This window comes from Globicephala melas, chromosome 10 (genome assembly GCF_963455315.2).
Source record: "Globicephala melas chromosome 10, mGloMel1.2, whole genome shotgun sequence".
NCBI lineage: Eukaryota > Metazoa > Chordata > Mammalia > Artiodactyla > Delphinidae > Globicephala > Globicephala melas.
The window spans coordinates 5,433,352-5,677,371 of NC_083323.1; the positions used below are offsets into that span (position 1 = coordinate 5,433,352).

At 46.2% G+C, this 244,020-nt stretch overlaps 2 protein-coding genes across 2 annotated transcripts; both read left to right on the forward strand.

The window, feature by feature from the left end:
- The first annotated feature begins 976 nt into the window (after nt 1-976).
- LOC115852690 (EF-hand calcium-binding domain-containing protein 6-like) lies at nt 977-90,096 on the forward strand. Its single transcript, XM_070046462.1, is given in 10 exon segments — nt 977-1,112; nt 2,218-2,425; nt 29,253-29,398; nt 35,312-35,523; nt 45,094-45,182; nt 54,062-54,128; nt 74,084-74,220; nt 78,153-78,265; nt 83,849-83,973; nt 89,944-90,096. Coding segments are annotated over 5 exon segments (579 nt in total). The 5' UTR covers nt 977-1,112; nt 2,218-2,425; nt 29,253-29,398; nt 35,312-35,523; nt 45,094-45,182; nt 54,062-54,077.
- A 12,715-nt stretch (nt 90,097-102,811) lies between these two features.
- LOC115852689 (EF-hand calcium-binding domain-containing protein 6) lies at nt 102,812-229,365 on the forward strand. The gene is made up of 15 exons (XM_070046470.1): nt 102,812-102,859; nt 102,950-103,110; nt 111,167-111,335; nt 147,472-147,704; nt 158,675-158,771; nt 164,171-164,289; nt 173,030-173,218; nt 186,430-186,625; nt 189,756-189,947; nt 210,103-210,330; nt 219,080-219,310; nt 220,610-220,763; nt 222,835-223,019; nt 225,720-225,869; nt 228,473-229,365. The coding sequence occupies exons 2-15, from the start codon at nt 103,004-103,006 to the stop codon at nt 228,593-228,595; spliced, it is 2,373 nt and encodes a 790-aa protein (XP_069902571.1). The 5' UTR covers nt 102,812-102,859; nt 102,950-103,003; the 3' UTR covers nt 228,596-229,365.
- Nucleotides 229,366-244,020: the final 14,655 nt, after the last annotated feature.

The following is a 244,020-nucleotide window of genomic DNA, read 5'->3' on the forward strand; positions in this document are numbered from 1 at the left end:
CTGACAGAAACGAGTGGTGGGGATTCCTCGGCAAGGCTGAGCCTCTGGGCCACTGCTTCTCTCCCACCGTGAGTGGTATGACGGTGATGAAGAGCAGGACGTGGGACCTAGCCTGCCTGGGTTCTAATCCTGGTCTGCCGTTGACTAGCTGTGTCCTTGGACCCTCTCTGTGCCTCGGTTTCCTATCTGTAAAACGGGAATAACTATAGTACCTACTTCATAGGGCTGTTACGAAGATAAAAGATTAAATGACATGTAAAGTACTTAGCTGGGTGCCTGATAAGGGACGTGCTCCCGAAGGGCCAGTGACAACTACTGTCATTGCCACTATTATTATCGAAATGACTTACTGAGCTTCCACTCAGCCTGCGAGTGTGGGTAAGAATTGGCTTACCTGATGACTATCTACTTAACTATCTACGTGTGGCCCCGAGCAGGCTGCGGATGCAGGGGTTGGCAGAGCAACCTTGTTCTGCCTTCACCAGGTCTCCTGAAGGAGGCCAGCAGGACACAATCAGACACACCAATTAATGCAACGATCACAATCGCCCTAAGTGCTAACATGTAGAAAGGGCGTAGCACGCGGTTGCGGCTTTAGATACATTCCTCCCTTCATCCTGATACCAGGTCCTGAGTGGGTAAGCTCGGTTTTTACAAGTGAGGAGTCTGCTTCGCAGCAAGGGACTGGCTCCTGTGTGGCCACGCGGCTCGAATTGGTTCTGTGAGACCCGTCCGACAGCTCGCGCGAAGGCCACGTTAACAGAAACACGCTTCTACAACGCGGGCCACCAGAACTCCGACCGAGTTCCCGCGCCCGGGGGAAAGGATTTCCGGCGGAAGTTTCTTCTGAGGGGGCGGAGCCACCGGCAGGCTTGGGCTCACCCCTCCGCCCCCCCAATTCCGTAGTCGACTTGGCCAATAGGAGCTCCGCTTCTTGCCAGGTGCGGAAACTTGTTCTCCAATCAGCGAGCGCCATCGTCGCTCGGGCAACAGCGTCCTAGAGACGCCGAGTGGGCTGGGCTTCTGCGGCCTCGGGCCCTGGGGTCCGCGCTTAGAAGTGCGTCGGCGCTCCGAAGGGGCCCAGCGAGGCGGAGGGTTGAGAAGGGGCTGGGGTAAGACGGCGCGGCGGCGAGTGCGTGCGAGCCCGGGGGGCTGAGGAGGGCCCGGGCGGGCAGCTCAGGCAGTCCCACAGCCCCGGGACGCGGAGCGTCCGCTCCCCGTCCGTGGCATAGGGCTGGTGACCCGTTTACTAGTTCCACACGTGTGTGGCGCGCCTGCCTGTGGCAGGAGCCGTTGTCGGCCCTGGGGCTACTGCAGTGAATAGTACCGTATTATTTGTGTGGGGGAAACCGACTATAAGCAACGAGGAAGATGGCGAATCTGCCTCCTTGCATCTCTGAGGGTTACATCGCTCCAATTTACAAAATGCTTCATGTCCCTTATTTCATCTGTCCCCACAGCAGTCTTTCGAATATTTTAAACTCTGCCTTATAGATGAGGGCTTGAATTCCACGGGGTGAAGGGGGTTGTCCCCAAATCACACAACCGGAAGTTGCAGAGCCAGAATTCAAACTCAGCACTTATGTCGCATGTCAGGATCTCTGGTCTTTCTGGAACATTCTTCTTCCTCAGGCCGCACGAGTTATCCCTGCCTCTCTCAGAAATGTTGTTTGGAAGCACTCTGAAATTTCAGAGGTTCTTTAAGACTGTAGGTTAAATCACCCCATACTTCGTTTTCCTTCTCTCCTGAAAATCTTTGCCTTTCAGGATGCCTTGCCCCTGTTAAGAGGACTCCTACTTCACTTTCGAGAGGAGTAATTTAATAATGTTTCTTAAGCTCTATGTGCCCCTAAATGAGTAGACTTACAGAAATGCTGTAAAGACTTTTTTTTGACTTTTCACATACTGCTGTTCCTTCATCTCTTTCTTTTATCCGTTGTCTTCAATTCAACATTTACTTGGCTAAGTTCTGGGGAATCGAAAGTGAATCAGGCAAGAATTTTGATTTTCCGTGAACATATTTGTCTCCCACTCAGCCTTACTGGAAGCTTTAGGAGGGCAAGGATTTGTTTCAGCTGTCTGTGCTCTCCCTTTCCTTATACCATCAGTTTAGTTGTTGGCTCATGGCAGGTGCTTGTAGATATTTGTCAAGAAATGCTTACATGAGACTTTAAATTTGCTGTCCATTTTGTCTTCCGTTTCCCTGACCTTTTCCAGCTGTCCACCTCTTCCTGTGCAGAGATCTCTACAGCGCCCATGCTGTGACCCCTGCAGCTGAGTGGCACATGGAGACAGAACCAGCTCCAGGAGGGTGCTCAGGAGTCTGGCGCCCGCCCAGAGCAGGAATCCAGCGGGACGCCGTTGGCTGTTAACCAGACAGTCGCTTTAATAAAGCGTCTTTACAGGTATCGAGTGAATGTTTAAGGTTAGTAGGTCATGATGGTCACTGAAGTTTTTCTTGGATGACTCTTTCCCTTGCCAGGATTGACAAACAAGCTGTACAGTACAGATGAGAAGGTGTGAGTGAGGCAAGAAGCTAACAGTTGCTTCCTTCCTTTAAATACCACTAGTGAGCTGACCTTTTTTGTACAGCATACTTATCTAAGAATACCCCAGGTCTAGGCTGTGCAACTGTGTAGGTTGAATACTTGTACAAGTTAAATATTAATTCACCTTCAACGCACTGCTATCTAGGATATCCACGCCATTTAGGAGAGGAGATGCAAAGGGAGGGAGCATTTGAGAAAACTCTGTGAATGAATAACATATGAACATGAAGCACTTCGAGCACGAAGGAGCCTCGTTTTCCACTTTTTTCTCCGGTTGCAATCTTGTACTGCTATTTTGTTTAATTTGTTTCAGGCGCCATTGTTATCTTTTCATCTGTTTTTCTGCAGTTTTACTGTCTCTACTACTACTGCTCCGCCTGGCTAATACTTATTGAGCACTTACCGTGTTCCAGGCACAGTTTGGGACCTCACATTACCTTTTTAATTTAGTGCTCACTTCCTGCATATGAAAAATACAGTTATTATTTCCATTTCATAGATGAGACAGCAGGGATGCAGAGAAGCTAAGGGACAACAAAGCTGATAGATGGTGACGTGTGGCTTCTGCGTCAGGACTGCCTGGTGACAGAGGCTGTGTTCTTATTTTTGTTTTTTGGGCCCTCCGTGCGGCCTGCAGGATCTTAGTTCCCTGACCAGGGATTGAACCCGAGCCCTCGGCAGTGAAAGTGCAGAGTCCTAACCACCAACCTCCAGGGAATTCCCAGAGCCTGTGTTCTTGACCAGTGCTCTTACACTCTCAGATATGTGTGTACTCCAGAAGTCCCACTGGGCTTCGAGGTGACTTCTAAAAATATATACAATATGGTAAAATAGGAAAGTAACTTCAGGAGGAAAGAGAGTAGTCAGATCATCTGTAATGGTTAATATAGTTGGGCTGCAAATTTAGCTGTGAGCTTCTTTTGTTTTTCATTGAATGAAAGATTCTTTAAATTCTGTAGTGCTTTATAGTTTTCAAAAGTTTCACACACATGAGTTCATATAATCCCATAATAACCCCTTTTTTCCCCTCGGCTCTATATTGCCCCTCCCCCCTTCCCTCTCCCCACTGGTAACCGCTAGTTTGTTCTCTATATTTGTGAGTCTGCTTCATTTTTGTTTTATTAGCTGTGAGCTTCTTGAACCCAGGAGAAGAAAATTAAAAAGAAAAAAAAAAGAAAGCAATTGAATTCATTTTGTCCAGGCAAATAAGGCATTTTAGTTCCTTTGGAAAAAAAAGAAAGCATTTCTAACGCCTCCATCTAAAGGACATTTCTCCTGGGGTTCATAACCAAGCCCTGGGTGGCCGGGTTTACTACAGGGTGACCAGGCTGTAGGCTCAGTGTGTCCTCACTGTTAAGGGAGAGAATGTGGATGATTGTATTTGCGTAGGAGTTTGGAAATGAAAATTTTTTGAATAGTAGTAGTTTTCAGGAACACCTTCTGAATTGTGTTTTTTCTCCTGGAAATTTGTAAATGGTCTTATCCTGGACCCTGGGTTGGTCCCAGTCATTTGTTTACTTAACGGTTACTTATGGAGCACTTGCTGTATGCCAGGCCCTGTCTAGGCATTGAGGACACTGCGGTGATGGTCAGGTCACTGTCCTGATGTGCCCGGTGCCTCCACCCTGTTGTTTTCTCCCGCTGGAGTGTTTCTGGACAGACTTTGGTTTGCCTTTCTTCCTCGTCCTATGAAACCCGGAGACGACCCTCAACGCCTTATACCGTAATGGTCTCCCTGCCTTTGACCCTGGGCTCTGGCTGATTCGTGTTTCTGTGCCTTCCCAGGACCTAAAGTTAAGGACAGCTGTCCGGGAGTGAGCACAGCCTGCTGTGTGTCAGGCTCTTTAGATGCATCATCTGAGTCCTGGCACAGCCTTCGGAGTGTGGCGCTGAACCGTCGTGGGTCACTCGCCCCTTGAGAACCTGGTGGAAGCCATGTATCCTCTCTCGAGAAGAATGACCTCACACACACTTTGGCATTTAACCTCTGAGAGTTTGAAGATCTAAAAATGCACACATGTGTACCTTGTCCTTAGATTCCAGGTTATGAATAACGTGCTTTAAAGAGAGATATTATCTCCATTTTGCAGTTGAGGAAACTGGGTCAGGAGGAGGTTAATTAACTCGCAGGTTTGCCTGGTAGATAGTGGGACCAGTTTGACTCCGTGTCTTCTTGACTCCAAGCCCTTTATTTTTTCCACTGTCCAAAAGTAGAGATGCTCAGTAAATGAGGGAGTGAGTGTACGAAGGTCTAAAAAGGGAGCTTTAAAGTGTATGTGCCCCAGAATCTGCCAAACATCCATTTGATATCAGAATAGACAAGGAGAAGATTTTTCTCAAGGATTTGGATGTAGCTGCCAACATTTTTTGTGTTGCTTGCAACTTTTTCCAGTTTTGTCAAGTGATAATTTTCCCCCCATGATACCAGTTCCAACAGTTTTTGCTTCTGATGCCATTTCTGTTTGGCTGTGCACATTTCTTACTGTCATGTTGAATTATGTTTTCTCTGGATGCCAAGGCAGATGGATGGCACTTTTGTTATGATTCTGATATAAATAGCATCTGTTAGAAACTGGACATCAATACTTATCTGGCAAGTAAAACAAATATATCAGTGGAATAGCCTTCTAATCATGTTTTTGCCTGTGGTTAGTAAGTGCCTCTGATGGTCTATGACTCGGTGCTTGTTTGGGGGCATTGGTTTTATTATCCTTGCTATTTTCTACCTTACCATACAAGTTTTGATATAATCGTATTTATTAATTCTCTTTATATAGAAAACCTAAACTGAAGATGGTGCAAAGCCAGGGGTGACCTAAAGGGCTCATCACAGTGCCTCGCTCATACTCAGAACATTGCTTGGCTTTCGAGATCAAGGGTAAAATGAACCCACGCTCCTTACCCTTGCACTGTTAGGTGTTGATAACTGGGGTCCATTGAGAACAAAGATTAATAGAGTGCTTCCTGCGTGCCAGGCCCCATGGTAGGTGCTGAGTACAGGAAGATGAGTGCAGCTGATTCTCTCCACTGGAAGAGCTCACTGACTAACTAGCAGGGCGCACAGATAAACAGCCGAGAGAAAGGTCTGGAAGCAGAGAATCAAAGTGAAGCTAGATGTGGGACTAGAGGGATGGACTGGGAGGTATTAATACTTTATTCTTGACGTGCCCCGGCCCCTAGCAAGGTCATGGAAATATGGGTGCCTTTGACCTTTTTGTCCTTCTCTTTTTAAAAAAAAAAAAAATTATTTATTTATTTGGCTGTGCTGGGTCTTAGTTGCGGCATGCAGGATCTTTAGTTGCAGCATGCGGGCTCCTTTAGTTGCGGCATGCGGAATCCAGTTCCCTGATCAGGGATCAAACCTGGCCCCCCTGCATTGGGAGCGCGGAGTCTCAACCACTGGACCACCAGGGAAGTCCCTGTCCTTTTCTTTATTAAATAAAACAATTGGCAAAGCAAAACTATAAGACCAAGTTGTCTGTAAAGGTATGATTAGTTTTTTTAAATTTTTATTTATTTAATTTTAATTTTTTTTTTTTTTTTGCGGTATGTGGGCCTCTCACTGCTGCGGCCTCTCCTGTCGCGGAGCACAGGCTCCGGACGCGCGGGCCCAGCGGCCATGGCCCACGGGCCAGCCACTCCGCAGCACGTGGGATCCTCCCGGACCGGGGCACGAACCCGCGTCCCCTGCATCGGCAGGCGGACCCTCAACCACTGTGCCACCAGGGAAGCCCTAATTTTAATTTTATTATTTTTAATTGAAGTGTAGTTGATTAACAATGTTGTGTTAGTTTCAGGTATACAGCAAAGTGATTCAATTACACATATATATGTATATTCTTTTTCAGATTCTTTTTTTAAAAATAAATTTATTTATTTATTTATTTTTGGCTGTGTTGGGTCTTTGTTGCTGCGTGCGGGCTTTCTCTAGTTGCGGCGAGCGGGGCCTACTCTTTGTTGCAGTGCGCAGACTTCTCATTGCGGTGGCTTCTCTTGTTGCGGAGCACGGGCTCTAGGTGCGCAGACTTCGGTAGTTGTGGCACGCGGGCTCAGTAGTTGTGGCACACAGGCTTAGTTGCTCCTCAGCATGTGGGATCTTCCCGGACCAGGGCTCGAGCCCACGTCTCCTGTGTTGGCAGGTGGATTCTGCTGTGGCCTCTCCCGTTGCGGAGCACAGGCTCTGGACGCACAGGCTCAGCGGCCATGGCTCACGGGTCCAGACGCTCCGTGGCATGTGGGATCCTCCCGGACCAGGGCACAAACCCGTGTCCCCTGAATCAGCAGGCGGACTCTCAACCACTGCACCATCAGGGAAGCCCCGGCAGGTGGATTCTTAACCACTGTGCCACCAGGGAAGTCCCCAGATTCTTTTCTGTTACAGGTTATTACAAGATATTGAATATAGTTCCCTGTGCTATACAGTAGGAACTTGTTGTTTATTTCATATATAGTAGTTTGTATTTGCTAATCCCAAACTCCTAATTTATCCCTCCCCCATTTCCCCTTTGGTAACCATAAGTTTGTTTTTTATGTCTGTTTTGAGTCTATTTCTGTTTTGTAAATAAGTTTATTTGTGTCATTTTTTAAAGATTCCACATAAAAGTGATATCATATGCTATTTGTCTTCCTCTGTCTGACTTACTTCACTTAGTATGATAATCTCTAGATCCATCCATGTTGCTGCAAATGGCATAATTTCATTCTTTTTTATGGCTGAGTAGTATGCCACTGTATAAATATATGTACCACATCTTCTTTATCAATTCATCTGTCGATGGGCATTTAGGTTGTTTCCATGTCTTGGCTGTTGTAAATAGTGCAGCAGTAAACATTGGGGTGCATGTATCTCTTTGAATTAGAGCTTTCGCCTTTTCCAGATATAAGGCATGATTAGTTTTAAGGAGGATAGGAAGGCCTCATGAAGGAGGGGCTCTACCCTTAGTCTTGAAAGATGAATTGGAGTGTGGTGGCAGAGGAGGAAAAAGCATGAACCCGTACTCAGAGGGGAGGGACTACATGGTATATTCATTCAGATTCTGTGTAAAAATGCAGCAGGCACGGAGCTGTGTGTCTGGAAGAGCCTCCTGGGGCCAGGTTAGTAATGATGTGAATGATCTTACATCCCACAGTTAGAAGCTTGATTTCAGTCTGTACACCCTGGAGAAGTAGTGCAAGTACATGTTTTTGGTTGGCTTTTTTTTTTTAAATTAAAAGCAATGTAGATTCACAAAAAAGTTGCAGAATCAGTACAGGGAGTTCCCGTGTGCCCCCAGCTTCCCCCAGTGGTAGCATCTTACGGAATAACCGTAGCACACTTAGCAAACCAGGACGCTGTCTTTGCTACAGTGCTAGTAACAAATAGAGACTTTATTAAGATTTCACCGGTTTTGACAGGCACTCATTTCATTTCTTGGTGCACAGTCCTGTGAAATTTTAACACGTGTGTAGTTTTGCCTTGCACGTTTTTTAAGCCAGGGAGTAATGTAACTGTATCTGTGCTTTAGAAAGATAAATCCTGGCAACAGAGGAGGATGGAGCAGAAAGGAGTTGGAGACCTGGGTGCATCTAAGGGGCTCTTTCTGGAATCCAGATGGGTGAGGACGAGCGTGGGCAGTGGCCTGAGGGATGGAGAGGGCAGGGGGTCGCGGTAAGACGTGTTGTGCAAGTAACATTGACAGCGCTTGCTGACTGCTTAGAAGGCGCGCCGGCGGCCAGAGTCGTGGAGAAAGAAGCAGGCCTGTGACACGGTTAAAGACTCTGGTCCTAGTTTTCTAAGGGCAATAGGAAGCAATTGGAGTTTTTAAAGCAAGGAAGTAACGCGAGGAGATCAGTATTTTAAAATGATTGTTCTGGCTGATGTGAGGAAAATGGAGGGAACCACAGTGGTGTGTGTGTGAGATTGTGGTGTGGTGTGTGTGTGTGATGTGTGTGTGTATGTATGTATGTATGTGTGTATGCATGTGTTTGTGGTGTGTGTGGTATGTGTGTGTGTGCGGAGTGTGTGCGGTGTGTGGTGTGTGTGGTGTGTGTGTGGTGTGTGTGTGTGGTGTGTGTGGTGTGTGTGTGTGTGGTGTGTGTGGTGTGTGTGTGTATGGTGTGTGGTGTGTGTGTGTGGTGTGTGTGTGCGGGGTGTGTGTGTGTGGTATGTGTGTGGTTTGTGTGTGTGGTGTGTGTGTGCGGTGTGTGTGTGTGGTGTGTGTGTGTGTGGTGTGTGTGTGGTTTGTGTGTGTGCGGTGTGTGGTGTGTGTGCGGTGTGTGTGTGGTGTCTGTGTGTGGTGTGTGTGTGCAGTGTGTGTGTGCAGTGTGTGTGTGTGTGTGTGTGTGTGTGTGGTGTGTGTGTGTGTTTGAGTTATGGGAAGAGAAGTGGTGCTCATTGTGTTGACATAAAATACTTCTACCTGAGAAACCTAAGATTTGGTGTGAAATTCACATGAAGGACCCGCCCAAGGTTTTGGACACAATTTTCCAGTAACTCGCAAGATCGGATTATTTTGCAGACCCGAGGGCTCTGTTCCTATGGCTTGATAAGCTGAATAAGAAAATCCATCTAACCCCACTGCTCTCTTACTTTTCAGAATTCACAAATTCAGAAATAGTTTATCTTGAAGGCAGTGAAACAAAACAGCTCCAAAACAGATAGTGCCACCGCCGCCAGCACCACGTGGAGCAGAGCCAAGGCCAGGCAAGCGCTCCTCTCTCCCCAGCGCCTGTGTCAGCAGCCGGGTCAGAGGAACCTGGCGAGTTCACTGTGTGGTGCTGGGCTCAGGCTTCGAGACAAAGGTGCTCAGAAAGTGGTGGTGATACCACGATCACTTCCATCCCGTTTGTTTCAGTTGTTCACGCAGCAGGCGTGTGCTCAGTGCTGATTCTTGTGCCACAGTTGTCCTCTAGGAACTTACATATCGTATCAACAAACATCGGCTTATAAATTTTAAAGTCGAATGGCCTTCGTTTGGTGCTGCACGTGACCACAGGTGTTAGCTGGCCACGGTGAACTCGGAAGATGCTTCCGCCAGGCCCGCAGGGCTCTCTGGACAGTGCAGGTCCACGTGTCTGGCTGTAGGTGGCGGCAGCCCCACGACTTTCCGTTACGGAACTCGAGCTGGGAAACCGTCTCATCTTCCCTTTGCCAGCATCCAAGGACTTGCTGGGGCCCGGCTGCACTATAAATAGGACACATTCGACACTCCTGGTCTGCTCACAGGAGCCGGGAGGATGCGGTCGTTTCCGTGGATTACATTTTAAAAGGCTGCCGGTGAAACCATGTCTGAGCTGGGAACAGCTGCTTGACAGCTGACGTGTGGTCAGTTTCTCTGACGCAGCTTGTTTTTCTGTTGCCTGTTGCTGTATCTGTCATCACATTAGGTGTGGTGGTGAGTCTGAAAATATTCATTAGGCAGGAGTGAATTTCTGAGGCAGTTTCTGAAACTAGACTTCTGTGTCCATGATAGAGAAGGCGTGTTACAGGCAAAACAGGATAAGCCTTTTCTTCAGGATCTGTGTTCCGGAGCATCAAGGAGTTCATGCTGATAATAAACGATCCCCAAACCACAACACTCAATTCAGTTAAACGCAGTAAGCATTATTTTTTGGGCCACCATCATCAGATGTGCTCCTTGCTCTCGCGCCACTGATGGTCTAACAGGGAACACAGACATCAAACAATCATGAGGGTCATGGGTGTTAATTAAGAAAACCTTTGACCCTGGTCACTAGTTCTTGGCACAGGGTATGAGAGTGAGAAATCACAGATGATGCCGAGGCTTCTACCTTGGATGGTGGGAAAGAGCGTGACGATCCTAAACAAGACCAAGGAGTGGCAGGGTGTGTGTGTGTGTGCGCGCGCACGTTTTTGGAGGAGAGTGCTGTTTGAAAGACGGGGCTGTGATTAATTTGATAAATGCTTTTGGAGCTCCAGTGATACTGGGTGCTCTGGGGCAGGGGGTACAGTAGTGCAAAAACACTTTTATTTCATGGAGCCTATAATCTAGTGTATAGTTTCCCAAATGAAAGTATAATTACTCATTGAGGTGAGTGCAGTGCAGGGGAAGGACAGGCTGTGATGAGAGACTCTACCAGGAGGATGTAGGCAAGGCAAGCAGGGCGCTGTCTCTAAGGAGGCCATGGCCACATGTGGATCAGGCGGTGAGAGGAGTCAGCTGGGGGAGGAGTTGGGGGAGGAGAGGATCTGGGCAGAGGGGCCCATGGGGCCGTGGGAAGCAGGTGGGGAGCGTGGCGAAGGCAGGAGCCGGGTCACATGCTGCCGGGTAGGCCCCGGCAGGCATGTTATATCTAACGTGCTGTGATACGTTTATTAGAGAACATTTAAAGTAAAGCTCAGTGTCCGCAGCAGCCCAGCATAGCTGTTTTTGTCTGCAAGATGAGGCCCTGTAGACCCTGGCCTCCTGTGGAAATACGTTTTTATATCATGTTTATAGCGTATACCTCACTGTACCTTTTCTCTTAACATTGTGCTAAACATGTCTTTCTGTTTTGACGTATTCTATATCGTTATTTATAATAGTGATAAATAGTCAGCAGGTCAGACTTCGAGAGGCTTGTTTTATTTGGAGTTTGATTTCTGAGCTGGTGTGGGTGGGCCTTGTAGTGCCTGTGGCTGGACTTGAAATTTATGCTGCAAGAGAAGGTATTTGGGAAAACGCGGTTCGGGAGGAAGGTGGGAGCCTGCCTGGGGGTTTGAGGAGACCCTGACGGCGGGGAGACCCTGGGTGCAGGAAGGCCGGGGCTCAGGTGCCAGGGGCCACCGGCTGGGGAAAAGGTTGGTTTATAACCAGGGATCTTTCCGCTAAATTGAATTCAGATGACTGGCTAAATTGTTTTCTATGATACCCTATCATTTGGAATATAGTTGTAAATCAACTTGCATTCTTATAATTCCGATGTTTAGGTCAGTAAATGAGGGGTTGCCAGCCCATTCTAAGATCTTAAGGGAGTGTGAGACCGAGACGGGGGAGGCGGACTGGGCTTCACATGCTGGTGTCAGGAGCCCCGGAATCCTAATATTTGATTACATATGTATGTAGATGACTCGCTTTTAATTTTCTACATGTTATTTTGAGTAGGTTGCAGAATTGTTAGACTGTTCTGCAAGTGCGAGGCATCCATTCTTGAGAATTGACAGGTTTTCTTACGACTCTATTAATGTGTGCAGATTTCATTGTTCTTATCCATGTGTCGATGTGAGCATGCACACAGACCCCTCACGTGTACCTGGGTGAGTGCAGACCCCTAGCACAGTTGGGCAAAAAGCCTAGGATTAAATTCAGGCGACTTTGGGTCTTGGCCTCATGAGTAAATTTGGCTTTTCCCTGTGGTGTTTCATTTCTCCACCTCTAAACATGTGGATAATGGTGTCTAACTCACAAGGTTGATGATGAACCAGTGGCCAGCAAAATGGGTTATTGCGAGGTGACGCTACTAGAATCACCTAAATGCCACGTGTGCTGGTCTTTTAGCTTCATTTTGATATCAAGCCGGGAACTTTACACATGAGCCTCCTTAAAAACTGTAGACTTGTACTTAGAAATCAACTTCAGCTTCTTCTAAAGCAGTGGTCCCAGCTTGTTAAAACACAGATGGCTGGGCCACCACCCCAGAGTTTCAGGTTGGTTGGTCTGGGTTGGAGCCTGAGAATTTGCATTTCTAGAAAGGTCCCAGGTGATGTTGATATTGCTGGTTCAGGGACCACATTTTAAGAACCACTGTTTCAAAGCTGCATGTCTGCTTCAATAGCCTTTTAAAAAATTTTTTTAATTATTTATTTTTTGGCTTTGTTTGATCTTCATTGCTGTGTGCGGGCTTTCTCTAGTTGCGGAGAGCGGGGGCTACTCTTTGTTGCGGTGCACGGGCTTCTCATTGCGGTGGCTTCTCTTGTTGCAGAGCATGGGCTCTAGGCACATGGGCTTCAGTAGTTGTGGCAGTCGGGCTCAGTAGTTGTGGCTCATGGGCTCTAGAGCACAGGCTCAGTAGTTGTGGTGCACGGGCTTAGTTGCTCCGCGGCATGTGGGATCTTCCCAGACCAGGGCTCGAACCCGTGTCCCTTGCATTGGCAGGTGGATTCTTAACCACTGTGCCACCAGGGAAGTTCCCAAAACTAATTCTTTTAAATAGAAAATAAATGCATGTAGAAAATAATGGTTTTCGTAACAATAGAAAACCATGTTATGTCTGCTTGAGGAATCTAAAAATGGAATAATAGCTCCTGTCCTCTTGAGATGAACTGATGAGGACATCTCTTGGGCAAAGTCTTTAGCGTAACCCCTGCGATGGGGTGATGCACTTCAACTCTCATCAACTCTAGGAAGACAGGTGTCACTGAGTTTCTGTAAGCTACGTCAGGGTAGTTAGATGTCCTGTGGGGATACCTTGTTCCTGTTCTTTTAAAACGTGCCATTTTCTTTACATCCCAAGTTAGGTCTTGAACTCCTGGGGGCTGGGTGGGCCATACTTCTCTTTCTGTTCCTCTACTCTCGCCAGTGTGTGGCCTGCAGCATTCGCTGAAGAGTGAGTGGTTGAGAGCAGAGTTGGTTGGAAAATGCTTACACCAAGAACGTTTAGGTATAACATCCACATAGGCTCCGTTTTCAGAGTGATCCAGATTTGGCTTTTCCGAGTATTTGTATTGTAATTGAAGTCTCACTAGCTTTTATGACCCTGCAGTTGGTAGAAATTAGAACTGGAGAAGACCCAACGGGTCATCCAGACCGTTCTCCCACTGGAAGAGGCTTATTCCCTGCAGTGTACTCAGTAGCATTAGGAGGCATTACTTTTCATATGATTACTATTTTTTTGTGTGTGTGCTGTCTTCAACTAAGTGTTTCTTGAATTGAATCTCTTTGTATTCAAGTAATAAAATGCACAACAGGCAGTACATTTCTGGGTGATTATCTCACTCCTCAGGTGGTGCAATAAGGCATGAGGCCAAAGCCCTGGCATGCCTTATTGTTATTAGGAAGGGAATTTATGGATAAAATAAAGTGGTTAACTGCATCAGCAATAACCACAACGAGGAACGCAGTTACAGAGGATCCCCCCGCCCCCGTGCTTGGAGAGCAGGTCAGGCAGGAGACCAGAACCTTAGCCGTGCAGGCAGCAATGGGGGTGCCAGAGACTCGCCACTGCCTTCAAGGAACTTGTGAATTTTGCAAAAAGCAGCAGGAAAGCCTTGGCTGTTGACAGCCATGCAAACTTGATACCTGGGAAGAGCCTGACTCTGGACCCAGCTCGGGGTTTAGCACTGTGCTCCTGGGCAAATTGCTTGCCTGCTCTGAGCACCCGTTTCCTCAGCTATGAAACGGGAAGAGCAGTAAGTGATTGGGCCTGGGAAGGGTTAAATGAGTTTTTCATCAATCTTAAGCACATTTCCTGGTTCAAAGTAAGTCCCTCTTAAATGCTAATTGGATTTGAATCATTTTTTTCCCTTCTTAAAATTCTTCCTAAGCTGAGTCCCTTGTCTCTTCTTCAGTCTGGTCCAGTTACCTCACGTACACGATCATCCTCGCCATCCTTGGTGCTCCTTCTGAGCCCTCTGTGCCATGTCATCGCGTCCCTTGCACATGCCCTCACCTTGCCGTATCACATGTGCTCTTCAAAACTCTGACCCCAGGTAAACCCAGCTCAGTGGCCTTGCCGTGCAGCTGAATGTGGCTGGAGAAACGCGGCACCGCCACGAGTACTGGCCCGTGAGTTCCTGTCCACGGGCCTCGGGGGGCTCAGCACTCCCGGCACTGCTGCTGCTTCTCCTGCTTGCCTTCCCTTCCAGACGACGGTTTCATTCCGTGTCCTTTCCCCGTCCTCACTTGCTGCTGATGACCCAGCTTTCACAGAGAAAAGAGACACCAGCAGAAGGGAACTGCCACACGCCCTCCTCTACACATCCGTTCACACGCTCTCTCTTCTCCTTGTCATGAGGCGTGAACGGTCCACGCGCCTAGAGGAGGCTTGGCCACGAGAGGAGACCCTGTCTCCGCAGGCAAACCTATGGGAACCAGCCATTCTCTCCCTTCTCTCCCGCTTCATCCCTCTTGGCCCTGAGGCTGGGTCGCGATCGCGAGTATCCAGACGTGCTACTGATTCTCCTGTGTTAAGGACGGTTTTCTCCTGACCCCATCCCTCCTCCAGTTCCCACCCTTCTGCTTTACAGCAGAGTTCCTTGAAACAGGCATCTCTATCTGCTGTCACTGACTCCTCTCTGAGTTTATCTGAACTCACTTAGACAGGCTTCCTCCTAACCACCCAGTTCCACCAGTATGGCTACTATTAGGGTCATGGGTGGTTCCCAGCTGGCTTAATCCAAAGGGCAGTTCTTGGTCCTCATCTTACGTGATTACCCCTGTCACCTTTGACACACAACATCACCCCCTCCTCCTTGACACACTTTCTTCACTTGGTTTCCTGGACACTCGAGTCCCCTGGTTTTTCTCCTCTCTCACTGGTCACTCTCCCTCAGTCGCCTGTGCCAGTTCTTCCTCATCTCCCTGAGCTCTGAATGTCGGCATACCCCAAGGCTCGGCCCTGACAGCTCTTCTCTTTTTACACCTACTTTTCTGGTGGGCTGATCTGATATCATGCCTTTATATACATTGTTTGCTGACAATCCCCAAACTTCTGTCTTCGTCCCTCATACATCCAACTGCCTATTCAGTAGGGCTATTGGGCTATTGAATAAGCATCTCAACTGTAATATGTCCAGAAGGAATTCTTGATCTTCTCCTCCACACCTGACCTACCTACGGTCTCTCCCATCTCAGTTAATAGCCGTTCAATCCCGCCTTTTTCTTGCCTGCCAGGTCACGTCTGTAAGGAAATACATTGGCTGTTCCTTCAGAATGTGTCTGGAATCTGATCATTTTTCAACACTTTCTCCAAAAGCACCCTGGTCCAAGCCACAGCTTCTCTTGCGTGGATGATTGCAGTAGACTTGTAACTGGACTTCCTGCTTCCTCTCTTGCCTCTGTAGATCTTTGTATTTTAACATCTTTATTGGAGTATAATTGCTTTACAATTGTGTGTTAGTTTCTGCTTTATAGCAAAGTGAATCAGCTATACATATACATATATCCCCATATCTCTTCCCTCTTGCATCTCCCTCCCTCCCCAAATGTAGATCTATTCTTGACATACAGCCAGAGGGCTCCTTTAAATGCAAAGTCCAGGTCATAACCCTTTGTGTAACCCTCTTCTCTGTACAAAACCCTCCAGCGGCTTCACACATCACTCACAGCCTAAGGCTCACGGGGACCCATGTGGTTTTCCTCCACCTAGCCTCCTGCTGCCTCTTTGTCCTCCTCGCGGCATTGTTCCCCTTCTGGTTCCCTTCAGATCTCTGCTCAATGTCACCTGTTTTCCTCCTCCGCCCCATTTACCTCCATAGCCCTTACGCATGTGTATAATTTACTTAATTTACTGTATGTCTTCTATTACTAGAATATAAGGTCCATGAGGTCCATGATTGTGCCAGTTTTGTTCATTGACCCCCAAGCTTCTAGAAGGAGATTAATAAACACTTTTTGACTGTATGAACATGTACCAAGCCACGTTCTTCTGGAAATTTACCTATGTTGTGATTCTAGGTTTCAGTTCAGTTAAATGTACCTAGTTGAAGAAGGATGTATCTGGCACTCTGGATGATGTTCTCAGCCTCACATGGCATCAGCCCACAGGGACCTGCCAACGGATGGTGGCAGATAAGACAGGTCCAGACTGATACCGTGCCAGGTAGTCAGGGCTGCCCGAAGAGAGGGAAGCAGAGCACTGGCCAATGTGGATTTCCTATACATGAAAAAATTCGGATTCATTTCTTCAACCCTGTAAACTTGAGATTCTTCAGATCAAGTGCTTTAGAGGTGTTGCCTAGCCTGATTTCCTATACTCGTATAGTGCCATGCACATCCAACTGTTTTCGAATATTATTCATTACACACTTGCGTTTAAATGTGAAGCCCAGTAGGGATTTTTTTTTTTTTTTTTTTTTTGCTGGGAAGGATAGCCAAGTTAGGAGCCTCAGACAATTGATGGCTGTAAAACTTCCCTGTAGAGCTGGAACTTAGGCTTCCTGATTCACTTGAGGCAAGGGAGAGTTTTGTTTCTTGCTCTGATGCTGAGAGCGGCCAGAAAGGAATGAGCAGAAAATCTGCCCTGATTTTTGAAATGCCAATAAGCCACAGACCGGCAGAATCCATGAGTCATAAATTCATAATTGCATGTAATAACGTGGTGACCACTGAGCGCCAGGGCCTTCTGCTGGCAGGCATGGGAGCACGGCCAGCTTCGCTCTAACAGTGGGGGCGTGAGCCTGGGTGAGACCCACAGCGCCCAAGATAAACAAGGACATCCCCCGGGACTGTCTCTGGGAGGCATCTGGTTTTGTGTCCGGCTTTGGCCTTGCTTCCTCTAAGGTCTTTTAATCGCATTCTCAATAACCATCAAGTAAACATATTACCTTAAAAATTATTGAGAAGGCACCCCCCATGCCAGAGGCGTCCATGGGAGCAGCTTCTCTCTGCCCACCAAGCGCTGCTCCCTCTTCCCCTCCTCCTCCTTTTTCTTTCTAATTCTGATGTAATTCACATACCATAAAATGAATCCTTTTAAAGTATACAATTTCCTGGCTTTTAGTATATTCACAAAGTTGTGTGACCATCACCACTACCTGACTTTTGTCACCCCCAAAGAAACCGCATACCCGTTAGCAGTCCCATTTCCCCCTTCCTTTAGCCCCTGGTAACCACTAACCTACTTTCCGTTTCTATAGATTTACTTATTCTGCATGTTTTATATCAATTGAATCATATAGTATATGGTCTTTTGGGTCTGCCTTAGCCTAATATTTTCAAGATTCACTTTTATTGTAGCACGAATCAGTGTTTCATTCCTTTTTATGGCTGAATTACATATAGTCCATGAATGAATAGACTGACCCATTTACCAGTTGATGGACCTTTGGGTTGTCTCCACTTTTTGGCTGTTGTGGGTACGCTGCTATGAACATTTATGTACAAGTTTTTGTGCGGACATAGATTTTCAGTTCCCTTGACTATATACCTGGGAGTAAAATTGCTGGGTCATATGCTAACTCTATGTTTAACTTTTTGAGATACTGACAACCTATTTCCAAAGCAGCTGAACCATTTTACATTCCTACCAGCAATGTATGAGGGTTCCAGTAGCATTACATCCTCGCCAATACTTGTTATTGTTTGTTACTTTGATTATAGCCATCGTAGTGGCTGCAAAATGGTAGCTTATTGTGTTCTGATTTATATTTTCCTAATGACTTATGATGCTGAGTGTTTTTTCATACACTTGCTGGCCATTTGTATATCTTCTTGGGAGGAGTGTCTGTTCAGATCCTTTGCCCATTGTTAAATTGGGTTATTTGCCTTTTTATTATTGAGTTGAAAGGGTTCTTGATATGTTCTACATATTAGATTCTTATCAGATATATGATTGACAAATAATTGATTCCATTCTGTGGATTGTCTTTTCACTTTCTTGATAGTGTCCTTTGAAGCACAAAAATTTTAATTTTGATGAAGTCCAATTAACATTCCTTCTTTGGTTGCTTGTATTTGTGATGTCATATCTAAGATACTATCACATAATCTCAAATCACAAAGATTTACACCTCTGTTTTCTCCTAAGAATTTTATAGTTTCAGTTCTTTTTTTAATTTTATTTTATTAATTTTTTTATACAGCAGGTTCTTTTTTTGTTTTTTTTTTAAGAAAAGAAGTAGATTGATTTATTTATGTCTTCCTTGTGGTGTACGGGCTTCTCTTGTTGCGGAACATGGGCTCTAGGTGCGTGAGCTTCAGTAGTTGTGGCTCGTGGGCTCTATAGCGCAGGCTCAGTAGTTGTGGAACATGGAATTAGTTGCTCCACGGCATGTGGGATCTTCCTGGACCAGGGCTCGAACCCACATCCCCTGCATTGGCAGGTGGATTCTTAACCATTGTGCAACCAGGGAAGCCCTATACAGAAGGTTCTTTTTTTTTTAATTTTTAATTTTTTTTATACAGCAGGTTCTTATTAGTCATCCATTTTATACACATCAGTGTATACATGTCAATCCCAATCTCCCAGTTTATCACACCACCCCCACCCCCCCGGCCACTTTTCCCCCTTGGTGTCCATACGTCTGTTCTCTACATCTGTGTCTCTATTTCTGCCCTGCAAACCGGTTCATGTGTACCATTTTTCTAGGCTCCACATATATGCGTTAATATACGATATTTGTTTTTCTCTTTCTGACTTACTACACTCCGTATGACAGTCTCTAGATCCATCCACGTCTCTACAAATGACCCAGTTTCGTTCCTTTTTATGGCTGATATTCCATTGTATATATGTACCACATCTTCTTTATCCATTTGTCTGTCGATGGGCATTTAGGTTGCTTCCATGACCTGGCTATTGTAAATAGTGCTGCAGTGAATATTGGGGCGTCTTTTTGAATTATGGTTTTCTCTGGGTATATACCCAGTAGTGGGATTGATGGGTCATATGGTAATTCTATTTTTAGTTTTTTGTTTGTTTGTTTTGTTTTGTTTTGCGGTACGCGGGCCCTCCACCGTTGTGGCCTCTCCCGCTGCGGAGCACAGGCTCTGGACGCGCAGGCTCAGCGGCCATGGCTCACGGGCCTAGCCGCTCCGCGGCATGTGGGATCTTCCCGGACCAGGGCACGAACCCGTGTCCCCTGCATCGGCAGGCGGACTCTCAACCACTGCGCCACCAGGGAAGCCCCTATTTTTAGTTTTTTAAGGAACCTCTATACTGTTCTCCATAGTGGCTGTGTCAATATACATTCCCACCAACAGTGCAAGAGCGTTCCCTATTCTCCACACCCTCTCCAGCATTTGTTGTTTGTAGATTTTCTGATGATGCCCATTCTAACTGGTGTGAGGTGATACCTCATTGTAGTTTTGATTTGCATTTCTCTAATAATTAGTGATGTTGAGCAGCTTTTCATGTGCTTCTTGGCCATCTGTATGTCTTCTTTGGAGAAATGTCTATTTAGGTCTTCTGCCCATTTTTGGATTTGGTTGTTTGTTTTTATATTTTGGAGATTAATCCTTTGTCTGTTGATTTGTTTGCAAATATTTTCTCCCACTCTGAGGGTTGTCTTTTCATCTTGTTTGTAGTTTCCTTTGCGGTGCAAAAACTTTTAAGTTCCATTAGGTCCCATTTGTTTATTTTTGGTTTTATTTCCATTACTCTAGGAGGTGGATCAAAAAAGATCTTGCTGTGATTTATGTCATAGAGCGTTCTGCCTATGTTTTCCTCTAAGAGTTTGATAGTGTCTGGCCTTACATTTAGGTCTTTAATCCATTTTGAGTTTATTTTTGTGTATGGTGTTAGGGAGTGTTCTAATTTCATTCTTTTACATATAGCTGTCCAGTTTTCCCAGCACCACTTATTGAAGAGACTGTCTTTTCTCCATTGTATATCCTTGACTGCTTTGTCATAGATTAGTTGACCATGGTTGCATGGGTTTATCTCTGGGCTTTCTATCCCATTCCATTGATCTATGTTTCTGTTTTTGTGCCAGTACCATATTGTCTTGATTACTGTAGCTTTGTAGTATAGTCTGAAGTCAGGGAGTCTGATTCCTCCAGCTCCATTTTTTTCCCTCAAGACCGCTTTGGCTGTTCGGGGTCTTTTGTGTCTCCATACAAATTTTAAGATTTTTTGTTCTAGTTCTGTAAAAGATGCCATTGGTAATTTGATAGGGATTGCATTGAATCTGTAGATTGCTTTCGGTAGTATAATCACAGTATATTCACAGTATTGATTCTTCCAATCCAAGAACATGGTATATATCTCTCCATCTGTTTGTATCATCTTTAATTTCTTTCATCAGTGTCTTATAGTTTTCTGCATACAGGTCTTTTGTCTCCCTAGTTAGGTTTATTCCTAGGTATTTTATTCTCTTTGTTGCAGTGGTAAGTGGGAGTGTTTCCTTAATTTCTCTTTCAGATTTTTCATCATTAGTGTATAGGAATGCAAGAGATTTCTGTGCATTGATTTTGGATCCTGCAACTTTACCAAATTCATTGATTAGCTTTACTGGTTTTCTGGTGGCATCTTTAGGATTCTCTATGTATAATATCATGTCATCTGCGAACAGTGACAGTTTTACTTCTTCTTTTCCAATTTGTATTCCTTTTATTTCTTTTTCTTCTCTGATAGCTATGGCTAGGACTTCCAAACCTATGTTGAATAAAAGTGGTGAGAGTGGACAACCTTGTCTTGTTCCTGATCTTAGAGGAAATACTTTCAGTTTTTCACCATTGAGAATGATGTTTGCTCTGGGTTTGTCATATATGGCCTTTATTATGTTGAGGTAGGCTCCCTCTATGCCCACTTTCTGGAGAGTTTTTATCACAAGTGGGTGTTGAATTTTGTCAAAAGCTTTTCCTGCATCTATTGAGGTGATCATATGGTTTTTCTTCTTCAATTTGTGAATATGGTGTATCACATTGATTGATTTGCGTATATTGAAGAATCCTTGCATCCTTGGGATAAATCCCACTTAATCATGGTGTATGACCCTTTTAATGTGTTGTTGGATTCTGTTTGCAAGTATTTTATTGAGGATTTTTTCGTCTATATTCATGAGTGATATTGGTCTGTAATTTTCTTTTTTTGTAGTATCTTTGGTTTTGGTATCAGGGTGATGGTGGCCTCATAGAATGAGTTTGGGAGTGTTCCTTTCTCTGCAGTTTTTTGGAAGAGTTTGAGAAGGATGGGTGTTAGCTCTTCTCTAAATGGTTGATAGAATTCACCTGTGAAGCCATCTGGTCCTGGACTTTTGTTTGTTAGAAGATTTTTAATCACAGTTTCAATTTCATTACTTGTGGTTGGTCTGTTCATATTTTCTCTTTCTTCCTGGTTCAGTCTTGGAAGGTTATACCTTCCATTTCATCCATTTCTTCCAGGTTGTCCATTTCATTGGCATAGAGTTGCTTGTAATAGTCTCTTAGGATGCTTTGTATTTCTGCGGTGTCATAACTTCTCCTTTTACATTTCTAATTTTATTGATTTGAGTCCTCTCCTTGTTTTTCTTGATGAGTCTGGCTAATGGTTTATCAATTTTGTTTACCTTCTCAAAGAACCAGCTTTTAGTTTTATTGATCTTTGCTATTGTTTTGTTTCTATTTCATTTATTTCTGCTTTGATCTTTATGATTTCTTTCCTTCTGCTAACTTTGGGTTTTGTTTGTTTTTCTTTCTCTAGTTCTTTTAGGTGTAAGTTTAGATTGTTTATTTGAGATTTTTCTTGTTTCTTGAGGTAGGCTTGTGTAGCTATAAACTTCCCTCTTAGAACTGCTTTTGCTGCATCCCATAGATTTTGGATCATTGTGTTTTCGTTTTCATTTGTCTCTAGCTATTTTTTGATTTCCTCTTTGATGTTTTCAGTGATCTCTTGGTTATTTAGTAACGTATTGTTTAGTCTGCATGTGTTTGTGTTTTTTACGTTTTTTTCCCTGTAATTGATTTCTAATCTCATAGTGTTGTGGTCAGAAAAGTTGCTTGATATGATTTCAGTTTTCCTAAATTTACTGAGGCTTGATTTGTGACCCAAGATGTGATCTATCCTGGAGAATGTTCCATGCGCACTTGAGAAGAAAGTGTAATCTGCTGTTTTTGGATGGAATGTCCTATAAATGTCAATTAAATCTGTCTGGTCTATTGTGTCATTTAAAGCTTGTGTTTCCTTATTAATTTTCTGTTTGGATGCTCTGTCCATTGGTGTAAGTGAGGTGTTAAAGTCCCCCACTATTATTGTGTTACTGTCGATTTCCTCTTTTATAGCCTTTAGCAGTTGCCTTATGCATTGAGGTGCTCCTATGTTGGGTGCATATATAATTGTTACATCTTCTTCTTGGATTGATCCCTTGATCATTATGTAGTATCCTTCCTTGTCTCTTGTAACAGTCTTTATTTTAAAGTCTATTTTATCTGAGTATTGCTACTCCAGCTTTCTTTTGATTTCCATTTGCATGGAATATCTTTTTCCATCCCCTCACTTTCAGTCTGTATGTGTCTCTAGGTCTGAAGTGGGTCTCTTGTAGACAGCATATATATGGGTCTTGTTTTTGTATCCATTCAGTGAGCCTATGTCTTTTGGTTGGAGCATTTAATCTATTCATCTTTAGGGTACTTCTTGATATATATGTTCCTATTACCATTTTCTTAATTGTTATGGGTTTGTTTTTGTAGGTCCTTTTCTTCTCTTGTGTTTCCCACTTAGAGAAGTTCCTTTAGCATTTGTTGTAGAGCTGCTTTCGTGGTGCTGAATTCTCTTAGCTTTTCTGTAAAGCTTTTGATTTCTCTGTCGAATCTGAATGAGATCCTTGCCGGGTAGAGTAATCTTGGTTGTAGGTTCTTCCCTTTCATCACTTTAAATATATCATGCCACTCCCTTCTGGCTTGTAGAGTTTCTACTGAGAAATCAGCTGTTAACCTTATGGGATTTGCCTTGTATGTTGTTGTCCTTGTATGTCATTTTTCCCTTGCTGCTTTCAATAATTTTTCTTTGTCTTTAATTTTTGTCAATTTGATTACTATGTGTCTCGGTGCGTTTCTCCTTGGGTTTATCCTGCCTGGGACTCTCTGTGCTTCCTGGACTTGGGTGGCTGTTTCCTTTCCCATGTTAGGGAAGTTTTTGACTATAATCTCTTCAAATATTTTCTCGGGTCCTTTCTCTCTCTCTTCTCCTTCTGGGACCCCTATAATGCAAATGTTGTTGTTGCGTTTAATGTTGTCCCAGAGGTCTCTTAGGCTGTCTTCATTTCTTTTCATTCTTTTTTCTTTATTCTGTTCCATGGCAGTGAGTTCCACCATTCTGTCTTCCAGGTCACTTATCCATTCTTCTGCCTCAGTTATTCTGCTATTGATTCCTTCTAGTGTATTTTTCATTTCAGTTATTGTATTCTTCGTCTCTGTTTGTTTGTTCTTTAATTCTTCTAGGTCTTTGTTAAACATTTCTTGCATCTTCTCGATCTTTGCCTCCATTCTTTTTCCAAGGTCCTGGATCACCTTCACTATCATTATTTTGAATTCTTTTTCTGGAAGGTTGCCTATCTTCACCTCATTTAATTGTTTTTCTGGGGTTTAATCTTGTTCCTTCATCTGGTACATAGCCCTTTTCATCTTGTCTGTCATTCTGTGAATGTGGTTTCTGTTCCACAGGCTGCAGGATTGTAGTTCTTCTTGCTTCTGCTGTCTGCCCTCTGGTGGATGAGGCTATCGAAGAGGCTTGTGCAAGCTTCCTGATGGGAGGGACTGGTGGTGGGTAGAGCTGGGTGTTGCTCTCCTGGGCAGAGCTCGATAAAACTTTAATCTGCTTGTCTGCTGATGAGTGGGGCTGGGTTCCCTCCCTGCTGGTTGTTTGGCCTGAGGCGACCCAACACTGGAGCCTACTTGGGCTCTTTGATGGGGCTAATGGCAGACTCTGGGAGGGCTCACGCCAAGGAGTACTTCCCAGAGCTTCTGCTGCCAGTGTCCTTGTCCTCATGGTGAGCCACAGCCACCCCCTGCCTCTGCAGGAGACTCTCCAACACGAGCAGGTAGGTCTGATTCAGTCTCCTCTGGGGTCACTGCTCCTTCCCTGGGTCCCGGTGTGCACAGTACTTTGTGTGTGCCCTCCAAGAGTGGAGTCTCTGTTTCCCCCAGTCCTGTCAAAGTCCTGCAATCAAATCCCACTAGCCTTCAAAGTCTGATTCTCTAGGAATTCCTCCTCCCATTGCCAGACCCCCAGGTTGGGAAGCCTGATGTGGGGCTCAGAACCTTCACTCCAGTGGGTGGACTTCTGTGGTATAAGTGTTCTCCAGTTTGTGAGTCACCCACCCAGCAGTTACAGGATTTGATTTTATTGTGATTGCACCCCTCCTACCATCTCATTGTGGCTTCTCCTCTGTCTTTGGATGTGGGGGTATCTTTTTTGGTGAGTTCCAGTGTCTTCCTGTCAATGACTGTTCAGCAGTTAGTTGTGATTCTGGTGCTCTCGCAAGAGGGAGTAAGCGCACGTCCTTCTACTCTGCCATCTTGAACCAATCTCTCTAGCTTCAGTTCTTAAATTTAGGTCTTTGGTTGATTTTGAGTTAATTTTTTTATATGGTATGAAGTGGGGGTCCAGTTTCATTCTTTTGCATGTGGATATCCACATTTGTTGAAAAGACTATTCTTTCTGCATTGAATGATCTTGCAGCCCTTGTCAAAAATCAGTTAATGCTACATTTAAGGGTTTGTTTCCAGATTCTCCATTCTATCCCATTGATCTGCATGTCTCTCCTTATGCCAGCACCACACTGTCTTGACTACTGTTGCTTTGTAGTAAATTTTGAAATCAGGAAGTGTAAGTCCTGTAACTTTGTTTTTATTTTTTAAAGATTATTTTGGCTATACTGAATCTCTTAAATTTCTATATGAATTTTAGGCTAAACTTGTCAATTTCAGCAAAAAAGGCAGCTGAGATTTTGATGAGCATTAAATTGAATCTGTCGATCAATTTGAGGAGTATTATAATCTTATTCGTAAACATGGGATGTCTTTCCGTTTATTCAGATCTTCTTTAATTTCTTTTCAGTGATACTTTGTAGTTTCAGTGTATGAATTGTGTACTTTTTGTTAAGTTTATTCTTAAGTATTTTATTCTTTTTGATACTATTGTACATGGAATTGTTTTCTTAATTTTCTTTTCAGTGTGTTCATTGCAGTTGTGTAGAACTACAATTGATTTTTGTATATATATATTTTTAAGTTTTAAATGATTTTTGTATATTGATCTTGTATCCTACACCTTACTGAACTTGTTTATTATTTCTAATAGTTGTGTGTGTTTGTGTGTTTTTGTGTGTGTTTATGTGTGTGTTCCCAAGGATTTTATACGTACAAAGTCATATTATCAGCATATAGAGATAGTTTTACTTATTAGTCTCCAATCTGGATACCTTTTATTTATTTTCTTGCCTAGTTGCCCTGGCTAGAACCTTCAGTACAATGTTGAATAGACATCCTTGTTCCTGATCTTAGCGGAAAACTTTTATCCTTTATTCTTTTATCATTATGTATGGTGTTAGCTATTGGTTTTCACTGATGCCCTTTGTCAGGTCAAGGAAGTTCCCTTCTATTTCTAGTTTGTTGAGTGTTTTTATCGTGAAAGGGTGTAGGATTTTGTGAAATGCTTTTTCTGCATCAGTTGAGTTGATCATGCGTTTTTTCTTGATTCTATTAATGTGGTGTATATTACATTCATTTTTTTTAGGGGCATATATTTTAATTTAATTTTTTACTTTTTTTAACATCTTTATTGGAGTATAATTGCTTTACAATGTTGTGTTAGTTTCTGCTGTATAACAAAGTGAATCAGCTATATGTACACATATATCCCCATATCCCCTCCCTCTTGCATCTCCCTCCCACCCTCCCTATCCCACCCCTCTAGGTGGTCACAAAGCACAAGCTGATCTCCCTGTGCTATGCAGCTGCTTCCCACTAGTTATCTAATTTACATTTGGTAGACTAGATAGCTAGTGGGAAGCAGCTGCATAGCACAGGGAGATCAGCTCCGGTGCCTTGTGACCACCTATGTTCGGCCATTCTTGCATTCCTGGGATAAATCTCACTTGGTCATTATGTCTGATTCTTTTTAGTGTTGCTGGATTCAGTATGTTTGTGCTCTGTTGAGGATATTTCCTGTATCCATAAGGAACATTAGCCTTTAGCTCTCTCTCTTTTGGTGTCTTTGCCTGGTTTTGGTATTGATGTCATACTGGCCTCATAGAATGTGTTGGGAAGTGTTCTCTCCTTTTCTGTTTTTTGGAAGAGTTTTTGAAGAATTGGTTTTAATTATTCTTCTGTAAATACTCGGTAGAATTCACCAGCGAACCCATCTGGTCCTGGGTTTTTTTGCAAGAAGTTTTTTGACTGTTAATTCAGTCTTTTGTTTTAGGTCTATTCAGATTTTCTGTTTCCTTTTTAGTCAGGTTCAGTAGCTTGCATTTTTTAAAGAATTTTCCATTTCATGTAGGTTATCTAATTTGTTGGCATACAATTAATTCTTCATAGTATTCCCTTAGAATCCTTTTTTTGGTGAGGTCAATAGTAATGTCTTCTCTTTCATTCTTGATTTTAGTAATTTGAGTGTTTCTCACTTTTTCCTGGTCAGTCTAGCTAAAAATTTGGCAGTTTGCAGATCTTTTAAAGAGCTTTTAATTTTGTTGGCTTTCTCTATTGTTTTTCTAAATTTGATTTTATTTATTTCTGCTCTAATCTTTATTATTTCCTTCATTCTCCTCACTTTGGGATTAGTTTACTCTTATTTTTCTAGTTTCTTGAGGAAGAAGGTTAAATTATTAATTTGAAATTTTCCTTTTTAATATAGACATTTACGGCTATAATTTTTACTCTAAGCACTGCTTTAGCTGCATCCCATAAGTTCTGGTATGTTGTGCCTTCATTTTCATTCATCTAAAAGTATTTGCTAATTTCTCATTGGTTATTTAAGAGTGTGTTGTTTAACTTCCACATATGTGTGAATTATCTCATTTTTTTGATACTTATTTCTGATTTCATTCCCGTGTGGTTGGAGAACATCCTTTGATGTTTTCAGTCCTTTTAAATTTATTGAGACTTGTGTTATGGCCTAACAAATGGTCTATCCTGGAGAATGTTCCACGTCCACTTGAGAAGAAGGTGTATTCTACCGTTGTTGGGTGGAGTGTTCTATAGATGTCTGTTAGGTCTAATTGGTTTAAAGCGTTGTTCAAGTGTTCTGTTTCCTTGTTAATCTTCTGGCTAATTGTTGTGTCCGTACTGAAAGTGAGCACTGAAATCTCCAGCTATTATTGTTGAAGTGTCTGTTTCTCCTTTCAGTTCACCAGTTTTTACTTCATGTATATTGGGGCTCTGTTATTAGGTGCATATACGTTTATTTTGCCTTCATTTATTCTTTCTCTAATGCTCTTTCTTTCTTTATGTAGGTCTGAGTTTCTGACCCATATGATTTTTTCTTCTCTCTGAAGAAGTTGTTTTAGTACTTCTTACAAGCAGGTCTGCTTACAAGCAGGTCTGCTGGTGACATTTCCTGGATTTTTGTTTGTATGATCAAGTCTTTATTTGTCTTTAACTCTGAAGGCTGTTTGCTGGATACAGAATTCTAGGTTGGTGGGTTTTTTCCCTTTGACAGGTTAAACGTTTCATCCCACTCTTTCCTTGCTTGTATGGTTTCTGAAGATACGTATGTGTAGGCGTACTTTTTTTTTGTTGCACGTCTCATAAAATTTTTGTTGAAAACTAGACATTTTAAGAATGTGGCAGTTCTCAAAATCATGTTCTCCCTCCTTTCCATGTTTTGTTTGTTTAGTGACTTTTCTAAGTTAACTTGGTACGGTCTGTATTGTTTGTCACGTGTGGCCACTGAAGTCCCTGACCGGTTAGCTTATTGGTCAGTGTGTGATGGGACAGAGCTTTCCTTAAACGCCTGGACGCAGCAGTTTTCCAGTCTTTGCCGAGGGGCTCTTGGTGTGTGTTGGAGCATTCTGTCAACCCTCAGCCAGGCAGTTTACAGCCTCAGCCTCCACCTCCTGCTTGCGCAGAGCCTCAAGGTCAGCCAGAGCTGGGAGCTTAGGGCCTTCTCAGGTCTTTCCTAGGCATGCTCACAGCCTTCTAGATTCCCAGGAATATGTGGGAGCTTCTCAAAGCCGCTACGGACGTCTCATTCCCCAGCTTTTCGGTTTAAGCTTTTTGGTTAGGCTATTATTTGCTCTGTCTGTTATCCACCCGTTCAGGCAGCTAAAATTTTAAACAATTGCCCCTGAATTTTTTTCAACAAATGCCTTTTGACAATAGCTTGTTCTCACTGGGCAAGCTCTGAGTCAGTTCTAATAAAGACAGCCTTGTGAGAGGGGTCTTTCAGGGAGCCATCAGGTAAGTCATACGATGAAAATTTTCTGATAATGGGGCTTGGAAGGAGCTTCAACCCCGTTCCTTCCCTTCCAGTGACCGGCAGGCTGCTGGGTTTTCACTGTGATTGTAGGATGTTGGTTTCAAGGCTGTTGCAGATTTGGGGGTGAGGGGAGATGGGAATAGGAGAAGTTAAAATGCCATACAACTTGGTGTTCATTCTGAGATTCTGGCATCTCTCATGAGTAAGCACCCCCCAGATTGCTGCAAACCTTTGGTTAATTTCCAGAGTTGTGAAACAGCTTATTCGGACAGTTTTCGCCAGTGTTCTCCTTACTTTTTTGGAGATGATTTTCAGAGGTCCTTCCTCCACCATTTTTGGTGCTCTTTTCCCCAGCTGTGCCTCTGACTGTGTGTTGGATGTACAGTGAGGCACTTCAGGAGAGCTCAGAGTACCCACACTTTCCACCCCTGCTGCCCACCCCCCCAGGAAATGAGTCACTGGTAGTTGAGGTGCAGGTGGATTTTCCTATCCAAATGCCTCTTTGTTGTCCCATTTTTGAAGATTATTGGATCTGCTGTAAAAGTGAGTCTAAAATCACAATTCTGTGTTCCCTCTAAGAATAGTCTTTGAAATATTGGCATGAAGGTCATGACTAGCGGCATTTCTACAGTCTCCAGCTGCCCTCTCAGAAGAGGAATAGATAGGAGGTTGGCCACATTTGTAGGATGTGCTTGAAGATAATGTAACCTATTTTTTTTTTTAATATCACAGGGTTTTAACGTGCAAAATGGCAGTTGTACCAGATTGGCATACTTGGTATCCTCACACACAAAAATTCATGCGTTTCAGACCCCACTCTTCACCATGTAGAGTGTATTCAAGGAATGGTTTCCAAAGTGTGTTCAGACCTTCTTCATGTGAGTATTCCTGAGCAAATGATGCTAACAGTAGATATCGTTACGTATGTTTAGTATGTACTAGACTCTGTACAAAGGCCTCACGTGACATTTAATCCTCACAGTAAAGCTGTGAAATAAATTCCGTTATTGTCCCAGTTTTCTTTATGGGGAATCTGAGATACAGGTTTACCAAGCTACTTGCCCAAAAGTTGTATAGCTTTTAGGTAGCAGGGTTGAGATTTGTACCCAGACAGTGTGATTCCGGGATCCGTGGAATTAACTACTATGTTATCTAGTATACTGCCTCACTCCTCAGTTTTTTCTTAATTAATAGGCTATATTTTTCGAGTAGGTTTTTTTTTTTGTTTTTTTTTGCCGTACTGTGTGGCTTGTGGGATCTTAGTTCCTTGACCAGGGATAGAACCTGGGCCATGGCAGTGAGAGTGCCAAGTTCTAACCACTGTACTGCCAGGGAACTCCCTGAGTAGTTTTAGGGTTACAGAAAAACTGAGCTAAAGTGCAGAGAATTCCCATACACCTCTTCACTCCCCATCCCCAGTTTCCCTTATTAGCAGCATTGGCATTAGTGTGGTACATTCATTAGAATTGATGAGCCATTATTGACACATTATTAGAGTTCACACTCTTTGTGTTGTACGTTCTTTGGGTTTTGATAAACGTATAATGACATGTGTCTACCGTTACTGCTTCATACACAGTAGTTTCACTGCCCTAAGAATCCTCTGTGCTCTGCCTATTCATCCCTCCCCGCCGCAATCCAGGCAACCATTGGTCTTCTTACTGTCTCCGTAGTTTTGCCTTTTTCAGAATGTCATTTAGTTGGAATCATTCAGTCCATAGCATTTTCACATTGGCTTCTTTCACTTAGCAATATGCACTAAAGGCTCCTTCATGTCTGTTCATGATGTGATAGTTCATTTCTTTTTTTCTCTGAATAATATTCTCTTGTATGGGGCTTCCCTGGTGGTGCAGTGGTTGGGAGTCCGCCTGCCGATGCAGGGACACATACTGTGTATGTGGAGCGGCTGGGCCCGTGAGCCATGGCCGCTGAGTGTGCATGTCCGGAACCTGTGCTCCGCAATGGGAGAGGCCGCAACAGTGAGAGGCCTGCGTACCGCCAAAAAAAAAGTCACTTGTATGGATGTACAACAGTTTATTCACTACTGAAGGACATCTTGGTTGCTCTCATGCCTTGGCAATTATGAATAAAGCTGCTATAGACATTTGCATGCAGATTTTTGTGTGGACGTAAAATTTTAACTTATTTGGATCATTCAGTTTTTTTTTTTTTTTTTTTTTGATCATTCAGTTTTAAAGCAACAAAATTTGACATTATAATTTCCCAAAAATGTGTCTTTTCATTTGTCCATTCCTCCCTCCCTCCCTTCCTTCACAAACATTTTCTGAGCCCTAATATGTGACAAGAACTATCACAGGGACGGAGGATAAAGAGACGGGTCCGGTAGAGGGTCTGCCCTGAAGGATCCCACAGTCTTGAGAGGGAGAGGAGGAATTCCAGCAGAACAATACCAGTGCCGGTCCAGAAGCACGTACAAAGCGCTATGAGTGCACAGCCTGAGGGGAACGGGAAGGACTCAGTGGGATGTAGTGAAAGGATGGACCGGAAGAAAGGCATTCTAGTCAGAAGTCACGCTCGCCACCTGTGCTCACCTGCATCAGTGAGAGGCCACAGGCATCTACCAGAGAGACTATTTCAAGTGGGCCATGTGTCTGTCCAAATCTCAGGAAAGAAGGGAGAATGGATGTTGAGGGATAACTGGCAATTTCCAACACAAACATTTATCATCCATAATAAATGTCTTCCAGCCCAATAGCTCCACGCCTAGAGTATACTTCGGATGTATCTCAGTTTAACTAGCTTTCTGACAGTACCAAGAAGAATGGAGTGAAGTGGGATTACTGGAGTAAAGGGCATCCACACCCTTAAGGCTCGTGAGCGCCACCAAATTGCCTTTTGGAAGCTTGTACTGCACATCCCCACAAGTGATATTTACAAGTACTTGTTTCTGAATATCCTAACACAGAATATTATCTCTTACATTTTGTCCATTTGATATGCATAAACAATATTCTGTTGTGATTTTTTTCTTTGTTTTTTTTGCGGTACGCGGGCCTCTCACTATTGTGGCCTCTCCCGTTGCGGAGCACAGGCTCCGGACGCGCAGGCTCAGCGGCCATGGCTCACGGGCCCAGCCGCTCCACAGCATGTGGGACCTTCCCGGACTGGGGCACGAACCCGTGTCCCCTGCATCGGCAGGCGGAATCTCAACCACTGCGCCACCAGGGAAGCCCTTCTGTTGTGATTTTAATCTGCATTTCTCTAATGGTGAGGTTAACTTTGATTGTCAAGTTCATCATGTTTATGTCTTTCTTTTGTCAGCTACCTGTTCATGTCCTTTGCCCATTTACCCACTGTGGGTTGGTCTTTTTAGTTATTTGTATGAGCTCTCTGTATTAAAAATATTAATCCTTTATCTGCCTTATGTGCCATCAGTATCTTTTTTCATTTGTCATTTGCCTTTTATTTATGTTTTTTATGTACTGAATTATTTTTTTCTTTTCTAAATAAAAATTATATATATAGAAACAAATATATTTAAATAAAAATTATATACATACATATATAATGTCTCCTAGCACCCCTTTTCTCTCCAGAGTTGGTCACCATTAAGTGTTTGGCTGGCCTGTCTCTCATGCACGTCATGCATGCACACACACGTGTAGATATGTACTTATATGACTCATATTAAAGAAAGCACAATTCATGGGTGAATCTGTAAGCTACAGATATTAGACACCCTGTTTCCTTTTAAGATGTGTTTTGCTTTATGTTTATGTTTCAATTTGAATAATTTCGGTTGACCTGACTTTCTATTCACTAGTCCTTTCTTCTACTGTGTACAGTTCTGCTGTTAAACAAATTAAATGAGCTCTTCGCTTTGATATTGTATTTTTAATTTCTAGCTTTTTCATGTGCTTTAAAAAAATAGTTTCCACTTCTCTGCTGAAATTCCCTTCGTGTTCAGCATTTTGTCAGTTTTCCCTTAATCTCTTTAACATATTTGTCATTCTTGGATTAAATACCTGATCGTTTCTACATCTGTTCTCTCTGTGGGTCTTCCATGATTCTTTTTTGCTCTTGATCAGGTCACCTTTTCTTTGTTTACTTGTCTTGCAATTTTAAAAGGATTTAACACCAGACATTTGTGTAAAACAGAGCAGAGACAGAAGTAAATCATATTTACCACCAGAAAAAGGTGGTAAAGCCCTCTGCTCAGGCTGCTGGTGAGGTGGGCTGGCTCAGTTTAATTTCTCAGTTGAGCTCTGTCTGGATCTGGTTGCAGTTTTGGTTAGATTCACGTGACCCCTTGTTTCAAATGCTTCCCTTCAACAGGCCTTGCGAGCTGAGCACTGCTGAGACTCCAGCCATCTCTGCTTCAGAGTCCAGCTGCCAGCTTGGCATCCTGTGGCGGGCTCTCTGCTTTCCAGCCCTCCTGCCACTTTTGGAGGGTTTCTGGGGAGCTCTGTTTGTCCTCCAGCTCAGCTGCTAGCTTCGTGCACCTTAGGAGGTCGCCCTCCGCCCTGCCGCCCTGCCTGCAATTGCAGTGGGCTGCTGAGGTGCACTCGGTGAGGGCCCCGTACGCTTCAGAGGGGTTTGCCGCTGGTCTGTACTCAGGCACGGTGAGCAGCTGCCTGACACTTCGGGAAGACCCTGCATCCCTCGGGGCATATCACACAGCTCTCCTGCCTCACTCCCAGCTTTGGGGTGCTTCCTGTGCAACGTGTGAAGGCCCACGAGGACGGGTGCAGACTCGCTCTGTGACTGAGGCTCTTGGGATGCAAATCCATGGGATCGGTCCACGTGGCTACTAAGCAATCGCTTGTTTTCTCCATACCCCTGTGTAGAATGAATCTGCTTCTCTGCCCAAGACTCTTCAAGGGTGAAAGGAGTCATGGGTGTTTTCTCTCTGAGGAGTGGCTGGTCCTTTCTGGAGTTTAGTTTATTTGTACCCTCAGTTCTTTGGTGGGTTTCAAACCCCTCTCTTTTTTTAGCTTATCCTACTTGTTCTCATTGCAGGGTCAGAATGACAATCTGCTGTGACTTTCTGTATCCTAAACGGATGTAGAAAATTTTGTCACATTCCCCCCCAGAAAGATCATATCGGTTAGTACTCTCCCACCAGCAGATTGTGCAAGTTTGGCTACCGCTTTCATTTTAAATTCCAGAAGTTGCATTAGGCTTGCGAAATAAAAAGTCTGCCCTCAAGTAAACTCAAATAGTTTCAAAGCAATATTTCTGATACTTCAAAATTAGATTTTTTTTTTTTTTTTTTTTTGCGGTATGCGGGCCTCTCACTGTTGGGGTCTCTCCCCGTTGCGGAGCACAGGCTCCGGACACGCAGGCCCAGCGCCCATGGCTCACGGGCCCAGCCGCTCCGCGGCACACGGGATTCTCCCGGACCGGGGCACGAACCCGTGTCCCCTGCATCGGCAGGCGGACTCTCAACCACTGCGCCACCAGGGAAGCCCCAAAATTAGAATTATTGATTGCCAAGATGGGGCTGCTTGGAAAGCACCTGAAAATGCGCATGAAAATTCTGAAAAAAAAGATTTCAAGATGGAGACATAAAGACATAAAGGGGTCCCTCTGTGACGCTGGGTTCAGGAGGAGGAATTCCAGGCTGGGCGGGCAGAGGGAGAAATACTCTTCACCAGCTGATGTGGAGCCCTGCAGCTCCGCCACGTGAATCAGCTGCTTCTGAGGTTTGAAGCGACAGTCAGAAAGGCAGAGGGATGCAGGCAGCCACTCCTGCACATTGAGCATCCTTGGAGTTCTCGTGGGAGATTTAAGACCCTTCTCCCCCAGGCTCTGTGCCCAGCCCTCTTCTGCCTGTCTGTCTTCTCCTAGGTGAACATCTGGTTCCACATCCCGAAACACCACCCGTAACAAACAGCAGCTCCGTTGTGACCCCCATCCTAAGCTCCCCGGCTGCCCCCCACCTCGTTGGTTTGTCCTGCTGCCTTTGCGGCACTTGGCACTATCTACCGTTACCTCATCATTCATTTGTCTGTTTCTTGTTTTGCTTCCCCCTCCAGAGTCTAAGCTTTCCAAGAGCAGAGCATCCTAAATGAATGATGGTCACCAAGCCTTTGCAATCTCATTAATAGATATAAGAGATTTACCAAGCTACCATGGTTCTTAGCCTCCTCTTTACCTACTAGGTTATAAAATATCGAAAGGGACTAATCACATCTTCATGTTTATGATACTGATTGGCACCATGAGTTAATTTGTAGTTACTGTGTTTGTAGGGTGTCAGCTGCCCTTTGGTGACACGGGGACTCTGGGACCTAAACCCTTAGAGCTGGGACCCCTTTCCTCACCAGGAAGTGCAGGCGCCCTGCAAGCTCATTCGGGAACTAAACATTCTTCATTATCCTTTAGTATCCAGTGACACTCACCTCTTCCTTGTCTTTGAAAGGAAAAGGTTGTAGATTTAAGAATTACATGTTTTCCCCTCAAAAATTGGCAAGGGGATGAAAAGTGAATATCATATTTTGAAGATTTATTTGAGATAAAATTGATTCTTAACTAAGTTTTATTTCAATATCCATGTTCTTCACTTGTGACATAGGTCCTTTATAGGGAAGATTATCTCCGCTCTTTTTTTCTAATGTTAACTACTATTACTTTATATTGATTGAAATGTAAATTTCAGAGGTGCCACAAATGACTGCAGATTTGCAATTGTGGGTCATCTACTTGTAAACCTAGATGTAGTGGAAGAAATACTGTTTAGAAGTTTGTTGGATTCTAGTACACAGTGAAATGCTGTTTATTGTCTTAGCTTTAAGAGCGTTTAATAAATAGCTGTCTCTCTTTTATAGCCACAGCTGTTGCACATCCAATACTGTCGTCCTTAGATGTAAAACGGATTTTATTTCAAAAAATTACTGATAAAGGAGATGAGTTGAAGAAAGCCTTTCACCTGCTCGACATCAGTAACAACATGACAGTGACAAAGAATGAACTGTGAAGAGTCATCACAACCTTCCTGCTGCCTCTCACGAGAGAACAGTTTCAAGATGTGCTGGCTCAGGTACAGTGCGGAAAAGACTCAGAATCACCCAGTATGGAGGGGGGGATGCAGTATATTACAGGAGCATGTAACCTCGTCTGGCTTTCCCCCACTGTCCCAAATAGAGTTTTGTTTGTCACAATTCAATTAAATTCTGGCAGGTTTGGGACAGTTATCATGTGCTTGGGTCATATTTTGTGTGTAGCACTATTATAGTCATATTAGTTTATTTTTTAAGGCTTCCATATAAAGAGTATTTGGTCAACATGTACTTTGAAACTTAGTATTTGCGTTTGTTCTTACCTGAAGTGGTTATTGAGCATCTACTGTATGCTCAACCCAATGCAGAGCAATCAGACAGTTTTCAGCTATTATTTCTTCAAATATTTTTTTCTACCTCTTCCTCTGCTCTCTCGGACATTTTGGTATTGTCTTCCAGACCCCTGAGGCTCTGTTCATTTTATAAAATATTTTTCCTGTCTGTCTTTTGGATTGCATAATTTTCATTGATGTGTCTTCAAATTTACTGACTCTTTCTTAGCATCTCCATTCTGCTATGAAGTCCATTCAGTGAATTTTTAATTTTAGACATTGTATTTTTCAGTTTTAGAGTTTTCATTTGGTTCTTTTTTAATAATTTCTGTTTATCTGCTTAGATTTCTTGGTTTTCCTTTCAATTATGAGCATATTTCTTTGACTACATTGAGCGTAGTTAAAATAGCTGCTTAAAAGTCCTTATCTGGTAATTCTAACATCTGGATCATCTCAGGGTTGGCCTGCTTTGATTTTTTTCCTTTGAGAAGGGTCACATTTCTCTGGTTCTTCATTTTTGAGCATATTTGGATAATATCCCAGACTAGTGCTATTCAATAGAAATATAAAGTGAGTCACATAAATAATTTTAAATTTTCCAGTAGCTACATTACAAAAATAAAAAGAAATAGGTGAAATTAACTTTAATAATATTTTTATTTGACCAAATAAATGTATCTAAAATATTATCTCATTTCAACATGTAATCACTATTTAAAATTGGTAATAAGATATTTTACATTCTTTTCTGTGTACTAAGTCTACAGAGCCTGGTATGTACTTTACACTTACAGAAGACCTCAATGCTGACACCAAATTTCCATTGGAAATACTTTATCTGTATTTAGATTTCATAAAAGTTGCTGTTGAAATATTAGATTCATATACTCGGTCATTCCAAACTTAAAAGTTTTCCCAAAGTGAAGTTAATTTTAGAATTTAAATCAATTAACATGAAACTTAACAAACGGTTCAGCTCATCAGTTGCCCTAGCCACATTTCCAGTGCTTGGGAGTCACATACGGCTCTGGCTGTTCATTAAACAGTGCAGCGCTAAACGTCACGAATGCTGTGCTGTGGAGACTCTGGATTCTGTTATATTCCTCTGAGACTTTTGATACTTTTGCTTTGACAGGCAGTTAACTTGCAAATTCTCCCTCACCTGCAGTGGGCAGTCATTCATATCTTGATTCAGCTTTCTGGTCTTTTGCCGGGACTCTTGAGTCTGACCTGCACGCACATGGTTCAAGCGCCAGCTGGAAGTGTGGACAGAGTGCGTACACAGAAAGTGTTGCTCCTCCTCTTTCAGGTTCCTCTCACATTGGTTTTTGTTTTGTTTTTTTGTTTTGTTTTTGCGGTACATGGGCCTCTCACTGTTGTGGCCTCTCCCGTTGCAGAGCACAGGCTCCGGACGTGCAGGCTCAGCAGCCATGGCTCACGGGCCCAGCCGCTCCGCGGCATGTGGGATCTTCCCGGACCAGAGCACGAACCCGCGTCCCCTGCATCGACAGGTGGACTCTCAACCACTGCGCCACCAGGGAAGCCCTGCTTTATTGTTTTTAAAAAAGCAATCACAAAGTCACAGACAAGTTGGAAGTATAGTGCAAAGAACAATTTTCTCTTTCGTAAGCCATTTGAGGGTAAGCTGCTCCATTACCTCAAATATTTCAGTGTATGTTTCCTTAAAACCAGAGCCCTGTTCTGTACACCTACAGTCCAGCCGTCATGGTAAGGATAGTAATGTCAACTCATGTCAGCCGTCTCAGCCCCAGGCCCCAGGTCACAATCATGCAGTGCATTTGGCAAGTCTCCTATAGTCTAGAACACTTCTTCAGTCTTTCCTTAGTCTTGAGGACCATAACACTTTGAAGATTGCAGACCTGTTATTTTGTAGAGTGTCCCTGACTTGAGTTATCGGATGTTTCCTGATGACTAGATTCAGGCTTGCGTCTTTGGCAGGAATGTCACAGAAATGACGCTGTGCTCTTCTCAATGCTTTTCTTAGCTTACAGGTGATTTCCGTCTGTCCCATTACCGCTGATGTTCACTGCGGTCACTTGATTAAGGTGGAATCTATCAGACCCATCTGTCTTTTTCCTGGTGGAGTGCTCTTTATCTACTTTGTAATTAATAAGCATTTTGTGGGAGAAAATTTGAAACTATGTAGATATGCCATTCCTCACCAAACTTTCATGTATTCATTTATTGTTTATATGTTTGCAGGGACTCAAGATTTCCTGTTTTATTAAGTGGCTTATGATCCATTATTTTCATTATTTATTTTGATGTTTCAATTGTCCCTAATATAGCCAGTAGGAGCCCCTTCATGCTGGTTTCTGTGTCCTTTTGACATGTCCCCATCATTCTTTGAGCACTTCCTTACTTTCTGATACAAGATATTATAAACTCACTTGTACTTTCCTTGCCTCGGTCCCAGAATCGTCCATTTCTCCAAAGAGCTCTGGTTCCTTTTAATGGAACAAAAGTAACCAGAATCTGGGATCTGAGTATACCAGAGCTTCTCCTTGCTCCAGGCCCTCTAAGTGGGCAGAGCCCTAGGGGATATAGTCCATATATAAACATGTATGCACAGTTACCTACCCTTACATCTACGTGTATTTCTATATCAATCTATATATTGAAAACCGTGAGTTCACACCAATACCGCCAATTCTAACCCAGTACCTCAGGGTTCATTGTAATTTTCTCACTTTCTATGTTTGTAACTACCGTTTTAGACAATGAGCCACTTGGCTTCTGTGTTCTGAGTATATTCACTTATTTGATCAGCCTCCCTGGCATGTGACTCATCTCCCATGTCCAGCACCTCCACCCCCGGGTGGATGCCCTCTTCCTCCAACCCTGCTCTGGAGCACGGTTCCCCCATGTTGCAGACGCCACTTTTGTCTGCCCCATCTAATGACTGTAGGACTGAATTGTGAGGGAACAGACAGGGAAGGAGGGAAGGGGAGGAATGATGAAGAGCTTTTCTCTTCTTCTTTTAAAAAATGTATCCCCTTTATTCACTTCCAGAATTTCACAAATAGTATATATTGATTCTTTTACATGTCACCTTTTATTGTATCTGCATTTTAAATAAAAGCTTTATAAAGATATAATTTACATATCATAAAATTCACCATTCAAAAATGGACAAGTTCCTGGTTTTTCATATATTCACAGAGTTGTGCAACCATCACCACCATCTAATTCCAGGACATTTTATCACCCCCAAAGGAAACTTTGTACTCATAAGCAGTCACTCCCCACTCCCCTTCCCCTAATCCCTGACATCCATTAATCTATTGATACCTTAAGTCACAACAGATTGCCACTTCTGGAGAGTTCATAAAATGGAATAATGTAATATATGATCTTTTGTAACTGGCTTCTTTCACTAAGCATAATGTTTAGTTATGCTAAGCATCCACGTTATAGCATGAATCAGTATTTCATCCCTCATTATGGCTGAATAATATTCCACTGCATGGATACACTGCACTTTATCATCAGCTGATGGCTCTTTGGGTTATTTACACTTTTTGGCTTTTGTGAACAATGCTGCTGTGAAATTTCATGTACAAATTTTTATGTGGACGTATGTTTTCACTTCTCTTGGGTACATACCTAGGAGTGGAATTGCTGTGTCATATGGTAATGTTCTCTTGCTTTTAAAGAACCTTTGTCCTCACAAATATCGCATGTTTCCTCATAACCTGGATTTAACTGTTCCTTTCTTTATACCAAATGGAAAGTTAAAATATTATTTCCTGCTGATATCTCCCTATATTCATGATCTAATCTTAATTTAAAATTTTGACAGCCTTCCCAAGCTAATCAACTATGCAGGAAGAGGAAAAGTACAGAAGATGTGAAATGTGCATCCGTTTTTTAAAAGCTACATCTGTTTTTAAAAGAAGTCACTGAGAACTGTAGAACTTAAGAGACTTTAAAAAACAGGTTCTGATAGTCTATCTTATAATCAGGACGTTTTTCTAGAACCTGGAGCTCCTGTGACCCCCTCCTGTATAAACCAAGGAGACTGCAGTGTGGTGCCTTTTCAGGAGGCCAGGTTCATTGGGAATGAAGAGGAGGGGTTCTCATCCTAATCCCTGGAGTTCACAGTTTGTGTCCCTTTTCTAGATCTTTTCATGACTAATCCAGGTGGTGATACAGACTTTCTTTTTCAATAGTTAATATAAGCTTAACTGGAAATACATAAAACAGGTAAAATATTTCATGGGAATCTCACCCTTAAAATTAGAAAAGAATTTTTCCAGTTATAGTGAATTTACTTTACCTTTAATTTTATTTCAAGAACCATGTCAAGAATGTTTGAACGTCAGGGTGTTTTGATGATTGATCAGGGCAAGAGTGATGAGGAGGCATTGCTTGTAACCTGCCTTATACCTTAGTTTCATTAATAGTAAAATGAATTTTTAAAAAATGTGGCTTCAGTCTCTGAATATTAATGTAAACATTTTAAAAGAGGTTGAATTGGTAAATAGATTCCAGAGAAACTGAAAGCATTTCCACTAAGATCAGGAACAAGACAAGGTTGTCCACTCTCACCACTCTTATTCAACATAGTTTTGGAAGTTTTAGCCATAGCTATCAGAGAAGAAAAAGAAATAAAAGGAATCCAAATAGGAGAAGAAGAAGTAAAGCTGTCACTGTTTGCAGATGACATGATACTATATGTAGAGAATCCTAAAGATGCTACCAGAAAACTACTAGAGCTAATCAATGAATTTGGTAAAGTAGCAGGATACAAAATTAATGCACAGAAATCTCTGGCATTCTTATACACTAATGATGAAAAATCTGAAAGTGAAATTAAGAAAACACTCCCATTTACCATTGCAACAAAAAGAATAAAACATCTAGCAATAAACCTACCTAAGGAGACAAAAGACATGTATGCAGAAAATTATAAGATACTGATGAAAGAAATTAAAGATGATACAAATAGATGGAGAGATATACCATGTTCTTGGATTGGAAGAATCAACATTGTGAAAATGACTCTACTACCCAAAGCAATCTACAGATTCAATGCAATCCCTATCAAACTACCACTGGCATTTTTCACAGAACTAGAACAAAAAATTTCACAATTTGTATGGAAATACAAAAGACCTCGAATAACCAAAGCAATCTTGAGAATGAAAAATGGAGCTGGAGGAATCAGGCTCCCTGACTTCAGACTATACTACAAAGCTACAGTAATCAAGACAGTATGGTACTGGCACAAAAACAGAAATATAGATCAGTGGAGCAGGATAGAAAACCAGAGATAAACCAACACACGTATGGTCACCTTATCTTGATAAAGGGGGCAAGAATATACAGTGGAGAAAAGACAGCCTCTTCAATAAGTGGTGCTTGGAAAACTGGACAGCTACATGTTAAAGTATGAAATTAGAACACTCCCTAACACTGTACACAAAAATAAACTCAAAATGGATTAAAGACCTAAATGTAAGGCCAGACACTATCAAACTCTTAGAGGAAAACATAGGCAGAACGCTCTATGACATAAATCACAGCAAGATCCTTTTTGACCCACCTCCTAGAGAAATGGAAATAAAAACAAAAATAAACAAATGGGACCTAATGAAACTTAAAAGTTTTTGCACAGCAAAGGAAACCATAAACAAGACCAAAAGACAACCCTCAGAATGGGAGAAAATATTTGCAAATGAAGCAACTGACAAAGGATTAATCTCCAAAATTTACAAGCAGCTCATGCAGCTCAATAACAGAAAAACAAACAACCCAATCCAAAAATGGGCAGAAGACCTAAATAGACATTTCTCCAAAGAAGATATACAGATTTCCAACAAACACATGAAAGAATGCTCAACATCACTAATCATTAGAGAAATGCAAATCAAAACTACAATGAGGGGCTTCCCTGGTGGCGCAGTGGTTGAGAGTCTGCCTGCCGATGCAGGGGAAACAGGTTCGTGCCCCGGTCCGGGAAGATCCCACATGCCGCGGAGTGGCTAGGCCCGTGAGCCATGGCCGCTGAGCCTGCGCGTCCGGAGCCTGTGCTCCGCAACGGGAGAGGCCAAAACAGTGAGAGACCCGTGTACCGCAAAAAAAAAAAAAAAAAAAAAAACTACAAATAGAACCACCATACGACCCAGCAATCCCACTACTGGGCATATACCCTGAGAAAACCATAATTCAAAAGGAGTCATGTACCACAATGTTCATTGCAGCTCTATTTACAATAGCCAGGACATGGAAGCAACCTTAGTGTCCATCGACAGATGAATGGATAAAGAAGATGTGGTATATATATATACAATGGAATATTACTCAGCCATAAAAAGAAACGAAATTGAGTTATTTGTAGTGAGGTGGATGGACCTAGAGTCTGTCATACAGAGTGAAGTAAGTCAGAAAGAGAAAAACAAATACCGTATGCTAACACATATATATGGAATCTAAGAAAAAAAAAAAAGGTCATGAAGTACCTAGGGGTAAGACGGGAATAAAGGCACAGACCTACTAGAGCATGGACTTGAGCATATGGGGAGGGGGAAGGGTGAGCTGGGACAAAGTGAGAGAGTGGCATGGACATATATACACTACCAAACGTAAGGTAGATAGCTAGTGGGAAGCAGCCGCATAGCACAGGGAGATCAGCTAGGTGGTTTGTGACCATCTAGAGGGGTGGGATAGGGAGGGTGGGAGGGAGGGAGACGCAAGAGGGAAGAGATGTGGGAACATATGTATATGTATCACTGATTCACTTTGTTATAGAGCAGAAACTAACACAGCATTGTAAAGCAATTATACTCCAATAAAGATGTTAAAAAAATTTTTAAACAGTACAATAAAAAAAATGTGGCTTCAGTCTCTGAATATTAATATAAACATTTTAAAAGAAGTTGAATTGGTAAATGGATTCCAGAGAAGGAAAACTAAGTTCCGTTCTGGTCCTGGTGGTTGTGCTGGGTTGGGGAAAGAGAAGTCTTGGAAGGTACTTATCAACATACTGGATGTGGATTTACAAACTACGCTCCCCCAGCCCCAGTCTAAGAATTGCTTTCAGTGATTCATCAGTGGACGGTTTTGATTCTCCAACATTTTTGCCAGAATAGCAAATACTGGAGAGGTGACTTGGGTTGTCTAAGCGCTTAGTTTTGTAGACCAGTCATTGCAAATGTGTATCTGCCACATTAGAATTTGCATTAGACCATAAGTAGCAATATGAAATGTGACAAAAGCGTCAATAGATTTTTAAAAATATTTATTTATTATTTATTTTTGGCTGCGTTGGGTCTTAGTTGCTGCGCACAGGCTTTCTCTAGTTGCGGCGAGCAGGGGCCACTCTTCATTGCGGTGTGCGGGCTTCTCATTGCGGTGGCTTCTCATTGCGGAGCACGGGCTCTAGATGCACGGGCTTCAGTAGTTGCAGCACGCGCGCTCAGTACTTGTGGCTCGCAGGCTCTAGAGCTCAGGCTCAGTAGTTGTGGTGCACAGGCTTAGTTGCTCCACGGCATGTGGGATCTTCCTGGACCAGGGATCGAACCCGTGTCTCCTGCATTGGGAGGTGGATTCTTAACCACTGTGCTACCAGGGAAGTCCCAGCTTCAAAAGATTGATGTATTTTAAGGCAGGGTGGTTAGTGTAGTGAGATGAACTTGGGCTCTGGAGTCACAGATTTCTGTGACTAAATGACTTAATGGCAGTGCCATGCAGGGAGGTCACACCTCTGCTCTGTGAAATGTGGAAAATTTCAACCTCCTCAGAAGGTAGTTTGGGGCTAAATGAGTTAAAACCAAGAGCAGTGCCTGTACCCGTTTATAAAGTATGAGCTCTCCAGATGTAAGTTTCTTCCCCTCCATGTTAACTCTTATCACTACCAAGACCAGGAGGGCATCCAGTCTGGGAAACTGCACGTTTAATCTGTTCTTGACCTTCTTCTGTAAAACTAGGGAACCTTTGAAGCGTCTACCCAAATTATATCTACTAAAAAATGCCCCGTCAGAAATCCAAGTCCTAGGTGTCCTTTCCAGGAAAAGGCTTCACAAAGGCCTGCCCTGTGAGCCACTCTCCCTCTGGGCCCATTTCCTAGTTATACATGTTTTTAACAGCAAGGAGAAATTTAACAGCAAGTCTTCCTTTGGGGAAGACTGAGATAACCGTGCTAGGCTTTGAGACTGGAATTTTAAGGGTTAAGTAAATACCAAACTTGGTTATATAGGCTTGGGAGCCATTCAGCTGTATGGGAAATTGTACTTTGTGTATTTGTATGAAGCTTAATAAAATATATTTATATTGATTATATATTTATTTTAATTTTAATTTCATAATGCTTTTTTGGGGGAAATAATTATTTTCACTTTTAAAAAAATTTGACATTTTATTTAAAAATAATTTCAAAGCTCCAGAAAATTTGTAAGGATAAGAGTGGTACAAACAGTAGCCATATACCCTTTACCCAGATTTGACAGTTGTGAACATTTAGCCTCGTTTGCTTCTCCCGTGATCTTTCGTTCATACATATCTGCAAATAATATATGCGAAATACACAGTGTGTACATAATTTTTTTCTGAACTATTCAAGAGGATGTTGCTTATATTAATGGTTCTTTAATTCTAAATACTTCAGTGTGTATTTCCTTAAGAATAAGAACTATTCTCTTACATAATCACAGTACAGTTAACAACTTCAGTAAACTAAACATTGAGATAATAATACTTTAATTTAACCTATAGTCCATATTAACCCACTTGACCCAATGATGTCCTTTATAGAATTTTAGATTTGAAAATGATTTTTTTCTACCTTGAAATTATATGAATGTACAGTAAGTACACATGACACTCAGAGGGTTAATTATGCCTCAGACTTTTGGGAAATACATATATATATATATATATATATAGTTATACATATACACATATATAAAAATACATATACACATATATATAAATACATATACATATATAACATATATATTAGAATATATTTCTATTAATTGTACTTATCTTTTAGATAGACCTAGATTTTAGAGAATTTTGTAGACAACTTGTTGGCTTTTAACTGAGCACAGACTGGCATTCTGGCGTTCATGCTGCTTCTGCTTAGTCTGCTGAGGGTGCATGTCAACTCAGACACCTGGATTGAGTAGCTGTGACTGTTACTGGAATGCCCATCCCACTAAGAATGTCCTGCCTTACATCATGAAACCTGCCGTGCTGTCCACTGCTTGGATCTGAATTCTCTAACGGGCGGTTATTCTTCTTGTTTGGGCGTAGATCCCCCTCACCAGCTCTGGTGCCCTTCCGTACCTTGTATTCCTGTCCAGATTTGGTGGAATTGACCTGAATATAAATGTTATACAGAGGTAAGTTTATTTTTCCTCATATGCAAATGTGAAACTTGAAATGATAAGAAATAGGACACAAGGTCATTAGAGATAAATCATGTCAACAGATACAATCCTCAGTCAAAAATTTTATTCAGAGAAGAGTCTAACGTCTAAATGAGATATATTTCAGAATAAGAGAAATAATACTGTATTAAAATTGGAAGCATAGCAGATTAAAACCAGACTAACATATTTCATATGCAATGCATTTCATATTTGGAAATAAGGAATTTAATTTTTTTTTTTGGCCGCGCCATGTGGCTTGCGGGATCTTAGTTCCCCAACCAAGTATTGAACCCAGGCCCCGGCAGTGAAAGCACTGAGTCCTAACCACTGGACCGCCAGGGAATTCCCTGGAAATAAGGAATTTAAACTTCGAAGTAGACGTATTAAGATGCCAAATTTTAAATTTGTTTGTTTTTATACATTTTAATGTCTTTCATTGGATAGTGATCATATTTTGGTAGCTAGAAATGAAGTATTTTTAAAAAGATCTTTGTATGAGCTCCTCTGTATTTCATAATTGTAGCATGAGCATGAAGCTCATTTGCTTTATGTGCAAAATGAGAGAGTTAAAGTCTGAACTTTAATGTCTCTATCAGCTGTAAAGGTCTTTGATTCTAGTGTATGATGTAGGAAATATTATTTTAGTAAAAAAATTATTTACTCAGATTATCTGACTCTAAATGGGTAAGCTTCATTTTCTCAGGAATTGTGTAAACAATTAAATTTGGTTCTGAAATACTAGCAAATTTTGGTATTACAGCTTTCGTGATTGCACCCATCCTGGATGCAGCTGACATGTAAGACTTAGTGCAGCAGTGTGGAGCGGGGAGGGGGAGTTGATGTTCACTGGGTGTAGAGTTTCAGTTTTGTAAGGTGAGCAAGTCCCAGAGATCTGTTGCACAACAGTGTGAATATATTAACATTACTGAGCTGTATATTAAAAATGGTTAAGATGGTAACTTATGTGGTTTTTTTGTTACCACAATTAAAAAAATAAAAGAATTAGTGCAGCAGCTCCAACAAGAATGACAAGGTATTATCCGCTCCACGATGTGGGACTTCTTTGTGCTCTGATCAGTTGATGTTCCATAAGTGGTGAACTAGGATAACTTCCAGGCTCATTCAGAAGGACCACTGGTCATTTTATAGGCTCTATATTCATGTTCTTGACTTAAAACCATCCACACTTGTGGAATAAGTAATCTAGGTTGAATATTCTTTGCTGAAAAACTCAACAGTTGGAAATGCTACAACTCAACAGTTGGAAAAGCTAATAATTTGAGATGAAAAGTATCATAAGTTACTTCCTTAAACATAAAAGACTAAATATTTAAACTAACTTTGGAAGATTTCTGACTTACACATGAAGCTAAATTCTCTTTATTGTTGAAGACCACGAATTACGGTGAATAGAAACTTCTCTTTCTAGTACTATGGTAGGCTACCTCCATGAAAAACACTGCCACTGAAAACTACTAAAATGATGGATAAAAGGTAAAATATTTTAATACATTACTGAGCTGTCAAGAAGGTAATTCTCAGAGGCTAAGCATGCAGTAAAAATTGGAATCCAGAGAAGGGAGCTTTCTATAAAGCCAGTTTTTACCCTGAAGGTATTGGCCAAATCTTGGTGAATTTGTGTTTCAGTTTTGTTGGCTGTTTGGAGTGAAGGGGACAAGAGTCAAAACCTGCAGGGTCTGCCCAAGGTGGAGAAACCTAAGGGAAGACCCTATACGCTCTTGTAAGGATAATCTACAAAATATAAACCTGCATGGCAGAAGGGCACAAGGAAACCTACCGGTTTCAACACTGGCATTGGGTGAATAGGGGAAAAATTGTAATCACAAGTCAATTCATGAAAATCTGTGTCTAAAATAATGTTACCTGTGTGGTCTGAAAAGTCTCAGGCTAGGAATTTACTTAAAATTTACTGGTCCTGGACTGGGTGTGCCCTTCTGTGGAGGAATACATCTACAACATAGCCCTTAAAGAAAACCACAGATAAAGTGTCACACAAAAAAACCTTGAAAACATATGAAGAGACAAAGAATGAGGACCGCAAACAAATGGAAATCATATCCAGTGGAATCAGATCTCCAAACACTTGGGATATTGGAACTATCAGATACAGAATCTAAAAGTAGTGTTTTAATATCTTTAAAGAAATGAAAGAATGGATTCAATATATGAGTGCAAAACAAGAGGCAATTGAAGAAGTACAAAATGGAACTCTTGGTATTGAAAGATACAATCATTATAGAATAAAATTCAGCAGATGGGTGAAAACAGTGGCTTCAACACAGCTGAAAAGGGCATTAGTGGAGTGGAAAATAGATCTGAAGATATTATCCAGAATGCAGCACAGAAAGAGAGAGAGATATCAAGCTTGGAGAACAGATATAAGAGACATGGGAGGAGGGAAGAGAAGGCCCAACAATACTTCTTACTGGATTTCCAGATATGTAAGAGAAAGAGTAGGACAGAGATTATATTTGAAAAGGTAATGGGTTAGACTCTCAAGCCAGATAAATAAAAAGGAATGCCTGTCTAGACATATCATGGTAGAACCGCAGAACATCAGCATCAAAGAGAAAATATTAAAGGCAGTGAGAAGAAAAAGGGAATTGACTTCACAGGAGTGACAGTTAGACTGACACTGATGTCTCAACAGTGACAATGAAAGGTATGAGATTGTGGGAAAACGTCTTCAATGCACTGAAGCTAAAATATTTGCCATCCTAGAATTTTATACTATGTTTGTAAGAATAAGGAAGAGAACTTTTTCTGTGGGAACCCCTGAGAGCCTCTCCTTTTCTTGCCATGGTATCTGCTCATCCACTGGTATCAGAGTGTTTGGAAAAGGAAGACACATCTGGCACCTTTGCCTATGGTGTTCAAGGTTACTTTTCACCTAGCTCTTGTATACTCTCTTCACACTGACTTGTATGAAAATGAGGCAGCCTGTGCATTGAATTATCTGGTCATTAGACTTGGGCTAAATCTCAGGACATTGACAGATTTGCAGCTCAAATTCCCTGAATTGGTGGTGGGGGGACTTATTATTGTGGTCACAGCATTTCCCTTGGTTCAAGAGGTCATATTTTGTATCAGCCAAAGCTTGATGCCCTTGACAACGTAGAGTGAACACAACACAGAAGAGGTATGCCGTCTGTTCTGTCCTGGCCATCTCAGCCTCACCAGAACTGTCTAATATGAGGAAGTTACTGAATGTGCTACAGTGGTTGATTAAGTTGGGAGCAACATGAAGATTAAAGAGGATATTTTGCATCAGAAGACATTTAGGACCTGGAATGCTATCAAGAAGTCTGTGCCTCTGAGTGTACGAGAGCTGGTAAGGACAAAATGTGGAACTGCTCTTGCATCTGCCATGGATGACCTCACATCATCTGTAATAATGGTAGTATCATCAATAACCCTTCAGAAACATCCAAGGAATTATTCTATTTAAAATGAGTAAACTGAACCTTTGAGATTTGCTTCTGATGGACGTGTCGAACATTTCTGCTTATGGACCAAAAGTGTTTCCCACTTCGATAATCCATGTGGCACTCAGCGCAATGCTACCTCCCTGAAGAATAACTACAGCCCTCCACGTACAAAGCAATCGAAACAGATCTTAGCAGAAGTTTTTGAAAGCTTTCTGAGCACCATCCAGAAAGATTCACGACAGAGTTCTGAAGAACTTACTGAGGAGCCTGAGAATTACGTTGAAACAAAATTCATTCACACATATGTGCAGGGTGTCAGTGCATTGTGTATAGGGCAAAGCAACAAGAATCAAAGAATTTTTCCCTGTACTTACATCCAGTTTCTTTAATTCAGCATCAATATTTCCTTCATTCAAATATCAACCTTTAGCCATATGTGGCATATATTACAACTAGGTGTCACCTGTGAAAACTTATCGTTCACTATGGCTTAGATGTGAGGTAGAACACAACCGACCTTCCTGTGTAATGTCACATTTCACACATCAACATGTAGGGCCAACTGAACTATGGAAGAGTGTGTAAAAGAAGAAAGAAACTGCATGGATCTGATTCTAAGAAGTTAAAAAAACAATACACATAAAAAGGAGACTGTGGACTGTGTCAGATACAGACTGATGCCCTATTTCCCTCCTCTCCCTTATTAGCCATTTTGTGACCATGTACTTTGCCCTCAAGTCTCAAATCTGATAAGTGAGTTTTTGCTCTCTTTTTCTATTCTAAAATCTTCCCTTGGTTACCTGATGACCGTAACCAGCTTTATTTGTCCAAGTTTCCGGGGCTTCAGAATCCTCCCTCCCTCCTCCCACGAAGTTTCTAAGTAGATCTGTTATTGCTCCGACAACGCTGAAAAAAACATTCATTCACAAGACCATGTATCGCAACATTCCTAGGCCAGGCCAGGTACCACAAATTCAAGTGGATAAAGCAAACAACAGCGGTAGAACGTCCGTCAACAGAGCAGATGTGAAGTTGACTCTAGGCAGGTAGCCTGGGTAGGTTGAGAAAAAAGGAGGAAAGAAGGCTTTTGGCCAAGAGAAGCAGGATTTGGAGGGAGAAAATTGTTTGCTACAAAGAAACAAGCAGCTAAAGGGACTCCAGTAAAGGAACCAATTCAAACAAAAGAAAAGAAGCCTTCTGCATCACATCTTGAATTTCTATGCCTCTGAAGGTCATTTCAGTGTGGACGGCGTCTTTGAATTTCTGAAGATTAAAGACATGATAGAAGTCACTGAGGAACATTTAAAAAAATAAAGACGGAGGGTGAAATACAGACATTTTAGACAAAAACTGAGACAGTTTACCTCCTACAGATCTTGACTAAAGGAAATCATAAAAGGTATGCTAAACGGCAGAAGGCAAGTGACCCTACGGTACCTGGTACACACAAGGCCCTCTGTGCCCTGGCTGGCCTCCCTGACAGGCGCTCTCTGCTCTCCTCTTTCTTCACTGTGTCCTTTTCTTGTTGCTCCCGTCTTAGGGCTTTTGACTGGTGGTTCCCCAGTGTCCGCAGCGCTTCTCCCCCAAATAAAGCTGTAGGTCACTCGGCTCACACCCATGAGGTCAACACACAAATGTGATTTTCTCATTCTAGAACGTGAGCCCCACGAGGGCAGGCAGCTTTATCAGTTTTATTTATGGATGTATCCCAAGCCCCTAGGACCATGTTTGGCACATAGTGGGTGCCTAATATATATTTGTTGAATAAGTGGATGGAAAACCAGCAATGACAACCAACGAACGACACGTACAGTCAGCAACCTGAACGACTCTCGCAGACATAATATCTAGTGAAGGAGGAAGAAACATACGAATGCTTCTGTTCATATGTGAAGTTCAAAACCAGACGAACTGAACTGTATTGTTTAGGGATACATACCTAGGTGGTAAAATTATAACAAAATAAAAGTAAATGATATCTTAAGTGCTAGGAGGAGAGGGAATATTATGATTGGAGAAGGGCAAGTGGGAGCCTCTTTTGTTTGGCTTTAATTCTTGATTTGAGTAATTGTTAAACAGGTGTTTGCCCTAATTGTAAGTAAACTGTGCATATGTACTGTATGTACTTTTCTGCGTAAAGGTTATATCTCACAATAGCAATTTAAAACTCAATGAATTTAATAAACGTATTAGACACAGCTAAAGAAATAAGTGAACTGGAAGATGGGTCAGAAAACATTAGCCAGAATGTAGCAGAGACATAAACGATGTAATTGGAGCTCTGTAAAGAGAGCAGTGAGAGATGGGACAGGTAATAGCCAAAGAAACAATGGCTGAGGATTTTCCAGAACTGATGAAAAGTGCTGTCCTGCAGATCCAAGAAGGCAAATCTCAAAGAGGATTTAAAACGGGTGGGGGCAGAACCCCAAAGACCAAGAGATCTTAAAGGCAGCCAAAGGGCAACATGTACACAAAAGTGACTTCTGAGTTGTAACAATGGGAGCCAGGTGAAGAGTGGATTAAAAACTGCGATGTGGGCTTCCCTGGTGGCGCAGTGGTTGAGAGTCCGCCTGCCGATGCAGGGGACACGGGTTCGTGCCCCGGTCTGGGAGGATCCCACATGCCGCGGAGCGGCTGGGCCCGTGAGCCATGGCCGCTGAGCCTGCGCGTCCAGAGCCTGTGCTCCGCAACGGGAGAGGCCACAACAGTGAGAGGCCCGCATACAGCAAAAAAAAATAAAAAATAAAAAAAAATAAAAACTGCGATGTGTTGGAAGAAAATCACTGCCATCCTAGAACTGTGTATCTAAAGAAAATATCTTTCACTATTTTAAATATTGAAGTAAAGACATTCTCAAACAAAAATGGATTTGGCCCCCAGCAGGTCCAGAAGAAGAAACTCTAAGGGTATACCTTAGGTAGAAGGAAAGTGATCCCAGGTGGAAGGTCTGAGATGATGCAAGAAGGGATGCTGAGGGAAGATGGCTGAACACCTGGCAAGTACAGGACACACTCATGACTGTAGGGAATACTGATGGCTTCTGGAATTTAAAAATAGGTTAGAATTAGAACACATGATAGTAGTAATATATAAATTGAGAGGAGGGACTGGAGTTAAATGTTCTGGAGTTGGTACATTGTCCAGTCGGAAGATGAAAGTTCTGATTAACTTGAGTCTTTGAAAATTATGCTGGTTGTAATTTCCAGAGCAATTACTACAAGTCTAAAAGTGGAGTGTATAATTCCCAAACTTATAGAGGCACAGAAATGGAATGATAAAAATGGTATCAACCCAAAAGAAGGCAAGAAGCAGCAGAATAGGCAGGAAAAATAGAAATCCTGAATATATCAGTAATTATAATAAATATACCATTTGAAAGACAAAGATAACAGATAGTAAAATCCACTAAGAGAAAAACCTAAACATAGTTTTATAGAAAGGTTAAAAGTGAAAGGATTTAAAAAGACATACTATTCAAATAAATACTAATCTAAAGAAAGCAGGCATCACTAAGTTAATGTCAGACAGTAGACGGGGCTCCCCTGAGGCAGATACTGAGATGGAGTTTGGGGTACACACTTCCCTGAAAAAGGAAGAGGACTGGAGCCAGACTGTGCAGAGGAGCTGCCACTGGGGCTGAGGAAGCCTTGACCAAATGCAGAGGAGGGAGGGAGGGGCTGAGGTTGGGAGGGGCGGGGCCTCCTGTGCCCCTGGGGCAGTGGCACTTCTCCATTTCTTCAGCTGATGGTGGGCACACAGCTGTACAAAGTCAGGTATGTATGATTTTTATTCCTTAAATCTTAAACATATGTTACAAATAGTGTTTTGTATCTCTTCAATACATAATTAAAACCATATTTAAAAAAAAAAGGGCTTCCCTGGTGGCGCAGTGGTTGAGAGCCCGCCTGCCGATGCAGGGGACACGGGTTCATGCCCCGGTCCGGGAAGATCCCACATGCCGCGGAGCGGCTGGGCCCGTGAGCCATGGCCGCTGAGCCTGCGCGTCCGGAGCCTGTGCTCCGCAACGGGAGAGGCCACAGCAGTGAGAGGCCCGCATACCGCAAAAAAACCCACAAACCCCCCCCCCCAAAAATCATATTAAATATATTACATTTAACACAGAATCATAAGGCTGGGTTCCTGGTTTCCTCTCTAACTTGGGCTCGGCACTTAACCCCTCTGAGCCTGTTTCCTCGTGTGTAAAATGAAGTTAATTTCTGTTTAAAGCGCTCCAGTGGCTTCCCCTTCCCCAGTGTGAAGTCCAGTCTCCTCATCACGGCCCCCGCACCATGGCGCTGGTGTCAGCCTCCATCTCTGGACTTACCCCATGTTCCTTGGCCCTGCTTGGTGGGCTCTGGCCTCTGCAGTAGCAGCCCTGGGACGTGCCAGGCTCCTGCGACCTCTGGGCTTCAAGCTGTGGCATGTTCCCTTTGCTTTGCCTGGAGAGCTTTTCCTTCGAGATGGTGGCTCCTGGCTTATTAGCTTGTGGGTCTCTATTCAAATGCCCCGTCGTCCACCCCATGCAGGAGAGTCGGCCCATCTTACCCCAGTGTCCAGCCTATCCCCACCTATCTTTACTGGCTTCAGAGCGCTTGTTATTACTTCAGCTTACATTACTTATTTCCAGTCTGTCACTGTCACTAGCATTAAGCTTCTTCAAGCCTGGGAACGGTGTCCTGCTCGACTCCACGCCCAGGCCTGAGTGTAGGAGGCACTGCGTAAATACTCTGAAGTGGCCTCTGTTGTTCTTTATCCTCACGCTAGCCCTATGGTTAGTTCCAAAGAGAGGCTGTGAAGCGGTTTATAGATACACAGGTAATGCAAAATCAAAAATAGTTAATAAAAGCGGCTGGAGGCGGGGCTGGTATAGACGCACATCCATCCTAAGCCCTTTGCAGAGGGGCTCGGTGCGCACCGCGGGGCGAGCGGGAGCCTGCAGGGGTCAGAGCACAGTGCTGCAGCCGAGTGTTAGGCGTGGCCCGTGAAGCCCGGCCACCTGGGTCTGAAGCCGGTGCCGTGGCTTCCCCACGGTGACCTCGGCTCCCCCAGCCTTCTCTGGAAAGCGGGATGGTGGTGGCCGCTAACCCATGGAGTGAGGGTCATGTGAGACGGGGCCTGGCCTTCGTGAGGGCTCTCTGCATGAAGGCCGTAATCGCTCCATTCCCACCCCACCCCAGGAGGAGTCGATGTCGTGTGTCATTTTACATATGAGGGACCCGAGACACGGAGAAGCTAAGTAACTGGCCCAAGTTCACGCTTCTGGCGGATGGCGTAAGAAAGACCTTGCATTTAAAAATACATAATTTAGAAATTCCTATAATTTTGATCTCTGTGTGTCCTATGTAAGCATTAACGTAGTTAAAACATTTTAACAAAAGATTTTTAATTGTTATCTTTAAGGGGAGGTGAGAGTGAAATGAATTGCTGTCGGACATTAAAAGAACTCGAAGTCCAAGTAGGAGAAAAGGTAATAGAGAGCTTTCAGAGTTCTTCCCCCGATCCCCACCCTTCGTCAAAAGTAATTGCTATTTTTCTGGAAAAGGCAAAACTATGGAAAATTTAAAAGTATAGTAGTTGCTAGAGGTTGAAGGGCAGAGGGTGGAGAGAGAAGATGATTTAGGTGGAAAGCAGAAGATCTTTAAGGAAGTGAAAATACTCTGTTTCATACCATAATGATGGCTACGTGTCATTATACATTTGACAAAACTCATAGAACGTACACCGAGAGTGAGCCTTAATGTAAACTAGGGACTATGGGAGATTACGCTGCATCAGTGAAGGTCCCTCAGTTGAACCAAATGTCCCAGTCTGGTTGGGGATACTGATAATGGGGGACACCATGCATGTGTGGGGACAGGAGCTATACGGGAAATTGCTGTACATTTCCCCCAATCTTGATGTGAACCTTATACTGCTCTTAAAAATAAATTCTTAATTAAAAAACCCAAAATGCCAAAAAAAAAAAAAGAAAAGTAATTGCTAGCAGAGGGAGCTGATGCAGAATGAGCTGTGTCTTGTCGTCCGCGTTCTCGTGCCTCACCCAGTAGAACTCACATGAAAGCCTGTATTCACATGACTTCGCCTGCCCAGATGGCACCCTTTTTGATGAATGACACCAGCAGAAGTCCTGGAATATTAATTACTTTTGTATTAACTTTAGATCATTATTAGTAGGGCTGCGCTTTTGGTTTTTGTCTACGACTGAGGCAGGGTTTTCTTTAGAAAGAGAAAACTACTGCTTTTCGGCAGTAAATGCCAATCAAGAGCGGCGTGGTAAAAAAAACTGGTGAAGCTCAGAGCGACACATATTTAAGAATTGAGTAATTTAGCCACGAAAGCTACTACGCGCGTTTAAAAAGGAGCATATAGCTCTGTTCCTGTTTGCCGGTCGTGGGTAGCTATCAGGGCGCACAACTAGGGAGGGAGGAGATGCTCACGGCCTTCGGGGGCTGGAATCGGACCCCTTTTTAAAATGCATTTGGGCCTGTCAGTTACACGAGCAGTTTGAGAATCATAGTTTAATTTACTTGATTCAATATGTTGGTTTGAAATGTGACAAATTTTCTTTCCTTTTTGAACTCTTCTGAGATTGTCAAACATTTCAAAATCAAAAATAGCTAGAAACCCACAAAATGTTTGTCTAAATTTCCCTGGCTTATGCCATTAACACCAGAAAATTCTTCCTAGTGTGATAATTTTTTAGCATTTTGTGCTCCTAAAAATCTACTTTCACTATAGTTTATATTAGTAGGAACCCTGGTGTCATGATTTGCTGCTTCTGTTGTGGTTCATTTGTTATTCTGTAAGAAATATGCAATATTTGTAATTGATATGTAATAGATATTATTTATGGTATATGTCTTTAATTTGTCTCTTCACAAACTTGGTTAATCATGAAGTTACCCTAGGAAAGTCAGCTGTTTATGACGATCATGCTTTCAACATAGGTGGGTCAGTAATGCAACGTTACAGTTAGGGGAGGGGAGGGACATAGGCCTAGCTTGTAAGTTACTGAAAGTGAGGCTTCGAAGAGGAAAGCTGAAGGGGAACTCCACCACTGGGCGCCCTTTCATCTCAGTCCTTTTTCATCCTGGCCTCCTTCCCATAGAAGCCCCCTCACTAAGAGTGAGTTTAAAGCAGCGCGGTTTAAACAGAAAGGTGACGGCGAGAGGCTGAGGAACGGGTGATAGAGGTAACACCTGACCACAGGGCAGCTCCGAGGCTTTCTCTGCCGTGCAGTCTGGCCAGCACAAGCTGCAGCCCCAGCTCTGCCTGCCACCCTGGCGCTGGGCAGGCAGGTGGCGTGGACGGGCTCTGCCATTTACCAGCCGGGTGGCCTTGGGCAAAGTCCTTGTCATTGGGCTTCTTCATCTGTCAGTGGGGATAAGAACACCCACCTCACAGTGCTGTTGCGTGGCTTAAAGGTATCCAGCATAAAGCACCTGGAACACTTAGGTGATGCCAGCTATCATTATTATGGTTATTACTACAGCTTCCTTTGAGGTATAGGTAGGACCTTAAATGAATGTCGTCCCTTCCCACCGACCCCAAAGTAAACAGAACAAACCAAATCCACTCCTCAGCTGCTGGCTGTGTGCAGTAGCGTGTTTCCAGCTACAACTCTGGTCCTGCAAATGGGCCACACTCAAACATTGGAGACAGAGAGGAACACCTAGCGATCAGTAAAAGAAGGCTGTCTTCAGACATACATTGTCATTGCTGGGCGATCTTCACAGTTTGGGAATGAAAGGTGCTAATTCTTTTGTTTTAAATATAAGTCCACATGGCTTATTGGAGCCAAGAATGCATGCAAATGGCTCTCTGAATTTTGGGAGCCAGACTTTGCTGAATGTGTGTGTGGTCTAGCCTTCCTAAACCAACAAGTAGTTAGCAGTTGGCACCCCAAACTGCCCGAACCCCGGGGCTTGGGTTTCCTAATTGTTTGCTTCTGCAGTGAGCTTGGTCTGGTGGCTGGCTCCTCAGCCTCGCCCTAATTCATGTGCACTTAGACCTTCCAGCACGTGTTCACATTCACGCTCCTTGTTCAGTCGAAACCGTGGGCTTCCTGAGTCTCGTTTTCTCCGTCAGTCGAGGGGAAGGCAGACTGGGTGGTCTCCGGGGCCCATCTCTCCGTCCTTTGGTGACTGTGACCTGTGGCCTCACGTGAAGAGCCTGCTGTCTGCGGCCGTGGGGCCCCAGGTGGTCCTCAGGGTGTCGTCTCAGGCTCCCGCTGGTCCTGGTTCCTGCTTTAACCTGCACTCGGATTCCACCCAGTGGGTGCTCTGAGTCTGGTGCGCAGCTCCCTTGCCCTCATCCTCTCGGCCCCGGCTTTTCCTTGTTCACAAAGAGGACTGTGCTTCCCTCTGGCTCCTCTTCTGTGCCTTCTACGGGGCGTCTCCTTGGCTGCCCTTGCGTTCTCTGGTCTTCAGGTTCCTTGCTCTCTTAATCTCCCGGGAGGCAGAGGGAGTTAGTGGGAAGGAGGCGCACCTGGCCTGAAGTCTCACCTCTGCAGCGGCCCACGGGCCATGGGCAGGTCTCCCACTGCTTTGACTTTCCTCGTCTCTGGAGGCAAGACAACAGCACTTACCCATCAGAGTGATCACAAGAATGAATGAGAATAATGTAAGTGATGCCCTTGCATACAGCAGATGCTCAGTAAATACTCGTCCCTTCCTCTACCCATCAGCGAGGGTGGTCCTCCCTGTCAGGCGCTCCTGAAACCCTTCCTGTGGTAGCTTTACCCGCCACCAGGTGGTGCCCCGTCAGCCACCGAGGTGTCTGGTCGTCCTACCCTGTGACAAGCAGAGGCCCCCAACTGAGCTAATAAGGAACGTCTCATCTCGTCTGAGAAGTCCGGAGGGAGGGCAGGTCAGGGTCTGCTCACTCGCATCTCCTCCGGTCACCGGGAGGTGGCCAGCATTCCAGGCTCGACACGCAGATGCCGGGATGTCGGATTTTTTCCAGCATGCTGTTTCTTCCGCTATGACTCTATATAAACACGGGGAAACTTCTTCCTGTGACTCACAGGCCAGGATTTTGTCCCCACCCAAACCAGTCACTGGCGGTGACATTGGCCGCTGCAAGCAGCCTGGACCAACCTTGGTCACTCCTTGGTGTGGTGGCTAGGCCCCCTCCCCTTAGGCACGGGGCCACCCAGGGGGTGGCTATCTGAACCAAATGGAAAGTGGAGGGTTTCGTTAGAAAGAGAAGGGGTTAGAGGTCAGTGGATTTGGAGAAAGCGACCGACAGTGTCTGCTTCAGCCTCGCAGCGAAAGAACCCCCGCCGGCTGGGCCTCATCCTTCGGACGCTGGTGTGATTGTTTGGATTTTGCCGTCTCTGATGACAACGAGAGCTAGCATGGAGTGAGCACTCACTAGGAGCTGCTCTCAGTGCTTTACTGTGTGTATGTCTTCAGTTGAGGCAGGTGCCCTTGTTATCCCACCTTGATATGGAGGGAAACTAGAACAGGGGCTGAGCAGTTGGGCCAAGTGTGCACAGCTGGGGGGCAGAGGAGCTGCAGTCCCCGCCTCGGCTGCTGGCTCCAGGGTCCTGGCTCTTAGCCTCAGGCCACCCTGCCTCTGGGAGGACCCCTTAGGAAAGGCGGCTGCCTGCAGCAAATGTGACTGTTTGTTGTGCCTGGAGGTGGACCCAGTGCATCGCAGAGAAGCATCTCTGCTCACGGAAGCCATATGAATGAGTGGAGGTTGTCTTCTAGCCACAGGGTCATCTCTTTGTCCGTGTAGCATCTACTTAAGATTTGGGAATTCTCTTTCCTTTTCCATCTCTGGCATCTTGCCCTCCCATGCTTCTTCCCAACTCCTCAGACGCTTATACTTCTGCCTGTCCCACAGGGCCCCAGCCCCGTCCTGGAGCCACAGCACCTTCCAAGGCCCAAGACTTAGGTTCTCCACATGCTTCAGGTGAGGAGTCTGCCAGGAAAAAAGGACCTAAAGCAAAGCTTCCATGTGTTTCCAGGTTAACAAAGTTTGGGTGTTTTTACTCTGTTTTATCTTTGTCAACTCCCCACATGAGGGTGAGGTGGAAGTAAAAGAAGAGGCTAACAAAGGAAGAGGATCTCATCCTGCCTCTGGAGGTGAGGGGATGCTCATTGTAAGCCATGTCCGGAGAATTGCCGAGACACAGGAAGCTATTCTGACATATCAGAACACTGTGTGTTTAGAAGTGTCATGACTAGTCTTCTCCCCCAACATGCAAAAAAAAAAAAAACGTTTTAAATTGAAGACTAGAATTCAAGAATGTGCCGTTCAGTTAAAGACATTAAAAAAAGGAAAATAAACAAACCCACCCAAAGCCCCAGGCTGCTTGCTCTCGTACCACACATCACTGCCCCAATCAGGGCTGTTCTTTTTAGCCTGGGAGCTGTGCTGTCAGAATACCTGGTCTGCCCAGTCAGCCGTGACTAGTGTGTCTGTTGGACGCCAAGTGACACAAGTCGTTATGGGATTACCCTGGTGCCTTGGAGTTGTGTAGATGCAGCCTTGGTCATTTCAGAAGCAATTAGTAAATAATCAGAGGTACTAAGCTGCTTGCCTGGTCGGTCATAGCTTCACAAAAGTGAAGACACAAGTGATGGGTGTATCCATTTTCTTAAATAGGTGAATTTTCTTAAAAATAAATTAAAAAAATTATTGCTTGAGGGATAAGAAACAGTTGTTAGGATCACAGCCATTTCATAAACATACCTTAACATTGGAACACCACATTAGCACAAACGAATGTATCAGAATACAGTCTGTTTGCCTAATAAAAAGACCGTGTCAAACTCAAAACGAGGCCATTTACTAAAACATACAAGCTTTTGGTTAATTCGTAATATTCTCCTAATCCCACTTTTATCATCTCTCCTCTGATGCACTTGGTATTAATTACCTATTATAGCAGGTATTTGAACACAACTTCTCTTTCGTCTGCAGAAAATATTAGCATATCGCAGAGCTGTTGGGACAGATTGTATCTGAGGCGCTTCTTCCTCTGCAGAAAAGACTATCAATCATAGCTGAGTATAGTGATTAATAATGTCACAGCTCTTATTCCTGTGTCTGTGTGCAGCTAAATGAAGAGTCGTGCTCACACTAGATCCAGAGAATTTCACAAAACAAAATAATCGGCTGCCATTTTATAAAGAAATGATATTGAAAATGCTTCTACCCCAGGACCTATTTTTGGTTGCTCTATTAGTAATTTACTGAAGACTTCATCAGGAAACTAAAGCAAAGGTTTTGTTATGTCAGAATTTATATCATTTCAGAGTAAGTTTCTCTTAAAAAAAAAATCTTCTTGCATGTGGCAAGTCAATAGTACACGTGAGATTGCAGGGTTGAGTGTTTAAAACAGTGCGGTGTCATGGGGACAGGCTGGTGGAGTGGGGGGACAGGATGGTGGTATGGGGGGCGGGATGGTGGCGTGGGGGTGACGGCATGGTGGAGTGGGGGGATGGGATGGTGGAGTGGGGGGACGGGATGGTGGGGTGGGGGATGGGATGGTGGAGTGGGGGACGGGATGGTGGAGTTGGGGGGACGGGATGGTGGAGTGGGGGGGACGGGATGGTGGAGTGGGGGGACGGGATGGTGGAGTTGGAGGGACGGGATGGTGGAGTGGGGGGACGGGATGGTGGAGTGGGGGGGACGGGATGGTGGAGTTGGGGGGATGGGATGGTGGAGTGGGGGGACGGGATGGTGGAGTTGGGGGGACGGGATGGTGGAGTGGGGGGACGGGATGGTGGAGGCTGACGCCCGTGGACTCCGCAGGCTGAGTATGCATCTGAACTGGGACACTCACTGAGTGACCCTGAGCAAACCAGTCTCTCTGAAAACTTTTTTCTCAGCTGTGAAATGGGGAAGCAATATTGCAAGATTTTTCCAATATTGTTGAGATTATTTATGAGAATAAATATAAAATGAACTTACCATAGTGCAGGGCCCGTAGAAGTTACTCAAAAAATTAGGAGTTCACATTTGGGGGAGATATGACAAATGAGCTGTTGTGTGGGAGATTAAATGGTAGTACGTGGTCATTTACGATTTAAAGCTACGAAGAGGCCTGTGTGCTGATGGCGCCCATGTTTCTATCTCCATCTTCGACCCCAGACTCACCACTGTCCACAGACCAAACCAGGGCTGCTGCTGGCCCTCCTTGCCACACCCCGAGAAGGCTTCCTCTCCGGACCTCCCTCCGTCATTCAAGCAGAAACAGGATTAGCCTTGATTCCCATCTTTCCCTTACCGGCCCCTCTCTCCAGTCCAGTCCACCGGCAAGTCCTGTTGGCTGCATCCTGTGCCGTATCCTGAGCCCATCCACCTCTCTGCATCCCCACTGCCACTGGGTCTCCACCATGTGCACTGTCAGTAACCCCTGGACTGCCCTTCCTGTTCCTGTTCTTGCGTCTTACAGTCTCCGTTTCACATGACATCAGAGCTATCTGTTCAAAACATGAGTCAGATCTCATCAGACCCCGTTGGTTAAGATGCCCTGTGGCTTCTGGTCACCTGCTGAATAAACGTCAGACAAAAACCTGGCTTTTGGCACTCAGCATGAGAGGTCTCCCCCCTGGAAATTCTTTGGACTACACTATCTAAAATTCCTCAGCACTTAGAACATCCTGAGGTTTTGTTTGTTTACTTGTTCATTACTAGGAAATACATTCCCTGGGAGTGGGCACCTTCTCTGTCCTGCTCACTGTTGGAACTTTAGTGCCTTAAACAGATCCTATGTTTTCAAACGGAACATGTTGGGCACCTAATGTGAGCTCAGTAAGTATTTACAGGATGAGTAAATAAGGCTCTGCAGGAAAGGCTCACAGTGATTGGAGTAGCCAGGAAAAGCTGGACGAGAAAGGTGAGACTGGAGCTTGACTTGGACCGTGGCTGGGCTGTCAGTGCGTGCTGAGGACGGGGCAGAGGGTGGGACTTGGGACAGCTTTCAGGATTGCAGCCTGGCGGAAGGACAGGACGCGGAGCTGAAGGCAGTGGAGATGTGGCCGGGGCGGGGACACCAACTCTGTGACGCTTCTGTGAGGAGTTCTGTTTCTCAAGGCAAGATGGAACAGAGGACAGAGCCATTTTGTTTGTTTTGTTTTGCGGTATGTGGGCCTCTCACTGCTGTGGCCTCTCCCGTTGCGGAGCACAGGCTCCGGACGCGCAGGCCCAGCGGCCATGGCCCACAGGCCCAGCCGCTCCGCGGCATGTGGGATCCTCCCGGACCGGAGCACGAACCCGCGTCCCCTGCATCGGCAGGCGGACTCTCAACCACTGCGCCACCAGGGAAGCCCCAGGACAGAGCCATTTTGAGATGCAGGCTGGAGAAGAAGGTGGAGGCATTAACCCTAAAGCGTGGGGCAAAGGGTGGTGCTGATGGTGGCAGTGCGTTGAAGGCTTCTGATGGGGGATGATGACACGAGACAGGAGGAATTTAGGAGATGGTGTCAGCAGAGTAATGGACGCACCTGATGGGAGAGCAGCTGGAATCAGGGGTACCTGTCCCCAGGCCCTGGAAGTAGTCAGCCCCTCACCATCACCATCAGCCTGCATTTGCTGAGCGCCTCTGCTGTGTGACGGATGCCATGGAGTTCCTGGGAGGGGATCGGCGTGCCCCTCCAGGTGTGCAGCTCTGTTCTATGAGTGGTCAGGGGTCGGGGTGACAGGGGCCTCAGTATTCTTGGCCTGTGGTGCCTGCGGAGGAGCTTCCATCCTCTGAGTGTGGGCTCGGTTAGAAAGAAGGAGAGATGGGAAACATTTCTCCTTGAATTGGCAGCCTTTCTAAAGCCCTAGGTATTTAGACGTGGGGCCTGTTTTCATAGCTGTGTCTGAAGCTCAGTGAGTAGCTAGAATTTCTTATTAGACGACTTTAAGCTACTTGTGGCAGGTGGGCATTTTAAAAATGAAAATCAAATGTAGGGGGAGGTACCTGTGGCCTGTGGTATATAGAACAGGAAGTTTCCCTTTTCACTGTGGCTGCAAGGAAACCCCAAATCAGATTTTTGGATTTTTGCTGTCATAGCAACTCTGACTTTTAGGTTGCTGTAGCTCTTTTTTAGTCTGCTCCCTGTTCCTCTGTTTTTGTGGGTCTCCGTTAGATGTCTTTTTATGTGAACTTATTCAGTCTGTGGTAAAGGCAGGGTTTGCATCTGTTCAATGCTTCAAGGCCTACTCCTCGGCCTGGGGGGTCAGCACCGGAGCCGGGAGCGGAAGTCAGCCCCTTTGTGAAAGGGGAGCAGCGCCAGCTCCGCTCCTTCCACACGGCGTCGCCAGATTGAAAGTTTGTGTTTATGAGGTTCTGAATGTAGTCTCATTTTTCCCTATCTGGTTTGGACCATCTCTACCAGCTGGTAAATAGGAAATGTTCACGGTAGGAAGCCAATACTCTGCAGAGTGTAAACAGATGGAATCGATATAAAGTGATAAGTTAGACTGCTGTTGAGACTACAGAGCCAAAACCAAGAACGTAACAGTCAGGCTACTCACTCCGTTCCAGTTCATTTAGTCCTGAATAGCGCTTCATATCTGCACAGCTGTGTTGTTCTTTTTCTCCCCCTTCCTTTCTTCTGGGTTGATAATGACAATTTCAAAGAAAAACTTTAATTAAAGATTTTATACGAAATAACCAAAAGTAGAATAATAAGGAAAATGAGCATTGATGTGTTTATTGTAAGAGAAATCCTTTTTCTTGGCTTCAGTTTTTAAAATGTACTCCTTAAATTTAAAATGAGTTTAGTCTTGGTGACAGAAAGGTGCCAGACTGACAGCAGTGGCTGCCGAACCCTGCGTTTTGCTGTGGAGCCAAGACAGAGGGGCGGCCAGAGGCCCCCTCCCCTGCGTCTCAGTCCGCAGGCAGGCGGGTGGGCTGCCGTCCCCGACCCCCTGCTGCTAGAAACCAGGTGAGGAAGGTGGCTCCAGGTGAGGAGGGAACAGAAAACAGCGAATCGGGAGCTAATTTGGATAGCATGGTGCAGGTTGCCCTCTGGCCCGAGGAAGGTTTGCCTTCCCCCGGGAGGGGCCCCACCAGAGCCAGGCCTGGAGAGGGGGAATTCTGGGCTCCAGGGAGGAAACCTTAGGCCTTTTCTCACCTCCTTTCAGGTCTGGGTGGTCATATTTATTTGGGTTCACAGCTTTCCTTCCTGGAGCTCCCAGTGCTATAAAAAATTTTAAACAAAGAACTATAGAGTAAGAATCACATCCACTGTTAGCAGTTTATTGAACCATCTGAACTCAGTGGGGTACAAACATGAGACAGTTTGATTCTTTGCTTCTTACGCGGGCGTGGGCGTATCTGCCTTCCTCGTCCCCGAAGGCTGTCTTGGCAGATCCCACGGCTCTCTGGTCATGTTCAGGTAGAACAAGCCCAGCGTAGCCTAGTCCAGTTTTAAACCCGGAGCTCAGATGCAGCTCAGCTGGCCGCTCCTCCCTCCTTCCAGCTCCACGGGCCCCGGGGGGAGGGGGAGGGCCAGGGGGGCTGCCGGCTCGTTGGCGACTCTTTCCCTCCTTCTGCTTCCTTCCTCCCCGGTTCGTGGGATCCGTGATGAGGGCTGAGGAAGGGGAGCTGGCCTCCTTCCCCCTTCACTGGTGTGCTCTGTGGGGAGCAGGTAAAGGCTGCTCTCATGGGGCACATGGGGAGTTACTAGGACAGTGCTTTGGCGGCCTCTGAACTCGGTGGTTTTCTGGTGACGAGCAGCTCTGGCCTAATGCCCCTGCACCTCCTCAGCCCTCTTGCCGGTGGTCCATCTCGCCTTCTCATGCTGTGTGTTGTCCCCTCACTTGAGAAGCAGCTCTGGGAGCAGGACATCTCAAGCCTTTTGCCTTTTTCTTTTGAAAAAACTTTTAATACAAGTTTTAAAGGTTACTTTCCACTTACAGTTATTACAAAATATGGGCTATTTTCCTGTGTCGTACAATATGTCCTTGAGCCTCTCTTACACCCAATAGTTTGTACCTCCCACTTCCCTATCCCTGTGTTGCCCCTCCCCCTCCCCACTGGTAACCACTAGTTTGTTCTCTATATTTGTGAGTCTGCTTCTTTTTTGCTATATTCACAAGTTTGTTGTATTTTTTAGATTGCACATGTAAGCGATATTGTACAGTATTTGTCTTTCTCTATTTGACTTATTTCACTTAGCATAATGCCCTCCAAATCCATCCATGTTGCTGCAGATGGCAAAATTTCGTTCTTTTTAATGGCTGAGTAGTATTCCATTGTATATATTGTATATACCACACCTTCTTTAGCCACTCATCTGTTGATGGATACTTAGGTTCCTCCCATATCTTGGCAATTATAAATAATGCTGCTATGAACACTGGGGTGCGTGTATCTTTTCAAATTAGTGTTTTTGGTTTTTTTGGGTTATATACCAAGGAATGGAATTACTGCGTCATATGGTAGTTCTATTTCTTTTCTTTTTTTTTTTTTTTTGAGAAACCTCCATACTGTTTTCCACAGTGCACCAATTTACATTCCCACCAACAATGGGAGAGTTCACTTTTCTCCACATCCTCAGCAACATTTTTTATTTGTGTTCTTTTTGATGATAGCCATTCTGACAGGTGTGAGGTGATTTCTCATTGTGGGTTTGATTTGCATTTCCCTGCTGATTAGCGATGTTGAGCATCTTTTTATGTGCCTGTTGGCCATCTGCATTTCCTCTTTGGAAAAATGCCTACTCAATTCTTCTGCCCATTTTTTAATCGGGTTGTTTGTTTTTTTGATGTTGAGCTGTATGAGCTGTTTATGTATGTTGGATATTAATCTCTTATCAGTCATATCATTTGCAAATATTTTCTCCCATTCAGTAGGTTGTCTTTTTGTTTTGTTGATGGTTTCCTTTGCTGTGCAAAAGCTTTTAAGTTTAATTAGGTCCCAGTTGTTTATTTTTGCTTTTATTTCCTTTGCTTTAGGAGATGGATCCAAAAAATATTGCTGCAATTTATGTCAGTGAGTGTTCTGCCTATGATTTCCTCAAGGAGTTTTATAGCATCCAGTCTTACATTTAGGTCTTTAATCTATTTTGAGTTTATTTTTGTATATGGTGTTAGAGAATGTTCTAATTTCATTCTTTTAAATGTAACTGTCCAGTTTTCCCAGCACCACTTATTGAAGAGACAGTCTTTTCTCCACTGTATATTCTTGCCTCTTTTGTCATAGATTGACCATAAGTGTGTGGGTTTATTTCAGGGCTCTCTCTCCTGTTCCATTGATCTATCAGTCTGTTTTTGTGTCAGTACCATACTGTTTTGTTTACTGTAGCTTTGTAGTATAGTCTGAAGTCAGGGAGTATGATTCCTCCAGTTCTGTTCTTCTTTCTCAAGACTGTTTGAGGGTCATTTGTGTTTCCATACAAATTTTAAAATTATTTGTTCTAGTTCTGTGAAAAATGCCATTGGTATTTTGATAGGGATTGCATTGAATCTGTAGATTGCCTTGGGTAGTATGGTCATTTTAACAATATTGCTTCTTCCAATCCAAGAACATGGTATATCTTTCCATCTGTTTGTGTCATCTTCAGTTTCTTTCATCAGTGTCTTATAGTTTTTGGAGTACAGGTCTTTTGCCTCCTGAGATAGGTTTATTCCTAGGTATTTTATTCTTTTTGATGTGATGGTAAGTGGGGTTGTTTCCTTAATTTCTCTTTCTGATACTTCGTTGTTAGCCTTCTACCTTTCTTGTTCTCCACTTAACTCATGGAAAATTCACGTGTCCTGTCCATGCCAATAATAGGCGTGCAGACCACTCTAATCTTCCCCTCCTGCTCTGCTATTTCTGTTCAATTCTCAGTTTCTTCCCCCAGGAAGGTGTAGAGCAGATCACTGTGTCCACAGAAATGACATGCCTATCTGCCGTTCTGCAGGCACCAGTCCTGTCTGTACAAGGATTTCATTGGCTCACCAAAGCTTCTTCCCCATGAATGCTGCAATCAATCACCCATCCATCCATCTGTTCATCCGTTCATCCATCTATCACTTATCCATGCATGCATACATCCATCTATCCCTCCATCTGTCCATCCATCCTTCCTTCTGTCCATTTGTCCATCCGTCATCCGTCTATCCATCCACCCACCCATCCACCCACCCATCCACCCATCCACCCATCCATCCATCCATCCACCCATCCATCCATCCATCCATCCATCCATCCATCCATCATCCATACATTCGTCCACTTAACACTTATTCGTTGATCCAGGCCCTGTTCTTGGCCCTGGACTCCTGTCCACTCAAGACTTTCTGGAAGACGTAGAGGCGCTGGCTGGTGTGGGGGATTAGTGCTGGTTCTGCCAGTTACTGTTCTCCAGCATGTGTGTGTAGCTATCTGGCTATTTATATCTTTGTCCTCAGCCTTTGGTCCTGATCAGCAATTCCTATCAGACCTCCATCTATTGAGTATGTTCCCTGGGAGGTACCTGCACACATGAGCTCATTTCTTTTTTTTTTTTTTTTAATAAATTTTGATGAAATTCTACTATATCTACCCATTTTTCTTTCTTTCTTTCTTATAAATTTATTTATTTATTTATATTTTACTTTTGGCTGCGTTGGGTCTTTGTTGCTGCACGCGGGCTTTCTCTAGTTGTGGCGAGCGGGGGCTACCCTTCGTTGCGGTGCGCAGGCTTCTCATTGCGGTGGCTTCTCTTGTTGCGGAGCACGGGCTCTAGGCGTACGGGCTTCAGTAGTTGTGGCACGCCGGCTCAGTAGTTATGGCTCGTGGGCTCTAGAGCGCAGGCTCAGTAGTTGTGGCGCACGGGCTTAGTTGCTCCGCGGCATGTGGGATCTTCCCAGACCAAGGACTGAACCAGTGTCCCCTGCATTGGCAGGCGGATTCTTAACCACTGCGCTGCCAGGGAAGTCCACGTGAGCTCATTTTACCTGCACACGCTGATACAGTGCCCTTCTTCTTTCCCATTTAACAGATGAGGAAACTGAAGTTAGGAAGAGTCAGGTCACTGTTCCAAGGTTACCCAAACGATGGCAGCCCGGGGTACTTTCTGTAGTTTTCTGTATCTGGAGGAGGTTTCTGTTCCCTACTCCCTCCCTGGCTTTACTCTTCAGGACAGATATTCTCTGCTCCATGTAGTAACACTTGTGAGTCTGCCCTCCATGAATTCATCTAAATCTTTTGGGGAAAGTTTTAATTTAATTTTGCTCCTATCACTTCCTTTTCAGTAATCACTTCCTCCTTTTGTACTCCTGTGTGAAACGGGGCTTTTTTTCCTTTCTTGAAATGTTAGGTGAGCGAGTCCTGGTTTATGTAGCCATACTTCAGAACTTTTAGGCTTTGTAGCCTGCTTTTTCCTAGCCCTGCTGTCCAGACGGAAGAAGCGAACCTTTTAATGCATCTTCACTGTGGTTCGCTTCCCTAGGTTGCTTGGTTCTGAATCATCCCCAGGGCTCAGTCATCTCTCCATATGGGGGCTCTGAGGACAAGAAGAGGGTCAGATGCTGCCCTTCTTGCAGGGTCTGTGGTGCTGCAGGGGGAGCCTGGAGGCTGTGGGGGCCTGGTGTGCAGCGGGGAGCTGGGGGGTCTAGCAGGGGACGGGGAAGGGCGGAGCACTCCTAAGCCTAGCGCAGGGCTCAGAGCATGGGTCAGGGGCAGGTGGCGGGGAAGAGAAGACTTGAGGGCAGGTCTTCAGAGGGCCTCAGGCCATTTCCTGGCTCTCGAGCCTTAACGTCATAATTAGCTATTGTTTTGGTTTTCTTTTTAAATCCTCATTGCTTCTGTGTTTGTGCACCTGAAGCTGCATGACACCTACCACCCACTCAGATATCTGGGGTTGCATGGGAGGGAGTGGAACAGGGGTTGTGAACTTTTTCTGTGAATATGGTAAATATTTGTATTTTGGCCGGCCAGACTGCTCAGTCTGACTACTCAGCTCTGCCCCTGTAGGGGAAACAGCCCGAGGCAACTTATTTACATAAATGAACGGGGCGTGGCTGGGCGCCAATAAAATTTACTTTTGGATCCTGAAATTTGAAACTCAGATAACTTTCACGCGTCACAAAATTATCCTTCTTTTGATTTTTTTCAACCGTTTAAAAATGTAAAAGCCATTCTCAGCTTGCAGGCATATAAAAACAGGCAGCAGGCAGGAGTTTGCATCACCTGGAACGCAGGAAAGGGAGCTCGGCCACCACAGGCGCTGGAGCCGGGCCAGGAGAGCACCTTTCTCAAGCTGGTCTCTGGGCCCTCACAGGGCAAGACCACGCTTTCCTTTCTGAGAAGCTGGATTTGGGAGGGGGCCCCTTTCCTCCCGTGGGCTGTACAGCATTTCTCCTCTCTCCGTGGATTTGGCCCTCTCTGAGCCCTCCTCCCGAGAAGCAGTGGGGAAGTGAAGGGGGATGGAGCTCCTGGAGAGCAGATGCCAGACAGGGAGTAGGGAGGTCCCCTCCTGCAGGGGAGGAGCTGGGTACCACTTTCAGGCAGGAATTCACCAAAATGTCAAGATGGAGGTCAGGGGGCCAGTGTCGGGATGGAAGTGCAGTCAGAAGAGCAGGAGAGACGGCGCCAGCTCCTGCCCCGGAGCGGACGGGAAGGCGTTTGGGCAGCAACACGGCTGTAAACTCACTGTGCAAATATTTATGAGCATCCACTCTGTCCAGGGACTGTTGTAAGCCTAAGGATACAGCAGCAAATGAAACCAAATCCCCTTGCGTGGCGTTTACATTTCAATGGAAGAAGAAAGACAATAAACAGACACAGAAATATGCAATGTGCAGGTGTGGGTGAACGCGAAGGAGAAAAGGGACGAGGATGCGTTTTTGCGCAGGTCATCGGGAAGGCCTCTCGGGGCAGGTGGCACATGACCGAGACCTGAATGAGGGCCTCAGGGAGCCGTCCAGCGGAGGGAGCCAGACGTGCAGAAGCCTTGATGGCTGAGCGCGCCCGGTGTGTGTGAGAACGCGCAGGGAGGCCTGTGTGGCTGGAGCAGGAAAGGGCCAGGGGACTTGGCGGGTGAGGTCAGGAGGTGGGGGGGTCAGATCGTCCAGGGCTCTGGGCGTGGTGAAGAGACCCCGGAGGGCTTGGGAAGCGAGGGAGCTCAGTGTGGCTGGAGCCCAGGGCCTTGCTGGGTGAGAGCTGGGGCTGGGGTGGAAGGAACAGGAGGCTCAGAGCCGGTGGCTCTAAACGCACACGTGTCCCAGTTGGAGCCAAATGGCAGACGTTGGGCTGGCCCAGAGAGGAGCCGGATGCTGCCCACACCATCCCGATTTCTCTCTCTGCGTTTCCTCTCCCACCTCTTCTCCCTTTTCAAGGGAGAGGGAAGCGGGGCGAGGCAGGGGCAGGTCCTTTTACTCCTTTGTGTTTTTCTTCTTTCCCGTCACCGTCACGGGGAGGACAAGTCTTCACACCACGGCCCTAACTCTGGTGCCTCTGATAAGCCTCACCATCTGCAGCTCCATCTAGATCTTGCCAAACTTCAGTCTGACAAATGATAAGAAACTTGGAGACATACCTCTGGTGGGTGTGAGCTCTGTGCCAGATTTGCTGCTTCCCTGCTTTCCACGCTGGGTCCATCTGGGTTACTTTGGGTTTTAAAAAAGCGCATCGCCTCATGTGCTCCCAGAAGAGGTGAATCAGGGTTTGGCAGCAGACGAGGTACCGAGGGGTTTTTTTTGGCCACGGGCACAAGTGCTCTCTGTGGCTGGGGCCCTGTGCTTTTAGACAAAGTGGTGGAGCTGAGGGTGGACGTGCACGAGCGGTTTCGCTCCAGCTCATGCTCTCCCGGCTCTTCCTTGCTTGGTCTTCCTGGTTTTGAATATTAAGCTCGTTTCAGCCAATGCTCTCTAGTCGGTGGGAGTGGGAGATGTGTATACGGTTCAGCACAGGGCCTTGCAAACATCCAGTTCACATTTGTTCAATTACCATATTATTGTAATCTTTATTACATTGAATGTAATCATTGTTACATTCAGGATAGGCCCCGAGGAGGTGTGTGTTCGTCAACATATAACAAGGCTTCCTCAGAGTGTGGCTTTTTTCCAGGCAGGTGAAAAGAAGATGGATTCACTCATTCATTTACTCAAGCACATGCTTACTGAGCATGTACACTCTGCCAGAGGCTGTTCTAGACCCTGGCGTGAAGCAGTGAACAGAGCCCCGCTCTCAGGGAGCACACTTGCCAGAGGGAGAGACAGACAGTAAAGATGAGCATGAAGTTCGTTGGTGAGAAGTACCCTGCAGATGCGTGCTGCGGGTGGGATCAGGAAAGGCCTTTTGGATCAGATGACATCTGGACCAAGACCTGCGGGAAGTGAGGGCAGAGCCAGTGGGCGTCTGGGGAAGAAGTTTCCAGACAGAAGGAACAGCGAATGCAAAGGCCTTGAGGCAGGAGGTGCCTGGCTGGCACCCACGAGAAGCAGAGAGACCGTTTCGTGGCCCGAAGGCAGTGAGCCAGCGGGCGGCTGGGGGGATGGAGAGCCGGCAGGAGCCGGTCTGCGGGGCTCTGGCCTTTGACCTGGAGGGGACGAGAGCGACTGGAGGGCGTGCTCAGCCTTAGCTACACAGAACCCTGGCTGCTGTTGGAACCTCAGCTGTGGGGTCGGGCGTGGACACTGGGGGCCCAAGTGGGAAGCCGTCGCACCAGCCCAGGCAGTAGGGTGTGAGGCGGAGAGACTGGGCTGGGTTCTGGAAACGTTCTGAAGCTAGGGCCGCTGGGCTCTCGGGCTGGCCCGGACGTGGGATGTGAGTGAAGAATCTGGCGGGAAGGCCCGGCCACGGTGGGACGGGGCGGAGCTGGGCGTCTGCTGGCCTCTAGAGCTGGACGTCCTGACTGGGGCTCCGAGAAGGAGCCAGGGCTGGAGACAGACACTGAGAGGCCTCAGCTGCTCATTAAGGCTACAGGCCTGGGCCGCCCGGGACGGAGTGTGCTTAGACAAGCCAGGAGACCTGAGGCCCGAGTCCGCAGGTGCCCAGAGCTCAGAGGCCGGGAGATGAGGAGGGACCAGCAGGGACCAGGCCAAGCCCGAGCCAGAAAGCCGAGGAGAACCCGAGGCGGGAGTGTCGAAGCCGGGGGGGAGGCCTACGTCCAGGAAGAAGGGGCGGTGAGCTGGGAGGAGGTGCTGCAGAGACAGCAAGATGGGCGCCCAGGAGCCGCTGGGCCTGGCAAGGTCGCCCTGACAAGGTCACAGTTTCTGTGCAGCGGTGCGGACAGAACTGATCGGGTGTGTGGGGAGATAGGCTGGAGACAGGGCGCACAGACAGCTTTCGAGGGGGGATTTCTGCAAAAGGGAAGGAGTGGCTGGGGGCAGGGGCGAGGCGGGGTGAGGAGGGAGGGCTCACCTCTCAGATGGTTCGTCATCGTGGACACGAGCTCAGAGCTGGGCACAGCGGGGCACAAGCAGTTCCTGATGGGCGCGAGAGCGGCGGTGGCCCGGCGCAGGACCGGAGGCCAGTGGCCGGGTGGCCGGGTGTGGAGGCACACAGGCTGGGCGTGTCGGGGAGCACGGGACCTTGCCGTCCAGTTGCTTCTGGTTTCTCTGCAAGTGAGGAGGAAGGTTATCAGCGGAGAGGAAGGAGGCGGGGTGGGAAGGGAGGCGGAGAGCGGAGAAGGCGGGAAAGGTGCCCGGTGGCGGGTGAGCGGACCGCCCAGGCGAGCATCACCACGCGCGCCTGCTGGCAGGGTTGATGGTCTTGAGTGAGAGGACCCAGGTGAGTGCTCGATGGCCCGTCCTCTCCGGCCGCATCAGGTGCTTGGAAGAGGCGGTGAGTTGGATCTGACCAGGGTTAGGGTCTAGCCAAGACCGGGGAGGCAGGAGGAGGGAGGTGGCGGTCAAGCACACAGGCACCGGGTCACTGTAAAGATGGGCCGTGGGGAGGCGTGCGGAGGAGAGGGACCAGCAGGCGGGGTCCCGGAGGGCAGAAGGGTGTTGGGGTTCGGGCTGAAAGACGGGGGGCGTTGGATGTGCGACTTCGTTTTGGAGAGCGGCAGTTAGTGGTGACGAGGCGTGAGTTTGAGCAGGCAGGTGACCTCTGGACGGGAGGAGGACAGGAGCTGAGTCAGAGGCCGGCTATCGTCCCCGGGGGCCCCGGGGGCGGAGGCAGGAGGGTCTCAGATGACCCAGCCAGGAGGAGCTGGGGCAGAGGCCAGCTCAGTGTTTCCTCCTGCGTGATCCCTAAGACGGCCACCCTGGGAGGGGGCTGGCAGCTCCTTCAGGTCAGAGACAGTGTAGGGACCTGTCAGAGGAGGTGTTGAGGAAACTAGGAAAAAGCCTGTTCATCTTAGAGTCTTCCCTAAACTCCTTCCTTAAGGAGCACTAATTTCCCTCCGAGTCTGGGCTGGACTTGGATGTGATCTAGTACAGGATGCAGAGTCAGACCTTCCAGGATCTGGCCATACCAGACATTCATCACCCTTCATCCACAACCCCCTTCACGCCCAGCTGTACTCAGTGCCTTCCTGTCTTGTCCTGCCCCGGCCCCCTCCTGGCTCAGATGCCACCCCCTGCAGGAAGCCTCCCAGGTGGCTCTGCTGGAAGTGTTCTCTTGTGTGAAGACCCACAGCTCCTCGCTTGTCTGTCTCTGGTGTTTGGCTCTTGTTCCCATGGTTCCTATCTTGGTGAATATTTATGAATATTTATTTACATGCCTTATCTGTTCTGCGGGAGGTACAGTTTGGGGGTGGACTTGAGTTTGAACCCCAGCATCATTATCGTCTAACCAGGTGATGACGGGCGACTCCTGTGGCCTCCCCCACCCTCGGTTTTATCTAAAAGTGGGGAAACGGTACGTCCTTCGTGTGGCTCGGGAGAGTGCAGTCACAGGGCTCTGCGCTTGGCACGGGTGAGCCCTGGCGGATGTTTCTCTCCTTTACATAGAAGTGGCTCAGGGCAGGCGCACGGCCCCGCGTCTCCACGGGACCTAACCAAGTGCCTTCCAGGTCTCTGTGCCCAATAAATATGCCTTTGCTGAATTTGGGAAAGGTCGCTGTACAGCTTTTCCGTAATATCTTTCAAAAATTCAGAGGGGTTGGAATATACGCTCATAGTTTTCAGCTCCTAGTAAAAATGGTTTGCATGTGGCTATGAAAAATAAGAATTGTCCAGATCCAGCTATGCCAGAATTACGGTTTTAAAGTATCAATTAACAAAAAAGATTTTTCATATGGCTCTAAAATGCAATGAATTGTGTATGAGACTTACTGCTTTACATCAGAAAAAGTTCTTTTTTTTTAAACTTACTAAGACCTTACTGAAACTTACTAAGACTTACTAAGACAGAGAAAATTGCTTTGAAAACATTCAAGAAATGTAAAGTGTCCCTTTTTCCATAGATACGTCATTTTGCAATACCTACGACTGTGAGTCTTTGAAAACATTTTATTTTACAAGAAGTATTTAAACACGTTCACTTTTATTATTACCATCTTGATTTTTAACGCTGGATCTTTTGACTTTTCCTAAATCTCTTTTTATACACAGATTTTCAAAAACATTAAAACTGTTATCAAAGCCCTTAAGCTCATTGATGTTAACAAGACGGGTCTGGTCCAACCACATGCACTGAGGAGGGTTCTGGAGACCTTCTGTTTGAAGATGAAAGATGATGAATACAAAAAGTAAGTAAACGAAGGTATGGGGAGAGATTGCTCAGTAGGACTTTCAGCCCATTTCAAAATGGGACCTGTTGGGTTCACTGGATCCAGGCAGCGTCCTTCCCTCCTGCCTTCTCTGTCTTGACTGTTTTTAAAAGAGGTCCTCAATCTGCATTTCTCCCATGTTCGTGAAGCTCTCCACGAATTCTCCAAAGTGAGAGCTAAGGGTTCTAATTCCTCCAGTCCCCGCGGGTGAGAGTCATCTGGCCTGCAGCTTTGAACGCATCTCGACGATTTAAGTCATCCATCACCAGTGGTCTCTCTTTGCCTGCCTGGGACCTCGCCCACCACCCCATGGGTTTCCAGTTCACAGTTGACTTTTACTCAAAGCCCGGGGTTAAGAGAAGAATGAAAAATTTCAGGATTTATTTGTTGGTTGATGTGCTCCCTATTGGCTCTCCATCCTGACATAATAACAGAAGCTTAATTTTCCTTTGAGGACTTTGTTGCTGAGTTTGGGGTGGGCATTGCAGCAGGGGGCCGTTAGCTGCTTCTTGGCGTTTGAAAGCCGCCACCTGCCCCTGACGCGAGGGCGGTGTGGGGAAGCCTGCACAGACTTTTTTTGAGCCTCCAATAAACTCCAGATCGTTCAGAAAAGCCAAATGCTTGGATTCTGTGGCTACTTGAGTATTGAATGGAAGCCACTGGAAGGTGAGTATTGAATGGAAGCCACTGGAAGGTGCTCAGCCAAGAGGCCCTCCTCGTCCTCCTGCCTTTCCCCACTTTTCTGAATATCCTCTGGGCCATTAACAAAAGTACCAAGCCTGATGATTTCACCCTGAGCCTCAGAGTTTCACATCACACCGCAGTTATAAATCGCCACTGACATGGGTCTTTGTGGTTGCGTCCATAGTGTTATAAAGACGACGTTGCCTCTGTTAGTGGAAGAATCTGCTTCTGGAGCAAAAACAAGTCTAGAGGGCAGGTGCCAACCTCACAGGCACTGCAGGGTCTGAAAAACAAGGAGACTTTTAAAATATGGATATTTCCCAGTATTTTGAATATTTTCTTCCTCTTTTTTTTTTTTTTCCTCCTTATAACCCACCTCAGAATATAAAAGACATAATAGATGTTTTAATTTTTACATCTTTCCGACTGGGAAAATGTCCAGAATAAGATCCAAACAAAACAAATTAAATAATTCTGTGCACGCGATTATAGAACAGAAGCAGCGCTCTTCTAAAACGAGCAATCAAAAAGCAAAACAGTGTTTTATTTGACAATAAACCTTGTGTTTGGCACTAGTTTCCAACCTAGTAAATCTATAAAAAAATGTTACTGTCTGTTTCCCCATCTCACAAGTATTGAATAGTAAAGAACTCCACAAATTTTTATTTGAGATATTTTTTTAAGCCTTAAAAACAATGCTGTCTGCATGATAAGGCTTGAGGAACTTAACGCAATAGAATTGCTTTCCTTCAGAATAGAAAAGCAGAAGATCAAAAGTAACATTTCTTCAATTGCTGTAATGCTTTTCTTATCGAAGCTCAAGAATATACTCTTTCCTTGAGTAGCTGCTTCAGTATTAACTTCGCCTTTTTAGTGTTTGAGCAGGAAACACAATGCAGTTTTGAATCCTTTTCTTTATCTAACAGCTTTCTATTTAATATCAGTCTTCGGCGTGCAGCGAGGTAGGAGTGGCCTGGGCTTTGAAGCCAGGCGCGCTTGGGGTCAGGTCTGTGTCTGCCCTCCCTAGTTGCGGGGCCTCTGGAAGCTCCTGGGCCTCTCTCAGACTCGGCTCTCTCTTAAAGAAATGGGGACTGAGGAGCCCACCTTGCAAGGCTGGCATGAAGATTCTGCGCCTGCAGTGTACCTGACATGCAGTAGGTGCTCGTTTCACATCGATGCTATCATAATAGTACAGATTCCACGAGTGTCCTTTACTCTTGGAGAAACAGTTCTCTTCAGGCTGCAGAATGCCATGCAGCCTATGGAAGCAAGGAGCGGGGGAGAAGATCATCTCCAAGTTCCATACTTAGCCAGTGTCCCGAGACCTGCCGGGTTTTGTTCTTCCTTTTCCATCTCACACCATCCTACTTTCCTCTCCATTGCCCTGCAGGACAAAGTATTTGAATCCGGGTAAAATAATTTATGAGCGACCTTGAAAAACAAAGAAACAAACAAACAAACGCACTAGAATTCAGCCTGCTGCCTGGGCAGATGAATGAAGCCCAAGGCACTGTTCTGGGTGGTGATGCTGGAGAGGTTTGTGGGTCAATTGGCCTCATTCCCTTTGCATCTGAAGTCAGCTTTCCCATGTGACCGTCCTGCCCTGGGTGTCCGCACATGTGTGAGTTCTCCTGCCCACACTTCAGGTCCCTGGGGAAATGGCCTTGGTTGCTGTGTCTTAAGAATGGTTCTGTCTCCCATGCCTTGATTCTTGTTAAAAAAAGCCTTTAGAGATGCTGCATCCTTGAGAAGTACTGAGGCTTCATTTTTGAATTTTATCTGTAGGAAATATTACCATGGAATTGTGTCTGTCTGTTCTCAGTGACTGTGTAGCAGGTATTATGAATGCGGTGGGCTGGGCATTAGGAAAGGTCAGGATTCTCTTATGAGCCAATACCAGTTTGAAGGGATGCTGAATTTTTACCAAAAATAGGAAAGTTGGTGATGAGATTTTTATCGGCATCCTGACATTCTCCTGGAGCTGCAGAGTAGCCGGGACTTTCTGTAGGACGGCAACTCAAAAAGGAACACTTTAGGTGCCGCCTTCTGGATTCTTGTGCTTACAGCTTGTTTTTGCCAGACAGAGTCTGTGGATGAAAGATGGAGCTATTTAGGGAGTTTCAAGATTAACATCTGGCAGCTATCATATCTCAAGATAATTTTTCTTACTAGAACAATAGGCAAGATTCATCAAAGTGGAAAAAAAGGTATGCGTTGAAATGAATACATGACATCACTCTTTGTTAAATTTGGAAACAGAAAAATAACAACTACTTTAAGTGATAATTACTAAATTTTTAGAAAGCAGCGTGAAATTAGATAATTATAGAAACCAACACATATGGAGATAATATAACCAAACATTTAAAAACTGTCAATTGTTTATAAATGTAATAATGCAGAGATCATCTAGAAAACCATTTATCAAGTGGCAGGTTTGAATAGTAGAAATTTCATTTTAGAGGAAAAAAGAATCCAAACATTGTATTTATCTTAACTTTAAAAAAAGTATCTCAGTGTATTTCAGGGAGAGACCTTGGTTAAGTGTTTTCAAAATTTCTCTTTATGCATAGACAGCCTAGAATGCTCCGAGAAAAGCTGCCCCGCTCCCACCATCGACTGCTGTAACACGATACGCCATCCTGGGCACAGTTTCTCTCTGCGAAATGATATTCTTGGTCAAGAAGGTGGGCTATGTTCTCTCCTCCACCGGCTGTAGATTTCTCTGGTTATAGCAATTTTATGCTGACTCATGGCCCAGATCCATTCCCCCCAATTATTAAAGGAAGTGGGGAACTGCTTTTGCTGTCTGACTGCAGGGGTGCTCCTCACTCACCCCCACCGGAGAAGGGAGAAGACCCTACGGGGTACAGGCAGGGGGCGTTCCCTTAGCGGGTCCTGAGACGTACCTCTGCACGCAGATCTGTACACAGCCATCTAGAGAGAGAGTGAAGTGATCTCCTCCTAAATATTTGCATTTTAATTAATTAATTAATTAATTTTCAAACTGAAGTATAGTTGATTGTGTTAGTTTCAGGAGTATCTGCCTTTTTAAAATCTTACAGTAACATTTCGTGGGGTTTACTTCTTTATTCCAGCTCTAGCTAGAAACACACGTTAAAATTAATGCCAACCCCAGAGTAAAGGATACCTTAGTAAAAAAAACTTGCTTCATTTAGATTCTCTGTATCATAATTTCTGAATACTAATGAACAGTTCTATTTTAGGTTTGCAAAACACTACAACATTGATAAAGATACTGCAGTGGATTATAATGTTGTTCTGAAGAACCTCAGTACAAATAATGGCTTGAACCTTAAATATTCTATGAGAAGTCAAGGTAAGTATTTTAAAGTATGATTTCAGTATCCTCTGGCGTGGTAATTCCTCATTTGTGAATCTGTCCTAAGGAAACACTTTCAAATATGGAAAATGCATTATCCACAAAGACTGTCATGGTATCTTTATTTATAAGAATAACATAAATGCCTAACAACAGGAAAAGGGTTAAGTGAGTCACAGCCTATAGACACGGTAAGATGTGCATCCACAAGCAATGATTTCCATAAAGTTAATCATAACATGGAAACTGTATGTGGAATATCAGTAAATGATTGGAAAGAAATTCCAAAATATAGATTGTCTTTAAGTGATAAGTGGGTGTTTGATTCTTTCTGCTACTTCTGTATTTTCAAAAATTTTTGTTAATGAACATGTTACTCCTTTAACGATGGGAACAATCTTGATACAAAAGGGCAAATAGTTGAGTAGATGGTATGGTTATACCGGACATGTAAGGCTGGGCTCACGCAGGCATACAACCTTGAGAAGGAAAAACTTTCCTCGTACTGATATTCTTTATCCCAGCCTCTAGAACATAATGCCCAGAGTTGCACAGTTCTGGAGAGAGCAGGGGTCCAGTTCCTCGCGGATGGGTATATGAAAAATGCAATCGGAGAGTCTCCCTTCCAGGCCTTTGGTCATTTGAGGCAAGCAGTTTCTTGCCTCAGGGGTTTGCCACGTGTGTACTGGCTCATTCAAGATGGGTTGTCACTGTCTGGTTTCAGTGCAATTCATTGCAGCAAGTATGTACTAATACCTTCTATGATTCCCAGATCTGCCTGACTAGCAAACTTAAAAATTACAAATTCTTAGATTTCAGCTCAGTTTCACTAACCAAGATAGCTTAGAGCAGACCCCAGGACTCTACTTTTCAAAGCCTTCCAAGTTTTGGGAATTACTAGACAATATGACCTTCCAAGGATGCTTTCATCCCTTACATTTTGTTAGTTCATGTGCAAGTCCCTGTACTGCTAGATCCTTCACTGGGTACAAAGCCAAGGAAAATAATCTGACTTTAAGAAGTATGTGTGCGTGTGTGTATGCGTGTGTGTTTGTATGTATGTGTGCATGTATATAATAGGACAGGTAAGACACAAAACAAGTCACATAAAAAATAACACTAAAACACATCTATTTCTTGTGCTCTGTGTAGTTACTTTTTAAACCTTAGTTTTAATTTTATTTCTCTCAACAGTTTTGTGAGGTGGGTATCATTATCCCATTTTTTAAAATAAGAAAACTTGACTCCAGGGTGCTAAATGAATTTAGCTAGGAAATGTCTTGGTGTTCAGCTTTCTGCATCAATTTTCCAGAACACAGTATATTTTCAACCTGAAAATTCAATTCTCTCTTCATTTCAAGGATTCGTTTGTTTGTTTGTTTTTTAGTAATATTGTACATCTTTTTTTTTTTTTTTTTGCGGTACGCGGGCCTCTCACTGTTGTGGCCTCTCGGAGCACAGGCTCCGGACGCGCAGGCTCAGCGACCATGGCTCACGGGCCCAGCCGCTCTGTGGCACGTGGGATCCTCCCGGACCGGGGCACGAACCCGTGTCCCCTGCATCGGCAGGCGGACTCTCAACCACTGCGCCACCAGGGAAGCCCTGTACATCTTTGAATAAAATTTCTGTTCCACTTTTCAGATTAACTTCAGTGATACAAACTACCCTTATGTTGAGTTGTTTTTGTTTTCTCTGTTGACTAAATTATCTTGAAGTGCTTTATTCTCTTTGTCTTTTTCCTTTGTACTCACAAGGATCATCTTAGGCCTTTTAGCTATACCTGTAATTTGATTTTCACTTTAGTCTATGCTACTCTTTGCTATGTCCACTTTATTAATTACTTCTGTAATGTTGTTTCCTTTGGCCTACTATATTGTTTTCCGCTCTCATTTTATTGTTTTATCATCTGTTGTTGAGCTCTTGTTTTAATGAATTCGTGTTCTTATTAAAATGTTCTGTAAAGTAATTTTGTGCTTTGAATTACATTTTCTTCCAAGGTGGGATCTGTGCCTTTTTGTGTTATGCTCCTTTCCTTCCTTCTCTATCCACCAGCCCCTTCCCGCAACTTTTTTCCTGTAGAGTTTGTGTAATTTTAAGGAATTTGGATTGATTGAGCATTTTTATTCCATTATACATCTTTAGCTAATCAGAATCTATCTTCAGATAATATTATACTAATTCACATGAATTATAGACTTCAAACAGCATTTTCTGAATTCTTCTCTCCTGTCCTTTGTTATATTGCTGTCATACATCATACTTTTTTTACATACACTATAAACACAGGCAAGCCATGTGGTGTGGCCAAAAAACAAACAAACAAAGAAAATACAGGATATGTTGCTCAGCTTCTATTATTCTGAGAATACCTATCTGTTCATTTCATTAGTAGTATATTTTCCTTCATATTCTCAAACACTGTTATTTAAAAAATCTAAATTTTAAAATGCTTTAAAATTTTTACCTGCTAATTTCAACATCTAGGTCATTTTAGGATTTGGTCTTTATTGATTACCTTTTTAAAAAAATATGGATCATAGTTTCCTGTGGGATTTTTTTTTTTTTTTGCCTATGTCTAGTAATTTTGGAATTTATCCTGGATATAGTAAATTTTGCATTGTAGAGACTATGGAGTCTGTTACGTTCCTCTGAAGAATTTAAGTTTTTGTTTCAGTAGCCAGTTTACTTTAGTAGAAGACTAATCTTTGTCTTCCCTGAGGGGTCAACACCCGAGATCCTTTTTCTGCTGTTCTAGCCTTAGCTGGGCTTCTTGTTTTCTGCTCTACACATCTGTAGTCCCCAGGGTTAGCCGGTGATTTTGGCAGAGTTTATTCACGGGCTTTGGAGATCCTCTGCTATGCCTTTCTTTTTGTGCTTTCCCTCCTTACTTTCTAGCTGCTGTGGTAGTCCTGAATTCTCTTTTTTTGATTCCTAAAACCAGTAAGATCCTGGGTTTATATCTAAACTCTAGACACTTAGCGTAAGGTTCCAGGTGAAGCCTGCCCTCAGGCAAAAGGCCAAATAACAGGAAACTCCATCTTTCCAAGGGTTGACTCCAGTTTATGTCATTTGCTCTCCAATGCCTTCAGAGAGTTTTTTGTTTATATTTTGGCTAGAGTTTATAATTGTTATCTGCTGGGAGGTTTGCTTCAATATGAGCAAATCCACCATAACTGGAAGCAAAACTTTCAGGCTGCCCATATTAAGTTTCTTCTTGCTTCAGTTTATGCTAGTAAATTTATTTATTTATTTGGTTTGCTAATAAATAAGTTTATTTTTACTATTTTTACTAATTTTTATTATTTTTTCTTTTGCGTATTTTATTAAGTACTGTAAGAAGGGAGTCTCCATTCATTTGCAGCAGCCCATTATCTGTGACTTTTCTATACATGGGACAATATTTGTTTTCTGTGAATTTTGCATATTTCTGTTTTTGCTGCTTTTGTTCTGAAGACGCCATCAAGACCTTGCTTGTCAAAAGCACCATCTCTTTGGGCACATGGAGAAATGACATTAAGGGCTGAATCCCTTTTGCTGCACCTATGAAATACATACTTGCCCCCTTAAGTTTTGGATTTCCTCTCTACTCCATTTCAAATCAGCTAGAATCCTTCAGAGGAAATTTTGGGGAAATTGGAAGGCGGCAGGAATTATTCAGCTGCACAGAAGAGCGAAAGCTGGTCTAACTGTGATGTGAGCGGAGTCGCTGGACGTGGCTTCATCGAGTTTGTTGGCCAGCCTGCAGTAGCAGCTAGAGCCGTATGACGGAGGAGGTCCCGCACTGGGGGTGAGCTCCCCCAGGGCGGGCCTCACGCCTCGGCCCCGCCTCCGCCCTCCACCCTGGCGTGCTGTTTACGGAGCACCAAGGGGTTTCCCTAGACGTGCTGTGTGTGTCCTCTAAGCCCCCATTAGAGTAGCAGTGCCCAGCGCAGAGTAAGTGCAGGACCAAGGCATCAGAAAGCTGGGGCTGAGACCTGCCTCACCAAGTGATACCTGCGTGGCTCCCTTGTCTCTCAGTGAGGCTCTTGCAGCTTCTATGCTCTGAGAGCCCATGTTTCAAATGCTAGGCCCTCTGAAGCCACGGAACTCCAGACTGCGTTCTAAAGGGCTGGTTTTGTATTCTGTCATGTAGCCAGAGGGGGTCCACCGGGGGAGACTTACTTTTTTTCTTCTCTTTTCTTTTCTTTTTCTTCTTTTTTTTGAGGTAGGAAATAGAATTCCAGACGACTAAACTGCAGCTGAGTAGTTACAAGTGTGCTTAATTTGAGTGGAGCTTATTTGCAGACATTTTAGGAAATAAATCTGGGAAATCATTTGTGATTCTTTGCAGTTGACTTTGAGAAAGAAAATGACTATATCTTAGATTTGTTTTATTCTCTTTTATTATAAAAGTAATAAGTGCTCGTTGCAAAAAGGCCAGAAAACACAAAAACACAAAATCACACTTCCCTATAATCCTACCACTGTATTCTTTTGGTTATTGTCCTCCCAGGTTTTGTTTCTGGTGCATAGATAGATAGATGGATGGATGGATGGATAGATAAGCAAATACACAAAATAAGTGTTAAAATGAAAATTAAATCATGCTAGTTGTTCTTTCAATCATGAAACAATATCAAGGAAAACTTCTTGCATTCATGATTTAGACAGGCCCTTTGTTTTTAATGTCTATGAACCATAATTTATAAAACCAGTCTTCTGTTAATGGGCATTTAAATTGTTCCATTTTTTCCCTTCTTATAAACAGGACAGAACAGATCCTTACACATATGGATCTGTCCTATTATTCCATTAGTGTAAAGTTCTAGAAGGGGATTTGAGAATATTCAAGGACCACGTTTTCTGTATACAAGCCAGCACTGATTTCTTTCTTTGTCATTTGCCTTAATCCCTGCCTATTTGACAAGTAGGGAAAAATTAACTTGTGTTAATTAGACCTTTTAAATTACCAGTGAGTTTGAGCAGTTTTTCATACATTTCTTGGCTTTTTAAAAAACCTTTTTTAATGTGAATTACCTGTTTAAACCTTAGTCTGTTGTGTGATTGGGGATCTATGTTATCCTTTTGACTCTTAAGAGCTACTCATATATTGAGCAAATTAACCTGCATTTCTCACATATATTAACAATAGTTTTTCCCACTTGTTTTTCTTTCATTGTTATTTGTGTATTTTTTTAACAAACAAAAATTAAATATTTATATTGTCAGACTTATCCATTATTTAAATGATTTCTAGCTCTAATGTGTTCTTTGGAAGGAACTTTTCACACAGTGATTATGTATTACATGTATTATGTATATTCATCTTAATTTTCTTCCACTACTTTTATGGTTTTATTAGTCTGTTTAGTATATATTTACTCTATCCAGATTTAGCCTAGATAAGGTAGCAAGTAGATTAATTTTATTTTTTTCTAATATGTCCGTCCAGTTATTTCAACAGCACTTATTATATAGTTCATGTTTTTGGTTTATTTGAGTCTTAATTTTTACCAGACAGGTGATGATGAAAAGGAAACACTTAATATTCAAATGTACGTTTGACAGTCTTCATAAACTGGGGTTCTTTTGTCTTAATAGAGGTCCCATGGGAGGACCAATGCGTCAAAAGTTCCAAAAGAGATTACCTCCCCAGTCCTGTTTCATCTGAAGATATCTGGAAAAACTGCTCCTTAGATGAAATTGAGAGGACCTTTTGCCAAGAGGTAAGAACGTTCTCCTAGTGCCAGGGTTATCTAAAGTGTGAACAGAGAGAGTAGATGGCTGTGCAAGACCATTAGGTCTAGACGTTATTTCTAAACTGCTTTGAACCACCTCTGCTTCCTCAAGCCCTGGGACCTCCTCCAGCTTCTCGTAACAACAATGCATGGATGATGGTAACGATGATGAGACATTAAGTACTTCCTTGGTGCTACTCACACACTAAATGTAATAAGAAAAATTTAAGACTTATATAACGACATGATACAACTTTATTGAGTAAAATAAAGGAAAATCTGAAAAATGAAGAGGGCTTTTCTAGCTCTTGGGCTGGAAGTTTTAGTATTAACACCTTCTCGCCCTACATCTGGGTGGATATGTATATATATATATTTTTTTTTCTTTTGAAAAGTTACAATAGAGGGCTTATCCTATCACATATAAAATATTTTTAAAGGTATAATAGTTAAAACATTATGACAGTGGTGCAGCAGTGAACATTCAAATTGATTTAAAACAGTAGTTGGGTAGTGGGCCAATCTTGATATGTGAATTTAGCATATGATGTGAGGCATTCCAATAAAGTATGGTGGGGACGAGGGAGGAGAAGATTCAGTAATTATTACTGGGATAATTCGCTAGCCAGCCATGTGGGGAAGAAAGCTTGGAACCTTCCACTCTCCACACCAAAATAAATTCGGTATGCCCCCACTATTTAAATTTAAAAATAAATAATCTAGGTGAAAATTTTTAATCTTGAAATTTAGACTTTTAAGCATGAAGTAAAGCCCCAAAGCCATAAAGGAAAAGACTGATAAATTTGACTATATTAAAATGAAAAAGTATTTGTACAGCAAAACTTTGTACAAGCAAATGATAAACTTGGCAAAGCATGTGCCACGTAAATGACAGATAAATAATAACTGTTCCTAACATATGTAGAACTTTTATAAATTATTAATATAAAACTTTCAGTAGAAAATCATCAATGCGGAAAAAATTAACACAGAAGCCAATATTGATAAGGGCGTTAGAGGGCGAGCACATGAATATTCTGTTGGTAAATCGGTAAAACTTGTTTTCTCTTGTTGTTAATGAATTATTGTTTTTATGAAAACATGACCATTCCAAAAAATGTAAGCAATTCTGAAAAGTATAAAGAAGAAAGTAATAAATTATTCAAAATCCACCACCCAGAAATAATCAAAGGCAACATTTGGTGAACATAATTCTAGGCCTGTCTTTATTCTATGTATAGAAGGATTGCTGCATCGGCAGGTGGGTGGGTGGATACATAGATAGAAATAATTTTATAGGAAGAGAATCATGCTCCTTTTTACAAATAAATCATATTTAATTTAAATTTCTTTTAATTTACCAGAAGTAAAAAAATAAATCATCATCATCACCCTCATAATTAACCCTTTTATGGGGCTGCCTTTGTGCCAGGCAGTGTTGTAAGCGCCCCTCAGGTGTTCAGTCCTCACGGCAACTCCAGGAGTTAAGCACCATTATCATCCCGGGTTCAAGATGAGGAACCTGAAGCACGAGGAGACTTAATGACCTGCCCCAGGTTACCCCGCCAGAGAGTCCTGGGGCCCAGTCTGAACCCCGGGTGCTCCACATGATATAATGTCCTCAAGTGAAGCCAAAGATATTTCTGAACTTTGGATAAATATTTCTTTACCACAAGAGATACCAGGTCCCATAAAGAGTTTTGAGACAAAAAAAGATTAAGAAAGCCGTGAAGAGTTGGAGAAATGATGGTGTTTTGAAGGATGTCTCAGTTACAGTCAGCGCAGGCTGGCTATGAAACTCCTTGTGATTGGCACTTCCTGTGTTTCTTCCCATCCCCTCCCACCTCACAATTTTTGCTGTTTATATTTTGTTCTCAGTCAGAGTTTATAATATTTGCATTTTGTTCTCTTGCTGTAATTCCCCCAGTTGTTTTGCCTGCGTTTTATATCTACATGGATTTAATGCACATCACTCTACTCCAGTGCTACCATAGCTTATCCCTTTCAGAGTTCTTTATTTTGATTCATTCTTTGGTTGGCTGGATTTCATTGTCAAGTAATTCCCTCAAGAAAGGCTCATGGGTGCTTTATTCCTTTTGTTTTTTCATACTATCTCTCCCTTTTTTTTTATTAGAACAACAACGTAGCCGGGTATAATTCTTCCATCATTCTTTCTTTTCCTCAAAATGTTGTTTTTCTACATTGCCTTCTGGCATTGCGTGTTCTTGAGAAGAATCCTGAGGTCGACTGATTTTTTCCCCCTTGTAGATAATTTTTTATTCTACCAGGATGCCTAAACTATTTTTTCTTAATCCTTGAAATTAAAAAGCAAAACGAAGACTGTCTTGGCATGGAGCATTTTGCCAAAGTTTCCTGGAACACAGTATATTCTTTTGACGTACAGATTTCGTTCACTTCAGGAAAATTTTCCCTGTGTTACGTCACTAAAACCTTCTCCCTGCATCCTTCTCTCCCTCCCTTCTGTCTTCCTTCCATCTTTCCTTCCTTCAGTGGTATCCTCAGTTATCCTTATATTGGATCATCTTTGTCTGTCCTTGATGGTAATCATCTTCTCTCAAAATGCCATACTTTTTTTTTTTTTTGCGGTACGCGGGCCTCTCACTGTTGTGGCCTCTCCCGTTGCGGAGCACAGGCTCCGGACGTGCAGGCTCAGCAGCCATGGCTCACGGGCCTAGCCGCTCCGCGGCATGTGGGATCTTCCCGGACCGGGGCACGAACGCGTGTCCCCTGCATCAGCAGGCGGACTCTCAGCCACTGCGCCACCACGGAAGCCCAAAATGCCATAATACTTTTGTCCTTTTCCTCCGCCTTATTGGGAATCTTTCAAGCCATTGTTTTTTTTTCTTTTTTTTTTTTGACCACACCTTACGGCTTACAGGATCTTAATTCCCCGACCAGAGATGGAACCCAGGGCCCTGGCAGTGAGAGTGCTGAGTCCTAACCACGGGACTGCCAGGGAATTCCCAAGCCATTCCTTTACTATTAATTTTAATTTCAGCCTTGTCTTTTATTCTTGCTGTTTCTAATTTGTTATTAGTTCCTGTAATGATGTTGTTTTTGTTTTCTATTTTCTTAGCTTTGAAATATCCTTCTACTCTCTTTCATTGTTTGTTTTTTTTTCTTTCTTTCATTGTTTTATCATCTTGTCTTCAAGCTTTTCTTTGAATGAATTTATATTCTTATTTAGTTCCTTTTTATAGTATGAAAGCTTTGCTGGTGATATATATATATAAAAATATATATATATATATATATATTTTTTTTTTTGTATCCTCTTCTCCTACAGATTGGGTTCTTTGTCTTTTGCTTGATGTTCGTTTGTTTCTTTCTTTTTCTGTAGTGTGTTTGCATAGCTGTAAAACCATTTCTTTTCATCCTGCTTGTGCTTAGGTTGAGAACCACTCATATTATGGAGGTAGCTGTATTTTCATTTTCACTGCTGTACAGTTCTCCATTAGCTATATATATGCACAGATAATGCGCTGCCCAGGGATGGGCGTTGGATTGCTCCCTGTTTTGTGCTCATCCGAACGATGCCACCGTAAGTGGTTGGCTCCGTATCTTCTGGTGCATGCCTGCTAAGGTGTCTCTGAATTACACCCAGCATTCCTTGCTAGGTTGTAGGGAGCATGCTCCTCAGCTTTCATTGGCAGTATCCAGTTATTTTTCAGAATACCAATTCACACTCCCATTGGGAGCCTATGAGAATTCCTGTTGTCCAATGTACCCACCAGCTCTTGATATCATTAGAGTTGTCCATTTTTACCAGTCTGATGCGGATTAAATGGCATTTCAGCTATAATTTAAATTTCGTTTCTCTTTTTACTGATGTGTCAGATAGCTCCTTACATTTTACAACCTTTCTTTAGAACATTTTTGGTAAAAATGTATCCATTTTTAACAAATATTTATTGAGTGCCTACCGCATGCCGAATTGTGCTTCATTTTAGATAATTATTAGCGAACAAAACAGGGCACCATCTTGGCTCTCATGGAGATTGCATGACCTTACATCAGGGAGAGAGATGTTAAACAAATACACGTTCGTAACTACCATTTTCCTAGAGTGGTATGACAGAAAAGGACGGAGTATTATAGGAGAGAATAACAAGGGAGCCTCGTTTAGATTGGGGGCCAGGGGAACATTTATAAGACGCAAGTGTTTAAACATGGGAAATGGTGTACCTTTCACTCGTCCATCCCTAACATGATGGCTGCCCTGTATCATCTCCAAAGTGTGATGCAGATACACATTAGTTCTTGTGGGGAAAGTTTCATGACATGTCGTTAAATGAAAAAAGCATTTGTCAAAACTGAAAGTGTAGTATGGTCCCATTTTTGTAAAATTATAATATATGTTTATGTGATCATGTTGGAGTTTTTGGAACACCATATAAAAACCTGTGGGTAGTGAGACTTCCGGTATCTTTATGTCCTTTTTTATACTTTGCTGAATTGCTTGCATGTTTTTGTTTGTTTCATTATAAACAGTAATGATGAAAATTCCTAAAAAATTTTACGTGTCGCAAAGACATTACTTCTGGGGACTTCCCTAGCGGCCCAGTGGTAAAGACTTCACCTTCCAATGCAGAGGGTGCAGGTTCGATCAGATCCCTCGATCCCTGGTCAGGGAGCTAAGATCCCACATGCCTCCGTGGCCAAAAAACCAAAACATGCAACAGAAGCAATATTGTAACAAATTCAATAAAGTCTTAAAAAAAAAAAAAACCAGAAAAACAAAGACATTACTTTTGTTTCATTCCTGCTTTTCTTCTAAGAGCTCTGGATTATGTCAAAACACTCTCCTGAAAAAAACCTGATTGGAGACTAAATGCCATTAAGATATTAAAAGCAGATTTCATTAATCCAATAAATATACTGAGACCAGACTCCATGTCTGGCTTTGGCTTCCCTCCACTAGAGGCTTCCCCCAGACAGCCCACCTCCCCGAGAGAGAGATGGGCACGTTTAGCCACATTTTGGGTTAATCTTACGCAACTTTCTAAGAAGCTTAGGCCCTGTAAGTCTCTAGATTCTTTTCAAGATTTCCCCTTAGATTTCCGATATTCCTGTGCACCTTCAGGAAGTCTTAGTGAATGTGCTCCTTATTCCTTTAGTGGGGAGAGACGCTTGTCCATATATTTCCATGCTCCAGCAGCTTTTTAAATGTCCCCTTTTGCACCAAGTTGGTGTTTCTTTTGTTTATCTTCGTATCCCAGTTAGCAGGAAAAAAGTGAATTCGGACAACGTGGAGAGGGTTGGAAATATCGAAGAATATTGTTATTACTCAGTAATAAACAGCAGGAAAACCTTTGGAAATAAAACCAATCTTCATAGCATTTTTATGAGTCATACAAAAATCAGTGGTTAACCTACTTTACTGCATTTTAGAAGTCCCATAAGCAAAGCTGATTCACCCTGGTTCTTTGTAATTCCCCCTCGCCAAAAAAAAGGATAATTAAAGAAATGTCCAATGTGTACGATGTTTATGAAATCCTAACGATTTCCCTTACAGTCAAAGCTACTTCTCTTTTTAATAAAATATCACCAGCTTTTTGTTTGATTGACCTGACTTAATCAGGAGCAGCCTAGCATGGGCTCACAGTAGGGATGGGTTGAAAGTATATTAAGAAAGATGTATCAAACTGGCAGATCCACCAAGTATTTTTAGCTCTGAAATTTGAGTTAGAGCTATTGTATGTGCTGTTTTTCCCTGAGAAACTTGTCTGCCTTGTCAGTTGAGTAGCTGTGACTGGGGATACTGTTTTGTAGTGAGCTCATCAATTAAACATTTGAAGTTCAGTACATGCCATAGTAACCTTTTTGATCAGTTTTGGAAAGGAAAATGTGAAGAGGTTTTGGTGAAAATAAAGTGGTTGAGCAGCTCTGTGCCGCTGATTTCTGTGAATGCTGTACTCTAATTTTAATTCACCGCAGCTTTCAAAGTCCTATGAAAAGGTTGAAAAGGCCCTGAGTGCAGGGGACCCGTCCAAACGTGGATACGTATCTTTGAATTACCTAAAGGTTGTCCTCGACGCCTTTGTATACTGATTACCAAGAAGAATTTTCATCCGGTTAATGAAAAGGTAAGAGTCCCGTTGTTTCCTTGACAATTTTTTTCCCCAAATGTCAACTGTGAGGATCGGGAACAGCTTTATTTATTTTTTATGAATGTTTTAGACTTTTTTACTATTGAAAATTTCAAACACATGCAGAAGTAAAGAGAATAATGTAACGAATCCACGAATGCTCCCACTACCCGTCTGCAACTTCCCACTCACTCATGGTCAATTATTTCATTGCTATCCCTGCCCATTTTTCCTCAACCTCAGATTTTTTTTTTTTTTCCTACGGTACGCGGGCCCCTCACTGTTGTGGCCTCTCCCGCTGCAGAGCACAGGCTCCAGACGCACAGGCTCAGCGGCCATGGCTCACGGGCCCAGCTGCTCCGCGGCATGTGGGATCCCCCTGGACCGGGGCACGAAGCCGTGTCCCTTGCATCGGCAGGCGGACTCTCAACCACTGCGCCACCAGGGAAGCCCAACCTCAGATATTTTTGAAGCAAATACCAGACATCATATTTCATTGAAAAGATCTATGTCTCTCGATAAGAACTCTTTTTAGAAACATGGTGAAAATACTGTTTCACACCTAATAGAATTATCAATAATATTAATAAATATCCAGTCAGAGTTCAAATTTAACTGATTGTCTCACATTTTCTTTTATAACTTATTTGAGTCGAGATCCAAATCAAATCTGTACATTGCAGTCGATTGATTTGCCACAATTCTTCTTTAATCTGCAGGGTCTCTCTCATTTGTTAATTTTCCCCCCTTAAGATGCATTTGTAGAAAAAGTCTGGATTGTTTGTTATGTAGAATTTCTTTCAATCTGAATCTGACTGATTGCAACCCACGGTGACATGTAACGTGCTCTCCTGTCTCCCTCCCCGCCAGTCCCTGCCCCTGAATTGATACATGCACAGAACCAGGTTCAATTTGGGGGGCAAGAACACTTCATAGGTGGTAGCAAGCATGTATGGACTGCTTGTCTTTCTTCTTGTGATGTTAGCAGCCCTTGTTGATCACCCCATATCCATCAGTTCACTAGGGATTGTGAGGTGGTGATGGTCTGTGTCTGCTGTTGCTCCTTTATTAGTTGGAGTACTTCTGTAATGCAAATGTCCCCTTTCCAACCATTTGGTAACAGTGAGACACAGTTAGTGTAGAAAAGGTAGGATCTCCTTGGTTCTTTCCCTTCACTTACTATTTTTCAAAATAATGAATTGGTTTCCTAGCATCCTCCAGAAGTGAGCAATGAGTGACTCTTCTTAAATGTTATTATGAGCTCATGAATGTTAACGTATTTGATGCCTTTCAATTCATTACAGTTATTATTCTCCTTGATACTCAATTTGTTCTGTCTTGGCCACTGGGAGGCTTTTTGTGTTGGCTCCGGCGTCCCGCTGGTGTGACCCTAGTAGTCTTTGATAACATTTCTTGGTATAACGAAATGCTCTAGGCTCTTCTGGTACATCTCTTGCCTCAGACCTGGAATCAGCCATTTCTCCAAGGACTCCTGTTTACTTTTATTTGGAAATGGTATATATAGACCAAACTTTGGGTGAGGAATACTGTCTTTAATTTACCTGGTTTTCTGTCCAGGTAACTCAGAGAACCTTTTCTCAGGGGACATGGGAATGAGGCTGATAGAAAGATTGTCCTGTGAAACTCTGAATAGTTGGAGGACACCTTGGGGTTACCTAGAAAGGAGGGGCATTAGAGAACGAGAAGGAAAAAATAGGACTGAGCTAGACGAGCTGGACCCATTTCCCATAGCACTTCCTTCCCTTCTCAGCACCCTGTGTGTCCAGAGAGAGTCGCCTGTGTGTTACCACCATGGCTTCTAGAGCGAAGGGCATAAATATTTCCATGGCTCAGGAAACAGCTCTATTTTCCTGCCTGTACATAGTGAAATCTTTTAGGAATTACTTTCTTGGATAGCTAAGAGTTGTATAGCCATTTCTTTTTGTTTCATTTTCAAAATGACACAAGTAATAATGTGGTAGCAGTAATAGAAATCAAAAACAAAAAGTCACCATTCACCTTACATAGGCAATGACTGTTTTCATTTTTCCACATTCTCTTCCACTTTGTATCCACATACATATGTAATTTTTACATATTTGTAATCAAAATGCACCTACAGTTTTATATCACGCTTTTTAAATGGGAATATGCATATTATACCATTCTTCACATTGGCTTCATAGTCTTCAAAATTATAATTATAATTTTATGGATGCCTGCTGATGCTGGCCATTGTGGGAGGTGCTAAGAGTGCAGAAATAAATAACAAAGAGTTCCTGGCCAGAGTGGCTGCCAGGGGATGATGGCTGTGAAGACTGATGGGCACATAGAGTGAGTGTATTAGGAGGCTGAGGGCGGCCAGAGATGTGGTGGTATTCACGTGTTCTAGCCAGGGATCCAGGGATTTCTGAGTCATGACCTTTGTCATGTCACCCACCCAGAATTCCCAGTGGAACAGGGCGCAAGAGACAACAGCAGGGTGAACTCCCAAGTGCTAATATAAGGAATTATAAATCTGGTATGCCTCTTGGTGCACATATCTGGAAGTGAAGCTTTGTCATATCTTCCTGGCCAACTGTCCCCTTTGTAATTATATCACTACCCTTTTATCCCTCTGGCTTTTATAGTCTATCTTATCTGCTATTAAAATACCCATAACACTTTTCTTTTGATTAGTATTTGTCAGGTATCTCTTTTCCCAACCTCTCGTTTTCACTCTTTTATTGTCATGGTTTCAGTGTATTTCTTGTAAAATAGCATATATCTGTATTTTTAAAATTCCAAAATGAACATCTTTACCTTTGTAATGGGCCAGTTCAGTCTGTTTCCGTTTGTTGTGATAGATGTATTTGGATCGTCCCCACCACTTTACTTTGTACTCTCTATGATTTACTTGGTTCTTTCTTTTTTCTCCGTCATGTTTGGTTCGGCTGAGTTTTTCTTATCACTCTTTTTTTTCCTCCACTGCCTTGAGACTTAAATATTTTATTTCTATTCTTATATTGATTATCCTTAAAATTTTAACATGTGTTCTAAACTGGTAAAGCCTAAAGCTAATCAGTGTTTCCATTGTCCTGGGTAAAACAAGCACTTTCAGCCCACGTGTTACCATTGGCTAGTGCGGTTTTTTTTTTTTTTTCCGTGTTGGGTCTTCGTCTCTAGTTGCAGCACACGGGCTCAGTAGTTGTGGTGCATGGGCTTAGTTGCTCTGCGGCATGTGGGACCTTCCCAGACGAGGGATCGAACCCATGTCCCCTGCATTGGCAGGCGGATTCTTAACCACTGTGCCACCAGGGAAGTCCCTCTCCCATTGCTTTTATTTATTTAATTTATTAATTTTTTAAAATTTATTTATTTGTTTAAATTTTTGGCTGCCTTGGGTCTTTGTTGTGTGGGCTTTTCTCTAGTTGTGGCGAGCGGGGGCTACTCTTCATTGCTGTGCACAGGCTTCTCATTGGGTGGCTTCTCTTGTTGCAGAGCATGGGCTCTAGGCATGTGGGCTTCAGTAGTTGTAGCACGCGGGCTCAGTAGTTGTGGCTCACGGGCCTAGTTGCTCCGCAGTATGTGGGATCCTCCCAGACCAGGGCTCGAACCCGTGTCCCCTGCATTAGCAGGCAAATTCTCAACCACTGCGCCACCAGGGAAGCCCCAACTCTGTAAGACTTTGAAACCCTTCTCTGGTGAAAAATTCATTGTTTCAAAGAAGGCTAATACTCAAAACAGGACCAATAAAAACTGTATATTCGTCCATTTATCCACTCAGCAAATATTTTTTGTGCTTCCGTTACATGCTAGGAAATATTGAGTCCTTAGGTATACAAAGCCTGACCGCAAGAGCTGGGTCTAGTTGGGAGGACAGAAGACATAAAATTTACTGCAGTATAAATGCCAGGGGGTGAGAACAACGTGGGTCAAGATTGTTAAGAATGGAGTGACGGGCTTCCCTGGTGGCGCAGTGGTTGAGGGTCTGCCTGCCAATGCAGGGGACACGGGTTCAAGCCCTGGTCTGGGAAGATCCCACATGCCGCGGAGCAGCTGGCCCCATGAGCCACAATTACTGAGCCTGCGCGTCTGGAGCCTGTGCTCCGCAACAGGAGAGGCCGCGATAGTGAGAGGCCCACGCACTGCAATGAGGAGTGGCCCCCACTTGCCGCAACTAGAGAAAGCCCTTGCACAGAAATGAAGACCCAACACAGTCAAAAATAAATAAATAAAATTAAAAAAAAAAAAAAGGCAAAATTCCAAAAAAAAAAAAAAAGAATGGAGTGACTAGTCATCATTAGCTGTTTAATTAAGGACTAATCCGGGCCTGCTGACCCGTCCTCCCACGTCCCACCCTAGAGTGTATGGGTTCATAACCAACTGTAGCCCGTGACAGGAACATTTTCTTAGTTCCAAAATAGCCTGTTTACTTAGTTGTACTGCAAAGGGAGGCTTATTCATGACTCTGCTTGAAACATTAGCTCCTGTCCCACTTTCATGTTTATTTTAGAAAGCAGCATTCGGATGCTTTTGGTACATAGCAATATCTCCCAAGTTAGTTATTTACTGAGCACATCCAATAACTGAATCTCTAGTAACTAACCAGGAGTGCGATGAATTACTTTGCCTCAGACTCATACATGAGCGAGTACCAGAGCGGAGCTACTTGGCCTCAGTGTCTACCTTGCGAAGTCCACTGAGCGAGGGGCCGTCTGCGCTGCGGGGCAGGGCTCTGGGGAGGCTCCCAGGGCCTGGAGGTGGACCTATGGGTCCGGGATTTGCTCTCTGCTCCGGAGGCTGCAGCGCCGCACCTCCGTCCATCTAGAATGCCACTGCACAGTGTGGATTCCAAGGTTTGGGGTCCTGCTTTCGTGGCGGAGACGCTTTAGTTGGTACACCAGCTGTCATTAATCTTTATGCCTATATGACCTGTTCTCTCAGGATGGACAGGAATAGTGCCACTGACTGCGTGCCGGGCCCTGTCTTCAGTGATTTTCTCGTATTCGCTCACTTCGGCCTCTCAGCACCTCTGTGAGGTGGACACTATCATCATCTTCATTCAGTTCTTTCATTTCATCCTCATTTGCTGAGGAAAGGAACGTGGGGGCGTGTACCCGGCCTGAGGCTCCCAGCTAGTGAGTGATGGGGCCAGGATTCGAACCGGCTGCTCCAGAGCGGGCGCGTTCCGCCCTGCGCTGAGCCACCTGCTAGCATGTCGGGTGGGCCACCTCTTTAAGATAAACGAAGGCTTTCGTGTGTCCATCCCCCTCAGCTTGTATTAGTATATTGAAGAAGTAATTTAATTAAAAATAGTGAAATCTTCATCTCTGCTAATGGAGGACTGTAATAATGCTTACCGTGCCAAATAAGTCACTGATGTACCGCTCGGCAGACAGACTGACGGACACACCTGAGAAGGTGGGCGATTGAGCCTCTGCCCCACGCCGGACCTGGCCATGGGCACTTAGGTCGAACTCATAGATGAACGAGGTGAAGTCCCTGCTGACAGTGAGCTTACCCTCTGGGGCATCACACGAGAGCCACGGCCGTCAGATACTTGAGGGCTGCAGAGGGCGTGGTTTCCAACTGACATGCCCGCTCCAACCCCTCTGACCATTTACCTGGGTCTTGGCCACATTCTGGGACCTGGAAGGAGAAGGAGAGCAGAGGGAGAGAGCCAGGAGTGGGCAGGGATGGCATGTTGCCTAGCCAGAGAGGGCAGCCCTGGGAAGCAGGTCCCCCTGATGTAGAGAGGAGCGCAGAGCTGTTAGAAGATGCTTTAGAGCCACTCCAAGAAGCTGTGTGTGCTGCCTCCACACACTGGCATCCTCCCTCCACGCGGGCCCATCACCCTGGTCACTTCCATTTACATCAGCTGTGGCTCATTTTCCTGTACCCGGAAGCAATCTGTACTCTACCTGTTCACGTACTCTTATTCTTGGTGTTATTATTTGCAGCTCACATGACTTTATACATAGAAAGTCCACAAGAATCTTCCAAAAAATATTAGAAGTAATAATAGAATTGAGAAGGTCATTGGATACAAGGTCAATATGCAAAGATCAATAATATTTCTATAACCTGCAGTAAGCAATTAGAAAAAGAAGTTTTAACATATCATTTCTAAAAATATTTTAAAAAACCAAATACCTAGAAATATATCTAACGAAAAATGTGCAAAATTCTCTACATTGAAGGCTAGAAAGATTGCTTATACAAACAGCCATCCTTTACAAACTTTCAGAAGGCATAGCAGGAACACTTCTCAGCTAATTCTCTGAGGTCAATATTATCCTGATACCGAAGCCAGACAAAGAGATCACAGGAAAAGAAAATCACAGATCAATATCCTTTGTGAATATAGTTGCAAAAATTCTCAAAAAAGTATTAGCAAAGTGAATCCAGCAACATGTAAAAAGGATTAAATGCTACGACCATGTGAGATTTATCCCAGGACTGCAAGGTTTGTTTAACTTCCAAAAGATCAATTAATGTAATACAAAATATTAATAGAAACAAGGACAAAGCTGCATGATCATAGATGCAGAAACAAATATTTGAAAAATTCAACACTCATTCAGGATAACAATTTTCAACCAACTAGGAATAGAAAAGAAATTCCCTAACCTGATAAAGGGCACTTACGATAAACCCAAAGTTAACGGCATAGTTAATGGTAAAAGACTAAATACTTTCCTCCTGAGATCAGGAAGAACACAATGATATCAGCTCTAGCTACTTCTTTTCAACATTATACTGAAGTTCTAGACAGTGTAATCAGGAAAGAAAAGAAATAAAATGCATACAGATTGGGAAGAAAGAAGTAAATGAAACAGTCTTTATTCACAGACAACATGATATTGTAATAGAAAATTCTAAGGAACGCACACACACACGAACTGCTAGAACTAATAAATGAACTCATCAAGGTCACAGGATACAAGATCAACATACAAAAATCAGTTATATTTCTATAAATTAGCAATGAACAATCTGAAAATGAACTTCAGAAAGCAATTCCATTCACAATAGCATAAAAAGAATAAATTACCTAGGAGTCAATTTAAGAAAAGAAGTGCCAGGCTTGTATACTGAAAATTATAAAAAAACTGTTGAAAAGAAGACGTAAATAAGTGAAGAGACATTCCATATTCATGGATTGGAAGAATCGATAGTATTAAGGTGGAAATTCTCTCCAGATTGATCTGTAGATTCCATGCAAACCCCATCAAAATCCCAGCTGGCTTTTTCCCAGAAATTGAAAAGCTGATCTTAAAAATTCATTTGGAAATGCAAAGGTGGCAGAATAGCCAAAACAATTTTGGACAAGAAGAAGGAAGTTAGAGTACTTAAACTTCCAGACTTTGAATCTTAGGATAAAGCGACAGTAATGAAGACAGTGTGGTACTGGCATAGGATAGACTTAGTGGTTGACAGAGCATAATTGTGAGTATGGAAATAAAGACTTCCGTTTATGGCCAATTAATTTTCAGCCAGTTCAGTAGGAGAAAGGATAATCTTTTCAACAAATGGTGCTGAGACGATTGGATATCCATATGCAAAAAGATGAATTTAGACATTTTCTTTACATCATATACAAAAGTTAACTGAAAATGGACGACAGACCTAAATATAAGAGCTAAAACGGTAAAAGTCTTAGAAGAAGACATATGTGTAAATATTTGTGACCTCGTGTTAGGCAAATATTTCTTAGATATGACACTAAAAGCATGATCCATAAAAGAACAAAATCTGTAAATTGGACTAATCAGAATTTAAAACTTTTGTGCTTCAGAAGATACCATTAATGACAGACTGAGAGAAAATATATGTAAATTATATATCTGGTAAAGGACTTGTATCTAGAATATATGAGAACCCTTAGGACTCAATAAGAAGACAACCTGATTTTTTAAATGGGCAAGAGATTTTAATAGACATTTCACCAAAGAATACATAGGAGTGGCCAAATAGCACATGAAAAGATGCTCAACGTCATTAGTCATCAGGGAAATGCAAATCAAAACCACAATGAGATACATCACTTCACACCCTCTAGGATGGCTACTATCAGAAAGACAGACGGCAATAAGTGCTGGCAAGATTGTGGAGATGGAACTCATACACTGCAGGTGGGGATGGAAATGGTGCAACTGCTGTGGAAAACAACATAGTAGTTTCTTAAAAATTTCAGTGGAAATTTACCACATGACCCAGCAGTTCCACTCCTAGGTATCTGTGCAAGAGAAATAGAAACAGGTGTCCACACAAAGGCTTGTGTGCAAGAGTCCATAGTAACATTCTTCATAATTTCTAAACTGGAAACAATCAAAATGTTCATCAGCTTATGACAAGGTAAACAAAATGTGCTCTATCATACAGTGGAATAGTAATATCAGGAATAAAGAGGAACAAAATGCCGATCCACGCAACACGTGGATGGACCTCAAAACCATTACAGTAGGTGATAGAAGCCAGGTGGAAGGTGCATACAAGGCATACACTGTATGATTCTGTTTACATGAAATATCCAGAAAAAAGCGAATGCAGAGAGTTAGAAAGTAGATTCGTTGCCTTAGGATAGAGATGGAAATGGAGAGGGAGTACAAATGGGCACAAGGTTTCTTCGGGGTGATGAAAATATTCTGGAATTAGATAGTGGTGATCGTTGATAAATTTACTGAAAATTATAGATATTAGTTGTCAGTGATTCCCATTTGGGCATTAAACAATTGTCACTCCCAAACCAAAAAGTGCCCTGCACATATCCTCTAAATTACTTAATTTTCTCCAAGAGGACCTTACATCCTTTTCAGATTTTGGACCCCAAAGTCATAGTTGACATTTATACATGGCTTTATTACTTCACAAGTCTTTGGTCACACTGGTATTCACAATATCTCCCTATGAAGAGGTAGGGTTCTTTATTTCCCCTGCTTTTCCAGTAAACAGTTTCTCTCAGTTTTTTTAAAATTAATTAATTAATTTATCTTGGGCTGTGTTGGGTCCTCGTTTCTGTGCGAGGGCTTTCTCTAGTTGCAGCAAGCGGGGGCCGCTCTTCATCGCAGTGCGCGGGCCTCTCACTATCACGGCCTCTCTTGTTGCGGAGCACAGGCTCCAGACGCACAGGCTCAGTAGTTGTAGCTCACGGGCCCAGTCGCTCCGCGGCATGTGGGATCTTCCCAGACCAGGGCTCAAACCCGTGTCCCCTGCATTGGCAGGCAGACTCTCAACCACTGCGCCACCAGGGAAGCCCAGTTTCTCTCGGTTTTGATATTCAATTTACTTATTGGTAATTTTTTGTTCTGGGGGAAGAAATTTGCCTCGCGGTATTTTGCTCGTAATGTTTTCTTTATGCAGCATGGCTGAAATTTTTTCTTACTAAGTAATTGTACATTTATGTAAGTGATGAGGTTGGTGGTAGTGAAAACGAGCATGGTTAACATTCTTAGTGAATCGGCTAGTTGTAATTGAATTGCCAGGAAGTTCTGTGCCCCATGAGGCTGAGCCGCGGGGCCCTCAGGTGGGTTGGGGTGCCCTGCGAATGTGCCAGCATTCAGCCTGCCCTGGGCAAAGGGTCAGCCTCCTTCCTCCTGCCGTGTCCTGGCAGAGAACCTTGTAGGACCTCCTGCCCTGGGAAAAGGGTCAGCCTCCTTCCTCCTGCCGTGTCCTGGCAGAGAACCTTGTAGGACCTCCTGCCCTGGGCAAAGGGTCAGCCTCCTTCCTCTCTTCAGACTGTCTCCTGCCGTGTCCTAGCAGAGAACCTTGTAGGACCTGCACTTGCAAAGTTCTAGATTCCCTTCCCCCCACCGCTCTTGGCACGTGGGTTATACAGTAATGACCATCCGTTGAGGTATTCGTGTTTCAAATCATAATTCTATCTGGCCCAAACTCATGCTTTATTAAGTGCTGCTAAATACACGTAATGCTCTTGCTTCCTTTTTTTTCTTTTTAAAAAATTCCCTTATATATTCTCATGCTCAGGAACCTGATGGACATATAACGGGGAAGAATTGCGACATATTCTAAATTGCATAGTTGTAAAAATAAGTGATTCAGAATTCAAAGAACTAGTGCAAACGCTTGACCCTGGGTGCACCGGATGGGTCAACGTCAGCACGTTTATTGAACTGCTTGAAGAGAACCCTAAGGGGAGTTTTACAACAACTTCACGTTTGCTTTTCTGTTTACGGCAGGCAACTTAAGTGTTCTTCGTGAAATAAGAGATGCAGGTGAAATATGGTTGAAATAAATGGATGAGCACATTTTTCAGCTGCGTTAATTTTTAAGTAAGAGTTGTGTTTAAAAGTTGCTTAACTTGGAGTTTTTAAATCTCATTGAAGGATGCTCTTTGACATTTCTGAAAACTTTCCCTTGAGTGACAGCACTTTATATGCTGGATGTGACTCCTTTTCCCAGCATTGCAAAGGCACTGCTCTTACAATCATGTCTTGCAGTAGAAACAAAAACAAACACTGCTTATTGCCTCTAGTGACACTTACTTTTAGTATTTGTTTCTTTTGGCTGAAAAGTTGATGGTTTTATTATTAAAAATACTTCTATAACTTTAATAGCTATTAACATTTTAAGAACTCTAAAAAATCCGATTAGTTTCAGATAATGCGTGCAGTAAGCACTAACAGAGTCTCGTTGAAATGTTTGTTAAAGACTTTCTTTACCAGGTACAGATTAGCTTTTGGTTTCAATATTATGGCTTCCTGGGCTTCCCTGGTGGCGCAGTGGTTGAGAGTCCGCCTGCCGATGCAGGGGACACGGGTTCGTGCCCCGGTCCGGGAAGATCCCACATGCCGTGGAGCGGCTGGGCCCGTGGGCCATGGCCGCTGAGCCTGCACGTCCGGAGTCTGTGCTCCGCAACGGGAGAGGCCACAACAGTGAGAGGCCCGCGTACCGCAAAAAAAAAAAAAAAAAAAAAAAATTATGGCTTCCTGAATGCCCACCTTGTGCACATCCTAAACCATGTCACTCAATCCTTCTTGAACTCTGATTCAAAAGTGAGTCCCAGAGCCCTTTTACCCGCAAAAATGAAGAGCTGCAACTTTTCCCGAATTCTGCTGTGGGACAGACCCTCTGTTAGCTTTTGTAAATCATCACCTCTGACTGTCACAGCAGCCCTGCACATAGCCGCCTTTTTTTCTTTAAAAACAGAAATACAGACATGTGAGCAGTCTGCTCTCCATGTGGCCAGCAGCGTGGTCTCTGCCTACTCTTAAGTCAGATGCTGTCAGCCTCCAGGCTGCAAACCCTCTAATGGCGTTGGGACCCGCAGGATAAAGCAGAACTTCCCCACGTAGCTGATGAGGTGCCACGTGGTGCCCTGCCACCTCTCACGGGGTCTCCTCACCGCCGCACCGGTCCGGTCCTCGAGCTCCCCAGGTTCCCGCTGCCATCCTCGGCAGTGCAGCTCCTGCCAGGATCCCCTTCCTGCTCCCTGGTCCAGGGCCCATTCTCCAGGGACCCTCCCTGACCCCTCTGATGAAGCCTGTCTTGCAGTCATCAACCTCACACACCTGTGCCAGTCACAGGGTCACGTTTCTGTCATGATGTTGTCGTGCCTCCAGGAAGGCGGAGGCCTTTCTGGTTTTACTGCCCATTGTACCCACAGGCATATCCCAGTGCCAGCAGCACTCACAAAGCAGTTTGTTGAGTGAATGTTAATATAAACAAGTGAATTAGAAACGTTAGAAGGCAGAGATATGCAAATAGAAGAAACTTAAGATCACTGCTAATTCTAACATTGAGGAATTGTGTTACATTGTTACTCACTCTTATACTTTGTTGCATATTCTTCCAAACCTTTATACCTACACAGGCATATGATTTTTTGCAGCTTTATTGAGGTATAATTGATATATAAAAACTGAACATATGTAATGTATATAATTTGATGAACTGGATATATGTATACTTTCATATATAGTATCTATTTTATTTTAAAATGAGACCATATAATTAGTGACTTTTTAGTTTGTCATTGATTAACGTATTGTTAACCCTTAGTGTCAGTAAAAATTCTGCTATGTAATATTAAAAGATGCAGCGTATTCCCTGCTCTTATCATCTGGGTGTTCATTTTTCTTCCTTTTATAAATTTTGCTGCAAGGAATATTGTATTGCCTCCTTTTTTAAATCATCCTATGATAATTTCTTTAGTATAAATTTCCAGAAATGGAATAAAAATTTTATATATTTTTTAAATATTTTAATTATTTTAAAAGTTGAATATATGTATGAAGTACAAAATGCAAAAGATGCAGAAGGGAATCCAGTGGAAGTGCGTTTTCCCTCTACCTCTGTCCCCAGCCACTCCCCAGAGACAGTCACTGTTACTCTAGAGGCTGTAGATTATCAAATTGTCTGATGTTATCCATTTTCAACACTAGCAGTTTGCTTCCTTTTTTATTTCTGCCATTCTGATAGGCAAAATGTCATCTCATTATCCTTTCACTTTGCATTTATTTGATTTCTAGGTGATGGATTTTTTCATGTTTCCTGTACTTCTTAAAAATAAGCCCAAGTTAAATGTTATTATCCCATTTCCAGATGGGGATTGGGGGTGGGGAGCAAACTCACTTCTCAAGGTCTAAAGTTATTGGCTAATAATCAGGGACAAAGCTGCCAATCCAAGTCCACCTGCCTCCAAAGCTCCTACTGCCTTTATGAGTGATGTGTCTTTTATATATTTTCTCTTTCCCAATTAGCTAAGCAAAACATCCTCCTGTAAAGACACCAAGGCACCTCTCTTCCTGGCTTGGGATTCGGTAAGTAACGCTTTCCTGTGTGGCCCCAAGATGCTACCACCCCAGGTTACAGACGTGCAGCTTGGTGAATATGTTTGTTTTTTCTGTTAGGTGGAAGAAATTGTTCGTGACTCCATTTCCAGGAACCTACAAGTTTTCTATAATATGCTGCGGTCACATGACCTTGGAGACACAGGGCTCATTGGGCGAAATAACTTCAAGAAAATCATGCACGTTTTCTGCCCATTTTTAACAGCCGAGCATTTAGTAAAGTAAGTTTTCTGGTAACGAAATTAATTCATGCCGTGTTTTCCATAAAGTCTGTTTTACAGTTTTAAACCTTTTTCTACGTATTTTTTTTGGCCATGTTAGTAGGTAGTGCTGATAATAGCTCCTATGTATTGAGTCTGTACTGAGCATCGGGCGTTGGTTGAAAGTCTGGCATATATGCTGTCATGTAGTCCTCACCACAAGCGTGTAGGGCAGCTGTGACAATTCCTTTCGTGGACAAGGAAATGGAGGCCTGGAGACGTTAAGCACCTCCTTGGCGTCACACAGCTAGTCAGTGGAGCCTGGGTTCTACCTCTGGTCTGCATGACTCCTATGCCCTTAGTCGTTATGCCATTTAACCTCCCAGGGTGTCTAGCTATGATCAGCCAGCCCATAAATGGTAACTTGAATTATACTTTTCTTTCGTTTTAGTTTAAAACTCAATTTGTGGTGGATGAGCTGAAGCTGGGGGGCAGGGGTGGGGGGACAGGGATATTAGAGAAAGAAGAGAATGGTGTCCTGAAGGTCCCAGCGGTCCCCTGCCTGTTGTCCCTTTCAGCCTCCACACGGAGGGGCTCACCCCTTGGGGCATTCCCTCTCTGCAGATGACCTTGACAACCTGCAGGCCGAGCCGGCGCTCTGCAGGGGATGACGCCTCCGACACGCCACCTGCCACCCACTTGCTGCTGTCCCAGGACTCAGAGCTGCACGGCCTCAGGGACAGGGGACGGTGTTTCCCAGCGTGTGGGCAGTGATCTGGGAGATCACTGTGGGTGGAAATCCAGGGGAATCACAGCGATTCTCTCATTCCTTCCAACTGGAACGTTAAAAATCTTATTGTTTTTCTTTACATTACATTGACTTAAAGTGACCTGAAACATAGTTGATAAAGATAAAGATTGCTCTGGCTCCGGTGAGGGGAGCAGACATAATGGGGAGAGAGGGAAAGAAGGGGCTTGAAAGGAGGGGGCGGCAGAGGACTGCAGGGGGCGACTGCTTTGGGATAGGTCTGGGCAGTAGAAGGACAGACCTGGTGACTCTGGACCGGGAGGCTGATGGCAGAGGAGGGAAAGGAGTCTGCAATGATGCCAGGGGCTGCTGGCCAGTGAGAGAACACAGAAGGAGTCAGCCAGTCGGGGTGAAAACACGGGAAAATCTCCAGGAGGCCGTGGGGCTCAGAGAGGAGTCTGGGTCGTGATGAGACTCCAGCGTCCTCACACCGATGGTTGGTTCATTCGTTCAGCAAGCATTTGTCCGGGGTGGATGGGGGACCGTCTGAGGTGAGAGGGCTGCAGGTGGGACCTGGCAGAGCACCACCAGACAACCAGGGCCCTGGCTGGTCCAGCAGCAAAGGAGGCCGAGAAGGTTGGGGCAAGGGGACAGGAAGGGCGGTGCCTGGGGCTAACGGGGCAGGAGGAGGCCAGCCAGGTCCCACGTCGCACGGGAAGCAGGTGGGCTGAGCAGGGGCCAGGGCTGGGAGGAGCGGGTGGACCCCCCAGCAGGTGCCAGGGGTGCTTGTGGAGTGGAGGATGCAGTGCTGAGAAAGGGTTCACCTGCTTCACAGACAGGCTTTGTGCTTGTCTGTGGGCTGGGAGGAGAAGTTAGTGGAAAGCCAGAGACTGGAGAGAAAAAGTGTTGATAGATGGAGCCAGGCCAGGAAGAGGGGCGGGCATGGGCGCTAACCTAGGAGTCCCGCCCTCCGGACTTCTGTTTCCTTGGTGCAAGGGGAGGTGAGATCATCAGCTGAGGGGAAGGTTGGAGAAGGAATAGGAACCCTGGGAAACTGCAACTTCCAAGGGGCAAGAGAGGGGAACCTCTTGGGGGTCTCTGTTTACTTGTCCATAAAAAGGAAGATGTCGCCCAAACTTTGGGCATTCATGTTCTACCTGAGTACATTTTATTTTCTTTATATCAACTCCTCTTTTTCTGAAGTATATTAATTTTTTTAAAGGATTTTCTTACCACCATACATGTAAAAACATCCTCACTTGCTATAAAGACGTTACACTAAGACTGCATTTCATGAAAAAAATATGATTAAATCCTAACGAGATGCCTCTATCTGCCGAGGACTCTGAGCCTGAGACTTGCTGTCGCTTTAAAATATAGGTTAATAAGTAGAAGGAAATACGAACTACGTTAGATATCACTTGAAGTAAAAGAATTGTAAGTTTGCAAACACGTTAAAAGATAGAGCAGGGAGGTAGAGAAACTGGTCCTCCCATGTGTGCCTTGTGGGCGTGTAAATGATAAAGTCCCTTCGGAAATCAGCCCCCCACACACCCCCACCGATGGAGCTACCCTTTATCTCTGCATTTCTCCTACGAATACACACCGTGAGCTCACGTGGAGGTTCAGGGTGCGTTTGGACGGCCAGGGGCGTGCATTGGGGTGGGGTGGGAAGGAAGCGAGGATGAGCCCCAGCTTCCGGCTTGAGCATCTGGGTACTCAGGATTGTCACCTGAGCTGGGGGAGTTTCAGGGCTGACAATCAGAAGTTCCATTTTGGACATGTTAACCTGGAGAGGAGATTGGTGACACCCCACCACCCAGAGTGACAGGTCACTCTATTCACCTTCTTCTCCACCTCCCCTCCACCCCACCTCCCAGGTACTCTCTACGTGGCACCCGGCTCCATTTTTCATGGCTCTTGTCATTTGTTGATGTTTATTACCTGTGCCACCCACCAAGGATGTAAAGCACAGGGACTTTGTCTCTTCACTCCCAAAGTCCCGGTACCTAGCAGTGGAACCGTACCCGGCTCATGGACAGGGCATCTTAAGTGTCAAGCGACGGAATGAATGAATGAATGAATGAGCGAACTTAAGTGAACTGGTTGCACGGGCAATTGGATATTTGAGATGGAAGCCCCTGTATTCTCTTCTCCATTACGTAGCCAGTCTTTGTCTAAACTGCAAAGACAATCACGTTAAAACCCTGCTTGAAGCATTTGGGTGTCCTCTTGCCATTAGGGAAATACCAGATGCTTTAACAGAGCGTGGCTTCCCAGCCTGCCAGGATCCTCAAACCTCTCCAGAGAGGCTTCCCTGGTGGCTCAGTGGTTAAGAATCCGCCTGCCAATGCAGGGGACACGGGTTTGAGACCTGGTCCGGGAAGATCCCACATGCCGTGGAGCAACTAAAGCCGTGTGCCAAAACTGCTGAGCCCACGTGCCACAACTGCTGAGCCCACGTGCCACAACTACTGAGCCTGAGTGCCACAACTACTGAAGCCCGCACGCCTAGAGCCCGTGCTCTGCAACAAGAGAAGCCACCGCAATGAGAAGCGCACGCACCGCAACAAAGAGTAGCCCCCACTCGCCGCAACTAGAGAAAGCTCGCATGCAGCAACGAAGACCCAACGCAGCCAAAAGTAAATAAATAAAATAAATTAATTAATTAGAAAAAAGAAAAAAGCCTCCCCAGAGCTCGGGCTCTGCAGCCAAACTGCCTGGGTTCAAACCCCAGCTCGGCCCGAGCTAGCTGTGAACTCAGCAAGTTCTGAGCCTCTTCCCTCCTGCAAATGTTACTTAGAGAGTTGTGGTCAGGACCAAATGAGGTAATAGGCATGAAGCCTCTCAGCCAGTCTCAAGCCCGTGGGAAGCTCTCGTGTGCGGCGGCTGTTCCTGCAGGTCCCAGCTCAGCTGGGCTGACTGGCTTCCTATTTCTTGAGAACACCAGGCTCTCTGTTGCCTCTGGGCTTTTCGGTGATCTGTTCCCTCGGTTCAGAATGAGCGTTTTCCCAGCCTCTTGCAGCTCCATGAGGCGGGCATTGCTTTGGTTTTCTCACAGTTGTGGCTATAATACTTTTAACACAGTGCTCATCACAGAGTATTACTGAAGCAATTATAACAGTTGCTGGTACTTACTGAGCAAAGCGTAGTTTGGAGCTCATGCTCTGCCCGCTGGCTACATGCATGTCATCATGATATTGTGATCCTGGCATCCCAGCTGTGGTTTATTGAGCACAGATACATGCAGCAGGCCAGCCCAGTGCTAACAGCTTTACGTGGATCCTCTTATGGAATTTTTACAGTACAGTAATCCTCTGAGGTGGGGACTTTCATTATGTGCATTTTATAGACAAGGAGACTGAAGCATAGAAAGGGTCACGTGCCCCAGGTCAGAGCTTCTCGACCCTTTGATGCTCCTAAAAGTTATCGAGGACCTCAGAGGGTTTCTGTTGTATGAAGTGTGTCTACCGGTACTTACTGTATGAGAAGCTAAAGTGAGGCATTTAACCTGTCATTGCAGAAGATGAGAGTGCACTTACTACTGTGTTCCCCTGTAGGCTCAGGAAAAACTTCGGGATTTCAAAATAAGGATTTATTGGATAATAAAGAGGTTACAGAAATTAGAGCAGGGATAAACAACACGAGCTCATAAGGAGCTAGTAAAGTGCTGTAAAGAAGCTGATCTGATAAAGACGCAGGCCTCCTAGAGCACGGACTTGAGGACACGGGGAGGGGGAAGGGTAAGCCGGGACGAGGCGAGAGAGTGGCGTGGACACATACACACTACCAAGCGTAAGACAGATAGCTAGTGGGAAGCAGCCGCATAGCACAGGGAGATCAGCTCGGTGCTTTGTGACCACCTGGAGGGGTGGGATAGGGAGGGTGGGGGGGAGGGAGATGCAGGAGGGAGGAGGTATGGGAACATATGTATAACTGATTCACTTTGTTATAAAGCAGAAACTGACACACCATTGTAAAGCAACTATACTCCAATAAAGATGTAAAAAAAAAAAAAAAAAAAAGCTGAGCTGAGCTCTGAAAGCTCACTCCAGCTCCTCATGGAAACCCTACACGCTTCTGCAGCTTCAGACCATGTTAGTGAGCACAGCCCACACGAGCACACACTCCACCAGCGGTCGGAGCAAGGAATGATCACATGCCTTGCAGCCTCTGGAAGGTCCGCTGTACACGCACCAGAGACTCAGGGCGGAAGAGACAAATGACAGCGTGTATTCATGTGAAAAGAGTCGTGGCCTCACTGTGCCGGGGAAGTGTCCGCGGACCAGACCTCGTGAATCGCGCCTTCAGTCATGGAGCCGATATCCAGACCCCGGGAGGCAGAATCCAGGGCTCACGCCCACACCTACTGTGCTCTAAGCCTTGTGCATTTTAACGGATCTGTGGAATTTTTTCTTGGGTCTCAGCCTTTACCAAGTTTGCAACAATGAGCACGTACAACGTTTATGATTAGAAAAATATTAACAAACAAAATGTTGGAAAAGAAAAAGATCCTGCCATATTAGTGGTTTCCTATGTTTTTCTCAAATATTTGCATATCCCCAAATTCCAATAAAGTACTTCCATAATTCCATACCAAATTTCTCACGAAATTTTTTCTTTATTTTACATTTATTATATCTTTATTGCAGTATTCTTACAGACAATAAACTACTCATATTTAAATAATACAATTTGAGGAAATCCATCATGTGTATATATCTCTGTGAACCCATCACACGCTGTCAATCCAGATACCGAACTTTTTCATTCCCCCTGAAGCTTTCTTGTGCCCTTTTGCATTTCATCTCTTCCACCCACCTAGCACCATGTCACTACAGATGACTTTGCATCTTCTAGGATCTTCTATAAATGGAAGGCTACAAGATGTTCTCTTTTTTTGTTAGGCCTTATTCACCAAGCGTAATGATTTTGTGGTTCACTCACGTTGTTGTGTGGTTCTTGGTCGTTGCCGAGTAGAATTCTGTTTCATGGCCTTACCCCACTTTGTGGATCCATTCACCTGTTGATGGACATTTGGTTTGTTTCCAGTTTTTGCTATTACAGATAAAGCCACATGTATTACACGTCTCTGTGTAGACGTACGTTTTTATTCTTTCGGCTAAGCGCCTAGGGCTGGAACAGCTGGTTCCTCTGGTGAGTGGCTATTCAGTTGCCAAAGCATCTTCCAAAGTGGCTGCAGCATTTTGCATCCCACCAGCAGTGGGGGAGGGTCATAGTGACCCTCAACCTTTGTGGCACTTGGTAGGGTCAGTCTTCTTTTCCCCATTCTAATGGGTGTGTTCTAATTAGTTTTGAAATTCAGACTCTGCAATAAGTTTCAGGATATTGCTTCAGGAAGAATCCTTTACAAGAAACTTTTGGCATGCCTAGGAATTAATGGCCCACCCACTGTCTCTCCAGTTCCTGTTCCAAAGGATCAGCTGTTAAATGAACATCTTCAAAAAGGGGAGCGGCAGCAGCCAGATCTTTCTGAGACGTAAAATAAAGCAAAATGAAAGCGTTCATTAAAACCACTGTGCCAGGCTTCCCTGGTGGCACAGTGGTTGGGAGTCCGCCTGCCGATGCAGGGGACGCGGGTTCGTGTCCCGGTCCGGGAAGATCACACATGCCGCGGAGCGGCTGGGCCCGTGAGCCATGGCCGCTGAGCCTGCGCGTCCGGAGCCTGTGCTCCGCAACGGGAGAGGCCACAGCAGTGAGAGGCCCGTGTACCACAAAAAAAAACAAAACAAACAAACAAAACCCCACTGTGCCTATTGCAGTGTAGATAGTTAATAAATATTTGTTGACTGAGTATTTAAATATTTTATGATCTAAATAAGAAAGATGGCAAACTGTAAAAACAGTGATTAAAGTCAGGGAGTTTTAGAGCAAGCAGCAGAGATCTTAGGAATTACTGCATTGACCTATTAATTCTAGAATTGAAAGCACTGAGACCTAAGAGATTTGGGGACTTACCTCGGGTTATTCACAAGCATGGTGCTCATCCTGCGGGAAGGACCCAGGACTTTCAACTCCCAGAGAACCCGCCTGCCTCTCAACTATTACGTACCTGCGTTCACACTTATTCTTCTCCAGAAACTTAGATTCCTTACCACTGTTAAATATTTATTGCAAAATATACTCGTTAAACTGGTTAACATTTTCTAACATGAATGATAGAATTATTTAAATGATTGCCAAACTGAATTGTAACAAAAAACATACTTAGTAAATCTATTAAAAGTCAGACTGATGAATATTCGAGCTCTTCTTCATTTTGAAAAATATAGGTTTCATCTAATGAAAAGATATTATTTTAACTTGCTTGTTCATAGCTTATAAAAAATCCATAAGGAGAGGTACAATGTAGAACTATTCAGCCAGCTTCACGTTGTCATATCCCCTTTAAAAACTTCTTAAGTGTAGAGCAATGGGAATATTTTAATGCTATGCTAATGAAATTTGAATATCTGGGCACTTCAGTAGTACCTGCTTTATGAATGGGCAGAAAGATGGTATTTTAAGAGAAAGGTTAAATATTCTCTGATGAGATATGTCTGCCTCCTAAAAACCAGTGAAAGAAGTAATAGCAATTAAGCATTTCATAAAATGTGGGCATTCCTGGAGAGCTCCTAAAGCCGACAGAAGCAGCAGGAAAGGAGAAGAACTCTGTTCTCCAGGACTATCTCATGGTTGTCAAAAAGGGGTCCAGGAGACTTCTGGAGAGCTGAAGAATAATTATCCTTCGATGACACGTACATTCTCATGCTCAGACCCAGAGCACATCACGTAAGATCTGTCTTTTTTAAATTAAGTTGATTTTGTGAATCAGCTTGGTTTAACTGTGGACGTCCCTTCCTTCCCACGGCTGTTTGATGGCCTCTTTGATCTAGTTACCACAAAACAGCCTATTTAATGTAAGGCCTATAATAGGCTCTGACTTTTCATTTTCCCAGTTCACAAAAATATCTTTTTTCGGCCGTGTCTTCCCAGTCACACACCACATTCAGCCAGCTCAAAGCACAGCTGAAAATCTTAGCACAAGGATGACAGCAGCCCCTTCTCTGAAGCTCCCCACCCTGGCCTGCTGCCACGTGCTGGCATCTCAGGCAGAGCTTTACCTGACACAGTGCTGCTGGCCTGTCTCTGAACGTGCAAGCCATGGGTGTGTAAGAAGTCCCCAGGTCACTCCATCGACCTCAGCATCTCTTTCCTCCTTTGTGAAAAGGGGATGGTAAACCCCCTTGTTGTCCTGGGTTGAAGCGTACATGGGTGAGGTCTACAGGAAGTGTGTTGCTGCATCTGTGTGCCTGCTTGTGATTTTAGAGCCAAGCCCACTGAGAGTAAAAGTGCTGTGACCGAGAATATGACGAAGGATGTGCTTATTGAAAAACTCAAAAACTGTATACGGCAGCCGTACCCAGCATTCAGAAAACGATTTCTGGACTTCAGCAAGGAGCCTGATGGCAAGATGAATGTGCATGACTTCAAGAAGGTAGGAGAATGGGTTTCTTTGTGTTTCTATGTTTCCTCCTTTCCTGAAGAAGTTCAGCCGTTTTCTTATACGAACATGCTTTAAAGGATAGACATTAAGTGTTTTCATTAAGGCTTTATTCCAGGGCAAAGCAGATTCATTTCTAGGCATCTTTCAACAATTGAAAAGGATTCTTCTGGCCAAAAATGTCTTTGGCAACTTTCTCAGAGCATGCTTTTGTTGTGGATGTGGCCGGCTTTTGATAGTTAAACTTTCCAAGCGCAGCGTTCATTGTTGCATTCTTTGGCCATCCGCTGAGTACCTGTCTCCCTGCGTGTGGTGGGGCAGCATGCAGGCGGGAGCAAAGCTGCTCGGGCCCCCATCCCTGCCAGCAAGGGGTCCCCGCCATGCTGTGATAACAGAGCTGTGGTTTGTTCCTGCAGAAAGTGGGGAAAAATCCTGGCAGGGAAAATGCGAGGCTCAGAGTGCTGATTTGCATGTGCTTGTGGGAACTGGCGAGGTTCTGCCAGAAAGGACTCCGTTTGAAGGGTTCTGCGTAGACTTCTCAGGAACTAATTTAAATGATTGCTTAAAATTCCTATTACGGTCCCTCTAGCTAATCATCTTCAGCTATTTTTAAGAGGAGCATTGCAGCTAATAGGTAGCAGTGTCCGTGTGGACAAATTTAGAAGAAGGCAGTGAAATGTATTTCCAAGAAGAGAACAATTATATTAGTAGCTGCACTTATCTAGCGCCTGCCCCCATGCCAGGCGCTGTATTAGCCTCTTTCCTATCTCATTTCCAAGCCTCCTGACGGCGGCCGCGTGGAGGATGGATGGATGAGGGAGCCGGCTGGAGGCACAGGGATGGGATTAGATGGCTGTCGAAACAGTCCAGACCTCCCCTTCCCCACACAAAATACACCAAGTGGAGGATCTGATGTTTGCGAGCATACGGGGCATGGTGAGGAGAAAGGGGGGTAATGGGTAAGGGAGAGGAAACTCAAGGATGGTTCCTAGATTTCGGTTTGGGGGACCAGGGCTGATAATTAGTCACTGCTAACTCCGATGGGGGCAACTTCAGTGGGGTTAGGGTGCTAAATGGACGGGAATCATGGAACTCTCCCAGGGCGCCTGGTCCTAGACTCAAGCCCCGAGCCACCTGGCAGCGGTCCTGGCCCCGACTCACAACAGTCTCGAATGACCACGGCGCTCAGCGGTCTTGATTCACAGAGTCAGTTCACAGGTTCACAGGAAATCAGGCATCAACCCGTCTGCCTCTGACTTTCCAGAGGGGGAAAGCGGCTGCCTTCGAGAAGGGCCGTAGGTGGCAGCAAAGCTGGGACTGACACCCGCGACTCTGAGGCCAGCTTCTCACCTGCTCACCTGAGAGCACCTTTAGGTCCGTCAGCTGAGCCGAGCGGTTTCCACCTTAGGCTTCGTCGGCCGTCGATGAGCCAGGGGCTCCCTCGTTCACGTGGCTAGTTCCTGCCCCAGAGCACTCTCCCGAAAGTTCGGCCAGCAGCCGCTCCGTTCTCAGCCTGGGGCAGCCTCTTCGCCAGTGGTTCAGGCCTGGAGTCTCGGAGTCCTCCCTGACTGTCCTCTTTCTCTCACACCCACGTCCAGTGCATCACCCGTGCCTCTCGCCCCAGGATACAGCACCTGCTCGCCAGCCCCGCTCCCAGCCAGCCGCCCTCTCCCGGGCTGTTACAGCGCCCCCCCCCCCCCCGCCCTCCCCTGCTCCTGCCTTGCTCGCTACAGCTTAGTCGCAGCTCAGCCCCCCGGGGGACCCTCCAACAAGTCAGTGAGAGCGGGCCACGCCTGCTCGGGACCCTCCAATGGCTCCCCCCATCACTCGTATAAAAACCAGAGTCCTAGAAGGCCCACGACCCAGCCACCCATCACCTCTCTGACCCCAACTCTCACCGCCCCCCTTGTCCATACGCTGCAGCCACACCGGCCTCCTGCTCTCCCCTCACCGCCTGCCAGCCTTGGTCCGAGCCGGACGTCCCCGTGGTGAGCACGGCCTGACCTCCACCCCCGTGACGTCCTTTACCCTATTTCTCTTTTCACGGCGCTGTCACCAACTGCCACCCACATTGTACTTACAGTTCTTTAGTTCATTTCTTTATTTTGCTTGTTTGCTTGTCCTCCTCCATTAAGACGTATGCTCCAAAGGTAGACATTGTTATCTCTTTTGGACAGTGATGCATCCCAAGTGTCTGGCACATAGTAGGGCCCGGCAGGCGTTTGCTGAATGAACGGATGAACTTGATGAACTTGAGTAACTAGAATCCCCAGCAGGCCCTGAATGGACTCAGGTGGCAACCTAAGGAGTGAGGGAAGCAGGTGTTTCAGAAGCCCGTTGGAATCCCTGAACATGAAGCTGGTTCCTGTACCTCTCTGTGGCAAACCCACCCTAGCTCCCTTCTCTGCCCCCTGACTGTCTGCATTCCAGCCGACCTGAGGGGCAGCCACAGGAATGGTCGTTCTGCCCTTGCTTCATGGTGGTGCCTCCCTGTTTCCTGGCTTTCCCGAGATGTGCCAGTGGTGGGGAAAGGAAACAGAAGCCACTAGAGGACCGATATGCAGGGGAAGACGTTTGTTGTCATTTCAAGAGACTAACAGTCAGTTCCCTGTGAACACAGTTAGGCAAATAGTCTACTGGTTTCCCTTCTAGTGACTTGTTAGGTTTAACCTTTGGAAACATCCTGTCGTGACCAACCATTTAACTTGAAGATCAGTAACCGTGGGGTGATTATAAACAGTCTACTAGGGACCCAGATTTCAACTCTATAAGCTGATAACCTCAAAGCATTGTATAAATGTTTTCATTGTTAAATAAAGTATTTATAGATCAGAGTGACTCTACTATTGGTGAAGTCAGAGCTGGAAAAATCATGGACTTCTACTGTAGAAAGAAACAAGAATTTAGATTAGACGTAAAGCAGGGCATCCAGAGGCTAAAGGTTTCCAACTTCAGTGGCAAAAGGAAACCTTTGAAGCCGCCTCCTTTAGAGAGCTTTAAGTATAAATGATGACGATAGTTCCGCAATGGTAATAACAGCAGTAATAATAGCCACGATGGCAACGCCAACCATGATAACGCCAACCACGATAACGCCAACCACGGTAACGCCAACCTTGGTAACGCCAACCATGATAACGCCAACCATGGTAACACCAACCACGATAACGCCAACCATGGCAACGCCAACCATGGTAACACCAACCACGATAACGCCAACCACGGTAACGCCAACCACGATAACGCCAACCACGGTAACGCCAACCACGATAACGCCAACCTTGGTAACGCCAACCACGGTAACGCCAACCATGATAACGCCAACCACGATAACGCCAACCACGGTAACGCCAACCTTGGTAACGCCAACCATGATAACGCCAACCATGGTAACACCAACCACGATAACGCCAACCATGGCAATGCCAACCATGGTAACACCAACCACGATAACGCCAACCACGGTAACGCCAACCACGATAACGCCAACCACGGTAACGCCAACCACGATAACGCCAACCTTGGTAACGCCAACCATGGTAACGCCAACCTTGGTAACGCCAACCATGGTAACGCCAACCATGGTAACGCCAACCATGATAACGCCAACCATGGTAACGCCAACCATCGTGGGAACAGTGATGCTCATGGTGCTGGCCCTCACTACACGCAGCATTCGCTGACCCACCAACGTGCAGGCACTGGGGAAGTTGCTTCACATACTTCATTTATAATCCTCGTAGGAGCCCCGTGAGGTATAGATCACACTATGCTCATTTCACAGATGAGGAGACCAAAGCTTAGGAGTTAAGATCGTGGCTCAGCGTTGTTCAGCTGGTAAGCCATTCAGGCACTTGGATTTGAATCCACGCTGGTCTGTATCAGCCTCAGACCCTTGCTAGGTGTGACACCGGCTTGGTGGGTGTAATTCAGGCTAGCTGGGTATAATTGATGGCAGCTTTGAGGTTGGATCTAGCCTCAGAGTTTGGTGGGAAGGACTTTGCTTTCAATAACAATGCCCCTTCACTTCTTCCTACCATTTCGGTTGTGGAGAGGCAACGTTCTTGCCCTTCTGTTCTCCCAAATCTCTATCTCACCAGTTAGTACTGCAGTGGCTGCAGGGTTTCATGCCCGGGGAATTGGGAGTGAAGATCTAAGTCCCATGTACCCGCTCGCCCAATTCTGTGTCCATGCACTTGTTCATCGTTTGAACATAGGCACCGCTTGGCCGTTGGCCTGCATACCTTGCACTCTAAATGAGAAGTGCTAATTATTTATTCTCACCAGCCATCGCCTTCCCTGTGGCGGGGGCGGGAAGTGATTGGCTACACAGGCTGTATGAGGGAGAGCCGTAAGAATAGAATCCAGAGCCCGGCACGGGCTTCCAGGCCAGTGAGTCCACAAGTCCCTGCATTGCCGTTGCTGAGACCCTGTTACTGGTTTTCACCCCCATGGTCAGGAAGTTTTTGTCTGCTATACAAATTCTATTTGTTAACTAATAATTGATCTTTCCCCTTTTTCTCTCTTGAGTGTAAGAGATCTCAGAGTTTCTGGTTAGTGTGGGGTAACCAGGGACACCACACTGAGTTGACAGCCCTGACAGAGGAGTAGGGTTTTCATGAACTCAGTTGGGGTTTTCATGAACTCAATGTGCTTTTCATGGTTAAGTGTACAATTCCCACTGGTGGAGGGGAAAGGAATTTCTGGAACTGTACTAGACCTGGCCTGCGTACTTTGCATCATACATTAAACCAGCATTCACAACAACCCTGTAACACATACTCTTTCTCCCAGGAAATCCCCCTCTCCCAGTTCACTGCTCTGACCACTGCACTGCAAAGCCTGTGACTATCACGCATTTTTAAATGTGTCAATTTATTTAAATAATGAGTCAAGAACTGGTAATGTGGCAAGAAAACTGTTCTTGAGTTTTAAGGTAATCTAGAATCTTTATATTCCTTCTGTAGATACATTCTCTTCCCCTTTCCCTGTCCTTCATTTGACGAATTAGCAGCAAACCCCCAAAACAGTGGCTTAAATTGAAAAAGTAGCTGTTTTTTTTCCTATAACAACGAGTCCAGAGGTTGTTGGTATTGGGCCAGTGCAGCAGCTCTACAGTGTCTTCAGAGACCCAGGTTGCTTCTAGCTTTTTACTCTTCCGGTCTTATCCTCAAGTATGCAAGATAGCTGCTGGAACACCAGCCATCACACACATGTTTCAGGCATAAAGAAAGGGAAAAGGGAAGGGCAAAAGGCTTGAGCCATAGAAGTCTTTCCTTTTTAATGGGCTTTCTTGGAAGCTCCTCCCACTTACATTTTATTGTAACGTATTGTAAGCTTCCACCTGTATTTTATTGACCAGGACTGTGTTATATGGCCATACTGATCTATAGAGAAGAATGGGAAATAGTATAAATACAAATATATATATATATATAATTTTTTGGCTGGGCACACTACAGAAAAAGCAAGGTTCTGTCCCCATGGGAGAAGGAGAGAATATGTATTAGGCAGGCAAGTACAACAGTCTCTGCTATCCTTCCCCTCAGTAAACATTTTGAGGGTGCCTGTTGCATACTTGGAATAGGACTAAGCCACATGGGGAACATGGATAAAGCAGGAGTTTCATTGCTTGGGACTAGTGACCCATGGGAAACATAAAATGACTAAACACCCAAGGACACATAAGTCAAGATTAGCCTAATTGTGTAATTAGACTAACTAAACTGTTCCATTCATCAGGAATTTGAGGGCAGCTTTACAATTCCAGTTCCCTGTAATTGGCTGTTCCTAATGGGAAACTGTTATTCTTCATACTCAGTAAATACACTGAACATTGTTTAGCTCACTGTTATTCTTAGTCCTATTTCTGGCATCCCAGCAGAGGCCTCTGGAGACAGACACGGGCTGCAGAGCTCATCAGCTAACACAAACAGAGCCCCTGAGACGTGGGTAAGGGAAGCAGGAGTCTGTAGTGGCCCAGCCCAGCATCCCAGGCCCTTAGCAGCCTCAGCCCCTTGCTTCTGCACCTGCTTGAAGGCAAGGGCATCTCACCTTGCCTCGTAGGAGGTGAGCTTTCCTTCCTCCCTCCAGCAGACCACCTTATGCCCTCTGGGTGCTGGTCAAACTCACACATCTGGGGAACTGGCACCTTCCCCACCCTCTACCATCAGTTCCTAATCCCACGCAGTCTTACTCACCTAGGGACAGGGACCCCGATGTAAACCAAGCCCCACAGACACCCTTGAGCATCTCACAGCTGTTCCTTACAGCATCCTAATCTTGCAGATGTCTTAAGGAGGTGACCAGTTGTATGTTCGAGGTCCCTCACGTCTTCATTTTTGTTGGTCCAAGCTCCACACAGCCATCAAAAGTCTATATTTATTTCTGCATCTTCCGGCAACAACTCTCGGCCAGAGGCTAAAACTGGACTCTCTCGGCCTCTGGCTGCACCCAAGCTGGCCAGTTCCTCCAGGGCAGGGGCAGTTGCAGACCCTCAATGTCAGTTGACCATACCTCTAGGGCTTCGTTTTTGCCTTTGTGTTCTCATGGCCTTCCTCCCAGGTGTGCCTTTGTCTCCTAAGTACCACTGTGTGGGGACTTGCATCTTGCTTTTGAAAGTTTTCAGTTTAGGTCCTTAGACTCCAGCCCTGAGCAGTTCCAGAGGTCAGCACATGTCCAGAAGGGGAAACCAGTCATGCTTTAAGCCTGTCCCCTCGCATCTCCAAGTTTGCCACTCCAGCACCACATAACTAGCTCTGCTGGAGTGGCCCTCTGCCGGGCCCAAACCTATTTCTCAGTCCAAGGTCCACTCCCACAATCATCAGCTGTTCCCAGGGAAAATGCAATTGCATAGCCTCGGTTTGCCTCTGAAGGGTCGGTCCTTCCCACCTTGGAATTTTGGTCTCTTTAAACCTCATGTCTCTCATGGCTTTCTGATGCCTTTTTATTATTTTTAATTGATTGAGCTTTTCTCGTTGTTTTCATTGGGAATATTTGCTTGCTGTGAATTACTGCATCCTATCCAAAAGCAGAAGTTGAGGTCTGTCATTTTTGTCTTTTCAAAGTAACAACTTTACTTTTATTGTTATTTTTCTCTTGTGTATTTGTTTTATATTTCTTTATTTCTGCTGTTACCTCCATTGTTTTCCTCCTTCTACCTGACTGGGATTTAATTTGCTTTTCTTTTTCTAATTTCTTGAGATACAATGTTAGATCATTGCTTTTCAGCCTTTAGTTCTCTAATGTATGAATTGATGGCTATCCATTGCCCTTTAGGTGCAGGCTTAGCCACATCATACAAGTTTCAGTTTATCATATTTTCATTGTCATTCAGTTCAAAATATTTTATAATTTCCCTTGTGATTTCTTCTTTTTTCCAATGGCTTACTGTTTAATTTCTAAACAGTTGGGATTTTCTAGTTTACCTCTTATTACTGATTTTGAAGTTGATTCCATTGTGAAGTCTAAATGACTTCAACTGATCCTTCAAAATATATTGAGGCTTGGATTATGACCCAACATAGAGACAATTTTGGTAAATGTTCCAGAAGCACTTGAAAAGAACGTGTACTCCATCATGGACCTTTAGTTTTCTAAGTATGTATATGAGGTTGATTGTATTCATTGTGTTTTTCAGAACTTCTATATTCTTATCACAGTTTTGCCTGCTCATCCCATTAGCTGTTGAGAGAAGTGTGTTGAAGTCTATCATCTGACTGTGGATTTGTCTAGTGAGATTCTTTTTAATTCTGTGGATTGTTGCCTTATTCACGTTGAAGCTAAGTTATCGGGTACACATAGACTTAGAAATGCTGAAACTTCCTGTGAATTGTCTCCTTTTCATATGACATGCCTTCTTGATACAGAGTAATGCTTCTTCCCTTCAAGTCTATTTTTGTCTGATAATAATATAGTTACTTCAACTTTCTTTTGATTTGCGTTAGCATAGTATATTTATTTCTATCTTTTTACTTCAGACTTTCTGGGTACTTACATTTAAATTAAGTCTCATGTGGACAGGATATAGCTGATATTTTAAAAGATAAAGTGTGACAGTCTTAGTCTTCTACTTGGAGTATTCAGTCCATTTTATATTTAATTACTGATATAGTTGATTTTATCATCTCAATTCTATCATCTTAATTCTTTTTTACCAGCTGTCTCATGACCTTTCTTTTTCTGTCCTTTCTGCCTTCTTTTAGGTTATTTAACTATTCCTACCATTCTCTTTTCCCCCTCTATCAGCTTATTGGTGAATACATTCCTCCGTCAGTCTTTAGAGGCTGCCCTGGAGATTGCAACATGCATCCTTCTCATACTGTATGTAGTTAAATAGAAATTATGTTTACCACTTCTCTAGCAATGCTAGATATAAAAATACCTTCATTTCATTTATCCCTTTCTATCTTTTACATTATTTTTGTCATGCATTTAAATTCTACATCTATGCTAAATCCCACAAGACTATTTTTTTATGGTAAATAAGATGTCATATGTATCTACATATTTACCCTTGTTGTCATTCTTTCTGTCTTACATTTTTGTGTATTTGCACCTGGACTAATTTTTACTCTGCCTGAAGACTTACCCTTTGTCCTTCTTTTAACGCAAATGTACTGGCAACTAACTCTCTGGGTTTCCATAGTTTATTCAGATTTCCTTAGTTTTAACGTCACATCGTTTTTCTGTCCAGGATTCCATTCAGGATCCCACGTTACATTTCATCATCATGTCTCTGTAGGCTCCTCCTGGCTGTGACAATTTCTCAGACTTTCCTTGCTTTTGGCGACCTTGACAGTTTTGAGGAGTACTGCTCAGATATTTTGTAGAATGTACCTCTATCGGGATTTGTCTGATATTTTTCTCATGATTAGACTGGAGCGATGCTTTGGGGAGGAAGACCACAGAGATAAAGTGCCCTTCTCATCACATCACATCAGGCAGAGGCTGTCAACATGACTTATACTGTTGATGTTGACCTCGATCACCTGGCTGAGGTGTGTTTGTCAGGCTTCTCCTCTATAAACTTAATTTTTTGTTTTCCTCTTTCTCTTTTTCCATACTGCACTCTTTGGAAAAAAAAGTCACTATGTACAGCCCACAGTTAAGGAGTGGGGAATTATTATGCTCCACCTCTTTAAGGGCAGGATATCTACATAAATTATTTGGAATTCTTCTGCAAGGGAGACTTGTCTCTTCTCTCCCATTTATGAATTTATTCAATTATTTCTTTATATCAGTATGGACTCATGCCTCATTTTCCTTCAAATGTCTATATGATCCTCAATAATATATTCGTTTTCACTCCTGATATTGGTGATTTTTAATCTTTTCTCTTTGCTCCTTGAATAGTCTAACTAGAGACATCACTTTTATTTCTCTGTTTATCAAATAAGCTGTGGTTTCATTGATTATTTTATATTGTTTGTCCATGTTTTAGTTCATTGTTTTCTGCTCTTATCTTTATTATTTCTTTTTTTTAACATCTTTATTGGAGTATAATTGCTTTACAATGGTGTGTTAGTTTCTGCTAATTCACAAAATGAATCAGCTATACATATACATATATCCCCATATCTCCTCCCTCTTGCATCTCCCTCCCACCCTCCCTATCCCACCCCTCTAGGTGGTCACAAAGCACCGAGCTGATCTCCCTGTGCTATGCAGCTGCTTCCCACTAGCTATCTATTTTACATTTGGTAGTGTATACGTGTCCATGCCACTCTCTCATTTCGTCCCAGCTTACCCTTCCTCCTCCCCGTGTCCTCAAGTCCATTCTCTACGTCTGTGTCTTTATTCCTGTCCTGCCCCTAGGTTCATCAGAACCATTTTTTTTGTTTTTTTTAGATTCCATATATATGTATTAGCATACAGTATTTGTTTTTCTCTTTCTGACTTACTTCACTCTGTACGACAGACTCTGGGTCCATCCACCTCACTGCAAATAACTGAATTTCATTTCTTTTTATGGCTGAATAATATTCCATTGTATATATGTGCCACATCTTCTTTACCCATTCATCTGTCAGTGGATACTTAAGTTGCTTCCATGTCCTGGCTATTGTAAATAGTGCTGCATTGAACATTGTGTTACATGACTCTTTTGAATTATGGTTTTCTCAGGGTATATGCCCAGTAGTGGGATTGTTGGGTTGTATGGTAGTTCTATTTTTAGTTTTTTAAGGAACCTCCATAATGTTCTCCATAGTGGCTGTATCAATTTACATTCCCACCAACAGTGCAAGAGGGTTCCCTTTTCTCCACATCCTCTCCAGCATTTATTGTTTGTAGATTTTTTGATGATGGCATTTCTGACTGGTGTGAGGTGATACCTCATTGTAGTTTTGATTTGCATTTCTCTAATGATTAGTGATGTTGAGCATCCTTTCATGTGTTTGTTGGCAATCTGTATATCTTCTTTGGAGAAATGTCTGTTTAGGTCTTCTGCCCATTTTTGGATTGGGTTGTTTGTTTTTTTGTTATTGAGCTGCATGAGCTGCTTGTAAATTTTGGAGATTAATCCTTAGTCAGTTGCTTCATTTGCAAATATTTTCTCCCATTCTGAGGATTGTCTTTTCGTCTTGTTTAGGGTTTCCTTTGCTGTGCAAAAGCTTTTAAGTTTCATTAAGTCCCATTTGTTTATTTTTGTTTTTATTTCCATTTCTTTAGGAGGTGGGTCAAAAAAGATCTTGCTGTGTTATATGTGATAGAGTGTTCTGCCTATGTTTTCCTCTAAGAGTTTTATAAAGTGTCTGGCCTTACATTTAGGTCCTTAATCCACTTTGAGCTTATTTTTGTGTATGGTGTTAGGGAGTGTTCTAATTTCATTCTTTTACATGTAGCTGCCCAGTTGTTCCAGCACCACTTATTGAAGAGGCTGTCTTTTCTCCATTGTATATTCTTGCCTCCTTTATCGAAATAAGGTGACCATATATGCATGGGTTTATCTCTGGGCTTTCTATCCTGTTCCATTGAGCTATATTTCTGTTTTTGTGCCAGTACCATACTGTCTTGATTACTGTAGCTTTGTAGTATAGTCTGAGGTCCAGGAGCCTGATTCCTCCAGCTCCATTTTTCTTTCTCAAGATTGCTTTGGCTATTCGGGGTCTTTTGTGTTTCCATACAAATTGTGAAATTTTTGTTCTAGTTCTGTGAAAAATGCCATTGGTAATTTGATAGGGATTGCATTGAATCTGTAGATTGCTTTGGGCAGTATAGTCATTTTCACAATGTTGATTCTTCCCATCCAAGAACATGGTACTCCATCTGTTTGTATCACCTTTAATTTCTTTCATCAGTGTCTTATAGTTTTCTGCATACAGGTCTTTTGTCTCCTTAGGTAGGTTTATTCCTAGGTATTTTATTCTTTTTGTTGCAGTGGTAAATGGAAGTGTTTCCTTAATTTCTCTTTCAGATTTTTCATCATTACTGTATAGGAATGCAAGAGATTTCTGTGCATTAATTTTGTATCCTGCTACTTTACCAACTTCATTGATTAGCTCTTGTAGTTTTCTGGTAGCATCTTTAGGATTCTCTATGTATAGTATCATGTAATCTGCAAACAGTGACAGTTCTACTTCTTTTCCAATTTGTATTCCTTTTATTTCTTTTTCTTCTCTGATTGCTGTGGCCAAAACTTCCAAAACTATGTTGAATAATAGTGGTGAGAGTGGACAACCTTGTCTTGTTCCTGATCTTAGAGGAAATGCTTTCAGTTTTTCACCATTGAGAATGATGTTTGCTGTGGGTTTGTTGTATATGGCCTTTATTATGTTGAGGTAGTTTTCCTCTACGCCCACTTTCTGGAGGGTTTTTATCATAAATGGGTGTTGAATTTTGTCGAAAGCTTTTTCTGCATCTATTGAGATGATCATATGGTTTTTCTTCTTCAATTTGTGAATATGGTGTATCACATTGATTGATTTGCGTATATTGAAGAATCCTTGCATCCCTGGGATAAATCCCACTTGATCATGGTGTATGATCCTTTTAATGTGTTGTTGGATTCTGTTTGCTAGTATTTTGTTGAGAATTTTTGTATCTGTGTTCATCAGTGATATTGGCCTATAGTTTTCTTTCTTTGTGACATCTTTGTCTGGTTTTGTTATCAGGGTGATGGTGGCCTCGTAGAATGAGTTTGGGAGTGTTCCTCCCTCTGCTATATTTTGGAAGAGTTTGAGAAGGATAGGTGTTAGCTCTTCTCTAAATGTTTGATAGAATTCACCTGTGAAGCCATCTGGTCCTGGGCTTCTGTTTGTTGGAAGATTTTTAATCACAGTCTCAATTTCAGTGCTCCTGATTGGTCTGTTTATATTTTCTATTTCTTCCTGGTTCAGTCTTGGAAAATTATTTCTTTTCCTCTACTTATTTCCTTCTACTTTTTCTGTAATTTGTCTGACACACAGGGGATCTTCCTTAGAATGTTCACCTTGTGAACCTGGTGGTAAAATCCAGGAAAGTGTGCCCACCTCTGAGACTGAGCCCCCAGGAGTTTCTCATTCTCAAGCTAATCCTCACTCAGCTTCCAGCACTTTGTCAGAATCACCACTCAAGTGTTCCTTCCAGTTTGTGGCCACAGTGGTTTCTGCTCCAGGTAAGCTGATGTTGGCCATGATTCTCTGTGTACATCTGTCCCTCTAGATTTCAAATTTCTCTGATGCGTCTAAGAAAAGCCATTGATTTTTCATTTGTTCAGCTTTTTTCTTGTTGTAAGGATGGATGTGATTACTTCAAAGCTCTTTACATGTTGAACCTGAAAGCAGAATTCCACTCTTACTTTGTGAAGATGTTTTAGCTGGGAGTAGCATTTTACGTTGGCAGTTATCTTCTCCCAGCATTTTAAAGATATCACTGCATTGTCTCCTGGCTTCTGTCAGCTCTGCTGTTAAATAAACCACCAGTCTTATTGTTGCTTGTTTGAATGTAGTGTGTCTTTTTTTCTCTAGAACCTTCTGAGATTTTCCCTTTGTCTTTGGATTTCATCCGTTTTAGAAATGTGTCTAAGGGTGCTTGTCTTTGTATGCATCCTGCTGGGGTTTACAGTTCTTCTTGAATCTGTAAGTTGTTGTGTTTCATCAAAAATTTTTGTGAAAAATTCTCAGCCGTTATCTCTTCTCCTTTTGCTTATGCCCTGTTCTCTCTGTTACTCTTGGATTCCAATTGTGTATGTTAGTCCTGGTCACAATATCCCATGGGTCTCTTTCATTCTTTTATGTATTTTCCACTATTTCTCTCTCAGTGCTTCAGTCCCATTGACCTGTCTTCCAGTTCATTAATCCTCTGTTCTGCTTTTTCCAATCTGTGGTTTTATTCATATAGTTCTTAATTTTAGTAATTTTTTCAGTTCTGGGATGTTCATTTGGTTTAAAATATATTCCATACCTGTGTCTTTACTTCTGTTGTCTCAGAATATTCCTGAATTTTTAAAAACATATTTATAGCCATTTAAAATCTTTTTCCTGCTAACTCCAGTATTGGGATCACCTGTAGAACTTTTTCTATTGTCTGTTTTTCCCCTTGATTTAGGGTCACATGGTCCCGTCTCTTGGCATGCTGGACAGATTTTCATTGAATGTCAGATATTGTGTTAAGAAAATTGAGAGGCTCTAGATAATGGGTCACCCTTTCCTTTGCTTGTCAGATGGACTGGGGACTGATGCCCTTAATCCAGTTAGGGAATGAATCAATTTGAGGCTGGATTGCAGTTTTTCAAGGCTCCAATTGCCTTTTTTTTTTTTTTTTGAACTCCTTTTTAGGGTATAGTCATCAAAGTTTTTAACTCAGAGTGTGGGTTATTTTCTGAGCCATCACCCCTGAGAAGTCCTGAACTCCATCTAACCTTAGTTTCCTCAGGACCCAAAAAGGTGACCAAAAAAAAAAAAAATCTCTTCAGCTTTTCTGGTCTTTCTGCCTTGATTCCTCAGTCTTCTGCCCCACATGGCTTCTGAATTCAGCAAGTATCAGGGAAAAACTGGCAGTGTCGTCGTTGGTTCTCTGTTTTCCCTTCTTGCCAGGAACCTGACCATTCAAGTCTCTAATTTTGGTCTTTGTGGCCCCATGAGTGCCACTTGTGTCTCTATCAGCTGGTAGTGACTGTCTGCCTGGGCCAGCAGCCCCCGTCCTGAGCCCTGGCCCTGCTCCCAGAATGGGTCCATGACCTACTTTTCCTCTGAGTACTGAGGTCCCTCTTTGCTCAGACTTGTGTCCCTTTGAGTCCTGGTTGTCTCAGCAGCTATCTATATGTCAAACAGATGTTTTGCTGTATTTTATCTGGCTTTTCTGTTTTTTCTCAGTAGAAACAAAGGTCTGCAAGCTGAACACCAGCCCTTCCCTTTTTGATGGGCATTCACTTCTTTTTCTCTTTTATTTTTCCTCTTTAAACAATTGTTCTTTATGCATCTCTACATACGGATGCTTTCATCTCTATGGAAAGGATTCCCAGGAGTAGGTGCTTGGTCTAAGATAATATATTTTTTAATGTTAACACATGTTGTCTGTGTGCTTTTTTAAAAAAAAAACTACAGAATTTCATATTTCTAACAGCTGTGTGTGAGAGTATCTTTTTCTCTAACCCCTGTTATGTAGCATTATAGCTCTTTTTAATTTTTGCTGCTCTGATAGTTTTAAAATGATACCTCAGTTTAAATTTCATTTGCATTTATTTCCCTGACTACTAGTGAGCGTATGTTTTGTTTCGTTTTTTTGCCATGAGAATTTGTTCTTTTGCAAGTTGCCTATTTACATCCTTTGCCTTCTTGTTAACTTATAAGAGGTTTAGACATAATTATTTATCCCTGTCTTCCTAAGAAGCCCGGGCCTCCCACTTTACCCCCATCCTCTAGATTGTCACCGCGGGGACTTTCTCCCCATATGGCTCTGTATCCCTTAACCTGACCTCAGCCTTTCCCCTCCCAGCTGCCACAGCTCTTCTCTGACACTGTTCCATTTGCATCAACTCCAGCCTGGTTCTTTCCCAGGGGCACTGCTTCCCTGCAGCCCTCCCTCCCTCCCTGAGGTGTACATCTACAAGGGCAGTTATCTGTGTCTTTTTTATTCTCTGCCCTGTCCCCAGCCTCTAAAACAGGACCCAGCACAAAACAAGCGTTCAATATTTTTTGAATGAGCCCATCAATTTTGAAGCATTGTAGAACTGTGGTTTAAAATGCCCACTCTGAGCCAGGCTGCCAGGGTTCAAATCCCAGCTCCGTTCCTTAACAACTATGTGACCTTGGGCAAACCTCTCTGTGCCTCGGTTTCCGTATCCCTAAATGGAGATCATTTTAGTAGCTATACCGTAGGATTGTTATAAGGATTAAATGAGCTGATTAAGCTGAGTGTATTAATTTCCTAGGAATTTGTAACAAATTCCCACCAAGTGGGTGGTTTAAACAGCAGAGATCTCTTCTCTCACAGTTCTGGAGGCCAGGAGCCTGAAGGCAAGGTGTCAGCAGAGTCCTCCCTGCGACGGTTGCACAGGAGGACTCTTCCTTGCCTGTTCCAGCTTCTGGCGGTTGCTGGCAATCCTTGGCGGCGTTCCTTGGCTTGCTAGCTGCCACCACTCTGCTCTCTGGCCTCTCCCTTCTGCCTCTGTGTCTTCGCCTGATGTTCTCCTCTCCCTGTGTCTGTGTCCAGGTTTCCCTCTTCTTATAGGACTCCAGTCATTGGATCTAGTGCCCCCACCCAATCCAGCGTGACCTCAACTTAACTTGATTACATCTGCAAAGACCTTGTTTTCATGAAAGGTCACATTCCCAGGAACCTGGGTTAAGGCTTCAGCATATCTTTTGGGGAGACACAATCAACTCAGTCCAATATGTGAACCCTTTCGGTAGGGCCTGGCACCAGAGGTCAGGAACTTCGCTGTTTTGTTCGCTCTTGTATTCCTGGTAGCTTGAATAGTGCCTGGCATATCGGTGTCCCTCAATATATCTTGAATTAACTAACGATTTATTAACCCTTTGTCTTCTGCACTACAGATATATTTTACAATCTATCATTTGTCTTTTTGTTTTATTATATCTTTTGCCATTAAAATGTTTTAAGATTTTGTACAACCCAATATCTTCTATCCTTTCTTCCTCTTTTCTTTTTTTTTTTTTAAATAAATTCTAGGCTTGAAGTCTTGGTTAATAAAGTTTCATTCTTCTACCCACCCCACGCCCCCCACCCCGCACCCAGCTCTCTGTCATATTTTGCAGATAATCTAGACTTTATTGCAAGAATTTTTACTGCTTTATTTTTTAAATGTGAATGCTTAATCTGTATGGAATTAATTGTGTAAGATGGGCTCTTCTATATTTTCCTTTGTCATTTGTGAAATTCTCATTATAGTAGGGTGTACATCTGAAAATTCCCATTTTGTTACACTTATCTATACATTTTTTCTATATCAATGTAATTTTTTTTTTTTTTTTAGTTTAGTAAAGCAGATCGTTCCTTATTTTTCTTCCTTTTTAAATTTTCTTGGCTACTCTCAGGCCAGATTTATATTTTCACATATAAGCTTTATTGCATTACCCCCAAATACATTATTAGGGTCATAATTGGACTTGCATTAAGTTTATATATTGAAAACATATCTGCTTTTGTAATCGAGAAGAGAGAGAGAAAGACGCGCACAGAGCAGAGGGTGGCCGGCTGCTCCGTGGTAGCTTCTCCTGCCGCACCTGACCTTATGCTTGGCTTTGGGCCCGTGGTTTGTCTCCACCTGCCCTTTGAACAACAGATGTGATTCCAGGACTTGAGAACAGCCTCCTCTGAAGGAGGACTGGCTTGTCTGCTTTCATCTGCAATCTTCACGATTTGTTACTGAAGTACTGGTTTCATCTGCCCGTGGAATATGCTAAGATTTTACATGTGTGCAGAAGTGCACTAGGTTCTGGGTATTTGCCTCCAAGGTCAGACATGTCTGGTCGATTTGCAGGTCACCCCTGGGATTCCCCTTGACACTGAAGGCTGTCAGGTCACCTGGCCTTTTATTCTCATTGCACAGTTTCTGAAGGCTGCATTTAGGCTCAGCATTTTGTCATTCTGAGCCATCTAAACACAAGTTTAGTCTTGTTGTGTTCTACAGGGATAATATATTAAAAAAAAAAACCCACTAAACCAAATCATCATTGTCATTGTTTTGTCATCATCATGCCTGCAGCAAAAAAGAAGAGAAAAACCCTACTGTTTTACAACTTCCTGTTTGTTACCAAACCATCAGTCTGTCTTGAAGGTCCAGAGTTGGGCAGTATGGTTGGAGGACGGATTGTTTTTGGAAATGTGGTTCAGCACCATCACCCACGGACTGGGTAGAACTAGATCAGGTGGACTGGATAGATCTAGCCTATGGATTAGACATTTCTAGATTTGGGGGAGTGGTTGGATTGTGGTCATGGTATCTTTCTAGAGGTCACAGCATTGCCACCAAACTTACAGAATCCCATAGACTCAAAGAGCTGGAAAGGAGCTCAGAGCTCATGCACCTACCACCCATCACTGTCTCTTCATTATCCTCCCTCTCCGTTGTTCACCACCTCAGGGGATGCTTCCCTTACCCAGTGATGTTGGACACGGAGTGTGGCAGATGTGACCTGAGCATCAACCTTAAATCTGCTTGTGTGGTCTGGCTTGGCCTTGGGCTCCAGTGATGGGCTATTAGAAGAGCTTGCCCAGGGCAGCTGCTGTCCTTTCAGTTTGGTCCCCAGAATGAATGCGTGTGAAACAGGCCTAAACCCGACCTGCAGCCTGAATCAGAAACATCTAGCCATCTTATATCAGCCAAACTGCACTTGACCTGCAGATCCACTAGGGCAAGAATAAATGTTTGTTTTGTTGTCGGCCACCAAATTTTGGATGGTCGTTATGTGATAGCTGACTCAGAGTCTCTGTCCCTGGTGTCGCTCTGTTCCAAACATGTGGTCCACAAAGGCTTGGGGAGCACCCAAACCCGGTCTGAACTGTGTCCTCTGCAGACTGCCGGGCGGCTCATTGGAGTGGGGAGTGATTCACCTCCCAGTGTGTGGCTGTCCATTGCTTGTAGAGTCTGAGCCTCAACTGTGAGTCCAGACTCAGCCACCAGTGCTGGGCTGTTGTCATTGGCTACCAAGCATCCCTTGGCAGTACCCCCAGTGGAGTTATTTGAGTGTCTCTGTGCTCAAGCATGTCCTTGGGGACAGGTGCCAGTGACTCTGGGCTTCAGGCTCCTCATCTGTGGGTGACTCTGTAAATGTTGCAACCAATGCGCCAGGCTCCCCCACTGCTGAGACAGGATGACACGTGTTCAAACCTTTGCTCCACTGCTTACAGCTGGGTCTTTCTAGCAAACTGTTGGTTTATTTAGCCTTCCTAAACTTTGGTCTTCTCATTTGTAAGATGGACTTAGTCATATTTCCGTTGAGGAGTTGTTGCGACGTTTAAATGAGATAATGTGTACCGTGGCTGACACCTAGTAGCTCTTCAGTCAAGTTCTCGTTCTCAGTGACACTTGCAAAGCTTCTATTACTTCCGGGAGTCCATGTTCACTGCTCTGAAGTCAGCTCTGGCCCTTGTCATTAGGCCATTAATGCTGGGACTCTGTGCTTGAGATGCGCACCAGCTTTAACTCTCAATTCTGAGCCACTGTCTCCGGAACAGTGCCCCCCCTGCCCCTGGCCACCATCAGTGTTCTCAAGCAAGGGGCTTTTATCTAAGATGCTCCACCTCCTTTGAACATCCATTTCATTCTCCACAGTCCTCCTGTCCCTTAAGAAACAAAAAGGAAATCCCGTTGCTTTAACTGCACTCATAACAGGCAACAGCATCTCAAACTAAATACACTGCGACCTGTGCAGGTGACAGCATCATGTTTGCCTCTCATGTAGGTTTGCATCAGCTTTGAACACTCTGTCTTGCTGGGGCCACATGGACAATCAGATGTGTGTGTCTGAATATTCTAGGAAGCATTTGCTAAAAGAATTTCAACTCTCTATTCAAGTACAAATCTGTTTTGAGAGTTCCGTGTTCTCTTGCAGCCATGGTACTCTCATCCCTAGTACCAGGTTTGCATGTGACCAGATAGTCTTGATTGAATTCTCTGATTATTTCTACATTCTGGACGACTGTGGCAGCTAGTAGTGGGAGAGGACCTGGAAGAGCAGGAATCACTGGGATGGGGGATGGAGGGTGGAGAGATGGAGTAAGTCTGAAATTCTTGAGAAGACTTTTTTTGCCTGTTTCATTTTGACTATGAATGGGTATGTGAAGAAATACAAGTAATATTACTTATTAAAAAGAAAGCCCAGAACTCTCTTTGGTTTTATCACAAATAACTTAGGTTAGAGAATCTCCAGGTAGGGAGGAATGGCTAAGAAAGCCGTCTCCAGATTTTGTGCACGTGAATTCTACCTTCTCCTTGGGCCGTGTCCCTTAAACCTCTGGCTTGTGTATAAACATGAGTCTTTTCCTTGGTTCCCCTTAACCGAGGCAGACTGACATTTTCAAAAGAGAATGTTACTAAATATAGTATTAAGGGGAGAACAATAAAGATATCATGGCTGATCCAGCACCAAAGCAGTGAAATACCCAAGTGTGAAGCATCTGTAGGTCAGGTCTCAAGAACAAGTTCAACTTCACAGTTCCTCGCCCGACTCCCTTTCCTCCTGCTTCCTTTTGTACGTCTCACAGGACAACGTCTTCTTGTCCTGCCTCACGATATTCTTGATAGTCTAACTACTTCCTAGCCAAGGCTGGATGACCACTTCGCACGCTTATCTGCCTCACATGGACTTTCTCACGTCAGACTCAAGATTCATCCTCATGCCGTAGGAGTTGGGCGAGTGTCCAGGGTTCCCTTACACTGACATCCCCCCTCTTCTTCTCGTTCAGCATTTGTTGAGCATCTACTGGGTACTCTTGGGGTACAGAGGTGAAAAAGAAGTGCTGCTAATTTCTCTATCCACCGGCAGTTTGTCAGGTGCTTGCCATGTGGTAGGTCCCATATGAGCAACTGTTTATGATAGAAGCAAGCAGAGGGGCTGTGGACGCTCAAAAAAGAGTTTTGTCTCTAAGGACTGGGAAGGCTTTCCCTGAGCTGGTGACAGCTGTGATTTAAGGACGCGCTTGCTACAGCATGCAAGCAAGCGTTACAGGGAGTTCTGCTTCCTGTGTGGCTGAATAAGCTCCTACCAGACCAACTTTCCCAGAAACGTCAACTATAAACACTGGGCGATGTGAAACAAGTTAGTAAATAAATAACCAAGTACCTGAAGGCTGTGGAGGATGAAGCTAAGCAAACAGATTCCAGAGAGGAGTCAACTCTTGGAAGTGGGAAGAGCATGGGGAAATGTTCCCATGGAAACGGGAATAGCATGGGGGAGTATTCCCATGGAAACGGGAATAGCATGGGGAATGTTCCCATGGAAACGGGAATAGCATGGGGAAATGTTCCCATTGTTTTCAGCTTTTCACCTGAGTGAAGGCTAAAGTTGGTGCCACATAAGGTAGATAAAACACTGATAGGAAACCAGCAGTCTTTCCAGCCTGAAGAACCAGAGAGCAGAGAGAGATTCGAGTGACTAAGGCCATTGGGAAGTAAAGGGGGATTTCTGTAAAGGACAGAGCCAGAGAGTGGATGCTCAAAATTCTGTTTATAAATTCTGCCCAAATCTCTGGCTGACCCTGAATGAAACAAGAGTGGGGCAGACTGAAAGGAGCCTGGCTAAGGATAAAAGAACCAAACTGAGATTTAAACCGCTGCCCAGCAGACAGAATCCAACCAAGTCTACTGCCTACTCAAACAAATAAACAAAATGTAACAGAACCCAGAATCTCCACACCATAACATTCATAACGTCCAAGATACTATCCAAATGTATCAACATATGGAGAAATAGGAAAACGTGACCTTTCTCAAGAGAAAAGACTCTAAGATGATCCAGATGTTAGAATTAGCACTCGAAGTCTTTAAAGTAACTATTATAACTATGCTCAGTGATGCAAAAGAAAGTATACTCATAATGAATGATAATATAGGAAATCTCAGCAGAGAAATAGAATTTTTGAAAAAAACCAAATGGAAATTCTAGAACTGAAGAAAAAAAGAATATCCTAAATAAAAATTCACCAGAAGGGCTGAACCACAGAATGGAGATGACAAAAGGAAGAGTCAGTGAGCTTGAAGATAGATCAACAGAAGTTACACAAACTGAAGAAGAGAAAGGAAAAGGTAAAAAAACACAATAGAACAGTTGCCTCAGGGACATGTGGAACAACATCAAAGGTCTAGCATAGGTATAATTGGAGTCACAGAAGGAAAGGAAGACCAGGGAAGAAGACATATGTGAAGAAATAATGGCTGAAATTTCCCAATTTTTGGTGAAACCTTTACATGTATAAATTTGAGAAACGCAGAAAACCCACAGTTGGATAAATACAAAGAAAAGTCATAGATAAACTGAAAACCAAAATCAAAGAGAGAAATCTTAAAGCAGCATGTGAATAATGACACATTAAAAGGGGAACAATTATTTGAATTACCATCACCTTATCAGAGACGATGGAGGCCAGAGGACAGTGGGACAGAAACTTTACCATCCTGAAAGGAAAGCAGAAACAAAAACAGACAAAAACCTCTCACATCCAGCAAAAGTCTCCTTTAAGAATAAAGGTGAAATAAAGATATTTTCAGATTAAAAGAAAACATAGATAAGTCCTTGCAAACAGACCTTCACTATAAGATATGCTAAAGGAAGGGAAGGAATTTGATACTAGATGGAGACTCAGATGATCCTGAAGGAATAAAGAACATTGGAAATGGTAACTATCCAATTAAATATAAAAGGTTATTTTCTTCTTAATTAAAATGCATTTAAGGGCTTCCCTCGTGGTGCAGTGGTTGAGTCCACCTGCCAATGCAGGGGACACGGGTTCGAGCCCTGGTCCGGGAAGATCCCACATGCCGTGGAGCAACTAAGCCCGTGTGCCACAACTACTGAGCCTGCGCTCTAGAACCTGCGAGTCACAACTACTGAGCCCGCGTGCTGCAACTACTGAAACCCGTGCGCCTAGAGCCCGTACTCCGCAACAAGAGAAGCCATTGCAATGAGAAGCCCGTGCACTGCCACGAAGAGTAGTCCCCACTCACCACAACTAGAGGGAGCCCGCGTGCAGCAACAAAGACCCAACGCAGCCAAAAATTAATTAGTTCATTAATTAATTTTAAAAAGTGCATGTGAGTGCTTAAAGCGACCATTTTAACATTGTCTTGTGGGGTTTAGAATATATGTAGATGTCAAAAAACCTACAATTACAGCTTAAAGGACAGGGGCAGGGTACGAATCTACATGGTTGCAAGGTTCCTACATTTCAGGTGATGTGGTTCAGTATTACTAAATAGACTGTTAAAAGTTAAGGGTGTGTGTTATACTCCCTAGATAAACTACCACAAAAATGATGTCAGAGGCATAGCAAACAAGTATTACTCACATAGAGACTGGTGGATATATCCCCAAAGCACGAGGTGCTTTGCAGGAGCTGGACTTGGAAAGATTGAATCACTCACTCAACTTCCAGTTACTGGGCACCTACCGGGGAGCACCTGCCTTCACAGAGAGAGCCCAGCAACAACTCCGTGAAATGGTGTGGCCTAATGTGGAAGAATCAGTCTACGATCTAAGTGATGTCCCGGGAATGGTGGAAGTGACAGTTTGGTGAATCAGAATATGCCAGGTCACAGTTTGTTATTCTTTGAGGATCTTTCTTAGGGAAATGCCTCCTAGAAAAGACCAAAGGACAAAACTTGAATGGTTAAACACTTGAAAATCTGTTTTATAAATGTTGCAGATTCGCCTTACATTGTATTGTAAATTGCCTCCAAGGTTGTGATAAGTGTAGCTGATTCGCTGCCCTTTTCATCCTAGGAATGAGTGGTGCGAGGTGGGGGCAGGAGGCACACTGATGTATGTGACATGCTTAGTGCCTGTCAGGGGACTGCGCTCCCGGGCATTGTATCCTTGGTGGTGCTCTGTGCCCACAGGGGATGGCACGCCTGCAACCTCCGGACAGGCTGCCTAAGGCATGCCCAGCCTCCCCCGTGCTTCTCAGTGCTCCCTCCAGGCTGTGAAACATTTGCCTACAGACATTTTCTTACTATTTATTACATATGTTTTTATGAAAGGACTGAGCAGGAGGAATTTGCAATGAATAATTCATGTATAATTGTTTTCAAAATATAAAGTAATTTTTCAAAGAAAGCCACCGATCTATCCGTTTCAGAGCCCCCACTGCTGCTTGGGTGCCTGTGCGTGGGCCACGGCAGTCTGCCTGAAGGCTTTTGCTCCATCCCGAGCTGGGACAGGCTCCTGCACAGAGCGGGACGGGCTGGCTGTGTTTGCAGATGGCGCAGAGCCTCCAGAATTCCCAGCCACGCACTCCTGCCCAGGTCCCCAGGCGGGCCCCTGGGGCAGCCTTGGAATCCAGCACCGCTCCCCACCTCCACCGAGCCCCCGGCAGCACCGCAGCACCTGCATCGCCCTCCCTTTTGCTCAGCTACCAATCCCGCACCGAGCGCATTCTGCAGCTTGTTTGCTTCACCACACATACAAGACAAGCCAAGGCCAGTGCCCGACCGACTGGGCGGGCAAGACAGTGAGCTGCTGTCACATTCAGCTCATTACTGACATAGGTGGCCAGGGGTGCCAGCTCCCTGGTCCTAGCCCACACGCCAGAAATGGCGGCACCAAAGCAGGGGCTGATGGCTCTACTGCTGCTGTGGGTACCCTGTTGCTGCTAAGTAGGTTTATATTCTGCAGACCTAGTCTGCAGAGGCCGGGGCACAAGGCTCCACCTGTCCTGTCAGACCCCAGGGAGCAGAGGAGAAACTGTCTCCTGACAGCTTCCCAGAAGTTTCTCCTCTGCTCCCGGGGCATAAGGGAACGTGGGAGGTGGCCTCATAGCCACTTCTTAGAGGCCTCCCACCCACTGGTGTCCCAAGGGCATCTCAAGGTGTTCTGTCGAGACCCAGATTAGCCTTTGCCTGTGTGGCCTGTTCGGATACATGTGAGAGTGCCAGCGCGCCATGGAGGAGCACCTCCCCCACTTCCTACGGTCATTTCCTATCCATTTCCGCCTGCCCTGTTCTTTGCCTGGGCCCCAGTGACCTTATTCCAACAGTGGAGTTCATCATAGGGGTTAAGAGGAACTGGGTTGGAACCCCAGGTCTGTCACTTTCTAATCATGTGACTGGGGCAGCTCTCATAGCCTCAGTTTCCACATCTTTAAAATGGAGTTAGTAAGAGTGCTTTTCTCATGGCTTATGACAAGGATTAAATGAGACGTTAATAGCTGTAAAGATCTCAGCACAATGTCTGGCATGTAATAGGCATAGGCACTGCTACATGATGATGATGATGATGATGGTAATGGTGGTGATGATGATGATGGTGATGGCAGTGATGATGATGATGATGATGGTTATGATGGTGGTGATGATGGTGATGGTGGTGATGATGGTGATGATGGTGATGGTGATGATGGTGATGATGGTAATGGCGGTGATGATGATGATGATGATGGTTATGATGGTTGGTGATGATGGTGGTGATGGTGGTGATGATGGTAATGGCGGTGATGATGAGGATGATGATGATGGTTGGTGATGATTGTGATGATGGTGGTGATGGTGGTGATGATGAAGATGATGGTAATGGTGGTGATGATGATGATGTTGATGGTGATGATGATGTTGATGGTTATGATGGTGGTGATGATGATGGTGATGATGGTTATGATGGTTGGTGATGATGGTGATGATGATGGTGATGGTGGTGGTGATGATGATGATGGTGATGATGGTGGTGATGATGATGCGATGGTGATGATGGTAATGATGGTGGTGATGGTGATGATGATGATGACGGTTGGTGATGATGGTGGTGATGACGAAGGTGCTGATGATGATGGTGATGATGGTGGTGATGATGATGGTGGTGGTGATGATGGTGGTGGTGGTGATGATGATGGTGGTGGTGGTGATGATGGTGGTGGTGGTGATGATGATGGTGGTGGTGGTGAGGATGGTGATGACGGTTGGTGATGATGGTGGTGGTGGTGGTGGTGATGGGTACTATCTCATCCCATTCTCCTGCTCCCTTTCCCCTATTCAGCTTCCTGCACAGAATGCAGTCAGTGTGGTGCTAACCCTGCTATTCCTCTGCTGTCTAACTTACTCTGGCTCCCTGTGCCATCACAACCCCTGATCATCCCCGTGTTAATGGCTGATCTGTGTGTTCCCCAACACTCAGGCACAGCCTTTCTTCTAACCCATCTCCAGACTTGGCTGTCCCACACAGCTTTCTTGCATCTGTCTTGGGAGAATCCAGTCTTCCTGGGTGTCTTTGGCCCTTAGATGCATGGACACATTTTGAATTGTGATTCAGTATCCTTTTCTGGAAGGAAAGCCATGTTTTCTCATTTAAATCGTGAATACCGTGAGAACAGCAGGGGTGCTGTCTTTGGTCCCACCTCTCTTCCCCTCAGCATCCCTTCCGGGAGGTTCACCTCCAGGCAGGCAGCTCTGCCCAGGTTGTTGACTAACTGACTGCTGGCAAAGGGATGCCAGCATCACGTGCCCTTCAAACAGCCCACCTCATCAGTTTCTCCTAGGAAGGTGTCCTCTCCTGGGAAGAGTCATCTAGATGATTCTACTTCAGTTTGCAATGTAGGGAAGTGTGTTTCCTCAGTTGCTTCCCACCCCCTGCCCACCAGGGGTGTGAATTTTCTATTCACACAAAGTAGAAACCGTTGGTAAAAAGTAGGTTATGTGGGGCTTCCCTGGTGGCGCAGTGGTCGGGAGTCCGCCTGCCGATGCAGGGAGCGCGGGTTCGTGCCCCGGTCCGTGAAGATCCCACATGCCGCGGAGCGGCTGGGCCCGTGAGCCATGGCCGCTGAGCCTGCGCGTCCGGAGCCTGTGCTCCGCAACGGGAGAGGCCACAACAGTGAGAGGCCACGTACCGCAAAAAAAAAAAAAAAGTAGGTTATGTGCACTGGAATGAAGGGATCACAGATAACTTTCAGTGAGTGGATCACACCAGGAGAGGAAAAAAGGGGTGTCCATGGATCCCCCTGCAAAAAAACATAGTAACTTACTGTTTAAACTGTGGACCATCATGAGACTTCGATCAAAATTCTAGTTTTCCCTCCTCAAGCCGCCTTGCTTTATCTTGTTCATGTTTCCGAGGATATATGTGAATATAAATCTCACTTATGAGCCTTGAAAGCCACTGCTGTCACAGCAAGTGTGAATCTGAAGACCTGGACGGCGTGGCCAGGGAAAAGGTCTGCAGCGATGCTTGCGGCCCCGAGTGCCTGCCGTGCCGACCGACCAAAGCCAGGCCGGCCACCCGCCCGTCTCTTTGTTCACTCATTCACTCAACAGACAAGCCTGGCACTGGGCCCCAACCCCAGGACACTGGGCCTCGCCCGCAGGGAGGCCTTGGGTGGAGGCAGACAAGTAACAGTCACAGGCTGGAGCACAGGGGCCATGGTGGTGAGCCTGCCGCAGGCCTGGAGGGGCTCAGCTGGCAGGGACCCCGGGACCACCTAACGGCCTCTCCCCTAGCTTGTCTTCCTTGTCAGGTCCTGGAAGATAACAGAATGCCAATAGATGACGATCAGTATGCTCTGCTGACTGCAAAATTAGGGTATAAGAAAGAAGGGATGAGTTATCTTGATTTTGCAACAGGATTTGAAGGTAGCTGATGGCCAAGTGCAAACCTGTCTCCCACCCGTGGCCCTGCCGGTCTTTCCGAGTGGTGCCACTAGGCTGCTGGGGTTGAAGTAGTGTGAGCTAAGATGTTGAAACGGTGTGTGAGTCCTAAGACTGAAACAGACATTTAAAAAAAACTTTTTCTTTGTGTTTTGGCCTTTTTTTTTTTCACTCAGCTGCACCGTGAGTGCAGAATTTTGTCGGACAGAGCCTCGTGCAAATAGTAGGAGCCCAAATGGTTTCTACAATTTACTCCCAAGCCTGTGCTTCTCCAATCACACCTCGTGTCCTTTAAGGTTCTCCTCCTAAGCATAGATGCTGGTCATCTGTGATTAGTGACACCCACGCACCAGCAAGGCAAATGTTCCTCCTCGCTTTTTGCAGATAAGGGAGCAGAGGTGCTGAAAGATCCAGTGACCCGCCCAGGATCACCCGGCCACCGCCCCTCCCCTCCTGCCCCAGCCCCGTCCCGGACCCACATGGTTGTCAGGAGATTGTTGGGCACCGTGGAGTCCGGGCTGGAGGCGGGGCCTCCCCTTCGCCACCTGCTCTGTAATCTGCTCTCCCGGCCGCACGCCAGGCAGGCGGATGACCAGCACCCAGCCTCCCGCTTCCTGGCTCTGTCGTCTCTCCCCTCCCTTGTCTCCACCCTTACTGAAGTTTAGGTAGACAAATAAGCCCTCTGGAAAAGCTGCAGAAATCACACATATATATGCATGACTCCGTGGATATATCAATGCACTGCAGGCTGGATGGGGCGGAACCCAGAGCCCTATTTGCATTTTGCCGTCTTCCCCGGGGTTAGCCTGGGAGATGACTGGACGGTGCGGCGGGCCTTGCTAGAGAAGCTGGCCACTGGGACTCCTCACCCATCCAACACCACCGCCCCCCCCCACCGATTTCATTTGCCGATCCTAAGGGAGAGGGGTCCCACACCCCCCAAAAAGACAACACGGAAGCCATGGAATTTAAGATTTTGACACTTTCTTTGGCTACGTGTTTTGACTTTCTTGGAGGAACCCCCGTTTATTTTAGCGAGTGCTTCCGATGCCCGGGTGCATCCGTCGCTGAGGTGAGAACATTGGAGCCCAGGGTGAGTGGTCACTCGCTTGAGGTGCCAGGGTGGTGAGCCTGTCACAGAGCGAGCACTGCACTCAGCAGCTTCCTCCCTACCCTCCTTCCCCCTCTCTGCCCTCCATCAGTCCCCCCAACATATGGCCAGGTGCTGAGGGTGGGGGAAGATGGCGGCTCCAGGCCGTTGGGGGGTTGGGGATGGACACGGCAGAGGGGATCAAGCAGCGGGGTTGGGGGGGGCGTGTTATCTGCCAGGCATAGCGAAGCCCAGGGAGGCCACTCCAGGCCCAGGTGGGGGTAAGGCAGAGGCCAGGTTCTGGGCTGGACTCAAGGATGCCCACAAGCTCCAGACGCCCTGCCCGCTGCCCATCCTGCAGACCATGTGGGGGGCAGGGGGGGCTGTGGGTGTGACATGTGCAGAGATTCACGTCCAAAACCAAGTCCCAGGTTGTAGCCTGGCTTTAGACAAGGCCACACTCAAAGTGTCACAACCTGATGGAAATGGGTTGGTTTTGAGGTGGAGGTTACACCTCCTTCCTCCGTTTTAAGAGAGAGAGAGGGCCTAATGCAGTAATCAACCAGCTGGGTTCTGGAACCCGAGGGGCCTGGCTTAGCTGTGAAGTCTGTGAGCCCCGTGACCTTGGGGAGGCGAGCCTCCATGTCCTTATCTGGAGAATGGGCATAAGAATAGATTTCCTTGTGTGTAAACTGGGCTCAAGAAGAGACTACCTCTTAGGGTTGTTGAAAAGACCAGGACTTGTCCAGAGACCTCTGGCACAGAGGAGGTCAGGACCTGCCTCATGACTGAATTACACTTTCCTGTGTTTAGGACCTGATTCTAGGAAACAGAACAGCCAGGAATCCTCATTCTCTGCCTCTGGGAATGGAGAGATGGGTAAGATGTGGTCCCTGCCCTGGAGGACGGACAGAGGAGCCAGACAGGAAACGTGCTGGGCAGGAGCATGGCCCTGGTGGTCTGGAGAACAGGTTCTTCTCGTGGTGACGGGGACATGTCTAAGACCATAAGAGAGTTCATGCTAGGTTCAGTCCGCGGGGTTGTAGTACTGTATAGTGTTCTAACAGGCCTGGGGACCGAAGAAGTCAAGTGTTGACATAGAAATAAAGAGCCGTGCTCGCCACTAAGGGAAGTCCCCTGATTGATGTCGTTGTTTCAGATCCTAAGATGAACGGGCCAGAAGTGAGTTCATCTCAGACTCCAGTTCTTTCCAAAGGGAACTTGGACGGCTACTTTATAACTGCTGAAGAGTGCCTGAGACAGTTCCCCCGGAGACTGAAGGAATCCTTCCGGGTAAATCATGACCTCTGTGCCGCTTGGCTTCTCCAGACACCCCTCCTACCCTCTCCTCGCTCGCAGCCATTCAGCTGCAGTAGCGGGTGTGAGCCCTGCGGCCCCAGCACGTCCTGCTCGTCGGGACACAGAGCGCTCCGTCCGCAGACTCGGGCTTGCCTTTTCTCCCCTTCCCGGGACAGGGCTTAACTCTGCGATGCCCTCCCCTCCCCGAGGCCCTTCCCTGCTGACACTTTGCTGGGTCTGCCTTCTGCCCCTCAAAGGCCTTGGAGAAGTAAGGAGACCCTCCTCACAAGACAGGGAGGGGTGGGAAGGGGCATAACAACCCAAATTACAGTGAATTCAGGATGCTTTCAGGCATTCCATCCACTCTACTCCTGCACTCACCAAACAAGCATTGTGCACTTACATGTCATAAGCTGGACTCTCGGCTAAAAGCTAGGGCTGAAATATGGGAGCCCTGTTCAGGGAGCTCAGTCCAGCCCAAGACACAGATGGTCAACAGACAATTCGACACATCATGATTGGCTGCCGTAGAGGGACCGGTACTGTGCTATGGGAGCACAGGGGAAGAAACCCATTAAGGAGGGCTTCCTGGAGGAGGTGACCCCTGAACCAAATCTTAAACCCTCAGCATGTGCTGGCCAGAAAAAGAAGGGAGTGAAAAATAGAAGAGTGGGCTTGCTTAAGGCGGGTGGCAGACAGGTCATGTGCTTTAGGGAAAAGCTCCCAGGTCTGTGTGACCGAGGCATGGTTTGCATGCAGAAGCTGTAATGGATAAGACAGGAGAAAGAGCAGCCATTCAAACACAGAGGCAGGAATGACCTCAAATGTTTTTGTGTTGAGAAGTAAAAGAGGGTCATTAAAGTGGGAAGGAAAATTGATAAATCGACCACATTAGCTACGAAACGGGGCAGAGGGCACGAGGGAGTTAGAATGTGTCCTCGCCAGGGTGTGGAGACCCCAGGGTGTGCAGGGGCAAACACCTCAGTAGCTGAAAATCCAGTGAGCCCAGGGGAGGAGAGGTGGGGAGCACCCTGTGGGTGGAGCCAGCCCCCAGGGGCAGGGCATCCAGAGTTTGCTGTGCTTGAAACATCTTCCCCGCGTGGACTGCCAATTGGAGATTCATTTTGGTTATTACTGAGCTCCCATTTTAAAATATATACTTATGATGACTGTCTAGCTCAGATTTGCGGCATGGTTCTGACTTTGACTATTCGGTCCAGCCATCAGACTGTACGTCCTAATTCTTGGTTTGAAAACATATGGTCACCGTAAGCAGATAGGGGGAGGGGTAGTCCTCATTATTTCATCCAATGTGATGCCCAGCGGAGAAGAGCACGGAGCAGGCGGGCGTCGTTTACGGGGTGGAGAGCCTGGCGGGAGGGAGAGAGGGCAGAAGGGGAAGCAGAGGCACGGGGGCAGCAGCCCCTCCGTGCTGGTTAGCAGGGCCGGGTGGCCATCGCCCGCTGCTGCCTTTGACCTGCGGCCTCACCCATGGCAGCCCAGGCCCCTTGCTCTGGCCCCTCCTCGCCTGTCTCCTCCCAACTCTCCTTTCCCCTGGGGACGCGGGGAGGCCAAGCTCCCTGCTGGCGCCACCGCCTTGCTACGTTAATTATCAGTGTAGCTTGGTTACGGCACTCAGATGGCCCGTATTTCCTAAGATGGTCTTTATTTTAAATAGTTAACTAAAAACGTTCACCAACACCCACCCATCCTGCAAAGAACTTATAACCTAGTAGATAAGACAAAGACGTGAACCCCTAATTGCCAGGGTTTGCGTGATACAGACTCGGGTGCTGGTTATATCCAGGTTCCCTGGGGGGCTGCTCATTGCCCTCACGTGTATATGTAAACGGGACAAGGAGTGTGTCTATTTTTTTTTAATAAATTTATTCATTTTATTTATTTATTATTTTTGGCTGCGTTGGGTCTTCGTTGCTGCGCGCGGGCTTTCTCTAGTTGCGGCGAGTGGGGGCTACTCTTCATTGCGGCGCACGGGCTTCTCATTGCGGAGGCTTCTCTTGTTGCAAAGCATGGGCTCTAGGCGCGCGGGCTTCAGTCGTTGTGGCGCACGGGCTCTAGAGCGCAGGCTCAGTAGTTGAGGTGCACGGGCTTAATTGCTCTGCGGCATGTGGGATCTTCCCGGAGCAGAGATCAAACCTATGTCCCCTGCACTGGCAGGCAGATTCTTAACCACTGCGACACCAGGGAAGTCCCAAAGACTGTGTATTGATTGTTGAGTGGGAAGGTACCGTCACTTTATTTCTTTTATTGAGCTCCTATTCATGAGAAATTCTTGAATCTCTCTGTCCATCAATAATGAAGAAACGATTTTGTATTAGTTGAAAATGCTATTAATCCTGCTGCCGCTGTTGTCTGCCCAGCGATTTTGTAGCCAGATGAGTCCATCTCAGCACAGTTAGGTTTACGGGCAACAGCACAGTTGAGCAAGGCAGCCTCAACCTCATAGCCCAGGCCAAAGACCACGAACAGTCGAAGGAGATAATTCATTGTGACCAAACAAGGGGCGTCCCCCGTCCCTGGACCCCCTGCGTGACCTGGGGACATGACCTGGGGACAGGTTCCTGTGGCCCTTGTGGGTTCACCTTCAACCTCACCCTCTAGACAGCGTCCGTGCAGGTTCAGGTGCATGTCTGTGAAGTCATGTATATTTTAAAAAAACAAGCAGGATCAAAGTCCCCACACAAATAGGGTCTCCTATACATATGCTTCTGCCGCTGCATTTTTCACTTCACAATCTGTCCTGGACACCTGACCTTGCAGGGTGATCCCAACACGCAGCTCTGGTCAGAGTGTCCCCTTTCTCTTAGGATGAGCCCGGGTCCTGCCTGTCTGGTCTGCAGCCCGTCTCTGGCCCCTCTCGACCCCCCTTCTCCTCCCGTCACACTACGGCCAGCACCCAGCCTCCCCTTCCTGGCCTTGCACATCCTACTCCTTTGCCTGGATTGTCACTCCTCTCTCTGTGACCAGCTAACTCCTACCAAAGCGCTGGTCCTTCTTAAGTTCTTAGTCCTCCCTCCGGCCCTTCAGACCTGCTGGGAGGTCTGCTGCTGTCCACTCACCTTCCGGCATGCAATGTGGGGGACTTGTAATTCCATGAGACGTCAAGGCACGATAACACAACTGGCTACCACGGTGCGTACCATGCAAATAGGTGTTTGTTAAATGCATAAGAGAATTCACTTTACATGCCAGGCAGTGAACCTACACGGCCTCAGTTGTTTCAGTCCCCACAACTAGCCTATCAAGTAGGCGCTAGCGTTCCCATTTTATAGATGAAGAAACGGAGGGTCAGAGATGGGGAGAGACTTCCCCGAAGCCACATACCTAGTAACTGTCGTAGCCAGGAATTGAAATAATATCCTTTTCACTCCAACATGTATTGGCTCCAATAAAATTAGGAGTCTTCATGCTGGGAAGTCAAAGACTGAGACTCAGGGAATGAGTAAATGCTTTAAATTTGTGCAGATTATAAATACGGGTTTCCACGGCATCTAGATTGTCCCTGTAGCCCAGCAATTAGGGCTGCGCCAGAGCACCTCTCCCCCGCCTTTTGCTGCGCTCATCCCGCTGACTCGCTGTCACTTGCTTACATATCTTTCTTCCCTACTGGACGGAGAACCTTGATGTCAGGGGCCAGTTATCAGTACGTCCCTGCACCTAGCAGGGTGCTTCGTGCATCCTAGGTACCCAGGAAATAGTTGCTGCATCGTTCGTACCCAGCCTCACTCCACGGGTGTTTCCTAAGCACTGCTCTCTGGACTGGAGCTGTCACGAGGAATGGATCAGAGCCCACGTTTACCTTTAGAGGTGGAGCAGACAGCACGTGAGTCTCCAGAGAGTCAGGTGGTGAAACGGGCTAGGAAGAAAAATAAAGCAGGGTGAGAGGCCGGAGACCCATCAGGGTGGTGCCCTTGGACAGAGGGGACAGGAAATGCCTCCCTGGAGAGGTGGCATTCGGGCAGAGACCAAAGGCCCAGCAGGTCTGGTGGAGAATCCCTGGAGTGCCGGAGGCAGGCTTGGCATGTTCCAGCAGCAAGCAGCTTCCGGCTCTCGGCTCGGGGGGGCCAAGGTGCAACTTTCTTCAGTCGCCCCGAATCCGGGTTCGTCTGACACCAGCCGCCTCCACCATGCTGCCCAAGTTTGACCCCAAGAAGATCAAAGTCGTGTACCTGACAGAGTTGTGCACCACCCCCCCAAAAAAAACCCAGCAAGGGTGAGCGGGGAGGAGATGAGGGCAGAGGGGTAGGGGGCTGGGGCCACAGTCAGGATTGAGGATTGGACCCCGAGTGTCGTGGGTGGAGCAGAGGAGCGACGTGCACTGGGTTGAGCTGTGCAGGTATCACTGGCTGCTGTGAGAATAGGGGGCTGGGCGAGGGTGGGAGCCGGGAAGCCCAGGAGCCTTGGGTCCGGGTGGAGGCAGTGGAAGTGGGAGAAGTGAAGCTCTGAACCCATGGCTGTGTGGGCAGATTGGATGCAGGGTGTGAGGCAAAGGGAGGATCCGGGGACGCTCCCTAGGTTTGCGGTCTGAGCAACAGAAGGAAGACGCTGCCACTTCTTGAGCTGGAAGGACCCGGAGGACAAGCTGGGAGGGACTCGGAGGACGAGCGGGCAGCACCCAGAGGACGAGCTGGGAGGGACTCGGAGGACGAGCTGGGAGGGACTCGGAGGACGAGCGGCAAGGACCCGGAGGACGAGCTGTGAGGGACCCGGAGGACGAGCGGGAAGGACCCGGAGGACGAGCTAGAAGGACCCGGAGGACGAGCTGTGAAGGACCCGGAGGATGAGCGGGAAGGACCCGGAGGACGAGCTGGAAGGACCCGGAGGACGAGCTGTGAAGGACCCGGAGGATGAGCGGGAAGGACCTGGAGGACGAGCGGGAAGGACCCGGAGGACGAGCTGTGAGGGACCCGGAGGACGAGCGGGAAGGACCCGGAGGACGAGCTGGAAGGACCCGGAGGACGAGCTAGAAGGACCCGGAGGACGAGCTGGAAGGACCCGGAGGACGAGCTGGAAGCACCCGGTGGACGAGCGGGAAGGACCCGGAGGACGAGCGGGGAGGACCCGGAGGACGAGCTGTGAGGGACCCGGAGGATGAGCTAGAAGGACCCTGAGGACGAGCTAGAAGGACCCGGAGGACGAGCGGGAAGGACCCGGAGGACGAGCTGGAAGGACCCGGAGGACGAGCTGGAAGCACCCGGTGGACGAGCTGGAAGGACCCGGAGGACAAGCTGGAAGCACCCGGTGGACGAGCGGGAAGGACCCGGAGGACGAGCGGGAAAGACCCGGAGGACGAGCTGTGAGGGACCCGGAGGACGAGCTGGAAGGACCCGGAGGACGAGCTGGAAGGACCCGGAGGACGAGCGGGAAAGACCCGGAGGACGAGCTGGAAGGACCCGGAAGACGAGCTGTGAGGGACCCGGAGGACGAGCTGGAAGGACCCGGAGGACGAGCTGTGAGGGACCCGGAGGACGAGCTGTGAGGGACCCGGAGGACGAGCTGGAAGGACCCGGAGGACGAACGGGAAGGACCCGGAGGACGAGCGGGAAGGACATGGGGGACGAGCTGGGTCTCGCGTGGGCCAGGAGTTTGATTTCGGCCTTGCTTGTTTTGACATCCAAGGGGAGTCACCTCACAGCCTTTGGAGACGGGGGTTTGGAGGCGTGCGAGGGCTTGGAGCTGTGGCGTGGAGGGAATCAGCAGCACAGAGGTGGGCCTGCAGCCCCGGCCGGCTGTGCTCCTGGAGAAGAGGCCGCTGGACAGTGGCGTCTCTGAGAGGTAGGGGCAGCCCTTGAAGTCGGTTCCCACCGTATTTAGTGCCGTGATTGCATGTGTCAGTGCTGAGTAATTTTTGGTGAAAGAAGAAGTGAGTGAGTACAGATAGATCTTGCCACAAAATCCCAGAAGGTTTGAAGTGGACACTCGAGTCACGGCAGGGCTTGCCTTACATGACCTCTGTGGAGGGTCCTGGGACGTGAAGGTACAGGCGGGGCCTCGGAAGTACCCAGAGAGATCCGTGGGTGGGACTGCCTCAGGGGCTGATGGCAACAGGGGTTCTGCGACCACAGCAGCTGCAGCTCTCCTAGCCTGAGACAGGAGCGTTGGCGGGGGCCGCAGGGTGTTGGCCCGGACAGACCTGCTTCAGATCCCGCTGCCGGGCACTTGCTGTCCGACCTCGGGCAGCAGTAATAGTAACAACATTTTAGAGCGCTTAGGAAACCTGTCAGTCACCTCCTAAGTGCTTCACCTAGTTAGCACATTCAATCCTCACAACCACCCCGGATCCCGTTACACATGAGAAGCCTGGCAGCGTTAAGTCTCTTGCCCTTGGTCACTCTGCTAGTAGCCAGCAGAGCTGAGCTTTGAAACTAAGCAACCCGCCTCCAGTGTGTGCCCTGAGCTGTGCAGCCTGGCCTCGAGCACAAGTTCCCTGCAGGCCTCTGTTTCCCCATCTGTAAAATGGGAATCACCGCCCTCGTGCAGCACGACCTGCAGACACAGAGGCAGATTTCAGGCGGGGCCTTCAGCACAGGCATCAAAACAGGGCCCAGCCTCTGGGCGGCAACTCAGGGTGAGATCAGCACAGCACTGGCTTTCCCGTGGACAGAAGTTGCCAGACATTATGAAAGTGGTATAAAAACTTGAGGGCAAGATTTTTATATGTCCTGGAAAGCTCCAGCGTACTCATTCTTACTTCTGGTACTAGAAGTACCGGTCCCAGAAGCCGAGGGAGCAGAAGGGAAAGAAACACCTTTCTTGTCCCTTTTCCTGAACTCTTTGCATTAAAAGAGGGTACCTGAGGACATAGTTCATCATTTCCCGGGGAGAGCAAATCATGGCAAGGATATTCCTGGAGCAGTGAAATCTCCAAGATGCCAAGTCGAAACACGGTTCCTTCCTCACTTTGGAGATGAGTCCACAGCGCGGGGGGCAGGGGTGGGGGGATGACGTCAGGTTCTGGGGGACAGGCTTTGACGCTGCGTTTTTGACTCTAGGAGCCCTACGCGGCCTTCTTTAAGATGGACACGGACAGGGATGGCATCGTCACCATGCACGACCTTCATCAGCTGCAGCACCTGGTCTTCAACCTGAAGGACGAGGATTTCGAGCGATTCCTGGGCCTTCTTGGCTTGAGGCTCAGCGTCACGTTAAATTTCCATGAATTTCGAAATTTGTGTGAGAAGAGACCGTTCAGAATAGAAGACACCGCGCCTCAGAGACTCATGAGGTAGGAGAGCAGCATGGGCCAGCATTAACGCCGTGTCCACGCACGGGTGCAGATGATGGAGCTGCCCCCCAGGAGCTGTTTATTTTGCCTTTTCCTTAGTTCAAGAAAAATCACATTCAGAATTACACAGTATAGAAAGACTAGAAAATGCAGATACAGGTTAGAAGATACACCTGATCTAAGCACCTGTGAGCGTCATTTTGGTATTTCAAAGTGTATCATCCTGGTGTTGTTGCTTTGCACATAAATATATGCATATCTGTTTTTCTTTTTATGAGCCTTGGGTCAGATATATACACGTGTTGCTCAGCCTTCCAAGACATTTGGGGACACCGTATGCAGAGGGAGGTGCGGTGCTTGTCAGGAGAACACGTGGACTTCCTCCAGGCCTGAGACGTTAACCTGGGCAGTAGGTGTGAACTGGGGAAGCACAGAACACCTTATGGTAACTGATGGATACTGAGTGTCATTTCAGTCTTTTTTCTATGTGCATAAACACACACATATACTTGTATAGTTTTCTTTTTATAAATTTGGGCTCAGCTGTGCCAGCTGCTTTGGGAGGTGCGAGGACCCCTTCCAGCCCTTTCCTAGGCAGTGCTCCCCACCAGACCCCCGGCCACCCAATGCTGGCCTCACTCACGGCAGGAAAATCTCTGCGTCCAGCTGAGCTGTGACTCCATTTGACTCCTTGGCTTCTCTCAGTAAGAGCATCTGCTCCTTGAAGCGGTAGTGGGTTCCCATCTTACCGGGACGTGTCACAGTCTGCTCTCCATTGAGATCTGTTGACAGGCATGAATGAAGTAGCCATTCAGCCACTCCTTTACCAATTATTATAAGTACACTATTAGTATTTTTTGAAACGTTACCATCCACTGCATTTGCTGCTACAGTGATACAACGCAGTAGTGGCGTCCACTGGGTCCTTCTGCCCTTGAGGTACTCCCAGCCCCCAGGCGCTATAGGCAAGTGCCCCTTCCACCCGGCAAGGGCAACCCCTGGAAGGGGGAACCCCCAGAAGCCCCTGTCACTGAGCCAGACTTTGTGGCACTTGGCTAGGCTGCAGAGGCCCTCTGATCTTGCACTTTAGTTTTTCCCTCTGAATTTGCTGGTTTTATTTTGTCTATACTTAAAAAGCCAGTGAGAAAGAAAACGACGGTAGTCTCTTTCTAAGTGAAACGATCATGTCACACGTGAGTTGAACACCTGCTTCCAATTGCTCCATTTATGAGGAGCTTTAATATGAGACTTGATTGCTTAATGGTAAAACAAAGCACAAAAATATCCTTCAGAAGGAACTTTCTGGAGAATGTATGCAGAATGGATATGGAAAATTTCAACCACAAAGTGCAATCTTCCCATCCAAATGATTCCACCTTCTTAGTTGTATTATTTGTTCATTCATCACACATTTACTGAGGGTCTGCTGTGTGCTCAGTGTCGCCCCAGGACTCAGAGGTACAAAGATGGATGAGATGAACACTCCCTTTGAGGGGCTCGGGGCTGAACTGCGGCACGTACAAAAATAAAGAAATAGAAGGATGTCTGAAGTGCCACAGGGAGGCAAGAGGCTAAGCCTGCTTGAGGTGCACAGAAAAAGCAGGACATTTCAGTTGGGTCTTGAGGTGTGAGTAGGAGTTCGTCTGGTGCAGGTTACCAGACCGTGGTTCAAGGCCAGGGAACAGCATTTGCAAAACCACAGAGGTGGGAGTGTGGAGCACATTGAGGGAATGGGGAGAGGATGCGTATTCAGAAGTGGCATGCACAGTGGGAGAGGAGGCCTCGAGATGCAGGAGGGCCAGATGTGACGGGGCTCGAGTGCCAGGCTTGGTCAGTAGGCAGGAGAGGATTTTATGCCGTGGAGTGTGTGGGTCACATCGTGCCGTAGAAACATCCTTCAGCAGCCCCAGAGTAGAGGATGGATGTAGAGGAAGCGGTGGGCTCCAGGGAGGCCCAGCTGGGGCTCCAAGGGTCTGGTGGAGAGTGAGCTTTGAGACCCCAACCAAGGCACAGCTTTAGAAAGCCAAGCCTTCCCATGGCCGGACCCCATACCTGTGTTTCATGAAGGTACATCTTTCCATACCCCACAGCCCTTTAAGGAGGCATCACCTCCTGCCTTTGCAGTTGAAGGAATTGGGGCCTAGAGAAAAGTTACTGACTTGTCCAAAAGGACCCAGGTGATGGGGCGGTGGACAGAGATTGGAACCCAGGATGCCTCTGGGGAGGGGCCCCTTCCTCTGCCTGGAGAGCTCAGCCTCTTTCACCCTCCCCAGCCTCACTCTCCACCAGCCAAACCTAGATGCCTTGCCTTATTGGAAGCCATCCTGCCCTCTCAGTGGGGCCCCTCTGCCTTCCGGGCCTTCACTTTCCACCTGCATCATCAAAATGCACTACTTCTGAAAACTTTGAAGGTTCATAATTTTGTCAAAGAGAGGAAGACCATTTCGTTTGCTTCATAACTGCACATCATTTTTAAATGTGTAAATACCAGTCAGAGTGATTGGTCCAATGACCTGTTTCATTTACACCATCTATTCCCTCCCAATCTATTCCCTCGTTTAAAGCACACGGGCCTTGTCCATTTATCTACTGACAACCCACATCAAGTACATTTTGGTACATGTACATCATCAGAGATGAAAGAATGCTGTCAAGTGTCCTTTTAGCAGAATTAGATGGTCAGCTTCTTGTCACAAAATATTGTACGATCCAGTCGTTCCTGATGAATGACTAACTAAATGAAAATAACAAATTTCCTTGTTGTTCTTAGACACGTATCACTTACTCAGTCATCAAGAGATTTGGCTTATATGATCAAGTTCACCATCATCTTCTGGTTCATCTAATAATTGTGAAACATTTCCTGATCTCAGTTTTCTTCCCTTTGCCACTTGCGCATGAAATAAGAATTCTCAATTTTCAACTACATTCAGTGAAAGCTAACATAAGACGACAAGGATGGTGTCACTGTCTTCTTTCTATCTTCTTGAAAGATGCTGTTACACTTTGAGCAGTGCAATCAGAAAACTGAAGGATGATGTAATAGTGGTGATTCATTTCAATATTGTATCATCCTGCTAGGAGATGCCATCATTTTTTGTTTTCTTCTTATTATTTAGTCTCCTTTTTTTTAGCATAGCTGGAAATAATTAATGAGCAATGATTGAATATTTCTTAGAATAATGAAATAGATCTAGTATGATTAAATCAAGATCACTAAGATCCCATGATCTATCATATTCTAAGAGGTTTCAATGGACCCACATGGTAATTGCAAGATAGGAGTTTTATTTCATAAAGAAAATAAATACATTTTTTGTTCTTTTTTGGAAGACCTCTAAGAAAGAATAAAAGTCATGATGCCACTCTTCTATTTTCTCGATCATACAGAATCACTATTTCTTCTTTAAATATTTGATAAAATTCACCAGTGAAATCATCAGGTCCTGGAGTTTCCTTTGTCAGAAGAATTTTAACCACAAATCTAATTACTTTAATAGTTATAGGATCATTCAGGGTTTCTATTGCTTCTTGACCGAGTTTTAGTAATTTTTGTCTTTTAAACTATTGGTTCGTTTCATCTAAGTTGTTAAATTCATAAAAATGAAGTTGTTCATAGTATTCCCTTACTATTCTTTTAATATCTGTGGGGTCTTTAGTGATGTCCCTTTTTTCATTTCTTGTATTGGTAGTTGATGTCTTCTCTCATTTGTTCTTGATTCATTTAGCTGAAGGTTCATCAATTTTATTGATATTTTCAAAGAACCAGCTTTATGTTTCATTTCTTTTTCTCTATTGTTTTTCTGTTTCGATTTCATTGATTTCTATTCTTTACTATTTTCTCCTTTCTTCTTGCTTTAAGTATACAGTTGATCCTTGAACAACACAGGGGTTAGGGGCGCCAACCCCCTGCACAGTCAAAAATCTGTGTATAGCTTTTGACTCCCCCCAAACTTAACTACTAACAGCTTACTGTTGACTGGAAGCTTACCAATAACATAAAGTCAATCAACACATAGTTTGTATGTTATATGTATTACATACTGTATTCTTACAATAAAGCAAGCTAGAGAAAAGAAAATGTTATTAAGAAAGTCATAAGAAACTTATATATACTGCCAAATGTAAAATAGATAGGTAGTGGGAAGCAGCCACATAGCACAGGGAGATCAGCTCAGTGCTTTGTGACCACCTAGAGGGGTGGGATAGGGAGGGTGGGAGGGAGACGCAAGAGGGAGGGGATATGGGGATATATGTATATGTATAGCTGATTCACTTTGTTATAAAGCAGAAACTAACACACCATTGTAAAGCAATTGTACTCCAATAAAGATGTTAAAAAAAAGGTCATAAGAGAGAAAATACATTTATAGTACTGTATTTATCAATACTGTAAGTTTACATTGTCTTTTACAAGATAAATCATCTGTCTGTCAGTACCCATATCAATATTGTCTCATATGGTACAAAACACTGCAGGCGTCATACATTTTGGTGTGTAACTCTGGACATCAAAACTGGAAAGATAATGTGAAAAAGAAATTCATATTTGTTTAGAGGTATAATGATGCATGCATTGTTAACAAAGAAGCAGCAGTATTATTGCTTTATGGGAGTGTGGTGTAATCGATATAATTGCTTCATGGTAGCCTGGCCTATACAGTAAAGAATGAATCATAAAATTTTTATAGCATACAGTATTCCAATCATATTCATAATATAGTATTGGAATCGTTACTCTAAAAAAAACCCATTTGCCTGTGATGATAGGCTGATACACAATTTCTCCAATACGAGAGAGAGAGAGAAGCACACTGTACGGTAATATAATTCTTTGAAAGCAAAGTTATAAAACAGGAAGAAAACTAACATATTAATTTTATATTAAATATCACTCACCTTATGCCTATGTAAGGATACACTAGTATCTACGTATATTATATTTTATACATTCATGACATATCTTTTTCTTAATTTTTTTCAATATTTCTAGGCTATGTGGTTAATCTGTGAATTTTTTTTCAAATTGTCACAAATCTACAAAAAATTTTCCAATATATTTATTGAAAAAAATCAGCATATAAGTGGACCCCTGCAGTCCAAACCTGTGTTGTGCAAGGATCAACTGTAGTTTGCCCTCCTTTTATATTTTCTTAAGCTGAAAACTCAGATTTTTTATTTGAATTCTTTCTTTTCTATATGAGCCCTTAATGCTATCAGGTTCCTTGTAGGCACTGATTTAGCTGCATTTCACGAATTTGGATATGTTATAGTGTTTATTTTCATTCAGTTCAAAATATTTTCTAATTTCCCTTTAGACTGTTTCTTGAAACCTCGGATTATTTAGAAGTATGTTTTTTTTTTCAAAATATTTCCATGGTTTCCAACTATCTTTCTGTTACTGATTTCTAGTTTAATTCTGTTCAGTTTAGATAACATACTTTGTACGATTTTAATTCTTTTAAATTTGGTAAGGTTCATTTTATGACCCTAGAAATCATCTGTCTTGGTGAACATTCCATGCATCTTGAAAAGAATGTATATTGGCCTGTTGTTGGGTGGAGGGTTCTATGAATGTCAATAAGATCAAGTTGGTTATAGTGTTTAGGTTCTCGCTTATTTTCTATTTGTTCTATCAATTACTGAGAGAGGAGTGTTGATGTCACCAACAATAATTTTGCATCTGTCTATTTCTCCTTCCATTTTTATCAATTTATGCTTCATGTGTTTTGAAACTCTGAGAAAAAGTATTTTTGTATTTACCATTTCTGCTTCTCTTCTTTTATTTCTCAAGCTCAAAAGTGTCTCACTCTGCTGTCATTTTCCTTCCCCTGAAGAACTTCTTTTAGCATGTCTACTGGAGACAAGTTATCATAGTTTTCCTTCATTGAGCATATCTTTATTGCTCCTTCATTCCTAACAGTTTTTTTTTCTGGATATAGAATTATGGGTAGACAATTCTTTTGTTATAACACTTTAAAAATCTTGTTCCATTGTCTTCTGGCCTCCACAGTTTGTGAGGAGAAATCTCGGTCATTCAAGTGGTTTTCTCTCTGTAATGTGTCATTTGTCTCAGGTCGCTTTCAAGAGTTTTTCTTTAGCTTTGGTTTTCAGTAGTTTTAGTATGATGTGTTTGAGCATGATTTTCTTTGAGTTTATCTTTTTTGAGGTTTGCTGAACTTCCTGAATCTGTAAATTTGTTTTTCCATCAAATTTGGGCAGGTTTCAGCTATTATTTCCTGAAGTTTTAAATTTTTTTCTGTACCAATCTTTTTCTCTTCTCCTTTCAGTACTCCAGTGACATGGGTGTTAGACCTTTTGTTTTTGTATCACAGGTCTCTCTATCATAGTCCTTGGAGATATATTCTTTCTTTTTCCTCTGTTGATCAGATTCGATTATTTCTAGTCATCTATTTTCAAGTTCACTGACTCACTCCTCTGTCATCTCCATTCTGTCCTTGAGCCAATCCAGTGAAAATTTTATTTCAGTTGTTGTTTTTTCCAGTTCTAAAGTTTCCACTTGGTTCTTTTTTTTTGACTGCAATTTCTTTGCTCAGAACTGGTCTTTCCATTTATTTTAAGAATGTGTACTCTTACTTCATGGTTATAATAACTGCTTTAAAATATGATAATTTCAACATCTGGGTCATCTTGGAGTTGGTGCTTGCTGTCTTTTATCTTGAAAATTGTTGGGATTTTCCTGGTCCTCTGTATATTGGGTAATTTTGGGCTGTGTCATGGACATTTTTAATGTTGTGTTGTGACACTCTGGTCCTGTTAACATCCTTGGTAATGCGTTGACTGATTGATCTTTTTTAGGCAGGCAATCAATCCATTTAGTTTCAGAGTGCAAGTCCTGACCTGCCTTCTGTGGTTTCAACATCGGTTCAGTTTTCAAAGCCATTGTAGCTCTATCAGCTGAGCCCATGAGTGCAGCACGCAGGAGACAGTCTTAACTACGCTGTAGTAAAGTTCTCAAAGCTTTCACTGTGCTGCTCTGGGTTAGTTTCACACATGTGCACATCACAGGTGAACCTGGAACTTCCTTCATTCATTTGGGCGTCCCTTTTTCTAGCCCTCTCTATGATTTCTCCCCACACTCTCCAGCACTCAGGGACCCCTTTTTTGTTCTTCTGGTTGGACAATCTTAGGTGTTAGCCATTCTGTGCTACTGAGTGCTTCTCTTGACTGGGGCCCCCTCCAGGCCAACATGGTGAGATAAACACGAGAAAGAGAAGGTCATGTGGATTTCTCCAATCCTCCTTGAGCACAGGGACGCCTTTTACCATCTCCTCTGGTTGGGAGAAGAATTTCAGTCGTGGGCACCTACTTGGCCAATACTATTGCTGGCACCACCATAGAAGTGCACTTTTGTAACTGGGCTTGCCCCAGATCAGGAATGAGACAGTAAAAAGAGACAAGAAAGGGGGGATTCCCCCATGCTCTTTGTACTTCAGGGGCTCACCTTCCTAGTTCTTCGGTCAGAAAAACAGACTTTCTTTTGGAGATTTTTCTGTCCATATCCACTGCACAGTTCCAGAATTAGGACTGCCTTTAAGCAGCCCTTAAGTTGGAAATATGGGAGGAAAAAAGCCCATGAACCTCACCATGATGTAAGTCGTTCTTCAAGTTTTGATTTCCCTCTCCATAAGCCTCCTATTATTTACTTTTTACTGTCTCTTCAGAGAGTTGCTTTTTGTATTCTGTCTAGAGTTTTTGGTTGTAACCAGTGGAAGACAGGATGAAGTAAGTATGTGTGTCTACTGCATCTTAACTGGGTCATCACTCATGCCTCAAGGAGTCCCTGCTCTCTGGTCTTCTTGGCTGAAGTGCCCCGGACCCCGCCCTGGTCCATCATTCTCAGTCACATTCAGTAGCTGAAGTTATCTGATTCACTTATTTTTCCATGTGTTTGCTGCACATTCCTGCCATCACAGGATGAGCTCCTTGAGGACGTGGGTTCTGTTCACCATGCTCAGCATTGTGTTTGTAGGACTTAGAGCAGCACGTTGTATGTATTTGTGACTGACAGTCTGGCTGATAGGAAGGCTGGATCTGACTGATTGTCAAGATCTAAAGAGGCAGACAATAGGAGAGAAAATAAGTAACTTCTGGAAAAGGCCACAGAAAAACCTTCCAATCTCTCTAGAGGAGACAAGGATATAAAATGGTACAGAGGAGAAATGAATGGGAAACAGGTAGGAGCTCCTGGTTTGAGCACGAGTCACTAAGAAAAATAATGCAACCTCATAGCCTGGAAAAGGAATTGGGTAGGGAGGCTGCTTGGACATGTGTCTGGACAGTGAGATCAGCTTGAGAGTGAGTTGACTCTGCAGAGACAGAACATGCCTCTCAGGATCTCCATCCTTCTGAGGGAAGCCCAGGTGCGTCCTCTGGGTTCAGACAGGATTTATGAGGCACCTAACGGTGAAGGCAGGGGAATAGGCCTCGTGAGGACCTACAGTCCTTTTAAACAATAGTTGTGAAAATGCAACATAATCCACCCAACCTTCCAAAACCTTAGTGGTAAAGTAACGATAGAAGATTAGACTGCTTCATCTTTGGATCCTTTTCCACCCTTGAAAGTCCATGATTCTGTGAAGTCCGGTAGACAGTTGGAAGCACGTGAGGTTACCGTGCTCATGGCACGGAAGTGTGGGCAAACAGCATCCAGGTGGTAGCTGGGGACAGGAGCGGGGATGACCTCTCAGAAGAGTACATAAGCTTTGGGGTGGAAGGAGAGAGGAGTGGTCGAGGGGGCAGGCAGAGAGGGAGAGACGCTCACTGAGGGCACACGTTTGCCAGGTGGTGGGTGTTCCAACCCATGGTGTCATTTAAAGAGCAGCATCATGACGGTGACTAGAGAGGGGGCGATGGTTAACAGCATCACACGTTAAGCCAGCAGAGACCCCGGACTTGGTAACATAGAAGCAACTGGAGAATTTAAAGACTGTGTGTATTTGGGGGGGTCTCAGTCAGGGGAGGTGTGCCACCATAGTTCACCTGTGTTCCCCACAAGCTGGCATCTGCCAGGAGAGAAAATGAAAGTGGGCATGACCTCATCTGGTCCATTTCAGCAGCGACATGGGAAGAGGGAGAAGACCCCGCCCAGCTGCAGCGGGTCCTCAGCACCTGCCCACTGAGGAAATGCAAGAATTTTTGTTTGCCGAACCACAGGAGTCAAAGTTTATGTAAATCACCAAAGAAGCCCTGGTCTGAATAAGACCCTTTCCGAGTGACACATGGGTCAGCAGCACAGTGTGGGCTTCTGGGGTAACGAGGGCCACGGTGTTGTTGGTGATCAGTGCGTACGGAGCACTGTCAGTCATCAGGGGACCTGAGGAGTGGTCCAGGATAGCTGAGACCAGCAGCAGAGTTTCTTAGGAAGAATTTAAAGGAGAAGCCACGTGAAGAGCAATGATTACTGCTTAACTTGTTGGTTGCAGTGCTGTGTCCTGCTGTCTGCTTTTAAAATGTAGGACAGTAGTGCAATGTTCCAGGAGGGCCTTCTCTGGGACGCTGCAGGCTTCACCTTCCCCAGGACCTCACACAGTGCCTGGCACTCAGTGGTGCTCAGCAGAACTGCTCCGGTTGAATTGAAATAGACATGTTAAGTGAAAAGAAGATCCTGCGCGTGTAAAAACCATGGGCGGCCCTCACCTCTGTGAAATGTAATATTTAATGGATCCTTTCCTCTGAGGAGTGAAGGTAGAGGGGCCACCAAAACTGTAGCTTCAGACGGAATGACAACGGTGAGAAAGGCTTTCCTCTGGCATGGGAGGGCCCTGAGTTTCAGTGCCAGGATTCCCGGTACTGGCTGTGCAATTTTGGCAGGCGATTTCACCCCTCTAAACCACAGCATCCCCTTTTGCAAACTGGGGTGGCAATGCCAGCACTGCTGTGAAAACCCAGATTCGGTAGTTCCAGCCTGACTGGTCACAGAGCTTGTGGAGGCCACGATTACCCTAAAACCACAGTGCTCCCCACCTGGCATCACATACAAAGGGTCAGCTACAAAGCCGCGTCTTTGGGGATCACATAAACCTTTGACTGTTGCATTTTCTCAACTGGCGGCCTCCTGGTTGACTTCAGATTTTTTTCCTTACGAGCAGCTCACCTGCTGGAGCATGAATAACGCCACTTCTTTAAAAGGGCGACATGGGGCTTGTGTGCTGTCCCTACCCTGGTTTTCCAGGTTCCCTTGAGGGGAAGTTCCTGTGAGGGTCCCTGTGGGACCTCGCTCAGGTGTCCCCCTTACTCACCCTCAGGCAAGATGCACTGATCACCCACGTGCCTGTGCGCAAGCGTGGTTCCGAGCAAGGCGACCGCGGAGAAAGCCGTGGCAAAGGGTTTTATAGGGTTTCACGCGCCCCTAATTTGTTTTAGTGATTGGAAGAGTCCAGGGCACCCCAAACTCCTTCAGCCACAGTCTTCACTGCGCCCCGTGGAGGCCTAGCCACAGTCTTTTTTTAAAGTGTCCTTGGCGCCCATCGTTCTGTGACTAAACAGAGTTTTGATCATTTTACATCCCATAGACCTAACCTTTGAACATGAGCTGAGACTGAGTCTGTAGGTCACGTTCCCACAGTGTTCCTGGACTGTTATCTTTGGTCTGCGTGATCACGCCAACATGTACGTTCAGAAATAAAAGTCTTTAGTTGTCTTCATCTGAAGACAATGTTATAGTGTGTTTTTTTATCCCTCTGGGAATAAATGAGCCCTTTTTGTTTTGTGAACTGCAGGAAAAGTTGAACAGCATTTATCTGGAAATAAGCAAGTACTCCTAAAATTTAAGATTTCCCTAACATGCAGCTGGGGAAATAAGACTGTATTTTAAAGAATTAAGTTAGACCAGATGTGAAATAGCAGACTTTAATGCTATCTGTGAAACAAACCGGGGTAGGAGAATCCCTTGGGAGATTAATGAGTCCATTAAATTTAAACAGATTCTTTTTTTTTTTTCTTTTAAGACCAAAACAGAAGGTTGCAGATTCAGAACTAGCTTGTGAACAGGCTCATCAGTATCTTGTTACCAAAGCAAAAACCAGATGGTCAGACTTGTCTAAGGTAAGAAAATGATTATTTCCTTAAAAGGAAAGGGAATCGATTTCAATGTTCCAGGATCGTTGTGATGAGGGAGCTATTTTCCATCCAGTCGCTAAGATGGCAAAGCAACTTTGTATAGCAATTTAGGGACTCCTTTTCTTCGTAAAATACTTTTTCAAAATAAATTCTCAAATTCAAGGTCAATTGATCTTTAGAAAAATAAGTAATTTTAAGAGTTACATGGACTGAAATTGCTGGCTTTATCTCAGGTTTGATATGAGTTAAAAATTTAAATGAAAAATGTAAGATGCTATCATTCTTGTTTTTACACAGTTATAAACATGCTTTTTAAAGAGGTATTTCTTCCTGTCTTGCTAAAATTATAGAAAGCATAGTTTGAAGGTGAATACCCTCCATGTGCAATTGTGTAAACTGTGATGATGGTGTCAAGATGGGAAACATACTCTTAACAATGGCAGCTGTACCTGCAGGACAGTAGATCTGAAATGCAAGCGTGGGTCATCCTGAGGTCTAGGATATGGGGTCACCACTTCTCAATGCAACAAGGACACAAAAACTTCATTTAAAAAAGTATTTGTATCCTGCATTACGGAAGTATTTTCACACTATTCTGAAGAATGTCTCCACTTTGTTTCATGTGGTCATTTTCTATCTATGTTTGCTCTGTCTTGGCCTGTGCCCGATGAGAAGTCCCGCTTTTAAGTCCTGTTAAGCACCCGGGCTGCCTCACAGCCTTGACTGTGCCAGCCCAGGCCGGCAAATCACACTGATCGAGGCCGGGCCAGCCTTCCAGAGCAGTCCTTTGGGTCGCACAGATCGAGGCCGGCCAGCCTTCCAGAGCAGTCCTTCGGGTCGCACAGATCGAGGCCGGCCAGCCTTCCAGAGCAGTCCTTTGGGTCGCACAGATCGAGGCCGGCCAGCCTTCCACAGCAGTCCTTTGGGTCACACAGATCGAGGCCGGCCAGCCTTCCAGAGCAGTCCTTCGGGTCACACTGATCGAGGCCAGCCTTCCAGAGCAGTCCTTCGGGTCGCACAGATCGAGGCCGGCCGGCCTTCCAGAGCAGTCGTTTGGGTCGCACAGATCGAGGCCGGGCCAGCCTTCCAGAGCAGTCCTTTGGGTCGCACAGATCGAGGCCAGCCTTCCAGAGCAGTCTTCGGGTCGCGGAGTGCAGGGCAAGCTCTGGATTGCAAGCAGCGGCCACACAGGCCACAGCAGCGCCAGCGCTGGGGGGGGCAGAGCTGGCCACCTGACCGCCTTACCGCGTGCCCGCCCCATCCCTGCTTCTCTCTGGCCTTCAAACTCCCTCAAGCCTATTTAAGAAAAAGCCCCTTCTCCCCAGCGTGCCTCCCCTCTCAGCTGCCCTGCCCTCCTTCCCCTCATGGGAGCAGCCCCGCCCTGTGGTCTGACTCCAGGGACTCCTGAGGGCCACGGCCAGGGCCCTTCGCAGCTTCATCCGACCCCGCTTTGACTTAGCACAGACTCACTGCGCAGGGGTTTGTGCGCCAGGTTCAGTGGTAACCAAGGCCTGTCTGCTCCTGCCTGCTGGAGCTCACGAACCAGGGAGGTGACAGATTATTAACAAAGCAGATGGGCGCTGGAAGGAGCAGACCTCTGGGAGTGGCCAGAGGCCGTGGAGGCCTTTGTTTCTGCCTTGTTCAGTCCATCCTTCCTGAAACGCCTCCACCCCTGGCACCATGACACCCTGCAGGGCCCCCTCCCCTCCTGTCCCGGCCTCCTGGCTGGGTGACGTCCTCCCCGTCAGTGTGGACTCTCACTCCACCTCGATTCCATGGCCTCTCGTAGCCACCTTCATCCTTGATGTCGTGCGGGACCCCAAACTATGTGTGGAGGAGGCCTGGGGACCCCAGGGTGCTGTGCTGCTAAACCAGGAGCCTTGCGTCTATGGGGCAGAGACCTCCTCCAGCTCTTCTAGGACTGAGCCTGGCGGGGAGAGGACGCGCTTTGTCCAGAATCAAGCATCGTGTCACCTCACTGGCCCCCACAGGACTAAACGATCCTGCGCATGTGGACATCTCTGCCACTCTCTCAGTTTATTTTAACTAAAGCACTGAAGGAATTAGTTCTGAATTCTAAACCGGCAGAAAGTATAATACCTAAATAAGATCAGCAGTATTCCCACCGGACCAACTGGAGATGAGACGGCTGTTCTCACTCGGTGCACCCATCCCAGCTCTTCACTTCTGGGTCCCAGCATTTAGAGATGGTGAAGGTGACCAAAGGTGTGGAGTCTCCCTTCTGCCGCATTTCTGTTGGGAATTTGCCAAACAGGACCTGCTAATATCCAAAACGATGTATTCTCCAGTAAAACCGTGTTTGAACTTGAACAAGGATTCAGCGTTTAGTCATCTAGTGACTTTCACACAGAGTCACGGGGCTCTCCGCTCCCCCATGCGCTGCTGGGGACACCTCCAGCTGCATTCTCAGAAGTACACAGGAGTCGTCCCATTTGGGGGCAGCTTAATATGCTCATTGCTATTTAGGTGTTTTTGGAAAATAAGTTCATTGGTTTCTTCAGCAAACCTTTTTTTTTTTTTTTTTTTTTTTGCGGTACGCGGGCCTCTCACTGCCGTGGCCTCTCCCGTTGCAGAGCACGGGCTCCGGACGCACAGGCTCAGCGGCCATGGCTCACGGGCCCAGCTGCTCCGCGGCATGTGGGATCTTCCCAGACCAGGACACTAACCCGTGTCTCCTGCATCGGCAAGCGGACTCTCAACCACTGCGCCACCAGGGAAGCCCCAGGCCTAACTTTTTTAAGCTTAATTGTTTTTTAATTTGTGACGCTACAGTGGAATATAAAAATAATATATATATGTAACTATGTATATGTAATATGTATGTATATATGCACATTTAACATACATGTTTTATAATATATATGTATTATATGTATAATGTACGTGTGTAGTTTAAATACACGGTGTAGTCACCGTGTATCCCAGATTGTACGCCACCATGTAACCACCATCCAGATGAAGGAATAGAATGTTAACAGTATCTTAGACCAGGGAGCTACGCTTTTTCTGTGAAGGGCAAGACAGTAAATATTTTCGACGCTGTGGGTCACAGGGCTCTGTTGGGACTCTCAGACGTCTTACTTTCTTCCCCTCCAGTGCACGTGTAGCAGTAACTCGTTGCTGTTTTAATTAGCATTTGTTGCTTACTAATGAAATTGGGCATTTTTTCATTTGTTTATTCATTAGTCAGTTTTCTTTATCTGCGAAGTGCCTGCTTGAGACTTTTTTACAGTTTTCACACTGGCTCGTCTGTCTTTCTTTCCTTGGTCAGTGGGAACGCTTACTTTGGTTTGGCCAGTAGATTTTTGTAAGTGGTAAGTGATGCAGATATCTTCTCTCAGTTTGTGTTCAGTCTTCACCCTTTAAAAAAATTTTTAATTTAATTTTTCTTCCAGTTTATTGAGATATAATTGACAAACAGCACCATACAAGTTTAAGGTGTATGGCGTAATGATTTGACTTACGTATATTGTGAAATGATTATCACAACAAGTTTAGTGAACATCTATCATCTCATATAAATATGAAATTAAAGAAATAGAAAAAAATGTGTGTGATGAGAATTCTTAGGTTTTAGTCTCTTAACTTTCGTATATAACATACAGATGTGTTATATATTATATATATGTTATACGTACAGCTGTGTTCATTATATTCAGCTGTATTCATGATATTTATCATGTTGTACATTACATCCCTAGTACTTATTTATCTTAGAACCGGAAGTTTGTAGTACCTGTTGACCACCTTCATCCAATTCCCCCTCCCCGCACCCCTTGCTTTTGGTAATCACAAATCTGATCTCTTTTTCTATGAATTGTTTGTATGCTTGTTTCTTTGTTTTTAGAGTATAATTGACCTAAAACACTATGTTAGTTCCTGTTACACAACATAGTGATTTTTCTTCTGTTCATTTCACAATGATCACCAGGATAAGTCTAGTTATGGTGTGTCACCACAAAGAGGTTACTTAGTTATTGACTGTATTCCCCACACTGCAGCTTTCATCCCTGTGACTCATTTATTTTGCAACTGGAAGTTTGTACCGCTTAATCGCCCTCACCGATTTCTTTCCTCCTCCCAGCCCCCTCTTCTCTGGTAACCACCTGTTTGTTCTTTGCATCTATAACTCTGTTCCTGTTTTGTTCTGTTTGTTCATTTGTATTTTTTAGTTGCCACATTGAAGTGAAGCCATACAGTATCTGTCTTTCCCTGTCTGACTTCTTTCAAAAAAGTTTTAGACACTCCTGTGTAGAAGTCTTACAATCATTTATAAGATTTATTCCTCAAACTTTCTATTTTTGATGCTACTGTAAATGTTATTTTTTAAATTCATTTTCCATGTCTGAGATATAAAAATGTGGATAATTTTATGTATTGATATAGAATCCAGATTTCTTGCCAAAGCCTCTTAGTGTAATAATTTATTTATGGATTCCTTGTATTCTTATATATACAGTCATGTCATTTGTGAATAAATGACAATTGTATTTCTCCCTGCCCTATTTTTACACCTTTTAACAATTTTAACTTGCCTAACTACACTGGCGGGCACCTCCAGTACAATGATGAATAGAGGGCGATAGAGATATTCTTGCCTGGTTCCTGATGTTACAGGGAATGTTTCGTGGTTTCACCATTAGGTATGATGCTCGCAGAGGACTTGGGAGATGGACCCACTGTGTCTCCCTCATAGTGTATTAGAAGGAGGAGCGAATGAGCTATTGTTCGGAAACAATTTAAGACACAGTGGAACGCCCTGTGCTACCTGCTCTTCTAGTCTGTGGTGACAAATCCCCAGATGCCTTTTGCACCCCTCGGAGATATTAAAATGGTACCATACCATCGTGTCACAACAACCAGAGTCTCACGTCCCTCATTTCCCCTCTGACAGACAGCCGGGCAGCCAACTTCGCTGCATCGTGGAGATGATGACCTCAGCAGTGTGGGCTGCGCCTCACTCCCCAGGCTCTGCTTGACTCTTATCTCTAACAGTGTTTGATCCCCAGTTGTGATAACCTCAGCAGTGTGGGCTACGCCTCATTTCCCAGGCTCTGGTTGACTCTTATTTCTAACAGTGTTTGATCCCAAGTTGTTGGTCAGAGAAGAATCCAAGCCACACACCTGAGACCACTCATTACCCAGAAATAAGCCCCTCCTCGGTGTTAACACTTGTTCGTGTTTTGCTCGATCACCTTCTTTAGAGGAATCGGGAGGGTATCTAGGACATAGATTAAAAGGTTTTTAAGCAGGAGGAATGGGAGAAAAATGTCTTAGCTTGTTCCAGATACTGACTATTGAAAAGCTTGTTTACTGTCTGAGCAATTATGCATGTTACTAAATGCCGCCTTGGAATATTGTAGAATTTTATCGAAACCGACAATGAGGGCAACGGCATTCTTCGACGACGGGATGTAAAGAACGCGCTGTATGGCTTTGATATTCCCCTCACACCCAGAGAATGTGAGAAGCTTTGGATGAGGTGAGTGATGTCTGAAGACTGGCTTTTCATTCCGGATGGCCAAATTCAGCACCGGCTTTCGTCACTCCTCAGGGGTCAGGTGGGACCAGGAGTGGTTTTCCTGCGGTTGTATCTGTCCTGTTCCCCCGTAGAAAGAAGCCTTGGCCAACAGGCTGGCCTTCAGGAACATGGGGAGCCAGGTAAACACTTGTCACCAGTATTAAATACTAGACTTGAGAGTTTCGCATTTCCAAGGAACCGGGAGTTCAACCACATCCTTTTACTGTTTCAGAGAACTAAGTCCCTCCCCAAAGACTTAACTCTAATACAAGTAGCTCAGCAGACAGATCTGCAATGGGTAAAGGGAAAAGCGGTCTCTCCCCATCACCTAAAGATGGAAATCAATGTTGCACAACTGTTTTATAGATCAGTAATTTGCTGGAAGAAAATCACCAAAGTTTTGGTACCTTGGAGTGGTTTCCCAAGAGTGTCTTAAACTGAAAATTGTACCTAACGTTGACTACATTTTTCAAAATGTGCTTTAGGTTTAGCTGTTTTTGAACCAGGCCCCCAGTTACAACATTCCCTGTGTAGATGTTTAAGTTTCAAGGTGCACTGACAATGCGGTCCATTTCCAAGTTCCAGCTCTGTCTTTGAATTACTTCCTTCTTCATTATATGTTAGCTGCCACTTGCATCCCCGCAGGATCGTACCCCAGTATTGCATGTCCTCTCAGAGGCAAGCCCATGGAGCAGTCCGTGTAGTATTTCAGCTTTTCATCTGTTCAAAGGGGAAAGCTGCAATGTTGGCCGAGTTTAGAATTAGGCTGTTTTGTGTCTAATTTAGAAAAGCAACTTGAAGTTCTTACAAAATCCTTGGTTTCTTTTTTGTTTTGTTTTGTTTTGTTTTAGGTCAGTTCCAACTCAGGGACAATTTGGTCTCCCTGCCCGTTTTCTCTTTTGAGGGACTAGATGAGTGGGTCCATCTGAGTAATCAGAAGATGGGGTGCAGCGGCCAAATGCATGGAGCTCTCACCATGTAGACCTGTGGATGATGTGGAGGTGACTGTGTGGTCCTGATGCTCGGGGAGCTGTCAGGGGGCAGGAAGCATTCACCCCAATACCAGGGTGCAGAGTCGCCTGTTATAAATGCCAGAGGAGGGACATGTCGAGCAGAAAGGGAGACAAAAGTAGGGGTGCTGGGGGCCGTGGAAGAGCAGGAGGCTGTCATGGTGGGAGAGGAGCTGAAATTGTTCCAAAGGTCCAGATGGGGAAGGAGGGCTGCCTGACCCACGGGCCAGGAGGACGGGTGAGGCATTCTCCAAGCAGTGCCTGGGCTCCAGGCTGAGGAAGGAAAGGCGAGGCTGATCACCTGGCCGCAGTCCTCCCTTTCTGGCAGAGTAGTAACGAGTCATTCGGAAACGACAAAATGTGATGTGGGTCAAGCCACGCTTTAGGAAGACTAGTCAGGAAGCCGTTCAGAAAAGGGGTTGGTGGGGTGTGGGCCTCGGGAGACTGTGGTCTCCATCAGGGAGGGACGGGGCGAGCTGCAAGAATGAGGGGTGTAGGAGTCAGGTGTCCCCGTGAGGAAGGAGAGCACGCTTAGCCCTCTTCCCGATGGGGGACAGAGCAAGGTTCCATGTTCATGGGAGGGAGACACTCACTGTTGCTTTTGGCTAAAGTTTCTTTATACACGTATTAACATGATTAAATACACAAATATCTACCCTGTGCTGAAAACTGTTTGAGATGAGAATTTCATCTACTTTTGTTTAGCCGGCTGTTTGCCATGGATGGTGAGTGGTTGAGAGCTCTGCAGCCAGATATGCCTCCACCCCTCACAGCTGTGTGGCCCCTGTCAAGTTACTTAACTTCTCTGTGCCTCACTCTGCCCTGCTGAGTTAGCTCAAGTGGTGTATGGATCAGGGTAGGCTGGCTGCGGTAACAAACAAGGCCAGCATCCCAGGGGCTTGCCCCATAATGATGCCAAAATGTAGTGTGGGTGTTGGGGAGCTGTGTTCACAGTCATTCAGGGACCAGGAGTCCCACCACCCCTGGATCTTATGTGTCTGCCAGCAGAGAAGGGAACAGAGCACAGAGGACCCTCTGGTCAGCTTTGTAAGGACCAGGCCTGGGAACATGGCCGTCACTTTGCCCAAATTCTTTTGGCCAGAATCCCTCGATGGCTGCACCCCTGCAAGGGAGGCTGGGGAGACCAGAAGTCTGCAAGGGGATTGCGCTGCTACTCAGAGGCCGGGAGGCTGCTGCGCCCCGGGCTGGAAGAGCAAGCGGGGGAGGTTACACAGAGATAAGGGAGCTGCTCCCCACCAGCGACTGCAGGGCAAAGGGGAGGCGGTATTATTTGGAGACCAGGAAATTGCCTCCACTCCTGATGCTGTCTCGGAATTTGCGGGAACCTCGACTGCTGTGCTGAGCCGGAGCTACGGGGCCATGACAGCAGGTCCCCTGGGAACAGCCTGGCCCTGCCCTCTTCCCACCTCCAAGGGCACAGCTCCCTGGGCGCAGCCGGGGGGCAGCTGGGAAGATGTGCAAAGGGCAAGCGCGGGGTCGAGAGCCACCAGATGAACGTCCAGCCAAAGGGCAAAGGGTGTGTCACATTCCAGGGCTGCGGGGTCACCTGGGTGGCCAGGCAGAAGGGGAGGCTGCACATCAGCTGAACCACATCATGAAGGGCAGGGCGAGGTGGGGACCCCATCCTGAAGGCCAACTGTTTAGTGGGGAAAGAGGGAGGCAGGTCCACGTTCCAGAAAGATCACTCTGGCCACGGGGAGGAGGATGAATTGCCAGAGACGGGGAGGGAGGCACAGAGGTGAATTCAGGGCTGTCTTCCCTGGGTGGTGCCTGGAGGACTGGGACGGAAGTGACAGGTGTGAGAGAGATTTAGGAAGTGAACCCGCAGCTGAGGGGCTGTGCTCTGAGGGGGCCTGCACCCTGACCCATGGCGCCCAGACTGAGCTATGTGACCTTGGGCCAGTGGCTCACCTTCTCTGAGCTTCAGTAATCTCTCCAGTGGGATGGCAATGGGGACCAAATGATATAAAAAGGGTACGTGGCATAGATAAGCATAAAAATTAGTAGCAAAAAGATCATATAGATTTGAAATTATTTTCTGATTACAATATTAATGCACACTCATTTTAGAAGACTCAGAAAATCCAGAGAAGCATAAAGGAAAAGAAAAGACAACAGCAAGAAAGCAGCCGTACCCCACTCAGCAGAGAGGATAGACTTGGTGGTGTGGTTTTTTTCATCCATTTTCTAGGCGTTTCCATGATCTCGGTTAGCCGTCCTCACCCTCATTCCACCTCCTGGCCTGCTCCTCTCAATGGCTCAGCGTTTGCTGACCCTGACTTACCCTGGTCCACTCCCTCCAAGTCCCCGCCTGCCTTACGAAGCAGGAGGGCTAGGCGGCAAGGTGGTGGCCCGCGCCAGGCTGCGCAGGCACCAGGAGCCTCCTGCAGTCGCCCGTACAGGGGGAGAGGCATTCTCCCACCCGGCGGGAGTGACAGGGACCCCCGGCAAGGCAGGGAGCAGCTGGGGCCAACGTGACACTCTGCCAGCTCCCGGGGTCTGCTAGTGAGACGAGGAAAGCCCCCGCCAGAACTGGGTAGCTGGAAGTGAGTAGGAAAATAACGTTCAGCTCTTTCGAAAACACAGATTAGAAAATAGGGAGAATATAGACAAGAAATTGTCAGCATCCATTGTTCACTCGACATTTACGAAGCACCTGTGAAGCTCACGCTTTCAGAGCTCCGGGTTAGCCTGGCAGGTCTCGTTTACGCTGGAAGTAAATTAGTGCATTAACTCCCACATCTCAGTGACCTGGCACATGCGTGCTTAGTTCTTATTCACATGAAGTCTAGCATGTCTAGCGGTTCTTCTGGACGGTTCTCTTCCAAGTGGTGACTTGGGATCTGGCTTCCAGTTGTGGCCTCATCCCTCAGCAGGGTCCCCCGGGACCTGCAGAGCACAGGACCGCACACGGGCTTCGGCGGGCTTCGGCCCAGAAGGACACACTTCTGCCCACAGCCCGTGGCCCCAGCTAACTGCACAGGGGCGGACAGAGTGGGGAGCACGTGCATGTTAAGCGAGCCTGGCTCACTGAGGGTTAAAGGTACACAACCGTCAAGGCTGAAGGAGGCCGCTGGGAAAGGAAACCTGGTAACTGAAGCCAGGCAGGATCTTTCAGCACAAGATTTCAGGAGCAACGCGCTTGGTTTTGGAGAGACTGCGGAGAATAGATTACAAGGTGAAAGTGCATCCAGCCATCCATTCATTCATCGGAGCAATCATTGAGCAGGATTTTCTTGAAACTTTCTAAGTTGCAAGCCCTGTGCTATATTCTGGGGCTCCAGAGATGAAGGAAGCCTCCACCCTCAGGTTGCTCGCGACTCGGCCGGGAAGACAGCAGCTGCGTGCCAGGAGGGAGAGGCTGGGCAGCCCGGGCTGGGGGTGTTCAGAGAGAGACCCCCAGGAGGTGCGATGCCTGAGTTGAGTCTTAAGAAACAGTCATTCGCCAGAGGTGGGGAAAGGGCGTCCTAGTGAGCAGAGAGGCCCAGAGCCGGGGGAGTGGGAGGTCCCTGGGATGGAAGAGGAAGGATGCCGCTTCCATCAGAAGAGCCTGAGACCCAGAGCCTGCCGGGCACAGGGCACCCCAGGACCAGGGCACAGAGCCCTGGGGGACACGCCCTTCGGGGGCACTCAGTGTCCTGAGCCCCTTCTGTAGCCTCGTTCCATTGGGTAGAACTCCACTATTTTAGATCTAAAACCAACTTTTCTGAAAAACTATGAAGCCAGTGTATTATAAAAATGCACAGACGACTCAGGTAGGACAGCAGCAGCCTGGGAAACTTGCGTATAGATGCCGGTCGTGTGCAACCAGCTGATCACGCAGACCTGGCAGAATGTTCGGGAGATAATTAATGCCCAATTTATGCACATTTCTTGTTTGGGTAGGTAATTGTATGTTAGTATTCCAATATAAAAGGCAAAGACTATTAAAAAGTCCCGGTGTCATGTGCATCGGCCCACGGGAAGACATATGACTGTCGGTTAACATGAAGCTGGGTCATCTCTGTTGCCTCAACCAACGCAGTGTCTAGAGAGAACCTACCCTGTGCCTTGCTGGTGGAACACCTGGACCAGGAGAGCCTCTGGGTGGGAAAGGATTTGAAAAGGTTGAAGGAACAGTTCAGAAAAGAGAGGATCGAATGGGACGTGATGGTCGGGGATGAGTTAGAAGAGCTGCACGTGGAGGGACTAGATGGACAGGCCCTTAGCTCCGCATAAAGGACGCCTTCGTGACTAACGTCGTCTAGAACTCCACTGGGCAGTCCCTGAAGGAGCGGGTTTCCCATCTCTGGCGTGGCTTCATCCAAGGCCAGACCGCCACTTATTGGGGAGCGTAAGGGCGGGATTGTGGCCCTGGATGGGGATGGAGCCCATGGTGTCTCATCTGTGGCTCCACCAGGACTGGCTGAATGTGCCATTGGGCACTGCCCCCTTGGGCAGCTGGACATTGTGTGCTCTGAAGGGCAGCTCTCTGAGCCATCGGACCACCCTCACAGATGGTGGTCCCCGAGAGAATCCCTCAGTCCAAGCTGCGTAAGGGCCACGTCTCCCTCTGCTGCAGGCCTGGGTCGTCAGTAGAGCTTGCACCAGACCCTCTCAATCTGGGGTCAGTGGTGCTGGAAGATTCTTCTGTCATTTATGTAAGAATCAAGTGCTAAACTGAGCATGAAAGGGTCAGACTTTCACAGCACAGCAATCGATGTGAACATATTCAGATCATGTGTACAACCAAATTGCTGTGTGTACAATAGATGGGCAGAGTAATCTGATTATGCCATAAATTAGTGGCCATTGCCGTGTGCAAATGCGAGTTTTTATGGGTCCTCTGTTTATGTGCACATTTTTCTTGGCACATCTGTTGCCGAACCCTTTTAAAATTCAACCTTTACAGGCAAGTTGATTTTTTTTAATGTGACACAAAGGATTATATGATGAAGGGTGAGGTTATGTAAGCTGAATTAACTCTCTTATTATTCACATTCATAACAATATTTTAGTTGCAGTTGTGCAATCTGGTCTTCTGTTCCTTGGAGATGTGAATAGAATGTTTATGATCTTTATTAATGAAGTAATTAAGAAGTGTCTCTCCATTCAGTTCAAGTGTCACGATTGAGAATTTGTTGTTGGGAATCTCGTGAGCGTTGCCCGCGGGGATGGCAGGCCTTCCTTAGGGACACGTGCCCTTCACGTTCATTGCTCAGCAACCAGGTATCGATAAGGAAGTTTTGCGAGGCATGTTGCTGGGAACTGTGGGTTCGCCCATCAGGATAAACGAGGCATGGTCTCTCCTCGAGAAACCCACCGTCAAGCAGGGAGGGAAGACCTGGACTGAAGCGGGGGAAGCAGAGGTGGGATGTGGTTGAGCCTTTGGGTGGCGAATGGCAGCGGCAAACACCAGGCCCTGGTCCCAGCCTCCACCCGCGCTCACCCCGCTCCCCGGTCCTCACCACAGGCTACAGGGATCCAGGGGAGGCAGAGACACAGTGCTTTTGCCTCAGGACGAGAGAGAGGTCCCAGAAGAGGCGCCCTGCTGGCCAGGCCTTGCTTGTCAGGCGGGTGGTCTGTGCACGTTCTCTCAGGAGCCCCCTGTAGGGGTGGGGAGCCCCCTTGGGGAGCTTTCTTCTAGGGGTGTCTTTATAGAGTTGCATCACAGCAGCACTCTGGTGGCATCAGGCTGGTCACAGGCCTGATGCAGCTCAGGGAAAGACCCACGGCCCTGGGATCGCCCTAGGAGCTCAAGAAATGGCAACCCTCCCCTTCCCAGGTGCACTGATGGAGAACTAGACTCTCCTTCCTGCAGCTGTCCCGTCACCAGCAGTAGGAGAAGCCACTTGCTAGAGGCACTGGCCCTTCGTGCCGCCTGGCACATAAAGCCACTACAAGCCTCGGGCTTCCTCTGGTGGGTGGGTGGCTTTGTTTTGTTTTAGAAGGAAAATTCACTGAATAAAGGTAGAATGGTACTTTTGGGGGTTGCAGGCACTAAGGTCGTACTAATAACAGACGCCTGGAAAGGTCTGGGAGGGCTTCCCAAACCCTTAGTAACAACGACGCCACTGGGGGCATGATTCCAGCCAGCAGGTCTCAGAGTGCCCTCCCCCTCCGTGCTGCAGGCCAGGCGAGGAAACCGAGCCCGGGCGGGTGGCGGGACCTGGCCGGCGACTCGAGGCCGGTGAGCTGGCGGCTCAGACATCGCTGCCCTCCCTGCCCCTCCGTCGCAGGAGGGGACTCTCCTCACCTTCTAGGACGGAGTCCCTGATGAAAGCAGGCCTGGATGCTGGGAGGCAGGCGGAGGTGAGACGCGAGGCCCAGGGGGGCCGCAGGGGGAGGGGTGGGCAGGGGGGCCTCGGGAACTTCTCACCCCTCGTCCTCCACCCAGCACCCCAGCCCTTGAGGACAGGAAAGTCGGGTAAATAAATCCGTTCTCCTCATCGTTACTCAGTTGGGAGGGTCGCAGGGGACCCAGTGCTGGGGCGGCGGCCAGCGTGTGGTCCTGCAGCATCTGGCCGGCGGCGGAGAGCAGAGGGGGCCCTGCTTCACACAGGAGAGCCCAGGGCGCCTGGCTCCGTCCCACAGGCACCGACAGCAGCCGGATGCAGCGTGAAGCCCCAGACATTGTGCAAATACCGCCTCAGCCCTCGGAACGCTGAGTTCATCTGGGAAAAGCACCGCCGGAAATGCCATTTTTATCGGTTAGAGGAGGACCGAGATCTTTCCGTGAAAATAAATGCTTCTTTTCTTTAAAGAAAATTGGCAATTTGCCTTAAAAATTTTTATTGAAGTAATTCTATTCTATTCGAATGATGTTGGGAGATAAAAACCCTCCATTATGCCTTTTTTAAAATGAATTACAATTTAGAAAAATCCCAATAATAGAAAATGACATAAAAGGTACATAACATAATTCTTATCTTGTTTTCCTTACTAGTCTCTCTCATTGGTTGTGTGTAATTGGCATCTCTTCAAAGAGGAAATGGGGAATTGGAATCAAGTGGCATTCATTTATTTGAGTTTTAAGATTGAATATGCTTTTTTTTTTTTTTTTTTTTTTTTGCGGTATGCGGGCCTGTCACCGCCATGGCCTCTCCCGTTGCGGAGCACAGGCTCCGGACGCGCAGGCTTAGCGGCCATGGCTCACGGGCCCAGCCGCTCCGCGGCACGTGGGATCTTCCCGGACCGGGGCACGAACCCGCGTCCCCTGCATCGGCAGGTGGACTCCCAACCACTGCACCACGAGGGAAGCCCCTGAATATGCTTTTTGACGGATTTTCTTCTGAACCTTAGCATAGTTCCTCTTACATGTAGGTGCTCAATAAAAGACCGTTGAATTAAGGAAGGGTTGGTTTTAATTTTCCGTGGTCACAATCGGATTTCTAACAGAATGACAGAGGATGAATCCGGTTGCTCTCTTGGGGTGGTCCAAGATCACCTTGTGTGAGGTGACCTTCCTGTTGATTGATGAGCCTGTGGATCGCCTGAGGGTCTTGTTACGAGCAGGTCCAGCTCAGGTCTGGGGTGAGGCTCAGGATCCTGCGTTCCTGACCCCCGGGGAGGCCGGTGCTGCAGGCCTGCAGAGTACACGGGGTGTGAGGAGCCAGGCAGACGGAGTGCAGACGGTGTTAAAGCCCTGAGCACCTCGCACTGGTGAGAGTTTTGTTTGTTTGTCTTTAAAGGTACGACACCGAGGGAAGAGGGCACATTACTTACCAAGAAGTTTTACAGAAATTGGGGGTTAACTCTTCAGCGGCTATTCATCAGCCCTACGCAGAGGATTATTTCAACTTCATGGGTCATTTCACGAAGCCACAGCAGGTGCAAGAAGAGATGAAGGAGCAGAGCACGGAGAGGGCCGTGCCGGCCGGGTGAGTCTGTGAGCACACGGCCCGGGGGCCGGCGTCCGTTCCTCGTTGACCCTTGCAGCACTGTTTGTTCTGAAGTGGTACCTCCCGGTGCTGGCAAAGCTGCCGTGAAATTGTAATACTGGTTCACTGCTGTAGATTCTAGAAATCGGCGCTAAGTCACAAAGCTACAAAGGAGTTAAAGAGCTATAAGCCTACGCCACCCTACCCAGTCACACTCTCAGGTCACCCTTGAGAACTGAACCTTTGAGGTGTTTACTAGCCTAAGCCCCTGGCCCCTCCTCTGGGCAAGTAGAATGCAGGCTCCACGAGGACATGCTGTCTCTACCCGGTTCAGAGCAGTGCTTGACGCCTAGTAGGCACCCAGTGAGTATTTGTCCAGCGAATGAATGAAGGAACAGACACATTCTTTAACTCAGCAGTTCAACTTTGGGGACTTTATCCCAAAGAAATAATGCGGAAGAGGCCAGCAGTTTAGCAGGTGGAAGGTATGACTTGCAGTGTGTTTTCAACAGCAGCAACAAAAGGACACCTGTCGGCTTCCCTGGTGGCGCAGTGGTTGAGGGTCCGCCTGCCAATGCAGGGGACACGGGTTCGTACCCCGGTCCTGGAGGATCCCGCATGCCGCAGAGCGACTGGTGCCCGTGGGCCGTGGCCGCTGGGCCTGCGCGTCTGGAGACTGTGCTCTGCGGTGGGAGGGGCCACAGCAGTGAGAGGCCCGCGTACTGCAAAAAAAAAAAAAAAAGTCCATCCCAGATGAGGGCCTGGCTTACAGAGCGTGGCCCCAAGGAATATGAGGTGGTGTATGCCAGTTTCAAGCATCGCCTCGGACACTGTGGGAATGTCTGATAGAAGGCTAATTGGCAATGAAGTTTTAAACAGTCTGTATAGGGACTTCCCTGCCGGTCCAGTGGTTAGGACTCCACGCTTCCACTGCAGGGGGCTCGGATTCGATCCCTGGTTGGGGAACTAAGATCCCGAGTGTCCCGTGGTGTAGCCAAAATAAATAAATAAACAGTCTGTATACCATGATTGGAGCTACACCGAATGTATGTGCCTGTCCACAAGATGCTGTACAGAAGGTGTCGTGTTGTATTTGGATGGTGGGACTGCGCGTGATTCCTTTCAAAGTTTAAAAGTAGTCACTAATGAAACTAGTCACTAATGCCGTGTTTTAAAATTCTAAAACAATGGATAAAGAAAATGTGGTACATACATATACAATGGAATATTATTCGGCCATAGAAAAGAATGAAATATTGCTATTTGCGATAACACAGCTGGACCTTGAGGGCATTATGCCAAGTGAAATAAGTCAGACAAAGAAAGACAAAAACCATATGATCTCACTTACATGTGGAATCTTTAAAAAAAAAAAAAAAAACCCAAGCTCATAGATACAGAAAACAGATTGGCAGTTGCCAGAGGTGAGGGTAGCGTGGGATGCCGAAGTGGGTGAAGTGGGTCAAAAAGCACAACTTCCATTAGGATAGAAATAGGTCCTGGGGGTGTGATGCACAGCAAGGTGACTATCGTTAGGAATACTGTACTGCGTATTTGAAAGGCGCTAAGAAGGTAAATCTTAAAAGTTCTCATCCTACGGATGGTGATGGACGGTAACTATACATCCTACAGTGTATACAGATATCAAATCATTATGTTGTGTACCTGAAACTAATATGTTATATGTCAATTATGCCTCAAAAAAAAAAGGAACATAGGAGAAAATGTTGCTGCATTTGATGTGACCCTAAAGGGATGGGACAGACTTTCTCAATCAGTCTCGGTCCTGGGTGGCCGCCCACCAGCACTCCCCAGGCCTGGGACCCTGCTCCCTGCTCCAGAGGCTTACCTCCCTGGCACTCTCATCTGTGTGTCTGTCCATCTCCTGTCTGTCACTTCACCTCTCTGTCCCCATCATCTCTGAATGAGTGAATGAGCTGTTACTAACGAATCCCCAGAGGAAAGAAGCACTCCAAGGACACAGGGACGAAATGCAATGGCTGAATGGGGTTTAAGAGAAGGGCAGTTTGAACACACCCCTGAATTATGTCTAAGTTACTGAGTTATAAAGCCCGAAGGCAGAGAATGGAGTTGGTGAAATTTCAAGTAAAAATATGCCCAAGATTGGTATAAATATCAAATATGCCATAAAAGTAACGAAAACGTGGAATTTATCTTTCCCAGACAGGGCTGGCCTCATTACCCACACGTGTCTCCCCTTCCCTCTCTCCTGCCACTTGTGAGTAACGAGGCTCTGGGAGGGATCTCACATCCTCAGCATCGTCCGCATGGTCTTTCTCTTCTTGTTTCTGTTTATTGTGCGATCGTGGATCTGTAGCTGGGAGAACTACGTGCCACTGGACGAAGCGTTTCAGATCATCAAGCTCCGAAAACTGATTCACACTCATCCGGTCCCCTCCCACCATCACGCTCTCTTACCAAAGAAATCAAGCCCAATGCGTAAAAATTCACGACGGGCTTCTGTTTCCTCAAAGATGTCAGATTCCGAAATTGTCAAGTCACTTTGCCCTTCAGGATGGCCCACTTTTCAATTTTGGTGTCAGTGGGTCTTCCAGATAACCCATCAGATGCAGTGTTTCTAGGACTTTTAACCTCCTCATTTATACTGAAGCTTTGATAAGATTAAGAAACAGGAGTCGTGTTCATTCAAGTGACTGAAATTTTATGTTTGCCTCTTAAATCTAAGAGGTTTAATTTTGTTTGAAATGGCCTGAATACATTTTAAAAATTCAGAAGAATCCTTTTCTAAACCCCTATTTATTTTCCAGAGTCAGACCAGCAATAGTGAACTAGCCGCGGAAGCTCAGCCGGCTGTTCTCAAATGCAAATTGCGAGACACAGGAGCAAACCCAGCCGGGCTGCACAGGGTTCTCTCCAGCGTGCCGGCCGGGCTGTGTGTGAGGGGCTCTGCGGCCGTCCACCGGCCGTGCCACTGCCCTCTTCGGGCTTCTGTCTCGTGGTCCAGACCAGGGACCAGACACTGTGTGGGCTGACGCGGGTTCTGCCTGGCAGCGTGGCGTGATCAGAGCTCCGAATCCTCACTTATTTATCCTGCGAGGGAAATAATTACTGCCTGGAAACCAGTCCAAGAAATACTGAACGCCTCAATTTTCTAAAAATATGTATCTCAAAAAAAGTTTTGATTTTTTTTATACCTTCATTTACTTTCATTTTGAAGGATTAAGTGGAATATAATAGTTGTGATCACGAGTAATCATGTTGTAGGATGGGACGGAATTCAAAGTACACCTGTGAGGGAATCCAGGGTGTTGCTCCCCTTGGGATACATTCCCCGGACAGTTACTGCAGCTCATTTGTATCAGCTTCTCGAAGACTCACATCAGCCAGCTCGGACCCGGAGGCCAGCAGGGGAGGGAGACGGTGACCCACGTAGCTTCAGGGTCCAAGCCTCCCTCTCCCCCCAAGTATTCCCTCCGCTTCCCCTCTTCTGATTTCCGACTTCTCTGTTGCCATGGGTGATTTCTTCCAGGCACTCAAGGAACAGTTTGTGGACATGTATCCACAAATACACATCGGAGGTGGTAGACGATTACCAGCAAAGAGTTCGTGTTTGGAGTTTCTGGCATATCCTTTTCCCTGAGTAGGAACCTCACAGCCGAGCTCAAGTCAGACGGACACAGTGCTCAGTGTGGTAGGACGAGCTTCCTGGGGCCTGGATGAGCGAGTTCATGGAATATAACCCACCCCCTGTAGGTCAGGTGTAAGACTGTTTATTCCTAAAAATGTCCACACTTTTTTATTCCCTTATCAATAATTTTTTTTAAGTCTGGGAAGAATTTTCCTGAAAGACTGAATCAGAAACTTGAACACATTCCTAAGAAAATCAGCCCTCGAACACGATCAGGAGTTACAGTCGGACGCTGCCTCTGTCCCAGCAGGGGAGAGCTGGCTGAGCCCGGACGCCGCACAGGCCGGCACTGTCTTCTTCCTATAAAACGGGGATGATAATTACCCTCCTCCCTTGTAGGGCTGTTGAGAAAAATAAATGGGAGAAGGTACATGAAGACATAACAGCTTCTGGTTTCCCAACTCAGACACGCAAATTATGGGCTGTGCTTCTTAAGAACAAAGGACCTGGACCCCCGCCACCATCAGCACTCACTGACTAGACTCTCTGCCCTCCTTGGCTCCTGCTCCTGCATTCCTGCCTCAGGGCCTTGGCGCTGGCTGTCCCTGGGCCCAGAGAGGTCTTCCAGGGGTAAATCCCCACTGGGTCCTTGACCTCCCTGCCATCTCTGCTCAAGTGTCACCTTCCCCAGTGAAGTCCCCCTGCACCCCCTACTGGGAATTGCAGCGCCCCCTACCATGGGCATTCTCAGCCCCGCTTGTGGGTGCTCAGCTAACCCCTGACCCGCTGTGCAGGGCACTGTTGTCCCCTGTTTATCGTTGGCCTTGCCCCAGGGAGAATGTAGATTCTTCTAGGGAGGCCTCTCTCATTCACTAGGTGTATCCTGACACCTAGAGCAGTATCTGGCACGTGATAGGTGCTCAACGAGTCTGCAGCAAGAGGATGGAGGTGTATTTCCCGTGTCTGTAATATCACTGTATTTTTAAATGTTTGGTTCCATTTTTAAAGTACCCATTCTAGTAAAAAGACAAGGTTGTAATTTCTCTAACATAGTTTTGCTAATGATAATAATAATAAAATGGTAATGATAAAAATGCTTATTATTTTTTTCCAGAATACCTTTCAATGTAAATGTTACATCAAGGCTGCAAAGCATCTTCAAAATTCGTTGTCAGATGAAGCATCAACTCATCACATTAGAATGATCATGGAACTCTTGCTTTAAAGAAATTATTTGTTTTCCCGGTTTTAGTGTGTGTCTCAAATGCATTCTCTTTCAGGGATAAGCTTAAGGACCACTATCAAGATATCAGCAAAGGGGCTTCTCTGGTGGCGCAGTGGTTGGGAGTCCGCCTGCTGATGCAGGGGACGTGGGTTCGTGCCCTGGTCTGGGAGGATCCCACATGCCGCGGAGCGGCTGGGCCTGCGTGTCCGGAGCCTGTGCTCCACGGCGGGAGAGGCCACGGCAGTAAGAGACCCGCGTACCGCAAAAAAAAAAAAAAAAAAAAAAAAAGATATCAGCAAAGCACTCACCAAACTAGATAAATCCAAAAATGGCTACATATCCTTATGCAAGATGCAGAAGTCGCTGCAGGAGTGCGGCTGTTCTCTGAAGGCAGAGGAGCTGGCCGATCTTCTCACCAGGTTTTCTATGGTGAGGCAAGACGTTTCTAACAGCACTGAAAATCAGGGTGTCGCATCGCTTTCGTGAATTTCTTCTTTTCCCGTCCACTCAAACAGCCTTTTGGCATTGAAATAACCTCCATGCCACCAAAAACTCAGTCTCTATCTGTGTACAGAAGTAGAACTGTAATGTTGTACTCATAAAACTTATATAGTACTATAAACCAGTGTGACCTCCATTTAAAAAAAAAAAAAAAGAATGAATCTTCAAATACTCCTCTGGCTGGGCTACGTTCTAATGGGTTTGAGTCAACTCAAAGCAAAAAGAAAGCAACTTGACAAATCCGTAACTTTTCCTGGTGCGTCTCAGCAGCATTAACATCCTTTTTTAACGTTATTTTCATTTCACCCACGTTATTCATGCACTTGGGCAGGAGTCAAGTCGTCCTGCAAGGCTTATTAAAAACAGCAGCCCCCTGCCCTGCCATCTTCCCCATCTTCTGCCCAGAGTCAATAACTTCCAATGCTTTAATTCATATCTTTTGGTACTTAACTCAGTACTTCTAAGTGACAAACTTATACAGCTACTTCTTGATTTTTCACTTCTAGGCAGTGTCTATCAACTTCCTACCAGGAAGATGCAGATTGAACTCTTTTTCACCCATCACATAACCACCAACCACCTCACCCCGCAGCCTCCACCACCCCGTGGAGACACACGCAAACTTACCCCGTTGTCCCCCCATATTGCTGTGTCGCAGTTTGGTGTAGTTCAATATTCAGGCTTTCTATTACTGTGACGAGCTGATCACTTTTCTTTTCCCGTAGAACATGCTGTTTGCCCTGGAGTTAATAATAATTTTTTCTGTTTGCTCAGTTTCCATGTAGTTCTTATCACTAATTAAACCCCCAACTCACCCCAGCTTTTGAAGTCTCTTTCCAGTATGTTCAGACACCTCAGCTGATCTGTCAGCTTCGTCTTCTTGGACGTCCCTTTTCATGTTCTTCAACTCTCAGAAATTTTCTTGATTTACTTCATTAAAGAGTTCCTCTCCTGTTTGTTTCTTTCTGAGCCTCCTGTTGTTACTGATTAGTGAGCCACCCAGAGTGTCTCCTTATATTTTAAACCTTCCCTGTCCTCCATCTCTTTTTCTTCTTGCTCCACCTTCTGGGAGACCTCCTCAGTTTTAGTTCGCAACCCTTCTTTTGAGATTTTTGTCTCTGCTAATCATACTTATCATATTTTAAATTGCCAGAACTTGTTTTTATTCTCAGAATATTCCTTTTCTATAGCGTCCTGTTCTTGTTTCATGGATATACTAGTTCATGTCTCTGAAGATATTAAGAATAGATTTTTTTAAAGTTTTCTTCACTTGAGAAGTCTCTCCTCAGTGTTGCTTTTTTCTGCTCTCTTCCATGTTAGACATTTTCCTCAAAAATATGCTCCTATTAAGAATGAGATACTAAGAGATAGATTAAAAGTTCTGCGCAGATGGGGAGAGCTAGTCAACTTCAGTTTGAACCGCTTTGGCAGGGTAATCTGGCAGGGTAATCTGGCAGGGTAATCTGGCAGGTAGTTTCCTTGGAAGACTCCCAATGTCAGAACCTTTAAAACTTTTCTTTTGGGCTGGTCAGATTTCCCAGGGATTAGGGTTGCCGGATAAGACATAGAGTGGCCATTTAAATTTGAATTCCAGATAAACAATATTTTTTTTAGTGTAAGTGTGTGCCATGCGATATTTGGTACATATTTATACTAAAAATTATTTTTGTTTATCTGAAATTCTAATTTAATTGAGTATCCTTCTAGGCTTCTGTTTGTTTCTTTGTTTTTCTAAACCTGGCAACCCAACCAGAGAAGACTTGTTGGTCTCCTGCTGCCAGCACTCTGGGAGCTGACTGGGAACAGAAGGCTGGAAGTTTCAACAGTCAGCATGATAAACCGAATAATGCCCCCAAAGATATTTAAGTCCTAATTCCTGGAACCTGTGAACGTCACTTTATATGGAAAGAGACTTTATGGATGTGATTAAATTAAGGAACTTGAGAAGGGGAGGTGATCCTGGGTTATATGGGTGGGCCCAGTGTGATCACAAGTGTCCTTATAAGAGGGAGTCAGGGAGAGATTTCACCCAGAAGTGACCACAGAGGGAGAAATTGGAGCGATGTGGCCACAAGCCAAGGATCGCCAGCCGCCACCGGAAGCTGGAAGAGGCAAAGAACAGATTATCCTCTAGAGCCTCTCGGGGGAGCACAGCCCAGCTGACACTGTGATTTCTGCCCAGGGAAGCTGATTTCCAACTTCTGGTGTCCAGAACAGTAAGAGAATAGATGTGTGCTGTTTAAAGTCACCCACTTCGTGGCATCGTGTTATAGAGTCACAGGAAACTAAGAGTCAGTATAAAAGCTTTCACTTAACTCCCCTCTTTTCATTAAGAACCCTCCCTGTTTTGAACTGTGACAAACACTTACCATCTGCAGAGAACACCCCTCCAGGTCCTCCACTGTGTGTGGTGGGCGGGTGGGGGCCAGGCACCCAGCCTGGGGAGTCTGAGGAGGGGCACGGGGTCGAATTGCGTCCCACACAGGCTTTTAGCCAATCCTTCTCTTTTAACCTCAGTTTCATTCCTACGTCTAGGTGTACCTGGAGCCCACTTCTGGAGGCTCTGAGGGTTTGCAGGGTGTATCGGATACCCTTCCATGTTCCTTCTGTTGGTTCCAGGAGATTTCTTGAATCTGACGCGTCTGTTCTCCCTCATCCATCAAATTCCCAGCAGCTGTTGTCTTCTTCCACTTTCTCTCCATCCTTCGTGTTTTCTGCTGGTGTCCTGCAAACTCCAGCCAGCATCAGAAACTTGGCTTGCTGGGCCCCTCCCTCGGGCTCTCTGACTTAGCAGCCCTGGGAATCTGCATTTCCAACGAGGCCCTGGGTGATGCTGATGCTGCTGGACTAGAGCATCCCAAGAACCACTGTCTGACACCTTTTAAAAACGCCTTCTTCTGTCACTTTAGAAGGAACGGAGCTAGTTACATGCGTTCAAGCCACTTTAACTGCAAGTCCTATCCTCTTATAATTTTAAACCCAAATAACTCAGAGTTGATTGGTCCTCCTCGGACTGCTTTCGTATGCAGTTTCTGACTTGCGGTGTCCCTTAGCTGTGCTGGCTGGAAGTTCTATGACTAAGTGCATGGGTCTTATGTTCCTCTCTTTGTGAGGTGAGGATACTAGCACCCCTCCCCTCCCTTTAAAAAATGTTAGCGGTTGCTCTAGGGTTTGCAGTGCACATGAACAACTAGCCTAAGTCCACTGTCAAATAACACATTACTACTTCACGGGAGGTGCAGGCGCCTTATTTCAAACTAAGTGTTCCTGAATCCTCTCTCCTGTCCCCTGTAACATTGCTCTTACTCATGTCACTTTTCCATTTGCTGTAGTCACCCAATACATTGTTGTTAATTTGAACAATGATCTATTAGATCAACTAAGAATAAGAAGAATAAAAGATACTATTTTACCTTCATTTATTCCTTCTCTTATGCTCTTTCTTCCTTTAGGTAGATACACGTTTCTGACCCGTCTGATTTTCCTTCTCTCAGAAGAATGTGTTCTAGCATGTTTTGAGGGGCAGGGTGGCTGTGGTGATGAATTCCCTCGGTGATTGTTTGTCGGAGAAGGTATTTATTTCTCCTTCACTTTTGAAGGATAATTTCACTGGTTATAGAATTCTAGGTTGGTGATTTTTTCCTTTCCACACTCTGAATATTTCAGTCCACCCTCTTCTTGCTTGCATGATGTCTGATGAGAAGCCCCATGGAATTCTTATCTTTTTTCCTCTGTACATGCTTTCCCCCCTCTCTGGCTTCTTTCAAGATTTTCTCTTTGTCTTTGGTTTTCAGCAGTTTGAGTATGATATAAGTGGGTGTAGTTTTTGGTATTTTTCTGCATGGTGTTCTCTGAGCTTCCTGGAAATGTGCCTTGTGTCTATTATTAATTTTGGAAAATTCTCGGCCGTTATTACGTCAAATGTTTTTTTCTGATTCTTTCTTTTTCTCCTTCTGGTATTCCAATTATGAGTATGTTCCACTTTTGAAACTGTCCCACAGTTCTTGGATGTTCTGCTCTGGGGTTTTTTTTTTTCCACTCTTTTTTTCTCTTTGCATTTCAATTCAGGAATTTTCTTATTGACATACTTCAAGCTCACTGATATTTTCCTCAACCATGTCCAGTCTACCGATGAGCCCATTAAAACACATTCTTCATTTCTGTTACGCGGTTTTTCATTTCCAGGATTCCCTTTGATTCCTAAGAAGGAGTACCCATCCCTGCTTACATCAGCCATTTGTTGTATGTGTTGTCCACTTTTGCCATTGGACTCCTTTACAATTTAATCATAGTTGGTCATTTTAAATTCCCTGTCTGATAATTCCAAACTACATCATGTCTGAGATTGGTTCCCATGCTTGCTTTGCTGTCTCTTCAGACTGTGTTTCTTCTTGCCTTTTAGCATGCCTTGCAGCTGTATTGTTGTTGAAAGCCAGACATGACACGCTGGGTAATAGGAACTGAGGTAAGCAAGCGTTTCACGTGAGGTTGTATGTTAATTCGGGCAGGAGGTGGGCTGTGTTTAGTGCTGCTGTAGCTGTCAGTGCCAAGGGCTTGGATTTCCTAGAGTGTCCTTGTTTTTGTCCCTCCTGTTTCCTTAGGCTTCCCTGGGAACTCCTCCTTAAATAGAGTCTGTGTTTGCAGCTCTTTCCTTTGTAACCCACAGTTGTTATGCTGGAGCTGGCTTGATGTGGTGGTAAGGTATGAGGGAGGGGAAAGATTCTGTACTCTTATGATGAAATCTCAGTCTTTCAGTGGGCTTGAGTCCCTGGGCTGCAACCTTCAGAGATGTTTCTTAGCTTTTTTTTCTCCCTCAGATGAGACAGGAAGTCTAGAGTGTGCTGGAGTTGGCTCTCTTACTTTCCCCCAGATGGGCTAAGGCTCTGGTAAATTCTTTTCCCTTGGAAAATTATCACGCCGAAGCCTCTGGGCATACTTCCTAAGGATTATTATTCCCCTTCCCCGGCTAGAGCCAAGAGGAGACCATCTTCAGATTTCCACTGTGATAACCTAGTGGGGTTCTTGACGGTAAAGCCCATGAACGTAGGGGTCCCTAAGACTGGGCCCCCAGGGGTTTCTCAGCCTCACACTAGTCCACACACAGCCTCCACCATTGCTCAAGTTACCACTTAAGTGTTCCTACCAGCTCCAAAGGCCTTTGCTCCAGGAAGAGCAGATCTTGGCTGTAATTCTCTATGTTCACCCATCTCTCCAGATTTTGGGGTGACGTTTTGCCCTGTGACCTCAATTTTCTGATGGGACCAAGAAAAACCATTGGTTTTCAGTTTGTTCAGCTTCTTTCTTATTGTGAAGATGAAAGGGACACTTCCAAGTGTCAGAGCTCCCCCCCTTCCTATCACTTTCCCTCTCCATGTCCCATCTTTTGTCAGCTACAGTTTTTCTTTGGAAGAGCTAGTTAAATTTAACTTCTAAATGTCCTACAGCCACAACCAGGTCCTCTCTGCTTGGTTCATTGCTTGATTATAAAACTCAAAAACCATTAAACGGCATTTCATAATTATGACTATGTACATATTCATAATTCATAATATTCAGTGTCCGGGTAATGAATGAAAATTAGCTTTCTTCTCAGTGGCACTATCCCCGGGCCTCTGTGTCCACCTTTTTGTAGGCAAACCTGGGGGTACCCATGCATCTTTTCTAAGCCATTTGGGGAAAGGCAGTTCTTCACTGTAAGCTGCTTCCAAGGACATAGAGAGTAGGGTGATCTCTTTAACCATGTTTTCTGAACACGGGGCTCGGGTGAAGTTCAACATCGTCAACCTTCAGCTTTCCCCGGAATTCTGCACCACTTTCTGTTCTCTCCATTTTTCTCCTGCTGTCCTCCATCCTAGAGCCTCGCTCCCCACTCTCCCATTCCAGGTCTGTCACCCAGGAGTGTCCTGGGCTGTCCCCACTATTCTCCAGGGCTGGATCCCCTGTTTCTTATATCCCACATCTTTTTATTTATTAATTTACATTCTTATTTTGCTGGAGTACTTCCTGGAGTAATTTCCTAAGAAAGTGGGGGAACAGGAAATAAATTTTCTCAGTTCTTTGTCTGAAACTATGTTTTATTTTCCTTCACACACATTGTTAGCTCGCCTGAACATAGACTCCTCGGGAGAAAATCATTTTCCCGTAAAGCTTTGAAGGACAGTGCCCCATTGTCTGTGTGTGTGTATGTGTATGTGTGAGTGTGTGCAAGTGTATGAGTGTGTATGTGAGTGTGTTGTGTGTGTGTGAATGTGTGTATAGGGGAAAGAGGACCGTTTCATCCTCAAATGCCTGTATGTTCTTTTCTTCCTTAAACATGGTCTCCTCTCACTAAATCTGTTTCCAGCTGAACAAGAATTCAAATGCATTCAGTGAATAAACCATGGAAAAATAGCACCAGATAAATAATTAACTAAATGATTACAAGAGAGTCTTGTTAAAACGTAGTTAGGCTCGATACTTTTATAAGCAACGACACAAGGGCTGTGGAATTTCTGTAGTCCACCTGTCAGTGGGGTGATCAACTTTTTTACGAATCAAAACCTTAATAAGGATCCGTCGCTCAGCCGCTTGTTCCTTCTCAAAGACCTCTTGATGATAAACATCTCTGTTATTTGTAATTATATGTAGATTGTTCTTTCCTAGATCCAAAATAGACTTTTCTAAATAATACTGAGATTAGCATATGCATTTGATTTTATTACTAAATTTTAATACCAAGTTGGCAATTTATCCTGCTGATGAAATAGAGCTGATTATCCTTTTCCTCCGTGTCTCCGTCGTGTAAGCCAGCAACGCGGGGCCCGTGGATGGCAGCTCTGCAGCTGTGGGCTGGAGAAGCACAACCCTCGGCTTGTTCTCTCTAGGAGCAGATACCCGAGTCGCTGGAAACTTTCCTCTCCGGCTTCCCGACGTTCCAAGCTGTTCTTTGACACACGCTCCATCCTGATGAAAGAAAGTTCAGGGGTCAAGGTGCCAGCAATCCTCAGGGAATCTAAGCTACAGAGATGTGAACTTTGAATGCAGTTAAGCTTTATTTTGAGTTATTTTACATGTTTCATAAATATGCTCTATATTCTCACGAAACGTGGATTTGCTCTCGCGATGTATTCTTGTAGAAGGTAAAGGTATTTTCTTCTGTGTCGGAGTGCTCTTTTTCTGCGTGGATGTCCTTGTTGAGACACAGAGACACACACCCAGATGGAATTTCTAACTGAGAAAATACTAAACGATGTAGGTTTTGTAAAAATATGTTTTGAGTGCTTTCAGCTTGACAGCATAATTTCAACCGTTCTTGAAAAAGGATTTAGCATCTATTTTACTCAGTTCCTCTTTTCCTTTTCACTGTCTTTATTGTACTTCCCTTATTGTCAGATTCCCATTCCGCAGCGCAGGCCCCCCCCGCCGACCCCACAGTCCTGCCCCCAGACCAGCTCTGCCATCACCATCACATGTATTTCCCCAGGATCCGACTCTGCACATGTCACGACCCTGCCGAAGCACCTTCATCTGACTCCGCCACGGGGCCAGATTCCTCAGCCAGGCCTCCTCCTCCATCCTCTGCTCTTCAAGCCCATGAGCCCACCGTCCAGCCTTCAAGTCTCAGAGCTTCAGGGCAGGACAGTCTGTGGCCCCCCCAGCCGGCAGTGGCCCCGCGCTCTCTCCTGTCATAGCCCTTCCCCTGTGCCCTTAGACTGCAGTCTTCGTGTGTGCTCGTCTAATAGCATAGCTGACCGGTGTGCGTGCACCTACAGGCCAGGGAACCATGTCTCAACATTATTCATGTTCTCCACACTGTTCTGTGCTCAGCAAGTGTTTGTTGAATGAATAAGTGGTTTTTTTTAAACTAATATATTGTTTTCTTTCTTTTGGGACAAGTTGGGGAATCAGCTGGCATGGTAATTCCATCAATTACCTCGACTTCTTGAGAGCAGTGGAGAATAGCAAGCTGACAAAACCTCAGCCACAAGAGAAGGAGGAGAGCGTGCCGATCAATTTTGCGACCCTAAGTCCAGAGGAGGTTCTGAAGAACGTCCAGGAGGTCGTTGCCTCCTCCAGTCCGGCTTTGTCAACGGTATGAGAGAAAGCACATGCTTTTTACTGTGGAAACTGAAGTTCTGGGGTTCACGCCAATTCCTAAAACCAGCTCCAGCCCTGCCCCTCATCCTGGGCCCCTCCGCCTCTCGCCACTCTCCTTGGGGCATCAGAACTCGATGGTTGGTCGGGAACAGATTGTTCTCTGGAGGAAACGTGTGTCCGCTTTTGCTCTGTACAGAGCTACCGCGAGCGTGCCCAGCATGTGTTCTGTGAGACGAAAGTGCTCGGTGTTTAGCAAAGGCTGGGTCTGCGGTGAGGGCAAGGGGTTCTGGGCAGAGGGCAGAGGACAGAGACCTCAGGGCAGCCCGGGCCAGTGGGGAATGAGTGACGCCAGGTGGCCTTGAAGATGTTGGCCGGGGCCAGGCGGTGGCACAAAGCCTCACCGTGACTGGGAGCCCAGGGCAGGGGGTGTAAGAACGGGGTCCCCCGAGTACACTGACATTTAGGCTGACGTCTGTGTGACCCCGGGGGGGCGTGCCGAGACCCGGTGTACGTGGGCATGGCACTGCGGGGCCAATCCTCGGAAGACAGTGCTCGGGCCGCGCTCCCCACCGGGTGCTGGTCCCCTTTGCGGGTCCCCACGTGAGTTCCCCCTGCAGCAGCCATGGGAAGAGAGACGCTGTGTGCAGAGGACAGGCCTTGCAGCCTAATGAGACGGTGAACACAGGGCCTCCCGGGTGATGCTGGGCGCGTGCTGTCCAGACAGCACAGTCCCAGCAGGGTTGCCTCTGTGTCTGCCACATGCAGACCCTCAGCCCCACGCTGACACCGAGGCCCACCTCGCTGAAGGCCTGCATCCTCTCAGCACCGGGAGGCAAGCTGGGCCCTGCAGTCCAAGGTTCAGTGGGAGACAAGGAGAAAGGCAGGGCAGCCCAGCCAGCTCGTGAACGTTCTGGAATGCCGGCGAGCCTGGCCTTCCTCCCGACAGCAGACATTGTTTGCATGCAGGAATTCTCTGTGAGGATTTAGCGTATCTGTGTCTTTATTTTTTTTTATTTTTTATTTTTTTTTCTGTGTCTTTATTTTAATGACTATCTAAAGATCAAAGAAAAATTCGTATGAACACATTGCGGGCCATCTAGAAAGACCATCTGTACCCCTTTCGACACCAGGTCGTCCTGGCCCAGTGGTCACCACGTGAGGACTGCAAACTCGGATGGGCACAGGGACCAGAAGTACAAAAGTGATGAAGGGGCCAGGCCGCGGCCACAGCAGGCCAGAGGCACAGCCCTGTGTAGAGTGCAGCTCCTCCCCAGCCCCTGCCGACTGCTGCTGAGCTGAAAAATGGTCCCCGCTCTGCTAGATCTTTGTACTTTTCCTGAGAAGCTGTGAAGCCTCCTGACTTCTAAATGTCAGCACGTGCTTCAGATTCGTCAAAAGCACCGTGCGGGCCAAATACATCCATTCGCAGGCTGGCTCTGCCCCGTTCCAGTTTAGGGTGGTACCACGTCACATCTATCGGGATGTTTCTCAGACTGAGGTCCATAGAACCTGTGGGAGGAACCACGGTTCTCATTTCTGAGAAATACTCCTTAGGAGACGAGGTTTTAAGCAAGAGAGTGAGAGTCTCTGGCCAAGAGACTGGCAGGTGGCCTGGAGGGGGAGGGCATTTGGGGCAGCGGGGCGAGGAGGGAATGACGATGTCTGAGGATGGCTGTCAGAAAGGGTACCAGACACATGATGCAGCTCCTGTGTCACTGGAGACACGTCTCACTGCAGCGTCTTGTTTCTGAAATGACACAGCAATACCTCATATTTATGTAGAGTTTTATAGATCCCTAAGCCTTGGCATATTTGATTCTTCCACCCACCCCGTGGCTTGTCAGGCTGGACTGACACACGGGGAAGCCACACAGCCCCAGGGAAGTGCAGGTCCCGTGGCCACAGCGAGCCGGACCCCAGCTCAGCCCTTAGGTCCACTGAGCCTTGCGGCACCGCAGCACCTTCTAACGCCCTCGGAACAGAATGCTCGGTCAGCTCCCTTCATGTTGACCGCCATTCTCCTGAACATATGCCGAGATCCACTGTGCGCCGGGTACCTGGACAGGTGCATCTTCAGGTTGCCATAGTAAAACTTGGACCAACACGAGTTCTGTTGTCCCTCTTTTTATACCGATGAAGTTAAGCTCAGAGAGGTTAAGGGTTTATGGTGGGCGACACAGCCAGGGTTCAGAGTCTACCACCTGGCTGTGCAGCCAGAGGTTTTCCACTGTACCTGGCTGTGTCGTATCTACACAGGCTAATGAAAGCTTGAAGCCAGACAGTATTAAGGTTAACTTGGTTACCTGTATAACACCTTGTGGACGGGTGGGGTGTGCCCCGTTAGTCCTGAGTGAGAATTAACCGCAAGGGAATTTGGGCTTGGGTCTGCAGGCACGTTAAATTCTTTCTTAAAAAACTAAGATCTTAACTTACCCCTTGATATGGATTTTCTAGTGCAATAGAAATGAATGATTTTGTTTCAACAGATGGGGAAAAATGTGCTTTCTTTTTATAGCAAATGTTTGCACTTCGGTTTGACTGCTTTACTGCTGGGCTGGCGCCGGCTGCCCCAGCCCCTCTGCACAGGCGCGGGCAGGGGGGTCTCCCCCACCGTAAAGGACAGAGCCTCGGTGTTCATGCCCTGGGGTGTGGGTGGGATGGGGCAGTCCCTCACTCCTCCTCCTGGCCGCTTCCCACGTCAGACTCCTATCGTGAGACCCCTGCCCCACACCTGGACGCAGTGGGGTAGCACCTGAGCTTCTCACTCACAGGTGATTCACTGGGGAGCTAGAATTTAATGATGCAGAGACCTCGGGCAAGTGCCTTCGTGCCTCGGAGCCTCCTCGGGACCTGCGAGGACCGGGGCTCCTCTTTCACACCTCTTCGTCTTCGTATCCAAAGAGGAGGGACTAAGGCGAGTTTCCTCAACGACACGTCAACTCTCAGACGGGGTGCACATCCTACCTGTCTGTCTTCAGTCCTCGTGCGTTATTTAGTAATTTAGAATCTGCAGGGGACTCACGTTCACTTGATTTCATTTGCATTCAGAAAAGCAATACTTAAGAAAAATATTTTTGAAATATTCACTTGACAGTAACATCTGCCTTTTTTTTTTTTAATTGTAGGCATTTTCTGCACTGGATAAAGAGGACACTGGGTTTGTAAAGGCTTCGGATTTTGGACAAGTTCTTAAGGATTTCTGTTACAAACTAACAGATACCCAGTATCATTATTTTTTGAGAAAACTAAGAATTCATCTCACCCCGTATATAAATTGGAAATATTTTCTCCAGAACTTCAACAGTTACCTTGAGGAGGTAAGAATGTATGCAGCACATAAGCATTTCTTTTTGAAAATGGGCTAAAATTAGTGTTTGCAAAATAGATAATTGATTAAAACCACAACAGATAAATTGGCCATCACCTCAGTTAATTAGCTCATTCTAAATGAAAAATTGATATAAATTCTACGTAGTGTTAGAAGGTAAATACGTATCCTTTAATTCATTAGAAAGTTATTCTATTCTATTCTATTATTTTGTTTATTTTCAAAGAAGTTTAGGAGAGCCTGCTTTTGTCTGGTCGTTTTAATGAGTTCTAAGAATCTTAGATCCCTGTAGATGACCTAGTGTCGAGAGAAGTGAGGCCACTACACGTCAGGCCCTGAACCAGCAATGGGGGAATTGGGACCCACTTGGGAGACATTTGTTGAGGACCCACTATGTGTCAGGCCCTGGGCCATGTGTCAGCCAAGCCTGAGGTAGGGGTAATCATGGAGTTAGTAGAGTCCTGGGGGAAGTCTAAGAGGGCTTCCTGGAGGAGGGTGGGTGGCTGGCCACAGGGCTCTCGTTCCTTCCCGGGACCACTTCTCTGGCAGCACGAGCTGTTCCTTCTTAGGCTGTTTCTTCATTTCTAAATGTAACTGGACCTACAGCATTAGCGCCAATTACAATCTAGTTTCAGCCAACTTGGATCTCTTTGGTCACCATTCTGTGCTGAGTGAGAATGGACACACAGGTGTACCTGCCGCCATGGAAAGGGAGATGAAAGCAAATAGGAAAAATCCAAACATAGTGCAGCAGCTAAGTCACAACAGGCTTGTGCTGAAATGTATTTAACTGTCCTCCTGTAGCTGGACACTGGCGTCATTTCCAACTGCACACTTTTGTATATAGTGAACACCCGAGTTCATAAATCCTTGATCTGGGGTACATTCTTGGAAACGAGATTGCTAGAGCAAATGGCATGAGCGTTTTTAAGGTCTGAGACTCATTGTAGTAATAATAACAGCAGCAAACTCAATATAGTGCTTCCTGAGGGCAAGGCACCATTCTTAGTCCTATATAGATATTAACGGGTCTAATTCTTTTGCTATCACTACGAGGCACATGCTAGTAATATCCCATCTTATAGACGAGGACTGGGGCACACGCAAGTCATTGCCCACAGTCACCCCGAAGGTGGCAGTAGAGCTGGCTTGTGGCCCCAGAAGCCTGGCTCCCGACTCCAGGTCTCTGAAGGCTGTGCCGTCTCCTCTGGGGCGTGTGAGCATTTTCATCTCTGCCATTTAGATGGACATTTCCTAACAAAATATACTATTTTGTTGCCTGTTTCAAAACTTTATATATATGATATTGTATCCAATTCTGTCTTCGGCACTTGTGTTTTTCTCGCTTAATATCGTGAATTTAAGATTGGTCCGTGTTGCTACGTTGGCTTTAGTTCACTCGCTCAAGCTGCCATAAAATTAGCCAATTAAATGATAAATGAATATATTCTATTGAATGAACAAACTCCGTTCAGTCGTCCTCCTGCTAATGGCATACAGGCGGTTTGCGGTTTTCTCCGTTACGAGCAGGGCACGGTCAGCCTTCTGTGACTGTGTCCTTTGCACACTCGGGGTCACTCTGCGTGGAACGGCTGCGGGAGGGGGCGGGGGCACAAGTTGAACTCCACAGACACCGCCACGGTGGCTGCACCTGTCAGTCAGCGCACGCTCCCGCCAGCCACGTGGGAGGGCTGCTGACGCGCCGCATCCCGGAGCCCTTGGTGTTATCGGGAGTTTCATTTCCGCCAAGGCTTTCAAATGTTATCAGCCATCCAGGCTCCCTTGTCTGAGAACTGCCTGAAAGGATTCCACTCCTGTGTTGGTATGGGCGTTGCAAGTGTCTTCTCCTGGTCTGTGACTTGTCTTTTCTCTTTGTCTGTGGTGACTGTCACTATTTTTATGTGAATTATACTTTTTTTCTGATTTTAAAAGAAATACATATTGTGAAAAATTTGGAAAATACAGGAAAGTGTAGAAAAAAGAAGATAGTCGTTTAACCCTGTGATGATGGTGTGATGACAGGAACAACCTCCATACGGTTTAGTGAGACCTGCTGAGCTCTGGGCCCTCCCCCTGGCATTTGCTCACCTGGTTTGCTGCCCGGATGAGGGAGGGGATACAGGTGGAACACGTGGGTCCCAAAGTCAGGTACCCGCCTCCGCAGCTGGAGTGGACGCCAGGCAGTTCAGCTTCAGAGCTGTCTTCTTCCCAAGGGCCACGCTGCCTCGGAGAGCTTCTTCGTCTATTTTTAATGCATTTACCCCCAAACCATAAAGTTTGCCATCTTAACCCTTTTTAAGTTAATGCACAGCTCAGTGGCATGAAGTCCATTCACGTTGCTGTGTAATCATCACCACCCTCCACCTGCAGAACTCTCTTCGTCTTGCAAAACTGAAACCCTGTCCCCATTAAGCACTAACTCCCCAACCCCCCTCCCCCAGCCCCTGGCACCCCCCCGTTCTACTTTCTCTAGGAATTTGACGACTCCAGGTGCCTCAGACGAGTGAAACCTGCGGTACTTGTCCTTTTGCGTCTGGCTTATTTTACTGAGCGTAACGTCTTCAGGGTTTATCCTCTTGTAGCACGGTCAGAACTTCCTTCCTTTTTAAGTCTCATAATACTCCACTGTATGGATAGACCATGTTTTGTGTATCCATTGATCTATGGATACATCTATTTCTATCCTATCCAGTGAACACTTGGGTTGCTTCCACGTTTTAGCTACGGTACTGTGAATAATGCCGCCATGAACGTGAGTGTACAGATGTAATGCATGTTTTTACATAGTGGAGATAACATTTTAGATATAATCATGTATCTTGCTGTTTTTCCTTTAACATTAAATTCCACCAAGTCACTTAAAGTTCTTCCAAACATGAGTTAAAATGTCTGCATAACATTCCATCAACTCCTTATTTTTAAGCGTTTTGTTTTTTTTCCAGCTTCCGCCACTGTAATTTGCTGGGCCATGAACACTTTGTATGCAAGTCTATGTACACATTTTGGACCTTCTTCCTAAAGAAAGAATCCAAGAAATAAAATAACTGGGCTCAAAGGATAGGAATACTTTTATTGATCTTGAAAGCAGCCCCATTTTTAAAAAATAATTTTTTCTATTAGGTTGAATCATATGAAATCACCATTTTTAGAGTCCTAAATGATTGAATATTGACAATTTCATATGGTTTAAGCTAATATTTGTAGAAGTAATTTGTGTCCATTTTACATGATTAGGAATATACCAGTCATTTTGAAGGAGAGAATTAAAGTCAGCCCTAGGGACGAACAGTGTTAACATGTTGGTATATTTATCTCTAATCCTCTTTTTTATACAGATATCCTTTGGGGGTGAGGTCAAGGACAGAGAGTATATGCTGCTGAATTAGGGGGTGGTTGGGGATTCTCACAACTCTTAAAAGACTCTTTAATATTTTTAAATTTATTTTTCTTTGAACTTTAAAATTTTATTTTATTATTTTTTATTAATTTTAATTAATTTATTTATGTTTTGGCTGCGTTGGGTCTTCGTTGCTGTGCGCGGGCTTTCTCTAGTTGCAGCGAGCGGGGGCTACTCTTCGTCGCGGAGCACGGGCTCTAGGCGCGCAGGCTCAGTAGTTGTGGCGCACGGGTTTAATTGCTGCGTGGCCTGTGGGATCTTCCCCGACCAGGAATCGACCCCATGTCCCCTGCACTGGCAGGCGGATTCTTAACCACTGCACCACCAGGGAAGTCCCAAGACTCTTTTTTAAACAAACGTTTATTATTTGTATCAAAGTAATATATGCCCATATAGAAATAAAATTGAATTGTTGCAAAAGATTTAAAAGCAGAGATCACTTGATCAACTGTTCACCGCAGTCCTGCTTCCCAAAGGCAGCCACTGTAAGCCCCTGTTGTTTCTCCAGCTGCACCTTCCTGTCTCTCAGCACCTCCCCTCCCCTCCATTCCCTAACCACCCCCAAATAGGAGAGAGGGCTCGGCTTTCCCACCCCAGCTGCCCAGCTCCTCCTCTGGGACCCCTGCATGTCCCTCTGGAGCTGCCTTTTCACTTCCTGTGATATCGCGGGCATTTCCACGTCAGTGATTTGTCTCTAACGCAAATCACTTTGCTTTAGAGACAAAGTGGGGTGGATGTGTACCATCCCAGTCACTCTGTCCATCAGCCAGCATTTCCTGTGCGCCCGCTGTGTACCCAGCACTGAGCGGGTCCTGAGGTCAGCCAGGGGCCTGCGTTCTAGCGAGGGAGACGGACGAGAAATGAGAATATGTACCAGATGTCAGAAGCCAGTATGTGCTGTGGGATAAAATAAACCCGGACAGAAGGGTAGCCCGGTGAGAAGCGGACGTCTGAGCCGAGACCCAGCGGAGGGCAGGGAGGGACTCAGTGACCTCTAGGGAGGGGCTGTCGGAGCACAACCCTGCAGAGACCCAGCAGGAGGGAGCCCTCGGGGCTTGAGGTGTGGCTGCCTGGGTGGGCGGGAGGGACAGATGAGGGGGGCGGCCCTGTAGCTCACTTCGACTCTGAATAACATGGAGACCCAGGGAAGGTGTGGGGAGAGGAGCGTCGTGACCATGACCAACTAACATTTTAGAGAAGTCACGGTGGACACCAGGTGGGGAAGGCTCGGGGAGGGCGCCCGGGGGCGCCCAGAGCCAGTAGGGAGGCGGGAGCACCCTGGGGAGGGATGCTGCTGGCGTGGCTGCTTCTGGATACATTTGGAAAGGGGAAGGTAAGAGAATGAGTCAGGAGTGGCCCAGGCTTTGGGCCTTTGAATGGGGAAGGGAGCAGGAAGACAGGTGTCCTGGGTCAGCAATCAGCTTCATTGGCTTCGCCGATGCCCCGTCGTTGGTCTTGAAGCGACTTCCAGTGTTCCGAGTTCTAATTACTGTAGAGTGTCCTTGCCGAGCACCTATAAGTACGTGCCCAAACCCTTCCAGCGGCTCCCACTGGAGGACTCCACTGGCCACGCTGAATCTTGACAGGCTGTGTCCAGAGGTCACGCAGCCTGCAGGCAGAGGACGCGTCTCGTCCTCACTCACGGTCACTCTGAGCATCTCTGCCGACCCTTGAGTTCCCGGAACCAGGGGCGAACGTCTCCAAAGCTTCAAACGTTGCCACGCGCTTCCCCTGACATTCGTCCTACCTGATTTCTTCGCAAAGCCCCCTTTGCCTCTGGAAGCACTTTGCTGAACGTCCTTGCAAGGAGGTTCTAGGATTAATTGCAACGTGAATGACGGTGGGAGATGTGTTTCGAGACAGGAGGGGACATGGAGGCTGGCGGGGCAGCGGGGACTCAGAGGTGGCACAGACTGGCCCACTGTTTGCCCTCACCCCCCGCTTTCGCTGTCCGTGTGCAGTGGGTGCTTGGGACTAAGTGGCATCAGCCCCACACCGGCCTGGGGGTGGGAAGTCCTGCTGAGAAGCCAGTGCTTGAGCAGAGGTGCCTTTACCGGAAGGACAAGTTGAGGTTGGGACTTCCAGCTTGAAAGGATGTGGGGTGTGAAGACTCAGTGTGGGGCGACCATACTGTTCAGGGTGCATTGGGGGTTTCTTCTGCCCCGTTTTTTTGAAGAGGGAGGAGGGCAGCAGGGGCCGACCACCGGGGCCCTGCGTCCCTCGCTCCGGAGTTCAGGTCCCTTTCTCTGAGCGGCAGGAGACTCCTTAAGACTTCTGAGCAGGGACCTGGGTCAGCTTCCTCAAGGGAGGCTGAGATGGCAAAGTGGCTGTGTGAGAGCCGTGACCGTGTACATAGTGATGGTTCCGGAAGTTTAGTCCTGAGCTGATGTTCTTAATAGAAGGAAAAGAAGTCACAAACAATAGGAAGAGTTAATGCATCCTCCTCGAGCTCATTAAATACATCAGCCATCCCTTCCTCTAGGGGATGCATGGCGGCAAGTAATTAAAAGGAGATTACCAAAATGTAATTAAGGCAGTCGGGACCTCTTCTCGCAAAGGAAGTTTGCTGTGAATAATCGCCAGCCAAACCGAATCCGTTCTTGGAACAGGGACAGCTGGAAAGGTAGCTTAGGAGTCCCGTAAGGCTTGAGGAGATGGAGCGCACAAAGATGACGATTTTAGCCCTGCTCATGATCCGGTTCTCAGTCGGGGTGCACCGCTAAGTCTGCCCCCCAAAACTCGTATTGCTCTGTGTCTCGCGTGTCCATCACGCACAGCAGGGGAAAAGCATCTCGGCTGCTTTCAGAATAGGTGCCGCGTTACTTTCAGATCCTGGCGTGCGGATCGGCCCTGGCGTGTGGCTCGGCCCTGGCTTTTTGGCTGCTGGCTCTTTCCGCTGCCCCACTGAAGCGTTTCTCAAAGTGGGGGTCACGGGCTGGCGCAGATCAACCGCGCACCGTCGGCTCAGCGCGTGGGCCGCACGTCACTCTTGGGACACCGAGCTCGGCCTGGAGCCCGGGGAGCTGTGGACGACGAGACTCCGTCAGGCTCTGCAGACAGGAGCAAAGGGCATGCCTGGTGCCACCGGGAGCATCACACCCGAGTCAGGACAAGAAACACTAGCTCAGGTGGCACAAAAGAAGATGAACGCGGTATTAAAACTGAAATGCTACCAGAGCCTTGGTTGAAGAGTAAAAAAGAAAAAACAAGACAAGCTCTGGACGTCAGCAGTAACACCTTTTTCATAAGATTCTCACAAACGAGGTGAAAACATTATCTGAATGTCTGCCCTCAGCAAATACCTCTTTTTCACTTCTGGGAAAAACATTTTACATTCAAAATGCTACGTGCAAACTGTATAGAGTATCACTACTTGTTTTTAGAAATCATTGCTGTTTAACATTTCTTTTAAGTCTTAAAGTGCAATTTCAGTGTCTTCCGTGAATATAAAATAATGCTCAGAGCAGAAATAGAATTTTTAAAAGACATGGTAGAAACCCATATAAAATCTTTCTACTTTATTATCATGGAAATAATGGAATTTTTTTTAACAAAACGCATCCTTATTCAATGCAGAGTAATTATTTTGTCCCATTCTAGCTAACACAGAGCCAATGAGATCTGTCCTTACCTTGTGTTTATAATATATTGTCTTTAAAGTCATCCAGTGAGATGTTGAGTAACTTGAAGATGATTTTTTTCCGAGAGAGAATTTAAGATTGTAGTTTTCAATTGAACAAGGGACCGTAAAGCACATCAAAATGTTTGTAATCTTTTATGAACATCACATTTATATTAGTTGCCAACAGTGCTGCTTTGATTTATCTTTCTTTTTATTGTAAACATAATGGTGTCCATGTATTTTTAATGAACATTATAAAGAATGGGGACGTTTCCTTTTCAGGAAAAGCCTCGAAGTTTACTGGAAATAAATTAAGGAAATTATTGAGAAATGTCATCCCCGTTATTTACTCTTGCCTCTGATGGCGAGAAAGGCTAAGTCCTCTTGATACAGTTTCGGTGATTTTTGAATGTTTCCCCTAAATTTCACTCACTTTCCACTTGCCAATGGGATAATTACTACCTGCTGTCCTGGAGACGGTTGAGTAGATGGCAGGGTGGGAGGGATGACACAGGCCGCTTGGACACTTGCGGTGGCCTTGGTGACAGTGCAGGGTGAGGGGCTGCTGGGCCCGCCGTGCCTGAGCTAAAGGAAAAGGAATATTGTCAACCACCGCCTTGTATGAAAATGACATCATCACACCGGAGGAGCAGTTAGGGGCCAACCTGCTCAAGGTACCTGACCACAGCCAGCATGACGCGTCGCCGTTCTCGTGAGGTTAACACGCTTCTCCCAAATCTGAGCGCGTCGAAGCACCCATGCATCCTGGGCCCCATCTGGATCTGGAGCCTCCAGTCAGAAGGAGTAGAAGGTCCCCCCGTCTTCCCCAGCCTCCAGGGGTGTGGACAGTCGAGGGACTGGGCACCTACCTCTCTAGCAGCTGCCAGATGGGCCCCTGCCAGAATTAGGACAGGGCTTGGCCACCTGGTTTCCACGCCTCTTGCAGAAAAGCAAAGGGGGCCGTGCCAGGCTTGCTTCCACCTGACCCCTGTACAGCGCCAGCAGGGCCGGGCCTCAGCCCGTCTCTGGGGAATGCTGTACAGCTCCTCCGATGTCCCACCTTGTATTTGTCACTCACTCTCGCATTCTCCAGATGCTTTCGCCAGCACTCGCCTCGAATCTGGGCTGGCAATCTCTCTTGATTCCTACCCTCAGTGGGAATACATGAGGGTATTCATGTATAGGGTATTCACATACAGGCTCTCTACATGTTCAAAATAAGCGGACTGTGACACAGCCCATCCCCGCAGACCCCCTCCAGGGCCATGGCAGTCTGATTTGCAGTCTAATTCAATTGCCAGTGTTTGGGTCAATTAAACATCAGAGTTGAGCTGTACCGTTGATTCTACGAGGTCATGACCATATCAGGAAGCCAGGAGTCAATCCAAGAAGTCATTGTTCCGAACAAGCCTCGCAGAGCAAATCCAGGCTGCAGACAGCACCAGTTTCTTGATTGTTACCACATACCTACATGTCTCGCTTGGAGGTGAGCTCTCACGTTCTGGCTTTAGCTGCCCCGTTTGACTGGGAGAATCTTACCTTCCCACATTCAGCACATGTGTGACAGCGTGTGCCAGACCCTGGCCTACCTAGTGATGTTGCCCAGCCAGTTACCGTCATCTTCTTGTCACCCACAGTCAGTCACCAACATCCAAACGGTGGCTAGTACGCATTGGGCACGTGCTGTGAGCCAGGCCCTGTTCTAGGCACTTTACCTAAATTAACTCAGCTAACCCTCCTAAGATCCCTTTTAAGGATCGGGAGACCGAGGAACAGAGAGGTCACAGCATCCGTTCCCGATCACACAGCTAGAAGTGCCAGAGCTGGGATTAGAGTTCAGACCAGAGCCAGGCCCCTGCTCTCAGCTTCCTACTGTCAGTGGGAGCTGTCTCGAGTGTCCCCCCCACAGGATTGGTGTTTGGATGAAGCGAGTTAATGCAGAAAGAGCTTTGCATGGTACCGAACATAGCAAACACCAAATGTTTGCATTATTAGTTTTTATTCTATCCTACTTCAGTGAGTGCGTGGTTATTGTATAATATTTAGTAATGATGTGATTATACGGTGTGTAATTTACTTGCGTGGAAGAATTCGTCTCATAGTTTCATACATGAATTCAGCCATGAGTTTCTTGAACATTAAAGGGTTGAAGGCATGGCTTAAATGTTTCCTCTACTTCTCAGCATTTTGTGGCAGTTTCGTGCTACCAAAGGATTTGTGCACGGGGTGTGTGCAGAGGTGTCGGATGGATCCATTGTGAAGGTCGAGCTGTATGGTGGGAGTCAGCTCGGAGAGCCGAAGGGGGAGGACCTGAGTCTGCATGGTCAGGGGCAGAGACGGCATAATCAGCTCTCTGATGAGCTTACACCGTGTCTGGACACCGGGAGACCAGGCTTCCCGGGCATAAGGACAGCATGTGCAGAGACCCAAGATGGGAAGCGTGTACTTTGGGCATGGCTAGGGCATGGGTCAGGTGGGCTGAGAGGCCGGGGGCAGAGGATCTGCGAGGGAGCCCAAGGGGCAGGGCTGTTAGGGTGGGTCTCCCCCATGCTTGCCTCCATGGGCATCTCAAAGCATCAGCTTCTCCAAGGCAGGGGTTTGTCTCTGCCGTTCACTGCTCTATTGCCCATGCCTGGCATGGAGCCTGGCACGCGGTAGGCCCTCAGTCAGTGCTGATGAATTCGCATATTCCTCTCTTGGGTGGGCTCTGTACTTGTGCGTGTGGTGGGGCTGGGATCATGGAAGGATGGGAGAGCACAGCTCTGAAGTCATCAGCTCACAGGGGAATAGCCTGGGGACTGGGCCGAGTCCTGACCCACTTACTTTGTCTAGAAATAGGGAGAACCATGGCTGCCTCAAAGGGCAATGGGAGGATTAGAGAAACTTCTGCAATGCCCCAGCCCAGTGCCTGGGTGAAGGAGACACAGGGAAGGACGGCCACCAGGACTGGGTGTCAGTTAGCCTTGGTTCAGTTGACTTGAAGCTTGACTTGATTGTAGCCTTTCCAAAGGAAAAGGAACCTGGAATCTCCAGATCTGCCTTCATGCATTGCCTAGAAAGAATCCCTCCGTGGTCAGAGATCCCAGTGTGGGCAGCGGTCACGCCACCGGGAAACTAGAGTTGTGCCTGCAGTTCTGGTGTCACCCTTTTGAATCTGCAAACAGCATACTGGATCGCTGAGGCCAATTCATCGATCACTAAGACCTCCAGACCTCCCGACAGACGAGCGTCTACCCTTGGCCTCGTGCATGCTGGGCTCTGGGAGTCGCAAAAGTTGGTTCCTTGATCCGGCGGGAGGCATCTGTAGCAGCACGTCTGCACACAGAGCTTTCACTTTATTCTCAACTGGATTTTTTTTTAATGTTTTATCTTTTTTTTTGACAGGCAGTTTTGCTGCTGTTGTTATTTTTAGCATTCATTAATTCACTGTAAATACAAATGAAGATACAGTGCAATTAATTTCTTTGCTAATCAAAATATTTGATCAAATGAAGCAATTTTTCAATTCTTAGAAGTAATTATACTGTTCTTTAAAAGGAAGTAGAGGAATTCATTACTGAGTATTTCTAATTAGGAGTTTTTGCTACCTGCTGTATTCTTATTCTGTATGAAGTTTTGGGATTGTTTTTTTTTCCTCCTGTAAGGAATCATGGGAAAAACTGTATAATTGAATCCCTAAGTATTCAGAACAAAACTTAGTAGAAGAATCATGCAGTCTGATTAGCTAATTATAACCTTCGTAATAGTTAGACTGATATACTAACATGTTTCTAATCTGACAGCTGGAATGGACCTTGCTAAACCATGTTGTCCCAGCCAGGTGACTGCCACCTTGGACACCCACAGGAGGGGTATCACAAAGTCCCTTTGCAAAGTGCCCATCGTCAAGGAACACTGACAGCCAAAAAGCCACCTTCTCGTCTCTGTACTCTGAGCTCAGTACCTTTTATTTGTCACTAACTAGAAATTCAGAACTGAAGTGGTCAGCTATCGCCGTGTAACAAACAGCCACGGAACCTCCAGGACTGTGAGCATTCGTTCGGCTTTTGCTTGTGGGCTGGCTGATCTGGGCTGGCTCGGCTCTGGTGGCCTGACTGGGATATCTCTGCTCCTTGGACCAGAGCTAAGTCACGTGGGCTCCTCTCAAGGCAGCACGACAGACACAGGAAGGCTTGCAGATCACACAAGCACTTTTTAATTCTTTGGTCACGTTGTACCTGCTAACGTTCCCTTGGCCAAAGCAGTCATATGGCTGAATCCAAAGCCACAGGATAGGGAAATATTCTCAGCTCTTCAGTGGGAGGAACCCCGGAGTCCCATGGCAAAGGATGTGGAGACAGGGGAGTTGAGGAAATGGGCCTTGAATGCAGCATGCCACCAGCAAACAGATACATGGCGTGTCTCTGTCTCCAGCCCTACCAGATCATCTGACAGCTCAGCCCACCCCTCCACCCCTTCCCTACCACGTTCTCTCCTCCAGGTTACCTAGAGAAGTTGCTTAGGATACGATTTCATGGAAGATTGATTTTATAAGCCAGCCAAGAACGTGGCTGGACGTAACTTATTGACAGGACACTAGAAGGCTCTGTTATGGAATCATTCCCATAACAGAGCTGTTGAAACAAGAGTACAATAAAACTGAATATGAGCTAACAGAATTCCAGGGTCAGCGAACCCCTGGGGCGCCCTGCCCTCTCTGGCTTGTTCTTGCCCTGGGCTCACTCTCTCAGCTTTGGGTTGCGGTCACAAGTTTCTTACTTGGGGATCCCCCAACCCCTTTCAAATATGAGTTCCCTGCAGCAGAGATGGGTTAATTCGTCTTTATGGGGGACAGGTCGGTGCAGTGCCTTCCTGAGAGGACAGGATGCTCCCTGTTTGTCCCCTGTCTCCTGGGATGATTCTTGCGGGCAGCTCCCTCTGACTGGTGTAGCTGTCGCGACCTTACAGACTGAGAACCTTGGCCCAGGGAAGTGAGGGGACTGCGTGAGATCCAGCCAGAAGATGGCAGGGCTCTAGCCTAGCTGTCCTGAATCTAAGCCCGGCTCCTCCTGCAGGGCCCGAAGCAGCCGGTCAGGAGCCCGGGGCCTGCGGAGGGCCCTCCTCGAGGTGCGTGACCACGTCTCAGACCTGGCTTCCCTCCCCAGCAGGCTGGCTTGACCTGCAGGCAACAACGGGCGCCACATGCCTCTGCCCTCTGATGACCCACCATAGAGCCGGCGTGGGCCAGGAACCAGGACTCAGCCCAGCTCTGCCCGAGCTCGTGACTCAGGCAAAGATGTCTATTAAAACAACCGGCAGGAACAGCAAGAACGGCCGCCCATGTTTGCCGGGCATTGGGCGAAGCACTGCGAGGGTTTTCTTTTTGAGATCCCAGGCCTGACCTTTGAGACGGTTCGGGTTTTATTCTCGTGAGGAAAGTGAGGCAGAGGGGAGTGCGTCTTGCCTGAGGTCACAAGAAAGAGCAGAACTGAGCTCCATTCAGCCCTGAGCAGCCCCAAAGCCCTCAGCTGATGGCGAGCTGTCCTCGCCCTCCAGGCCCGGCCCCTCCACTTGACCAGTCTGGCCCCTGGTCGACTTCTGCTGGGTCCCAGTCAGGCGGAACTTGGGTTGCTGCTCCCTGGCTGTGCTCTTGAGGCCGGGTGGGCCTGCCCCTTCTTCACGTTTGGTGTCAGGCACAGAATGGTGGTGAGCCGCCAGGAGGACGGGACACAGGCTGGGGGTCCCAGCTCTGTGCCTGCAGGGCTCCCCCAGTTCATCAGCCGGCACTGTGCGCGCTGGGAGACAGCCCAGTCTGGGCGGAAGGCGGCCTCAGAGACACTGGGCTGTGGGGCGCGAGGAGCCCTGAGCTGGGGCAGAAGGGGTGGGCTCAGGGTGAGTTCTGCACAGACCTCCCCCCGGGCCCCTCCCACGCGGGCTTCTTCCCTCTGACCCCCCACTGGTTGGGGCGGCCTCTTGGGTGAGTCCAAGCAATGGCAGGATTCAGAACCCCTGGATTACACTGTAAAGCTTGCTTTTTACTAAATGACATACGTGGCTACGTTTGAGCCTGAGAAAAACTCCATAAAATTGAGGTGTTATTAGTCAGCTCTTTGATGACTGTGTGCTCCATGTGTTGGGATGTTATTTCTTTTATGTATTTCACCAACACTGTCGTGTCGTCACAAAGGGGACCAGGAATCTTCCTTTTGGGACAGGCGACCCGTACTTCTCTGCGACATCAAGAGGGACAATTGTTTAGTAAAACAAGGTTCCATGAATACCCTTGAATAAATGCGAGAAGATACCTTCAAAACATGTAAATCATTCTCTAACTGGGTCAGACCCGTAGTGCATAAGAGTCTGCTTTGTTTTTTTCTTTTTTCATTTGAAAAGTCACCGGTGTGCGCAGTTGTCAGATGGGGGGCTGCGGGGAGGAGCGCTGAGGACGCAGGCCCAGCGTCTCCTGCTCCAAAGAATAGTGGGGACGGAAGTGGGCGCCTCTCCATCTTGCAGCTGTGATTCCTATCCTGAGGGGACCTTTTATGTAAAGCGTAGTTAGTTTTGGAAAGTGACATTTGCATCTGAAGATAGTGGTGTCTTTTCTGATTAGGAGAAACATTTCTTCTAGTTATAGAAAAAGCACTATTTTTCCCCATTCAGATATAACGATCACGTGAGAAGTGCTGGGGACACAAAAGCGCCAGACCAGGAGCCATCTGTTCTTCCCTGGCGTCTCCAGTCACTCAGAGCTAGGCTGGCGGTGGTGGCTGAGCGGCTCTGCAGAGAGCAGGATGGGAACCAGAATGTGGGCGCCTAACAGCCTCGAGCCCAACTGCCCTTGATGGGAGAGCCAGGAGGCCCTACCCTCCAGAGGCCAGAGGCTTCTCCGGGTGGCACGGGGTGGGGAGCAGCGCGGCTGCGTCCCCTGGGGCCTGGGGACCTTCTGGTCAAGGGCTGGTCCCTTGTGCACAAAGGCGATGGCCGTGGTGCTGCTGGGGGCGGGGTAATGAGTGATCTTTGTTTTCAATTTGTGCCCTGTTTGTAGTTTTCTACAGTGAACATGCAGTAATTATCTTTGCAAGCGGCAAAAGAATATCTCTAACTGGCAGCGAAACCACCTTTGTGACAAACATAGTCCCCTCCCTCTCGGTGTCCACAGCCTGGCCTCTGGCTGTGGCTTTGGGGATGTTGAGGAAAACGCTGGTGGTGCAGGAAGCCGGCGCTGCTCTCCTGAACTTCCCGCCAGCTTGTCGAGTAAGGATAATAGCACCCCGGGTGCCAGTTTTCAAGGATTTGCACCTGTACCTCCTTCACCTCCTGGCTCAGTGGTTTCCTCCTCTGGAGGCTGTTTCCATCAGTTGTGTCAAGAGCACACGACCCGTTATAACCTCTGCTCACCTGTGAGACTGGCCCTCATCTCTCTTCCCCCCCAGACCCCACCCAGGCAAGACTACTTAAGGATTACTTGTTACCTCTGTCTCCCCAGCATCTAACGAGGAGCCTGGCACACAGCAGACATTCCAGGGGTGTCTGTGGACGGCTCAATACAGTCATCTCGGGCATGCGTTGAGTGTTCATCCTCTGTAAGTGCATCGCGTGTGCGTGTGTCACACGCCCCGCAGAGATGCTCGCCCTCCCCCCAGGGCTCTGGGATTCAGTGTGACCCGGGCGTCACTCTGATCCCTGCACAGGTGGAGAGTGGGCAGATTCACATCCAGGGCAGTCACACCGAGCAGGGCTCCCCGACCAGCCGTTCCTCCACGTCGCTCGCAAGCGGGCTATCCCGGCCCCGCAGCCTCAGGACCGCGACCCGTGGGGCAGGCAAGACTCCCGGCTTGGGAGCCCCACCCAGTCCTCTGCCTGGCTCTGCCCTCGCTTATTCCTCATCCAGAGAACAAGCGTTAGTACTGGGGTGTGTATATATACACGTGTGTGCATGTGTGTGTGCTCGTGTGATCATTTGGACCCTTTTGTGGCCCCTTTCCACTTAGTGCACTGCAAACATTTTACCATATTGTTAAACTATTTCTTGAAACATTCTAAATAACTGCACTGTCATCCATCTTCTAGAAATGTCGTGTTTTATTTAACCATTCTCCTACTTTAGACATCTAAAGTGTTGCTAATTTTTTTTTAATTTTGTGAATTCCGTAAATAATACTGTAATGATAATTCCATGTTTATTTCCTCAAGGAAAGTCTTCAAAGGGTAGGTACCAAGTCAAAGGATAGGCACTTTTATGTCTCCAGATACCTTATTCCCCCTTTTCCAGCACTGATATTGTCAATCAAGAAATTTGCATTTCTTAGAAGAAAAAAGTGGAATCTTATTTTCTTTTCCTTTTTTTTTGCAGCATGACCAGGTCAGAGTTTTTTGTTTTTTGTTTTTTGTTTTTTTGCGGTACGCGAGCCTCTCACTGTTGTGGCCTTTCCCGTTGCGGAGCACAGGCTCCGGATGCGCAGGCTCAGCGGCCATGGCTCACGGGCCCAGCCGCTCCGCGGCATGTAGGATCCTCCCGGACTGGGGCACGAACCCATCCCCTGCATCGAACCCGTGTCCCCTGCATCGGCAGGCGGACTCTTAACCACCACGCCACCAGGGAAGCCCCCAGGTCAGAGTTTTCTAACAGAAGACCCAGGGTGGCTGCCCAGAGCAATCATTCATTTGATTGGCTGTGTGGAGACACTGTTTATCCACTCTTTCTTTGAACAAATAGCAAGGTCCCGCTGTGTGCCAGGTTCTTCTAAGCACTCAGGAATCCAGCAGTGCACAAAAGACTAGACTTGCCTGGAAGTTTATTTTCTGTCGGGATGAGAAAGACAATTAGGGTAAATACGAGGTGGATCAGAGAGTCATACGTGGGATGGAAATGAGCAGGGAACGCGAGAGAGGATCTGGAGTTCGGCTCGGGAATGTGATAAAAACCCTGAGAGAAGGGCGAGAACAGCAAGTGCAAAGGCCCTGAGGCAGGAAGGAGGTTGCTGTGAAGGAAGCACAGCAGGAGGCTCTCACAGAGTGAGGTCAGAGGGAGTCGTGGGCAAGCCATTGTGACACCCTGCCTGTTACTCTGAGCAACATGGGAAGCCGTTTGAGAGTTGTGCCTGACCTGATTTGCCCTTTAAAGAGATCGTCCTCAGGGGAAAATGACTATGGCTTTTTGATTATGGCTCTGCCCTCCCTTACCCCTCCATCCAGAGAACAAGTGCTGACACGTGTGTGTACTTTAAAAGACTGAGGGTGGAAACAGGGAGGCTGATGCAATAATCCGTGCAAGATGATGGCAGCCTGGACCAGGGGGTGAGGGTAGAGCGGTCAGCTTCCAGGTATGCACTGGGAGCAGAGCCCCTGGGATTTGCGGGTGGTTTGGGTATGAGTGATAGAAAGATCTGTCACAGAGGACTCTATTCTGAGCCACTGGGACAATTTCCATTTGCTGAGATGGGGACCTCAGAAGGACTGTGTTTTGACGCTGATGACTCAAGAAAGAAGAAAGAATTTTCCTTTATGAAACTCGGATGTTCTGTTTTGCTTGGGAGGGCCTCTCTCCCCCAAGGTTATCTTGGAGTCAGCCAGCCGTGTCCACTGATTTATTTGTATATTCTGGGCCTAGCTCTTCTGATTCTATTATTCTGATTATATCAAGTTTATGATGTTTTTATATCTGGTGGCTCAAAAACATCATTGCTAGCCGTTTCCAAAAATTTCATGGCAAATCTCACATATTTCTTTTTCTTTACCAACTTTAATATCTATGTCTAATGAGTCCCCCAAATATCCATTGAGATATTTTTTCTTTTTTTTAAATTTTTCTTTATTTTTTTATACAGCAGGTTCTCGTTAGTTATCCATTTTATTCATATTAGTGTGTATATGTCAATCCCAAGCCATTGAGATTTTTACTAGAGTTTTATTGATTTATAATTTGAGAAAGGTTTTACCTTTGGAAGTAGAGTCTTCACATCCAGGAACATAGTATGTGTCCCTTTTCATTCCAGTCTTGCTTTAATAACCTTCAGTAGAATGTGTATGGCTTTCTTTGTATAGGTCTTATGCCTTTCAGATGTAATCTATCCCAAGGTATTCAGTAGCTTTGTCATTAATGTGAATGTGGATTTTTTTTCACAATGCAATTTCTAACTAGTTATATTTACTGTTTAAAAAAGAAGTATTGTTTTTTTTGGTATTTTTTACTTGAATCCAGCCACTTTCCTCATTGTCTTGAGATTTTCTAGTTGTAAAATCATATCCCGAATAATGATAAACCTTGTTTTTCAACATTTATACTGTTTATTTCATCTTGTCTTATTTCAAAAGCTGGAACCTCTAAAAATGTGACTAGCAGAACTGACAGCGAGTGTGCCTGTCTTGTTTCTGACTTTAATGGAAGTGCTTCAGTGTTTCACCCATGTAACATATTTGCAGATAGTGTCTGTTAATATTCTCGTGTTTAGGATGTTCATTTTATTTCCATGTAGTTTATATGTTCTGTTCTATTCTATACCATTTAGTCAGGAGCGACTGCCGAATTTTGTTAAATGCCATTTTGCCATCTGTTGATATGTGACCTTTGCTAATATAAGGAATTGAAGTTTTGCTAATTCTTGACGGATTCTTATTCTTGGAATAAACCCTAATTGATCTTGGTAGGCCCTTTTAAAATATGGCACTAAATATTCCTCAAGTTTTCTTTTTTTGATGTGTTTGCATTTATATCCATAAACTGGATTGGCTTATATTTTTCTTTCCAAGTGTTTTCTTTATCACACTTTTGTATTAGGGTAACATAAAATGAACTGGAATACTATATATATCTGGAATAATTTGACTAATGTAAAAATTATCTAGGCTTGACACCTTTTTACTGATAGATGGTAGATCTTTTAAGAGCTTTTTAAATTTCTTTGGTGGTTACCTGTCTATTCAGGCTTTCCTATTACTTAAGTTAAATTTAGTAATCTATATTTTGCTCGAAAATGATTCAATTTCCTCCAGAGTTTAAAGCATATTAACTTAAGGTTGCCCATCCTACTTTGTTAGAATTCTTCCATATCTGTTGTTAAAATAGTAGTGTTTCCGATTCGTTTTGTGTGTTAACGCTTTCAAAGAGAAGTCACACACACCGTCTCGGGGGAGCCTTGATTCCTCCTGGAAAGATAAGGAAACTGAGGGAAGCATGGTTAAGTGGCTTGCGGGGTCGCATAGCCGGTTAGAGGCAGAGTCTGGCCTCAGACCGGGGACCCGCCTTCCCCTGCGGGACACGACCACCTGTGCTTCTTCCAGTTATGTTCACCTGGGGTGCGTCCTCCTCAGGCCCCAAAGGTGTGACAAGTGTAAGGATGGACTTCGAGACTGAGTCTCCATCCAGAAAAGGTCCCTGTACTCTCTGAGCACCAACACCCCTTGCGATGTTTAGGGAAAGGCCCTCCTACCTAGATACAGGGGGTGCATTTTCAACTGTTTGAACAAGTGTAAGCTGTGTCTGTAACATCACTTTTTTTCTAGAATGAAGAAAGAAAGGCGTTCATTCGCTTTACAGATGGCTCCAAATGGACATGTTTAAAAGCCTCTGTTAACCTTTGGGTGGTCAAGGATGTGGTGGGCTGTGGTGTGAGTGTGTGTATGTTCACGTTTTGGGGGATATTCCCAGCAGCATCTTGTGTTTGATACAATTTCATAAAGTAACGTTATGCTCTGCCCTGAAGGCTAGTAGCATATAATACCTATATTGCTATGGAATTGCTGAACATGAATCGTGACCAGGTTTTAATACAGGCTGGGGGGATTAGATTGATCATCTGGTAAAGTGCTGGTGCTTTGAAAGAACTGTTATCCTAGCTAACAGTCATGAAGGGTTTTGATGTGGAGAAACCCAGTGTATCTGAGAATCCACTCTGGTACGGGGGCAGCATGCATGCCTCCGCTGCCCCTGGGTTCTCACGGAGCCCGGCCTCCCCTCCCACCCCGGGGCTCCATCCCGTCCTCATACTCCAGGAGCCGACCTGCTGATGCAGTGACCACAGGTGTAGCTTCGGGGCCTTTTCCTAATTGCAGCAAAGTAGAGGCACATCAGGGCTGCAGCCCTGGCCCTGTTCACTGCCCTCGCAGGAGGCTGGGGACTCAGCCGCCCCCCACCCCGGCTTCGCCCTTCCAGCTCCAGTCTCCTTAGTGCCCAGGATAGACAGAGGCCCTTGTCATTTCCAGGGCTGCCGATGGTCACTAAGGAACTTCCCTGCTCTTCCTGTGGTCTGTCCACCACACGGATAGTCAGCCGATGCACACTGAGATGCTGAACGTGGGCTGAAGACCCCTGCAGCTCACCTGGCCACGAGCCCTTTGCCAGCACGTCAGCCTAAACATCCAGTAAAAAGATCCTTCCTCTGCTCCTCTTTCCTCGTGGCTCACTCCTCCCCGCAGAAAGCTGTCCTGGGGTGCAGACAGGGCCTGTCCCTCCTCGGGGATTCTCAGCACCCTGGACAGCGCCCCCAGGCCCTGAAAGCACCTCCCAACACCCGGCTGTCCTTGCCCTACGAGGGGTGCTGAACGGGCTCCAGGCCAGCGGGCGGCTCCGTTGTCCCCACAGCCTCCAACTGCAGGAACCTGCGCTCATCAGGATCAAATCCCTGTGGGTCTCAAAGTTTCAGACCCAAAGGGACACTTAGCCGACAGCGGTGCTGCAGCACAATGCGGTAGCAGCCATCCAAAACCGCCTTTCACATTCTAACTGCTGGCAGTGTAAATTAATCAAACTGAGGTTCGGAAAATGAAAGCAGTCTGGATCCACATCCCTGTTGATTCCCTTCCCGCTCAGAGCAGACACTCACCGCGTGCTTGTTACACAAACCAGAGGACAGGCTGAGCGAGTGAAGGGATGAGGGGAAGAGGTGCGCCCTCCCCAGGCCTGGCCCGGCCCCTTGCCCTGCCCCACGGGGGCCGACATGCTCTGCTTCTCCTCCGTGGCAGGTCAGCCCAGGCTTCCCCTTCCGCCAGATCTGCCCCTGCAGTCGGGCCTCTGGGTCACACTGTCTCCTGCCTCTTCATCTTCCTCACTAAGCTGGACCTCCCAGGACGTGCCCTGGCTGAGGCACGCGGAGCCAAGATGATTCTTTACTTATTAAATGGATCAATTTTCCATTCTGTTTTGCCCAGGCTGCTGCTGAGTGGGCTGAGAAGATGCCCAAAGGCCCGCCGCCCGTATCTCCCAAGGAAATGGCAAACCAAGAGGTCCTGGCCCGGCTCCACAAAGCTGTGACCTTCCACTACAACACGATCGCCCAGGAGTTTGAGAACTTCGACACCATGCGGACCAATACCGTCTCCAGGGACGAGTTCCGGTCCATTTGGACTCGCCACGTCCAAGTTCTGACGGATGAGCAAGTAAGAAACGCATTTCGTTTCGCCTCCTAAGCGATGCGTAAAGAGTTTAAGACTGTTCTCTAGTTTTTTAAATACTTGAACGTTTTTTGTTGTTATTTAGTTTTAAATCTTACTGGAGACTCATGGAGCTTTCTGTTTATGTAACAGGGACGAATCGCACCATTTCAATCAGGGTGCAAATGATATCACTTTTATTTTTAAAATCAAATTAAACTCGGCTCCAGCTACCACTGTCCTTCTTCCTCCTTCCCCAGATCATTCCTGGGCTTAAGTGATCCTAAGAGGGGGCCAGTGTCTCCCCACATCTGAGCTGGGAGTGCGGGGCTAAGGGCGGATGTAGAGCCGGTAGGCTGCTCTGACGCTCCCACCACCTCGCGGCTCCCGGCCTCTCCCTGGTTCTGCTGCCGGCGTTTCTGGATGCTCTGGAGCTACCGCCCCAAGCACGCTGGTGACACGCCCACCCCCAGTGGGCCTCTCCACTGTCCACAGGCTGGACACAGGCCACCCTCTCTGAGGGCCTCTTGCCCATCACAGATCCCTCACAAGAGTTTCTCTGCGGTCTCTTCCCCAAGGACTGAGCTGGGCTCTTTTTAGCTCAAAGCTCTAGCAACCTGCTACCCTGGCCTCTTTGGCCCTTCGTGGCTTTCCTACGGCAAGAGCACCTCCCAGCAGGACGGCGTTCCAGGGGCCTGCCTTGGTCACTGGCATCAGCCGATAATCTCACTGAACGTCCGCACTGGGGAGCGGAGCCCTGGCTGCTTGGTCCTCACTGTGCCCCCAGCACTGACACGGAGCCTGGCACAGAGCAGGTGCTCAGCATGTCCCAGTGAGCGGACAGTGTCCACGTCCCCCCCCATCCCAGCAGTCCAGGGGCTGAACAGCCGATAACAGAGCACCACTGATCCAGTCCCAGAAGCAGATTTCCCTTCTTCCCAGAAAATGCACTGCTACCATCCCTCTTCAGTTCTCAGGTGAATTGATGCCCCATCCATTCCCAGAGAATAGTTCAGATGAGAAAGGAACTCCAAAATACTCACAAAAGCAGCCCCGCCTCCCCTCTTCCTCCTGGCTCTGCTCAGGCCCAGCCCAGGGGGCTTCCTACAGCTCCCCGTGTGGAAATGTCATTCTTTCCCCTCCAGAGCTGGGTCACTCCAAACTCAAGTCTCACATTGTCAGAGTTTTAGGGTAAGGACTGGAAGTATTCACGGGGAGGGGTGATCATCACGTCCACCCTCCATCCCTACTTAGGCCTCTGGACTCACTGCCCTAAAGAATGAATTTGTTAAAGATATTAGTAATATGAACATCAGATTTCGCTTTCCTAAAATATCACCTTTTTTAGGCATTATGATCATTTCTGCTAAGCAAAAACAATGCCCTATTTCCAAATAGTTCTGTCCCACAGAGCCTCCAAGCCAAGTGAGCTCTGTATTTGCAAATATCAATACTTCTCTCCATCACTACAAATGGATGGAAGCCTTTAAAATTAGTACAGTTGCATTTATTATTCTATGGGGCCAACTAATAAAGGTTGGTAATAAAGATTTTTAGTAATAAAGATTTTAGTAATAAAGATTTTTCATTCCATCTAAATGAGCAAAATTTTACTCTAATTATAGGTATAAATTAATGACATGCCGGCATATCTGGCATTCATAACAGAGAATTTGATTCTAATTGCCCACTAAGAAAGCTTCACCATTCCCGTCACAGACAGCACCCCCCACCCCCCACCCCCTGCAAAAAAATCAAGCACTTACTTTTGAATGCTGCTTTCTAAAAATACATGGACACATCTCAAAGACAGTCTGCACCATTGAGAACATCAAAGTCTGGCATGAGTACCGTGGTTTAAGTTGGGTGATGATTAACAGAAATTGTGCTATATTTGGGAAGGATGCTTCTAGATACAGGCTAGTAAACAGAAAACAAAAGCCCCAGAGATCCACTTGCTTTCTCCTTGCATGAGTTGCTTAGCCAGCGACCTTCTTGGTTGGATGGCACAGTAAGACACAGAAGTCATTTGCACTCTTGACATGTCTAGACCCCTCATGCCATCATGGGGAAGAGTTCACCCGAGATACTGGGACAGTTCCGACCACGTTAAACAGTTTTCAGGTACAGATTCCATGACTTCGTTTATCTACATTCTAAAGACTTATCTCTAAAATTCCGATCATCGTGAATCTGAGGGGCCAGCTTTCTTGGCTTACAGAGCTCCGTAAGTAGGGAAGCGCCACATCTTTGGAAACCTTTTGGCACAATTAACCTTTCAGAAAAGGAAAGCGACTTTCAGAGCAGATGCAGCCAGGCACTGACAGGTCTTCATGGCTCTGCATAAAGCGTGTTATAAAAGCCTGTGGAACTGGGTCCACCTGGATCTGGCTTAAGATAGAGATCCCATGGGGAGAACCTGTCCTGGTGAGACGACTTAGGTCAGTCCATAGCGACCGCATGAGGACTTTGAATGTGCAGCTATATTAGGGGAAGGAACCAGCAAACATTGCTGAGCATTCCAGATGTGATATTTCTAAAACAGACAGCTTCAGGAAGAGAGAAAAATGCAGGCAGACTTGGGTTTCGACCGTGCTTCTGCACCCGTCCAGCTGTGTGACCTTGGAGAATTATTCAACCTCTCTGAGCTTCAATGTCCTTCCCTCTGAAATGGGACAGTGCTCCCCAGGCTGACCCAGGTGCCCTCCGCTCTGCCCAGGCTGCTGTTCTGCCTTCCCCATCTTTGCCCGTGCAGTCCCTGCCTGCCCCTTCCCCCGCCCCCTTGTATCTGGCCACACCGACTCCCTCTTCCAGACTCACTTCGAGCCAAGCGAAGCCTTTTCTGACCGCACCTTTACCTGCTGGAGCTGGCCACGCCCCGCTTTGCCCTCCCCGCCCCCCCACCTTGAGCTCTCCATCGTCTGGCTGAGCCCTTGGGACAACCTTGCATGTTCGTGGGCACAGAGCTTCCTGTCTCCACCTTGAGCTCTCCATCATCTGGCTGAGCCCTTGGGACACCTTGCGTGTTCTTGGGCACAGAGCTTCCTGTGTTGGCTGCACCGTGAGTGCACGCGTCCACTCCTTCACTTATTGGGGGCCCTCTGAGCTCAGAGTGGTGATGTTAGGTCCGAGGGAGCCAAGGCGGGCCTGCTCCCTGCCTCCGTTGAGTCTGCATCCTGGGAGGGTAGAGACAGGTTAAACACCTGCGGTACATTATTTCTGTAACTGCACACCGCTCTCTGGTGCAAAGGGACGTGCAGCGTGCTGGGAGAGCAGAGCTGGGGGCTGACCTGGACCGAGGGGTCAGGGCTATTTCCCTGAGGACACAATGCTGGAATGTGGGCGTTGCCTCTGAGAGAAGACGGGAGAGAGCAATGCAGGCAGAGGCAGCATCCTCGAAGCAGGCGCAGTGGGCACGCTGCTTAGATGATGATGCTGCCAGCGGCTAGTGGACACCAGAGACGCACCCTGCCCGTGGGGTCTGTGTTCCCTGAGGGGCTGGCAGACAGTGAACAAAATATGTGTATGTTGGATGGTGACAATTGCTCTAGGCCAAAAGAAAAGCAGGGAAGAGGGCAGTGCTAGGGAATTGGGAGGGTGTGTTGTGAGTAGGGCGGTCAGGGGAGGCCCCTGAGAAGGCAACATCTGATTAAAGACCTGGGTCAGGTGGATGGCTGGGAACAGCGGAGGTTGGATCATGAATGCGTTTCAGAGTTGGAAGCAGCAGAATTTGCTAATGGATGTGGGTGGAAGCGTGAGAAGGGGAGTAGAGGATGGGGAAGCCAAAGGAGCCGTGGATGGGGTGCTGTGGGGGGCAGGGGGGAGGGGAGGGCGGGCGTGGGGCGCCTCACTGGTCCATTGTCCACAGTCACACCTTCTGTCCCGCTCTCCTTCCTGTTCACTTTCTTTTTTGCTCAAGTACATCTTTACTTGCTCTTTCAGGGGAGAGGAAGCCTGAGAGCTTCCCTGTTTCACCCTCGTCCTCAAAAGATAGTTTGGCTGGGGATAGAATTCTAGGTCCAAGTTTTCTCTCCCTGACCCTTTCAAGCGGTTTCTCAGTTGCCTTCCAGCATCTCTCGGTGTTGATGCGACATCTGCTAATTATCACATGCTTTCTGCAGGGCCCCGATCCCAGTGGGAAGAAAGGCAGGGGCTGAGCTACTCATACCACTTCCTTTTTACCAGAATGCTGTTCTGAGACAAGGGGTGAGGTAGGAGTGAGTGAGGAGAGAGGAGCCAGCCGGGCTGTTCGGATAAGTCCCAAATGCTCCCCACGCAGCTCGCCCAGGCGGGTCTCCTCAGCGTGGTCGCCACCGCCGGGTGGTCCTACAGTTGTCTGGGCCTGGTCCTAGGGACTGGACTCCTCCTGCCTTGGCCTCTAGGCTTTTGTCCTCAGTGACTGTGGACACTAGCAGCACAGGCCAGTTCCAGTTTCTACGTCAGGTAGTGGGTGATGGCTTGGTTCTAACTGCCCATCTCACATGGGGGCCTCTTGTCCCTGTTCCTGAGAGAGTACCGCCCTCCACCTGCATCATACCATGCCTCGAATGCCATGGGTTTCTTCTCCATTTCTGTTTAATCCGATTTCCCTGTTGTGTTTGAATAAGGACAATGCATTTTATTTATTTATTTTTACATCTTTATTGGAGTATAACTGCTTTACAATGGTGTGTTAGTTTCTGCTGTATAACAAAGTGAATCAGCTATACATATACATATATCCCCATATCTCCTCCCTCTTGCGTCTCCCTCCCACCCTCCCTATCCCACCCCTCCAGGCAGTCACAAAGCACTGAGCTGATCTCCCTGTGCTATGCGGCTGCTTCCCACTAGCTATCGGTTTTACATTTGGTAGTGTATATATGTCCATGCCACTCTCTCACTTCGTCCCAGCTTACCCTTCCCCCTGTCTGTGTCCTCAAGTCCATTCTCTACGTCTGTGTCTTTATTCCTTTCCTGCCCCTAGGCTCCTGAGAACCTTTTTTTTTTTTTTTAAGATTCCATATATATGTGTTAGTATACGGTATTTGTTTTTCTCTTTCTGACTTACTTCACTCTGTATGACAGACTCTAGGTCCATCCACCTCACTACAAATAACTCAATTTCATTTCTCTTTATGGCTGAGTAATATTCCATTGTATATATGTGCCACATCTTCTTTATCCACTCATCTGTCGATGGACGCTTAGGTTGCTTCCATGTCTTGGCTATTGTAAATAGAGCTGCAATGAACACTGTGGTACATGACTCTTTTTGAATTATGGCTTTCTTAGGGTATATGCCCAGTAGTGGGATTACTGGGTCATGTGGTAGTTCTATTTTTAGTTTTTTAAGGCACCTCCAAACTGTTCTCCATAGTGGCTGTATCAATTTACATTCCCACCAACAGTGCAGGAGGGTTCGCTTTTCTCCACACCCTCTCCAGCATTTATTGTTTGTAGACTTTTTTGATGATGGCCATTCTGACTGGTGTGAGGTGGTACCTCACTGTAGTTTTGTTCTGCATTTCTCTAATGATTAGTGATGTTGAGCATCCTTTCATGTGTTTGTTGGCCATCTGTATATCTTCTTTAGAGGGACAATGCATTTTAAAAAAATAGTTTGCACCTCTCTGCTGAAACTCCCCATCTGTTCATGCATGTTGGGTACCTTTTCTACTAGATCCATTAACGTATTAGCCACAGTTGTTTTACTGCTCCTGTCTGACAGTCCCCACAGTGGGCTCATATCTGACTCTTGTCTGTCGATAGCTGTATCTCCTGGCAATGGGTCGGTTTTTCTTTTGTTTGTGTGTCTCAAGATTTTTAAAAAACTGAATGCCAGACGTAGTGCGAAGAAGAATAGTAGAGATGGTGGCATCAATGATATTTATGCCCGGAGATGGGTGCACCTCTTCTCTGTCAGGCTATGAGTGTGGGAGCGTTGTTGAATCAGTCTGGTGGGTAATTGAGCTACATTTGAATTTTGTTGTTGCTACTCCTCCCCAGCGTCAGATCCCTCCAGCAGAAGATTGCCCAGGGCCCCCGGGCTTGAGTGGGTCTGCTATGGCTCCGCCCATGGCTTTGCTTCTCAGTAGAGGAGGGTCTGGAGAAGCGGGCGGTGTTTCACGTCCATCCCCCACCAGTGGCTTCACGTGCCTCTTGGGAGCAGTGGCAAAGGCTGCAGAGGAGAGCTTGTGAGTGTGAGCGTTCCCTGTGCCCGTGACTCCCAGCTCTTCTAGCCTGAGCGCCAGCCCAACTTGGCCTTTAGGAATTTGCTAACATCTCGGCTGATTTCTTCCTGCCCTCGCACTTCCTCCTGAGCCCCACCAGGCATGAGAGCTGGCGCGTCGGGCTCTCCTTGGAGCCTCGGGGCTCCGTGGAGTCCAGTCCCCTCGGCTCCTGCAACCTCAACTGTCTCATGGGCTCAGGAAAAGTTCTGAGTTTGTAGGTATTTGGCTTTTTCTTGTTAGAATGGGAGTGGCGTTCGCTTGCCGCTTTCCACATCACAAGCAGAGGTGGAACCCGAAGTGGTGAATTTTTAAGTAGTTAGAAGGTAGTTGTCTGCTACTCTGCGTTTCCAGGGGACCTTTCAGCAGGCGTGCATTCTGCCCCGTGACCTGGAAACTTGCTGACATGCAATGAACTTGCCTTTCAGTTCCTTCACAAACCACAGGAATTTTACCCGGGTCTCACGTCCAGTTCACAGGCCCATAAGTTTCCAGAGTCTACTTCTGTGGTACCCATTTCCAGTCTTCTGATGCCCCTCCTGTCCCCACAGCCCACACCAGCCGCCATCCTGTGCTGCACCTCCAGGCTGCATCAGTGTCCTGGGCTGTAACCCATCAGGGCTGAAGAGCCACACGTGGGCCTCCACTTCCCCACCCGCCCAGGCCCGTCCTAGCAATGTGTATTCTGCCCGTTGAAGCCCCTTTATTTAAAATAGGATAAGAATAGGGTTTGCGCGGTCCTACCTTGACCCCGCTTGCCTCACAGGCTTTCATTAGGAAGGTGGTGGGCGCCTGCCTCACCTGCCTGAGAACGATCCCCTTTTGTTGTCCGTGGCCGTTCTGCAGGCGTCCTCATTTCCATGCTTCAGCTCTTCACTGCCTCCTGAAGCATTCATGCCCATCCTTTGTATCTGTCCTTAATCACATGGCCTTCCTCCCACTTGCCTCCCAAGTCTTGCTAAGATACGAGAGCATGAGAGCCCACCAGCAGCCCACCCTCTTTTAAGCCACATCTTTGTTCCTTAAAGCCCTTCCTGAGAGTTGTGATCGGAACACGGTTTAGCCCTTGCCTCCAATCCCTCTTCATTTCTAAAGGGTCTTCCCATTGTCTGATCAGTCTTATCATGTGATACGGATCTTCAGCCATTAAAAAAAGAAACATGTATTGAGCACCTACTGTGTGCTAGCACCTTTGCAAGATGGTTGGCATTCAAAGATAAAGCTCAGAGGATCCTTCGGGGAGTCTCTCAGCCAGGCTAGGTGTCCCCTCGTGGGTGGTTTCATCAGGATGCCAGAAGGGAGAGAAGAGGCTCCAGTCTGCCCAGTGGTTCTGGAAAACTTCCCTGGAGGAGACCGGTGCGGGGGTTACTGCCCTTGGTGATGATGCTGTGGCCTGTCTGAGCCCATGTGAGCACTTTCTCAGGGACCCTCACTTCTACTCCCCCGAGTACTTTTCCCTCATTGATCAAAATTAAAGCAACATAAAACTACAGGTGTGATAAATGACACTGAACTATACACACACACACATGAAGTTGTTACGTAAGATGTAACCTTGGAGGGAAGTTGGGTGGAGGGTCCCTGAGGACCTCTCTGTACCATTCTTGCAACTTCCTGCAAATCTATAATGATTTCGAAATAAAAAGCTAAAACACATCAAGAATGTTGTCCCAAACTAAGCCGTTTTCCCTTCTCAGGGCCTGGAATATTCTCCCTCTCTTCCTCACCCCTCAGTACTTCATTTCCAGAATTTCAAGTAGAGCCGGACGTGGTCCCTTTTAATATGCTTCTGGAAAACCCCAGTGGAGCCCACAGGCCAAGCCGGTTCCTGACCAAGTTCAGGCACAGGGTAGGAACATCCCTCCCATGGCCTCGGGGGCTGTGGAAAAGCAAATTGGAAGTAAATTGCCATCTTCTCGGCCCCCTGAACAGCCCCCGAGTCATCAAGGGCGGCTCACTTGGCATTGAGTCATTTTGCAACATCCCTGCCGGGCCGCGTGTGGCCCTGACCCAGCCCGTGACATCACACGGCACCGACACAAAACCGTAAACTTCTGCTGTTCTCCAGATGCCTCCCTTTTCATCTTGCGAGAAGACATTGTTTGCCCTGAGGGTGAGAAAAACTGCGGCGGCTGAGGGCTGCAGCACCTGTGCGTTGTTCGCAGGGCTCAGGGGGCCTTCGAGGAGCAGGAAGGAGCCTGGCTGGGCTCCCTGAGCGAGGTGGGCTGCGGCTTGATTTGCATTTTCTCCTAAAACATTCTTCTGTCCTGCAGCTCAGTCTCTGTGACCACTCACAAGACTTAATGGCCTTAACGTGCTCGCTAAGGGCCCAATTCAATTAAAAAGTGTCCTGCAGAAGCCACCCACGATCCTCCCGCGTCTGCTCTCCCGGGAAGCCGCAGCCGGATGGGCGTTTTTCTTTTTTCAATTTTTCATTTGACGTGGGCCCTGGACCCCTGCGGAGGAGAGCGCCTCTTCGCTGGCTTCTTCCCCACGTCTGAGGGTTTGCCACTAACCCTGGGAGGTAACCTCTGCTTCTTTGCCAGTTTGATAGGCTCTGGGACCAGATGCCCGTCGACGCCAAGGGAAGGCTGCAATACCTGCACTTCCTCAGGAGCTTCAGCTCGGGGAAGGCGGCCCCGCCGCCGGCCCCGGGCGCCTCGGCCAAGGCGCAGAGAGGGTGCGGCGTCCCCGAGGTCTCAGAGAGAAGCAGGTCTGCAGGGTCGTCGCCCACTCGAGACCTGAAAGCAGGGTCCAAACCGCGGAGTCACCCCTGCGTGAGTTCCCGCCTCGCAGCATCTAACTGGGTCCACGTCCCGCCGGGGCTGGGGTCCTAGTGTCCCCACAGGGTGTGGGTGACCGAGAAGGTGGCCAGGGTGAGCCTGGGGCGGGGGGCTCAGAGGAGAGCCACTGGTGGGTCCTCTCAGTCACCTGCCTGGGAGGGGAGGTAGCTGTGGGCACGGGGGTGTGGGAGGGAAGAGTAAAGAGGGTTCAGAGCACGGAGGGACCTTGGGGGCGGGGGCGGCATGTCAGCCACACGGAGGGCATCATCTCGGACGAACGCAGATGCCCCGGGCTGGACAGCCCCGCCGTGGGCCACAGGACCCGCGAGGTAAGTGTTGTCATGCCCGTTTTACGGTTGAAGATACGAGGCTCTAAGAAGGGTCCTCGTGAGTTCAGGTCTCTTGTTAGACACAGAGAGAGCTGATTTCAAACCCAGGCCTGTCTGACCGCACGGCCCTGGACCTGGGCCGAGCCGCCCTGGCCTGGGATGGGGAGAGGGGCTCAGCCTCGCCGAGGCTCCCCTTCCTCTGCAAGAAGCTTGACGGTGTCTCCAGGGGAGGGTTGTTGAGGGGATGCCGGCGGGCACAGGCGCACGCCCACCGCCGAGCCTCGTGCACGGTGAGCGCTCATTCATTCCTTGGGCCTTCAGTCAACACGTGTTTATCGCACGCCTAGTACGTGCGGAGAATGAACACAGGTCCCTGCCCTTGTGGAGTTTACGGCCTTGGGGGTGATGGGCAAGAGTAGTGAACATGTAAGGAAAGTATTGAGTGAGTTAAAGAGGGTGTATGGAGCAGAATGAAGCATCCCGAAGGCATCCACGCCTCAGTCCCCGGAGCCTGTCATGTGTACCTTACATGGCGAGAGGCAGTCAAGGTTGCAGAGGGAGTTAAAGTTGCTAATCGGCTGACTGCAAGACAAGATTGTCCCGGAGTGTCCGAGGGCCCGAGGTAATCACACGGGCCGGTCACTGGGGACACAGAGGCAGAAGGGTCATACTGGAGAGATGCAGTCTGGGGGAGACCCACCCGGCGTTGCAGCTTTGAAGGTGAGGGACGGGGCCACGGGTCAAGGAATGTGGAGGCCTCCAGAAGCCAGAAAGGGCCGGCTATATATTTGTTTCCAAACCTATTTCTGTTAAAATGGTAACATTACCGTTTTTGTTTTGTTTTTCATTTTATTTCTGAAAAAAATGCTGCCTGTGAAATTGTGCGCCTGAGTCCTATCTGTGAGTTTCTCTTATTACTTCCATGTGGAATCTCAGGTTACAAGACAGTTTTCTATCTTGCTAGACCCCCGCGAGCACGACCCCACCGCTGCAGAACTGCGAGCCCGTGGAGAATAAGCTGCGGAAGAAGATCCAGGGCTGCTGGCGCGAGTTCCTGCGAGAGTGCCAGGAGAGGGACGCCAACAAGCAGGGCGAGATCCCCGCCACGGAGTTCCAGGGTGCGTCCCGTTCCCTTTCCCCCTGGGGATACAGGGTCACGTCCCAGCACAAGTCCACTCCTCATGGTGGCGGCAGGGGAGTGACACAACAGGGGCCCGGCGGGGAGCACCTCGATAAACCCCCAGTTTGGGGGACAAGGACTCCTAACGCCTCAGCCCCTAGCAGGCAGGTCCACACCTTCCCGATCAGGTCAGCACGCGAAACCACGGGCTGGGTTGTGGTCTCTGGGCAGGTTGTAAATGGTGACAGACTTGCAGAGTTGAGGGAGGTGGGACATGGGCGGGGCGCAGGGGACAGCTGGGGACCCAGCTCTGCCCTATTGATTCGATTTTCGCCGTGTAGCACTTGGGTAGTCTTGAAATAAGACCAGTTAGACGTGCACTCCTACTAATTGTTGCATACTGTTTACACAACCTTTCACATTACAGGAAAACCTGACCAGGTCACTCCTCTGCTTAAAAGCCCCCTCAGCCCATCCCCCACCCCCGCCGTCTTTAATATATGGACCCCTTTTAAAGGAAAGCGTTTTTCCTGAGAACCTCCTATATCAACATAAACTACTTCTATGGTGTAAACTCTTTAAGTGAACAGCTCCTACCTCGCCCCCCCCAAAAAAACCACTTACGAGTTAAATATAAAAATTTGAAATCAGTTATAATTAAACGATGTGACATTGATTTGATGTGACATGTCTCGCTGAAACGAAATCACCAGTGTGGGTTTCAATGCACGTTGGCGTCCCCCTTGTTTTTTAGTTAATTCTTTTGATTTTGAGCGTGATGAACCCTAACTTGCTGTTCTTCATCATCATCACCATCATCACTGTTTTTCTTTTTAACCGTGAACTCCCGTAAGCACCCTATCCACGGCTCTGACAGTGCATCCAAAGTTCAGTGCTCTGAAAAAAAGAAACACACTGATTAATTTTCAGAAGTCATTCTGTATTTTCTGTACGTGTTGGATGGCCTTCTGCAAGTTGGAACCTCCAAGGCATCTAGTGGCCATTCCCTTGGGTCCCCCCGCCCATGTCCTGGGTGCACCGTGCCCTCCTACTGCTTTCCTCTGTGCAAAGGCAAAGACACCTGTTTGCACAAGCGCAGCAGCGTCTTCTGGGCTGCGCTGGTTTGAAGACATCATGTCTATAAATCCCACATCCACTGGTTTTCCTCACTAACCTCTACAGTTAATGCAGCACAGTGTTCCACTCCCAGAAACCTTGTTGCCTTCGTGATGTCCAGTGGAAGTCTCAGCTCATTCACCTTAAACTAAAATCCTTATCCTACCTCTCTTCCAATTACGCGTCATGACTCCAAAAGAAGCTTCATCTGTATACCTAGTAAAAGACTGAGCACGTGTATGAGTGCAAAGCAAGGGGGTGTTGAATCCTGACATTGCCACCTCAGGGCAGCCAGGAGGACTCCCCAGTGGGGCATCGACGTGACCCTAGTCAGAAAGCCAGACACAAACCCTCAAATCGCGTGGCGGTTGTCTCTTCCGGGAGGTCCATGTGTTCCAGAATACACATTTCAGATCATTAAGGTGAAAACTCAAAATGCATAAATTGGTGTAGCCTGGGAGACCCTTGGGAGCGTATCTCGGAAGCACAGTTGGAAAATGCTTGCTCGGGGGCCAAGTCTGAATCCCTGACCCCCAGTCGGGCCCCTGCCGGACTCAACCCCAGCACATGGAACCTTCCCTTCTCCCCTCCTGCCCGGCTCTGCCCCGACTCCCGTCTGCTGGGACCATCCCTCTGCCTTCTCCCCGCCTGCGTTCCTAAGCCCCACGGTGTCGTGTCCGTACTGCTGTGACCACAGTGACGGTGACCGTGCAAAGCCAGGCCGGCAGGCAAAGCCTGGACCGAGGGGGCCCAGCAGGACGCGGGTCCCCTCCCTCCTTGCCGCACTTACCTCGTCGCGTGCCTGTGTGTTTCCATATCTGTCCGGCCACCAACCATGAGCCTGTGAAGCAGGCACAGGGCGTCTCAGCCAGTGATGAGTGAGTGAATGAAGGCGTGATCAAATGAATGAGTGAACCGACCGCCACCAACTGAACTGACATGTTTGCCTTTAGCTCTCGTGGAGAAATTCAACCTGGGCGTAAACAGAGATGAGTGCCGGCAGCTCATCGTCAAGTACGACTTAAAGAACAACGGGAGGTTTGCTTATTGTAACTTCATTCAGAGCTACGTCCTCCTGTTAAAAGCAAAGGAAACCTCGCTGATGCAGAGAATGAAACTGCAGAAGGCGACTAAAATGGTACGTGGATCGTCCAGAGGAAAGGGGTGGGGCTGGGGCTGAACGGGCTTCCTTCATTTTTCTCAGTTCCGCCTACATCCCATTGTCTCACTTCATACAAACGGTGGCCCCATAAGGGCCTGGAGACCCCAGACTGGGAACCAGCAGCCTGGATCCCAGGTTCTCAAACTGGCTGGGTGGCACGTGCCCGCGGGCACCTCTGTGTGGCGAGCGTCGGGGAGAGTGTCAGCGGCTCACACGGCCACCAGGAGCGGGGGGTCTCGGTCAGTTCACTGGAGAGGCAGGTGGGGTGGGACCACAGCAAAGGGAAGCGCCTGTAACTTACACATCACCGCCGGTTCACTCCTCAACTGTCTGAGACGGGCTGGCCTTGCTCCTGGTGTGGGCGGCCAGTCGCAGACCCTTTCTCTTTCTTGCGTAAACTACACCCGTGATGCATGTCTACAGTTCTCTTCTCGTTTCCTTGAAGAGGAATGAGACCCTAAAGATGCTTAAATGGCAACTGGAGGGCCTGTGCCCTAGATTTTTACCTTTTTTCTTAATCGTTTGTCATTTTATGTTTCTCACCCACACCCACTTCAACCACGCTGTTCACGGACTCACCTTTCTCGAGTCTTTCCACAGCATGAAGCAGAACAAGCCTTTTTCACACTCATATTCCATCACCTATAACGCTGAATTCAGTTACATTGAATTAAACAAGTACAACCGGCCTTGTCGACCTGGGAGCAAACACAGCTGAAACCAGCTGCTGTAGGACTCAGCTGCGGGGACCAGAGGTGTGGGGCAGACCTGACAGCATAGGTGGCGGCTTAAGACTGCTGGAGGCTTAGCCCAGCAAACAGTGGATTCCATCGCAGAACTTTCCATGCAGCCGAATTTGTCATTTTGTGCTAAATCGGGCCCCATCTTAGCGTAGTTTCTAGTTTAGCCAAGCAAAGGCTTAGGCCAAGTTAAGGAAGTAAAACTTAACCTTAAGACAATTCTTTCTCTAGCTCAGCTTTTCTGTGAGTGGAGAAAACACTGTCCTTGGTGGGTCGTCAGGGGACACAGGAACATAGCTGGAGAACCATGGAGACCACACAGCCTTCAAGGCTCCCCCAGCTCTGGCCCTCCTCCACCTCTCCCGGCCTCAGCTCCCCCTTCTGTAAATGAGGGGAGGCGTGCTGAGCCCCTGGGCAGATGTCCCCGCTCGCCTCCGTGTGCCACTGCCTCGCCCCCCAGCTCCGGTCTTTCACCCAGACGTGCCCACAGCCTCCACTCTGCGGCTTAGGCTAGTCCTGTCTTACATCCTGGGCATGATTGACAAGGAGGTGAGACTCCCCGGGAGCCTTTCCCAGGAGAGAGTGTGGCCAGGGCCTGCCCCTGCTCCTGCCCCTGCCTGGTCCCCGTGCCAGTCCCCGTCCCCTCTGCAGGCTGTCCAGGCCCCACCATGCCAACTGTCTGCCGGCAGAGTAGCTGAAAGGGCCGTTGCCTTTTCTAGTGCTTTGGGGGCTTTCTACAACTTTGACAGCAGAGACACCCTCTGTGGAAGTGAGCTGGGGCTTTGCTTTGGGGGGCTCTTCTAGAGGACTTCTGGAGGGGTTGGTGTACAGGGCTGGGATGGGAAACCCTTTCTCAGGCCAAGCTTGGGTGTGGGAAGGGCAAGTGCGCATACAATCCCTTCTCTTCCGTGCATGCCGACCAGCTGATTGGATAAATTGGCAGCTAACGAAGCTATAGGGTATCTGGTTTCTATCATAGGTGCTAAATTATACAAAAATTGAAAGCAGTTTAACTTTGTGCTAATTTGTTTCATGTAGTGCCATGTTAAAAATTAAACTTTCCCGGGGCTTCCCTGGTGGCGCAGTAGTTGAGAGTCCGCCTATCGATGCAGCGGACACGGGTTCGTGCCCCGGTCCGGGAAGATCCCACATGCCGTGGAGCGGCTGGGCCCGTGAGCCATGGCCGCTGAGACTGCGTGTCCGGAGCCTGTGCTCCGCAACGGGAGAGGCCACAACAGTGAGAGGCCCGCGTACCGCAAAAAAAAAAAACTAAACTAAACTTCCCCCAAATGTGTTACACATGACTGCCTAAAGTCCACCTCTGTGATATTCAGATGTGCTTTGGGGCTAAAACGTGCTAAAATATCTTGTTTCCAATCTAATAAATAGCATCTAAATGAAATAATCGTAGGGTAGTGTACTGTCTAATTACTAGATATAATTACAACCTTGTGATTTTTTTAAAAAACTCTGTTCATTATAAGAACGTACTAGAAGACCCCAGCTGAATCTCTTTTTTTCCCTCAGACTGTTTTGAAATTGGCCGGTTATCTGCCTGTCTCTCCCCTCAAGTACGTGGGGAGGGGCTCCCCGGGAGGCAGCCTGGCAGGTGTTGGTGTCAAGCGGAGCCTCCCTGAGCCTCCATTTCCCAATCCAGGAAATGGGGCTGTGGAGACCTACCTTCCTCCCAGGGTGGGGGAGGAGCGGAAGGAGGCGCACAGGCGATGCTGTTTGTGATCATTCCACACGTAGACTTGAAATGTACGCTTGCTGACTCCATCCTAGCTGGGAGCGTGGGGTGGGGAGTGAGCAGGGGGCCAAGACGACAGGAGCTGGCAGCCCTCTTCCCTCCCTTCGGGCCATGGCCTGTCCGCTCCATCCTTCCCATCCGAAAGCTCATTTCTTACCTCCTCTTGGTTTTTGGTTCTTTTCCCAGAAAGAATGCGGTGCTGAGACTTCTTCCTTTTACGCCGCTCTGCTGCGGATTCAACCCCAAATTGTGCGCTGCTGGAGGCCGATGCTGCGCACACTCAAGGCCTACGACGAGGGAAGGACGGGGCTTTTAAGCGTGGCTGATTTCAGGATGGTGAGCACAGCTCTTGTGCGGCTGTGACCTCTGACCAGGAAGCAGTTGCCAAAGGCCCATGGCCAGAAAACCTCCAGAAAGGATCTGCCGGCCCCCAGCGGAAGGCCCGGGTGTGGGCAGCTGTCCCAGACCTCACTTCCCCACTTCCCCCAGGTTGTCAAGGGCCGAGTGCACGTGTCCCTGTGCTGCAGACCCCAGGCTCTCCTCCCTGAATGTTTCTAGAACCCTGCAGGAACGTCCAGGTGCCAACACCTGAGTGCCGCTGCCCTCGGGGCAGCACGACAGCTGCTGCGTCTCGCGGAGCCCTGGCTGCACTCCACCCCGCGCCAGGCCAGGCCTCCTCCCCAGCCCCCCTCCCAGGTCTTTATGGGGGGAGCCGGCAGGGTCACAGAGCAGAATGACAGCATCGGGGGGCCGAGGCGGGGTCCCAGGTGTGCGACTCAGGGCCCACAGACCCCAGCCCTGCCTCGCAGGAGCCCCGGGGTCGGCCCTCCCCTCTCCCGCAGCCGCCCTCACGTGGAGGGGCTGCCCACCGCGCACCACACGGTTTGGTAAGCAGCTCTCCCGACAGAGCCTGAACCCTGGTGCCTTTCCTGCCCCGCGCAAGTCCAGCATCCACGGAGGAAGGTGGTCTGGAGGGAGCACCTCGCCCGCCGCAGCCGCCCCTCTGGAGCAGAACCTCTTCGCTTGGCTTTACCCTGCAGAACCTTGGGAGCGCTTCTCCCAGAGGAAAGAAGCGGCCGCCCTCGAGGGGGACTTAAAACTCCCGCGTTCAGAATAACGTAGAACTCCTCGGATTGGCAGTTTCTTGACCCCCCTCTCCTCTCCTCTCTGCATCCCCACCCCGGCCACTGAGGTTCAGAAAATCATTGAGGTCTAGAGCATTAGATTAAAAATCAAATATTACAGCCAGGAAGAAAACTCAGTCCGGACAACACAGAGACAAGGGGTTATGGCCTCAAAAGGCACTTCCAAAAAATGTATTCCTTAGACTTATCTGTGCTCAGCAGCTAGAAAAAAGTTTTTTAAGTAAAAAAGCTTTTCTTAAATAATAATGTAGGAAGATGAACCGCAGTTGGAGGGCCTGGCGGGGCTGCATTCTCAAGGGCCTCGTGCAAGGCGCTGGAGGGCAAGGGGCCCCCTAGAGCCCCAGTGCCGCGCACGGTGGGTGGGGGCCAGGCCTGTCGCTGGGCCGGGGCCTCCGTGCCCCACAGTGCAGCCAGCTCACAGCGTTTGTCTTTACTTTGGGGGCAAGTAAAATTCTCAGCCAGAGAAGGGAGGGAAGCGGGTGAGCTTCTGTTAGTCTCCTCGTCTTCAGGTAACTTCCCAGGAATTCGGGGTGGGTGACAACAGGGAGAGGGCAATAGAAACGGAGGCGTTGCCCTCAGCAGAGCCAGAGCCCGAGACCAGATGGGTGCTGGGACCCTCTGGACACCCAGGCTCAGTCGCCTTTTCTGCTCTCAGCCCATCAGCCCCATAGCCAGGCCAGCTGACCTCAGCCCCATGGTCCCGGGCCTGTCCTGCCGGCCCCAGAGGAACGTCGGGCTCTTCTAGCCCCACTTTCTAGCCCCCTCTGAGAAACAAATTATAACACAAAACATAGATGGGGAATGTATAACCTAATCTTTATCTAATAGGGTATCTATCTATTAAAATTTGTCTCAGTTGCACATAACAGAGGTGAAAAAAAAAATAACAGCACCTTAAACATGGTAGAAGTTTATTTCTCTCTCACATAAAAGAATCTCAGAGGTAGGAAGTCCAGAGCTGGCGTGGTAGCCGGACAGTCATCGGGGACATCTGTATTTTTTTCTGCTCTCCTCAACACCTGACTTCCTGCCTCAAGGTCGCCTCATGGTCCAAGATGGCTGCTAAAGCCCCAGCATCACTTTCACATTCCAGGCAGCAGAAGAGAGAGAAAGAGGGCACGCCCTTCTTCTTTAGAGACTTCCCAGAAGTCCCGCATAACATTCTCAGTTTTAACTGGCCAGAACATACCTAGCTATAAGAGAAGCTAAGAAATGTCGCCTTTTTTAGGTGGATCCCAGCGGCCTGAAAATCAGGGTTCTGATAACAGAAGGGGAAAGGGTAATCGGTGTTGGCTGGGCAATAGCAGGCTCTGCCTCGGGCTGCATTACTGTTGGGTCATAGCGACTCCCTGCACCCTGCACCTGCGGGCCTGCCCTCCTCCCCGGGTGGGCCGCACCCCGAGGCCCCGCTAGCTAAGGCCCTGTGGCCAGGTCTCCCCTCCAGTCCCCTCCTCTCCGTCCATCCTCCTCATCCTCCACGTTGACCAGCCTCACTACCCTTCGGGGAGGCGATTGTGGGAGGGCCGGCTAGGGGTAGGGAACCCCAGCGGCTCCCATCTGAAGGGAAGTCCAGGGGTCTTCGTGTCCCGCACCCGTGTTGCTGGACGGAGCTGCCCTGTTGGAGGGGGGCGGGGGGTGGGCAAAGAAGAGGGGTGGGGAGAAGGGAAGCGGGAGAGAGAGCTGCTGGGGGCAACTCTGGAGGTGGGCGGTCCAGGCTCGGGGCGGGAGGAGAGGTGGGCACATGCTTCCTTGAGGGGCTCCGAGACCAGCGGGGGATCCCTGTCTCTTCTGCAGGTCCTGAGGCAGTACGGCATCAACCTCTCCGAGGAGGAGTTCTTCCACATCCTGGAGTATTATGACAAGACGCTGTCTTCAAAAATCTCCTACAACGACTTCCTCCACGCCTTCCTTCAGTAGGGGGCCAGCTCTGCGAGCCCAGCATGGACAGACGGGGACCGCAGGGCCTGTCCCCGAGACTAGTAAAATCTATCATCGGGCTGTCTCACGAACTTCCAGAGTGTCCCCAAAACAGAGCCCACACCCACGCCCGGCCTGCGTCTTTCCGAGGTCATCCCAGGCCCAGCGCTGGGCTCTAGCGTCAGCAGTGGCCTTCCAGAGGGCCTCAGGGCTGCCCCGCTGAGCCTCGGGACCCTCGTTAGTTTGAGCAAATTAAAATGTTAGTCTCTGCAAGAATGATGCTTGAAGCTTTAAAGGAACCACCAATGATAAACTTCAAAACTCAGACTTTCTGAAGGTTTTATTCACAAGAGCTTGCTGGGTGCCTCAGGGCCGCCACAGCACTTCCTCCACCTGGGTCACATCTGTGCCCCTGCTGGGCTTGTCCACAGGGCCGCCTTGCTGCCCCTGGTGACACAGGCACCAGCCTGACGTCACGGAGGAGCGGCCGGCATCTACGTCAGGCCCCATGTGTTCTTTGGGGGCTCAGCCTTTCCAGGGCCCGGCTGAGCTGACCGCTGATTGGAGCCACCCACCAGCGCCCATTGCTGGAGGGACTCTTGCTTGGACACAGCAGGGTGTGACAAGCTGAGAGAAGTTTTCAATTGCCGCAGTCCTTTCCACCCATCACGAAGAAGATGGAAGGGAGACAGTTTGCTGCCTCCTGGAAAGTTCTGGAAGGAACAGAAGAGGCAGGCAAGAGAGCTGCCCCTGAGCTGTGTGACCCCGGGCTGTCAGGGAGGGGTGGGGGCAAGGAGCCTCCACTGTCACCCTGAGCAACACACAAGCAACACGCGGCCAGCAGACCTCACGTCCCTCAGAGGGACGCCCGGCCAGCGCCCGCCGCGGCCCCAGCCACTGGAGGGCGGGTTCCCCAGGGCCTGGGCAGCGGCCTTGGCTTCTCCTCCCCTTTCCTGTCGTCACTGCCATGGCCACGCCTCCTCCTTTCCCTGCTCCCACGGGACCCAGACACGGCTGCTGACCAGGGAAGGAGTCAAATGTTCAACCAGAGACCACGGGAGCTCTTAGGAAGCCAGACCAGAGCTGACCTCCTGTGAGCCCTGCTGGCTGCACAGCCACTCCAGCGGGCCGGGTGGGGTCTCCGTCCCCAGTGGAGAGATGGAGACCCTGAGGCCCAGGTGGAGGAGGGAAGGACGCCCTCTGGGGTGCCTGAGGAGTGAGGACATGGCTCCTTGCTTCCTGCCCCTCAGCCAGGCACCCCGCAGCCCGGCAGGGGGCATCGGGGACCAGGCTGAGGAGGTCTGGCTGGGCCAGGACTGCGGAGGCCCCCAGATCCCAGAGAACCTGGGGGCCCTGGAGGAGGCTCAGAGGATGAAGATGCCCACTGCGGGGGGCGGGGGGGGGGGGGGGCGTGTGTGAAGGGGGATGGGTTGCCCTGAGGGCAGCCTGAGTTCAGGGAGGAGGGAGGGAGGGGCCGTGGTCCCTGCTGGCCCCAAGTCGGTGCTGTGGAACAGGAACGCCCTCAGCCCCAGCAGCTCTTCTTTCTAAGGGGTGGAGGTGGGAGAATGCCCTTCCTTTGTGCCCCTGCCCTGGCATTCGGGGCCCCACCCCGTGTGCCTGGCTTCAACCTTCTTGAGATGCCGCTCACACTGTGCACCTGCTCCTCAAGGAATGCTAACTTGTCCTTCAAAACTCAGTGCAGGGCTTCCCTGGTGGCGCAGTGGTTGAGAATCTGCCTGCTAATGCAGGGGACATGGGTTCGAGCCCTGGTCTGGGAAGATCCCACGTGCCACGGGGCAGCTGGGCCCGTGAGCCACAACTACTGAGCCTGCGCATCTGGAGCCTGTGCTCTGCAACAAGAGAGGCCGCGATAGTGAGAGGCCCGCACACCGTGATGAAGAGTGGCCCCCGCTTGCCACAACTAGAGAAAGCCCTCGCACAGAAACGAAGACCCAACACAGCAAAAATTAATTAAATAATCAATTTAAAAAAAAACAAAAACTCAGTGCGGAGCTGCCTCTTACAGGAAGCCTTCCTGACTTCCCCAGGCTGAGCTGCGCATTTTGTCTGATGCTGTTCAGCAGCCTGTGGGTCTGCCGTTGAGGGACTTAGGGGGCCTCCAGGTCAAGAAGGGGCTCAAGAGGCAAGTGGCTCATCCTGGCACAGAAGCGGGACTCAGTGGGGTCACAACTGGCCACCAGCCCTCCTGAAACATTCTCAGAGTAGTTTTGGTGTCAGTGAGATGGGGTTCCAGTTCCAGCTCTACCATGACACTCAGCCAGGTCACTTCACCCCTCTGAGTCTCACTTTCTACATCTGTAAAATGGGCAATCACAACCCCCTCTCAGAGGACATTGTGAGGACCACGTGTGGAAAGAGTTTGGCTCTGCAGTGGGCTTTTCTCTCGGAGTTAGCAGAGCTTCCGAGCTGAGGGTTGCAGGCGAGTGGGCTGTTAGCCACCCTCTCCCTCAACCCCAGAAGAGGTGGGGCAGCTGCTTTCCCAATGCCTGGCCCTTTCAAGCTTGAGTCAAGAGAGCAGGGCTGGACTGAGGATCAGGGTGTCCAGCTGCCCCCGTTCATCCCCTGGCCCCTGTGCAACTTCCCTCTCTGGCTGAGCCTCCATTTCCGCATCTGCAAAATGAAGATAACCCCGCTTCCCTCGGGCTCGTCCTCCAGTCGGTCTGTGCCCAGCCCCACGAGTCAAACACAAACCTGTCTCCTAGAACCCCCAACAAGGTAGGTCAGAGACAATCAAAAGAGAGGCGGTCAGGGCTGGTGGGGGGAGCCCTAGGTATGGGAACCCGAAGAGCCCTGGCCCTACACCTAGAGCTGGACTTCGGGACAGAATTTCAGCAAGGGGTTGAGGGAGGGTTTCAGCTGAGTGCCCTCAGAGTCAATGCTGGGAGGCCAAGAGGGCTGGGCCATTTCCCAAAGGCAGTACCGTGCTCCCAGCCGGGACCACCCGTCCCCTCCCTCTCCTCTTTCCTGGGTCCTTGTATCCCGATCAGGTGTCTTCAGGTGGGCACCCTTCCCAGAGCCAGGCCCAGCTGGGAGCAACAGCCCTTCTGGATCCTACTGTGTTGAAAGAACTGAGTGCCCATTTTTCCACCCCAGTAGAACTCATATTAAAGCAAATGGCCCTATTTGTCTCCCCGTCATGTATCCATGTCCCTTGCTTTTGACCTTGAAGTTCCTGTTGCTAACTAATGTCTATTTCCCCAGTCCTTGAATCCACACTCAGCCATGTGACTTGTTTTGGACAATGAGCTGTTAGCAAGCATGACACAACAGAGGTTTGAGAAGCACCTGTGGTTTTGGGCTTTGAGATGCAGGGAGCTGGAAAGAGCGTCACTCCCACTTGTATGAGAAGAGAAAAGCTGGACAAAATGCAAGTTAACAGCTTTTCTTAAACCCACCTGAGAATGGAGCTCGACGCAAACAATTCACTAAAGTTTAGAGATAGGTGCCTGCAGGGAGAAACAAGACCCAAGCATTTGCTTACCTGGGATAGACATCACAGAGTACCGTATAAGCCAGTAAGAGGATTCAGCTGGACATTTTTAACAGATTGCTCAAAACCAAATGTGGGCTAGCCTGAGAATGTGAAGGCTCTGGGGGCTCTGACACAGAGGAGTTTGCATCCTCCGGGAACCTCACCAGGTGCTCACAGAGATCAGGGAGCATCCAGAGAAAGCTTCCTCTGTCCCTGTCCCTGCAGCGGTGTGGCCGGAAGAGGGTACCAGCAGCCACTGCTGAAACTCTGCCAGAACCCATCTCCCCATCCCTCGAAGGGAGCAGAAAGCTCCCTATGCAGAGAAAAGGACAGCAAACCCTAGCCTGAGGGCACCGGTCAGAACCCAGTGCAGGCGAGGGGGCAGAGCAAGCTCTACTCCTGGAGGTGGAGGGGGGCAGAAATATATGCTAAGCCCTGTATTACATCTGCAGGAGGGGCAGGGCGCTCATGAAGGCTCACAGTCTGCAAGGCCGAATCAGAACCTCAGAGAAGACCCCACCCCATCCTCTACCACCACACCAACAATCATCAAATAAAATGAAAGGTGAAACAGCTAGGAGAGCCACAGGAGCCCATCGCTCCAGGGAGCAGCACAAAGGAAGACCCAAAGGCAAGCTGCGAGCAAAATTCAATGCAGCCCAACTCCTGACAAGATCAACCCAAGCCCCACACTAAAGTCCTAACAGAAAGAAAGACATAGTCTTCTCCAAGCGTAAAGAATACTTACCTCAGCATCTACTGTTCTATTGTATCAGAGGTTAGCAAATCACAACCAGTGGACCAAATAGGGCCTGTGGCTTATTTTCATACAGTCTATGAGCTAAGAATGATTTTCACATTTTTAAAAGGTTGGAGGAGGAGAAAGAGAATAAGAGCAAGAAGGACAAGAATCGACAGACTGTATGTAGCCCACAAAGCCTAAAATATTTTCCGTCTGACCTTCTACAGAAAAAGTTTGCTGACTTCTGCTATACAACTGTCCAGCTTTCAATAAAAAATTATGAGGCATACCAAAGAGCAATTAAAAGAAAAAAAATAAACAGTGAAGAGACGAAGCAGTCATCAGAATGAGACTCAGGGGCTTCCCTGGTGGCGCAGTGGTTGAGAGTCCACCTGCCGACACAGGGGACACGGGTTCGTTTCCCGGTCCAGGAGGATCCCACATGCCGCGGAGCGGCTGGATCCGTGAGCCATGGCCGCTGGGCCTGTGCGTCCGGAGCCTGTGCTCCACAACGGGAGAGGCCACAATGGTGAGAGGCCCGCGTACTGCAAAAAAAAAAAAAAAAAAAAAAAGAATGAGACTCAGATTTGGCACAGATTTTAAACTATGAGAAAAGAAATTTAAAATAATAAATTTGTATGTTAAAGCTCTAGCAGAAAAAGTAGACAACACATATAATCAGACAGGAAGTTTCAGCAGAGAGGTAGAAACTGGAAGAATCAAATTGAAATCTTAGAAATGAAAAACAGTAACAAAGATAATGATTGCCTTTGACAGACGCATCAGTAGACTTACACAATCAAGGAAAGAATGAGTGACCTTGAAGATAGATTAATAACATGTACCCCAATTGAAATGCAAAGAGAAGGAACGAATGGGAAAAATAACAAAATATCAGAAAGATGTGGGACAATATAAAATGGTCTAACATATACATAATTGGAAACTAAGAAGAAGAAAGAGAACATGCGGCAGAAGAAATATTTGAATAAATAATGGATGAGAATTTTCCAAAATTAATGAAAGACCCTAAACTACAGAGAAAAGAAGCTTATTGGACCAGGCAAGATTCCTTTATATACATAAGATTCTCATATGCATATGAGAGAGAGACAGGGAGGGAGGGAGGGAGAGTTTTAAAAGTTATATATACTTTCAAAAGTCAATAAGTCAATACAGGAGATAAGATGGAATCACAGAGGCGAAATTAGAAGAATAAGAACCTCTGACACGTCTCTCCTCCAAATTGTTAGAATCAACTTTTTCAGAATTCTAGAACTTAACCGAAGATTTGCAAGAACCCAAGGAACATTTATTCAAGAAAAGCAGCTGAAACCTAGCAAGGACAGCAAGCTTTGTGGCATTTTAACTTGCCCTAGCCCAATCAGCCACCTCCAGCTCCACAGTAGCCTTGAGAAATAACAGCTCTCTCAGTGCAGAGTGGCAGTCATGGGAGGGAGCAAAATAGAGCTGGACCTCTTTCAAAGCCTCATTCCCAAAGAATTATCATTATTTGACCTGCCTAGTGATTCCCTGGAAGACCTCATTTGCAAGACTGTCTGTACGTGAACTGACTCAGAGACTGCACAGTTACAGGTATCATAAAACATTTCCCTCAGAGTAGGGGAGGGGACGTTTGTCAAAAAAAAATTACACACAAATGTTTTAACTGCGGCTGCTTGAGGCAGTAGATAACAGCTGGGGTAACCAATCGACTACACAGAACGCTTAAAAGGAAAAGCTGAGGAATAAGAGGGTTTGGAAAGTTCCCAAGATATTCCTGGCAATCTAGAAGGCCATGTATGTGCGTAGAGCTGGGCACATGCCCAGGGATGTGTGCTTGCTCAGAAAAGACATGAGAAAGCCCTAAGCTGTCATCTCTAGCTGACCTTAAGGCTCTGCACAAGCAGGAAATCAAGACTAAAGCAAAGTTGTCAACTGCCTACCTGAGTGTTGAAGGCATGATTCAAAATGCACACAGAGCTCAGCAGCAGATTGGGAGATTTACTGGTTCCAAGTGTTTAAGGAAATCTCTGCCTAATGATTAGCTAACCATTAAACTACCTGAGAAAAGATTTCAGTGGCCACACATGACAAAGAATACAAACTTTACAGAATTATTTCAGAGAAGTCACTAAATAAACAACTACAATAAGCAGCAACAACAGTAAACCTTTGAAGGAGGAGAATCTTATTTCCAAAGTTGCTATAGTACATTATTTTAAATGACCAGTGTTTAACAAAAAATTATAAGACATACAAAGAAACATGAAAGTATGGCCCATACACAGGGGAAAAAAGGTAATCAATAAAAACTGCCCCAGAGGAAGCCCAAATATTGGACTTAGTAGACAAAAACTTTAAATCAGCTATTTTAAATATATTCAAATATCCAAAGGAACCCATGTGTAAAGAACAAAAATAAAGTACAAGAACAATATCTCACCAAATAGAGGATATTAAAAGTATTAAATAAGCAGATCAAAAGTATTAAAAAGAACCAAAAAGAAATTCCAGAGTTTGAAAAGTTTAACTGAAATTTAACATTCACTAGAAGAGCTTAACAGCAAATTTGAAGATGCAGAAGAAAGAATTAGAAAACTTGAATATGAGTGAATTGAGATTATCCAGTCTGAAGAACAGAAATAAATAAATAAAGAAAGAACAAAATTCTTTCTTGAAGAAGATAAATGAACAGAGCCTCAAAGATTTGTAGGGTATCATACACACAATGGAAGTCCCAGAAGGAGAGGATAGAGAGAAAGGGGCAGAAAGAATATTTGGAGAAACAATAGCCAAAAATTTCCCAAATTTGAAGAAAAACATGAATCTGCATATCCAAGAAGTTCAATGAACTCCAAGGAGGATAAAGTCCACACATAGACCTATCATTTTAAACGTATGATCATCTTAGTAGATGCAGAAAAAGCATTTGACAAAATTCAGCACTATTTCATAAAAAAACTCTTAGCAAACTAGGAACAGGAAGGAACTTCATTAACTGAATAAGAAACATTTACAAAATACTATAGCTAAAATTACAGTGAATGGTGAGAAACTGAATGTTTTCCCCTAAGATCAGGAGAAAGGCAAGAATGTCCTCTCTCATCACTTTTATTCAACATCATACCACAAGTCCTAACCAGTGCAATAAGGTAGGAAAAATAAAAATGGGAAGGAAGAAATGAAGTTGTCTCTATTTGCAGATGACATGGTTAAATTCCAAAGAACTCACCAACAAGCTAAATAAGCTAACTAAGTGAGTGACAAGGTCAGTACACAAAAGTTAATTATATGCCTATGTACCCACAGTGAACAATCAAAACATGAAGTTTAAAAAACAGTACTATTTATAATATCCCCCCATTAAGTACTTAGATAAAAATCTAACAAAATGTATATAGGATCTGTATGATGAAAACTGCAAAACATAAATGAAGGAAATCAAAAATCTAAATAAATGGAGAGATAAATGGTTTTCATGAATTGTGAGACTCAGTGTTGTTAAAATCTCTCTTCTTTCCAGTTTGATCTATAGATCCTATGCAATCCCAATCAAAATCTCAGCAAGATTTATACGTCAAGTCAATCCAAAAATATATATGAGGGACGGAGTCAAGATGGCGGTGTGGGAAGACGAGGAGTTAGTCTCCTCACAACTAGGGTGCCTGCTGGCTGCTAGTGGGGACTCTAACCCCCAAGTAGATGGGAGGAACCCCACAGTGAGCGGGTAGGATGTAGGGGGACCAAGGGGGGAGGAGAAGTGGAGGCCAGACAACATTGGCACCCCTGAGGCCGGGGAGATCAGGAGAGGCAGGTGGGAGGGACTCTCCAGGAAGAGCACGAGAGGAGCAGAGGGCCATTGTCCTGCCCACTCGGGCATGGGTAGCCTGCTGAGCTCCCAGGCCGATCCCCTGCACTCCAAGCCCCCTCCAGGCTGTGTGGGTCCTGGGGGCATAGGAGGGAGACTGGGGAGATCAGAGGAGACAGGTGGGAGGAGCCCTGTGGGAGGGGCCCTGCAGGAGGAGCAGGAGAGAAGCAGAGGGCGATTGCCCCGTCCATTTGGACACGGGAAGCCTGCTGGGCTCCCAGGTGAGGTGCTCTGCCCTCTGAGACCAGGGGTGGGGGGCACACCTGGGCCCCTTCTGTTCCTTGAGTCTAAGCGCCACCCCCCACAGCCCCTAGGGCCTTTTCCAGCCCTGTGGGTCCTGAGCATTGGCCCTGCCCACTGCCCAAACCTCACCCTTGCTTAGACCCTGCCTCCACAGCCAAGGTCTTTTCCCCCCTCCTTTTTTTTTTTTTTTTCCCTTTTCCCTCTTCCTCATTTTTACTGTTGTACTGATGTACCTTCCGGTTGTTGATTCATGTATGTTTTTATTTTTACATTCTTTCTAACATATCTGTTAGTTTCCTAGTCTAATATTATTTTTAAATTTTTATTGTTTTTTTTTTTTTTTTGCCACCCCACGTGGCTTGTGGGATCTTGATTTGCGAGCATGGGTTTGGGCGGAAGCTCCTGTGATGGGAGCTCCGAGTCTGAACCATTGGACTAACAGAGAATCTCAGACCCCAGGGAATATTCATTGGAGTGAGGTCTCACAGAGTTCCTCACCTCAACACCAAGACCCAGCTCTACCCAACAGCCTACAAACTCCAGTGTTGGAAGCCTCAGGCCAAACAAACAGTAAAATAGGAACACAATCCCACTCATAAAAATAAATAAATAAGATGGCAAAAAAATATATCACAGATGAAGGAGCAAGGTAAAAACCTACAAGACCAAATAAATGAAGAGGAAATAGGCAATCTACCTGAAAAATAATTCAGAGTAATGATAGTAAAGATGATCCAGAATCTCAGAAATAGAATGGAAGCACGGATTGAGAAAATACAAGAAATGTTTAACAAAGATCTGGAAGAACTAAAGAACAAACAAACAGAGATGAACAGCACAATAACTGAAATGAAAAATACACTAGAAGGAATCAATAACAGAATAACGGAGGCAGAAGAACGAATAAGTGAGCTGGAAGACAAAATGGTGGAAATAACTGCCAAGGAGCAGAATAAAGAAAAAAGAATGAAAAGAACTGAAGACAATCTCAGCGACCTCTGGGACAACACTAAACACACCAACATTCGAATTATAGGGGTCCCAGAAGAAGAAGAGAAAATGAAAGGGTCTGAGAAAGTATTTGAAGAGATTATAGTTGAAAACTTCCCTAACATGGGAAAGGAAATGGTCACCCAAGTCCAGGAAGCACAGAGAGTCCCATACAGGATAAACCCTAGAAAAAACACACCAAGACACACATTAATCAAACTAACAAATATTAAATTCAAAGAAAAATTATTAAAAGCAGCAAGGGAAAAACAAAAATAACATACAAAGGAATCCCATAAGGTTATCAGCTGATTTTTCAGTGGAAACTCTACAGGCCAGAAGGCAGTGGCAGGATATACTTAAAGTGATGAAAGAGAAAAACCTACAACCAAGATTACTCTACCCAGCAAGGATCTCATTCAGATCCAATGGAGAAGTCAAAAGTTTTTCAGACAAACAAAAGCTAAGAGAATTCAGCACCACCAAACCAGTTTTACAACAAATGCTAAAGAAACTTCTCTAAGCAGGGAAACACAAGAGAAAAAAAAGATCCACCAAAACAAACCCAAAACAATTAAGAAAATGGTAATAGGAACATACATATTGATAATAACCTTGAATGTAAATGGATTAAGTGCCCCAACCAAAAAACACAGACTGGCTGAATGGATACAAAAACAAGACCCATATATATGCTGTCTACAAGAGACCCACTTCAGATCTAGGGACACATACAGACTGAAAGTGAAGGGATGGAAAAAGATATTCCATGCAAATGAAAATCAAAAGAAAGTTGGAGTAGTAATACTCGTATCAGATAAAATAGACTTTAAAATAAAGACTGTTACAAGAGATAAGGAGTGACGCTACATAATGATCAAAGGATCAATCCAAGAAGATATAACAATTATAAATGTTTATGCACCCAACATAGGAGCACCTCAGTACATAAGGCAAATGCTAACAACCATGAAAGGAGAACTCGACAGTAACACAATAATAGCAGGGGACTTTAACACTCCACTTACACCAATGGACAGATCATCCAAACAGAAAATAAATAAAGAAACACAAGCTTTAAATGACACAATAGACCAGATAGATCTAATTGATATTTATAGAACATTCCACCCAAAAGTGGCAGAATACACTTTCTTCTCAAGTGCACATGGAACATTCTCCAGGATAGATCACATCTTGGGTCACAAATCAAGCCTCAGAAAATTTAAGAAAATTGAAATCGTATCAAGCATCTTTTCTGACCACAAAGCTATGAGAGTGGAAATCAATTACAGAAAAAAAACTGTAAAAAACACAAATACGTGGAGGCTAAAGAGTGTGCTACTAAATAACCAAGACGTCACTGAAGAAATCAAAGAAGAAATAAAAAATACATAGAAACAAATGACAATGAAAACACGACGACCCAAAACCTATGGGATGCAGCAAAAGCAGTTCTAAGAGGAAAGTTTATAGTAATTCAATCTCACCTCAAGAAACAAGAAAAATCTCAAATAAACAATTTAACCCTACACTTAAAAAAACTAGAGAAAGAAGAACAAAGAAAACCCAAAGTCAGTAGAAGGAAAGAAATCATAAAGATCAGAGGAGAAATAAATGAAATAGAAATGAAGAAAACAATAGCAAAGATCAATAAAAACTAAAAGCTGGTTCTTTGAGAAGATAAACAAAACTGATAAACCCTTAGCCAGACTCATCAAGAAAAAAAGGGAGAGGATGCAAATCAATAAAATTAGAAATGAAAGAGGAGAAATCACAACTGACACTGCAGAAATACAAAGGATTATAAGAGACTACTACAAACAACTATATGCCAATAAAATGGACAACCACAAAGAAATGGACAAATTCTTGGAAAGGTACAATTTTCCAAGACTGAACCAGGAAGAATTAGAAAATATAAACAGACCTATCACAAGTAATGAAATTGAAACTGTAATTTAAAATCTTCCAATAAACAAAAGTCCAGGACCAGATGGCTTCACAGGCAGATTCTACCAAACATTTAGAGAAGAGCTAACACCAATCCTTCTCAGAGTCTTCCAAAAATTGCAGAGGGAGAAACACTCCCAAATTCATTCTACAAAGCCACCATCACACTACCAAAACCAGAAAAAGATATCACAAAGATAATTTTAGACCAATATCACTGAAGAACATAGATGCAAAAATCCTGAAGAAAATACTAGCAAACAGAATCCAACAGCACATTAAAAGGATCATACACCATGATCAAGTGAGATTTATCCCAGGGATGCAAGGATTCTTCAATATATGCAAATCAATCAATGTGATACACCACATTAACAAATTAAGGAATAAAAACCATATGATCATCTCAATAGATACAGAAAAAGCTTTTGACAAAATTCAACACCAATTTATGATAAAAACTCTCCAGAAAATGGGCATAAAGCGAACCTACCTCAACATAATAAAGGCCATAAATGACAAACCCACAGCAAGCATCATACTCAATAGTGAAAAACTGAAAGCATTTCCACTAGGATCAGGAAAAAGACAAGGATGTCCACTCTGGTCACTCTTATTCAACATAGTTTTTGAAGTCCTGGCCACAGCAATCAGGGAAGAAAAAGAAATAAAAGGAATACAAATTGGAAAAGAAGAAGTAAAAATGTCACTATTTGCTGATGACATGATACTATACATAGAAAATCATAAAGATGCCACCAGAAAACTACTAGAACTAATCAATGAATTTGGTAAGGTTGTAGAATACAAAATTAATGCACAGAAGTCTCTGGCATTTGTATACACCAACAATGAAAAATCAGAAAAAGAAATTAAGGAAATACTCCCATTTACCATTGCAACAAAAAGAATAAAATACCTAGGAATAAACCTGCCTAAGGAGGCTAAAGACTTGAACTCAGAAAACTATAAAACACTGATGAAAGAAATCAAGGATGACATAAACAGATGGAGAAATATACCATGTTCTTGGATTGGAAGAATCAATATTGTGAAAATGACTATACTACCCAAAGCAATCTACAGATTCACTGCAATCCCTATCAAACTACCAATGGCAGTCTTCACAGAATTAGAACAAAAAAGTCTTACAATCTGTATGGAAACACAAAAGACCCTGAATAGCAAAAGCAATCTTGAGAGAGAAAAACGGAGCTGAAAGAATAAGGCTCCCTGACTTCAGACTATACTACAAAGCTACAGCAATCAAGACAGTATGGTACAGCACAAAAACAGCAATACAGATCAATGGTGCAGGATAGAATGCCCAGAGATAAACCCATGCACATATGGCCACCTAATTTACAACAAAGGAGGCAAGAACATACAATGAAGGAAATACAGCCTCTTCAATAAGTGGTGTTGGGAAAACTGGACAGCTACATGTAAAAGAATGAAATTAGAACACTACCTAACACCATACACAAAAATAAACTCCAAATGGATTAAAGACTTAAATGTAAGACCAGACACTATAAAACTTTTAGAGGAAAACATAGGAAAAACACTCTTTGACATAAACCACAGCAAGATCTTTTTTGACCCACCTCCTAGAGTAACAGAAATAAAAGCAAAAATAAACAAATGGGACTTAATTAAACTGAAAAGCTTTTGCACAGCAAAGGAAACCATAAACAAGAAAAAAAGACAGTCCTCAGAATGGGAGAAAATATTTTCCAATGAAGCAACTGACAAAGGATTAATCTCCAAAATATACAAACAGCTCATGGAGCTCAATATCAAAAAAAAAACAACAACAATATAGTTTAAAAATGGGCGGAAGACCTAAATAGACATTTCACCAAGGAAGACAAACAAATAGCCAAGAGACACATGAAAAGATGCTCAACATCACTAATTATTAGAGAAATGCAAATCAGAACTACAATGAGGTATCACCTCACACCAGTCAGAATGGCCATCATCAAAAAAGCTAGAAACAATAAATGCTGGAAGGGGTGTGGAGAAAAGGGAACCCTCTTGCACTGTTGGTGGGAATGTAAATTGATACAACCACTATGGAAAACAGCATGGAGGTGCCTTAAAAAACTAAAAATAGAACTACCATATGACCCAGCAATCCCACTACTGGGCATATACCCTGAGAAAACCATAATTCAAAAAGAGACATGCACCACAATGTTCATTGCAGCACTATTTACAATAGCCAGGACATGGAACCAACCTAAATGTCCATTGACAGATGAATGGGTAAAGAAGATGTGGCACATATATACAATGGAATATTACTCAGCCATAAAAAGAAATGAAATTGAGTTATTTGTAGTGAGGTTGATGGGCCTAAAGTCTGTCATACAGAGTGAAGTAAGTCAGAAAGAGAAAAACAAATACCGTATGCTAACGCGTGTATATGGAATCTAAAAAAAAATGGCACTGATGAACCTAGCTGTAAGGCAGGAATGAAGAGGTAGACATAGAAAATGGACTTGAGGACATGGGGTGGGAGGGCGAAGCTGGGGCAAAGTGAGAGTAGCATCGACACATATACACTACCGAATGTAAAATAGTTGGCTGGTGGGAAGCAGCAGCATGGCACAGGGAGATCGGCTCGGTGCTTTCTGATGACCTAGAGGGGTGGGATAGGGAGGAAGGGAGGGAGGCTAAGAGGGAGGGGATATGGGGACACGTGTATGCATACGGCTGATTCGCTTTGTTGTGCAACAGAAACTAACACGGTATTGTGAAGCAATTATACTCCAATAAAGATCTATTAAAAGAAAAGAAATATATATATATATATATATGAAAATGTAAAGGAGCTAAATTAGCCAAAACAACTGTGAAAAAGAACAAAATTGAAGCACCCATACTACCCAACTTCAAGATTTACCCATAAAATTATAGTAATCAGGAGAATATGATTTTGACAAAATCACAGACCAGAAATAAACCCACACAAACATACTCAACTGATTTTTGACAAATGTGCAAAGGCAATTTCATGGAAACATAGTGTCCATTTGAAAAAACATGAAACTGTCACATACCTCACACCTTACACAGAAATTAACTCAAAATGCATTATAGACCCAAATGTAAACATAAAACTTCTATGAGAAAACGTCAGAGAAAATCTGCATGACCTTGGGTTTGTCGATGTGCTACACCAAAAACACAATCTATAAAAGAAAAAATCGATAAACTGGACTTTATGAAAATTAAAAATTTTGCTCTGAGAAACTGTTAAGAGAATAAAAAGACAACCTACAGACTGGAAGAAAAGATTTGCAAATTACGTATTCAAGTAAGGACTTGTATCCAGTGCCTAAAGAACTTCAAAATTCAAAAACAAGAAAGAAAACAACCTAGTTTTTAAAGAAGGGCACAAAAGGTCTGAACAGCTGCTGCACAAAAGATCTGAACAGGTGCTTCTCAAAAGAAATATGGCAAATAAACATATAAAAAGATGTTCCACATTATTAGTCATCAGGGAAATGGAAATTAAAACCACAATGAGATATAACAATACTCAAATGGTTAAAAATTTTTAAATTAAACAAAAATTGGGGGTGGGGTATAGTTGATTTACAATGTTGTGCTAGTTTCAGGTGTACAGCAAAGTGAATCTGTTATACATATACATATATCCACTGTCCTTTAGATTCTTTCCCCATATAGGCCATTACAGGTATTGAGTAGAGTTCCCTGTGCTATACAGTAGGTCCTTATTAGTTATCTATTTTATATATAGTAGTGTGTATGTGTCAACCCCAATCTTCCAATTTATCCCTTCCCTCCCCCTTAACCCCAGGTAACCATAGTTTATTTTCTACATCTGTAACTCTATTTCTGTTTTGTAGCTAGATTCATTTGTAGCCTTTTTTTAGATTTGGTTAAAATTTTTAAATTGACAATACCAAATTCCGGTGAGGATGCGGACCAACAGGAATACTCATTTACTGCCCGTCAGATTACAAAAGCATACAGCTATTTTGGAAAACGGTGTGATTAAAAAGGGGCCAAATAAAGGAATTTTTCAGGTGACGGAACTATTCCCTAGCGTACTGGTGTGGGGGATACATAACTCTAAGTATTTGTCAAAACCCATAGAA

Coding starts and splice junctions, on each gene's coding strand:
- LOC115852689 (XM_070046470.1), top strand. CDS start 103,004: ATGCTGCGGTCACATGACCTTGGAGACACAGGGCTCATTGGGCGAAAT. Junction 147,705..158,674: donor GCGCCTCAGAGACTCATGAG/GTAGGAGAGCAG, acceptor TTTTCTTTTAAG/ACCAAAACAGAAGGTTGCAG. Junction 189,948..210,102: donor TCAACAGTTACCTTGAGGAG/GTAAGAATGTAT, acceptor TGTTTTGCCCAG/GCTGCTGCTGAGTGGGCTGA.